Source organism: Puntigrus tetrazona, chromosome 14 (assembly GCF_018831695.1).
Source record: "Puntigrus tetrazona isolate hp1 chromosome 14, ASM1883169v1, whole genome shotgun sequence".
Classification (NCBI taxonomy): Eukaryota; Metazoa; Chordata; class Actinopteri; order Cypriniformes; family Cyprinidae; genus Puntigrus; species Puntigrus tetrazona.
In genome coordinates this window covers 17,770,764-18,034,006 of record NC_056712.1, presented here as the reverse complement: position 1 = coordinate 18,034,006, position 263,243 = coordinate 17,770,764, and the positions used below count along the sequence as shown (strand labels likewise).

The following is a 263,243-nucleotide window of genomic DNA, read 5'->3' as shown; positions in this document are numbered from 1 at the left end:
ATACTGTAATCTGAGGAAAACTATCATTAATAATTAGTTATTTATGAAAATGTTAACAATGTTACAAAGCGGGTTACATCTGAATATTTTCACACGCATGCAGATTTTATTGATTTCTGTCCCAAATTCTGAAATTTCACCGCAAAGAACAACACATTATATTTACTGAATTTTGTTCCCTTTTGGGTTTCTATTTGATTAACTAAAAAAACATAAATAAATAAAATCCCCAGGTATTGTTAGATTGTTAGTTTTGATTTCAGAAACAGCATCATAGCTATTACATACGGTTCGTGTTTTAATTTTAGTCTGTATTTAACTTCAGAAAAATTTTGTGCCGGCTGTGCTTTAAAATCTAATTCTTTTTTTAAAATCCTGATTCAGGTGAAGCAATCAGTGCTGAATGCTGCTTGAAGTTTAACCCTGCCTGCTTTAAAGGTTTCAAAATGGTTAACAATTGAACACGTCCATAGCCATTTTCAAAAATAATCAAATGTAGTGAAATAGTTACATCTTAAATAGGTTAACTGTAATCTGTAACATATTAGGCTTACATTTCATATAGTATATCTAAATAATATTAAAGAACGCTAATAGAAAAGCGCGGATAACTGCTGTTCAGTAGTCACCTTTTTCCCGATCATTAGTTCGGCTCCATTGCTCTGTAAACACTGCATGTGTCTTGCTGGATGTACCTTTAATAAAATAAAAATAAAAACCAACGTGCTCCCATTCACGCTTCACGGCGTACGCGTGAACAACGCTCGCGAGCACGAGAGGCGGGATTTGTAGTTATCACGTGACCGGTAATAAGGGCCGTTCACGTGTCGCGCTTAAAAACGCGCGGAAAACGCAAGGCTTACCGCGTTCTCCCTTTCCCCAAAGCGTTCAGGAGTCCTCCCCCGTCGCTAAGCAACAATGAACCGCGCTTTTTGTGAAGATGCGGAAGGATAAAAGGATTTTCGGCACCACAGTAAAATCGCTTGCAAAATTTACCTTTAAAATCGCTATCCCTGTTCAGCTTTGACCAACTACTGCTTTATTTTGGCTGCGCTTTCACTGTTGTTACGGAGAAGGATGAAGCTGATTGGTTGATTCTTGTCAATGGAAAAAGGAAAAAAAAAACGCGCCTCTCAAACGATTCTATCAACAATTAATTTTTCCAAACCCCTCTGCGGTGATTGGTCGATTTTTCTCGTTTTCATTTTCATCACACCTGTAATGTCTGATAAATACCGAAAGCGGCACCTAGTGGTGAAAAATGAATTAGCATTTTCATTTAGACCAATGCAAAAACACCAAAAAAATGGGCGGGAAATATGCTAATGATTCATGGTAAGGTTAATATGAAACGCTTGGGATTCGTTTTAAAAACGACTCCTTTCAACGGCTCACTCTTTCTTTTGAGAGACAATAACTTTATACATGATGCACTTTCAGATTTAAAACTTTGTACGATGTTTTCATTCACTTAAAAATATTACACACTGCATGAAGGGTAATTTTCAAAAATCCATAATAAGGGCAATTTAATATATTTAGCTATTGTAGATAAACAAGCTTGGTTTAAGATGCATCTTCTTCCTGCAAAGTAGCTATAGTAAAAAAAAAAAGTATAATGAAACGGCATGCATATCCTGAGAATGGAAGATAAAAGGGATAAAAAAAAGAAATATGATTTTGTTATGGACATTTTGGCCGGTGTCATGGGGAGAGAAATGCTCCAATGTACTGCAGGTAAAAGGAGGCTCTTGGGTATGAAGCATTTACATGTCACAGGCATGCAAAAGCCTAGATAAATAATTCATTTGACCCAGGCAAAGGCTATTTTAAGAGGTCATCATATAGCTTCATAAGCAATGAGAGAACTGACAGCAAGCGGGTCAAGTGTTGTCCTCAAAACCTTGTTTTTTGAAAGGGTTAGCTTGGCAGCAGCTGTTCAAGCAAGCAGGGAAGTGACCTGCTCAGTAAACCATAAATAAGTCAGAAGAATATGCAGTGACTTTGTACAAACGGGCGTTGTTTACATTTCACCTTGATTTGTGAGACTTCAGATATCACAACTTGAATGTGTACCACATAATTACTAATGACTTGAATTATAGGCTACCTGTGTCCAAAAGCTATTTCCGCTGCACGGGAAAAACAATCATTCTTTGGGAAATAATTATTATGACATAAAAAGCCATCATTTTAACTTTTATCCTACAATTATGCCTCATAATTCTGTCTTATTTGTCATGGTAATGACTTTTCATGTCAGAATATAGTTTTTTTTTTTTTATCTCGTAATTTAGACTTTTCTTATAATTGTAACTTTTTATTTCATAATTGTTACTTGCTATATGATAACTTAGACTTTTATCTCATAATTACAGCTTTTATACCAAAGCATTTTTATGTGGTGGAAATGGGCGTCTGTAGTAAAGGACTGTAGTATTTTTCTACTATATAGTGTGAGATTAATTATATAGACTTTGACATGCCAATAATTCACCCGCAACAATACGTGGCACCAAATACGTGTAAAATGAGTGTGTCTTAAATTACATAATGTAATGTATGTTGTAAGGATCGTGAGTGAAAACCAAATAAAAAGAAAAGCTTGCCCTGATCATAGACTGTAGCCTAAAATAGGCCAAATTTTCAAATTTTTCTAATTTTTCTCATTTAAAATGTAAGGCGGTACACTATGGAAGCCGGTTCCCTCAACTGAATAAAAAATAAAAATAGTTAATTCTGACTTTTTATCTCACAATTCAGAGTTTTTTTCTCAGAATTGTGAGATATGAACTTGCAATTGAGAGTTACAAAATTGTAAGACATAAAGTCAGAATCGCAAGTTTTAAAGTCAGAATTGTGTGATATTAACTTGTAATTGATAGTTCTAAAGTAAAAATTGCTAAATAAAAAGTAAAAATGACAAGTTTTAAAGTCAGAATTATGAGATATAAAGTCAGAATTGTGTGATATTAACTTGTAATCGATAGTTATAAAGTAAAAATTGAGAGATAAAAGTAAAAATTGCAAGTTTTAAAGTCAGAATTGCGAGATATAAAGTCAGAATTGTGTGATATTAACTTGTAATTGATAGTTATGAAGTAAAAATTGCGAGATAAAAAGTAAAAATTGCAAGTTTTAAAGTCAGAATTATGAGATATAAAGTCAGAATTGTGTGATATTAACTTGTAATTGATAGCTATAAAGTAAAAATTGTGACTTTATATCTTGTAATTCTGAGTTTATAACTCACAATTGAAAGTCTGAATTTCGAGATATCACAATTGTGAGTTAAAAAGTCAGAATTGCGAGATATGATGTCACAGTTGCATAGCAATTGCGCTTTATGTCTCGCAATTCTGAGAAAATTCAGATTTGCGAATTTGGAAAACAGTCTGAATTGTGAGATAAAAAGTTGCAATAAACTTTTTCATTTTTTTTATTCAGTGCCGAAAATGGACTTCCATAGTACACAGATTTGAAGAATAATACTGGGTATAAAAAAACTGGGTAATAATGTGAGTATAATTACACTTTTTAAATTCAACAATTTAAAAAAGCAAAACTTTGAGTGTTTGACAATGTCCTAAAGCCAAACATAAATAAATAAGCTATTATGTAGCTTATATTTATTTAGGAATATTATTTTTCTGGCCACCAAACGTCTCTAATTTGACTCTTTGAACTGGAATTAAACGGGTTTTTTTTCTATTTTAACCCTTAATACTACGCTAAATGTAATATAAACAATAAGCATATTTTAAAAATATATTAATGCTGTCTCTTCATCACTCTCCAGAATAAAATGCAATTGTAAAACTTTGTATCAGCGTAGATATGAAGCTGGGAACCGTTGAGATCTCCATGAACCACGTGACTCTTAACGGCTCTGTGGTAGCCTATATCAAAAGTGTATATTTTTAAATGTTATTGTTGGTACATTTTGCCAGTATTTCTAATACTTTAAAAGCAAACAAACAAAAAATGCAACATGAAAATAATTTAAGACAAATATTTGGTTTTTTTCATAGTAAAAAAACAAGATTTAGTTTTCGAAAAGCCAATTTCCCAAGCTTTATTCAATAAAATAACATATAGAAATATATGTATAATATAAAATTACTGTGTTGCATTGTTTATATTATAATAAGTAAAATATTTTGAACACATGTCTCAAAGGGTAATGCCAAGATGGTGGATGCTTTCAAGAGGCAGCAGAAAATCAGACTTCCATTTTTTTTCTTTATTTCTTTCATCTTTTTTTTTTTGTATTCTGAGCTGTAAACCATCTGTTTGTCTGAATCACCAGATTTCCCTCTGAGAAAGTCCACCTGCAGTACATTGTCTCACCTGTTTGACACTATCTCGCGGTGGGCACTGACGTCCGTTGATTGCTTCAGCCTTGGTTTTTTGCAGGAGTCTCTTCGGGAATGGAGCAATCTGTCCATTCTCAGTAGAGTACTTTTTTAATGAAAAGCATAGCACTGCTGCATAAGGTGTTTGGCAGAGCCTCATTGTGCGGCTGCCAGAAGTTGCATTATGCTCCATTTTATACTTAAACAGTATTTTCTTGGCAATGACTTGGCTGACAGCATTGAGTCAAATGTACACTCACATCAAATATGTCAAGTTCATAAAAAAAAAAAGCTTATGATTTTTATACTAATAGATCACTTACCGTGTGCTTCTCTGTGAGACTGCCAATAAATTCAAAAGCCAACCTTGAGAAAAAAATCATCGGTATTGTAATATGACTTATAAGCTGGGCTGTCGATCGATTAAATGTAATCAAATTAATAACACGATGCGGTGATTAATAAATCACAAGTAATCAAATATACCTGAATTTGCTTAGAAAAGCATTGAAATTAAGACCATACAAAGACATTACATCACTGACATTATGTTCAGTTAATGGACAACTCTACGTTTTTACTTGGAAAACTTAATGAAAACTCTGCTATTTCAATATCATTATATATATATATATATATATATATATATATATAGAGAGAGAGAGAGAGAGAGAGAGAGAGAGAGAGAGAGATATTGACATTAAATGTGGGCAAATAAATTAAAAAGAAATCTAAAACTGTAAAAAAATAAATAAAGCAAAAAATGTATATATATATATATATATATATATATATATATATATATATATATATATATACACATACATGCATACATACATACATATATATACACACACATATATATATTTGCCACATTTATATGCACACACACACACACACACACACACACACACACACACACACACACATATATAAAGTCAATAAAACATACTTTATTTATGCTTATTTATTAAATTTTTTACGGTTTTAGATTTCTTTTTGAATAATAATCCTACTCATGAACAGTTTATCTTACTGCATGGGACTCGCAAAGAGTCTCTGTTTTTTATATTAGCAGAAAGCCCAGGCAGGATTTGCACATGTAAGAACAGGCCTCAAACTGACTGATTGCCGCAGCCAGAAAATGGGTGAATTCTCCTGTTTAAACTGACAAATGTGAATCAATTTTATTTCTATATTGACTGATGTGTGGGTGAGCAAAGCCACCGCTTTCTATTAAGACAAATCATTAGCAATCCTTTTTGACATGTGACATTATTTGCCAATGAGGCCTCTTCAGACATTCAGCAGGACGGTACGCATTCAGGAGTACAGTAAAAATTGACGGTTTTATTATTCTTGACAGGCACACAAATTACTTTTAATAAAGCTGAATTCTCAGCCAGTCTGACGTATTGTTAACTACCCCCGCAGAGGAGAGGGTAAGAGAATATCACTTGGTGGAAACTGCCTGAGATTTTTAGTCAGAGAATGCTTAAACCAAGATAATTCATTTTGTTGTGAGCCAGGCTGACTGTCAGGAAGCAGACTTTGACAAGGAAACCGACTCTGACCTTCAATTAGACTCCCGAATGATAATGCTGTGGGGAGAAAGTGGAAAGTAGAAAAAGCGTTAGTGCAAAAATCAATAGCTCATTTTCTCCTTTTTTGTATAGGGATTTTGATGTTTGCTGAGATAAAGGCTGACAAGACTTAGGAATGGAGTGTGGAATGAACTTGAAAAGCAGAGAGATTGTCACTGTCGCGCGGAACTCGATACGTTTGGTGTGCAATTTGTAATTATGTGCAGCATTTTGCAAATGTTTTACTGAGGTCCATCGGTGAGGGAAAATATTTAAATCATTTTCTTCAATCTACAGTGAGAGTTAAATACAGCTCCAAACACACACTTAAGATTTTTCTTTTCTTTTTTTTTTGTCACAATAAGTCACTTATGTAAATGACTTACTATAAACTATTATAGTTTTTATTATTACTCTGAATTAGTTTTTTATGCTTAAGTCATTATAGTATATTACCATTCAGTCAGTCAGAATTTGAGTTTTTATTATATTTAACAATTTCATTTTTAGTTTAAGTCGAAAAAATTTATTTTAGCATGAGTTTGTTGTGTTTTGTATTATGTATATATATAAAATATATGTTCATTTTTATTTTGCCTTTGGTTTTAGTTTTAGCTATTTAACTATTAACCAGTAGTAACTAGGTTAAAGTAATAATAAAAATAGTTTCTTTTATACTGGCCTCAGTCAACACGTTGCAAGCCCTCTTAAATTAACTAAAAACTATTTACCAGTTAAATAAAAAATAATACTATTTATTGATTAAAACGCTTGTTAGAATATATATATATATATATATATATATATATATATATATATATATATATATATATATATATATATATATATATATATATATACACGAGTCAAATATTTTATTTATTTCAACATGAATGCTAATTAATATATTCTGCACTGTTAATATATATTTACTCAAGAAAATGTTATTTATAATATGTATACATATAATTGCATTGTTTGCTGGTAACCTCTCCTATCCTATATATATATATATATATATATATATATATATATATATATATATATATATATATATATATATATATATATATATATATATATATATAAATATATAATGTATTTATATATAAATACATTATATATATATAATTTATTCACTGACTACATGATCTATACAAAAAAACAAATGCTATGGCAAAAAGGACCCAATCTCCTGACCCAATACATTTTCTTGGAATGCTTTTTTGTGTTTTTCTAGTTCATAATATTTATTCCTATCCGGAACGCATTCAAGTGCTGTGTAATTGCAGAAACTACTGGCAGAGATCTTTAAAGTCAGGAGTCCATATTGTGTGTGTATGTAAAGAGATGGAGTCTCTCAAGCATGTCTTCCCCATCTCCCTCATGTGTCTGTCTCTCTTATGCTCCTCTGACAGTCCTGTTGCCTGCTATACGAATCTCCCCAAGAGAGCTGGCGAAGAAGGCTATATCTGTGTGTGTGTGTGTGTGTGTGTGTGTGTGTGTGTGTTTATGAAAGAAAAAAAAATCATCACCAGCACTCGGCAATGTACAATTGCAGGACATATAAACGCGTAAATCGTGCCGCAATCACAGCTCACTTTGCCCACGGCAATCAATTTCTCTTTATCTTCATACAACCCACTTATATATATCTTTTTTCCCCCTACCTGGTTTCTCTTTAAGCTCACCGTCTAAACAGAGAAAAATTGCAGAAGAAACAGGGAGGGGTTAAGATACACTTAAATCAAACTCTCCTTCTTTCCTAATGCTGAAGTAGAGCTAACGCTCGCATCGTTTGATCTGAGACATTGACGACATAAAGATTAGACGCCGCTACAGATGCCGCAGTCCCTAACCAGGCTGCCGGGGTCTCTAATGAGTCCTGAACCGTGTGAATGTTAAGTGGCATGTGTAAGGTCCCAGGGTACAGTTGTTTGCAGTCAAAGGAATAGAGCTGAACTCCCTAAACACCTGCTCCGTGACAGTTCTGCACCTCCCATCCAACTGGAGGAAGCCGTCTTGTGCGTTGCCAGATCCGCAGCGAGCAGGTTGCACTGCATCTTAAAATAAAGCAACAACACGAAGCACCACAACAACATGGAAAATTAATCAGCCGCTACAAGGCTGTGAATTTCAATGAAAAGCCTGGTAAGAGTTCGCCGCCGCTGCTGATGAAGACGGCGTAAGAACCGATCGTCCGCTCCTGTGGGGTCTGGAAAAAAATGAAAGAGAGAATGTTTTTGATGGTCAGGAGTTGATCGGGGGAAAACTTTTGAGAAGCGGTATGAACGCTGGGTGAATCCGGGACGTATTTTGCACTTGCGACTTATATAACTCACCGTCATGTGCGAATGAGATGTGGCTGACGCTGTCAAGATGCTTTTTCTTACCTTGCCTGCGTTTGATCTGAAACAATCTTCTATAAACATTAAAGGGATGCAATGCTATTAAAATTATGGCTGGTTGATTCATTTCAGATATTAACACTCTGTAACACTTTAGAATAGGCAACACTTGTTAACTATGACTTAAATAAATTCCTAATTTTCTGTTTATTAATAGTTTGTGAGGTAGTTGTTAAGTTAAGTGTAGGCATTGGGAAGGAATAAGGTATATAGAATAAGCTCATATTGAATATGGAGACATTAATATATACTTAATTATCACTAATAAATGTCTAATATTCTTGTAGTATGCATGCTAATAAACAACTGAGAGGTGTAACCATATAATAAAGTGTTATCTTAAACTATATTTAGTTTAAATTCATTAAAAATTAAAATTAAAATATTATTTTAATTCTTATGTCTTAAAGTGAGTTTTGGAATCACAATGTTATAATGTATCCTATAAACAAATTATAATAAATTTGATATTTGCTAATTACTAAACTTAACTTTACAGGAGTTTTAGATGTTGACAAAATTAATGTTAATGGGATAATTTACCCAAAATTGCTAATTATCTGTCATCTTTTACTCACTCTCATGTTGTTTCATTTTTTTTCCCCCTGTGGGACATAAAATATGTTATTTTGAAAAATACTGGTGGTAAAATTATTTTCATATTTCATAATTTTTGTTTTATTACGTTTTAGGTGATTTATTCCTTTAATGTAAAATACACTGAATGCCAAAAAAACCAAAAAACAGAAACAATATATGGCACAACAGCAGAAAAAAAGACATCATCACTGAATCAACCTAAATACATTTATAGATATTTTAAAAAGGTAAAGATAAACATAATTTTAACTTAGAAATTGATATTTATTTATGTATGTATTTATTTTTTTATTTTTTTTATTTGTAAAAAAGGTGTACCAACAAAAATAAAGGTATCATTTAAAAACTTCTTTATGGTAATAAATAAATCAATGCTGAATTAATTTTAATAACAATAAACTAAATGAACGACATTTAAGGTTTCATATGATACTGATATATCATGCATCATTAAACAGAATAAAAAATACGATAAGACTTATCAATCTAAAACAAAAACAAATATAAAAAAAATAAACACTAGCTAGATTTCACGGCGCGATCGCATCACAAACATCAAACAAAAGTTTGGAACATTGTTTTCTTTCAGAAAGTTTTTTGTTCTTAACAACAACCTTGTGAAAATCTCATGTCGCCGACCTTTGGGATATTTTTTTCTTCTTTGACAAGCGTCCCCACTCTAGTCTGACATCAGGCCCGTGAAATCCCAGCTGGAACGTGCTTGTGTTCAAGCAAACAATGCAGACATCAGAGTTTAGGTGCCCCAATTACCCTAATTCACCCTCCGTAAAAGTTCTACAACATGAAATACTCTTAACATCTTTTCTGTCATCCGTGAGTTTTATGGCTGGGTTTGTAGCGTGATCAATAGTCTTCGACGGATCTGTCTGGCATCCGAGAGGAATGCATTTACTGTGGCTCTCATGAGGGGAAATCTCTGTCAGCAGATATATCTTTGAATTTGTGATTCGCAGCTGTGACACATGCCAAAACAGAAACAGAAATGTGACTGTGGCATGGAAGGGAGGTGTCAGTTATTGAATGACCTCTTATATATTGGTGGAAAGGAATGAGGTGTCACAGCAAGCAGTGGTAATAGACTGGAATGCATTAAATAATGGGGAGGATCCATCGAGCTGGAACCAATCTGAGCTTTCTCGAAGGTTCGGGGGACCACCGAAACCAGACTGCATGCTGGGTATCTTGATTGTGTGTTAGCGATCTGGAATGCGCGAGCAGACGGCACGATAAATGACATCAGCTAGCTCTGAGACTCATCTCAATGAGACGCTATCAGCGCAACACTGGAGAACGCTAAAATTCAACTCCACAAATTCAATCAGCGCGGAGTACACGTAATGACATTTCTTTCTTTCTTTTTTCATACCTTGTTGACGTCTCATGATGCTTATGCAACTCTTCAATGTATATTAGAAAAAGTTTTAGCTTTTCTTTGCAGATGTGATGATGAGCGCATGACATCACATCATTTTAAAAGCGACTCATTTATAAAGAAAATGGCGTTTGCAGCATGCCAGAGGAAAAACCTGATGCTTTTTACATTTTTCCCAAGTCATTGTTTGACTTTATTTATATGCTCTTTTACTATAATTACAATGAATTGCATTCGAGATTAATACGTATAATAATAATAATAATAGTAATAAAACATTATTTCGATGTAAATGCTTCGCTTTTATAAAGCACATTTAACACAGTAACAACAAAAACGGCAACAATAATAATTATTATAATAATTTGTGTTGTTTTTGCTGCTCCCAGTCTCAAAATCGAAGCATTATTTCAAGTTACAGTTACAACAGCAATTAAAAGTAAATAAAATAAAAATAATAAAGTACGAAAATGAAAGTGTTATTTTTAGTCATAGCAACAACAACAACAACAACAACAACAACAATGGGATTGGGACAATAATTAGTAATAATAATAATAATTCGCTACTACTATTATTACCACGATCTGATTTTCAAAGAATGTTTTCATCTGATTTAGAGTTTGAACATGAAAAGGCTACTTTCTCAGTGAGATCCAGTTGATTGATTCTATAATAGGAAACTCTGACACATTCAGCCATGACTTCATCATCGAAGGAACATTACTCCCTTATCTCGGTGTCTTATGAGGATTTCTTTGACATTTCAAAGGCTTTTGTCCAAGTACACCTCACGAGTCAACTTAAACAACAAATCTCAACGCATCAGGATGCATCAGGGCTGAAAGCTGCCTAGATCTGCTGTTTTGTCCTCCTTGGAATTGCTACTTCTCCCTACTGATCCAAATAGTCAGCTTTGGGAGACGATGGCACAAAGGCACATGTGTTGCCAGGGAACAATAATAGAAAACTCTATTCCAAGTTCAAAGGACCTCAAGTTTGATATACTGTAGCAGTTTTCTGAAGGACTACACTCTATTTGCAGATATTGTAACACATATTTCATGGACTGACAGGATGGCGGAGAGCGCCTAAAGCTCTCGGCTGGTAATCAGAGGTTGCTGGCTTTATACTGAATGTTATTTGGGTGGGGGACCAAGCAAATGTCTGCCGCAGATTTCACAGAGTTTGTTTCTTTGGAGTGGAGAACCTTTTCTCAGTCTGTTAAACAAATGCATTTTCGCTACACAGTAATGTTTTAAGATCACTATGTATATATATATATATATATATATATATATATAGAGTAGTCATGGCTACCACTGATACCAGGTGAAGCACTTAGTGTGTTTACATGTGCAGAAAAGCTAATGAGCTAATTATAAAATGTATATGTTTTTGACGTCTAAGCACAAACAGATGAATTAAATGAACGAATTTGGGCTAGGGCTAAAATCTTGGTAATGAGCAAATACCTGTGTGTTGGTTTAGCTTAAACCATTTTGCTTATGTGACCTTTGGCCTGTACAAGAACTAAGTTAAGAAATTTACATGCCAGTCGGATTATTATTCATAATTAAGTTGCACTTACGCATGTAAACACACTAATTGAAGAAATGTATGCTCAATGTGCACCAGAAAAAAAGGTTAAAAAAATTTTTTTTTACATTCTTCCAAATTATTCCCACACAGATTTTATAATAATTAAAATTAGAATAATAATTATTATTATTATACCCATTATGGTAACACTTTAGTTTAGGCTGTCTTAGTTGCTTATTAGCATGCATATTATTAGAATATTAGCACATATTAATCTTATTCTACATCACCTTATTCTATATGCATAATCCTACCCAATACCTAAACTTAACATCTACTTTACTAACTATTAATAAGCAGAAAATTAGGAATTTATTAAGGGAAAAGTCACAGTTAATAGTCAATAAGTGTTTCTAAAGTGTAATAATCACAATAATAACAATTCCAATTTTAAAATGAATAATAATAATTTTTATTATTATGCATAATTAAGTTGCACGCATGCATATAAACACACTTTTATTATTCACATTTATATTTAACTTCACATTTATTTTTTAAAACACGTTAACCAAAACTATTCATTTCTAATAATTTTTAATTCAATCTCAAAATGAATTATTATTATATGTATTATATATTACATATTTATTATTATAATCATGCATATATAAATTGCATGCATGCGTTCATATAAACACACTCACCAAAGAAGTGTGTGCTCCAGTATAATGCGATTCATATAATTTATGCTTAAGTCTAAGCATAAAATTCTCAAAAAGTATATATATATACATTGTAGTGTAAAAGCTGTTTTTCATTGTGTTCTTTCCATTGGCTGTCATTTTGTCTGTTTTGTTGGACAGTGGACTGTTTCAGTTGTTAAACTTGTTTACAAGATTGTACAATCAATGTGCTTTTGAATGTGTGTCCTTGGACTTTCTGAAGCGGCAGGTTGAGAAAGAAACTCCACTGGGTGAGAAAAGCGCCTCGGATCGGCGTTTTACGGATTCCTATCAAACTATCTAGGCGATTTTACAATAAACTCTGTTCAACAGTTAACAAAACCCTTTGCCAACAACACATTAGCACAATAGCAATATTGGGTAGAGTCAACGTTGATAAAGATTCCTATTGCATCGCAATTGAAAATGAGTCCTACTGGTGACTCCCTTGTTGATTTTCCTCGAGAAGCGACAGTTCGCACTCCATCTGGACGCTTTTCTGAGCCAGCCAGATTTTGGGAACTCGGAGGGAGGAACTGACGATCCAAAAATGACTCCGAGCGAAGACGTGATTAGTCAGACGTGAATATTAAACAATGCTCAGGGACGAGCGCGATCTCTTTTACGACCCTCCCACGAGCCATCGAGGCCAATATTTGGCATGATGAATATCACAGGTAATGAACTTTTCACACCCCTGAATTAAGTTCTATTGTGCATCGGATGATACAATTAATGCACGCTTTAGTGGAACAATTTAGATCTAATTTTCCATTCATTATAATTAAGAGGCAGCCCCATTGCCATTGTGGTATTCATTTTATTGCCACTGGTCTCCCTGTTTATTACTTTTCTTCATGGTGATCTAAAATTGAAGAATCGTCTCCACGCTTACAGTGCATCAGCAAAAGCAATTATTCCCTCTCCGATACCACCTCTTCGTTCCTCTGAGGCTCTCCGCTGTTCTTTTGCTCTTAAGCGCTAATTCAATTTACGCGCCGGTGTGAAATGTTGGATCGAAAGTTTGCACACTTCAACCGGCATTCAGTGCGTACGTTGAGAAAAGTAATTATTCAGAATTCTTTGTGAGCCGCTTTCTTCGTTTTCCCACTCGCCGCTGTGAGGAGCATTCTGCGCGAGCTCTTCACCGTGCTCCTACAAGATGAATCATTCTGGCTTGATGCTATTTTCTCAGCAGCATGCAATGAGCCCATCATTCAGAGGGAGCATCGTCTACATAGTGCCATGGCAACAAGCCACAGGCCTGCATGGCAACTTATGTGCTTCACAAAGGTTATACAAGAGGGTCATCCTCCTTTAGGGCCATGGAGAGAGAGAGAGAGAGAGAGAGAGAGAGAGAGAGAGCTGCAGTATCATAGCTGTCTACCTTTTCCCCATTTTCCTTCTTAACTCTCCTGCCAAATAAATTATTCTAAGACTGGCATGAGAATGTTTTGGAAATACTTTTTGGAGGTCACCGAGCGCATTGTGGTCGGGGATTGAGGGAGCATTAGGATAATATAATAAGATTATAAGGACGTGCATACTGATTTACATTACAAGCATTTACCTCAGCAGCATCCTGCTCCATTCACAATTCAATTCTGCCTTTTTTTTGAAACTGCACTTCCTTGCGAACAGGATGCAGAAAAGGAAGTGCAATTAAAACAGAGTTCGCTGCTTTTTAAGGCTGTACGTGTGTTACGTGTCTATGGGTAGCATCCTCCTGAAGATGACAGGAGACGATGTGTAGGAATATAAAGGATTCACAGGACAAATGACAGTTTTGTAGTAAAAAAGTAACATTTCAAGACTTTAAGATTTGCCAACGTGAAGTAAACGTTTCTCTTACAGTGTATATTTTCAAATATTAGTATGCAATATTTGTAATACGTCTAGTCAGCCATGTAACTTTTATAAATAATTCAGGTTAGATTCTTTTTCTTTTCTGCTCTTTTTTAAAAAAAGCCAAGACTTTTATACAACAATTTATCAATTAAATATATATATATATATATATATATATATATATATATATATATATATATATATATATATATATATATAATATATATATATATATATATATATATATATATATATATATATATATATATATATATATATTTTTTTTTACAAAATATCAGCTTAACTATATATTATATATTACTGTATATATTATATATTACATTAGAAAATATACAATTGTAAAAATAACAGTAAGATTGTAATATTTTGTTTGTGTGTGTGTGTGTGTGTGTATATATATATAGAGGCTAAATTTGATACAATGATGTGCGTTGTAAACAAAATGCCTCTTATTTGTTATCCTAAGTACATCTAATTATCACAGCACATTCAGCAACGAATGCTGCGCCATCCAGTTATAGAAGTTTAACCAAGACGTGTAACTAAATTACATTACATTTTATAAATAACTTCATTTCACGAACCACAGATGACATGCAAGTCCCACAATCCTCTAATTTACTGCAAATTAGTCTTTGAAAGCGCGTCGGACAACATTAATCTGCTCACATGGTGGAAACCTTAGACTACGCGCATTACATGCCCGATCTGTGTTAAAATAACGCGATTCTGAATTTCAGTAAATATTTTTAATCCCAATTCAGCGTTGTGACGACATGTGTATGTGCAAAGCCTCAAAAGCAGAGCCAGTTGTTCAATTCAGAAAGGTGCCCAACCCTGAGCCTTAGTCAGAAACGAAAAGATACTGCAGACGTTTTCATCCATTTCTAGCATTAGTTGCGTGCTATTGCTATGTACAGCCGTACTTAGACCATCTTGGAAATTTGAAGACGCCGTGAGAACATGAACATGAATATAGAGTGTCCTCGTATATATTATTTATAACTCACTTACCAATGCACTTTATGAAAAGATAAAAACCTGCATGGCTATTATCTGTCTCCAGTCGGTTAGATGATAGCGTTTGCGTGTTCAGCTTTTAGAAATGCACATTTTAGTTAACATTGTCTTAATGGTGTCTTTATTCGCCCTCGATCGTTGTTCAGTTGATACTACGGCAAAAATAACCTTAAAAGGGCAGTTGTGCCAATGCGCTCTAACAGAGAAACAGTAGCCTATAGGTAGAGTGTATACATTTACATTTGGTCTACATGATGTTGTCAGCTGGAGGAACGGCTCACCGGTCTCAAAAACCCTCCCATCAGCGCCGTCACAAAGAGCTGTGCTGTCTCTAATTAGAGGAAATGTACGCATCATTATCCCGTTGGCCAATTAGCATTATTTAAATCAGTCATTGCAATTGTCAGTCATTAATCAGCACGTACCGAGGACTTTCCGTTAAGCCTGTCAGCTCACATAGAGCTGATTTTTGCGGCCTTTATTGTCTACGTCCCACAATCACCTGACCCGGTCCGGAGCTCGGTTCCCCCTGAATAGAGGCGACTGAAGCTAATTTCTCATTGTTCCATCTGCTCGACTAAAAGTCTGGCTTTGAAAGCCTCTTTTATCGTAGAAAAGGTCTTTGTTTGCAATGCTTTCAGAACTTGCGAAATCGCAAGTGGATTAAAGTTCCAAAGCTGAGTTTTGAGTAATGAACAGGAAAGATAAACCAATTATTCATTTTCTTGACAGCGTGAAATCTATAAAGAAGCGATTAGAGACATTTGAAAGTTTCTGCCCCTTGCATTGGTTTTATGTCAACTAATTTTTTCTCGCCGTTCCAAAATAACACCTAGTTTTCATTATCACCATCAATAATTGAAATAGATTTTCCCCCTTTTAAATCTCTCTTTTTCTGCTGGCGCCGTGTGTGCTGTTACAAAGCCTAATCCATAATGACTGACAAAATACCAAGAAACTTCAAATTTGCAATTTACAAAACTAATACAGTACATGGATGATTATGGATCCAATTTAGAAAGGTTTTACAATATGTGATTAACATCAAATATAGCCATACGCAGTTGCTGGTTCCTTTTCAGATCTATACTGTGTCTTACACTCAAAAAAGGTTTATTCAATATTAATATTTAATAGCTTAAAGGTACACATTAGCATCTACAGTATCTTTTAGCGTCTACGTGAGTAGCTTTTGCAACTTTTGAATGGGTAGTGTCCAAGTGACAGCTTTTCTACTTTTAAGTTTGCACACATATCCCCACTTTAACTTATCAATGTGGGTTTGGTCCCAAAAAAAGCTGAGGTTTTAGAATCATCTTTGGTACTGTATAATAGTAATACTGTACCTGTCATATAAGAAAATCAAATCTTCTCATCTCAAGTCGCATGTGCTTCAAAATCACTGAGAACACGATGAGCTCGTGCAGCTTTTTGGTCACAGTGTGCTCTTTTATTTCTTATGGAAAAATGAATTGGCCTATGGCAAGACGGTGGAAATTGAATCCCGTGTGTGAAGCACAAGAGACTGGACAGCATAATACTATTACAGTATCAGGGCAAGAGCCAATGTGCATTGAGCCTAATGATTGAATTAAGTTGACCTGATTCTTTTTTTTTCTTCTCTAGGAAATACAGAAGAAATCTAGTTGGACAGGTGCGGGTGCTGTGTTTATCATTTAAGGGTTAATTCTACAGTAAAGCAACCTCAATTAAACTTTTCAGAGAGAGTGAGTGAATTGAATTTACTTGTTAGAAACAACTGGTATTATCACAAACGAAACAGTAACTGAAGTGAATTTAAATGGCCATCACGTAGGTTTGTGGAGCCTGGGATATCATGTAAATTGGTCCCACTGGTATAAAAAAAAATGTCATAACATTAAACCTTGCACTGCAAACATGACAAGTATTCTATTTTTAAGAGAAAACAATAAACATAAGTACATTATACATGGGTAGTTGCAAAATAACAAACGTTTTGGGTAGTCGACATATGAATGCGTTCTATGGCGTTACGGAAAAATGTAAAAGAAAATGTAAGTATTTCTCATGATATTTGTATGTTTTTTATATATATATATATATATATATATATATATATATATATATATATATATATATATATATATATATATTTAGTTTTTAAGTTTATATATATTGTGACGGGAGGAGCCAACGACAGACACAGTGGGCGTGGCATCAGGCCTCGGCGAGGCTTTTTATTAACAAAATAAATACATACAAAATAAAGTGTCCAGGGAAAAAGTGTCCAAATAAAAGGGGGGACTGGTGTCCTCGTTGTGCTGCAGGGGAAGTGCAAGGTCAGGCAGTGTTTCAGGGGGGCAGGGTCCAGGTAAGGGGCGGAGTCCGGCGGCCGCACGCGCTCCCCTCTCCTGTTCGGGGGCGCGAGGGGTGGCGGCTTCTTCCGCGGCATCTCCGTCCCTTCTTTCCTCCGGTCGTCAGAGATTTAGGGGATCAACGGCTCGGCGTCCTGGCCCTTCAGCCGTACCCGGGTGCGGTCGTCGCCTGGACTATACGGGGGTCATCGCCTGGACTACGTGGTCCCACGACGCGCTTCTCTAGAGGCGTGCAAGCTCCTTCACGCACCCTTCCTGGACCCACGAGGACACCAGCGTGCATGCACGGGGTAAGAGAACGGTCTCCCGAGGAGAGACGCGTCCGGTACTTAACGGCGACGGTAACGAGGCTAAATTCACTTCAGGTGTGCCTCGTCACACGCCGCCAGACCTGACCAATACCACGCCCCTCCTCTCGAACACACCCACTCCGGGAGCCTGGGAGCCTGGTGAAGGGATGGCGACTAAAGGATGGGGTGATGGTGACTATAACGAGGAGGGGCAGCTAACTCGTATATATATATATATATATATATATATTTAATTTTAACTCTATATATATACATATATAAATATAACTGAAAAGCAAAGGTTTGAGATGATTAAGATTTTTTAGTTTTTTTTGGACATTAAAAAAATTACATGTATTGTTATTGTTGTTGTTGTTAAACCGGTTCTTAAGACAGCTTCTAAATATATTTAAAGATTAGTCATCTGCAGCAGAAAAATGAAGACGTGCAGATGGGAAACGTTTCAAGTGAGAACGAGAAACTATTGCGTGTGCACAAGAAACTTTTTCCAAGCTCATGAGATTGCGTCACTTCTGCCATCTGACAAAGAAGAAAACAAGAGCATGCATGCGCGTGAATTAGCCTAATTGAGATCTGTTTTATCCTTCAATACAAAAACATTGTTTCTATTCTTGCATTCCAACACAGATAAATCACCGCTGAATGGCATAAAAACAGCTTTTCCCTCAGGCTATATTCCACCTGAACAATACATAACATTTCAGCACTGTACATCTGTAGAACTTCTCAAAACTTTTCATCTGTAAAATAGCACATTCATAATTCTTTCTATTTTCTCTAGATTTTGTACATAACCTCCTAAATATTTTCTAAATTCATAATTATATTTTACCTATTTTTTTAATACCATACATTTTTCATTAATTGTTCATTCTATTTATTATTAGCATTGTTTTTCATTCTGTTACCTTAAATTATATGCATGTCTATACATTCTCTACTGAATTTCTTGTGTTTTTGACTTGACAATAAAGCTTTTTCTGATTTTAACATTTAAAATGGATTTTTAGGTCTATAAGTGATTAGTAGCTACATAATAAAAGCTCAAATTTTAGATTTTAATATGACAATGGCAATAGGCTATATATAGCATACTGTCCCACATGAAATCGAGTTAAATATGTATACAATCGAAAGCGATTATTTTTGATAATTATTAGTTTATTTCAATTAGGTTTTCAATTACTGCTGTCAGTTTCGTTTTCTTTACATTTTTTGTTATTGCGCATGCAATAGTTTCTTGTTCTCACACGAAAGTCTTCTTTTTGCAAAGGTACCTATATATATAATTGCTCTGCTGTTATATAATTTATATAAAGACCCTAGAATCATTTTTGTATCAAGGTAGTCATTTGACATTCAAGAACCTCAGGTCCTGTATTGTTGTAAAAAAATGAAAACATCACTGAGCTCTGACTTGTGTTTAATGCATTACTATACGGCTTCTATTTTTCGTATGCGTCATGTTGGATGAAAGTGTAATATCGACACGAGTCAGTCTTGACCAAAGGCAACAGAACACATCAATGTTTATCACCAGTTGAAAAGGAACCGCACCGTATACGCAAAAACTCGTCGTACTGTACCGCTCGAAGACCAAATCCGAGGGTTCGATTTAAAAATTCATTTAAATAGTAGTGAGCATACAAAGTTCAGAGCGAATGTCTCTGAAGCAATCTCTTCAATTATGAATTATTCACCAGATATTATTCCAAAGGTCATCTTATAGTAATTAGTATCCTGCTGAAGACTAAACAGCCTCAAGGTACCTGATGGCCAGTTTAATTACAATTTAAAATGAGCATGCTGTTTGACACCCTCTATATGTTCAACGAACGGCCTCTGCAGATGGTGCTTTGAAAACCGAGCGCGTCTCCACTACAGAAACATATTTACAAAGTTAACAAGTGCTCTTGAAGCCGGATCCGAATGAACAATAAGAAGGTGTGAGTCGTTTGCAAATGGCCACTTCAATCAATTTCCCATTCGCCGCATTGAGGCATTTTTTTGAGCATCACAGGGGTCCTTTTGGTAGCGTATTGTATTTGCAGCTTTTGCCAGCGACAAATTACAAATGGCTTGCTCTGTGATTCAATAGTAACTTTGTTATTACTTTGTCACCGTGCGGTTTAAACTCCTGCTCGCTCTGTATTCGCTTCTGATTTGAAAACTGTTGCTGGATTTAAACGCTGGGTCAACGCGGCAATGAGACATAAGCTGCCTTCGGCAACCCACTTGAGCAAAAGGAAAAAGCTTTGAGCCGGAGATCTTCGGCGGTGATGTGATGACCCCATCTAGATGTCCTTGATGAGATACTCTGTCTGTACACATGAGCCGTCTCTCGGTGTCACTGTGTAGTAACCTCAAATCTAGCAACTCGTTTAGCTTCTCCTTAGATCGCCACATCCACCGGGACTTACCCGGAAACTCAGGCGGTGGGCTTTAGCCACGCAATCAGCAGTGAAGACTCTATCTACAGGTAAAGAACAAAACGGCCACGAGCAAAGTGGTTGAAGTCGAGCAGTCCACTCCGTTTGAGCTGCTGCTACAAAACTGGGTTGATTAGCTCTATGCTAGCCAGTCATGTCTCATTCATCTAATAAAATGGCCATGGGGAATAATGCTGGGAAAGTGTGGAAGGGCTCGCTGCATGTGTGACTGCAAGACCCCATCTGTACCCTTTCGCCCATTACCTTTTCTCATGTTCCACCATGCATATCAACCCATTGTCACAGCCACTTAGTGTCTCCTACTTGCACTCTCTGGTCACACACTCCAAAAACGCTAGTTTTATAGTTTCTGGATTTTACACTAAAACACTGATTTGGCTGCGCTTCGAATTCTCTCTTAAAGGAACAGGTTAACCCAGAAGGAAAGTTATAAATACATATGACCTCTTATTCCTTTAGACATTTTGAACAACTGTTTTTTTCTCTTTTTTTTGGAAAAGTCAGTGAGACCCAAAAATGTCAAGCTCCAGAAAGGACATAAAGTTTGAGTGAAATTAAGCAAACTACGCAACCTAGGCTTATTGGAAATATGTGCCTTTTTTGTACATTAGTAAATGCAGTAAAACTTTTTTTCCTTTCCACACAAAAGTGTGATTTACTGGTACATTTTTGATTAATGAAGGCTCATTTATATACAATTCGTTGTCATATTCGAATATGATATCAAAATGTATTTAGCTTGAAGTACTTCAATAAAAATGCATTTTTCTGTTTTTTGTCCAAAATCGCATTCAAGTGATGATAAAACACAAACACATAAAAATAGGATAAATTTTAATTTTTTTGTTTGAAAGCAGAGGCTTGGTTCTTTATTTTGATATATACGCATATATGTTCATATATGCATAGCAGAAAATATTCTGAAGGCTGTCAAATTTTGGTATAAAATAATAAAAAACGCTAGCGGTGGCTGGCAGCATTTTTAAAAAAAGAGTTAAAACAGCATGGGAATTCTTCAAAATATCTTATGTGTTCTGCAAAAAACAAAAACAGATGAAAGACATTAATGTGTGTAAGCTATGACCGTGTTAATTTCTGAGCGAACTGTCGCTTTAAATTGTAACATTTGCATTCTAATTTGTTTTTCTGCTACTTTATCTGCATTGCAGTCTAGATGCCCGGTATTTCTTTAGACTAACGAGGAAAAGGACGGATAATTGAGCTCACCCCTATATGAAAGCTCGCACTCATATACACATACGTGCTCGTCAAGCATCAAAAATGTAAAGCCAGCAGAAAAAGAGTGTAACTAGGCAGTTCAGCAAAATGTCGAGAAACTTACAGTGCTGTAGGTAGACCCTTTTGCTCGGATAATCTTTATTCATTTGCTTTTTAAGGCTCCTTTTCTTGCTCCCAACTCCATCTTGGGCCCGGTCCAAAGCTGCAGTCCTGGCACATTTGCAGAGCGCATAATGGTGGTTATACGCCCAGACTCGCCAATTATTCTTGAGTCCGCCTAGGTGGCCTCTTCTCTTTCTAAACTAAAATCTCTCAGGTGTGTTTCCGAAGCTCACCTCCTACTGAATCAATGCCTCTAACAGCTGTATAACCGCTATTGTCTGCGCAGACGGACTTAATCAAGAGTTCCCCTCCGCCTTGCTTTTCTGCAAATAGACAGCGTTTTGCATGCATATTGCTCGCTTTCCCTAATGGAAGCTGGTCCGAACCACGTTCCTTTCTTCTTTTTTGTTAGTATTCTCCTCCATCACCTGCTTCCTTACATCAAGGCCTTTGCAGTCCATAAGAGAAAGCTAGGATTAAAGTGTTTGGAAATGATAGGACACACAACAGAGCGTCTAAAGATACACAATATTTAATGGTTCAAGAAAAATTCAAGACAAGAAAAAACATCACACCAAATGTAAATGAGCACGTTCTTTTTCTTTTCGTTTCTTTTTTAACTATTTTACAGGGGTATGATATCAAGATATACTTCAATTGTTCAACAGCGTTCGTCGCTTGACTGCTGGCACATATGAAAGCTCACCTCCGAAGAAAGAAATAATTGTGAAATACAGCAAATGATGTTTAAATTACAAGCAGATTTAATATATCAGCAGTTTTATATTCTTTTCAGATTCTATACAAGATACATAGTGTGTACATACATCATCCGGCCGCTTTTGTGCCAGTATACATACATGCACACACACAAACTCACGCGCACACATATAATAATATACAGTATGCATATGTTTCGAATACATTACAACAGAGATTGTCCTCATTTTTCATGATTTTTGTCTTTTATCAACTATTTTAAGTAAGTATAAACCACTTTTGCTTTTGTTTACACATACAGTATGTTAAAATTTGTTTCCCAGGGTTGCTGCTAAGTATATCTATGTACACTTTGCTCTTTTTTTTTCTTTTTTTTCTTTTTCTGTACGGTAATGATGAGAATTTATTTGATTTGTGTAAGGACGTGTTGGGCACTCAAAGTGTGTTGCCATTCTAATCCTCATACTAACTATAACACGACCCGAGGAGATGACTGTAAAGACAGCACAAGCTACTGATTAGTGTCAGAACAAGGGTTTAGTGCTACAGAACACAATCAGCCAGCGGAGGTCAACTGGAACCACATGCAAATGAAGATGCCCGACTACAGAGACGATCAGCCATAATATTTTCCTCAAAAAAATGTAAAAAGAAAGAAAAAAAAAAGTGTCTATCAGAGTAAAGAAACACCTCATTACCAAGGTTGCTTACATGATACATCAGGGAACAAACTTTTTAGAAAAGTACAAAAGTGCTAGAGGGGAGAATAACCATGCATATTGAGACCTTTTATGCATTTATTTATCACAAATGTTCATATTTTCATTCATTCTCACACAACGTTTGTCTTTTTTACTTGGTAAACCTTTGGCACTAATAGAGTTGCTCCAACATAAAATTGCTGTTTCGGATTTCAGCAAACGTTTAAGTTCATACATTTTTAAAGTCAACATGAAACAGTATTTGCAAAATTCTCTAATTGCGACACTTTGCTGCTAGAAACAGGACACTAAATGAGCTTCTAGGATTTGACTGTACCAGGTGAGTTTTGCTCTTTTTTTATTTAAGTGTTGTTAAAAAAAGTGGTAAGTTATATGGTGTACATAACTGTAAAAAAAGTTTTTTTTTCTTTGTTACCACATTTGAGACCAAGACAATTCTTTGCCATGAAAATAAATCGTTTCTAGATCTGGATATTTGGCTATTTTTTTAAACATTATGATGCCAAATTAAAGAGAGATGACTGAGAAGCACAGATGAATGATTCACAAAACGGGGTCTGTTTGATTTCATGTTGACTCTAAGCATGTAAAACCTTTAGATCCATGCAGTTCTAAATAAAAAACAACCGAAATATATTTGAAATGTCTTGTGAAGCTCTACAGCCCTCTACAACCCCAGAAACCATTGTTCTTAATGATTGGAAATTTTAAAGACCTCCAAAAACTAGGTGTTTGAACAGAAGCAGAGATTATCAAGCAGTGTTAAGCAACACAGACACTACGGCTGATGTTAGTACTTCAGACCTTGTCTTTCGAGCGTTTCCGATCTATTGTATAGATTAGAAGAGTTTAAGTTGAGTCACCATCCTTGCACTCGATACTCTCACACTGTACCAGCTAGCAGATGTACGAGAGCTAGAGCGAAAAAGCAAGCCACCGCTTCCTTCCCTTAATAGAGTCCCACACCGCAATTATTCCTCTTAATCAAGAGTGTTCGACAGATCTTAAGCTGTTGTTGAGGGAACAGCTGCCGGAGTGATTGTCAGTTCTCTCGCATCAAAGAGCAACACACTCCAACACGTCTCGCTGTGACACGTTTCTTGTCGCTGGCACGTACACTATTTTATAGTGAAGTAATTTTTTGGATCACTGACCCAAATATTTCTGTGTCATCAGTATATACTAAGGAGAAGCGTTGGCGAATTAAATTTGTGCTGATTTCTCAACCCGCACAGCCTCTTTGTGGCATTACTTGATGTCTCTGTTTGAAAATACTGGACGCGAAAATATGACACGATTGTAAGCAGACTTCTACTTCACTTAGCAGTCATTACTGTACATCCATACAATACACATCTACATCTTAAGGCTGTTTCTTTGACATCATTATATATAAACCTCGCAAACGCTTAATTTTCACGCAAGTTTCAAAAGAAGTGCGCATCATACAAGCACACACACATACAAAAGGTAGCCAATTATGCTATTATGGAGCAGCGTTCTGCTTCTATAGCAGTTACGGTGATTACTGATCAAAGTAATTATACTATTGGGAGATTCTTGTAATTGGTTCCACAGCACTTATTATGGTGCATAAATTGTATATATCGAGAGAAAAAACTTGATATAGTAGTGCGAAAAAACAAAGGATGCCTTTTTAGCCATGTCTGTGCCTCTGCTAATGAGATAATGTTGAAAATAAGCGGGTTTCTTTTAATGGCAGAGAAAGGGTGTCAGATGCATGGAAACTAGCAATGTGCTGAGCTCACCAGGGTGAAAAGAGCTAACGTCAAAGTTTAAGAAGAAAAAAAAGCACCCTAATATATAAAAGTTTCTATGTGTTAACACCGAGCAAGACTAATTTTTGCAGAGAGGCTTAGCTGTATCTGTAGTCTTGACAGAGTAAGCAGCACATTCAGGGGCACGGATCTAGGTCTCTTTAGCAGAGTAAAACAGACTCGGCCGGAAATTCGGCTGGAAACGACGCACCTCACTGAAGCCCAAAGAAATACTGCAGTCACCCAGCGCTCACACATTACACTTAACCTCATTGACTACGCTTACACGAGTCGTAATATTCCGTAATAATGCGGTTCTTAACTCAGAGCCTAACTTTTATTGTTTTGTTTACGAGCGTGTCCGCATTCGCGCCGGCTTTGCTATTAGCGAGCGCCAATTAAACTCGCCAAGACCACTAGCTGCAGACACGCGTCCGTATGCATTTAAAACGAAACGTGCGGAATACACACATTTTCTTTGAATAACAAGAAGGTGGCGTTTGCTTGAATAGTTATTTTTTTCCATAATTAGACAGGAATACCAGCGAGCATGTAAACGTGTGCAATGATTTCTGCCAGCAGTGCATACTTTAAAGTAATTCGTTGAGTTGCATTCAAGAGGCGCACAAAAGAACAAAATAAAAATCTTGCCCCTTTTGATCAACAGTAAAGCTTAATTCATTTGCCACTAATCTGTCACTAAGACACATTTCACACTGCTTTTTTTTTGTCGTTTTGTTTAGTTTTTTTTTTTCACTTGAGGAGCTACTTTGGTCTATATCTACCATTTGTCTACTGTACATGTTTCAGTTTCACAGAGGATATGGAAAGCTACCGTCCTTTGCTTTAACTTCCTCCCCGTCCGCCGTGCCGAGAAAGGTTTGACACATGCTAATAACGATCAGCTTTTCCGTTTCGATCACTCTCATTATGCGGTGCTCTGAGGCCTACCCTGGCTTCTACAGCTGATGCTCGTGCAGGAAGGCGGAAGAGCCTCCGCCCGCGGACGTCTGGGGGCTGGACGTGGCGGAAAAGCTGGCTAGAGGGATGACCTTGACGGGATCCTCTTTCTTGCCGCAGTGTCTCTCAAGTGTGTTGTAGAATTGGGGCCGGTTGCTCCCTTTGTCCAGATCATCTTTGGGCACTGACCTGCCGAGGGTGTGACGCCCATCTGGCTTGGTCCCCCGCGCCCAGCTTTGTTGAAAACCAAAGGAGGGCAGAGTGGCAGCGCCGGACGTCTGGAATTGGGTCAGCGCTGGCGGCATCCAGCAGCTGTCAGAATGACCCAGGATCAGACATTCCTGGGTACAGGTCTCCGAGGCCTCGGCGAGAGCTTTCTGCAGGTTCACTTCAATAGCTGTGGATGATGAAATGACAAATGCGGAGGCTCAGTCAAGAGGTGAACACGGAAGACAAAATAAATCATACAGTACTTTCTCACGTTGCTAAGGCACTTGGAGACAATACAAAGTTGGCGCTATCGAAAGGTGACCTGTAAATGTCAGCTTCTGAGAGAAACGAAAGGCAGCGATAAATGTTTAATTCATCTGGTAATGAGAAAAACAACACCGGTTCTTTTAATTTAAATGGTATTCCCATGGTCCTAAGTGTTTACCTACAATATGCACTGAATTCCCTGTAGCTTAATTAAATCTTAAAAAAAGTCTCTGCTGTTTGTGTCTGAGATTGGCTTTTTACATATTAAAGAATTAATGAAGGGCTCCAAAACTATTGTTTATTTTAATCGCAGTCATCGCGGCACACCTTTCCTCTGCTGATGTCTCCCACTTAAATCGAGTCAATTAAGACAAATCAAAAGGTAACGCAGCAATACTTACTCGTTAGCACGTACAGTAAGCGTGCTACAGTAGCTGCGAGCAACAGAACGTGATTTGCACAGAGGAAAGAGAACCGTAAACTGCAGGACTCAAACTTTATCTCATTAAACTTGTTCCGACATCACATGTGAGATGTGCCAAGAAAAAGGCCCCAGTATTGAGCCCCGGCCATAAAGCCTGTCAGCTCTAATAATTAGAATGTAAAACAGCGCTTGTGGAGGCTGGAGCCCTACAGCGGCGTATGTATATCTTAACCCGCCAGGAAAAGGAGAGCCCTGTCTGAACATCACTTTGCTCATGCTAGTCCCCCCTCCAAGCTGTCATGTAGAAATAATTTAGCATATTTGCATAAGTAAAGATGTTAGAAATAATTGAAAGGGACCACGTCTAGTTCCCTTGCATTATATGCTTGGGTTATTTTTATTTTTACCACCAGAAGCCAATATAGTTATTGCTTTTTTATGTTTAGTATTTTAATATCACGCAGAGGGAAATAAAAATATTCTGAATAGCAGAAGTGCAGAATAAATATTTAAACATTTACCCAAAGTAACTGACATTGCATTCAATACGTTTGATCAATTCATGTATTTCCTGGGAATCAAACTCATGGCCTTGCCACAGCACCATGATTTAATGTGCGAGCAACAGATATCTATGCATAAATAAATATCATATTAGCTGCTATGTACCGCTATATGTAAGCCATCATCCACCATTTTAGAACTGTCCAAGCAAGTTATTGAACACTTAAGAACGTAAATGTTATTGATCGGCAGAGAACACTACCATAGATACCTATGGTTTTCACAAGCATAGGTTGCATAGTGTTTGTTAATGTGAGTATTAAGCAGCCTCTGAAACGTTAGCTGTTCCAAGATGGTGGATGTGCTGGCGTTTCTGGAGCAGTCGAATGAGAGGTCTGCGTAATATAGATATCTACGGTTTATACTTCTGTTAAACAAACATCTGTAAATGCTGAAATGCTGGTTCCAACTAAACATATCATTCAATACTGTAAAACATCGATAAAAACAAACAGACAGTTCATTGTAATTAATAAAACACTACTTTTTTCAACATTTATCTGTGCTATGCATTTTCACGCACCATGCAGTTAGCTTAGCAACATGTTAACGCCGAACTCCATTGAAATCAAATCAGTCTATAAAAAATTCGGCTAACCAGACACTGTTCCGACGACAATATTTACCGTTTGTGTACTGCATACGCATAAAAACCCCAACAGGCTATACTGCGGGCTTTCGGACTAGAGCTATACGTTCTTATTTTACATGTCAGTGTGTCTTAACACCAGAGAACTGGACAGAATAGCACAAATATAGAGAGCTATAAACAGAAAGAAAGGACAGAGTGAGAGAGATGTGGCCACATGCTCCGGGTCTTACTCTGCTATAGTCTGCCTCAGAGCATCAGTGCATAAATCAGTGGAGCGGTAAACGTGTCACCTTTCAGAGGGTCACTAACTTCATTAAGGAAAAATGATGCCGCTCACTCACTCTCTGAGCAAGCAGAATGAGTCCTGGCCAGGTCGCTCTCGGAGGCTGCTGTAAATCACCCCAGAGCTGCTTTGGAAATTGGAGGTGTCTTTCAGAGCCATTGTTCTTTCGAGGGGCCGAGCGCATCACGCCACGCTGGACAGATTCATGCGCACATGTCCGGCCCTAACACATTCGCCGAGAAGCTCGTGAGACACCTTTAGCGCATTTGCCCAGCAGGTCCGCAAGTGTGTGTGTGTGTGTGTGTGTGTATGAAGCCAATCATCACAAGCAGCGGAGAGTATGTGCGCAATTACATTATGTGTAAAAGGTGTTTTGAATCCACACTGCTTTCCAGCGTGCAGAGGCACAGCACGAGCTGTCAGTGGCGCTATGTCAACAGCCAGGAGAGCTACTATTTTTCGCATGTGATATTTCACATTAAACAGCTCCAAAGATGTAGTCTGTATCAGTTTCTCCTCCACAGGGACTAGTACTGCTTGACTGATGTGGGTGACAGCGCTGAATGCTTTCGTCAGCCCGAGGCAGCGGCTCACTCTGATGCTGTTTAAGTGCTTTTTGTATTCAGGGGGAATCGCTACTCTCCCGTCGAGCTTTTAAAAAAGAATCAGACCCCACGTGCTCCGGTCTGCACATTCACAGACGCGTCGGAAAAACCTCGTGTTTTGAGGTAAGATATGGTATTTTTAATTTCACCTCTCGCTGAAAAAAATGGAATGTTGTGTGAGGCAATGATATTTACATTATCGCAAAACATAGGCTTATAAATGCCAAGCCTATTTACTCTGAGAGTAATAGAGCTTCTAATAACGGCTCGCATTTAAAGCAAATTGTCTGCAGATTGAAACATTTCACAAAATGGCCAGTGGTTATCGATCGAAGTCCCGGGCTGATTCACACTTGTAATTACAGCGGTGCGAACGCTTGAAGATATTTTCAATCTTCCCCTGCAAACATTGTCTAATGCTGTCGTCAGAGATTGGTAATCGGATTGCTCCCCTATGACGAACCGCAAAGGTCTCGTCTTTTGTTCCAAAACCTGAGCTTTATTTTCCAAACTAAAACAAAAGAAAAGCGTTTCAATCCTTAAAGGGATAGTTCACCCACATATGAATCATCGTTCACTCGCCCTCAAATTGTTCTAAATCTCTGTGAATTTTAAACACAAAAGAATATATTTCAAAGAATGTTGGAGACCAAAGACTTGCTGGTCCCCAATGACTTCCATAGTATTTTCATACTATGGATGTCAACGCGTATAACCCGAAGATATTTTGAAGAATGTTGGCAACCAACTGTTCCAAATGTTCTATTATGTTCAACAGCTAAAAGGAAATCAGGTTTGGAACAACGTGAGGTAAATGGTGATGAATGTTTTTTGTTTTCATTGAAATAGCCCTTTGAGGACAGCTGGACAGGTTTCAAAACAAAACAAAACAAAACAAAACAAAACAAAACAAAACAAAACAAAACAAAACAAAACAAAACAAAACAAAACAAAACCTGAGCTTAATTTTCCAAACTAAAACAAAGCGGAAGAATATCAATCCTTTTATAACCTATTAGCAATAAAGAGCATAATAAACAGCCCTTTAATGACAGCTGGACAGTTTTCTAAACAAAACAAAACAAAAAAAAACCTGAGCTTATTTTTCCAAACTAAACCAAATGAAAAGAATATCAATCCTTTTATATCCTATTTGCATAATAAAGATCAAAAACTGAATAGGAATTGTTTGTTAAATATGACCGTTAAACATCACTGTCACCGAGAGACCAGGTTGTACGACAATAAATGCTGTTGTGGGAAGAAAAACAACTTTTAACACACGAAATGAACTGACATGTGGCTATAGTGACATTTAAGCAGACAAGCTATCTGACAGTATGGGACACGGACGTGCCGAAGTCAGACAATAAGCACGGATGACAATTTGTGACAGGGCTGTTAAGCAAAGCAGCACGACCTGAATATATCTTGATGGGATTTACATCAAGGATGCCACAGAGATGATTACTCAAGTCATTATGTTAGCATGTGCAAACCCATTACTACCAATTAGAAGGCTAATTGCATAAATATAGAACATCATCTCTCCCCGCTCTCCCTCTCTCCTGTCTAAACATTATCTGGCTGACTATAAAGCTTAGGAAAAACAGGCTCTGTAGCACCTACTGCACATTTCCGACATGAGGCCATTCAGCCTTGAATTTTACGTATGTTATTTTATTATAAAAACGTGAATTCAGGGAATCATCGCTTTTAGTGTCTGTGCGTTTGGCACAAACCGATTCGATTGTGTTGGAAAGCACAAATAAAAGTTTCATGAGAGACTACGGCGAAGATTTAGGGTTCAGCTTCTTTTTCCCAAAATGCAAATGATCAAGTAATGAGTCTCCATGAAGTTCACTGAGCCAAAACATACCCACCAAGGGGGTACGCTGTGGCATATTTGATCAAAGTTTAGTATCGTTTCAGCCATGTATGCAAATTTTACATGTATTTAATTGGCGCGCTTGATATGAGCGCAGTTAGAACCCTTGGGACAGGAGAAGAACATGACAAGAGAGAATATCCATACTAAATTAAGGACATTATTATAGTTTCATCAGCTGACAACCTTAAGGAGAGCTGGATTTTCTTGCAAATAAAAACTAAATAAATACATTCACTACATTCAACTTTTTAGTCTGAGACAGCAAAAATGTGTGTGTGTGTGTGTGTACTGTATGTAAAAGATTTTTTCCCCAATAACACATAAAAAGATGAATGGATGGATGAACAGATAGACAGATCTCGCTGTCGGTGAAGGAGGTGAATTAGTCAGTGTCGCAAACTGATTCGATTTATCTGAATAGCGAATGTGAAATACCGCGCAATTTAGAATATCTCTCATTAATTTTAAATCAAAATTCTAAATTTATTTCCATCTTCAATTAGATTTCGAATGCCAAGTTTTCAGCGTGGTCGCAATCTTCTGGACCTTTCCGTACATGCGTGCAATGCAGATTAAACAAAGGGCAAGAGCTTCAAACGAATCCCATGCTGTCAAACAAAATGAAATTTGAAAGATAATAATTGAGTTTGTAATTACATGGACTTTATCATTTCATTACACACCCACTCTGACTCCACATCTAGATTGGCAAATGGATGGTCATTAATAATAATGGAGCTATTTAACCCCATGGGTGTTTTACAAGGGGAAAGATGCCATTTTTCACTCAAGGGTTGGACACAACCATCAGGTGAAATAAGAGGCCCACTTTTCATTCTCATGAATCAGGGAAAGGCCACTTACTGCAGGCTAGATGCATTTCATCACCGGCTCCACTCCAGCACGGCTCTCGTATTTCATCGCTGCTTATGAGTGATTTACACTTTTACTTTTGCAGAGGAGATCCGTATGATTTCATGCTGCTCTTAGCTATTATATATTCATGAAGTCCCAAATGTACAAATGTACAGTGGGATGTAAACTGTGACATGCATCGCAAAAATAAATTACAACTGGAGGCCGGGGGCATGCAACACTCCAGCAACTGCAATATGTTAAGGAAATTCCGGGCTCCGTGGAGCCATACAACATATTTTATACACTTATGGCAGCAGTTCAGCATCTTCACGAGTCCTACTTGCTGCAACTAAAGGTTAGTAAAGGTAAACTTAATGATGACTTTGCAACATGCTGTAATGCATTTCATTTACAAATGAATTTAATTAACGAATTGGTAGCCTATGCTCAAACATACTTTATTTTAAGGTCCAAATATTGCTTTTACTACAACCTTTGCCTCAATAAACTTATTAATAGCTAATAAAGCAATTGTTAAATTTGGGAGTAAGGGATCTAAAATAAGGTATGAAAATAAGGCATTACCCTGTACTTGATGACGACTAATAATAACTGGCAAAATTGGTCCTTAAAATAAAGATATTATATAGATGTGCACAGATCAAACACCATTAAACAGTCCAAAACAAATATTTCAGTGGATTTGGATGTGAGAGGACAACAAAAGAAGGACTTTTTCACTGGAGGAAGCATCATTATGGATTATAGAATATGATTATGGATTAGGATTAAAAAATGAAAATGAATTATTTGTTCCTTACATGCAGCTAGTCACTTCACAAGATATTAATCTTCGGCCTGGAGGGCTGTGGATTACTTGTGGATCACTGTGATGTTTTTATCAGCTGTTTGCTCTCTCATACCGACGGCACCCATTCACTGCAGAGCATCCACTGGTGAGCAAGTGATGCAAAGCTAAATTTCTCCAGATCCGGTGTAGAAACAAACCCATCTTGGATGGCCCCTGGGTAAATACATTTTCAGCAAATGTTTATTTTTCCGTGTGAACCTTTAATAGTGCAAGACCCTGAAAACGCAGCAAGATGTGTCACGACGGCCGAATGCAGCAGTCTGACACATGCATACATTCAATAGGGAAAATAGCACAAACAGACGACAAGAACTAGGCTAGCTTAGCTCGGTGATGTGGAAATATAACAAACAATACGCTGACTTCAATTTTTTTTTTGCTTTACTTTTTCTGCCAGAACAACATCTTTGAATCATCTTTGTTTGGGGTTTTTCTCGACAAATATTTACACGGTATGCGTGATTAATTGTGATTAATTTGATTAATGAATCAGCGCATCGTGTAATTAGTTTGATTAAAATCAGTCATATAATTTACTTACTTGTTATTAGGTGTAATTACTGGCTCTATTTAAGCCCGAACAGAGAAAAATAGAAGAGCCGTGCGATTCTATACGTAGCCTACGATGAAAAATGCCCTTGTTGAGATTAACTGACCGATTGACAAACAGCATGACAATTTCAGGGGGGAAGTTATAATTCACAATTGCACAGCTGAGTCGCTCTGGGGTCCAGCACGAGACAGAGCATTTTTTTTTTTGAATAATGGCCCTCCGAATACGTAAAGCACACATCCCGCCATCTGTTAGTCGGCGGTGAAAAAACAAAAAAAACTTCAGGGCAACACATGTGCGGTTTCCTGTATTTGAATAAAAATCTGGCACGGACGATTTCTCCTCATGAAAAAGAGCATCTTACAAAGAAAAGCATGCGCTTTACGCCCGGCGAATGTTTCTTCTCAATTTGCTACTTGTTTATCTTCTTTCACACCTGCGCAGCAGACATCGCTTACGAGTCAAGAGTGCCGTCATACGGATACGTTCATCACAACGACACTGACCTGCCTGCGTCGCCGAGAAACCCTAAAGGCATTTTTTTCTATTCAATTAGACGATTATTGTGTTTGTTTACACGCAGTGGTTTTGAACTCTGATTGGCTGCGGAACACTCAAACCGAAATCATTACCAAATAATGCGCAATTATTTAATCGACTTCGACTTTCGTCTTTTCAAACCACGTCTGATTGACTCGATCCTTATGAAATGGGAACCGCCGCGGCATTACGCAGGATGTGCTATATTTCACAAAGCCGACTGGTATAAAATACGCCTGTCCTCTCAGAAGGGGCGGAGTCGACTCACGGCACTTCAACACGTTTTTAATCAAGGTGCATATTTAACAGTGCAGCTATGAGAAAAAAAATTGGCCTGGCATTTGTAGCAGTCACAATGGGCCCCCGATCGCTAATGATCGCACATAAATGTTCTTACGTGCAAAAATATTCAAGGTGCATGCATGCGAAAATGTGTTACCTTCATTCTAACAGTGATAAAGTAGGATTATTTTAAACGAGCGAGCTTGTGCGTGAATTTGGTAATAATGCAAACCCATCTCTATATAAGGGCTTTACAAACAGCCTCTCCCATAACAATGCTCTAAAGACGTGCTTTCGTCTGAGGTGTACTATAGGCGTAAGGCAAGAAGCATTTGGACTCTTTATAATTGTCAAACGTTAGTGGAATGTTTATGTGATAAACGGCACCCGTGGTGACTCTGCTACGGGACACCTGCGTGAACCTGAAGGGAACAGACTTCATCCAGCCGCTAAAATTCACCTCGGGACCGCTTGTCTGGAAAAAGTGAGTACGTTTTGAAAAAAAAAAAGCGTAACATTTCGAGCAGAACCCACATGGTTTAATATTTTCTTACAGCATTTTTTAAGCGTGACCTAAAGCTGTTTTTGCACGTACCACGAAAGATATTAACTGCGTGGATCGAGGTACGTGAAATGTTTTTGCATGTTTTGTTCACTTGCACTGATACCTCAACGAACGGATAGCAACGTTGTGACAGCATCTTAAACTTGAATTCTTTTATACACGCGCAACTTCTGTAGCAATGCACTTTTATTGTAATGTAAATATGTTCACATTTAAAAGTTAGAATACTTTTAGCCTGATCATTTGGAGTAGCAGCAGTATTGGTATTAGTATTTGGTCATTTCAGGAAAAAAAGATATAAATAATTATTAGAGCCACCATACATTGTTGTATTGGGTCAGTAAGTTTTTTATTTTTTTTTATAATTTTTTTTGCTTTTTTAACTGAAAATGCATAAATTCATCAAAGCTATCATTTAAGACTTTTCTAATAAAAATCTAAAATATATAAATATATATATATATATATATATATATATATATATATATATATATATATATATATATATATATATATATATATATGAACCCTTCTTTCTTTCAAAGAACCAAAAACTGTATCATGATATAAGCAACACAATGTTTAGAATATTAATAGCATATTAGAATGATTTCTGAAGAATCACGTAACTCTGTAAACTGGAATATACTGAAAATTCAGCTTTGCATCACAGGAATAAACAGCTTTTTATTCATTTAAACCACACTTCTTAAATTGTAATGCTTTTTGCAAAATTACGGTATTTTTGATCGAATACATGCAGCCTCGATAAGCATCAAAGACTTCATTTCTGAGCTGTGGTGTATATCATTTGAGCTGATTGCCTAGATATATTAAACTTCTTCAAGTCCACTTCCTCTTTTCCTCGCTCGCCTCCCCATCCCACTTCACTCTCTTCTCTATCCATGCTGTGTTTGACCCAATGCAACGGAAAGTAATTGCGGGCAGAAAACAACATTTAATGATTACTTCATCCCCGAGTCCCGAGGAGAGAGAAGTCACAGGCAGGTAATTTCAACAAAAGAGGGAGACCTTTTTTTTTTTTTTTCCCGACACACCATTTTCAGACAACAAAGAATATTATTGACTCGGCTGAGATTAAAACAGCAAAACAAATAAAAGAACAAAATCAAGGACAAAGTGACCACAGAAAGAGCCCGTCCCCCCGAAACACGGCGGGTCAAACTCTCTCCACTGTCTTTTCTTTTGTTAGCGTTGATTAAAAACAAGCGGCGGATAAAAGATTCCATTTGGTGTCTGATCTGGAAATAAAAAAAATAATAAAATAAGCGAATCTACAAGCTGCCACTCACACGCTCGAGGAATAAAACGCCGCCGTATTATCTTTCCAAACTTCCCACGAGTTTTAAGGTGAGAATGAGAGGTAAAGGAAATTGAAGCTTTTTTTTTTTTTTTTTGGAGAGGACAAAAGATCGACTGCGCTCTACTCTTCTAGCTACTTGACTTTTTTTTCCCCCTTTTTTTCGTCTCCCATGGACTGATGGTCTTGATTGTCTGGTGTTCATTATGTCTGGTGTGGTCCTGCCTCTCCTCTCTTCTGGTGTGTTCAGGCCTCTCCTCCATTAGGAAGACAAGAGGAGGGGGGTGTTAGCATCAACACAATCAGCACTGCCCAAACACACAGCATGGGCTGAATAGAAGAGAGGTGCAAACACCATAACAATCAGCAATCAGCACTGATCATGATAATAACATAGAGAGTGCTACAAGATCCATGCTGCGCTCTCCCTCCCTGCCAGGAGGACTTATTATGTACATGGGCCAGCATGTGAAGAGAAGCAATAAATTCAGCCACAATTTGAAATGCGAAAAAATACACATACAAAAATAAACGGTAAAACCCCCCCGATGATGACCGTTTACGTGTTTTTGACAACTTTTAAAGGTTAAAATATATAGGGGTCGTCAGATTTCATGTGTTGTAACTGATCGCTTTTTATTTTACCATATTAATAATTTTTGAACAGTTAGAATCAATTAGAATCGATGCTTTATTAAGACTTTATATGTATGTATTTGTACGTAAAAGTTAAAAAGAGGAGCATTTATTTAAAACCGATATAAGTTTTAATTATTACAATTTATATCAGTTTAACACATCCTTGCTACACTAACGCAATAATTACCTTTAAAAATAAATAAATATATATAAAAGATAAAGCTACTGATCCTAAACCTTTGAAACATGATTTATATTGTTAGAAAGGTTTCTATTTTAAATGAATGCTGTACTAAATAAAATTGTAAATAAATAAATAAAGGTAAAAAAAAAAAAAAAAAAAAAAAAAAAAAAAAATATATATATATATATATATATATATATATATATATATATATATATATATATATATATATATATATAAAATTAACACAGATAACAAATTAAACTAAGATTTGCATCACAGGAATAAATTACATTTTATGGTATATTAACATTGAAAACTTTCTTATATTGTTTATTTATCATTTATTATATTGCATTATTCATTATTGTTGTTATTTTTATTGTCTTTCATATGCTTATTGCATTGTGTTTTACATTACAACGTGAGTAAAGAAAGGAGGAAAGAGAAAGGGTAACACTTTAGAATAGGTAAAACCTGTTAACCACTAACTACAAGTTTTTCCTCAATAAAATCTGAATTTGCTGCTTATTAATAGTTAATAAGGTAGTGTTAAGTTTAGGTTTTGAGTAGGACTAGGGATGTAGAATAAGGTCATTCAGAATATGTGTTTAATTAGCACTAATAAACGGCTAATATCATAGTAATATCATGCTAAAAAGCAACAGATAAGTGTACGTGTAAAGTTAACTTTTACCAGAAAAGGATATATATATATATATATATATACACAAAAGATATATATGCACAGAAACCCTGGATGAAAAGCAAGGTAAAATGCCAAATTTACATATGTGGAGAAATCTGCCAGTAAAGTGAAATGTTCAATGGACAACACTTTTTGAAATGTAAAAGGAAGGAAACAATTTCTTTGGGGTAAAATATCCGCCTTGTATACAGAGCCGGTGCTCTTATGAAGAGATAACAAAGATGGATGAAGCAATATGTGTGAGAGATTACAGAAAGCTTTGGAGGTAAGGGCACAGACAGAGCCATGCACTGCCTCCTCGAAAACTCACTCGCCATTCATATCAGTTTGCAAAGCTGGGGTGTTCTCCATGGTGGCTGATTCGAACTCGGTTACCATCGGTAGTCCTCAAAATATGTTTTTAGGCTTGCCAAGAACATCTGCAGATAGGCTTTAAGCTATCAGCCATTCCGTTAGGGCTGTTTTTGATGCGTTTACTGCAACGTAATGTTTCTGTGGGGAAATATGATATCAAATGTGAGGAAAATAACATAAAGCGTCCAAAACTGGTTTAGACGTCAAATTCACGTGTATTGGTTTGGAGCAGGTGTATCGAGGTAGCGTCAGATACAAGAACACCAGTGGGCTTTTAACTCACAGAACAGTCTATACCATCAAATATATTCCTTTGGGATGGAGGGGGGGAATAAACTATGCCTCCGGATCTGCAATATATCTGTTAGTCACCAGTGATTTGTTCTTTTCCCCTTAGCAATATATTTTGGTAACTGCCTCTATGGTCAGGCAGATAGTGAGTACATGGCATCAAAGGTGGGCCATCTTTCAAGCCTTTACTGGCAGGACAGAAGGCCAGCTGCCGAGCTCACTCCATTGTCTCGCAAAATAAATGTACCTGCAAATGATGGAATCGTTAACAATGGCAATCCCGAGAAGTGGGGGTGGTTAATTAGCTGCTAGAAATATTTAATAAACAACCTTCAGGGACTCTTTGTGTCTGTGATGTATGCCTCCGAGCGACGCACTTTCTCTTCCACATCTGATTCAAGGAAGGTCCAATTCTCTGAAAAGGGCTAAGAATAGCTCGAGTGCTGTGAGGGGCATTTTCGAGCACCGACGGGGCTGTTGTCTGAACTGCCGTTTTATAGCGCTTGATGGATCTGCGAATTATTTGGCAACGCCGCTGTGTAAAAAAAAAAAAGAAAGCTTAGCGACTTTGATAGCAGCCCCGTGATTCGTTAAAGACGGTCCGGGACACCTCAGGGTAGTGCGATGATTGCAATAAATCACATTTTCAGAAATGAAAAAGTTCTTAAACCGCCGTAACATGTTAACATTTCCGCTTCTCTCATTCTCCACGAGGCTTTTTTCTCACTTTCTTCTAAACAGACAGCCGCATCTCTGCTCCTGACCCAGTACTCTTTTAAGTCTCTTCGCCTGCCTCTGCTCCGCAGGGAACAAAAAGTCTTTCAGGCATCAAGGGGACATGCCATCAGTTTTGGAATATCTGAATATTTTGTGCCGTTGTTATTATAACCTCTCGCTTTTTCTTGCCGTAGTCCAAAGGTATACTGACGAGTCAGAAGTCCAAATAAAGGTAACTTTAGAAAGTGTAGAATAATTTGCATGTAGACTTTGGCAAACATTTGTTACCCTGGACCACAAAACCGGCGTCAATTGAGATATGTATCATCTGAAAGTTGAATAAATAAGCTTTTTATTCGTTAAATGGTTGGCCAAGATGCAACCATTTAAAAATCTGGAATACGAGTGTGCAAAAAAATCTAAATATTGTAAAAAAAAAAAAAAAATCACCTTTAAAGTTGTCCAAATATAGTCCTTAGCAATGCATATTATTTATGAAAATTTAAGTTTTAATATTTATGGTAGGAAATTTACAAAATATCTTCTTCTATCTAATATAATCTGTCCTACTGAATTTTGGCATAAAAGGAAAAAGTATCATTTTAACCCATACAACGTATTTTCGCCAACTTCAGACTGGTTTTGCGGTCCAGGGCCACATTCGGTTACCTCTGATTTATGAATAGTTAAACACGTGTATGTTAATGGATCCACAGACACTGATGTATACGGGCGCATACACATGCTCATCCACAATTCATAATATCCGCCAACAAATTACAACTATTTGAATTGCATGTACAGAAATATTGTGGAGTCGCTTGTCACATTTGGCTCCATTGTTATGCATAAATGCAAAAGAGACTAATTGGCCATATGCCTAACAAACATTATTCAGTTAAAGTGTTCCTGTAAACAAATACTACTGGTGCTCAGAATGTTAATCTATAATAAAAAAACTGGCAATGGTTTTCAATAATTTTCCAATGATTTAATTAGTTAACTCATTTTGCTATTATGTTTTTTTTTATGGTAAATGGTATTATTAAAATATAACGTCCTTTGTTTGCCTTGTTGGAGAAAATCACCATTTGTATTGGAGTAAGATGTCAAATACAGTTTTGTAATATTTAATTTTACAAAGCTCCCCCATCCGTTGGTTTCAATATGACAACTTATCCTATCTATAAACATATATAAAACAAACATGCACGCTTATGCTTCTCAAGTTGTGCACGGAAGTTAAGCATGTAAAATTGAAAAGCCACTGCATTGTGAAATATTAAAACATTAATGAAAAGTCAAACAATCAAGCTTAACTAAACTACATTATGAGCAAACATAAATCGAACTTCATGACATTTCAGCAGTTTAAAGGTATATCCGCTAATGACCGGTTAAGCATTATATAAAGTCACGATGCTCTGCCGTAAGGCACCGCCAGAGATATTAATATTTCACAACAGCATGGCATTGTTCAATTGCAAATGCACATTGCTGCTGTGTTGAGATGAATGCGCCGTATGTACGGCTTCATAAGAATATATTTAGAGTGCCCATACTGCAGACAGTTCCAGGGCTCCTCTCCCAAAGACATGTTTTTCCTCCACTCTCTTCCCCTACACTCCACTGTCTACCTGTCAAACGCCTGTCACCAGCACTTCAGCAAGGCCCAGAATATAGAAGAGACGCGTGTTAGACCAGCATCCCATTCCTCACAAGTAATCACACCATGCGCGGCGAGTATATTAAGATCCTTATTTCTGAAATACGCCATTAAATTATTATTTTCACATCACAATCATTATTATCAGCCAATCCGACATACAAACTCATATACATTTAAGCAAATGTAGGGTCTAAGCCACTAGGCGGCACTAAAACGCGGCGTATCACTTTCCAAAACATCAGCTTTTTAAGATGCACATGCATATCTGTGCAATATTTATAGCGTACAGCAACGCAACTTTAAATTTGTTCTTGCTTAATTAATAATCGCAGATTTAAAAGAACAGTTCACCCAAAACTAAAAATTCTGTCATCGTTTACTCATCCTCGAGTAGTTTCAAAGCTGTGTGAGTTTCTTTGTTCCGCCGAACACAAAGTTTGTAACCAAGTTGCTTTGAGTGAACATCTGTATTTTTTCCCCCGCTATGGAAGTCGATGGTTAACAGCCTGGTTGCAAACTTTTTTCGAAGTATCTTCCTTTGTGTTCGGCAGAACAAAGAAACTCAGACAGGTTGAGGTATTTTACTAGCAAATGAGAATCGCTAAAATAATGGATATATTTTGAGATATAATATCTTGTTCGTAATTGTTTTGTTTTAAGATAATTAAAGCAACACCTTTTTACTAACAAAAGAAATATGGTATTTGGGGTAAAAAGCATCCCTGCTGTTGAACTAAAGGCACGCAGTAATTAACATGATAATTAACAGATGGCTGGCAACGATGTTAGATTCATATGGTATATATTATGTGATTAGAATGAAACCATCATATTTAAAAACATGATATTAATCATATAATATAACAAAACATCATTTATTGCTATTGTTAATGACAGTATATTTATTGAACAAACGATAATTCTTTTTATTTTTTAAATTAAGCAGAAAACAGTACAGCTTCGCTAAAGTGATACGGTTTTAACATTTAAAAACATTATAAAACAAAACATTATTTTTGCTAAAGTATTTGTATCAATACCGTACGCCTTTTAGCCCATGCCCACCAGGTCTTTTACCCCGCGTGTGGGGGGCTTTTATTTTGAAACATGTCATTTCTAATCGCAACATCCAGGCATGAATTGGGGTCAAAGGTGGGATATAATAATATCTAACCAAAGTGCCTCCAGTTATTGTTCACCTAAAAGTATCAGGGCTAAAATTGCTTTTATTTACAGTCGCACTAGATTAACTAAGTTACGATAATGAGCATTTAAAAAGGGAAGGATGTGGTTTTTGGTTTTTATGTACGCAGGAAGATCATCTTTCATAGAGAAAGTCAATTGTTTAACTAAATCATGTACAGACCCAAAGCTGCCAGGCTCGCAGAACAGAAAAGACGTTGTTTGATGTCTTCTGTTTGTTGTTTAGGTCCGAGGCAATAGGGGAAATGGAAGAAGAAAAAGAATCAGATACATGAACCCTCAGTTTTTGCTGTTTTCTGAAGTCCCTTCGCATAGTAATGCGCAGCAAAAGTGTAATTATTCCTCTAAAGCTTCTCGGCGTTCCTCTCTGTTTACATGCAGGATTAACCAAATCAAATGTTAGAGCACTTTGACATCGCTTCGAACATTTACCATACTGTTTATCGCGACGGGCCGAAAAGCTCGCGCTCTAAAAGGCCGAAACATGAAATATAAATACGGTATACCGATCAATACATAAGAAAACTCAAAAGAGCTGGATACACACACACACACACACACACACACACACACACACACACACACACACACACACGTGTCCAGGACTCAAAGGAAGCAGCCACAGCACGATTCTGGAAAAAGACACCCAGTCACGATGAAGGCAGCTCAGAAGGACAAGACTTCCAGAGAGTGTAAGGAATAGAAAATAGCCACAGGGCTGTGTTCAATAGACTGCCCGAAACCTATTGACCTTATTGCCTTGAGTTTTTGTGTCCAGCCTGAGGCAACCGCTATCAAACATTAACACCATACGTACTGGATTGTGTCTCTATCCAGCCCCAGATAAGCCCTGGTCATTTGTCCAGCAGTGCCATAGCACTCTAAAGGGGTGTCGTCGGGTTCTAGGTATTTTCTTTTCCCCAGATAACCCTTTGTCTGTCACATTTTATGCTTGGCATCTCTTACAGCTGTAATGTCAGGACCCATTAGCGTGTCTCGGTGATGGCATGGAAAGACAGAAACTCCATACTCCAAATGTCATATGCTTTTGTCATCATGTTGCGAAACCCGGGGACGAGGCTTAGCATCGCCGCTTGTCATCAAAGCCATTCGGTGGCCCACTCGCCATGTAGCGCACAGAAACCCATATCATATGTATGATAATAACGTTTCCCCGCCAAACCAATAGCGTTCGAGGGCCTTTAGATTATGTTAGGTTATTTCGTGGGATTTGCGTTTCTGGTTTGAGGATAGATTTAATTCGACGCTGAGATTCGTTGCCATTGGTCAGCACGAAGGTTCACATACCGTAATATTCCAAGGTGATCCCTTCATAATTTCTCACGTTCCTGATCCGTGCTCTCCGCTCTAATATTTCATAATTAGGTGAACCCATCAGGTAGACAATTTCATTTTCAATTAAAACTCTTCGCCCCTCGTGACCTTGAGCGCAGCAGGGGAGCGCTGCATATAGACAGCTGCTTGGTATGGACCGGGTCCGGGCACCATTTAAAAATACTTTTTAATTTAGGTTGAACCCCTCAGCATCTAATCGGAATGCTTGTTCACCTTCATGGAGGCTGGGAAAGTAAATTAAGGTGGACAGAATAATATGTTAACATGATTTCTGAAGAACGTTAACATGATTTGGCTCGGAGATGTTTTTTGGATAGAGATACGTATCACAGACTGAAATCGATTGTGACTGATGTATGTGCACTATGTTTAACTGTACATGTACAACTGGACATTTCTAAAAAATCATCTATTTAATACAATAACACAACATTATTTCCTGGAAATAAGGATGCATTTTTAATATATTTTTTTATGTGTGTGCATGCACGTAATTCATTCATTTCTGGATAAAAACACAGCATATGAAAAGAATTGTATTTGCTACTTGTTTAATTTCTGGTCTTTATTTATGATTTTAATTAAAGTCTTAATTTAAGTGATGCATAATAGGTTGATAAAGACACACACACACACACACTGGGTGGTGTGATATAATAAAAAAATAAAATAAAATAAAATAAAATAAAAAAATATATATACACTCACACACAATATAATATATAATATATATGCAATAATCTTTTTGTATATATATATTTATTTTTTAAATAATAAATTAAGTATATATAGTACATGCAAAAAGATTGTAACTATACAGATATGCTAACTAAACATTTACTAAAATTATTAACAGTTTTGAATTAAAACTGCATATAAAAAGAATCAACTCTCTCTTGTTTGCTTTTTATTTGTTTTATTTTAATTAATGCCTTAATTTAAGTGCAGTGCTCTAATGGTTAAAGTTGATTGCGGGTGTTAAATAAAAATCAAACAGGAACGTGACAAAACAATTTAGCAAATTCATCCTGGTCAATATACACATACATGCAAATTAATCAGTTATTTCTGAATAAATTGGCAAAAAAATAAACTCTCCCATTTACTCTTTATCTGTTTATTTTTTGTTCTTTATTTGTTATTTCAATTAATGACTTCATTTAACTGCAGCGCTCTACTGGTGCGCATTAGGTCTGGTTAAAGTTGATTGCAGGTTGTAAATAAATACCACATAGTAAAGTGGCACAATAATTTAGCGAAATTCACCCCACACAGCTTTGCCACAGTAGCCTATAGCATGGCTCAGACATGAATAAATTTTTGCATAATGCCACAAATAGATAATATATAACTGGAGCGCAATCAAAGAATCCATGAACTCTATGTGGTGCCAATCAGCTGAATGTTTATTCAGCAAGCTCCTTCTTTTCATTTGGAAATCAGCGGAGATGTTGCAGTGAATCATCAGTCAATTGCTCTGAGCTGATAGAAAAAGTTGATTTCTGATGATTCCCCTCACCATGCATGTGCCGAATACGCTGTCAGGCATTGCTGGAGCCACATCCAAAAATAGCCTATTATGGGCACTAAAACAGTCAGCCTTCATGGGCCAACAAACTAGGAAAATCCAAGCTATATACAGTCCTATACATCAACAATGAAATTCAGTATATATATATATATATATATATATATATATATATATATATATATATATATATACAACAAAAAGAAAAGAAAAGAAGAATGCTTTAGTGCTCTATTGTACAAATATATCCTAATAAAATAAATTTGAGTAGCTATATATGTCTAAAAACGTTATATTCATGGTATTTATTCCACTTTGTACAGCGAAGACAGTTGCAGATTTTAACTACAAATTTGTGAAAACTCCATTTAGACCGCATGGTGCGATGCGTCACGGAGATACCGCATGAAAGCGCAGTATAACAACATATAACCACTCTATTCTGCGGCGATTGTATCACACAGAGAGAACAAATGGCAAAAAGAGCGCTATCTAAATGTAGTAATTGACTATCTGAAAATCCTTACCTTACTACCTTCAATCAATACAACGCTCACAGATAAGAGTTTTCATTTTCGATTCCCCAGCTCAGCAATAACATGAAATGATGTGGTTGCAAACAGATAGTGACATTAATTTTGCACAAGCCTTTTCTGTGGTCGCAACGTCCATCTCGGTACAGTCTAGTGTATTCCATATTGAACACTAAATTATCGTAATTCGTTTTATTGTACGCAAGAATCGCATAATCAAATACGGTGGCCATTAAGAGCGCAGCGCTCTCCTCCACAGCGGTTTGAAAATGGTGAGCTGTATACATGTTACCAAGATGAATTCATTGAGTTTGACATTTTTACTCCTTCCTGCCTATTTCCCCTTTCCTGCGCTGCATCATCAGAGTCTTAAACCTGCTACGGCTGGTTCATGACCAGAATAATGGACTGAAATCACTAGCTGAAAGCACAAATGATCATTTCTCTGGAAATGTGTTAATGTGAATTCATGTGAAACATAGCGGTGTAAAGTCATAATAGACATTTTGCACCCTAGAAATGTCAAGAACAAAGACGACAGGAATGACAAAACATGGATCCTCTGTGGAGGTGCAATATTGAATATTCCTTCCAGTTTTTTTTTTTTTTTTTTTTTTTTTTTTTTTATTGGATATGTCTCAGCTCAGACTGTCAGGAAATGAACTCTGGGTAACTAGCAGCGGAAATGCCAAGCAGTGTCATTACAGATGAGAGAGGAAGAAAGAAAGAAAGAAAGAAAGCTGCCATTATAGACAAAAGGAAGGAAGGAAGGAAGGAAGGAATAGAGACAGAAAAAGCTAAAGAAGCAAATAAATTTAAAAAATTAAGTACGCAATGAAGAATGATAAAAAGTAAAAAAAAGAATAAAATAATAGTCATTAGGAACATTATAGAAGGAGGGAAAGAAGGAAGGGAGTGAATAAAAAAAAATATTATGAATAAAGAAAGAAACTGTAATTGCAAACGGATGGAAGAAAGGAGTGAAGGAAGGGATGGATAAAATGATTAACACTTACAATCAAGAGGGAAAATCAACTGAAACGAAGAAAACAAATGAACAATCAAACAAAAAAGATTAAGGATGGCAATAAAGAAAGAAAAAATGATTAAATTAATGTCATTACACTGAAGGAAGGAAGGAAGGAAGGAAGGAAGAAAGGAGGGAGGGAAAATCAAAGAAAGAATTGCAACCAAGAGAGAAAAACCAATGAAAATGAAAGGGAGAACAGACGAAAGAATGACAGGAAGAAAAAAAGGAATATGTCATAATATAAGAAAGGAAGAAAGGTAATGGAAAAAAGTTGACCAATGACAAAATGACAAAAACGAAAGAAGAAAGAAAGAAATAAGCGAAATAGGATGCATGAGCGAAACCAATTAAAGACGGCGACAAAGAAAGAAAAGAAAATGATACAAAAACAAAGAAGGAAAAGAAACAATGACAGAAATGCCACTGTAGATTGATTGGAGGGAAGAAGAGTGAAACGATATATTAATACCACATCCCCTTGTTTAAGAGCGACTCTGGTTGAAGGCAGATGCTCATCCCAGCACGGTTCTGCTTGACTTGTGTAGGTTGACTACAGCCTATCCATCTCTCTGGCAAGCTGCAAACTAATTTACTAATTTGCTTGTGGCTGACCTGGGTCATTTTTATTTATGATCCATTAGTGAAATATATTCAGACATCAAACCCCACATTAAGGGAATGATGGAGAATTACATAGCCAAGTAGTGGAGAAAGCCTCCGCTGCACCCAAACGTTTGAAGGAGGAAGGCATGGTGACAGGCACCCTTTAAAGTTAAAAGCAGAGGCCGAATGATTCGAAACAGGAGCGCGCCGGGAGAGGAGCTCGCAGAAGTCTCATTTATAAACTGGACTGTGTTTCATACAAGGCACAGTAAAGTAGGACAATTACCATTTATAGTGGTTGCACGCCCTTTGCAGTTTTTCCCCTTGCCTTTTTATATGAAAAATACTATACATTTTGCTATGGCCTAACATATTGAGTGAGGGGACACCGGTGAGCTGCTGTTTGGGGTATTGAACTTTGTAAATGGGCGCAGATTGCTCCAATGCTTCAAGTGTCAGCTCCTTATAAGATGAGAGCAAAGTAAAGTAAAGTCATTAAAAAGCGCTCCAACAAGAGTTTCATCTTCATTTATATCGAATGCTGCAGTTGATGTTTTAAGTGATGGCCAAAGTCTGTCTGCACCGTGCTGATTTATGGAGCATCTGTTCGATCATCAATCATCGCGGCCAGAAGTTAATGAAAATAAAACTGACAAATAATGCACAAACAAAATTAGCCTCCGTGTCTCGCGAAATTCGCTCCGAACCGGGAACGAAACCCACCGTGTAAAAAAAAAGGCTCACGGGGGGCCGGCGGAGAACAGGTTCGGATGGAAGGTCACTGGAAGAAAAATCTCAGGCCCCCCGTCTTAACTATAAATAGAAAGTAAACCATGGCCACGAGCTATGAAGCAGCACGAACGCGCGATATTATTAATTTTGCTGAATATTTCAGCAGCACGCCGGGTTCTTTTTGAAGAGCTAAAGAAGCTTCTGAAGTGAATAATTCTCCTTTCCGTTGGAGAATTTTCTTACTGCCTGCTTGTGTCAATATGACTTCGTGTGAGGTGTTTCTCGCTGTCTGCAAAGCTGTGATAAGTGTCTTATTCCAAATGAATAGCAATTCACCACAGCGGTCTGTGTACATACGTTCACTTCAAATTGTTAATTAATTCATGTCCTCTTCTATTTGCCTTTGATGTTTTTTCTCCGTTTTGAATGAGAATCCAAAATGAGGCGAACAATAGACGAGTGCGCTGGCTTTCTCTCTCGAGCAGGCTTGCGTATTTATGGATGAGGCGTGCAGAAATGAAATAAAGCAAATCAGCGAGGGTTAAAAAAAAAGGGAGAAATTCCGGAGAATATCACTATTTGGACACAAGCTAACTGATGTGTGGCAGAGCCGTGTTTAATATGAATGTACTTCAGTCGTACGGAGAGCTAGTTTTCGTCAAACGTTTCGCACGGTAGCGGTTTATTTCTGAACATCATAGGTTCACAGCTTTAACTGTTAAAAACAAAACACAACAACAAAAAAAAAAATCATTTCCACTATCGTCCAGGGTGGTAAAAACACGCATAGTCATATTGGTTAACTTTTAATTTGTCAATTAAAATGTGCATAAAATTATCATATTCTTTTTTTTATATTATCTTTTTATTTTTTTTTCATATATTATTATTTATAGATTTTTAATATCTGACAAACTATCCATATCAGGACGCTGCTAGCTGTAATATCGCATTGTGAATACAGCACATTCTAAAATGGATACTTAATTCAGAAGTAAGGATGAATTACGAGTGAGCATGCAGTTTTGTGTCGAAATTTAATGTGCTAAATGACAATTTTTTAATTCAATCCAATTAAAAATAGATACATTTAATATGGCTTGATGGTGCTTATTATTTATGCTCCTGAGTCTTTAAAAACAACGCAAAACAGAAATTGCAAACATAACGGGTTTTCCATTTTAGGTAAGACTGGGTCAACGTTTAATAGCTTTTTAACTGGCTGCCCTGCGAGCCAATGGACCAATCAAAAGAGAGCACTATCAATGAAAATTCTGAGATAAACATATATTCATAATTATTGCGCTGCTCATTTCTCGCGTGTCCGACCTGGCCCTCTGTGTGTTGGAAAGCGTCTCCGCCGGGGCCCTGCTGTGTTTTGGCACAGGTGGTAATGACTTGACTAGTTCAGAGGTCAAATTCAATTAGCCTAGAGATTTTCTAACACAGACTATATTAAGTTATTGACCTAATTAAAACTGAAGGCATAACTTGTCATAGAGTTTCTCGTGTCAGATTTCATGTAATGTAAACTCATTACGGCAATGCCTTTTCTCCAGGAGGAAAACAGCCTCTTTATGGCCTGACCTTTCGTGGTGGTCATTGACAAACCCATGATCCAGTGCAGATTTCATTAGGGAGAGAAACTCATCTTCATTGATCAAACTGAGAACTGGCTAGAGGGGCTCAGCAGGGCGTGGAATAGCTACGCACTGATCAAAGAGCTGCGAGTGCGCTATCAACAGGCCTTCGCCTTTCACATGCTGCGAAGAGGAGAGAGCCCGCATCCTTGCTAGGCTAGCGTGTCGGACACTATCTATATTCACTGTGCGCATATATGCATTATACTGACACACATAGCTATGCGTATGCACTCTACCTTTCAAAATTTGGGGGTCAGTAAGTTGTTGTTATTTTTTTAAGCAAAGACGCATGCAGAAATGTAGCATTTTGGAAAGATTTCTAAAGGGTCACGAGAACCGACCAGTGGAGTATAAATTGTTTTAGAATATATAATTATAAATGAATAAAATAGAAAAGTTGTTCTGAGAATGTTTCACAATATTACTGTTTTTATTGTATTTTAGACTGATAAAATGTTATTTATTCGTTTATATACTTTTAAAGACTGTCTAATTAACTAAGGAAGAGACAAAAATGAAACTGTAACTATATATATATATATATATATATATATATATATATATATATATATATATATATATTTCCATGTTTTGTTTTGTTTTGCTGTTTTATGAACTGTTTTTGTCTTTCATATATCTTTTGAAACTATTCATTATTATTATAGATATAATAATAATAATTAGATAGATTATAATTAAGTCATAAAAGAACATATTATGGCAGCAAGATCTGTAATCTATAATATATATAAAAATCTATAATATCAAAAAAACCAAAAAAAAACAAACAAAAAAACAAACAAAAAAATTATAATATATATATATATATATATATATATATATATATATATATATATGTGTGTGTGTGTGTGTGTGTGTGTGTGTGTATGTATATGTATATATACTGTATATGTATGTATGTATGTATATATGTAAAAAAAATATATATTTTAAAGGATTGTAAGAACAAATAGGCTAACCATAAATAAAGTGTGATGCCATTATTGTTGACTGCTATAATTACCAATATATTGCGCATTCTTAATTACAAATAAATCTTAATTTAAAGAGCCGTTTATGGAGATCGGCTGATCCCTGCAGTTCTCTGATGATGAAGAGCGGCGTTATGAGCCGGCATACATTCAGACGCACTTTCAACATTTCAAAGCGCTGATTCAGGTGTCTGGGCGGTAGTGAAAGAGCGTTACTGTAAAATATCCAGCATAATACTGCATTGTGGCATCATTCAGAACCGACCCGCTAGGTGAAGAACTGCACTACAAATTGAAAAAGAAAAGAAATATGCACCGAATTAGCAAAACTAAAACGATGCGGACAACACTTGCATATAAACAACATCCTCAGGGGGCGCAATTCATTCTCCCCCGAGTAGATCGCAAAACGAAAATATTTCTAAAAATTTGCTGAAGAATCTTCTTTTAACATCCACGAGCACGGGCCAGGAGTATCTCTTCCGCCTCTGGCATTTTTGATTCTCTCAACATTAATATTTGATTACCATAGGAAAGAAATATTACAACACACAGGGAACAAAAAGGAAGCATCTTTCCCTACCAAAGCTGGATATCGGCAAGGAGGTGTCAAGAAATAACCTGCACATCGGAACAGATGCATGGGGTATTGTATAGCGAATTTTCTCTCCCAGATCCATGATATCTAATGCAATATTCCCCTATTACAGTAAGACATCTCCTCTACTTGGAACAGCTGGCACATTGTGTAAGGGATCATTTTGCACATCCAAGAAAAGCCTCAAACTGTTAACACATTGATGCTGCTCAACACATCTGAAAAGCTCCAGCCCAAAGCATCCAGCAGTGCTTCATCACATCCTATGACCTTTCAACACACTCTAAAGAGCTCTAGATCTCTGCGAGGTTCAAATGCATTGACAAGCCAGTGTGTTTTATGCAGTAATAGGGTCCCAATTGTATGAAGCATTCATTGCTGGAGAGAAGAAGCCGGACTCCAGCGGTCTCGTGTTAATGTAAGATTTTGTATCTGCGGGGCTTTAGAGAAACGGGAAAAAGCAGAGGACCAAAAAGCTATTGTCTGTTTTCCGCATTCAGACGAAACCAAAAGCTTTTGATCAATACAACAATGACTTGATGTACAGTAAACACGGATCATTCTTTATTACGCGGCCTTGAAAGTGATCACACAAGTAATCTGTGTCCAATCGCACAGAGCTGTTTACGGCGCTTTAGGTTTCTCCAACTTCTTTTTTCTTTCTCTAGAATGTGGAATTGCATCAGTCCTCTTCGTTTTGGCCAGTAGAGGGCAGATGAAATCCCTAAAAGATGCAATGGCTTACCAAAGGCACTGCTTTGAGCGTTTTTTTCATGATGTAGAGACACAGAGGATGTTGCATCTTCAAAAAAAAATGAATATATGACTCCACAGTCACCTTTTTAAAGAATACAGTCAAAAGCGCCTGCTTAATTACAGTGTAAGGGGAGAAAAAAACAAGAATGAATCCAGAAAACATGCGGTGCACCCCACAGACGGTAATTTATACGTGCCAGGGAAAGAACACGTCACTGCTCCCCTTTACAATGTAATTACCTGATAATTATGTGCTATTTCAACATTTGACAATGCATAGATTATGTGGATGTGCCCCAATACAGCATGGTATCCGTCACATGGACTGCGAGACGGATAAGGGTGCCATTCGATAATGGGAGGACAGGCTCTCCTGTGACAGGTGAAAAAGGTGGCATAAAGCTGTGAGGTTGTAAGACATCCATTTAAAGTGCTGTGTAGGTTACACTACACAGGTCTGTTTGTTTCTCGGGCGATCACTGCGGGCCGGCTCCACCACGCTCTGGTGCTGGATGTGACAGCGTGGCCCATGGACGGACCTGGATTAATGGTTTGTGACAGCTTCGCCAGCCAGAATATGAAGTGACATCTTGCTGCCATTATGTAAGTGGAAACAGCTGTTATTTCAGGAGAGGTTTCGCCTGGTTAGGGTCTTCAGCGTACAGGGGGGACAGACTTCGCATCCCTCCAAAAACATTAATATGAATTATGGCTACCTTAAAATCGCAAATCAATCAATAAATAATAGATAGAAATAGAAATATTACAGCTTACTATTGTTGTAGATGTTGCATATATACAACAACTGCTTATATATACCCGTTGCACATATATATTAGACATTGCATATATGCTAAAGCGCATATTTACATGTACTTTTTTCATCTAGGATGCATCAAAATGATCAAACGTGACAGAAAAAACCCCAAAAAAGATTTACTCTGTTTTAAAACATATGAAACACATTATAGGCAATGTTTTCAACATTGAGAATAATTTAATTATCAATAAATTGATCAAAAGTAGCAGTAGAATCAGTTATATTGTTATCAAAGATTGCTTAATTTAATCAAAAATCCTGAAAAAATGAAAAAACGATGCAGCACAACTGTCTTCAGTGTTGATCATCGGAAATGTTTCTTTAACAGCAAATTAGTATATTATAATAAGGATCATATACAGTAACATTGAATACTGGAGGAATGATGCTGAAAATTCAGCATCGCATCACAAAATGAAAAGATAAAAAAATACATCAAACGACAAAACTTATACGAGATACATTATTATCTTATATTACATTTATGCTTGCTGTTTAAATGTTTCTATAAAAAAAGCAATCCAGTTAAAAAAAAAAAAGCAAAAAAAATTCCCCTGAAACTGAAAGTACAAGAAATTGCAGGGGAGCGTAATATGACACAAGCTAGATTCAAACCTCAGCTTTAATGCATCATGGGCACGTGGACCATCTACTCTGTGAAGCGTGGCTCTTCTGCCATTGTTTGGATGTCGCAGATAAAAGTATATCTTCCTACAGACACACCTTTGTGTCTCTATAGGACAAAGCGCCACAAAAAAAGGGGACGGTGCCTTATAATTGCATCCTCTCAGTGTAAGTACATGTGCTTTGTGCAACGACTACTATGACACAATTAATTGTCTTTATAAGGGATTCAGTGACTGTGAGGACAAACAGAGGCAGAGCAAAATTATACTCGAGTACAGAGGCGAGCGGTGTCTGCAATTAGATACGCCATCTTTCCTCACCATTCACGCACGAGAGCAGCTTTGATGCAAAACAATCAGAATTAGATGCTCTATTGTGATGCTTTCATGTTTTGACGGTAAACGTACATGGCAAAAAGAACAGAAAAAACAGCCTCTTGCCCAAATAAAGACAATAGGCTGTTTTGCATCTTCTTGCAATGTGTATTACAAGGGCTTTGCGTCTATTGTACTTGGGTCATTCATGTGAGGAGAATTGAAAGCTTGTGTGAGGAGTCACAAATTCCTATTTTTAGTGAGGATGAACAACCGAGAGCAGTAATGATCACTCTCCATTCAAGCCTTTGCTTTTGTTCTCTCAAACAGCGTTCAGGGGAATGAGTGAGCTTCATCAGCGCGCTTGTTGCATTGAGAATGTACCATTGTATAAAGCAATCTGGCGGTGAGAAGGAATCAGAGCTCTGCAACACACACACACACACACATGCACACAAACTCATAAAACCCAAATCGTATGCACGCAGATATACGCGTGGACATGTAAACATAATGCAGCATATTTTAGGTAACGGACCCGAAAATATATACAAGACAAGCTCGGCGATGGGATTCTGCTCTAGTCGATGAATAATTTCTCATCAGGATTCTGAAATACTGTGTGCATCCTAGAGTTCAGTGTCCTTGCTTAGGATTCAGCAGATGGAACCAGGGGATGGAGGTTATCAGGCATCTCATCTCCCCCTGGACTGTAATTCAGTGGTGACAATGTGCTATGGACCCTAAAGGCTGGCCATCTGCTGAAGTTTTCCCTCTCCTAAGGTGAGAAAGACAGACCTCAACCTGGAAGTTCCAAAACACATGCTTAGGCACACGCTCGCATGAACACACGCGCATACACACACACGCATATATGCACATGCATGCATTTAAACGCTGGGTGGAGTGACCTTGAAATATCAGCAGTACTTACTACCATGATATTATATTGAAAGCTGTACCGTTTTTTACAAAATAGCAATGTTTGCTTTATCAGCGTTCACTATAAATCAAGTCCACAATGTTTTTTCCCCCCAAAAAAGCACAAAACATTACCAAATAGCAGGAGCAAAGTTGTCACGCCGCAGCTCTAAAATTAGAAAAGTATTTATGTTCTCATCACAAGTGACATCCCGAGCCTAAATCTCTTCATCAGACGATCTGATCTAATAAACAGCTTTTAGTCACAATATGTCACTTACAGTGGGGTGAGAACATATATATTTTTATACTTTTGGAGCTGTGGTGTGCCGACATTGCTCTTCCAGTCTGATAATGTTTTTTTTTTTTACTAGAGAACTGTACATAGTCTGTACAAGTTTTTTTTTGCACTCACTGCAAAGTTTAAAGGATGGGCAACATTTATGACAGACAACATAACATAATTTTAGATGTTTTAGTGTACACACTACCATTCATAGGTTTGGGATTGCAAGGATTTTTAAATTTTATGTTCAGCAAGGTTTATTTATTAGTTTTGAAATACAGTAAAAACTGTAATACTGTCATTTAACACATTGTGTCTTCTGTTTTTGCATATTTTAATACGTTTTTGCATTGCAAAGCCGAATATTTACCATTTTTCAGCTTCGCAGCCTTCAGAAATCGTTGTAATATGCTACATATATATATATGCAATAATTGTGGCTATAAATAAAGTGCATTTTAACATTTTCTGCCAGTCTGTAATCAGTTTAATTCACATATACTGTTAAAAAGGTTTTTTTTACTGTTGACATTATTCCATGCTATCGGTCATAACAAATATAGTATTTAAACAGAGAAATCATTATAATCTGACATTATTTTACTGTAACTAATGCTGAAGACATAATGTGACATTATAATGTGCTTTTGTGAGGTCTGATATCATTTTAAACAAGTTGCCTGATCATAGTTCAATAAGAAGTTCAATGCTGATTGTGCGCTACAGTCGTTGTTAATAAATGGTAATTTGGATAATAAATGAAAAGGAGTCTGTAGGAATTTTAATAATGACAGAATGTTAAATGACTATAATTACTCACTTCATCTGCAGAAATCAGAGAAACCTCTTATTTAACAGAGGTACCGGTAATATTAGATCTTGAATCCAAAACAAAATAAGTGGTATCGCCCACTTCCACAAATAAGAGCTGAATCTTCAGAGAATGGTGAATTAACACCCTGAGGGATCTTTAAAACTTTCAAAAGTGTAATGAAAGCTGACACCGGTCACGCTCGGCTAAGAGTGTCAGATGACAGAAACTCTGCAATGTTTGGACAAGATTAATTGCACCAATTGAGAAAATAGCAGGCCATTTGTACGGAGAGAAACGTTTGCTGTGAAACAGATACCAATCGGGATGCCATCAGGCTCAGAAAATACAACAAGCTTCACGCCAAAGAAAGAAAGAAAGAAAGAAAGAGAAATGCCAAGGATCAGATTTTCTGATGCTAACCTCCAGACAAAAAGACAGGAAGTCATCACTCCCTATAGTCTATTGGCAGAGAGATTTATCTCACCTATGACTCACTGTCTCCAGGTATCCCGCTTCACCTCAGACCTAATTTTGGGAGGGATTTGTCATAGTTTGAAGCTCACTTGAAATGGATGTATAAAAATGGTGTGCCGTGATGTTCTCCTGTGGAGGTAGTAATACAGCAATAGATGAGCAAATCTCGCCTTGTCAAATAATAACATGGCAGCATAGTCAGAGGAAAATAATCTAAGCAGAAGTATAAATCGCTTGTGCTAAATAACATTCAGACGTACAGTTTTGCCTGCAGCACGCTCGATTGATTTAAATTGATAAAGTCGCTTCCTGGTTTTTGTTCTATGCCGTAATATCGCACTGTTGCATTTGCGCTGCGCCTCCCTATCCTTCATTCCGGAATTGTTTTCTCTAAACCTCACTCTGAAATAATCACAGCCACGCGAACTACGACGGCGGCTTCGAGAAGCTTTCGTGACAAAACAAGACTCTTATGCATCGTGTGAAGAAAATAGGAAGAGCCTCCATCTCACATCACGCTAAACAGAAGCAAGCGACGATGAGAGCAGAAATGATCAATGGTTTGGGGTCAACAAACGTATAAAGAACTCGACATAAAACCTACTTTAGCGGTGCGCTTAAAACAACAGCTAAATATACATCAGTCGACTGCAGCTGAGTGTTGTTTCTGCACGGTTCTTGATGATACGAGGTACGCAGCCACTTTCTGCTCTCCGAAAAAAGGCAGACTAAATGTTGTTTACAAATACGCACCGACGGGTTGGATAGCGTTGCGTCGTTTTTTTTCGCTCATAGTGACATTTGGCGTGGGAATATAATGCATGAAATTAAAAATTTGGATGAATGTATGACCTTCGCGGACACCGGAACAAAATAACTGGACATGCTATTCCGATCCTTTCTCCCATTACAGCTTAATATGTCAAAAGTGCAGTAAAATAACCATTCGAATCAAATGCAAAAAGCCCAGACAGGATAATGGGGTGAGACTATCATAATATCGTTGATAATGAAATGAACATAATGTCAAGCCAACCACCATCATTTACCCTGGGCTTAGTAAACACAACCTTGGGGGAACATGGTTAAAATAATTAGGTGTCTGACAAACCCTGTCACTGTTACACTGTGGGATAGTTATTTTGGTTCCCGCTCAAATAAATAATGATATATCAACAACAAAAAGTTCCCTTTTAACGCGCTTTGGAACAATGTTTTCGCTGTTGCGTGACATGTGCACCTGAATCTTCGCCTCCTTGCGCGCGTCTGCTGTTGTCTTCTATTTTCATGCAGGATGAGAGAAATAAAATCCCCAGAAATCAGGGCCCTTGAAATGGCCTGTGGCTTCATAAAACAAGTCGAGGGTGGAGGCAGGCACAACGCGGGCTTCCTCCATTAATAGCAGAAACAGACACGAGCGGAATGGCATGCATTACAAAACAAGACAATTAAAGAGTCATGCCTTGAGAAAAAAATGGAGTCTGCAACACAGTCAGGCAGTTTAAAGTGATGCGGAATTACATTTATGCCTTGTCCATCAATTAATGGATACGTAGCCATCCATTAGTCTGCCGTATCATCTCGGAAAGTCCAATGTGAAGAACAGCAATTGCTTTGGGAGATAATGCGAGCGTAACAAAAGAGAAAAATCCATGTTTCCACAGTCGCTCCGACTTGTGAATATTTTAACCAATCAAAGCCTCTCGCAGGCAAAACCGAGGTCACGAATCGCCTGGAAGTGACACTTCGATCAGCGTTTATTTCGAAACGCAAAACAACGTTCCCGCTGAATTTGCTGACAACGAACAAAAGCGCTTAAACTTAGAAACCCCCTCGGATGCTGAGAGGCACACACTGTAATTTTTAGTTATTAAGAATTGGCACAAGTACTGTAATTAGTGCGTGAATGACAACAGTCAACGCGCTGAGTGCTAATGCAATCACTGAGCTATAACGCAACACAAGATTTTTATTTTTTTTTTTTTCGAGTGAAAACACTACAAACATAATCTTCTGACAATAACTTATTATTTCAGTAATGTGTGAATAAGATCAATGAGATTTGTATGTTTTAGTTCGTTAAACGGGACAATTATGTGTGATTAACCTCCATTAGCGACGAAAAGAATTGCAGTGCATGGATGAAAGAGCACGTATTGGGAGGTTTCTTGTGTTTGTGTGAAAGTTGGACAACAGTGTCCATGCATAATCTTCTAGCCGCCTGTAGCAGTCAGGCAAGAGCCAGCTGCTTCTGAATCGGAGCTAAACCGTGTCCTGTGAGCTGGGATTTTTTCAGCGTACACAGATGTAAGTCACACCGCATTTGTGAAGATGAAAAGGTTCGCAAGAAATATTGTACTGCTACAGACAGATAATAGCACTCATTTAATATTTATCATGCAACAATAAGTCTTTTCAAATAAGGTCACATTGTCTGACATTGACACGCTTACGAGCAGGATTAGCTCTAATGAATCTGAATTGCTCGACGCAACAGTAGCTACATCAGGAATTCACTATTTTTGGGATTCCCAAACACACTGTCACTTTTTTTTCTCTCTTGGATGCTGTAAATAAATCTGATTACTGCAACAGGCTTTACAGCAAAATACCATTTTAGTCTTTTTACTTAAAAAATTCTAATTTAATTCAGTGTGTTATTTGCCATTTATTTATAAATGTTTGTGAAGTTTACAGGCATAAGACCTAAGTCACGGGAGAAAAAAGTTAGCAATAAAAAATAATAAATAAAAGAAAAAAACAAACAAACGATAAGCTACGGCTGAATTTGATCATAGAAGGTCAGCAAGACACTGGTAAATAAATTGGGATTAAACACATAAAGCGTTTTCATTCATTTCAAGAAATATTGAATCTTTGGGATAACAATGGACTAACAGGTTTTGAGACAACAGTTTTTTCTATATTTTTTATTTATTAATCATTCATTGTAGGATGAGTCCATTGTAAAGGACTTCAAACAAAGTAGATAAACGTATGTATGTGCATAAATGCTTCTAATGTATTACTGTAGCCCAGTTTGTGCTGTTCACATCGTTATTAGACTTAAGTCATTTATATGCTTACAAGCAACTGAAAAAGCACAATCTGCTTTGTACCGGTACTCTGATAACCGCCAAATGCAGGTAGCGATGAAAAAGTCACCAAACCCCATCACGAGCAGCTTTTAAATATGAACATATATAGAAGGTGCTCAGTGTCACACAAACACTCATTAAGCTGAAATATGCAATAAACATTCATTTAACGTTAGATGTAACATACAACTCTAATTAGCATAAATGATAAGAAAAACTAAAAAGAAAGTGATTTTAAAGAAAAAACATGTTTTATTAATTTTACAGGAATTTACCGTTAACCATTTAACAGCTTTTTACTGTAGCATTTTCACATTTTTTTGTTAAAATCACTGTCATTTTTTACAGTGTAGTATTAGTTTTTAGAATGAAATGGTGAAGTGTATGCACAAGATTTACATGAGGCAAAAATTGGTGTTTAAGGCTCAAGATATGTTATTTTAACATAAAGAACGGATATTATTTAGCCAAATACAGTAAATACAGTTTTACATTCTATAGCACCATTAAATACTATCTGTACTTTTTTTTAATAAGTAAAAATAATAAATAATAATCAGGATGTATATTCTAGTCAAAATATAAATCATATTTTTTTCCCGTAAAGACCACACAGCATCTACCCGTTGGTTCCTGGATGCCATGTCAAAAAAAACAAAAAAAAAAACATCAGCCAGCATCATTCACCACTTTTAGTTTCATTATTTTAAACGACCAAATCAACACGCTAATGCTTTCGCAGCACATTCTTTAGGGCCAAGCCGAATGCATTGTTTCAGTTCAGCTGGGTGATGCAATCAGATAATGTAGCAATATATCACTGACATCACAGCTATCAAAGCCATGCGTTTGGCAGGTTATACTCCAATCAATCATGTCAGGATGGCTTTGTGGAAAGCCTGCTTAAGCCCAGCAAGTGTAGGTGTGCGGGAGAACATTATTAAAGGCAAGGATCAGAGCGCGCGCGCACGCCAAGTAACAGTCAAAACTTGGTCGCGGTACAGAACAGCTAAGGTCAGTGAACAAGCCCAGCAATTTTCTTGATAGGCTTTTAAAGCTATGCTCAATCTACCTGAACAATCCTCTGAAAACTTCTCTGATGTGAGGTAAATTGCTGTGCATCAAGGCTGTTTTCGAGACGTTAGTGTCCGAGGAATGATTAATAATGACCGTTTGCATGTCGGTTTATAATGATGGCTTGAAATAATGCTTTGTACTAACACAACATACATTATTTTTGCTGCTGAGCTTGTTAAACAGAAGCTGAAAAGAAGATGAAGACGACGAAGAACAAAAGTGGAAACTTGGAGCAAAGAATCTGCTCCTTGTTTTCAAAGACAATTTGTGGGCCGTCTTACACAACGGCACCATTAATACCTACAAATATTGATGCCCCATGGGTCCTTTCCAGTTATTTCTCAGCTCCTCAGTGCATGTACCTTTAATTAACTGATTTTTTTGTTGTTGTTTTTTTTTTTTTTCTCAACTACTGGCTTCTCTAATCGCTAGTATTGTAAGTTTGGTGTGAATTTGGCCGTCTTTATTTTGGCTGCCTGCAGAGTGTGGTGCTTTAATGATGAAAGGAGAATGGCTTCAAAGAGATTAGCTCATCAGCTGATGCCAATAGACGAACAATGCGGCACCATATTTCTGCTCGGGCATTGTGTATCTGAATACAGAGCTTTCTGTAATTTGATTATATTGGACCTTGCGTTTCAGTCCTTTCAGTAGGAAAGACAAAGACTTGGACAGCTTAATATATAATGCGAATATTAACGAAACCGCAAAGATACATTTACTACAAAATATAGGTTTCCTAATATGCTTTTTTGTTTTGCATTCCGCGTGTGACCAGATCAAGACTAAATTTCGGTTATTTTTCTCACTAGGTTGGTACATTTTGTTGTTTCAAGAGCAAGTCAATTGAAATTTTGGTTGATTAGTTTAAAGTGACTAACTAATGTTAGTTGAAAGGCAAAACTGTTTAAGTATTAAGGCTCAAATTCAGAGAATAAAATTCTACATATGCTTTGTGGAAAATATATAAAGTTACTAAGATTTCATGTCAGATCTTATATCCTGGGTGCATTATTACATAAAGTTAATTTTCTTGATTTTTCTTGTTTTAAATATATATTTTACTTTAAAAAAGGAGGTTGTCTGCAGGTGGAAAGTACGGTTTGAATGATTTATGCTTTAAACATGAAAAACCTAAAACTGCTTAAGGTATTAATAAGCAATTTCAGAAAATGTCACTCGAATTAAGTTAATTTCTTCGTTTTTTTCATTCTGCCAAATTTATTTCAATGCTTTAAGAATAGATCCAACAAAAACAAAATTTAAGGGAAGTTTGGGAAAGCGTTCTCTGAAAACAAACCTTATTAGCGTACACAATCACGCTTCAAGTGAATGATTGAATAAATGAAGCATTCATATAGCGCTTTAGCATTAGCTTATACAGCACTCATATATATACAACTTCTGCATTTATGACCCAGACTTTCGAAACAAAATAACGCCTGAGGGAAAGCACTGGTGGAAAGAGGTCATAAAAAAGAAATAATTAATTAAAAAAGCAGGCCCTAACCTTATGATCATGTTGTGTTGGAGCGGCACACTGCAATGGATGAACTGCTCTGGTGGAGGTCAGCGGGGAGCAGCAGGACGTATAGTTTTTAGACACAAATGTGCAGCTGGGTCCCTCGTTCCACGCAAGCCCTCCCTGAACTCGTGTCTCGGAGCTTGTTAAAAAGGCCCAGTCATGTGGTGTGTTATTTTAACGGCTGTTCCCATAGATTGGCCTCAGTGGCATCATGAAAGCCCGTAACGGCAGATTCATCACTCTCATTGTTCACAGAGGGCATGATGGCCCGATACGAGCGCCTTGTAGGTGTGCGAAAGTCACTCGCGATGAAATCTGTCAACACAACGGATGTCTCGTCTACATCCTCTGCCATATGCCTTTTATCTCCCGTAGGACTGAGCTGGCCTTTGACGGTCTTTAGAAATTACTAGCGAGTGCTGACATTTGATTTGTGCTTGCCCTGCTGTGCTCTAACAGAACTATAACTAATCGGTGATTGATGGCATCAAAACTACAATGACACATAACACCGATATAAAACGACGATATACTGTATGGCTCTGCCATTTCTTTTATAACCTCTTTTAACTATCAGGTGGTCATTTGCATTTGACAAGAATTATGCATGAGGTTCAACCCTCAGGACAACTGCGAATCATAATTTGCTGTGACTGAACTTTATTACGAGGAACAGCGTCTACAAATCTTAACTAAGTGCGTGTTTTCCTAGAAAAAAGCACGAAAGGCAACTGGAATCGTGGCGTAGCTATGTATTTTATCAAACAAGGCATTTCTGCCTAAACCGAACGGCTGAGGCAATACGTATTCCGTCAATATATAAAAATGCACATTGTAACAGTGAAGCCTAACTATTTTATATGCCGGACTCCATAGGGAGTACGAAAATATGCTTTGCGTGTGCCAGAAATGAATGCATTTTCATCTAGTTTTGTGGAACTGTAAGTGATATCAAGTTTCAACTCGGAACAAATTGTCTTTTATAAGTGCAGATGCAATGTATCCATACTAATATAGCTGAGAGCCACGTCTTAGAATGCTAATCTTACTGGACACGACAGAAATCGAAACAGATTTATTTGAACAGCTGCCCTCATACTTATGCAAAAAGATCACATTTCTGAACCACGTGAACGGAATAAGCCACTTTCGCAAAGCAATTCGCGAAATTATACTCGACTATGGTAACACTTTACAATAAGCTGTAATAAAAGAACATTATTTTGCGTATTTGGTGTAACGCAATGTGTTTAAGGTGCAAAAAACATATTTTTCACATACATTCTCCTCTAAGCCCCTCCTTTTTATAACAGGTCGATTTTACAGAGCTCTTCTTTCTAAAAAAGCAAGATGCGCTCCGATTGGCCAGCTATCAAGCGAGTTGTGATTGGCCGAATACAGCAAGCATCTGATGGAAATGCTACGCTCCTTACGATAACGTGAAGCCTATGACACCAAAACAGTAAAACACATCACAAACAAGGCGTTTGTTGCATCCAGTGGGGACATAATTACTGATTTTCATGACTTAGTACTGTCTTTTTATGCCTCGTAAACACAACACCACGTCTGCATTTGTGATGAAACGACAAAGAACAAGCATTACCGCTCACGTTTGAATAGCAAGTAGCAGACACTTTAATCTTTGCAACCTAGGGATCTTATCTATGCACTAACCGCTTGTAACACTCCAAAGAGAAAGGAAAATTTGAAATAGCACCATATGCCTCCTTCAAGTTTGTCGAAATAAAACAACAAGAGCAACAACAACAACAAAAAACAAGTCGATAAACTCAAACAGATTATTTAAAATGTCCGCCATCCTCAAACCAATTAAAACTCACTTTTGGTCTCCACTTTTTGACCTACGTCCACATGCCCAGTGAATCAAAATAGGAAGCATGATATCATAGAAGGAATAAATTCTTATTTTTCCTCCCGTCTCTCTCTCCTTCGCAGACGTCACGTTCAAAGGCAAGCCAAAATCCATGTAAGAAGTTTTGTCTCCACACAATTTCTAATCTTGACAGGTGGAGGATTCGGAAAATGGATTGAGTCTGGATTTGGAAGGGAGGTGTGTCAGGCTGTCTCATTCTATTTTTTTTCCCTCTCAGCTCTGCACCAATTTCATATTGATGAGCTCGGCACCAACTCAAATTGCATGTCTTCTTTAAACATTTAACCAGCAAAGCGAGCGATCATACTCTTTACTGAAATCCCGCTCAAATCCAAATGCAAATCCCATTGCAATGAATAGATCACAGAGAAAGGATTTCACAAGCGCCATACAAAGAATCATCACTTTTAAGATTGCTACACACACTTTGAGTGGAGTTTGAGAATGTTTCTTTAAGTTGATTATTATATTCATGTACTGTATGTATATTGCTGCTTCGCAAATGGCCTCTTTAGAATATGAGCCTTTAAACGTGTTTTGGTACTGTGTGGATGAAAAGCATCATGATCACTGTGGGAAGGCAAATGGCTTTGCTTTTCTGTGCTGTACTAAAGGGAACCGTACATTCACAGACAACAATTATCCCATACTCTTGCCCTATTACACCCCTGCATTGACTTATCCACGGGAGCGATGCAGAACAAATCAGCTCTCTCTCCGTAACTGCTGGTTTCAATGAATTATTGGCATTGTTGCTTATGGTGACTATTAATTATACTTAATTTACAGACAGGAGCCAGTTAATTGTATTGTATTTCTTTAGAATTTTACATTGATTTCTTTTTATATTATATATATTATTTAATATTATATTTTTCACTTTTAGTCAGTAAAATGTTGGGTTTGTTTTAAGAAGGCTCTTAAGGTTGCATTTATTTGATCATTTATTTAATACAGTTTAAATGTAAAGGCTATTCATGTCTTTAGTGTCACATAATCAACCAGAAATCATTAATAAAATACATTATTAATGTTGAATCAGTGGCATTTTTTTTATATGCAGATCAATAGAAAAACATTACATTTATCTTAAACTATGAATTTTATAATTGATATTAAATAGAAATTTTGCAACATTATAAATTGCAATCACCTAGATAAATATAATACATCCTTCCTAAAAACACTAACTGACCCCAATTTTTAATGTTTTATAATTACACAAGCATAAGAAGCGTTTTTTTTTGTAATATTCATTCAATAATTTACTCATCTGCCACAACAGTGAATAAATGAATAATCTTTTCAGGTTTTTCTTCAGCAAATATTGCTACATGCAATTAACTGTGATTAATATGATTAATTAAACCACGTATTATAATAAAGTAATGAATTCGATTAAAATTTTTAATTGATTGACAGCCTTACTATTTGCATACCAGTCCAAGTCAGTTCAGTCACTTGCCGAGATGTTTGCATTTACAATTCTAAACTGCCTTTATAGGGCCTTTTTGCTTTCACAATGAAAAGAGATATGAAAACCCATGTCTCTTCTGTGCCAGTCAAACCCATCCTCTTGAATGTCCTGAAAGGACACAGCTTAGAAGAGATAATCAAGGAATATATAAAGGAATCTCTCCTGCCCCAAGCCAACCATTGGTCCTTTCTACAAATTCAGCTGCAGCCTTCAGAGGGACTTAGTATTCTATCTTAAACGCTTTCGAGAGATAACCAAATGAATGAGGGAGAGAGAGGTTTTCACCAAACTATATAATATATATTTTATTTTAAATTTTGTTTTATTATATTTTACTTAAAAATACCAATTCGTTTTCTATTTTTATATATATTTTACATTTTATTGATTTATTTCATTATTATTATTTTTTTTAATGTCGAAAGCAAATTTCCTTCTAAAACACTGTTTCCAGCGTCTTGTTACTTGCGTCTTTGCCGCGCAACGCTATAAACCACGACAGTATTCGAGTTATTGCTCTAGAGATTAAAACTAACGCTATTCCCGAAGTATCTCTACACGATGGAAAAGACGTTTCGGGAAGTTCGAGCCCAGAGAACTGCATATATTGGCAGACAGGTAATCGCTCTAACGGGCCGATTAAGAGTCACCTTTTGTGTTTTATTTTTATTGGAAAAAAAAAGCAAGGGAATCTGACCCAGAGCGGTGCATGAATAATTTCGGAGCGTAAATCATGTCCTCACACGAAATTAGGACATCGTTAAAGAAAAGGAGGGGTCGAAGCGCAGCATTACTTCAGCTGGAAGCCTAGAAATACCCATGCGTATTAGAAGAGGCAGCGATCGCACTCCTAATGTATTTAAGCGCGATCCACTCGAGATGGGCTAAATGCCACGCTTGATGCTATATCTTAACTTAATGCTTTGTCAATATTTATTCGCCGGCGTGACGATCGTGAGGTTCTGTAGACGCGTGTGGTCTTCAGCCTCCTTTGAGGATCGGCTCTCCCGTGGCACATATGTCAATTTGTCTGGTGATTTATGATGTTGACTAACTGAGCTGGTATCACCTAACTCATTCGGAGAGAGGCCGTACAGGATACTTGGCAGGCGTCCACTTTGTAATGGGAAAAGCAGTAGGCAAGCATAACCCTCATGAGGCAGCCAGGAAAGATGAGAAAATAAGTGGGTCAAGCACTAGGCACAAGGGCACGAGGATGGAACAGGACCTGTGAAATCAATGCCGCTTTCTTCAAGAGTCGCTTTTGTGGGATATCGAACACTGCAAAATGTGTAGCAGAGCAGCGGCTGACAGCCACGAGGTGATATCCTTTTATATTTAGCTTTGATTATTTCATCCTCTGGTGATGGCAGTCATTTAAACACATAACAGCCGACAAGGTTCATATTGTCTCCCCTGCCTCGCTATTCTTCTCCAGCCCCGAAGCGTGCCGAGTAATCAGGGATTCTCGCTGTGTGTAGACTTTGGGCACAAAGCTGCGAGCGAGGAGTATCCTGTGATATCCCGTGCACTTTTTTACGTCGCATTCCCGCTTCGTTTAACGAACATTTGCGGCTTTAATGGAGAACATTTCGCGAGATGAAATCCGCGTACCTGAGGAACCCAGTGACACGGCCGGATATCTCACCTCGCCGACAAGTTGTCACTGTTTCAAAACGACTTGAAATCATTTATTTATTGCATTCTGGCCGTGGGCACGTTGCCAATGCTACTCTCCACCCTAAATGTACTCGCAGCATTTCACCGCTTACTACAGGTGTGTTTTCCCAAAGATAAGCCGTTTTGCTTTAGGTTAACTGTGTTATCTGGCTTACATTGCTGTGTTAGGTTTATCTGGAGTTAGCACTTCCTTTGTTGCCGTGAGGTCTCCCACAGGCAAAAGAGAGGATGTCTGGCTCATCAACTGTTTGCTCATTACGCTTCTTTTTAGTAACAATGCCACACAATAAAAGCTAAGGCAAATGATCGAGCCTAATGAACATCCTATGAATCAATGGAACGGAACAGAGGCGTTTTAAAAAAACGTTTAGAGGGAATGGGATATTTTTTCCAGACCAGTGCGATGCTTTCTAGACCGACTCAGTATGAGGGATTTCTGACGCAACCAATAGCACCAAAGGGAATTCACTATGGATTAATTATTTGTGTCCAACTTTCAAATATTTTGATGCCAAGGGCTTAACACAGGAAGGTCTCTTTGCTAGGGAACCCCTTGCTCAAATTTGAAACCAGCTTGGGGTAGGATTTTTCATTTCAAGTAAAAAAGGTCATTGCACACCGAGTCTGAAATTTCCTTCTGAAATATTTGCACGTTAAAAAAATAAATACGACCTCAATTTGAGTCAGTCACGTTTTCACATTGCCTTTTACCCGTCATACAAAAAATTCTGATCAGGTAAAAAGTTCTGTTTTAGCATCCCTAGCATACATTTTACCGATTTACAGATACGAAAAACTGAAAAACGCATGCAAAGAAATTTAGACGCACAAACCTTTATTCTTACCAAGGCTGATCAAAAATGCAGTATAACAGTAATATTGTAAAATGCAATTTAGAATAACAGTTTTCTGTATTAAAAAAGAAATTCTGTGATGGTAAAGCTAATTTTTCAGCTTGATTACATCAGTCTTCAATGTCATATGATCCTCCAAAAATCATTTGCGATGCTGATATGCTTTGATGAATAAATTTATTTGATATAGAAATCTTTACTGTGACTTCTGATCAATTCCATGCATTATTGCGAAATTAAAGTAAATTTTAGTTAGTATTTTAGCATGTTTACGCAGTTAGTATGCAAGTTAGTATGTATATGAATAATGAATGAGTGATATTATAGACGACATGCTTTCAATACAATAATAATTGGCTTTAATAAATATTTAAAAATGCTAAAGAAGCCAAGTCATAACACCATAATCATGATGTCGTGTTATGATTGTTACGTGAATTTGCCGCTAAATGTACGATGGCCAATTCTACAACTATCATGTATGATCTTCTCAATCCTGAGTATACGTTTATGGTTTATTGCTAGAATTTTATTCAAATAAACTATCAAATGGAATAGTAGATAAGCTATGACACAATGGTTGGTAAAAAGTATGGATAGTAGTAAAACGTGCATGAATGTAATGATGTATTCAGTTGAAGAAATCATTGCAATCATAGCTTTATTATTGTGTGTGAAATTAGACTAGAGGCACGGCTTTTGCAAGGGCATATGGGATGCAGCACAGCCAGGGGTCCATCATTAACGTAAAGATATGAGATGGAAGCATACAACAAACGAAGAAAATGGAAAAGCAAATGGAAAGATCCAGAAATCTAATTTCTACATATGTACAGTTAACCAACTGAGAGCAATACAGAGGGACATTTCGCAATTGCTGTTTCTGTAGAAGCAGGGAGAAAAAAAAAGTGCTAGAAGGAGACGGTTTCCAAGCCCTCTTGCATGATTTTAGTAAATGGTTTAATTTGATATAAATCATCGTCGAGCTAGATGGGGGAATATCTCATTTACAAATTGTGTCCTCGTTTGTTAGTGGCACGGCACCTCAATTACCCGCCAAGCAGCTTTTTATTTATTCATGCGCACAAAGTCATGTATTCATGAGGATTAAGCAGAGACTCTCACAGAGACTGGCAGCCACAGACAGCATATTTTAACAGAAGGGGAAAATCTGACACAGATTAAACCATAAGTAGATGGTGGAGAATGGAGGACTCGTGGCTTTGTGCATTCATAGGTCAGTGCTTGGTCAGTTTCCCAAACGTCCCCATTCTGAGAAATCATCCTCAGTATGAAAAGACTTAGGGGGCAAACTTCAAAGAACAGTTCATGCAAAAATAAAAACTCGGACATCATTTACTCATCCTCTTGTGGTCCTATAACGCTTTGCTATATCGATCCCTAGACCGCTTTCCTTCTCCTGTGAAGCCCACAAGGTGATTTTGTTTTATATCCCTAACTCTAAATTAAATAAGAGTGTTTCATAATGACAATAAAGCAGTGATTCTCAACCTTTATAACTTGAAGGCCATTCCATCGACCGACATAATAATTAAAAAAGCCAGCATTTTGAATATTTTAATTGGAATTATGGCAAAGCTGTTTGTTTTACTAATTATTAACATATTAAATGAATTAGCCATTATTCATTTTTGCGATTCCAGATGTTTGAGGAACTGTATGTTCTTCACTAATAATAATAATGACAATAACAACACTAGCTATTTAGAATGAACAAACAAAACAATTAATAGGTTTACATGTTGGTTTTATGTATTTTATTTTAATTTAATATAAAATTAATTTTTATTTTAATACTTTTAAGACATCCTTGATAGGTTGCTAAGGCCCTCTTCAGGGCCCCCGGACCCTGATTGGGAACCACTGCAATAAAGAACAATAAAGCAACCATATAAGTAGTGCTTACAACAGTTTGCACATATTAAATCATCTTCTGAAGCCATATGATAACTTTGCACGAAAAATTTGTAATATCTTGATTAGTATCTTTGAACAACATACAGTACAACATCACATGACCTACAATAAACCAATCTTTTTTAATGGATCTTCTGCATCATTTTAAAGCTCTAGTCTCCATTCACTGACCCTGCATGGAAAAGAATGACCATTACATGACTTTAAAATTCTCCTTTTGTGTTCCACAGAGGAAAAGAACTTATATACATGAAGGCGAGCACACCATAACAGAATGGAGGAACTACCCCTTTAAGAGAGAGGATAGTATGCGTGAGAACGAAAAAAAAGTATATCAGAATAGGAATGCATCACTGTTATGCCAGTCTAATGAATTCCCACTGTATCGCACACCAACAGAAGAGGGGGAGGTGATGTAGTGACATCGTGTAGGAGAATATGGAGAGTGAATTGGTGTAGCTATTTGTGTGACTGATTTTTATAATAAACCACATGACCGCATTAAAACATACATTGCGGCTCGAAATGTGCCACAGGACAAACGCTCATTCTGGTAACTTGAAAGCGAGGAACGCTCCTCATCAGGAAATCCTGGGTATTCTTTTTCCAGCGCTGTACTCACAGCCACATTAGACACATTTATCAGGATTCGCCAACACCATTATGACAGGCCTTATCAAATTATCTGCCGGCACAACTGGCTGTGAGTGAAGAATTAGAAACACTAACTTCACTGAGGAATGCAATTTGCTTGGATACAGCGTGTCGAATGCTCGAGAGCGTGGCGCTGGGCCCAGCGGAGCGTTAACAGAACGGTCGCTGCATCCTGATTGGCTGTCTGTTGGGACAGATGTCCTCATGTCGCTCCGACTCGAGAGGTGGATGTCCCTGCAAGCCATGACAGATGCTCCGAAAGGTAAAACAGATGGAAGTGACTCGGGAGCGTGCGGCCATGGGCAGTTAAGTTGAGGAATAATGGGAATAATCATTCTAAAAAGCGAAAGTCTGCTCGTCGCCGAGCGATGAAGGGGTCCGTGTCCACTCAGACACCTCTGCAGAGAGAGAGAGAGAGAGAGAGAGAGAGAGTCGCAAAACTCCGGAGAATGATTAAAAGCGCCTCCCGTCGTTCAGCTGCAATCAGACGCTCTGCTCCGCTACCCAGTATTTCTCAGACAGGGGAAGAACAGGTGTGCACCATCACACCGGGATCCAAATATGCGATCCAGTTCCCAAGCTCAAGAGTGTTTACCGGTGTTGTTAAGAAATGGAGTGTAAAATGCCTAATTAGATACACCTTGTACACCGTGTTTGTTAAGAATTATGAATTCAAAATACCTTTGGCATAATAAAAAGCCTACTCGCCGTCTTAATGGGACGATTAGTCACAGGACAGGCCGGTTTGAAAAACGTGTGCTTTGATTTAGCGCTAAGCAGAAGCATAACGCGGCGTAATGCGTCTTGCTGAAAAATCAACGTCGCATTGGCGATATGAATCTCAGCTGGCTCGTGTTTTTCGCTTCTTCAGGTCCTCTCATTATTAACTTATGAAACCCTCTTCACGGCCGAGTTTAAAAATGAGATGGCAATATGGAGCGGGCGCATTTCTCTGAAAATAAGGGCCCGGCTTTCATTGGATAAACACGGGGCCTGCTTTATGGGCTCTACCTGCGGGTTGCCATTGGAGACACGGCGTCTCTACAAAGACATGCATAATTAACTGAAACTGTAGAGTGTGGAGGTGTAAAAGAGATCTACGAGCTGAATCGCATCAAGGCGTATATTATCAGTGGAGCATCTCTCGTCATTAGAATGCAAATCTACAATTTCAAGGACAAAACCCTCATCAGCTGGTGCGATAGGCCTCTGCTGTCCTCACACCGGGGCCCTCTCGTCATACCTTCGCTGCAGTGCTTAGTGCGCCGTGCCTCGTTTGGAGTTGCATTTTTACACTGACAGCAGGTCTGATCATCAATTATTATAGCTCACTGGCTCTAAAATGGGCATATCCCCTGGTGTGACACTTGCAGCTTTGACCACGGGCATTAGAGAGAGAGAGAGTTAACCCAGAAGAGCAGTGCACCTGCATGCACAGTGACATCAGGCATCAAAGTGGCAGAGGCGAACGGCCATGCCGCAAGACAACATCTGCCTCCCGCTGTGACGACTAGTTAAGCCTGCTACACAATCAAGGACACACACGGTGTCTGTGTTAAAGCCGCTGCAGACCTGCTTCAGAAATCGCACTACAAGTTTCACCAATTTAACAGAAAAAGAAAGTAAAAACGCAACCCGGTAAAAACCCAGCGAAGTGGCTTATGGTGGTTTATGGTGGTTGTTATTTGTACATTTTTAAATAAAATGTAGGGTTTTTTTTCCAAGTAGGCTGGTATATTAATATTACCAACACATAAATGATCATAAATCATAAATAAGTCATAAATAGGCAGGTAATGCGTCAAAAGTTGTGATTGTATTGTTATTATTAGGCAATCTTTCTTTCTTTAGAAAAAAAAACTATGGCTCAGATTTAATGCTAGTGTTTTATCACAACAGCAAATGACTGTGCATAATTCCATATTGTAGATTAAATCACAGTGTTTGTACCCATGGTAACATGATGAAACTTAATCAGCAAACACGAGCTAAGTCGGTCTTGCTTTAACTAGAGAGCATGAGACTAGAGAGCGATGGTGAATAAAAATGTCTCCACAGTATCTGCTTGAACGTTGCAAATTTTTGCATTGCGTGACAGATGCTGAACAGCTGAAACCCCTGGGAGTTAGGACCGCCTGGAATGAGAGCAAATCAATGCAGCCGAGCAGGTGCGCAGAAGAATCAGGGCACAGGGACACTCGTGGCTGGTCGCCTCGGCAGCTAGAGGTGCACTTGGGTGGCTCGCCTCGACGCAGACGGCGCAAAGTGGCAGGCAACTGCTTGACCCTCCTGGTGCTCCGCTGCCTGGAGGTCCCACAGATGCTGGGTAGCAGCAGCATGGCCTGAGAACTTGACCATGGCAAATGTGATGAATGCAGCAGCTCTTCTGCGTGCGGGCTACGCCTCTGCCAGGCCTCCGTGTTCAGTGTCAAGCCCTCAAAAGCTCCTGTCATATTTTGTTAGCCCAAACGCTTCCTGCCAGGGCAAGTCTAATCCATCCTCAGTGTGTCCCAAATGAAATCCTTTTTCCTCCACTCAGCAAAGCTCCCTTGTTCCCACACTCCATCTGTCTGTGTTACTGGCCCCGAGCTCTTTCTGAAGTCATCCATTTGTTTGAGAATACCAATTTATCAAAGAATCAGAGCTCACATTGATCACCGGACCACGGGGTGCCACCGAGTAATCCGGTTCTTGCATGCACACGCACACAGGCCTAGATTACATCCTACTGACCTGTGTGAAGATAAAGGACCACGAGCTAAGAAAGATTACTTATTCACATTCGATCGGCCTCATATTAGCTGCGTTTCACTCCCCTAGTTGATAAATTGGAAATGGAGCGAGCTGCGTTTTAAGGTTTTCTCTCAATATGTCAATCCTAAATAGCCCAGATTCCTCGCATGCCGTAGGTAGATCAAACGGCCTACTTTACAGAAGAATTTGCACATCATTTCATCAATATGCAAAACACGATTTGCACTAATACTAAATCTAAAACGGCTTCAGCGGCCGTATTAACGAGACCACGAAAAATGACACGGGTCAATAAAATAACTGTCACCAAAAATACAACCCCTAAGATGCCGAGTCTGTTTAGCTTTAAAAGAATATATTGACGCTCGGTTATTTTGGTCAATAATCCTATCTGAGGCCCATCTTTATCCTTGGCACTGTCTGCATATGAAAAATGAGAAAGAGGTGAGGACATGCATTTTAATCAATTCGCCGTGGCATATTTTAGAGACCCACTTCTTCTGTGCAGACACAACTGTCCTAACATCAGACGCTGGTAAGCAATCGGGAGTAATTTGTGATAAAGGGTCATATATAAATAATATAAATACGCTTCATTTGGGCTCTTTAGGCAAATTGCCCTGGAATGGAAAAATAAAAAAAGACTATTAGCCGTTAATGTTGCTAAATGAAATTAATACAAATTAAGATTAAGCGGGGTAAAATATAACATGCTTACATTTCATTGCGCAACATAATGCAACCAATTTTTAAAGCTCATATTTAGTCTCTGTGTGACAGTTTTAGGGTTTTTAGGATTTGGCGTGTGTAAAAGAGACAAACATTCTTGTTGAAGCTATTGGTAACAAATGGCATTTAATAAAACATCAACATATCAATTTTTCAGTGGCTTTCTGCGTTTTCCTGTTGCATCTGAATGAGGAAGCAGGCTGTTGGTACCTATCCCTTGCACCGTGTCGAATCAAGCAGGCTGGATTCTGTAGACGTCAACGAGGCGAGTGTTTCTGAAGGATGATGGACTTCTAACAAAATGCGTTTGATTGATGGAACTGGAGTCTGCAGTCTGGTTCTGTTCACAAAGTGAATCAGGAGCATGAAAAATTGATGTGTATCCAAGACATACATCCTGGCATTTTAATGCTTTGATAATGAGCTGCTCTACATATATCTCTGGCAACCATACATGAAAGTGGCCTTGAAATCATGCCATTTGGGAGAAACGTAATCAAAATGACATTTAGATGATGAAGCCTCAAAGTGTCACGAACAGAAGTGCCTTTGCAGCCTGTCTATGTTCTGGTCACAACTGGTCATGGATGAATAAACACACGCAAGTTATGAAAAATACAAATAGTTGAATATGCTATCATTCTTTAATTTAATTTAATTTAATGTGAATTTTAAATCGCGTGGTAACATACATGGTATACCTAGCATTACTACTACTACTACTACAACAAATAATAATAATATCTAACATTTTTATGCAATAACAACTATGATAATAGCAAAAAGTAATTTACATACATGTTAAAAAAGTAACTATAAATGGTGAACGCGCAAATAGTTAAGCAATAAATTATATAAAATAAAACAATCTCCGATTTCCTTTCCTGATTCATGGTTCTGAGTTCTCAGTTGTATAGAAATAAAAAGAAAGTATTATAAAAATTTTGGAACATAATGGACAATAACAGTCTTATAAAGCGTTGGAGTTTACTTTGAAAGTGAGGTCTAACCTTCAGAAAGAAATCATCACTATCAAACCTTCAGAACCTGTCGATTCTGCTAGCGTGTGGATTACTTCTATTGAAGAGAGCGCATGCATATTTAATTATCTTTTTACTTTGTGAATCTGTATTTCTTTCTTCTTCGCTTTTTCAAGAACAGGTGATTTTGATTTTCAGAATCACATTACTTGTCAGAAAAATGAGACACATCGCCTTGATAGCCAGTTGTTAGCAAGTGCTTTTGAGCTGTGTGTTTGAAGTTCCCCCACAGAGTTCAGAATACTTTATCCAGAGATGCAATCAAACGTGACAGCTATTGATCCATCCTCCAAATCAGACATGAGACTTACCGAACATGTTAACAAGCACCAAATAGCTGTTTTAATTGTCAGAGCCTTTGAAATCCCAGTCAGAGAGTTCTGCGGTGGGTTTTCATTCAGAACTTGCGTTCATTCGGAAAACACTTCAAATGAGTCTCCAAATAACATCCTGAAGGACATATTCTAAGTGACTGCCGGATTGAAGGCAGTTATGGATATTTTATCGGCAAAAGGTATCTGCTCCTCATTAAAAAGTTATTTAATCCCTTTTATAAATGTTAATTAAAAAGCTAATCTGATGATTTCAAACCAATAAAAGCTTATAGAAATTCGCTCTGTGTACTCAAACCAGCAGGATATTTTGAAGACATAGACTGAATTAACACGCAGAACAGCGATATTTGGAATATTCAAATTCATTTGGCTCATCCTGATTTATATCGTTGCCTGTATGTGGATAATGTGAGAAAAAAGCTTTCTCAATTTTTTAATACGTATTAAAATTTCAAGCGGTAGCCTATAAGTGAACATGTATTATGTACAAACACAGATTAACAACCAACAACAGTGCATTTAGAAATTAACAGTAAAAAGAATGTTTTTTTTGGCCTCCAATCCCCAAAACAGAGCTGCTTAACACACTGTTCTGGAGCTTTCTTGTATGACACATTCCTAAGTCTTACAGGGAAACAAAGGAGATTTTACCGCTTTGACTTGACTTTCCAGATCAATACATTGTCTCCCCAAGACAACTATCAATGGCATTTGAAGTAGACTAAACACAGGTTTCCCTCAATATCAGCTCAAAGAGTCAACTCTTCCCTAAAACCCTCTTGGCTATGAAGGATAAACAGATGAAACCAATCAAATCCCACCTGACCAGGGCCAGACATGAAACAGGCAAAGACAGAAAAGGAAAAAAAGGCCAAAACTGGCATGAGAATACTAAAAATGTGTACATTCATACTGCCGTCGGTTTAATTTAACTCGGTCTTAATGCTGCAGCTGGAAATAGGTTCCAGAAGCCTGCAGCACAAAATCAGTTATTTGTTTAGCTTGAGAGAAGCCAACTTTGCAAATATGGTTTGGTTCAAGTGACCGTCTCAATATGATTACTGGTGTCCCGTGGAAGGTCTTTAACAAGCATGCAAGCATGCAAAAAAAAAAGCTTTTTCATCCCAGTCGTTTCATTTCTCCTCTGTTTTTATTCCTTTTAAACTCAAGCATTCATGCATGCTGGGCCGAGGATGAGATGGCTTGCTATGATGGTTGAGATACAGACATTGCTTTGATGCAGTTGTGTCATATTACAACTCCGAGAGAGATATTACGCTTAAATCAGTCAGAATATTGCTATTACGATGAAAAAGGGACAACAGCTAAAACGGCTTGCTTTTCAGGATGTCTCAACATCAACCTGAGACTCGCAGTCAGTCACTGACACATGTGTTTTCATCTGAAGCACAGATATTATTTCACAATGTCATTTTTTTTTTTTTTACACTAACACCTGACATGATATATCAAAATCGAAACAAAAGCAACGATGAACAGTTTCGGTCATGCAGCCTGTTCTCTTGGTGGCAATCAGCAAATATTTTTAGATGTAAGAATGTAAAAAGTCGCAACTGTTTAGTAAATTGTTTCCAGGGATGATTCTGATTGGTAAATGGAAGAGAAAATGTAGTGTAATTAAACTAACCGAATGAAATAATAGGCAGCCTGATTTAATGAAAATGCATTTTAAGCAGCATCCCATCACTTATGCTGTGTTTATAACATTGTTTTACATGCTCCGCTTGAGATTATCCGAAAAGGCCAACATAGCATCTGTTAAACCACTAACAGCAATAACAGCTATGCTCTGCCAAAGAAAAAGAGAGAGAGCAAGCATTTAATATCTCCGGCTAAACCAACTCCATGCATGTTTCAGTTCTAAACACTGCGCTAGAAAACAATAACAAAAATTGCCAGCGAATGCACTTAGCGAAAGTATACATTAAAGCTCTTACTCTGAAAGTGTATGGTCATTGTTAAAACTGTAATCTTATTATATTTAGGATGGATAAAATGAATTGGTTTATTTGAGTTTTTTTTTTTTAATACATCATATTAGATCTTAGAAGAGGAAAGGCATAAGCCGGTCACACGAGTCCATATGCTACGCATCAGGAAATCTCTCAATGACTAATACTTTACTAATGACGCTGCGGCCACATGCTTTTAGCCGCTAAAATGGAGACTCCCTGAGACTAAATCGGTTAGACTGCACAGTAGATGCATGAGAAAATCTTTGCATTCAAAAACAAAATGGACTTCATGAAGGCACTTTATAAGCTACATGTACGATTCGAGAGGAAAGTCTCCGTAAATTCTTTTAAAAGCAAATTCCTCGAATGTGGCGTAACAACAGCATCCATTCAGAATTTTTCCTCATATTCTTTTATAACGTTTCTGAAAACACATGCTTAAAAAAAAAGTTGGATGGAAGAAAATGCAAGAGAAAATGCAATGGAATTCACTCGAAGGGAAGTAAAAAGAGCTATATCAGTTATTGATTACTTTACACCACCATTAAAAAACGAATTATTATTCAAGAAGGAAGCCTTTATGTTGCATCCTTTCTATTTCAAACGCTGTTCTTTTAAAAATGTTATTTATTCAAAAATCCTGAAAACAAACCAAGCGCAAATGGTTGGTATATTAGAATGATTTCTGGCAGATCATGTGACACTGAAGACTGGAGCAATGCGTCACAGAAATAAATAAATTTTTTTACAATATATTCAAATAGAAAACAGTCATGACAAGATCGCATTACCAGATCTTGGTGGCCTACACTATTATACATTTATTATATTATTATATATTACACACAGATACTACAACAGAAAAAAACACAAAGAAGCATCTTCATCGGCTGCTCTTTTCCATCAGTCACCTAGTGGCCATACAGAACATAATGTAATTGCTACCAGTTCTCCACCAGTCCAACGTCTGCGAGGGTTATTAAGGATGTAAATCAACACACACCGCAATGCTGCATGAGTACAGCTCTATAAATAACCCTTATGTAATTAATCTGACTTATTTGGAAGGAAACAATGTGACTCATGCAATCACGAAGCACACCATTACGGCAAATTAGCTTTGTAGTGCGTAATACTCACCTCCGTACAAAGACGAGACTCGACACTTTCAAGGCAAAGCTTACCATAATTGTATTTTACACACAGCGTGTCCAAACGATTCGTTGATACGGGGAAAAAAAAAAAAGTTTGTTTGCTTGTTTGCTTAACAGACACGCAAGCACCTGGATTCCATGGGGGCGCTGATCTCAAACATACAGTTTAATGCATAATACTGTTTGATGTTAAGTACAAAGGTTTGGCCGCCTGAAGGGACAGCGGAGATTTAAAAATGTTAATTGCATGAGAAGTTCCCTTTTCCCTCTGCCAGCTGTTCGGGAGGAGGGAAGCACAGGGTGGTGGCAGAGAGACAACAACGTCCATGCTAATTCGGCGACGGCAGAATGGAGTCTTTAGCCAATCGGCCAGAGGCCGTGGCAAATGTGAGCCGCTCGGGGCACAGTGTGGCAAAACTGAGCAAACCGTACTGGCGACCGTCTGATAAAGAAAGCCCGAGGAGGCGAAGCCGTAAAACGAACGGCCTCCTGCCTCATAAATAACACTAACATAAATGTCACATGAACTTTATTTCGAAAGCGGGCGGTCTAATAAAGACGCTGTTTTAAAAAAGTCGTATCCGCTCGCTATTACTCAAGCCGCGGTGACATACCAGACCTCGCCTGGCCACCTTTCCTCGCGTAAACCCGCTTCACGTCACCTTTTCCCTGAGTCTGCCACCGGTAGTCTCTGTTCTTTCTCTCAATCCCCCTTTCGTCTTGCTCTCTCTCTCTCTCTTGTTCTCACTCTTTTCAAATTGAGACGACAAGATAAGCGATTGCCACAGCTACAGCTGCCTGCTGCTCATTGATAAAACCATATCTAATCCGTCTTGGGCTCCCTACGCCTCCGATGCACTCCTCTCACAGTCTCAGAGTCTGTCAACAGAGAGGGGATCTATCTCTCTTTTTGAACTCTCAACCACGGCGTCAGCTTTTATCAGTGAACTTTTGGGCTAGGAAATGGGGAGCGAAGGAGACGGTCGACTCGTGTCCTCGTCGAGCACGCATTGGGGGTCCCATCACGCTCGAGGAGACGACGTCAGCCTTTTCTCTGCCGCCCCGACGCCATCTCTTGTGCCGCCGATTATAAATAAATGACATGATTTTTATCAATCTGGCTTTCGCACAACAGCAAATAATCTCGGGATAAAAGTGCATGATGTATTTTTCATTTTTAGCATCGCTGGATTGCTCATGTTTATTCACGAGGCTGTCAGTTTGGAAGCTTTCGGGTTTTCCGGCTTGTGCTTTGACAATAGAATAAATGATAGATTTTGTGTACAAAGAATGGTTTGCTCGAACGGATGAAGTTGAAGTGAAAAGAAACAGCGCGATAAGAAGATTGGCTTCAGAATTCCCTCTCGGATTTCACGTATATCATTTGCTGTCTGTTGTAACTGAATTACCTGAGAGCAATTTAGCCTCCAGATAGAGGGGAAAAGAAATATATTACCAAAAAATAAAAAAAAAGGTGTCCACTTTGCCAATTAACCCAGTTCCCAAATGACACGAACGTCGTGCTCCCATTTACAAGGCTGATTTTATGAAGCCTGAGATGCATCCATTGCAGAATATTAATGAGCCACAGAGCAATCACTTAGCATATGCAAATCACTGCTAGTGTTATAGTTTGTTCCTTTCTGCAAGATGATGCACAAGAGCGGCCCATCACCAAGCCTGTTGTTATCTTTCAGTCTGTGAAAAATAGTACACTAAAAATTACAAGGTCATATATGCAATTATTAGTGTTGGTGCACAAGTCATCCATTGCATTTTAGGAATTTACAATATACTAACCTGCAATATACTAACCCTGACCCTAAACATGACTGTAACATTTTCGAACATCAAAAATGCTTTACTAGAAAAACTAGTTCACACCGAAATAAAAATTCTTCCTGAATTTGAATTTGTGGTCACACTTTATATTAAGTGGCTTAACTACTGCGTACTTAAATCGGAAAATGAGTACTTATTTTGTTCATATTGTATTGCAAAACAATTTTGCTGCGATTGAGGTGGAAACGGGGTAAGTTGGGGACAGGTTTGGTGACATTGCTAGGTTTAAGGTGTAATTAGAAATTTAACTAGATAAATCATTACAGATGTAATTACATATAGGTATTTTTAAATATATAAGAACAACGCAGAAACATGCATGCACACAATGAATGCGCTGTATACCAAATTATTAATTTAATTGTAAGCGCATAGTATTTAAGGCCACCTAATATAAAGTGGGACCCATTACTTTTTTTCTGTTGAGCAGAAAAGAATATATTTGAGTTATGTTGGTGACCAAACAGGTGACGGCAGCAAATGACTTCCATTGCATGGATAAAACACTATGTAAGTCAACGGCTACTTGTTAAATTGCTACTATAGTTAGGTAGTAACTAACTAAAAACGACTATTTACTAAAAGTAGCAATGTGGTGTGACAAAATGCCATTTTTTGTGTAACATTATACTGTGCATACAGCTTAGAAATCTTAAAAGGGTAGTTTAGAAATGAAAAATCTGCTCACCTACATATTGTTCCACAGTCATAAGAAACATAAGAAATTTCTGATTAACACAAATGCATCAAATGCAGCGAACGAAAGCTCAGATGAGAATGCTTGAAGTGCACGAGCAAACCTCATTGTTTTATTTTCGCACGCAAACATTTTAGCTTCTGTTCACAGTATTTGATTTGCTCTATGCATTTGTGTTGATCAGTGTTTACATGTAAAACTTGTTAATTATATAAAGCGATCGTATTTCTTCAGAAGACTCGGATTAAACTCCTTGATTCGCTTTGGCTTTATTCCGCTGTCTCTTTATGAACTTTTTGAAATGCGAACGTTTTTGTGAAATGGCTTTCAGCAGAGTGACAGAAATCATTTAGTGTTTCAAAGATGAACGAAACTCTTTGAGGTTGGAATGACATGAGGGTGAGTAAATGATGACAGAAATATAATTTCTGAGAGAACTAAACCTTGAAATCACTTAGGGATGTCCAGTTCATCTGGTTCATCTAGTTCATCTTCAACAGATCGGTGATCAGTTCAGTAGTTCAGTGAATTCAGTGAATCGCTCAGTGTTGCTCCCAAAACTCAAATGAAACTCAAACTGCACAAGCCTTTTGCAGTGAAATAAAGATTTAGTTAAGTAGGGCTGTTTATTGTCTTATTTTTAATTCACTTGCATAAATGACATTGTTGTTTAGCTTTATTAGCTTAGCGTTTAGTGTAAATGTACGCTTAATTATTTTAATTACATCAACCCGATATGCTTACTGTTTCTGTGCCAGACAAATACTGCTCATTTAAAAAAGAATTATATACTCAGATAATTAAATAATATATAAAAAGGATGTCTCTTTATATACACAGTACACACACACAAAGTAAAAATAGAGTGTCAAAACATTTTATATGGAGATATGTGTTTGCATGCATAGAAAAATGATACTGCCCGGTTTATCAGACGTGTATATTAATATGAAAAATAGGGATTTAAATGCATGGATACAGCTCGGTTTCAGGGAACATGTTGCATTATCATAGACAGCAGGCTGGTTCAACAACAGCTAATCTAAGAGCAAAGACTGGCCATCATGTGTATGTAAATAGCTTGGCAGGAGTAGAGCCGAAGAAATGCATTCATTCTTACACAACACTGCGAGTGTCATAGCTCTGCTGCACTGCAGAACCCAAAGACGTTTGCGCTTCAGTCAGAGACGCTACTGTCTCATTTACGGACCAGACAGAGAGAATATCTGCAGGTGTATGCAAACCAATTTATTTCACTCCCGTGCATTTTTTTTTCTCCCCCCCCTCAAACAACATGAATACCGTTATGGTAATTCGGTCATATTATTGATGTGTGAGCCCGAAAGAGATGAAGAGATCTGTGCTGATCACAGTCGCCCCACAGTTGCCGAAAATGAACCCTGGAATCAAAGGGTCCACTGGCCGCACAGGACCGTCCTACGATATTTCAGATACAAGGGCTTTACATCCCCGGGTTACGGAGAGAATCAAACACAAAGAGAGCTTTATATGCCGCATGATGAAGAAGATCTACCAAGCTTACATGCACAAAGACCAGTCGGTCATACTAATGGCCGTGCAATATAGAGTAGCCCGGCAGTAAATACTAACCAGCTCTTTTGCGCCTCATTAAACAATAACAACTTGAGCAAATAAACACCCTCCCTAAACAAGTGTTATTTGCTCCGCAAAGCAGTATTGCAGAGGGCAGCATAATGTTCACTTAGCAGCAATGTGCCCTATAAACTGCATGCATTTCTGATCCTGCAGCAGATTGAAACGCATTCAAAATCGAATATTTCTAGGGAAAAAAACTGAGATTTCTTGGATCAGATACAAATGAGTAGACGGCACTTGAACGGAAGTATATGTTCATTGATTTGAAGCATGAAACTCAAAACTATAGAAATATACAGTGCTGATTAATTCACAAAATAAGAACATTATGGAGAGTTCAGGTTTGTAGTGACTGTGCATTATAATATTTTCCGAGAAAAAGAAAAAAAGTAGTTACAGTTATTCGTTTTCTGTTTACAAAAACAAAACAACACATGGATATCTATCTATCTATCTATCTATCTATCTATCTATCTATCTATCTATCTATCTATCTATCTATCTATCTATCTAATTGCAATTTATAATGTAACAAAATATTGTATAAAAGTATAAGTGCAATAACATTTCTCACTTCTCATTTCTTAATATTTTTACTGTTTTTGATCAAATAAATGCTGCCTTGGTGAGCATAAGAGACTTTTCTTTAAACAGCTTTTTTTCTTATAAAAAATATATTATTGCGACCCTAAACTTTTAAACAATAGTGTGTAGATCAAAGATTGCGAGAAAGATGGCAATGGCCAAAGACACCTATCTGAATGTGTTTCTAGATAAAGAATGAATAAATCTGCGTAAATGTGATATCTAAACATCACTCAGCAGTTTATTAGCCTTGGCTATATGGGGGCCGTCACAGTCGTGTCCTCTGCCTTTTGCCCGCTCAGCTGCTGAAAATGTGCTGGTAAAGGACAGCGGTCAGTACTTACTGGACTCGGGGTCAGAGTTGCCGTCACCCTCAGTGCGGCTGTTCGGTGAGGTCTGTTCATAGTACTCTTCCTGAGGGAAGCCCAAGGGCAGAGGCTGGGTGGTGCTGGCACCGCTATTGGGCTCCTGCTCTCCGAGCCCGCTGTCACTGCAGCTCTCCTGAGAGCCGTCTGGGAGGTGAAAGGTCACGCGACGTTGCGTCTGCTAAAAAAAAACACACACACACAAACACACAGCAGTCAAGCTGAGCAGGCAGTGGCTTCAGGCTTTCAGAAAGAAACAGGAGACTTCATTTTGAATATTTGTTCCTGTGCATCAGAGTCGCAGCTCTGGACCTGCAGCTGTATGTCTTTTAAAATGAAAAACATTCAAGATGTCTTATTTTACTCTCTGTAAGAAGTGAACACATTCGCGTCACGTTTTCTTAAAGGTGCAGTGTGTAATATTTCAATATAATGTGAATATTTATTCATCCAATGGAGTTGTTTAAAAAATAAATCAATAATAATAAAATATATATATATATATATATATATATATATATATATATATATATATATATTTAATCACATCCATCCAAAATAAAAGTTTCTGTTTACATAGCATATATGAGAATGATATTTATATTTATTATGTGTATTTAAATATAAATACATACATGAATAAATTTAAGATAAAAACTGTATGTTTAAATATATACATGTAAATATTTTCAAAGCAAATATATACTGTAATATATACTGTATGTGTGTGCCTTTATATAGAAATAATAAATATACACAGTATGCACACAAATACTATGTGAACAAAACCTCTTATTTTGAATGCAATTCATTACGATTAATCATTCACTAAATATATACATATTGTCATGACTTCAGTCTACGTTCCCAGTCTTGGTTTTTATAGACTCTTATTTTGAAGTGTCTGTTGCCCATTGTTTCTGTGTTCCCTTGTTCCTTTGCCCACCTTGTTAGTTTCTTTAGTAACTGATTAGTTCCTCCCCCTTGTTACCTCATCATCCTGTCTGCTTAAAATCCATTCAGTTCCTGCTCAGGCTGTCGAGCTACTTGTCTAATGTTCAGCACTCTCCTACGGAGCCATTCCCTGTTTTTAAGTCTAGTCATAGCTTTTCCTTGTTTGGTTTTTCCCGTGTTCTGATTCCTGCCTGGTATGTTGGATATCCCCATTGTCTTGCCGTTTTGGAATCTGTTTGAATAAAGCTTCGCAAATGGATCCTCACGTCTCTTGTCTCATCAGCCCCGTTTATATATATATATATATATATATATATATATATATATATATATATATATATATATATATATATATATATATATATATATATATATGAATAAAGCATGTGAAATGTTACACATTTAAAAATGACACGCGCCGCTTTTTTTCTTATTTGAATAAAACCACACGGCTGAGCACATTTCTCGATTACCCGAAAAGCACATTTTTAGAGTTTAATGTAGCTGAAGCACACGAAGAACATTTTGCGACTACCTGAGAAACACATTTTAGAGTGTAGCGTGCTGCACGGTGCCAAAGTTATTATATTGCCAAGTATCACTGGAAGGAATAAACAAAATCACATAAACACAAACTTCAGTTATGAGATGACTGTCAGCGAGAACGGCAAAGTATGATTTGATCCATTTTAATAAAGCGGTTCCCGTCACTGCTTGAGACACCGGTTCTACCCGGCTGCTCTGCTGAATGTCGGAGCCTCGGTTTCTCCCTCGAAGCATTGTGTTTCTGATTGATAGAGACTGCCCACAGTCATGCAAACTAGTGATTCTTTTTCACAAGGCTCCACCGCTTTCGACCCACTGGCCCAATTTTAGACGGCAGAGGAGGATGTGGATCAAGTAGCTTTAACCAGGCAGATCTGGGAACACTATGTAGATTTTCTTGTTCAAAGGAGGAGAACCTCTGTCTCTTCAGGGCTGAGACTGGTATGTAAGGTGACCTTTTTGCAGTCTCTTAATTTGCTGGCGGTAAAAAGATGGCCACGGGCGAGCTCAGCCTTTACAGGAGTCCTTATAAAACAGGGCACCTTTATCATCTGCTTCATCTGGTATCACATTACGCTCTAATATGCCAATATCAATTTATTTGCTTTTTCATATTTATGCCAAGGATAGCCAGTGACGTTATTATAGCCAAAATGAAAGGCAAAGCAATTGAATCCACAAAGCCAAATTCACTGCAAAGAATAAAAGCAACGCGACCGAGATACCGATGCGATTGTGTTTGTTTTTTATGGGCTCCGAGTATTTCATTTATATGAGTATTCATATTTGACTGGAAATAAAAGATGCATAAGATACACGCATGAGCTATCAGCATCAAATACGCTTTCTTTTAAAACTCCAGTTGGAAATTAAAAACAAAAATACACGCAGAACATATTTTCTTATGCTCTTAAAGCGCTGCACGAAGAAATCAAGAATCAAAAGTTAATCATTACCAAATGCTCGAGAGCTCTAGGGAATTTAAACCAGCCTTTTTCGGATACTTCTCTTCTGTCACTATGATACGCAAATAAAGGCCTTATTGTGATATTTGTTAAAGAAGGAATAGTTGTGTGTAAAAAAAAAAATAAAAAATCTTGGCACTAATAAAGAGCATGTGTTTCCAAAAGCAAAATACACACATACCCGAACCGCTTACTATTTCTTTTTAAGGACTATTGGTGGATTGACAAAACCAAATCCTTACAGTTGGCAAAGCTGTGAAGGTTCATTATAGTTTGTGTTACTGCCACCTCAGAAGCATATTCAAAACTGAGAAATCAACAGAAAGTTGTCAAGAACATGAGCCGCAGTAATAACCAGTCCTCTGTACTTATGTACATTTTGAAAGCGGTTTGTTGAAATACATTATAAAGGCCGCTCTTTATTTTAACAATGACTTTTGCCTCAAAGTTCCTGAATATTAATAGTTAGGAGTTGTTACGTTTAGGTATTGGGTGGGATGTAGAATGGTTAATAGTCAGAAGCAGTCCCTATACTAAAGTAAGTAACACTATTTTAAAGTCTATTTTTGCATATAACTAGAATATTAGCTTTTTATTAGTAGCAATTAAGCACATATTAATGCCTTGTTCTACATCCCTAATCCTGCCCAGTACCTAAACTTAACAACTACCTTACTAAAGAGCAAATTAGGAACTTATTGAGGGAAAAGTCATGGTTAATAGTGAATAAGCGCTCTCTATTCTAAAGTGTTGCCAGAATATGTGCATCTCTGGACCTTGCTTGATTTTTCTCTTTCTTTCGACAACTAATTGCAAATGCAATTTCGCCATCATAAAAGCTGCATGGATAAAAGAATCATTAAAATAATTTTAGATGGAGGATCTCGGGCCGCGGGCATCCCAAACGTAACGCTGTCCGAAACGATATCGCTTAAACCTGATTCGTTCACATTTACAATTAGCTTGAAAACATTCAAATTATTTAGCATTTCTAAACGACAGCGAGAGCAACGGAGATCTAAAACCGCCGCGAAATGCTGTATAGTATTGTAGCGGCGCTGTCGTCAGCTATCCGAGGTTCTCTGAGGTTAATTTCTCACTTTAATTATGAGGTTAGTCGGTGCGCTTTCACAACTCCGCCGCAGAAAGCAGCTTCTGACCTCTGAGCGCGATGTCAGGTGGTTCATCTCTGATCTGAGCTGACAGAACAACAGATTGTCGCCGGGGAATTATGCTATCTATAATTCAGAGGCCACGCGGTCACAATAAGGCATAAACTGAACTTTTTATGATCCTGTACATCAGCTCGCTCGATTTGCATCTATAAAATACTTCATTTGCTGCTTTTAGAATGTAAAGCGACGTGCATACGATCACCGCACACGCTAACGAGAGCACGTCTCCTGCGCGTCTTGACTCCTCATTTGGGAAACGAGGCGAGATGGATTCATTAGATGCCCGGAGTCCAAACACAACTGGTCTGAATTTTGAATAAGTTATCAGTAACTGCATACGAGACGTCAAAAGCTATTTTATCTGCTCTTATTTCCTTTTCTCTCTCTTTTTTTTTTTTTTTTTGCTGAATGTTTAATCAGGATCTGATTTGAATCATCATAATGCCCCTTAAGGGAAATTCATTGCCGTAAAGATGACAACAGTCAGCTGTCCAGAAATGTGCACAAATATCACTTTAATGCTTCTAATTGCTGCGCTCATTCCAAATCTACTGTCATAATTGATTAAAACAGCTGTCAAGGACATTTCAAGAGAATTAACAGCCACTAGTCTCCACTCTCTATTATAAGTCTAAATGGACTGAAAAAAGCAAACGAAAAACACACAAGAACACGTAAATGTTAACTTTGTTTTTTCCGGCATTTCGAGTATATGCAACGCACACCGCATATTTGTACCTAAAACGTTTTCGAAAGTCGGAATACGCTTAAACAAAAGCATTTGACTTATTTAGGCAAGTATGTATTTTGATGAACCACTTGACATCTGGTCAAAACACTAAGGAAATCAAATAATGTATTTAATTAGAAAAAATGGTCTATTATCTATATCACGGTAGCACTTTAGTTTAGAGACTAATTTTGCTTATTCACTATTAACTACCACTTTTCCCTTGCTGCTGCTGCTGATTATTAGTTAGTAAGGTAGTTGTTAAGTTTAGGCATCGAGTAGGGTCAGGGATGGAATATGTGCAGTAATATGTGCACTACTAATAAATGGGAAATGTTCTATTAACAGTAATATACATGCTAATATGCAACTAGACGAGAGACCTAAATAAAGTGTTACCATAATTAACTAAGCAAATTTTATTCTGCACGACCATATTCTAAATCCCTTATTCACAAAACTGAAAAAATGATTAGTTAAAAAAACTAAATTCTTAAAATTTAAAGTACACTACGCAATCCTGTTTTAGTTTACGTACGTTTATATTAACATACTATTTACGTAAACCGCAAAACGAAATCCGCGAATTTTACAAACACTTAATGGATTCGTAGTTTTTGATATAGATTTATGTTTTGGCTGCTGCACGTTTTAATGTCTGTTTTAACATACGCAGACATCGTCTCTCCTGTCTCCACGGGGGTTAAGGTGTGTACGTATTGTGAAACATTATCACTTGTTTAAAGACCCATGCCAGAAATCCATAAAACAAACACAAGCTGTTGGAGGAGATACCAAGACCAAACAAAGCCGGTCCAACAGGATAAAACATTGCTATCAAAAGTATGTGCATAGAGATAAAAAAAAAGAGGAGAAATAAGCCAAGTTCTGTAACAAGCCAACTCCTGCCAAAGCCCCTCGCCGGTGGCGACCCAGACAATGTGCAGATGGGGCTGGATTGCTCACTGAGAGAATTAGATGGTGCTTATATTAACATGAAGAAGAGGGAAGAAGAACATCAGCCGCTCTGCTCCGGAGGGAAGTCACAGATCAGTGCACCGCCATGTCCTTTCTTCCAAGCAAAGTCACAACATCACCGTTGTTCAGAAAGAAGCCAGGTATCTGTGGACCACCACCACTTTTGGAGTGACAAACAGTCGCTGTTTGGCATTTACAAATTTATATAGAGGGTTAATAGAAGCTATAAAAACAAGCTGTGAAAAACCTAATTCCCTCTGCATTGTTTAACAAACGGGATCTCAGGTGCTGTGATTTTCAGAAGGAACAGAGATTTATCATCATACTGGGTATGTAAAATGTGGTTTGAGATAGCAGCATGCTTATTTTGAAGAACACTACTAAAAAGCAACATAACATTTATTTACTATTTATGCATGTAATCATGCATATTTATTTATTAAAATATTCTATTATATTATTAGCCATAGTAAATGTAATTTTATTTCACAATATATGCATGTCTACTTAATTAACACATTACAAAGACATCAATATAACACAATAAAATATAATAAATGTTTAAATGTATGCATTTAAGATGCACTAAAATTGAAGAGTGTATATATATATATATATATATATATATATATATATATATATATATATATACACACAGACACACTATTTGAAAAGGATGCTCTTCTTTTTAATTTTTCACTTTTATTTATTAAAAAAACTTGAATGAATTAATAATAATAATAATAGTAATAAAAGTAATAATACATATCATGATTTTCATCAAAATACAGAGCAGCACAACTGTTTTTACTATTGGAAATAATTAACAATGTTAATTAGAATAATTTCCGAAGGACATATTAGAATAAAATGAATCTATTTTAAATTCTATTGCATCATTACCGTTTATACTGTATTTTTGAACAAATAAAGCATTCGTGAGCATAAGAAAACGTACATAAAAAAAATGTTAATGTGTATTTTTTTATTTATTTTCCATTTAGTTAAATTGACTCTCTAAAAGCTCTATTAAAGATTAAAATACACCCCGAATATTCATCTATGGAAGGGTGAGCTAATAATAATCCCATGAATAGGCTAACAAATATGTGAGCGCTCACGTGGAGTGACCCAACGAGCTGCTGCAGTCGCTTTCCATCATCCCGGCTCTGCAGATCCAGGCAGGGGTGATCTCCAACAGTGGAGTACCGTGAAATAGCATTATGGTTAATTTTCTCGTTTGCTGCTGCTCATGAACCAGTAAGGCACCAACAGCCATCTCTCCAGATCTGCGCACCAGCTCAGCTCAGAAACATGAGCCGTCTCTCCTCATTTTCTCTCGCTCCCTGCAAATAAACTGCGCATTCAAAACCCGAAACCCACTGACATGCTTGATTTCCAGGCTGCACGGGGAGATGTTGTTTTAACCCCTTGCTTTGACCCAAGTTCCACAAAACCACGAAAGCAACCAAATGAATCATCACATGAGCTCTAAAGCGAACCACATGCGTTTTTGCAAAACGAATAAATGAGGCACGTTCGGAAAAAATACAAATGACCGGCGGGTGCAAAGGTCAGCGACGGGGCTCGTAGGTTCTCATCAGCTGAAGGTGAAAACGCTTTGTCTTGCTTCTCATTTTGTTGCCAAAGGGCTCAGTGAAGTACGTGAGTGATGACATTGAATTTAGAACAACGGAGATTAGTTTTAAGAACATTGCTTTCATGGTACCGCCGCTCACAGGGACAGCAGGTTATGACTACACCTCAAACGATTTCAAAAATACACGGCAACAGCGTTCGAGGGATTTGAAGTTGACATGGATGGCCGCCTCGAGAGCAACATAATTAACTAAATGCCGAAGATTACAGATCGCTCTAATCATAACTTTGTGCACGCTGACCCTGGGTTAGCACTTCATGATAATGAAAAGATCATCCATGCTGGGGCAAGCACTTCAGAAACAAAAAAGACAATCTCCAACCCTGCTGAAAGGCCCTTCCACGCATCAAGAACACTGATTCACCAGGCATTTGCAAGTGACATTTGCTCAGAATAAATGGCTTTTGATGGAGCAGAATCAGAAAATTGCTTGTTAAAACTGTTGTAGTTCTGACAAGAGCGGATGAAAAAAAAAGAAACTGATGAAAAACAACTGTCAGTTCATTAGGCATGTGATGGCCAAGGCACTGAAGTCATTACGCTCTAACTATCCTGAAATTTTAAGCAAACCAGAGGTGACAAATGAGCGTGAGCCATTCAGAAAATCAGGACTTTTAAAAGTACTGAATCATTAAAGGCGGCCACGAAAACAAAAATAGAGCTCTGTGGATGTCGGTCCATCTCTGTTAGCTTTTACGTCAAATGCACTGGATTTAAATGTTCGCAAATTTCAGGCATTTAAAATGACAGGCTTTCTCAATTTCTCCTCAGGCACCGCCGTGAAAAAGACTGCCCACTGCTCTCTGTTTGTGTATCCAAAGTGTTTGTGTGTGTTATGAGTGCGCACTTGGGTGGGTGAAACGCTGAGCTCAAATTCTGAGTAAGGGTTACCTTACTTTGTCATGTCACTTGTGGGAAGAAGAAAAAGAAGAAAATATATACTGATGAGTCATACCGAACTGTGCAGTTTTTTCGTTTTTTTTGGACCAATCAAACGACTTTCTAGAATCCCCCGCCCCCTTATGCCACCTGCAGCCTACTAGAAAGGAGCAAACCAAGGTTAATCGCTTTGGTTCAACTAAAATAAAAAATAAATAAATAGCCCTTAAACAGGTCCTGCTTGAGTTAATAAGAGCATGAACACGGGAAAAAACTGCTCATCAAGCCATTTTGTGAAGAGCCTTATTCATGCTATTCCTAGAAATTTCTCTTGTTTTTGTTTTTTTTGTTTTTTTTGCTCACAATGCTTTTCTACAGCTGCACTTCTTTAGAAACCAGCTCTGAAATAGTTGTGTAATAAAGTTATTTATGCACGGGATGACTGAAATAGTTTAAATATTTTATGCTTAGCAAGGCTGCATTCATTTAATTAAAAATACAGTAAAACACTAATATGGTTATTTTTATTTATTTTTATTTTAATATTTAATTTATTCCTGTTCTGTAAAACTGAATTCTCAGAATCAATACTCCAGTACGTTCCTTCATAAATAATTCAAATATGCTGATTTCATGCTCAAGAAATAATAATTTATCGTTATTATTAATAATATTAAAAACAGTGGTGCTGCTTAATAGTCTTTGTGTAAAATGTGATATGTTTTCCTGCTTCTTCGATTAATTAAAAAAGTAAAAAGCTTTTATAAAACTAAAAAGAACTTTATTGACGCTTTTGATTATCCTAACACATCATTTGAATCATCTCAAGCCCCCTAATCATCTGAAACTATCGTTTATACAGGCCTTTATACTGCTTCAGTGTCAAAATGCCTTTGTGCTCGAAAACATTTTTGAATAAAATGCTAGTGCCTTTTTAAACATCAAAAGAGAAGGTGCTCATTCGATGCGTTGATGCAAGAATTTCATAATGAAAAAATAAAAGACATAAAACTAAATTCTGTTTAATTAAGCGCATAGACAACTTCAGGCACAGTTTGTTTGTTTTTTGTTTTTTTTATAAGTGCGACTTGCGACAGCTTTTCTTAAGAGAGAAGGTCAAGATCACTGCCCTGATCTTAAATATAAAGTAAATTCAGATTAGAGTCCGGGACAGCCTCCTGTTAGTTTCTCTGTAGCCCAGACACTTTGGCAGCGGGGTTAAAGGGATTAGGCAAAGGCCGTTAATGAGGACAGTTGTCCTCTGCTCCAATTATTGTCCAGTAACAAAGCAACATGTGCTTCGGACAGCCGCGTCCCCGAACGAGGCTACGAAGACCATCACAGAAGAGCTCACCTTGAACTATAATCGTGGAGTTGAGACACAGCTCCCAAAATTAGACCCGTACGTATTGATAAGCCACATCACACGTATTTACCCCCGCGAAAGTGTTTCTATGGGTTCTGCATGATGCGTCTGATTACGTATCGATTCGGGTGGTGGAGCTGAGTGAGTCTGCAGTCAGCTATGATTACAGCATTAGCAGGTTGACAGAGCTCGTGGTGGAATACATTCTCTGCTCTATGTGAACCTCAAATCAGGACTTCACAGGCAGTCATTGACAGAGATGAAGACTTTCGTGCATGTCACAGGGAGAGCTGCATATCAAATGAAGCATCAAAAATTTACAATAAATAGTGACATGCCTCCAAAAACGAGAACAAAAGACGCCTGCAAGGCAGCAAAATAGCATTCTCTCCCGAGGGACTCGGTAATAGCTCAGGAAGAGATAACGTTGTTTAATTTTTAATCACAGATTGTGTTTTCTTTGTTTCGAGGATAATAAATGAGCAATTTGATATTGAAAAGAAAAGCAGGATTGGGATGTCGAAGTAGCAACGGCGATGAAGAGACGCCAAGGACCATGGGACGTGAGAATGACGGTTGCATCTTTTGATCCGCTCGTGAGCGGAAAGCAAGCGTTCTTGTCGGCAAATCAACAAATCACACAGAGAAGAGGGCCCACGCTCTTCCATAGCGGAGGTCGGACGCATTAGCCGAGCATACGGGACGGGCTGACTGATGTGGCCTGTCAGGTCTTCAAGGCTTCAGACAACGTGGCTACAGAGTAGCGTGGGACAACGGCGGCGAAAAGCATCCCTTCAGACGCCACGACATAATTGCTTCTGTCGTGGAAAACAACTGAGATTCATCAAGGCAATGAAATATTTACACGGTGGCCTCTGGTATACCCATTTAAAGAGAGATGTAGATCTCAACAGGCACTGCATTATATCTTCTGGCAGCGTTAGAAGTGGGACGGCTCCTATAAAGTTTCACTACGTGAGTTGAGCTTGAAGATAAGGGCGGTCAGCTTCGGTGTCTAGATAAACAATACGTAACGTGTGCTAGATGGTCTTAAAAAGCATATTCTTGTTTTTAGATAGATGGTTCCATTCAATTTGGAAAGTAGGCTAAGAATAAAGCCTCGCTTGGTGGTGTTTAGACCCATAAACAGATTAATAACTAATGCTTTCACAGTAGGGCCGGGCAATATTGTAAAATCGCATCTTGGTATTTTTAGGCCGAATGGCGACATGCGATATATATCTCGGTATTTCTACAAAGTGGGCTAAATGTACAGTTTCGTCTGCACACCATGGCTAAATTAAGCTTGAAAAGCGCTTTATTTCAGGGCAGAGGACTGTTCAGGCTGTAAAGGTTTTCGCGGCTGGGTTTCAAAAAGTTGAATACTCTTTGTAGCGCAGTTAAGGGCGCTGCTATAAATGGTGTAAGAGATTTGAAATATTTCCACTTTTGGATGCAACCTAATTATGACAGATGAAATGCTTTTGCTGCTCATCTGATCTTTTAGATCTGAATAATCTCCGAATAATTTAACTTATGATCATTTTGGAGAATTATGAATATTTTGATTAATAATATAAATAAAAAGCTTGGGGGATATAGTAGGATAGACTATATAAATAAATACAAGCACTATATTTGTTTTCATAGCTTTCAATCTGCACATTGTTCACACACACACACACACATATATATATGTATATATATATATATATATATATATATATATATATATATATATATATATATATATATATATATATATATATAGAAGATAAACCTCTTTCATGCTATTTGCATGAAGATACATTTTTTCTCATGTTATTTGTGTAAGCCATAGGGCATAGTGTAAAAAAATGTGCAGAATGAAAGCTATGAAAACAAATATAGTGAATTTATATGCATTTATATAGACTGTGACACCGTCAGAATGAAAAAAGTAAAAAAGCTGTCACTGGGCCAATGCACTTTCAAAAGTGTACCGTGTTTACCCCTAAAAGGTTCATATTAGTACCTTTCGCCACAATGACAGCTTTTGCATGTTATATTTGAGAGTGTAAAGTAATGTGGAAAGCAGCGGTTAAAATATAAAAGTGACATTAAAATAAAAATGTAAAAAATAAAAAAAAAAAAATACTAAAAAGCTTTATAACATTTACCAATGAAAGTCATGCTCAGAAAAAAAAAATCTGTCAGAGCACTTGAAATGGCAGGCTGCGCTAAACAATGCATTTATAAAATGAATTTGAAGTATATAATATTAAGCACGTCTCACGGTTAAGACTATTTGGATCATGCACTTTTACCCACATCAACTCTCGAATGCGCTCACAACATCACGCGACTGTGTCAATATATTAATACTGTTGTACCCTATGTAGTTTCTTGAAAATATATCCACGCACCTTACAAAGTCGATACAGCACCCATTCACCCCACATGTTGTCAGCAGATAAGAATTTATATCTCAGGCCCAACGAAAGCATTCCTTTAGCGGTTATTTGGAAACATTAACAACCTGTTCCGTTGGCCAGAATCTGCCCATGCTGATTTATCCGAACAAGGGAAAAATATATCCTATTTGTTTTACAATTACTTTGACAAACACAACAGAGGCTTGGGTTTGCGTGGCCAAAGGCAGACTGCACACGTCCATAAATACAGGCCATCGACGGGCTGTCAGGGTGGCGGGAAAGTCTCCCAGACACCTCTACTCTTGTCACAGATTGAATTGGTTCATCAGAAGGCATTCAGACATCTCAGCTTGTGAATTTATTGCCCTTGAATCACGCGGTTGTTCGAGAAGACAAACAGTGCCGTGCGCCAATCCATCTTGAGGCTGAAAATAATAATCAACAAATTAATTAGCTCATTAGGTTAAAACCATGAATGGAACTGCGCTTTCACTACAGGGAGCCCTTTTTAGCGAGAGATGCATGTGCAGGGAGTTAATGTGAGCTTTGCCCTTGCACTGGGTGACCAAAATGTACTATTCGGATTTAATTGAGAGTGTAATGCGCGTGGAAATTGACAAAAGATCGAAACCAGAAATGTACATTTGAGGGGAATGTGCTATTATATCTCACATAACGAAGTCTTGTTAATGTTAACTAAACCGAATCACCTGCTCGATGCTGGACTGTGATGATGAACGTATTATATGAGCAACTCATAACGTGTCACGTTGTGCTGCTAAATCACAATAAATAACAAAAGCATAAAGTATTCAGTGCTATTTCAGAGGCTCACGCCAAAGACGTTGTAGAAATGCTGCTGCGCCGAAAATAATATAACATTTTGAATCATGGTTCGATTTTTTTACTTATCAACTGTTATTACTTTAAATAGACACCCTAAAAAGAAATTCACTGGACCTGTCGCCACAGCTTAACTGCACGGTTGCAAGTTAACAATTCTAATTTGTTGATTTAATTAAACCTTTTAAGTTGCGAGCATTATTTTGATGTGTTCCGTTGATATAATAATGTTGATCATTATATCAGCTTAATAGTGTGTGTAATTTAGACTGGAATTTCTCAATTAATTAATTCAAAAGGGTACTGTACTTAATGGAAACTTAATGAAATTGTTTGAAAATTGGCCATTGGGTTTTTATTTACCAGGATGCTTTGAAGAGGACCAGATAAAGAGAATGCATGTCTAGATAAAAATGCATGCATGAAATTGGGTGTCGTTACGTAGGAAACGGAAAGACATTTGACAGACATTTGAGTTTCTGTGATACTGAAGTTTCTGTGGTCATCACTGCGCTGCAGAGAAGTGTGTTAGGAAGTGGGTGGATACATGAATGTATTGTTCGGTAAATGTGATGCTAAATAGCTTTTAGCATTAATTACATTGCAGTTACATGCTGAGTAAGTAACATAGAATGTGCCACCTGTTGATTTTAATTGAAATAAATCAGATTAATTTGTTACCACTAGACTGAAACTTTTTCAGTTATAAAAAAAAAGTATTTAAAGTCAATACAGTTTATTTGCTGAACACATTTATTTGTCGTCTTAAGTCAAAAAGACTTTGCTTTAATAATTCATTAATAATTCATTCATTCATTCCAGTCAGTAAAATTGACTAAAATGAATGAATATGAGATGTCGAAGTATACATTTTCTTTTATTTTTACCAAAATAAAATGTTTGTGCTGCCATGTTGTATTCTGGCAGTCATGCAGAAGACAGACATGATCAAGTGAAATCCATATTATGTATAGTTTTAATGACAAAAATAGGAATTAAAATCAGAGCCGTTTTTGGGAATTCAGAGAAAAGTAGAAAACTTCAAACAAATCTGGATTCTCTCAGCTGAGCTGCCAGCACAGATGTAAAGGTATACGTTGTGCGATGTTGCATTTTAATCTATGGCAAAAGGACAGGTCGACGACCCTGACCTCGCCTCAGAGGATCTCCAGGCCAGTGTTTTCACAGGGCTTCCACATGTATGCCTGAGAGGAAAATGTGGAGATAAGTGCATTTGTTGGCGCAGCACTTCAAAGAGCCGGAGTGTGTCTCAGTGAGCAATGGCAGAGAGGCATGAACCAGGCCTTTGATCATCCCCAGCTTTCTGATCATTAAAATATTGAATTAATAATTGATTAAAAACACCAGGGCTTATTGTGTTGCGTCTCAGAATCCCAATTTATTTCAACCTTGAATTTGCCTTTTCCTTTAAACTAATAAGTGAAAAAAAAATATTTTAGGACTTTTATGATACTATTATAGTTTTTATTAGTTTTAAATGTAAAGTTTAATTTATTCATTAGAATTTTTCATTAATAAAATGTATTTTCATATTTGCTGTGTTAATTTTTGGTTAAAGGTTTTTTAGTTAAAAATACAGGGTTTTAGTTAACATCAGTTTAAACTAAATGCATATGAATTGTTGATTTCATTATATATATATATATATATATATATATATATATATATATATATATATATATATATATATATATTTTTTTTTTTTTTTTTTTTTTTTTTTTTTTTTGCTTTATATTATATATATTATATATAAAATATTTATATATATATATATATATATATATATATATATATATATATTTTATATATCAATATAATCAATATAAATGTTTAATTTATTATAACCATAAACCTCAAATTTATAGTTTTAGTTTTATAGTTTTACAAATGTATAGATTTACTTCCATTAACCCTGATATGTGTCCACCTGCAGCATGAAAAACATGGAAGTCCTGCAAATTGTTTACCATGCCTTTAAATTGAGCTTCTGCAGTCAAAGAGGACACTGAAAAAATCAGACCAAGTAAAACATCTGCATTTTAATTCCATTGTTGTAATTGTCCCCATTCAAACTACTCCCTATGGCTTTATACCATATTCAGCACAAGCCCTAATATATTCACGGCCAAGGATCCTGCTCAATAGTTGCTCAAATTAATGCTCATTCATATAAACTCACCATCCTTTTGGCTCCTCATTCCTTCATTTAGTATTCTGGCAGTACATGAATAAACATCGCAAGTGCGCTCGTTTAGCAAGCCATATGTTTGAGGTGTTTTAAGTACTCGAGCCTTGCGGCGCAGTGCTGTTGTTTAAGATGTCCTTGCTGGGGTCATAGCCCTCTTGTGATGTCTGTGATGAGAAGGAAACATTCACTTTGGGCTCTCAATCCTCAGCGGACTACTTGTTTAGTGTTGTCCTTCAATCGCTCTCTATCCCAAACCTGTCTCAGTGGATCTGGCGTGTTGAGGTGCTATTATGGGCTAATTTCAGACCCACCACCAGGCTGGAACTGCACTGTTGATAGCTGGACTAAGCTCACACCCCAGGGAGGTCAAATCCCAGCACCGCTTTAAAGCTTATGTCTTCATAAAACCAAATGCTTTTGGCCACCAAATATAAAAAAAAAGGAAATTCGCAGTCTTGTCAAAGTGGCCTGAAATGTAGGGCGAAATCTGTGATGAGCATAACCTTCTCCAACAGTCACCCTGCTACGCCTGGCCTTGAAGAATGATGCTCCGCGGTGTTCACCCCTTCCATAAAGCTAAAATATATTGCTTGTTTGCAGCCAAGCTCATGCCTCAGCAAAGACAGAGAGCTCTTCGTTTTGCCCTTAGGACTGAACAAACGCAGACGGAGGGCTGCTATCACGGGGACAGAAATATTTCCATATCGATCCCATCTGAAAAAATAAGGGTGGCTGAAAAAATGTGGCACCATCATAATAAATAAACCCACAACATCCTAATATCACAGCCAAACATATTCTGAAATCTTACAATGAGACTAAAGATTTCTTTAACGCTTTTCTTTTCTTGCAGAACACTACCTTCGTAAACACTATTTGTAATTCAATAAACATAAAATTGATTTGCCATTCACTAGACTGGTTATTTTCAATAAAGATGTACTTATATGTAAATGTTATTCAAACGTGATCAGCAATGGACAATAAGAAAGATTTATTTCCCTCACCTTCAATGTGACTATAGTGCAGAAAGAACAATAAATAAATATAAATGGTGTACTGCAAAATATAAATTCATAATAATAAAATATATAATGATAATGCTAACTAGATACAAATAATTAGAACAAGAATATTTAGGAAATATTAAAATATTTCGTAATAGCTTAATGTTTCTTGATTTCTTAATAGCTTTGCTTCTTTTGGTGAAACAGATTTTTAAATGATCGGTAGTATTACTAGTCAAAATACTATTTAATACCGTTTTTTTATTCTCAATTGAATTTCTGGAATTTGGAAACCATCACATTTAGTTTTGGTCCCAATGTATCTTTCTGTCCCAGGACCAGTTCTCAGAAGATACAGAAAAAGCCTTGATGTTTGTTATTGTCACCTCTGTCTCAATGAAGTCTTTTAACTTCTTCAGTCTAAACAGCAATGGAGTCTGAGGAACAGTGTTCTCTTGCTGTATCCAATGCTTCAAATAGCTGCTCTCATGACTGGGGGCTCCTTGGCAGGAAGTGCCATGTAATGTGCTAAAACAGTGACAGGACGGTCAAGCACAAGCTGTCGTAGTACCTCAGCCGTGCAGAACTGTCTGGCAGGCCTTGGACCTCCACCTCAGCTGTTAAGTGGAGGTGAAAGAATCACGTGACCTGCCATCAGACAGTTGCCCAGGGAGCCTTGTTTATGTGCCTGTATTCGGGTGAAATACAGCACAGCTTTCAATGTGTAATATCTCACTGCACCTTGTTCCACTGAGGCATGTGCATAACCGCCCACTCGTATAGTTGAAGCATATGCCCACCTCCAAACATAGCAACATTATAAACAGTAATTGGGCTTATGCGGACTAATGGGGGGAACTGGTTGACACTCGGTATCACATGACGATTTCTCTCTCAGATGCAATTATGTAGAAACCATCAGAAGAGGAAGTTAAAGGCATTTCACCAATCCCAGCAATCTCAGCGCCATTTCTGCTTGCATAAAGTGCTATGCTAGCTCTCAAATGCTTGTTAAACATACTAAATAGTCAACTAATCAACCTAAATGCTGTTATGGTAAACATCTAATACGAATAACCAATGACTAAAATTTTGTAGATTATTAAACAAAGATAGAAATTTAATTGCGAGTGACAATCAAAAAAAATTGCTGATAGATAGATAGATAGATAGATAGATAGATAGATAGATAGATAGATAGATAGATATAGAGTTCTTTATTAAATTTCTTTTCTTAAAATTTAGTTTCTGGTCGGATAGTTTGATCCTATTTTGTTCCCATTGTGAAAAATTACTGCGATTTTCAGAAACATCCTGTAATATACACCAAGAAACATTCACTGAAGTAAAAATTGTGACAGCTAGCTCCAGCCACCCGTTTATCATTTCGCATTGTGTTTAAGGATGTTTTCCTCACACTTTTAAAGGTCAGCTCTACCCAGTTTTGCTAAGTGTGTTTTGGCACATCGCCACTGCAGATTTCGCTCCCACTATGGGAAAATTGTGCGCAAGATGTGGAATTATCAATCCTGCGCTGCTCATTAATGTCTGAGACAGCAGGAGTTTAAAGTGGAAGTATTCATGTGATTAATTCTTCTTCTTGCTTCAGGAATGCGCAGAGAGCTGCACGTATTTACAGCTAGCATCTGTTCCTTCACTACTAGGACAAACACGAAAATACTTTGCATATTAGACTCATACTGGAAGATCAACAAACACGCTACCCTTTGGCAGTTTCGCTTCGTTCTTCGCCATTTTAAAACTCAAGGCACGGCGCATCCATCCTGGCTGATTAGCTTAGAACATGCTAGCGTAGCTCAATACATCGCCACACGATCGCAGTTCGATACGTTGCCACCTTCGAGTGACACCTCTATCTGTGTTCCAGCAGATTCTCATTTAGCACATGCAGGCTTGTAGCCTTTTCATCAACTTATTACTATTAAGTGCTCCTTATTTCCCTGAACAATTCCAACCCAACTCACACTTAAAGACCTGTATTGATCCTCATGGTACACGCCATCCCCTCCTGATTTCATTAGGCCCGGTGCTGTTAATTACTCCACACTCTAACCTTTCAGTGTTTCATTTGGACCGACAAATTGGGTGAATTAAAAAGGAGCTGAAAAACAGCGCAAAGCCTGACGGTGTGGATCCCGGAACTGGTATGTCAAATTCCCAAGCGGCATAATAATTAAAAAAGTTCATCAATGTTCCCTTTGCTCATCACATTATGCAGAGGCTGGGCTCACTGGTAATAGTTCTGGAGGATTCATTTAGGAAATTAGACCAGTTTGATCTGGTTCTTCATCAAGAGAGCAGTCTAAGTCCCCCCCAGAGGTTTGTGTGGGTAAACTGCCACCTTTATTTTAACAAAATAGATGGAAAGCATGCGCGGCAACAAGCAACTCGAAATCGTACCTGCAGTCACGCTCGCCTCTCTATTGTCGAGCGCAGCTTTTGGTGCCAGTGCAGTCATTTTGTGCCATTATACGACTCTATGATAATAACTTCATCATAATTGGCTTCCGATGCTTGGGAGTGGTGAATACTCATTTTCAGAGGGGGATGAATTGATTTACTGCTTGATTTAATTATGCATTAAAATTCAATCATGCACTTTCAACCGAATTCAAAGTAAATTTTTTGAAGCGCTCCCTAGAACACAGGTGGAGTTGAAGGACATCTACAATTACATTGTTTGGAGTTAACTTAATAATCAGATCTTATTGATTACATTAGTCTGAAGGTTCGAGATGAAACAGGATCTAGTTATTGATGAAACAACTTCAATTTTTGATGCAATGCATTAGTTATACATTGAGTGAAGACATCATCAAACAAAAAAGACTGACTTTGATAGAGTTAAAATATTTTTTTTAAGTGCCAGAAAGAGATTTGGCAGCTGAGGGCAAGGTAATATTTTCGCACTCCTGAGAAAAACCATTTGGAGTCCACGTTTTAACTGCCCATCAGTCCACAACTCTGCACTCTACCCTCTACGCTTCCTGAAATCCCTCATCAGGCCGAAGGTCAAAACTCGGTCTACATGTGGTCTCACCACGCACCTGGCTTCTGTCATTGCAGCTCAATGTGAAAAGAGAGAGTCAGAAGGTCGTTCGAGCGTTAAGCTTTGACGCGTGGATGATGGGAAAAGTAAGGACCTAATATCTGCATCAACCTTCAATGTTAGCTTCCTCAGCATGACATTTAAATTGTTAATGGTTTGGATTGTTCACTTATTGAATAACTTGACACTTCCATTCATTCAGAGTGGCACCGGCTTTGTCCGCGCCTGATAATGTGAAAAGCCCACTGTATTAGGGCTCATGCTGGAACAAGAGGAGGATCACTTATCACTGTCACTTAGGCCTCGCCTGGCAAACAAGACACCTGATGGTGACACTGATTAATGATGCCGGATAAGTTTGTGAACACAGCAGGAACCCCACACAGGTTCCATCTGAATCATATTTAAGCATATGGACACCATATGGATCTAAGCGTTTCCATAAATACGATGACCAACCGCTGTGAACCTGCAGGTGTCATATTTGGGGCCGTTTTTTTTCCTTTGTTGTGCAAATACAGACCTTAATTCTTATTCAAAATAAAGAGGGATCACCCAACAAAACCAGGACATTTTACATTATTGAATATTAAAGGACGTTGCAATATCTCATATTTACTCTTCAAATAAATATATTAGCACGTAATTCCCTAACTACTCATTTCACTGCATTACTGCAGATTTATAAAGATATCCATAAAATCCATGTCTGTTTATGCTCTATGGCTAAAAGTGTGTAATTAAAAATCTTTATGAATGCATAAACGCTTAAGTTTAATCGCTGCCTACTTAAGAGCGACGACTACTGCTTATTTTAGATATGAGCCTCTCAAGTGTTTATTTACACTTTTGATACACTTAAAGGTATCGACTCGGCTTTGCCTTCTCTAACATTAATAGCGATGGTTATTGATTGTCAAGATTGATTTTAAACTGAGGGAAATAGATGCATACCCATGGTGGACTTAAGTAATTTATACCGGGAGAGAAAGACTGAAGGGGAGATCCTAATAAGCCCAGACTAATTAACTCAATAACAGTTATCCATGTGCCGCATTTCAAGTATTCATGGACCTTCCGAGTCTCAGAACAGGTCTTTTCTTATAATTTGAGCTCTTTTCTACGGAAACATAATTGCAGTTGTCAAGAAAAAGCCTGTCTAGAGGCTTTTCAATACTACAAATGAGGGGCAGCCTATCTGAGAATTTTGTGCTTTGATTGCACACAGTCTTTATGAAAAACTGTCTGTGAATAGCAGGGAGATGAGACTGCAACTCATAAAGCTGAAAACAGAATGACAAGGTCATGTGTTTTATCTTCACATGAAAATGAAATAAAACTAAAGTAATAAACAGTCAAAATATATAAATAAAGTAAAAAGCTTTATAGTTCGAGAAGGACAACAAAGGATAAGAACCAAAGAGAATAAAAACATGTAAAACAGATTCAGGGCAGGTGACTTGACTTGTAAACTACATTTTTCTTACTGTTCCGTTTTTTTTTTTTTTTTTGGTCTACGATTCACCAAAAAGGTGAGGTACAAACCTGCAGGGATCAAGGCGTACAAAAATATTAAAGTAGAAATTCTGCCATAAAAATGGTGTTTGCAGTCAAATCACTTCATAAAAAGATTCCCACGCTGGCCTTTCAATATGGATTTTCTACTCTAGGAACACCAAGCACATGGCAGCAGTATTACAGACACTATCTGATATTTTGAAAATGTTCTGGGATTGATGTGCTTGTATTTTGCTGGCCTGGCACTTGCTTTGACTGTGTGATGTAGCCTCGACTTTGGAGGATATTCCTTTATATCCTGAGAGCTAAGAGGTATCAACATTTTACAGAAGGCAGAGTGTGTCCACTAAAAAAAAAAAAAAAAAAAAAAAAAAAAAAAACAGTAACACATGACTCACAGGAATCTAAAAAGAGGAACAAAACAGCCCGAGGAAGGTGCACAAAATTTAGTTGAAAAGAAACACACAGCCAAGTGGATGGACAATCAATGCGTATTTCAATCAATACAAAACTTTAAACATAAAGGCAGCGTAGGTGATATGGTTCAAAAACATTTTTGTTATGCTGGTTGAAATTCTCTTCACGTCCCGATAGCAATCATTAAATTGAGTGCTCTCGTATATATTTTATATGTAATTATATAAACTGTGGTATTTTTTAAAAATAGTTTCAATCATATATTAAATTTTAATTTTGTTTTTTTGGGTGTGTTGAAATATTTTCCATTCTAAGGAGAAATTACCAGAAGGCCGCATGTGATGTATGAGGTGATATTTTTGCCGTTTTTTTTTTGTTTTGTTTTTTACATTTATTTCTGTAAAATAGGTGGTTATGAATAATTTAATTAACCTGAATTCCTTTTTTATTTTTATTTTTTGTATTAAATTTTTAAATAGATGGAAAGCGGCTTAACATTTGTATCAAACATGTTTTATGGAAAAGAGCAGCATGGACATTCTGTCAAATATCTCCCTTTTCATTCCATGCAAATAATACCACTTAGAAATGACATTAGGGTGACGGAATAATGAATTTTCTTTAACATCAACAACAGACAGCTTTCCAGGCATGACAAAAACTGTTTATATTTATGACTAACTAGATATTAATAATGCATGAGAACAAACACGATACAAAATGTAACCGCCAATAACAGTACACGTCTGCACATGAAAAATGCCCTATTAAAACAGGCCCGTGACTGAAAATATAGTCTATGTCATCAGCCAATGTAACAAGGGAGCAAACCTAACATTATTTCTATTCCAGACCTCTCACTGTTTTCTGGCTATGGCTATCAAACGCAGCATATGTTGTCACAGTGAACAGTGCTAGAAATCTCCAGTGCTTGATTCGGTCTGAGATCTTCCAGAGCTTGTTTATACTGAGTGTCAAGCCGACTGCTTCAAGACCTGTAAGCCCCATATGGACCTTTAGAGAACAGACTACAAGTAAATGTCTTATTATCAAGCTCTCTGCTGTATGGGAGATGCTAACAATCAAATGTCAGTGCAGAAAGAAGCTAGGAGCACAGTCTAATGAGGTTATCTGGTAGATATAATGTTTTACTATCTTTTTTTCTTTTCTTTTTCCACTGCTCTTTGAACAACAATTCTTAATTCTCCTTTACCAGAATATACAAGTATTTGGAGCAAACTGAATATTCCGCAATGCTATCATAGTACTTACATCAGTTTAATGATTCTCATACCATCGCATTTCCCTCCAGCCCTTCCCCAACAAAGGCTCCCATCTGCGGACCAGACCGAGGGTCTCAGGAAATCATAAATTTAAGTTTTAAACCGAACTCACTCATCGCTGCAGAAAAAAAATCACCTTTAAATATTCCCTTGTCTCTTCCCCTCGGCGCCTCTCGGAACGGGGCTGGGAACGTATTTAAGAATAGTATACAAATTATTGCCAAAGTTGACAGTGAGAGTCCTATGAATAATAGCATGAAGAGGAGAGGGAGGGAAAGGTTGCGTGAAGGTGAGAGGCATTAATTTGCTTTTAAGCTTATGGGAGATTCTTCCATGCTCCCCGCGCTTAGCCACCCACTGTAAAGATACAGCACCACTCCTAGTGCCTGTGACACAGGCTCATTAGCATCTCACCCTGCATCAGGAAAATGACTACCTTCCATGGGTGGATCATTATATCGCGTTATAGGGAATACCTTATAACCATAAATGTGGGGAAAGCATGTGCAATAAAAGCTCCAGATGGCTTTTTTTTTGTTGCCGAATATGAAGATTGGCTTCCTTGTCAAAACAGGACACAACGAAATGTGGAGCTGCACAAACCACGAACCCAAATGATTGATTAATTGCATGACACTTGGCAGCGTAAGTGCGATAACATTGTCTGAAGAGCTCTTATTTGCAGATTAAATACAGAGAAAAAGCCATTTTAGAGCCCAAAAATGAATCACGTGGTCGCGCCACACTGTTTTTTATTCTTACTGAAATATTTAGCACTCGAGTCGAATGGCTTTGATCAGTATGGAAGATCAGATAAGAATCATAGGACTGAAACTACTCTTGCATTATCTTGATGTCCTACACTTCAATTGCGTTTTGATTCAGCTCAGTATGCTCATTCTGTGCACTTCTTTTAATTTAACTAGACCTTGTTTGTGGCTGGAAACTCATTTATACGGTGGCTCCTATGGAGGTACATCAAGTGTTCGTTACATCAAAAGCCCTTTAAAGAGTACAAAAAGTAGACGGCTCCTACTAATCTCAACTTACATTACAACACGGATTCATAATGAGGTGGATAAGCAGTGGTGTCAAAAGTACAGAGTAATTGAGATATATTACAATTTATAGGAGTCAAAGCACTTAAATAAAAATGCTGCACTTGATTTTTTAATTCAAATAATTTTCACAGCTGTTTTAAAGTTAATACAATTAAAGGTTATGCAGTCAGCTTGACTTTTTAGGTCAGCAAAGGGAATATATTTATCTGTACATAAAATATGTGCATAAACATATGTACATAAACAATGAAACATGAGTTACATAAACTAAACTGTAAGCATTTTATGGATGGACAACTTTAGTAGTACAAAGATTAATTTAAATAGAAATCCAAGTCACCTATATATATATATATATATATATATATATATATATATATATATATATATATATATATATATATATATAAAAATGAATAATTAAACAACATTGCTCATTTGAAGGCTTCCAATTAATCCGTCTTGCAAAATAAGAATCCTTTGCATCTCGCCCGCTCTAAATTAGATTCACTTCAGAAGGAAATTAGGTGAAGTTTGAAGTTTTCTCCAGGAGTTCCTCCGAGAGCCATAAGAACGAAGAAACATGAGAGCTTTATTAAAAAGCGCAATATATGAACTAAATGACCCCTCAGTGCCAAGCTGCTTCTCCATACAGCACAATCAGCAGATTACCTCCACCTGAAGAACTCAGGATTCTTTCACTTCCGATCACAAATTACACATTAATGGCAGAAAACCAGATTAGGTTTAATGCTCCTGTGTCACGCAGAATGTGGTTGTTGTATCGTGTAACGTTAAATGCAATAACCATGCAACAGCAAAAAGCAAATCATTTGAATCCTAATGGCTGCCATTCTGTTATATAATATCGAGCTTTCTCTGGGTAGAGCTTTCAAAAAATTAAGAGGTTAAGCTATGTAGTCAAGAGGCTAATGCATGGAAAAAGCCTTTGGACCCTAGCTGAACTAAATCCAGCGCGCACAGTGACACCCCATTAACGGGATGGAGGACACCAGGAACGCCTGAATCTGAACGCTGAGCAGATTTCCAGGTGGACGGGAGTCAACAGCCTCAGACTCCTGGGTAACTGCACTCTGCCACCTCCGCTGATTTGACAAATGATTCTATATCAAAGGGCTGCGCACACATTTGACTTAATTGATTGGACAGCATGTGGCGAAATCCCTGATTGGTTTAACTAGGAGAGCAGGAAACCTGCCACAGTTTCAGAAAAAGCCACGCACTTTGTGGTGACAAGAGGGAAAAAAAATTAGTTCCTGCCTTCTTTTAAGTATGACTGATTAATATTGAAATGTGTATGAAAAATGGGCCAAATTAATCTTGTTCTAATGCCATAAATCATCCAATCCGAGTGGGTTTACAGCTGTAATTCCAGAGGTTAGTATTTCTTTCATCTCTTCATTAGTCAGGTCAACCACAGCCAGAGGACCTTGTGAGGGGCAAGTCTATAAATGCGGTACCCTGTGCACAGACCCCATTTTAATATGGCTGTAAAAAACCAACATGTCTGCCAATTAAAGAGACACCACATTAACACTGCTTTTGTAATTACAGCCAAGAGCAGGAGCAAACTAAACTGGATGGATGACCACAATAATTTCTCTGCAACAGAAATTGGTATAAATATGCTTCTAGAGCTAATGTGGAAAAGAAAACATACAGATCACCAGATGATTAAGATTGGAAATTTAACTGGTGCAGTGTTAATCGATTGATGATTAATTCATTAAATGATTGATTGAATATATATTATTTTATTAAATTTTTTTTATAATTAAATATTTGAGGGGGAAAAGGTCCAATTTAAATGTCAAATGCCTAGAACTTTCGATAATAAATATAAGTAAACAATCATTGCGAAAGCTGTGTTTACAGCTGACTTCCTCAGTGTTTTTAAAGGAGGCATGAATGAAATGCAATAATTAGTCCTAATTATATACAAACAAACGAAAACTGTGGCAACAAACAATACTGTTCAAAAGTTCTGTAAGTTTTTTTTCCTCCCTGCTGTGATATTGAAGCTTTTTTCAGCAGCGTTAATCCAGTCTTCAGTTTCACAAAATCCAATGTCAAAATGATATTTTTTAATTTTATGCCACAAATCATTAGAATATTAAGTAAAGATCATCTTCCATGACAATATTTTGTAGATTTCCTACTGTAAATATATCATTTTTAATTAGTAATACACATTGCTAAGTACTTCATTTGGTCAACTTTAATCTCAATATTTAATTTTTTTCAGAATCAGAATTTTAAACAGTTGTATCTTGACCAAAAATGGTCCTACCCTAACAAATCATATATCAATGGAAACGTATTTATTTAGGTTTCAGATCTCAATTTCAAAAAATCAAAGGTCATAGGTCATTCTCTAATTTACTGCTCAAGAAACATGTCTAATGGCTTATTTCTAAAAACAATAGTGCTACTTAATATTTCGATGGAAGCTGTGATACTTTTTCTAGATTTTTTGATGAATGGAAACAGAAGAATAGTATTTTTGAAGTACTATGCAACATTAATGTCTTGTAACATTATAAATGTCTTCACCGTCACATTTGATAAATTTAGTGCATCTTTGCTAAATACAAATATCAAATGCAAATAGATGTCAATCCTTTGAAAGACAGAGCGTTGAGAGACTGGTTTGGCAATCAGACCGCACCGGTTGCTCTGTACATGTTTTATTCACTAAAATCAAAACGAAAGCATGTGCGAGAACTGTTAACAGAACCAAAATCATATAGTCCTATGTATATTTATGCACAGTAAAAAAGAAATCGGAATAAGAACCTGTTTTGGGTTCCTGACCCTAGTGATGAATCAAAACAGCTATAAATATCCTCAACACAGATGCATGCACACGCAACCTGCTGCACGGCAGACTCGAGAGCGGGGCGGCTGGTGTACCTTTTCTCTGTTTGACATGAACATGCTGTGCTTGCTAGTGACAGGCTCAGCATAGCCCTGCACCCAGAGGTCACAACTGACCTTTCCGATTGTGAGTTTTTCCAGCTCTACTACATGTTTGTCTAAAGATGTCCGCCAAAGCATCCTCAGGCGCCACGCTGAGACGGCGGTATGGGTTCGGGCATTTTGCTGCTTGTCTTCCAGCATCACGCCTACTCTCTCCTGAATGGAGCATGTACGCGAGCGGAGCCCCCAACGCAGAGCACGCCGCCTTGAGTTTTGCATGCTATGCGGCTTAATTGCTGCATGACTAGCCTGTTGTTGCATGGCTGGAGGGATTTCCATTTATTATCTAGTATGAATCATTTTTAAGATGTGCTTATTCACCACCGGTTCTCCCAAGTTCAAAACACCATTTGGAGTAGGATGTGGAGGAGTGCGCGGTCACGAGGGCCAATTTCGGAGCGGCGGGGGAGCGTGACGCCACGTCAAATGCTGTGGTGGTGGGGGGTATTGCTACGACGTTCGCACTGTGCCCAGATCGGGCGGCTCGTGCCAGGGATTCGAACGCGTCGCGCTCAGGAAGGGAAGGGTCAAATTCTGCACTCCATCTGCCATCTGCTTTGCCAGCTCGACGGGGAGGTTCCACGACTCAACGCCTGCTAGGGTTAACTCAAAGCCTTGATGAATGGCGTTTAAATACCTGCAGAATACCAGCCGGGTTGTCCGTCGGATCGGCAGAACAGACGTGCCTGCTGTAATGTCAGACAAATGATCACTTTCCCTCAAGTCAGGGCCACTTGATCAACGTTAAGCGTGGCGATGTGCCATCCTTCACGTTCGGATAGGAGGTCTGAAATTGGGACTCTCTCCACTTTCACTACTGACCTATTGTGAATCGCAGCGACTGGAATGAATTACCGCTGAGAGGACAAACGCATAATGTAAGATATTATTGGGGAATTTAACAATGCTCAGGCCTCAGGGACTCTCACAATGTAATGTATGGCCTTTGGAGTACAATTGCTATGGAAACTAGAAGCCCTGGGTGACCAAGTTGCCCACCCACACGGACAGCCGTTAATCATCTTCACTCCAATCCTGGCACAGCAGAATTTGGCCAATGTGTCAAGCAGCAATTATGTATACTTAGTGTTCTCTCCACCCCCCTCGGCTTCGTTCTCTCATTCTCCCGCCATCCTTCTCTTCCCCTCTCCTTTCCATATAATCACGGAGCTTTTAAAAGCTCTCTGTTCATTAGCTCCCTTTCATTGTGAATGCATACAATACCAGCAAAGAAAACAGGACCGGTCTTAGTGGCACACAGTACGACATTCCTATTATAGAAATCATATCTAACCGTTTAGCCATTATACTTTCATTCGGTGCTGAGTGACACGCCAAATTACTCCACTGCTCCATTGCTTTCTTTGCATATTGGTTTGTGCAGATCACAGGCGCTAATGGGAAGCGACGAGACAGAGATTATGTTCTGCTGGTCGCGGGGAAACGTTAACGCCATCACAAATCGGTGGCATCCCTTCATTACCTCCATCCAGATCAGCTGTTTCGAGGAGAGCTGACAGCAACGCGGGAATTGCAACGCTCTCCATATTTCAAGGACAAAACGCTGCAGCCTGGGTGTCGAGCAGGTGAGTTTGAGCGCATCAGCACTGTATAGAACATGTTATTAGAGGTGATCTCAACAGGGGTGAAGCGAGCGGGCTTGTGTGAAGGACGGGTCAGCAATTAGAGCCCCGTTGTGTGCCGAGAGGTTCAGGACAAAGCTGATTGCCTTTTTCATACGCCTCGCGACGAGCACCTGGGTGATTCGTATAAATATTTGGCCGCTTTCTCTTCGAGTCGCTTTTGATGGCTGTCGGTATTTCAGGGGGCTGCCGAATCGGACCCACTCGTTGACGGGCTGTCGGACTTTCACTGACTTTCCTGCGAGGCCTGTACTCTTGACCCGCCCAGCCAACCAGAAAAGGACATTTGGCACATTTGGGGTTAGTGGACTGACAATGGTGCGAGGTTTGGCAATATAACACATTACTACATTTCTCACACAGGCTGCGTGAGAAAGCCAATGCTAAACTGCTGAAAAGCCGTGCAGCCAGCTTTCAAGGAGGAAATGTACTTTCTTTTTGTTCCCCTACACAAAGAATTCGACTGATTCTTGTCACTGTTTTGGTAAATCTCAAGCCCAAAAAGCATGAAATCACAGATAATTCGACATCTTGTTGCAATACTACGGTTTAATTCAGGGCCTTGTTTCCAACCTGAGATAAGACACAATAAAAAGGAAATATCTGCTGTCATGCCTCCTTGGTCTGGTACATGGCGGCGAGGAGAAATAGACATGTTCTTCATATTCAAGCAGAAAGCAAAATGCATTTGAAAATATTCACAAAATGAAATGATCTCAGAGATAACAATGTCCATGATGCATGAGCACTAATCATATATATATATATATATATATATATATATATATATATATATACACAGATCAAGAGACAACCCAGCACAATAGCAACATTGTTTATTAAAAAAAGAATAAATAAAATAAGTTCATGGAGTCATGATCAATCATTATAAATGTACTAAAATTAATTAAATACTAAAGAATCAATTAACCTTTTTTTAATGTGTTTTATATTGGTATCATATAAGGTCAGTGAATATATGATGCTTATCAATACATGATATATAATTGTTCTTGGTCAGTTTTACATTTATCTTTGCTGTCATCTAACACTTAACATTCATAAATCAAAATATTAATAATATAATAACGTTAAATCCAATCTTTAGCATATCTCAAAAAGACTCTACATTTTTCAAATAAAACAATGTAAAATTAAACGTAAAGTTTAGTTAATTTATTATTCACAAAATTGTAATGTATTTAGACAAAGTAGTATAGAATTGTATTACCTGCCATTTATCTGTTATTGTCAATAACATGTAACAGCTTATCACCAAAATATAATTTTTACCTTGTGTAGTTTTTTTGGACAAGGGCATGCAAGGCAACGTGTCCAGATTGCTATTTGCTTATTTGACAGGATAATTTACATCTATGCATTTGGTAGATGTTTTTTTTAAGGTACACATTTATTCAGTTCATGCATACCCTGGGAATCGAACCCATGACCTTGGTGTTGTTTGCACTAGAGAAATGTTTGCACAAGAGAAATATGCTACAAAAAAACAAAGCCTGTGACGTCAGCAACAAAAGACACATTTTCACATTCTTTTTGCCTTCTGTTTGCGTATTAGAAAAGACAAATTCTGGGGTTGTGATCTACCAGTTTAGAAGCACTGATTCACAGAGATGCAACAAACTGTAACGGCTTTATCACACAGTGAAAATACAATACCTCTAACAGGCAGAACCATTAGTAAGACAGTGACTTACCTTGTGGGGGCACGTGGCTGGGACAACAGGGAATGTTTTATCTGGAGTCTGGCTCTGGTTCTAGAAGAAAAACAAATCGCTCTGTGTTAGTTATTTTAGTTGGAATAAAACTGTTGCATTCGAGTACGATTCCTATAAATTGCATGTTTCGTAATAAGGGAGAACAAAGTGACCTATTACATACACTTATTCTGAAGAAATGGAAAAGCCAATTGAGTGAATAAAGGTTAAGGTCATCAATCTGTGCTGGTAGAATATACCGCCAACAGATGGTTAAAGCAAAACGTCTCCATGCAAGCCTATTTCCGCGTCCAGCGCTGAAAACACGAGTGTAACACATAGCACAGGCTTCATAACATATGCAAAGGTTCTCAAACAGGATTTCATTAACCAATTAGCATATTGTAAATATGGTGCTACATCAGACTGATACATGAAAACCAACACTAAAAAGGTTGCACGTAGGTAAGTCAACAAGGCAACAACAGATGGTCCTGCTGTTTGAAATTATGCATGATGCAGGGCCTCTGCGCACTGACAAAGGCAGCGCAGGGGAAAATGACCATCATGAAGTGACCTCGCATACATACGAGGGGAAAAAAGCCTGCACAGCAGGGGACAAACTTCCCTCTCTAATATTTGTGGGACGCGCAGTTGATTCCAAGCAGGTGCTGCCAGTCATTCTCTTACATCAAGTTATCTTCTTTTCGTAGGACTAATGCTCTCTGACACTATTAATGGCTTCCTTATGGTATCACCAAGAGAGATGAAACATCGAGCGGTCCAGACTTCAACATCTATATTTCATCAGCACTTAGAGGAGTCAGCATCGGCTGTGTGGTAACCTCACTTCGCACCCGCTGTCGGGTAAAAGACAAACACTGCGTGGTCAGCCCTAGGCGTCTGAGATAATAGAAAGGGGTTTTGTGCCACCCATGAAAGGATGGAACTCTACAGAGACATAGGTTATAAGATTTTACATTTTTTGGCGCAATTGGCCAATTACGGAATCATTCTTTTCCTTTTCAACCTGATTCTTACACTCCAGGAGACAGTTTTTCCTTTAATGAGCTAGTTTTAAACAATACATGATATTGTAACCTGAGCAGAGCGGGCTCAGGAACTCAAGTAGGGGGAGACTAATAAAGCACAAGTTCTCCTGGTTGCAAGGGCAGCTCAGAGGACACGACATGTTTATTCAGGAGAGTCGCCGTCAGCATCACTCACATTGACCTGTGTCTGCTCTGCTTTGCTCAATCAAAACATCTATTAAGCTCCCTGTTAAGAACGGTGCGATCTGAACTCAATTGTTGTCCCGGTACAAGAGCAACAGTGCTACTCTTACTCACAACACGACTGCAAGTGTGATACCTCATACTACAGCTCAAAAAACAATAAGCTAATACTGAGAAACGTACGTTCCTTTGTCTGTTTTGTGTGTTACATGTGAAGTAGAACGGTCGCATCTCTACGCAAGACACAACAGTGGTGTTTACTGGTTCCTGAAGCGAATTGGTTCAGTGAATGACTCAATTCTACATAAACGAATCAATTGAATAAATTGTTCAATGGCTCGCTACTGAAAGAATCCATGTCACTGAATGTATTAGGTGAGTGAACGATTCAGTGAATCAATGTAGAAAAATGAATTGGTTGAACAAATGATTCAATAGCTTACTTCTAAATAAATTAGGCAAATTGGCTAAGAAAATTTTTGACAGGGTAGTTGAAAAATTGTCTGAATTAATGCTTCAGTGACTCTCTTCGAAAACAATCCATGCCATTATATGAATCAGAAGCGTTAATCATTCAGTGACTCACTTCTAAAGACAAAAATGAATGGGTAAATGATTCAATGACTCACTTATAAAGCTTTTTTTTTGCCAGCTACTGGTTTAACAATGTAACCAGCATGTGTAAATCGCAGACAGTATGAAAACCCAGACCAAAAAGTGACAGAGAGAGTGGAAAAAACAAAAACACTGAATAAAATGACTGTATATGAGTTCCAGCCTTTTTGTGTGTTGTTCATTTTTTTATAGAACTATTTCATAGAAGGAGAGAAAGAAAAAAAAACTATTTTGTCTGAAACGGAAGTTATTTATAGAAGTTTTGCATAAAAAGGCGGTATTAAATCATGCTGTATTAAACTGAATATCAATTACCCTCTGGCTCCGTGCCGACGGCTAAATCACAGTCGTGCTGATATTCAGAACAACACCTCTTGCTGGTGTGATATTGTTTAAATAAACTGGGCAACAGTTATGAAACAAAAACATATTGAAGGAGAGAAATCTCTCTGGAAAAAACTGCATTTGTGTTAATGCTTTACTTCCTGTTTAATGTTTTGCTCAGCCACGGTTAATTATTTAATATGACAGGTATGCTGCGCGGAGTGTATTAACTTGTCCTGCATGTTTAAATAATATATGATCCCATTAAAATCTGACATAGACGACAGACACACATGCCACTGGGGCTTTATTCATTTGCAGGTACACAGGCACCATTATCAGGCAGTGTTGACCCATTGTGTTCGACTGAATGACCTTTCTGTAATGTGCGGCAAAATTATACCTTGCACTGAAAGCCTAGGCTATGCAAATGCTACATAACTGCGCTGGTAAAAGCGGATGACTTCCATGCTCTGCTGTTATTTTGGAGAGCGGATAAGTCTATAAAATAAGTGAGGATGGAGGGAATGGCTTTCAAATAGTCGCTTTTTTCACAAAAAAAAACTCTTTATTGGTATCTCCCATCCTTCTCGGCTCTTTCCATAATTCATGCAGCGCCAGTAAACTTGTGAAAGCAAAAATGTGATTTCGTCAAGGTTGTGAAGTGCAGTCAAATAAACATGATGGAAAATGCCAGATAGAAGGCAAATTTATTATCTCTTCTCATTACGTGTTACATCTCTGCTTCACAGTACAGAGACAAATTAGTTTTTATCGAGATGCCAAATTGCTAATATTAAACCTCTCTGCTGTTCCTCCCCAAAACAAGCCATGGAAGTGATTTCTACACTTCACTCTGCCGAATGTTTTCCCCTCCAAATGGTAGTGGAGAGAGAAAGAGAGCAAGCGGTAGGCTGCAAAGAGCCGTAATCTCCTTGCCAGCAGTGTTGAGGCTGACTGACGCTCAATGTGCCATCGCTATAAAGAGGTGCTCTTTGAAATGACAGCCTCCCACAAGTGCATCAAGACACCAAGGTTTCTTGCTCCTGGTGTTCTCATTTGCTAAGCAGTGTGAAGCCCCTTCTTTTAGACCGGTCTTGAGAGCTGGAAGAGGTCTCAATTAGACCTTTTGTAACGACAGGTATATGTTTATTCTGATTGTGGTATTACAGCTGCAATCCCAGGTGGAAAAGACGTAGCATTAAATGTATTTAAAATATACTTGAAATTCACGTAGTATGTTTATAATGCATTTGTATTTCCAACATGCTTATTTGAAATAAATACAAATAAAAATATATTTTAATATGCTTCTAAAAAGTATAGAAGTACTCCCAGGTAAAAAAACAAGTGCTCTTCCATAATGTGAATAATTAAAGTGCTCTATTTTTGTGCACTGATTTTGTACTTAATATGCTAAAAACGATTCTTTAGCATCTCTTAAGATAAACTTAAGATCATCTAAATGTACTCAACTGTGCTACTTTGAGACACCTTGAAAATGAACTGAAATGCACTTTTAACATGTTATTTTGTTTTAAACAATGCATTTAGTTACCACTTGTAGCACACTTGAGTGTACTATTGAATGAAAGATTGTTTCAAGCGTGCTACAAGTGGTAACTAAACACACTTTTAAAAACAAAGATAGTACAATTTAGTTCATAATCGTGTCGTCTCAAAACAGCACACTTGAGTACACAGATGATCTTAAGTGTATCTTAAGAAGTACTAAAGAATCATTTTTAGTATATTAAGTACAAAATTAGTGTGTGAAAATAGAGCACTTTAATTACACTATGAAAGTGTACTTGTTTTGTATCTGGGATATTTTAAATATTTATGTATGTATCATTTTAATATTTGAAAAAAGTAAACAAACAATTACAAATAACAAACATCTGTCAACTGCTATTAGCACTGCAATAGCCTACTTAAAATATGACGCTGGGATTCTTTGGGTCTGTGCCATGTACAAAACGCCATCTAAGCCTCCAGGGAAGATGATGACGATGCCCATCACCATCTCTTCACCACATCCTGCCATCATCCCTGCACTTTGCCCCTCACCATTCACACGCCATATCTTTGTCCATCTCCAAAACCCCCTCCATCCCTCCCTGCTCTGTTACTGGAACTTTATCATCTTTATCTTAAGTCCTTGCACACACACACACACACACACACACACACACACACACACACACACACACACACACACACACACACACACACAAACACACAAACACACACACAGCTACTCAATTCTGCACTCTTTTCAGTACATAGTTATTTATTATATATATTTTTATTTATATTTTTTCATTTGTGTAAAATTATGACCCATATGCTGCAATAAATAGGATAGCTTTGCCATAGCAATTCAGTTTTTATAATGTATTGCACTTGAGTATGTTTGTAGTAATACAAATATACCATAAACAAATGCTCCGATTGCATTTTAAATACATTTAATATTATGCCTTTTTTCATATATGCTAACGTACTGTTTTATGCACTCAGCATATTAGTAATGTGCACAACAATATATGATACATTAAAGTTTTCTAGATATCAAAGTGTGTATGTATGTGTATATAATGAAAAATAAAATCTATACAATACTAGTAGTGTAACGCTACTGCATTTCTAAAGAACTGAAAAACAATTGAAATACATTTGAAGTACATTAAAATGATGTACTCTAAATGTAGTTAACAAAGTATTAAAGCATTTTAAAGAATACAGTTAAGCTGCACTAAATATACTTAAAATGAGGCCATTTTAACACGATTTCAATACAATAAATATATTGTAAATCTATTAATTTAAGCATATCTTGAAATACACTTAATATATTTAAAGTTGTTTCAAAATAAAACATTTAATATGCACTTATTAGTGCATATTATTAGTGCAGTAATTTAAATATATTAAGTATGTCTGAAAAAGATTTAAATATGTTTATTTTTTTACTTGATGGTCTGTGTAAAGAAAAGAAAGAAAAAATGAAGCTATCTGGATGCCGTGACCACAAAAAGCGCAGCCACTTTTTTTTTTTACAGATAATAATTGATTCCAACTTTTAATTTGCCTTGTTGAATCAGTAAATATGCTGTTTTGATAGAAATTAAACGAGCTACTATTCAAAAGTATGGGGTTGGCTGGATTTATTAAAAGAAAAAATGATAATTATTACTTTTATTCAGCAAAAACACATCAAATATATCAATAGGTACACAATAAAGAGAATTACAATGTTACAAACTTTTTCATATAAATGCCATTCTTATTAACTTTCTATTAATCAAAGAATTTTGGTAAAAAGCATCATTTGTATTTAAAAAAAAAGAATTAGTATTAGAATGATTATGTGACAATCATGTGACATTAAAGACTAATGATGCAAAAAAATTATTTATTTTTAAGAATATATTCAGATGAGCGCTTTCAAATGATTAATCACAATTGATCACATGAAAATAAATATTTTAAATATGTATTTTAACTGCACCGTGTATCCTTTTTTCTTAGGTTTTGTTGAATTTGTGCAATTACCCCAAAATAATTATACCATGATATTTGTTTAAAAAGCAACAGTTTAGTTTTACAATTCTGAAATGAATCTCTAAACTGCTACTTTTAAACATTTCAACTATATATATATATATATATATATATATATACAACATATTCCATTAAAAGGGATGGATTAATATAGCTTTAGATGGCACAACACAGTTTATTAAAATGTAAACACATTAGTTGCATGATAAAATGTTCAAAGGTCTTGTAAAAAATCTTTTTCTAAATCAGCTAGCAAAGGCAGTTGTTTCATAAAATGACCCAGGTATGCGTGACTGCGCTTCTCTTTATAATAAACGATAAAACCTGTTTCGTTCAAAAGTGCTGTGGGCCACATAATAGCCGAGATCTAATTTGGAATGATATATTTTTTTATTTACGGTTGCCAACAAAGATAAAGCAAATTTTGTCACATACACAGAGCTAGGTGAGCAAACGCGCAGACACTACTGTATCCCTAGGCCATAATGAGTCTGCTATGTGTTTTAAAAGGATTAGCTGCATTAAAAATCACATTTCATTCTCAAGCTGAGCAAAACAAAGCAGTTCATAGCAAACATGTTCATTTATTACTGCTTTGCAGGGGTTTAAATACAAAGCATGAATATTTCATCACAGCTAATCTGATCTGGTCGTGCACGTGCGTGCATTTATTATGAAACTTAAAGAAAACGACACAGATGCAATGTACACTGCTGGCTAAAAGTTTGAAATGATTAAGATCTTTCGACACTGTTGAAAAAGTCTCTTATCAAGCCTGCTTATTACAGTAGAAACAAAATATCACTGCAAATCTTTTCATATATTTAGCACTGTTATTCCTATGCAATAATAATATCTGTAATAATACTAAATGAACAATGAAACATACATATCAGTAAATGCATTTAGAATGTAACAAAATATTTCAAATAAATGCTGCTCTGAATTTTCTACTTATCAACAAATTCTATAAGAAAAAAGAGATAATAAGGGCTATTATTAATAATTAAACACCGATCATAATTTAGAAGCAAATCTGCATATTAGTATGCTTTCTGAAAGGTCATGTGACTCTGAAGATTGGAGTAATGATGCTGAAAATTCAACTTTGCATCGCTGAAATGAATTGCATTCTATAATACATTCAACCAGAAAACATGATTATAACACAATTTTAATGTTTTTACTCTAATTTCAATCAAATATGTACGTAGCCGTTGTGAGCATAGGAGACCTCAAAAATGAAATCTCTGTGACTCTAAACTTCTGACTGGTGGCGTACGCGCAAAGGCACAAAAAAAGGAGGCTGATCAATTGTTCCTAATGTAGTAGCGCCTTCTGTTTGATATTAATGGCGCTGGCAACACAGTTCCTGAGCGAACCCGCAAATAATTCTGTTACTCTCTCTCTCTCTCCCAGCCAGCCCTCATGAGATAAAAAGCCTCAGGCTGAGAATTGGCAGGAGTGAGCGGCGAAGTACTTTTCACCTTAAAAGCAATCTTAAAGAGAGGGTCTGACGTCGTCACATTAACTTGTCTTCTCCGATACGCACCAGGTGGAGAAGACTCACCGCGATCTCAGACGACTCCCATTTAAACTCACAAACAAGAGCACTATTCACCCAAGGCAAAATAAGGAGCAGGGCTTTTCTGGCAGCCTGGCACAGTGAGGATGCTCTGGCCCAGTAACATTCTCCTCACACACTGGGAGACTTTGTACTTGTTACTTCCTGGCTGACACTCAAGAGTACCGAGCGTTAAATAAGTTGCACACCCCTCGCATGCTCTTGATTTTGTTGTCTCCCGTTTATGACACTTTCTGTTGTTGTTGTTGTTGTAATATATAAAAGGGAACCGAAATAAGACGGCGAAATAAGAGGAAGCGACAACAACACCCACATTTCTCTCTGCGGGATTAAAACGAGGTCTGTATTTCAAGGATTATCAGATGCTTGGGTCACGTGACTTCCGCGTTTTTGATCTCGCGACACAAAAAAAAAAAAAACACATCTTAGCGGCGGTGGCACCACATAAAATGACAATGTGATGACAGTCGTGCAAAATAAAGAAGCTAACAGGCCTAGTTTACAATGAAACAGTCACACTACTAGGTGCGGTTGTCAGATGTGTCTTCCTTAATGCTGTAATACTTATGCATGCAGCATGTCTGCCTTTAGAGTGGGTTGGGCAACGTATTCTGTTTTCCTGGCTTTTTCTTCTTGTTTCCATTTTCGACATCCCCTATTTCTGAAAGAGTAATGGTACAGGGTTTCCAGTGTGAAGCGGGTGCTCCGCACACAACAGTAGATCTGCTTTAAAGTCCCCCGGCACTGCTATCAAAGTGCTTCTTCACAGTTGATCATTAGCAATTTAAAAGCCTTAGGCAACTCGGAGCCCTCAAACTGAGCAGTATAATTTAGCGGCTGCCTCGGCCATACAATCAAAGGCCCGCACTGTACATTTATCATATTCGGGACCTCCACCCACCCACCCACCCCCAAAAAAAAAGAAATAAGGGGAATTCGGGTTTGTGACTGATATGGGGCCTGAATTCAATAACTGCGAGCCACAGTGTCGTACATTTTTGCAGACGCCGTGGAAGGAAAGCATTTCATTGTTCTCCAGGATCGTTTTCGAGTAAAGTCCTCTCCTAGATAAAATCCACTACGACTCAAAACAATTATTTTGATGCGGCTTCGAGCGACGGAAGCTTTCAATTTGAGTGGTCCACCTAAAATCACGATAAGGCACGGTTTCGGGCACAAACCATCAAGGAGAGGCTGAATATCATTTTAATGGCAAAAAAACCCTACCAGGCAGTCAAAGTACCCACCTGCCACATACCGAAATAAGTCCTGTCTTTCACATCCAGTCTAAATCCGTAGATTCAGAGGAGGCAAAAAAGAGGAATAACTGTTGTTCTTGGCCTATATTTGGACTATCGGAATTTGTGGTTTGTAAATGAGCTTCAGTGTTTGAAGGAAAATGCGTACACTGGAACATACAAACTACAACATAAAAACTTCATAACAAGGCGCATAGTTTAACTACATTTGCATCGCCTGAAGGAAATGTCATGTACCTGTGAGGGAGCCAAAACAACAGTGGGAAAGTTTTGAGTAAGTTCTGGTTCTGTGTAAATGAAACGCTGAATGTTGGCCTCAGGACTCGTCTTATCGTAATTTTAAAAAGTTAAATAGACACCGACGAGTGTAAAAACACTTTAGTTTAGGATTCACAAATCAACTCTACGTGAACAAAAATGGAAGGACATGCAAAGTGCATTGGCACAAAGGTATCACCGTAACAGAAATAAACATGTACGAACTTGAGCTTTTGCATATTTAAAGTTCAACCCCAACCAAAGATGTTCAAAAATGAAAACATAAATAGCAGGTGGTAATGGCTTTGTGGGAAGCATGTCAACGTATCGCGTAGTTTCAGGCTTTTCAGGCTTTCCAAGTTTGAGTCCCGGTTTGTACACTTTTCAAGATCCCGCCCACTTCACTTCCTGTCAATATAATATATATATATATATATATATATATATATATATATATATATATATATATATATATATATATATATATATATATAATACAACTGTTTTGCTAAAACATACAGCAAATTAATTGAAGAGAACAATTTCCAGAGAGTGATTCGTTCACAAATCAGGCATCTGTAGTTCTGATTCTAAACAGAAGGCAGACAATCCAGGACATGCATAATGTGATTAGTGATATGTTTTGGAGGAAAAGGATGTTTATCGGTAAGTGTTTACTAGGGCTTAGGCCACAAAAATGAAATTGGCTCTTCTGCGACATAAACACAGCCCCATCGTGACACCATCACTGCTGGTTAATTTGGGTAAGTCACTGCTCATATTTGGGTCAAAATTAACACATTTGTATGCCAAAAATCATTAGGTTATTAAGTAAAGATCATGTTTCGTGAAGATATTTTGTACATTTCCGACTATAAATATTAATAAACTTAATTTTTGGTTAGCAATATGCACTGCTAAGAACTTGATTTGACCCAATTGGTTAATTTTTAATATTTTAAAACATACGTAAATGGAAAACTTATTTATATCTATGTAAAGAGTCTAATCGTCATATGAGCTTGAAGAAAGAGGCTAAAAATGCAAACCGGATAGCATAAATGGGATGTAACTTCAACCTCTATATTATTTGATGAGTAGTGCAGTAGAATTCGCAAAAGAAGTAGCATGTTACTTTTTGAAACAAAAAAACGCTTTTCCATATCATGAATAAAAACAAAAGAGAGAACACACGGGCCGCTTCCCTCAGTCTCCTCAGAGACCGGGTCCCATCCAAAATAAAAGCATAATAAATGCATGCTTCACGTAAAACCGCGCGCGGTAGAAACAAAGCGCATCGTAATTATGCAGGAACATCCTGTACGGAGTCACGTGCGCACACAAACCCTGCAGATATTTGATTTGTGCCTGTGTGTTCAGCTTGTCTAAACTTAGTTGAGATTGCCAATTTGGTGTGGTGTGTTCCGCGAGCGTTTCTTGGCATGTGCCTGGTGGTGTCTCAGACCAATTTGTCATTCCAAGCCGGCTTTGTGTGTTGCCAGCAGTGAGACCGCGGCCGCGCGCAACTCTGATCCTGGCAGCACCGAGGGACGAGGCCAAGTGTTCCACACACTCAACTCTGGGACAAATAAAGGATTCTGCCTGCTGATCCTGGTCTCTGAGGTAGAGGAGCAGAAGAACCAGCTTTGCCTAACTTCTCCTCTGCTCCAGAAAAGAGCTCATCCAGTAGAATGTGTGTGACAAGATACAGCTCTCGCTGAATGGCGGCGGAGTCTCTGCTGTGATTTAGCGTCTCGTTTCGGAAAATGTTAACTGGTATTTGGTCGCGCTGAATAATTCATAGCCTTTGGAGATTCGTGGAGAAAACAATACTTTTCTTTCCCCTGCGTCTTTTACAAATATTTTGATTCTGGGATAAAATGTGGCACAGAAACGTGCCGTGATTGACCCAGCTTTAGCATTCGGCCTTAATAACTTTGCCTTTAAAGCAAGCAAGTCGTGATGGATTTATGTTTTGCTTTGTAAAAAGCTTAATATGAGCACTTCGACACTTAGAGGCTTTTCTTTCGTTTTTGTTTTTGAGGCTAAGTGGTTTATAAGCATATTGTTGGGTTGAGTCATCTGTTGCTTAAGCCACCGTCAGTGGAACAACTCGAGCCTGGCTTATAAGATTGAGACGGAAATACGCCGAGCTCGTATGTACGACGGGTTCAAATGGACGAACAACGGCGGATTTTAAAAGCAAACTGATCCTCGATGACACTCTAATTCTTTGTCGTTTCCAATCCCCTTTCTCTATCTGCTACAAAGCGCTGTGTACCTTATGAAGACGCAACCATATGATCAAACGCTGGCAGGTTGACGTACCGTATCCAAATACAGCCGTTCTGTGACATTTAACACCTTAGCGGCCAGATTAGGGCACTGGATGTCTGAAAGATTCAATTGCGGGACAAAAGAGAAGTCAAAATACGAAGAGAAATTGGTAACCTCATATGCAAATTGCAGGCTGTTAACTGAATTACACAGCAGTCAGTCCAAATGTTGCTGTAGATGTGAAATAGTGATCTTTATGTTGAGAAACACAAATCCCCATCATTAAGACCTCAGAACATTTTTGCGCAAATGCGGCGATGACTAAAAACGGCCTTTACATTATAAATGCAGTGCGCACCTGATCATTTCTAGTGCTGGATATTTTAAGCTAGACATTTAGAAAGGATTCATGTTTGAAATGAACGCAGTTCGTTCTAACTTTCTATTCATTACAATAACGCTGGAAAAAATTATATATTATGGTTTCCACCAAGTATTAAGCAGAACAACTGTTTTCAACATTTATATTTGTTTTGAGCACATCATCTGCATATTAGAAGGATTTTTAAAGGATCATGAGCATTGACGCTGTAAAATATAGATTTACATCATATTAACAAATGAAAGTAAATGTTCTTTTGACCTTTCTATTCATTACAGTAATGCTGAAAGATTAATATATCATGAGTAAATATTAACCAGAACAACAGTTTTTAACATTAGTAATAAAAAGAAGCACTTGTCTTGATCAGCATATTAAAATTATTTCTGAAGAATTATGTGATATTAAATACTGGAATAATGATGCTGAAAATTCTGCTTTGCTCACAGGAATAAATTACATGTTGCTGTCTTATGTTGAACTCAAAATAATTTTTTTCACATCAATCTACACTCACACTGCTACAGGTTTTTAACATCCTAGCAAATTTATCTAAAATGATTCCATTGCATAAGTATTCATACCCTTATCTGGGACAGTTTAAAAAATTTTTTTTAGATCAGCAGCATTCATATTGCTTGTAGATGTTATTACATTTAGGGTAAGGTGAACCTGTGGCAAATTCAACTGAATGGGTATGATTTGGAAAGACATACGTCTTAATAAAAGGTCTAATAGCTGATAATGCATATCAGAGCAAAAACCATACGTTAAGGTGAATAGAAACTGCCTGAAGAACTGACAAACAGATTTTTGGCAAGTCACACATCTGTGGAAGCGTTAAAAAAAAAATTCTGCTTTACTAAATGGTCACAGAAGCATGTAGTCTTCGTAAACCTTAATGGAAGAAGTTTGAAACAACCAAGACTCTTCCTTGATCTAGCCTCCTGGCCTTACTGAGCAACTGATGAAGAAGGGTTTTGTTTAGAGGGGTGACCAAGAACCTGATGGTCACTCTAGAAGAGCTTCATGATCATATGTGGACATATAAGATATCTACAGAAGGACAAACATCACTGCAACACTTTATCAAGTTGGGCATTATGGCACTGTGGTAAGACTCGATCCAGTTGAGACACATCTTGAATCATTTTGAATTTGCAAAAAAGCACCTAAAGGAACCTCAGGCTCTGAGAAACAAGATTGGGTCTGATTAACCCTTGATTCTAAGCATCATGTTTGAATAAAACCAGCTTCGCTCATGACCTGCAGAGTACCATCCCAAAAGTAAAGTGTGCTGGTGTCAGCCTCATGCTGTGGGACTGTTTTCCAGCAGCGGGGACTGAGGGACCCATCAGAGTAGAAGGAACACTCCGTGCAGCAAAATATAAAGATAGCTTTAAAGGAAACCCAGTCCAGAGTATTCAGAAACTCAGACACTTTCCAACAGGACAATGACCCTAAGCACACAGCAAGAGTGGCTTATAGACAACTCTGTGAATGTCCTTGAGTGGCCTAACCACGGCCTGGGATTGAACCCAATCAAATATTTCCGGAGAAACCTGAACATTTGCATCTGCCCCCATCCAACCTGACAGAGCTTGAGAGGTGAAAAGGACAGGAGAAGAGCGGCAGATAATCGACTGCTGATGAGCAAAGCTTGTCGCATCAAACAAAAAAAAAAAAGACTTGAGACTGTAAACATGCTTCAGCTAAATATTAAGTTTAGGGTATGAATACTTATGCAATGTACTTATTATAGTTTTTTATTTTTAATGAATTAACAAATATGTTAAAAAACAGTACAGTTGTGGTGTATAGAGTGTAGATTGATGTGGAAAAAAATATTTAAAGCACTTTAACATATATATTCATCTAAATTTAATCTAAGGACATTTATTATAAAAGATTTTAAGCTAATCTTATTCTTTATAATGTTTGCTTCTATTCATCAAAGAAAGTTTTCAACATTGATAATAAGAATGAATGTCTCCTGAGTAATGATGCTGAAAATTCAGCTTTCCATCACAGCAATAAATTACATTTTAAAGTACATACAAATAAATACCAAAATATCCCAACCATTAAACCCCCTGAACAGTTTTGTGCCAATGCAGCGATGATTAAAAAGGCCTTTACATTTCAAAGCATTGGTACCTAATCATATCTAAAACTGGATACTATGCGCACAAATTTTTGAAGAGCATGTTGATATATCAGACAATATGACAGGAATCCAATGCTTTTTTGATTAAATGATATGAAACGCTCCACATCCACAGGAATTACGTGGAAAAACCAAGAGATTTCTTGCAACTAATTATCCTCCTTTCTCTCTCCTGCCACTCACTCTTTTTCATTTTCTTTCTGTCTGCGCAATACTGAATCATCTAAATGGCTGTTGTGATGGCGTGGGCTTTAAGGATGGACAAACGTGCGGCGGCACAAAGGTAAGCCTTTGAGAGAAGAACCGCTGGCAGCCTGTAGCTCTCTGGATTACAGCACCCTCCAGCACTAATAAAGAGGCTGTTTGAAAAGACAATGTCACGTCGTCTCCGTTTACGGCGACGTCCTTCATGATGATTAAACCAATTCTAACAGCATGCTCCCTTTAATCCTACAGCTCCACTCAGGGCTATCAAATCAGGTCGTGCGCCCGCTTCGTAACAGGGCTTTCGATGCTTACACATGTCAACGCTTTCAACATACATCGCACATAAACAAGCGGCGGTCAGCCCGCACTAACAGGTGTGCTACTTGTACCGCCACTTGCCGCGCGCTACAGTCGTTACCTGGTAAGCTAATGGGTTTAGATAAGGATAAGAGTGCGCTTTGTGGGCTTTGGCTTTCCATACGACACAGAGGACCAAATCAGGTTGCTGCGCTACCAAAGGTCACTTGTGGCCGGGGGCATTCTCTGTCTACGTGTTAGCGGACAAACCTTTGACATGTTTGAGGGCAAACGGTTGTATTGATTCATGTTAACACTTTAAAATGTCAAATATCGCTAAAGGATCGGAAAGGTTGATTGTTTAACTGAGCCCCTAGCGCTGTAAAAACTTGATTTGTTTATTTAAGTGCAATGTTTTGGTTGGATATGATTTACAGGGGCATAACTAGATGAGGACATATTTGATTAGATTTTTTTGATTTTTTTTTTTTTTTTTTAAGAAATACATACATTTATTTAGCAGGAATGCAGTAAATTAGTCTATATATGTATCCATCTATCATAGAAATTTGTACATTTATTCTGCAATGATGTATTTCATAAATGCTCTTTCTTATCTATTCATTAAAAAAATGCTGAAAAATAATGTATCGTGGCTTTCCTTAAAATAGTAAAGATGTAAATACAACAAGCGCAACTGTTTTCAACATTGATCAAAAATAAATCAATATATATATATATATATATATATATATATATATATATATATATATATATATATATATATTTAATAAAATTAAATAAAATAAAATCTTGAGCAAATCAGTATATTACAATGATTTCTTAAGGATCATGTGAAGAGTAATGATGCTGAAAATTCAGTTTTAAATCACAGGAATAAACTATATTTGTTATGTAAATTGTAAACCTATTTCACAATATCGCTGTTATTTACCGCATTTTTGATCAAATAAATGCAGCCTCGTGAGCACGAATCCTATTTTCAATAAATAAAATAAAATGCACCTACATATTGAATTTTGGAGGCATTTTACTTTTTATTATTATTTTCCGACCCTGACCCTAGCGTCATAGTTTCGTACGAAAGAACGGGTCGTTTGATTTAGGATTTGGGTTGTACTCAAACATCGCATCTGTCGTGCCACATAAAACCGTGTATATTCATAACATAACAGCGACGGAGCAATATCACCTTGCATCCTCTTCTCGTTTTTCAATCTTTGTTTTTTGAGAATGAATTTGCTTCTGATCTCTCCACAGCTCGAGCGTTCCAGAACAGCGCAATCCGGCGTATTATGTCTGATGATGAAACATCGTTCCGATAAATCCCACCTCCCAAACAGGACATGCGGCAGTAAACCCAAAAACCCCTCATCGCCGCCGTGCCCGCGTTCTTCTTCTTTTTTTCCCTTCTTGATTATTACAAAAGGAACAATAGAGACTATGTATTAACAGCATGTTGAGATTTATTTGTCTTTGGCTGCACCACCCAGTGATAGACACAAATCCTTAATCCTCCCCCAAGATAATAACTATGTAATCCCCATTCCCAGATGGAGCCGTTTCAGAAAAGACGGCGCTAGCCAACACCGTGTCTGTCCAAGATCAAGAGAGGTGAGCTCATTAAAATACAGAGCAATTAAAACAACAAAAAAAAAAAAAAAAAAAAAGTCGGCCATCGCCAGTCGCAATGCATAAACAGTATTATAATATTTCCCTCCATATCCGTAATTGTGGAACAGTGAAAAGCTAACCTACGGAGCTCTTCAGCATCACCTCGGCCCCTGCTCGACGACCCACACACTCTGCAAGCGTAATGAGCGCGCTCCCTGTATCTCTCCATCCTGATGAAAGCTGATGTGAGAGGTGCTTGGCTTGATTCATTTGCTTGACATTATTCAACATTGTAATTAAGAGTCTTGCATCAACACTGCAGCGCACTGATTGTTTTCTGCATCTCGCCGGCTAATAAAATCTAGCTGATTGTTATGCAAATCCATTTAAATAACGAAGATAATCAAAAGACTAAGAGCGAACGCATCACAAATGCTAACAAAAGTGGGTGTCTTCTGATTCCAGGAGTCTATTAAACGCTGTCTGGGAAGTAAATAGTTTTCCCACACCGCCGATGCGGTCCATCTAGAAGATCTTCACATAGCTTTTGCTCCCTTTTTTCTTTCATTCAACAAGGGCGTTACACTTGTAATTTTTTTAATATATTTTTTTGTTTCAAATAATGCTGTTCTTTTGCACTTATATTCAGCAAAACACCCTGCAAAAAATATGTTTTAGACTTGTTTCTCTATGCCAACATAACTAAATTAAATGACATTCTAATACGCCACCCTAAAAGACAATACAGTAATATTTGGGATTTTTAAAAATTGAATTAAATTTTATTTTCTTTATTCGATTTAATTTAAGGTTTTTTTTCTGAAATAAAAATATTTAAATGAACGTTTATTCAAGAATGTGATCAAACAAAAATACCAAAAAATGTATAATGTAAAAAAAAAATCATCAAAGAATCCAGAGAAAGAAGAAGAGGTTTCCACACAACTTTTTTAACACTGATAAGAAATGTTTCTTGAGCACAAAATCAACATATTAGAATGATTTCTAAAGGATTGTGATTACGTGACACTGAAGCATTGTTGTTAATCATTAAGATGCTTTTATTATTATTATTAGTTATATTTTATTTTTATATATTCTGCTTTAATGCTAATTTGTGAGTACGTCTAGATAGCCTTTTCAATTTAATTATTCTGTTTATTTTTATTAATAATTTATTTCAGTTACATTCTCAAATCAAGTTAAACATCAAGTGAAAATGAAAATGTTAACCAGTAAACTAGCTCAATCAAAACAACATTTTATATTTAATTAACCTTTTTTTTATTTCAAGTAATGGCGATGATTTATCATTATTATTATCATTAATAATATTTTTTTTATTCCCATTTTTAAATATATTCACATCAAATTTGAGTTATTTTAAATTGTAATAACATTTCCTAATGTTCCACTGCATTTCCGAGTACGAGCGGCCTTGTTGAGCATAAGAGAACAAGACCATATAAGAGAGTCTATTAAACGGAGTGTGGGAAGTAAACAGTTTCCCCACACCGCTCACACGCAGTCCATCCAGAAGATCTTCACGTGCCTTCCGCTCGCCCCGAGCGACGGGCCGCCTCTCCGCCCCGCTTTTCACGCTCTCTACCCCACACGAGCGCTGGATGCGAAGGAGGGCTGTCGGCGGGCCAAGACGAGCGCCTCTCCCTCCGAGGCAACCCCTGCCAACTGCAGGCTCCCGGCCACCCCTCCCCACCCTCCGTACAAGCACCCCGGGGACCGACTGAGAGGAGAATGGCGAACAAGCCTTGCCCACCCGTGCGCCATTGTCTACGGGGAGGCCGGCTTGGAGCCCTTGGCTGCGAGTACAGAGTGCTGCACTGGAGTGCTCATTACGGCTCTGCAGGGACTGTACTCCAGGGTATCCAGTGTGTAGCTGAGGAGCTCATTATGGAAGGCTGCCTCCGAGCCTTTGCACCTAGAGGCACAGAGCCTAGAGAAGAGATAGGAAAGAGGAGGGCTGCCAGATTAAACTTAATCAGAGCCACCTGTAGCCAGGAGTGCCTCCGCCTCCTCCTCCTCATCATCACCATCCTCATCCTCATCCTCGCTGGTGTAATTACAGCAATCACTTTTATTTCTCCAGCAAGGCAGAGGCCAGAGGCTTAATGAGGACTTGTCAGTCCGGATCCCCTGATGTAGATTTTAAACAGAATGTATAATGCCAATTATGCTTTTAGCATGACATATTCCCTCAGTTCTCCTGTTTATAGAGTATTTGATGGGATTTGGCTGGAATATTTTTACAACTTGATCCCGCGGTTGACACTTCAAAGGGAAATATTGAGCGACAAATAAATAAATAAGACATCAGCAGAAGAGTAAACGGAGAGGAGTTCTGTATTGTGAGAACGCACTTGGCGAGAGATTTAATTGGAACAAGATAAAATGGTTATTTATTTATTATTATTATTATTTGTATTTTAGGATTATGAGGATTTTGCAAACAGGAAGTCTCTTATGCTCATCAAGGCTGCATTTACTTGATCGAAAATGGTGCAAAAAAAGAAATATTATTTAGAATTATTATTAGACTGTATAATAATTGTAATATATATTTTAAAGCTTTTATTTGCAAATCTTATTTTTAAGCATCGTTAGTCTTTAGTGTCACGCAGTCCTTCAAACATCATTACAATTATTAACTATTACTATTATTATTATTATTATTATCAGTGTTTAACAGTTTAACATCTGTAATATTTTTGTGGAAACTTTGAAACTTGCGTAACGTTATAAATACCTTTTCTGTCTGTAGGTGAATTTAAACAGAAGCATTCATTTATTAAAAAGTAAAAAAGTTAAATAAATGAAAAATATAAATGTACACTAAAATCCAGATCTCCGGATCAAACGGAGCGTCGAGTCAAAAACTCGTTTGTATGAAGAGTGAACCCTTCATATCTATTTCAAACGCGAATCAGTGAATCGAGAAAATGAACCCTGAGCTGTTCGTATAAGATGCCATTTCCATGTCAAAATAAATATAATATCTAAAATACCCCCTCTGACAGTCAAAGTCTGCCAGGTGTTTTTATTATCACGGAGCCCATCAAAAATGTCGCATAACTCCTTCTGTCATAATTTCGGCACATTAAGACATTGATAGATAGATTGAAAAAGTTCCATGCGTTTTTTCCTCCTCTTTTTCTCTCTGCAGGTTCTGCACAGACAGTTTGCAATGTTCAGGTGGGATTAATGAAAACAGTGTGATGTGATTTGCATAACTGAATTGCCTCTGTGATTTCTCCTTCCTTGCACACCTCCCCTTAGGTATTGAAACATTTTGAAACATTCTTTGAAACAAACTGTCAAACGGCTGTCTACTTACAAGGAATACAAAGAGCTCGCCGAGCAACAGTACGGCAGTCTGACACGCTGAAACTGAGGATACGCTTCCCTACCTCAGAACAGAGCTTCTGCCTATAAGCTTTAAATCAAGCCCGTCTAATGCAGAATTAGCATTTGAAAACGCATATTTAATATAGTTCACGGAGAGTGTTTGTTTAGCTATAGGATGGATGGGTTTTGCGGCAGCCGAGGAAATGTTTTATGTCACGGCGTCTGCATTGCAATCGATGGCGAGGACAGATTCGAGCATGTTCCGTAACGAACCGAATGCAGAAATAACTGGGGCATTATGAGGGGGGTGTCTGACCCCGCTAATTAGATCTTAAATCCTCACAGTAGGAGGGCCTTGAAAAGTGCATTTATGCATAAGCAGCAGCGTTTGGGAAAATTACTTTTAAAAGCAATGCGTTACAATATTATATTACTTCCTATAAGTTACTAATTGTGTTACATTGCTTTTGCGTTACTTTTTCTCATTCGATATGGCCTCGCTTGGCTGTTTTTAGTATGAAAAAAGCAGTTTTTTGTTTTTTTTGGCCAATGTGAAAGCCCTTTCACACCACAAGTGTAATGAATTGTCCTTTGGTTGAAGGATATTAATGTGTGTGCTAATTAACATATTAGTTATTGCAGGTTGGCAACATATTCTGAGTGTATGCAAGTGGGATGAGAAGGTTAAGGTTTTGGAGAAGCCAACACATTTCAACAAATCACTAATTTAATATAATTAGTGTATAATTTTATTATATAATGTTATTCTGTCACCTTTAACGAGGGTCATGCTCTTGATGCAATAATGTTATAATTCCTGCAATACTGAAAACCGAACGTATTAAATAAGAATATATACAAGAAATATGTTCTTGAAACTTCGAGACTTGTTTATAAATGCAATTGTGTTTCGGGAATACATTTGCCGCACATTTGAATGATGATGCTCACCCAGTGTGCTGCTGAAAGCAATCTGTTAAAATCTCTTAAAATTGTCATTTATTGAAGCTGTGTATTTTTTTTTTCCTTAAAATGAGTGGAAAAACTCCCACAAAAGTTATACTTCAAATTGTACTCGCTCTTTCGAATTCATGCGATAAACCTTCACAAACTGTTTCCCAAAACCTGCTCACAGAAACTCTGTTAATTATTATATATACAAGTATGAAAGATCAGCAGGGTACATGCTTGAACAGACGTGTAAGCACAAAGCAGGAGAGAAAAAGAGCACTTTCCAGGTTTTTTAGTGATTAAAGTGCCTTCGTACAGAGAGAGAGAGAGAGAGAGAGAGAGAGAGAGAGAGAGAGAGAGAGAGAGAGAGAGAGAGAGAGAGAGAGAGAGAGGGAGAGAGAGAGAGAGAGAGAGAGAGAGAGAGAGAGAGAGAGAGAGAGAGAGAGAGAGAGAGAGAGAGAGAGAGAGAGAGAGATAGATAGAAAGAGGAGAGAGAGAGAGAGAGAGAGAGAGAGAGAGAGAGAGAGAGAGAGAGAGAGAGAGAGAGAGAGAGAGAGAGAGAGAGAGAGAGAGAGAGAGAGAGAGAGAGAGAGAGAGGGAGAGAGAGAGAGAGAGAGAGAGAGAGAGAGAGAGAGAGGGAGAGAGAGAGAGAGAGAGAGAGAGAGAGAGAGAGAGAGAGAGAGAGAGAGAGAGAGAGAGAGAGAGAGAGAGAGAGAGAGAGAGAGAGAGAGAGAGAGAGAGAGAGAGAGAGAGAGAGAGAGAGAGAGAGAGAGAGAGAGAGAGAGAGAGAGAGAGAGAGAGAGAGAGAGAGAGAGAGAGAGAGAGAGAGAGAGAGAGAGAGAGAGAGAGAGAGAGAGAGAGAGAGAGAGAGAGAGAGAGAGAGAGAGAGAGAGAGAGAGAGAGAGAGAGAGAGAGAGAGAGAGAGAGAGAGAGAGAGGAGAGAGAGAGAGAGAGAGAGAGAGAGAGAGAGAGAGAGAGAGAGAGAGAGAGAGAGAGAGAGAGAGAGAGAGAGAGAGAGAGAGAGAGAGAGAGAGAGAGAGAGAGAGAGAGAGAGAGAGAGAGAGAGAGACAGAGAGAGAGAGAGAGAGAGAGAGAGAGAGAGAGAGAGAGAGAGAGAGAGGGAGAGAGAGAGAGAGAGAGAGAGAGAGAGAGAGAGAGAGAGAGAGAGAGAGAGAGAGAGAGAGAGAGAGAGAGAGAGAGAGAAGAGAAAGAGAGAGGCTACTTCCTATTCCTATTTTAACAGATTTCTTATATATATATATATATATATATATATATATATATATATATATATATATATATATATATACCCCAGATTTTAAAACAATGTATCACATTAACACATATATCAAATTAAATCTGCCGACTGAGTTTATGCAAAATTTGCCATACATTAACATGCTTGCAAACCAATTAAAAAATGGCACGTGATGTTATATGCTTTTAATTCAAAGTACAGACTTTACATATCTTACAGTCACCTCAGAAGGATTGTGGTCATGTATGTTTGTGATAACACCCCTGTAGCTCTCTTCTAATTGGTTAAACTAATGGTGTTACAACTCGCTGCATGTTACAACACTTCCTGGTCTCCCCTACGGAAACTCTCAAAAGCAAGAGGAAAAAATAAGTATGTCTTCCTCAGTCTATTTCCCACATTGTTTTCTGATGTAACAACTCGAAACGCCATACAGTAGTTTTATGCATAACTCTGAATTTCCCTGGGCAGTTTTTTACATACTCGTTGTGTGCCAAAAGGGAAACTCATAAAAATATACTTTCTAAATAACATGTGATATTAACCTCTACCAATTTGGTGCATCCCAAACGCCACGCAAGACCCTTCCAAAAAACTGGCCTCGCTGCAAAAGTCCCTGTATAATTTTTCCACATTGGGTGCATCTCCATGCCTGTCACCATCACGACATCTGTCATGTTTATTGAACACTTGTTGACTGATGGTTTAAAAAAAGAAGGTGACTATGAATAAATAACATTTCATGTTTCTGTACCCCAAGGATGAATTATTTTCATGTATTAATTCTCAATTTTGAATCACTTTGGATGAAAGCATCTGGTGAATGTTATAAAAAATAATCAGAATTATACAACAATAGTTAGTAGATGCCAAATAAACTAATGCACTAAGTACAATATACTTTTGATGAAATATAAGGAAATATACAGGAATGCATTTCATTAGAAATTGTATCTCAATGAGGAATTTAATATTATTTATTGATTTTACTAAAATAAATATATATTGGTCAGTATAGTGTTCAATCCTATTTATTTATTTACTTAGTTACTTTAGTTAGTTATTATTTCAGAAGTAAATCATTCATAATGCCACCATTCAAAAATTTGAGGTCAGATAGATAGATAGATAGATAGATAGATAGATAGATAGATAGATAGATAGATAGATAGATAGATAGATAGATAGATAGATAGACAAATAAATAAGCAACGGTTTTCAACAATGATGATGATGATGATGATTTAAAAATATATTACTGTAACTGAAAGTAGTAAATAGCCTTTTACAATATTATTGTGCAGCTGTACATTTGATCAAATTAATTCTTTCAAAAAAGAGTTTTTTTTATGGTATTGATAAATTCCATACCATTTCTTTAACGTTACTGTAGGTATCTAGGTGTCACGTATGTGCATATTTAAATCTGTTACCTGCTCCCGGTGGATGTGTTACTAATACGACATTTGGCAGAAACGTTAGAAGACTACGAAAATATTCAAAAGTATGTAAATGTATTCCTCCTCAAACATTGTTTCACATGTCCTCATTACGTCCGCTTTGAGAAGATCCCACACCTGCCACACGACAAACTGCGGATAATAGTTGCGTGTAAATAGGCCTGATCTGACTGAGATGACACAAACTCTCAGGATCCCTCAGGTAGCTCTGCCCCCGTCTCCTAATGACACTCCCACAGCGCCCAACACCGTCCGCTCATGGGACAAAACATAATTCCACAAATAAAGCACACGATCCGGTTATTATATTCTTCTAACCGCACCAGAATTAAAACAAAGGCATTCTTATATATTTTTTGAGTGGAATCAACAAACACATTAATTACAGCCGTCTAATAAATGAGTCTACATTGGTTGTCGCCCACATAGCGCATCAGGCAAAGGCAGAACTCACGGTTTCAAAGACTCCGTGCACTAAAAAGCTACAATGTCTCCTACATGTGTTGGAAAAAGTAGGTTCAAAAGAAGCTTTTCTTCTTTTTTCCCCTCCTACAAGAATACAAAGATGAAGATACACAAAGCATTGGTTTCTCTCTCTATTCTCTCCATGCTAAAGGAGCTTAGCGCATTTTGTTTTGCGTTTAGCCTGCAGTGAGAAGGCAAAAGGTTGACATGAAGCGAAAAAAAAATGTAAAAACAGATGCTTTTTTACTAGCTAAGAAACATTGTACTGGCAACCTTTTCATGGTCATGAATGGGGAAGTGATTCCCTAGAGTCTGACTGACAGTCACATTTGATAGCTCCCTCTTCCTGCTTTCTCTGTTGCTGTGAGAGGCAGCATTAGTTGCCTCGCAGTGCTGCGTGGGAGTCCCTTTAAAAAAAAATGGCATGTAATATCTTATCAACTCCCCAACTCTGGAGTTCAGACCGTTGGCTGATGCCACAGCATGGCTGCAATATAATAATAATAATAATAAGCATCACACGGAGGCTCACCTGCGAGCCGTGATTAACGTCCGATGCAAATGTAGTTACAGGCAAAACAAACTGTTGATATTTCTACCGTGACTGCGTTTTGCATGCATCAACCGGCGTTATTTTTGCCTTGCCATTTGCATGGGGTTAACAAATGGAGGTCGGCGTGAAGCAACTGCGCTTTTTCCACGAGGAAGCTCAATGCGCCAACAAAGACCTTCATTGACTTAGGCTGAATTGAGGTCAGCTCCTGACACGTTTCTAGACAGATGGTTTGCTCAAAGCTCTCGGTGACCCTAGCGGGGCACGGGGACGTGACGCGTCAAAGAATCGAAGTGACTACGGCGAGCTGAGAAGATTATCCGTGCCGTGTTTTCCGCAAAAGAAAACACGGCTTAATCTAGGAGAGCATTATGTTCATGAAATGATGTGTGACCAACAGCAATAATAATAATTCAGTAGACCTAAGACTCTTTAGACAAACTAATGCTGCTTAACCTAACGTTTTCAACACGGCACATGCAACAAAAAAAACACCTCACGCACGAAAACAATCAGCGGAAACCCCATAACACTAAAGAAATTAGTGTTATCTGCTAAACAGAGGTATTAAATGAAACACTGGGTAAATCAGGCTGTCGGCCGCGACTAGCCGTCCTATAAAACAAGACTCCATCGGGCCTGATGTCGTGGCGCAGCAGTACCAATAGTCATTATCATTACTGTTTTATTAAGGCGGTGTACGGTAGCTGACTCTCTCTTCCTGCCATTGCTGTAGAAGTTGACGGGGAGCAGAGGGAGGGATTTCTGCCTTAATTTGGGTCAGCGAGCGGCCCGCGTGGAACAGAGTGACAGACCCCTGCCGGATTGAATCGGCAAAACGCATATGTTTAATCGCTATCCGCTCGAAATAATTGGCCTAATTATTCACAATACAGAAACGCAACGCTTTGTCAACTCAGGCCCGCAAAGACTTAACTCAGACACAAACATTAAAGGTGCATTTAGTGAGATGGAGGCCACCTGTCAGGCTGACAGGTTAGGGCCTAATTGCTTTAAATGCGAGTACATGCAAATGCTTTGTGGTGAGGAGAGGAGAGAGCCGGGCGGCCACTGGGGAGAGGCAGGCAGTCGGGCTGTAGCCCGCAGACAAAGAGCGAGCGGAGACAGGCGCCACAAACAAGGAGCCGCCGAGCATACCTCACCGCACCGCGCATTTCATAGTGACAAATTTGTGCGCTCAGCAAATACACCGCAAAACGGGCCGGTAACAACTTGATCGCCAGACTCTGCATGGTGGTCCTTTTGATCGGGGTTCATTTAATGATTCCATATAAAAGAAGCACTTACGTCTGTGGAGGGGATCCAAGATAATATTGCTTGAATGTTTATTATGCGGTAATTGGGAACACGTACCGTTCAGACGCATATAGTCTGTTTGAGTCGTTTAAATACTTCTCAGAGAGGCAAAGGGGTTTACATATGCAATATTGCACTATTGTTAAATATTCATCTCACTTTATGCTTAACTGGTTACGTTAATAGAATTCCAACTCAATTTATTCAAGTGCTGATCAATGGCATGCAATGACTGCAATGCATTATGCATTTTAATGAAACACACTTGCTGTACAGCTGCGTGGCGTAAGGTTAACGGTCCCGATAGGTACAGATCCCAAAAGACTAAAAGAAACATTCCTTTTCTCACTTCACAACAAGCAGCACCTGAAAAGCGCTTACGCTTTTGCCTGTGAAAAAATAATTACTTCCCCTTGTTGTTAACCCCCAATTAGGATGTTTTTATCGAAGGGATTGTCACGGCATATTTTTGTCTCTGTTTAGAGATAAGGACAGAAGAAATAGAACAAAGTTTTTATAAGAAACATGAAAATATTGTCAAGTCGTTAGACTATAATTGTCCCCGCTGTTTTGCACATTATCCTCATGTCCAGTAATTGGCTTCATAAGTGCAATATGATCAGAACAATCTACGAAACTCTAATTCACTTGATTAAATTCATAAGATGTCACCTTAGTTATAAGTCACTTTTAGATGGACATTATCAACTAAATATATAGTATTTTTATAACAATAAATAAAATTTACATATATATGTATATATACATATATATATATATATATATATATATATATATATATATATATATACACACAAAATACATATACAAACACTTCATGCTAAAAAATCTGTAAAATAAAAGTAATTGTGTGGGTGTAATATTGCAAATTTACTGTTCTGGTCAGGTCAGGTTAGGGCCAGTGTGTGTTGATATGCAAAAAACTGTGAATAACAAAATAAAGCAAAGAATAAATAAATATATCATCTAGAAGAGGAAGCTGGTCAGTTAAAAGATTTCAGTGACCAACAGGTCACCAAACAGATATGGAATATTTGAAGAAAGACTGTTGCTGTGCTAAAGATGACCTTTTAGTTATCTTTGTTAGAAAATCTTCTATAGCATTATGCAAAAGCTGGTTATTAGGTGATGCCATCTTTTCATGCACTGTAACAACCAGGGTTAAATACAACCAAGTGTGATATATGAACAAACCCGGTGGCTGGGTTGACATTTCACTCAACTGCTGGGTCAAAACAACCCAGTCCGCTGGGTTTTTCCATATTTCACCCACAACTGGGTTGTATTTAACCCAGTATTTTTTACAGTGTGTGCAGTGAAAATTTAGTCACTGCTATCTAGTATACAAGTCACATAAAGAACAATAACTGACTGTAAAATAAATAAGTAAACAAATGCTTCCGGCATGTAATACTATCCAAGTGGTTACAGACGTTTTAACATTGTAGTATTACTAAAGTAATGGGACTACCCGCTAATATGCTTCTAGACGTTGACTGGCAAAACACTTGCTAAGATGAAGCATGAGTGTTGAAAAAAAAGAAAAAAAAAAACTGTTGGAAAATCACTTAGTCCTCAATAAAAGATCCCAGCTGGAAATGGATGTAAAAGCTGTAAAGATGCACTTGCCTTCAACACAGCTTGAGCCACAGCCAACCATTTTAGCTGGCGCCATCCGTCTCCCCCCAGGTAATGCAATTAGGTGCCACTAATATATCGAGATGCTCTTCAAACCGCTAAACATCAGACAATAATAACCTGTGACAGCGCTCAAGATCTCCATCGAAAAAAGGTATTTCTGATTGTCTCAATTGATTGAACAGGGGAACATGCTACTTTTAAAGAATTCCTAGCACAATGCAAAGACCTTGCAGGAAGACAGATGATGTTACTAGGCAACCAACCCGTGCGCCAACATATACACACTACAGCCAATCAAGTGTCTCGCAACTGTTGTTATTTGAAAAGCATTAAAGATTTAACAGCAGAGGGCTAAGACTACGACCAAAATACCAACTCATAAATCCGGCGAAACAAATGAACAGGTATCATTCTCTATAAGAATCATGGATGTTTTTCAGACGTTTAGACTTCAGCGGAGCCTCTGACAACAGGCCATGAGAAGAGAATCACAATGAGTAAGGCAGGAGTTCATATTCAGGGCAAGAAAGAGAAGCCGTTAGAATAGCAGACCAGATAGACCTTAGCACATTGGTTTGCAAGCTGCCAAATGAGAGGCCCTCGGGCCATTATCTGAGCGAAATATGCAGCGTTCAATTTGTTTCAGAAGGAGAAAAACCTGACACTGTAATTTAATATGATAATGTCATACTAAAGTCCCTTTAAGGCAAGTCAATCTAGTCGCCGGCCATTTTGGTAACACCTCGGCAGCTATTTTCCAGGTAATAGGAACACAAGAGCGGCGCCTGAGATGTTTCTCAAAATTGCCAGAGCTGTTTATAAAGATTATGCTTCCAAAAAAAAAAACCACACGCACGCACTAAAAGCCAATTGACTTTTTCACCTCAAAGGCGGGACTTTCATTCCTACATACCGAGTGTCACAATTTCTATCATTAATTTTTCAGAGCATCCAGTCTCCCGTAGTGTCTCTGGTCATGCTCATGTCTCAGCATTTCCTGCGCCACTTTGCTTTAATCTTCCACCATGGACGAAATAAAATATATCATATTTTACTTGATAGAATGTGAGTTTGCAGCCTGTATTGAATGTGATGTTATAAAAACAAAGTGTACCGCAACATAATGGAGAAAAATATCTTTCTATAGAGCCGTACTCATGAGCTGCATGAAAAACAACATGCAGCATGGCCAGTGCGGTCCAATTCATGAACGCATTATTTCAACTTAGTCTTATTATTACATTTATACATACATTATTACACTTTTGCTGCTCTTTTACATTAAATGTATATGCACTATAAATCATGACTTTGCACTATTTGTATAAGGAGTAGGTTTGGGAGTTGGTTAGGTGTGGTCATAATAATTAAAGATATGTATGAATTACCATGAGATCGGTGTAAAAAGTCCACATATTACATTTAAATAAACACACATTTTGATCGGTCACACGTAATTTCATGACAACAGACGCAACACTGCATTTTCATTGTTTTTACGCCCGTTAGATGGACGCTTAACTTTAAAACGTAAAAATAGGCCATAATAAGGTGCTTGCAGAACCAACCTATTGACAATTTTTTTGCTGAAGGATAGGCTCATTCAGCTAGGAAGCATCAAATTGATCTAAAGCGGTAGTAAATGAATTTATAATGTTTTAAAACATTAGTTTCATCAGCAAATCCCGACTAAAAAATGTAGTTTTCACAACACTAGTAATGTTTTCGTTCCTCAAATCGGCATATCGGAATGATTTCTAAAGGATCGTTTGACTTTAAAACGAAGTCATAATGTTGAAAATGAAGCTTTGCCATCACATGAATAAATACAATTTTAAAATGTATCAATATATAATGTTTGAGCATATATTAAAATAGTAATTTTGAATTGTAATAATAGAATCTTCCATTATATATTTATAATGGATTACAGGTTCCTGTTGCCTCAAGACCTCAGTATATAGGAAAGAACGTCACGCAGTGTGTTGTGAAGCAATGGAATGGTTGACGAGTGGGTTAGTTTGTGAACAGCAGCACTACGCGCTTTAGAGAGTTAAAATGCAGCTGGGAGTTGAAGTGTCTAATCTAACATTAAGCTGGTAAGTGTCGTAAGTGGTTATCAGTCCCAACACTTATCATGAGCCAAGCACTTTAGCGTTCTCTAAAGAAAGTGGAAAAAAATAATGAGAGTGACATGTCGAAATGACATAAAACGACTGCACAATGCTTCTGAGCCATCAAGCAATTCATTAAACGGAGATTCAAAATGTATCTGACGCATTCATTAGGAGCCGTATACAGATTTAGGCTCCGTCGATGATGTATACGCGAACGACGGCACCAATGGGAAACCCGGTGCTTCCTTTTCCGCTTTCTCTCTGTAGGATTCGAATTATGACATCGCCTCGGGAGCATTCGCTCAGACACGCGAGAGCGAACAAGAGCCAGCGTTCATAGAAATAGCATAATCTCGAGTTAAATCTTTTTACTTGAAGGATTAACTGGAATATCAAAGAGCAGAATGCAATATCACTAAACAAGAGGATAGGGAAGGCAGATAACAGTTGTGAATTCAGCCAGAAGCGAGAATCTGCTCCCTTGTTCTGTTCTCCCGCAGGCAACTTCAGGGTGAGTCTTATAAAGGATTACCCCCGTCAAATAATGCTCTTTTCTCCTCAACATTGTATGCCTCTTTAAACACAAATTGATGCATCAGATATTCATGGATGGGTGGAAATCTGTGACAGAAAAACATTCCCATTGACTTACGTTTTCTGACAAACAACACCTCATAAACAATATTTACATAAAATATCTGTAACCTTCTGGAAATACGGTGCTTCAAGCTATGGGCTTGAGGAAAAAAAAAAATTCTATAAAACATGCTTTTCGTTGGAACTGATATTTCTCAATAGTCATTGGCCAATAGTCAAATCAAACATCACGTACAGATAATTAAATTTTAAAAGGCCTTGTTCATTTCACGGACACTTTTTTCTTTGTAAGTGGATGAATTAAAACACTTTAAGATGCAAACTACGCATGCGATTTTTAATATGACATAAATCCTTTTCATAAAATTAATGTCGGAGTGGTTGATGAATTTCACTCGGCCGCACTGACAAAATTTAAGTTTAGAAATGATGATATTTTATAGCTTAGGAGTGAACTTTAGATGAGGGTAAAACAATAAAATCTGTATATGAAATTCAATTAAAGTCATTAACACAACTGATAAAGTCACATTTCAGACCTTCGAATAAAAGAAAAAAATATGTAATTTTTTTATGGTGGTTTCATAAAAAAATAAAAATAAAACACACCGAGACACAAAAGAAACTCTCTTAAATTGGTGTGTCGTTTGTTTGAATGGTTGTGACTCATCTTCTTTCCATTATCCAATGGCAATGAGCTGTATTGGCTTTGGCTTTGTGTTTCATCAAGGCAATGCAGCAAAGTCTCGACTTTGTTGGGCACGTTAGGATTGTCATCCATACTTTGAGAGAACTCATCAACTCAACACTTAATTATGTGTTAATTATGCAAGCTGTAAAGAGACCAACATATCCAGTAATTATCGTTCTGAGTTGCCAAACAACAAGTGATCACAGACTTTGATGCCAGTCATTATTTTCCTTTTAAGATGGTCACCACACATCGATTTCACAGAGTTTGGTGGAGATCAATTGGCTTCATTCAAGCCCGGACTCATTGAAGGGGGCGGGATGGCTCTAGAATCAGCCGGGTCAGTGATTAAAACATGATTGTATTAATCTTGTCCTGCGTCCAACAAAAGTGCATGCAGCCTCTGTTTTGTCTAATGGTTAAGCTCCACTTTGTTCAGAGCAATAGGCTTTTCCTTCAGACTGGATTTTTGTATAAGAGGGTGACTTTAATCAGTGTTCTTTTGGTTCGGTTTGATCAGATTAGAGAAAAGACAAAAAATAAGCTCAGACATCTAACCAATCTAACAAATGAGCTAATATACCTTTTAAAAATTTTCTTTGAAATCAATATTGCTCATCTAATCTCTTCCGTGACATTGCTTTTTAAAATGAAAATTCCTGGAGCGAATTAAAGGATTAGTTCACCTAAAATTGAATTCAAAAACTCTTGGGAACATTAAAAGGAAAAAAAAAAAGTTTAGAATAATGTACCGGTCACTCTTTTTATCACAGTAAATGGAGACTGAAATGCATTTGGAAATTATCGCAAAAAAAGTGCATACAATTCATGCATTATATTCCAGATTTTCAAAAGCCATGCAATATATATATTTTTGTTTTTTTAGAATATATGATATTAAATATTACTGCACATAAAATTGCATGCATTAGAATTTGAATATATAAAAATAGCAGTATAACAATAATAACAACAATAAAAGAATATTAATATCATCATGCAGCCATAGTGATAATAAGGCATTCACATTTTCAAAAAAAAAAAAAAATGAATAGTGGTGTATATACAGTACATATTTTTTGGAGCAGTGCTAGATGTCATTCACTTTTATTATATTGGACTTTTTTTTTTTTTTTTTTTAAATCACCTTTCGTGTTCTACAGGAGAAATAAAGTCATCCTGCTTTGGAACAACATGAGGGTGAATAAACTATTCCCTTAAGTAGGACATCACTGCCAGGCCAGAAAGCTTGTTCACCTCTGGTTTTACGCCTCTGAGGTTTGAGTTGCAATACTTTCAGCTGCTTATAAATTCTCTGGCTTCAGCCGCCTCATGCTTTTATTTGCCGGAGCATTGATCTCCGACTGGATTGCAGATCACAAAGCGTTATCGTTCCTCCATTCTTCACAATGTGGCACCAATACATTAAAGTACACTGCCAGTGCCAGATTAGGGCTAAAGTAAAGACTCATGTCAAAGTTTTATACGCATATCGCTTCTCTATGGGAGCTTAACATTAAAAGGAATATCACGTCTATCTCTAGCAGTAAACAATGATAGAAAGACAGCAGTCCGCAGCAGGCAGCTTAACCTTGGCAACACTAAAACTTTAAAAGTATTTTGCTACATTGGGCATTGTAGTTTTTTTTTATTTTTTTTATTTACGATTTAGTCTGGACTTTTTCCAAAAGCACAAAAGTATACTTCAGCTATCGACATTAGATCCCGTATGTCAGAGTTACTTAAAATCACATGACCGGTTCCTGCAAGAAAATAGACTAGCTTTCCAGTTCAAAGCATCTTGATTCAAACCGAATGCTTAATTCTGTTTTTCCTGTCTTGCGTTTTTAGCGGCAGCAGCTGCCGCGCGACGACTGTTAACGTTGCAAGCGCACTTGTCGCGCGTTGATTAAGGAAATAGTTTTGCTACTGAAAACCTAATTGCATTTTCATTACCTTGCGTCAAACACGGGCGTTAATATAAAACCAAAACGGCAAATTGTTGATTATAAAGGCTGCTTTGTCCGGCTTTGAAGTTGCAGAAAGCACGGCTCCTTTCACAGCCAGAGATGTTTCATTATTCATGCGTTTTAATTCATTTCAGGAGGCCTAGCCAACTAACCAGTTTATATGAAGTGACAGAAAGACTGAGTCAGATTAAATTATCCTCTTCATGTGATTTGCTGCCTTCAGAACCCCTCCCCCCTCCAGGTTCCCCTCCCACCACACTGCCTTTCCATCAACAGCTTCTGTGTCTGAACCGAGCCCAGTCACACGTCTTTGTTTTAACTCTCCAAGCCTCAAGCGCATGCAAATGAATTTGGCACTTGACGTTTGAAGCATAAGATGAAGAAAAATTCCCCAAGTGCAAAATCAAATAGATAAGAGGCAGGATTCCTCACTTTGCGGGAAATGTGTGTTTTGACTTGCTCTGTCTTTCATGTCTTCTCTTTAGACTTAAGCAGTCAAGGACAGCTGGGTTCGAAGGCACTTCATTTTCAATATCCAATTGCATTTGCGGATTTACGCCATCAATATAATACGTCCGGTGTAAGAATGGAAAGGAGACTAACACTTTATTTGCACCACAGAAATTTAGACTGTACATAAATATTATTCTATAAAGAAACCAACCACGTTACAGATGAATCGCAATGAATGAATAGATAAATAAATAAATTTCAATTAAAAAAGCAATCTGATTTCAATTATTGACAATGTCATAAAAAAAAAAAAAAATATATATATATATATATATATATATATATATATATATATATATATATATATATGTGTGTGTTTGTGTGTGTGTGTGTATGTTTTTTTCTTTCTTTCTAATAAATACAAGAATCCTACTGACCTCAAAACAGTAGTGTATATAAATAAGCAGTTCGAGAGCATAGGGAGCCTGAACTGATTGCATGAATGTAACATTATTACGGAGTGCTTTCGACACAATATGCATTTCCATAGAAACGGCGATTTCTCTGATTGTTGGATTGTCTTCATGATCTTTGATTGCTATCCATGATTATGAGTATGCTGCTTCATTGTGTATCTGACAATAAAACCTTTTTTCTTTTTCTTTTTTTTTAAAGATTAATTTAAAGCACACAGACCTTGGGCTTAACTTTTTCTTAACAATCTCATACCGCTTATCCATTTATACCATACGTTAATGCTCAAAATCAATTGCCCTATGGTGAAAATAAATGGGATTTTTACTTCCGCTACCTGTCTATTGTGTTTTATTAATGCCGAATTCCAGCAGCATAAAAGAAAAAGAGTTGGGTGGGAAGTTGTTTGGGACTTCAATCTGAGCTCTTTAGATTGAAACCTAACATTGTGATTGCAGAAAAATAACCCACACAATTCTTTTCAAATAATTCCCATTGCCTATTCAGTCTAGCATGATACATAATTTACCTCTGATCAATGTTTTATATAAACCTTACAAATAAAGTTATATCCTCCCATTATCTGCCACCTGAAAATCAATCATTAGATGCTACTGTAGTTCTGGAAACTCAGCTGGAGATAAAATCTTCATATTCTAGCATAGATGTTTCAGTTTTCCTTTGAAAAATTGCTTATGCACAAGAAACGCATATTACGGCATAATATAATGGTATGAACATTTAAGAAAAATATGCATTAATATGCTTAATCGCTCTGATCTTAAGTGAATCAAATCGTAGAAGTACCTTTCTACTGTTCATCCATGCACAATGTCAATAAACTGTACTACATCGCCAGCGGTGACAGTGAAAAAGTGCAAGAGTCATCTGTTATACTACACCATGCCACCACCCAATATTGGTCAGCACCGACAGGACACTTTAAAGTAAAAAAACAAAAAACTGACTTTGATGGCCCGATAGGACACAGCAAGGAGATGAATTGAGAGTAAACTCTGTTGAAACTCATAAATCTCACATTACAGGCCATATTCAGCTGGGAACATTCAGCATGAGCTGCAGCCCAGTGTCTTTTTTCACGAGTAGCCATCTTGCTAATTACTCAACATGCCGGTTTTAGCACTGTGGTCATGACTGAATGCTTGTCCTTGGTAAGTTAGCAAGCCGAATATGCTTTAAAAAGTCCCTGGCGAGTATTTTCAAGCCGTCAGAAAATAGAGAGAAGCTACGGCTACAGGACGGTTCGAGTGCCTCGGCATCGCCTCGCCCCCGCCGTTCAGCCGAGGTCTGATGTTTGCATTGTGACGAGAACTACAAAAGACTCCCCAATGAATTCAAGCTGCGGTCGATGTGAGCAGAGGGTCAAGAAAATGTGGTATGTCTGGGTGACCTTAATCACACACAGGTTCAGACGGACTCCGGTTTCACTTGTGGGCCTTATTTCAGGTCACTGCCTCAAAGTCAAAGGAGGGCACAGTCATTATCTCCAGCAGGAGAACCCAATCATCCACACAATGAAATGAGCTCTGTTCACACAATGCGTTCAAGTGCTGTCCATCTCCCTGGGCCGAACACATGTATTCGCTGTACGTGCTAATCTATGAAGTGAATTAGCCGTAAGGAATGTGTCCTGGTCTGCTCGCCGTTGCCTCGACACAAAGCAGATTTACAACCCATCAAACAGCATCGCTACTGAACCAACATCAAAACCAGTGTCTGGAAAATAGACTATATTAGTCATATGGTGCATTATGGTTTGCTATTATGGCTAGACGCTCTGTCTGCTGTGCCCGGTATTGACGTTTTGCATGCAATAAATGTATTACGTTATATAGATTACATGTTCTCTCTGTGGTATTATTTCTAGGAGAACTAGCCAATGTAGTCTCTTTAGTATTCGTACATAAATCAGGCACATATAGGCATATATACATATATATAGGCATATATATACGCTTGTATATAAACATACAGGTAGCATTTAAATTAGAAATAATATATTTTACATTGGATGACAGAGAATATCACATTTATTTGTTAACTTTCAGGGAATTTAAAAAATAATTAATTAATTAATTTAAAAAAATGCACACACATTTAATTTTAGATTTAGTTATTTTAGTGCATCAACTTAAATTAAAATAAGAAAATAAAAAAATCTGAAAAGAGTTAATTTATTTTTTATTTCATTTTTTTTACGGTTTTAGTTCCAGTCAGCTGTAATAAACAAATCCTTTTAGTATTCTCATCTACATTTAATACATTTCCATGCAAAATAAATTATAGATTAAAAATATAAATAAATGAATGGCATGCAATCTCCATCACAGTGTCTTGCCTTGCTGTTATAATGTTAAAAATAATAATAATTATAAATTTGTAAGATTACACAACACTGTCTTTAAAAATATAGCTCCCCAGCTTAGCCGCCATGTGTTGGAGTTTAACCCGGTGGACAAGAGGGTCGCCTCCCTGCGACTTCGGGTTGGGGGGAGGACTCTCACTGTCATTTGTGCCTACGGGCCGAATGGCAGTGTAGAGTACCCGGCCTTCTTGGAGTCCTTGGGGAGGTGCTGGAAAGTGCTCCAACCGGGACTCTATCGTCCTGCTGGGGACTTCAACGCTCACGTTGGTGATGCTAGTGACACCTGGAGGCGTGATTGGGAGGACGGCCCCCGATCTAAACCTGAGTGGTGTTCTGTTGTTGGAATTCTGTGCTAGGCACGGTCTGTCCATAACGAACACCATGTTCAAGCATAAGGGTGTCCACCAGTACACCTGGCATCAGGACACCCTAGGCGGAGAGTCGATGATCGACTTTGTGGTTGTATCATCTGATCTCCGGCCGCATGTCTTGAACACTCGGGTGAAGAGAGGGCGGAGCTGTCAACTGATCACCACCTGGTGGTGAGTTGGATCCGTTGGCGGGGGAGGAGGCCGGACAGACTTGGCAGGCCCAAACGTACCGTGAGGGTCTGTTGGGAACGTTTGGCAGAGACCCTGTCAGGAGATCTTCAACTCCGCCTCGCAGAACTTTGACCGGATCCCGAGGGAGGCTGGAGACATTGAGTCCGAATGGACTATGTTCTCTACCTCTTTGGTCGACGCAGCCGTCCGGAGCTGTGGCCGTAAAGTCTCCGGTGCGTGTCGTGGCGGCAACCCCCGAACCCGATGGTGGACACCGGAAGTAAGGGATGCCGTCAAGCTGAAGAAGGAGTCCTATCGGGCATGGTTGGCCCGAGGGACCCCTGAAGCAGCTGACAGGTACCGGTGGGCCAAGCGGACTGCTGCCCGGGTGGTTGTGCAGGCAAAAACTCGGGTCTGGGAGGAGTTCGGGGAGGCCATGGAAAATGACTATCGAACGGCCTCAAAGAGGTTCTGGCAAACCGTCCGACGCCTCAGAAAGGGAAAGCAGTGCCCTGCCAACACCGTATATAGTGCTGATGGGAACCTGCTAACCTCGACTGGGGATATTGTGGGGCGGTGGAAGGAATACTTTGAGGACCTCCTCAATCCCGTCAACACGTCTTCCACTGAGGGAGCAGAGGCCGGGGATCCGGGGGGGGACTCGACCATTACCCTAGCTGAGGTCACTGAGGTGGTTGAGAAGCTCCTCTGTGGCAAGGCACCAGGGGTGGACGAGATCCGCCCGGAATACCTCAGGTCTCTGGATGTTGTGGGGCTGTCTTGGCTGACACGCCTCTGCAGCATCGCGTGGACGCGAGGAAAGTGCCTCTGGACTGGCAGACGGGGTGGTGGTTCCTCTTTCAAGAAGGGACCGGAGGTGTGTGCTCAACTATAGGGGATCACACTTCTCAGCCTCCTGGGAAAGTCTATGCCAGGGTACTGGAGAGGAGAATCCGCCCGATAGTTGAACCTCGGCTTCAAGAGGAACAATGCGGGTTTCGCCTGGGACGTGGAACACTGGACCAGCTCTATACCCTCTCCAGGATGCTGGAGGGTTCCTGGGAGTTTGCCCAACCAGTCTACATGTGTTTTGTGGATTTGGAGAAGGCATTCGACCGGGTTCCTCGTGGTGTCCTGTGGGGGTGCTCTGGGAATATGGGGTAAGGGCCCTTTGCTAAGGGCTGTCCGATCCCTGTATGATCAGAGCAGGAGCTTGGTTCGCATTGCCGGCATTAAGTCAGACTTGTTTCCAGTGCACGTTGGACTCCGACAGGGCTGCCCTTTGTCACCGGTCCTGTTCATTATTTTTATGGACAGGATTTCTAGGCGCAGTCAGGGGCCGGAGGGGGTCTGGTTTGGTGACCACAGGATAGCTTCTCTGCTTTTTGCTGATGATGTTGTTCTGTTGGCTGCATCTGGCCAAGACCTACAGTGTGTGCTGGGGCGGTTTGCAGCTGAGTGTGAAGCGGCAGGGATGAAAATCAGCACCTCCAAGTCTGAGGCCTTGGTCCTCAGTCGGACAAGGGTGGCTTGCCCCTTCAGGTTGGTGGGGAGCTCCTGCCCCAGGTGGAGGAGTTTAAGTATCTTGGGGTCTCGTTCACGAGTGAGGAAGGATGGAACGAGAGATTGACAGGCGGATCGGTGCAGCTTCTGCAGTAATGCAGTCGCTGTACTGGTCTGTCATGGTGAAAAAGAGCTAAGTCGCAAGGCTGAAGCTCTCGATTTACCGTCGATCTTCGTTCCTACTCTCACCTATGGTCATGAGCTTTGGGTCATGACCGAAAGAATGAGATCCCGGATACAAGCGGTCGAAATGAGTTTCCTTCGTGGGGTGGCTGGGCGCTCCCTTAGAGATAGGGTGAGGAGTTCAGTCACTCGGGAGGAGCTCGAGTAGACCCGCTGCTCCTCCACATCGAGAGAGCCAGCTGAGGTGGCTCGGGCATCTGTTCGGATGCCTCCCGGACGCCCCCAAGGGAGGTGTTCGGGCATGTCCCACGGGAAGAGGCCCCGGGAAGACCTAGGACACGCTGGAGAGACTATGTCTCTCGGCTGGCCTGGGAGCGCCTCGGTGTCCCCCCGGAAGAGCTGGAGGAAGTGTCTGGGGAGAGGGAAGTCTGGGCATCCCTGCTTAGACTGTTGCCCCCGCGACCCGGCCCCGGATAAGCGGAAGAAAAAGAAGAAGAAGAAGAAGAAGATTACACAACACTGTCTTTAAAAATATATATATATAAAGCATGTATATAAAACGTTTTTTTGACAATATTGCACTTTATACTTTAGCTATGGGATCAACCCGAACCGTGGCTCCTGTAAATACTGCGGCTGTGCTTCTGTAAACCCTTGTAGTCTTGATTTAGAGCTATCAGGGCGTAAATCAAGTTAGACAGAGCTGCCAGTCCACAGGCACTCTCGCCTATGTTTAATTAGTACAGATTGACTCCCTCATTGGAGTGCGACACGTGCTAAAGAAAGACTGCGAGTGATTGCATGAACATCCCTCATTGATTTCAATATCATTCAGCACGACGGCTTTGTTGTGTCACCAACATGTCTTTACACCTGAGGTCCCTGCCACGCAAACAAATAGAAAACAAGCACAGCAAATACTCTGCACTTAAAGCTTGACAGCACTTTAGTCAGACTTCAAACTACGTGTGACTGCAGCAAAATGACGATCTGCTCTGGTGAAGGCTGAGGTGAATACATTTCATCTCGTGAGATCTAACCAGCCAAAAAACATCACAAATAACTACGGCGTTGGCAGAAATCACATGCAATAATCCGTTTAACTGATCTATCAAAGGTAGACTTCACATGCTCAGCTAATGAATGAGGTATAATGATTGTTTCGGAGCGTTTTAGCACGTTTCGCTTGATCGCATGAGCTCAGCTGTTCGTTTTAAGGACAGTGGCTCAATGTTTTGGTGGAGGAATAACATTATCTGTCCATGTGCTTGGTTTCTGCATATTGAGATTTATCATGCCCACCATCCATAGCACTCCAAAGGCTTCGCCCCATGCAGACAGATTGCAAAACAGCCAAAGCCCATTTGCATTGAAACATGGCAGGATTTAAAATATAAAAAAGCGATATGAAAGTACGCGGCTCACAAAAGAGAATAGTACCGTCTTTCATCTGGCGATAAAACAATGTACAAAAAATACAACATTCGAAAGAGCAATGACCATACGAGTTGTTTACGCCTTTATGGGATGTCGAAACATCAGTGAGCTTCGGGGAAAAAAAAAAAGAAAAAGTGAGCACTTTGGTCTGGTCTAGTGATTTTGTTCTTTGTTAAAGTTTCAAAATACGATCCAAGGCCTATTCTGTTCAAATATTTAAATGTCGAACGCTTTGAAAGAAGCGCTTAAGGTGTATTTAGAGAAGTGCATGGCTCGAAAAAGCATTTGTTTCATTTGAGCAATGAAAAAACGTTCTAAAAAAAAGTTTCATAAAGGAGCGCAAGACTGCAGCCGAGGAAAGTCATTTATCTTTTAGCGCCTCTTTGTCCTATTTATTTAGAAAATATATACAATTTTTCAAGCAGCCATCATGTGTGACAAAAGCCACTGCTGTTAGATGGAAGGAGGCAAACAGTTCGGCAAGGTATTAAACAATACAGTAGCTTTCAAAGTGCTTACTAGGCAAGCGGCAGGCATCCGAAGGCATGCGGGGTCTACAGGGCAGCTCTCTGGGGCCGACAATCTGTACGAACAGTATGTTTCCAGCTCCTGCTCGCGTTCCCCCGAACAGCAGGCTCTCCTCTCTTACATTCGACTGCCTGCAGCCAAATTTAATATAATGAACGCATAATGGCACACACACTATCCTATAATGAAATCTTCTCGGGCCTGTTTTGCAATGTAATACCGGAGCTGACATTTTGTTGACATTCCAGATCAGGATTTTGCACTCGAGTCCAAAGCAACACAAAGTTTGGATGTCATAAATATGTAATGATCCATACTATGAATAGGGAACTTAAAAATAGCGAGCTTTCTGCCCTGATATTGACATTTGCTAATAACCTCTGCCAGCCAGTTAACTCTGGAAGAATGTCAATACAAGCTTGCATAATTCTAATTTCTTTGTCTCCTGGAAACTTAACAGTCTGCTCGCTGTCGTTTAGCTTCCTCTGAACGCGTCTGGCCGCCTGCTGGAGATGCATATTAAATCAAGAGCTCCGGCCATTCAATCTGGCCCCCCGATCACACGTTTTGGTCCAATTAAAAAGGAAGGCTAATTGAATTAAATTCCATTTTGCATCGTTTGACCGCGTTATACAATGCAGATCTATTCTGTTAACACTTTTTTCCTCCAGTCTCGCACGGGTTCACCTTTAAAAGTGCATTATATGGTCTCCTGGCTACGTGATGTCTTGACGTCATCCACTCTTGTTGTTCCAAGCTTTAATGAGTCTGATGCGGACTAATTAGAGAAATATGTCCCGGCTGCGCCTGTTGTCCATCCCTTGATGGCGAGGTGGCTAAAAAGTAGGGAAGCATAACTGAAAGGTTCGATGTAGCAGTGTTGAAACAATTAGCTTCTCTACAGACCTTCTCTAACAACCCTATAACTTTGAGAGAGAAAAAAGAGATATAAAACTGAGGACGTGCCTTTTTAGAAATTAACTTTAATAAAAAAAGACATTTCGTGCACTAAAAAAAAGGCACAACCATTCGAAAGTTGGAGGGTGGCAAGTTTTTTGGTAGAAAAACTTTTATTTAGCAATGACACATAAATTGATCACACACAGGGCTTGACATTAACACCCGCCAACTCGCCAAATGCGGGTGGTTTTCAGCTGTGGCGGGTAACACTGTCACTCCCACTAGCCACTCTGGCAGGTTGAATTCTATATACAGTAATACGACATTAATGCTTGCCGGACAGGACAACTAATCTGATTAAAACATCTAATTGCACCGAAATTTCGGTGAGAATGGTAACATTCGATGCATGTAAACGGCGATTAACAACGCCGATGAGGCTCACGCGGCTTGTCTGTGTGAGAGAATCACGTGGACAATTCGAGACAAATAAACGCACAGAGGAAAAATAAAAATGTAAGTTTGTTTTTATATTATAACATAGCCTAGTTAAGCAACGTGACACGACCGGGAGAGGGAAGTTCGCTGAAAACCAAGTTCGCAAATTTAACATTATATACAAGAGTTAAATGTGTAATTAACATCCGTTTTAGTTCAGTATTTGAATTTATTGAATGGAAATGTATTGGAATGTATTATTTGGTTTATTAAAATAGCATACATTTGCATATATGCATATATGCAAATGTATGGTAACACTTCTAGAATATTATTCATGTATTAATGCTAATTAAGAACATATTAATGCCTTATTCTACATGAATTTATTCTACTACATCCCTAATCCTACTCAATACCTAAACTTAACATCTACCTTACTAATAAAATAAACTATTAATAAACAGCAGATTAGGAATTTATTTTATATAGTTATTAGTAATTTAGTGTTCCCTGTTCTAAAATGTTATGTTTTACATAAACATAACATGTTACTTAAATGTATACATACATGTGCTTGCAATATTTCACAGTATTACTCTTTTAAACGTATATTTGACCATACAAATGCAGCCTTACTGAGTATAAAAGACTTCTTTCAAAAACGTTCTGACCCCAAACTTCTGAACTGTATTGTATGTCATTATTCCTTTTATTTCTTTTCAAATATTCAAAATGCTATTCAGAGCAGGCTTAGGAGCGACGGCTGTCTGTTCAGAGCCGAGTTGAGGGACAGCTCTGTTGAGGGGCTATTATAAAGTCAACAAAGTAACAACGACTCGGAGCAAATCGCTTGTCCATTGTGTGGTCAAACATTGTTCAGAGCAGGGTTCAAAAGCCTGGCCTAATTGGGTCTCACTCTAGAGACGTCTACTCCATGTCAGCTACGCAGCGTAAACTCGGCGGCAAAAAGTGTCTGAGTCTCAGTGATTAGCACCCTGCCCAGTTAATTTTAGCAAGGTTTGGAACAGAACTAATCAGGAATTAAGAGTCGGCATCCACCCTAAACCGCCTTCTTTACGCCGTCGCAGGGGATACTTTCAGGATGGAAAAAAGGCAATTGTCTGCTGTCTCCGATTATCCCTAGGAAAGCCTATAATCTGGCTGACAGTACTTAAGGAGTCAAGCAGCAAAATAAACAACATTGATTATCATCCACTGTTCTTTTCCCCCCTTATTTTTTGTCCTGTAGATGGAGGAGGAAGTTTGGTGGCTCCAACCCCTCCTTCATACCATCTGCTTCAGCAAATGTTAAGGCTGGGTAAATACCCCTGAGTCCTCTGTCCAAACCAGATTACCAGCTATTCTAAGATGGGGCCGGGCTCTTATCGTCCTTCAATCTCTTTTACGAGCGCAAATCAAGAAATCTGCGCTGGATTACCTGGATTACCGTGGCTCTGAACAGTGTCTTTAAGTCAACGCCTCCCAACCTGACTTTAGCCAATCTTCTGCTTACCCACTTAGAAAAAGATCTCGTGCAAATGTCCTCCAACATTCAGCTGGTCGTCTGTTCCACGCGACACAGTTTCCTAGACATAACAAGCTCCGAGGAAGAAGGAACCGTTTTCTATGGCAAATCTGCACATGTATTTATCGCTTATAGTTGACCCATATATGAAGATTCTTTCGTTATGTACTCACCCTCGAGTTGTTCCAAATTGTATGGATTTCTTTGCACAAAAAAGAGATATTTTGAAGAATATTCATGTGGCTCTTTTCCATACACTGTAGGAAGTGATTTTGTTCTTACTCTAAAGCACATTAGAGAAATGAAAAAATACCATGTATGTCCTTCTACTTAAGAACTGTTAGCAACTAGTTAGACTAGTATAAAGCATTACTAGCAATTTCTGAGGTTTCAAAAGCATTTCTCAATGTACAATGTAAGTCATCTGAGAGCTTTTTGTAATAATATTTATAGTTGTCATACACTGAAAGCATAGTCCTTTTTTTACATTACAGTTTTGAAAGACATAAGTGTGATAAATATATATTAAACTAACATCATATAAACCAAGGGTTGTACTGTATATTACATGGCAAAGTAGGCTATTTCATAAAGCAGCACCAACAGTAAATCAATTGCCTTACAATGAAAGTAAGTCAGTAGTGCTTTATGTAATACAAAGCTGAATGATTAATGTGAGAGTGGTGAATGTCAAAGGGATCGGTCATCCAAAAATGAAAATTCATTTACTTAACCCAATGTTTTTACAAAGCTGCATGACCTTCCATCTTCTGCAAAACACACAAATGAAAATATTTCGAAGAATGTCGCTAACCATTGGGTGACCTCCGACCTCCATTGTCAAACATCTTGTTTCATGTTCTACAGATGAAAGAAAGTCCTAAGGTTGTGAACGACATGAAGATGATTAAAAGATGGCGATATCGCTGTTGGGTGAACTGTCCCCTTTCGACATACTGTACATGAAAAACCATAATAACGTCATGCCACTTCGAAATAAATACCGTATTGCGAGCAGCGTGTTTCAGTGCCAAGCAAAAGACGTGACAAGCAAAAGTTACCTTGCTAGAATGACTATGCAGACAAAATGAAAAACAAGCTCTGGAAATTGAATTCTGATCCCTTGTTTTAAAAGAACGTATTTCTAAGACAGCGTCCTCCTGAAGATTAGTGTATAACAACGTTCTTCAATTGAATTTCGAGAGCATTTAATCAGACAGCAGTGTATTTATTTTGAAGCTTTTTTACATTTTCCCTTTGGAATAATAAGCCTATACAACCTGGCAATCCTAGACAAACAAGAACGACAATCATGTTTAAAAGCAATTCCTAATCTCTCGCAAACCAACAAAAAGCTATACGGCTGCAGGTCTCCATTTAGGACAGTCTTTTCTGCGTTTCGAATGGGAGAAACAGACTTTCTAACTGACAAAACACAAAAGACACTCCTGCATACGCACGGAATCGCAATCCTTTATCAAATACATTAACATCAGCCATCTCGGAGCAATTGTATGCAAATCCAAGCAGACTAAAAATAGCCCTCACTGTGTGGCTTGTGAATATTTATACCACTGTACTTTTAACCAATGGGCACAATTTAACAAGCCACAGAGACAACCGGTGTCTTTGAGCACCGCTTCGATTTTTTCGAACACGCAAACGTAAAAGCGCAAAAAAGAAAAGCATGATTGAATTATTCAGTTTGGCTGAGATTTGGCAGCACTGCCTTGAGTGCAAATAACAGAAACCATCTTCCTGTTTCCTACACCGCTGCACCGAGATGCATAAATAGCACTACATAGAGATAATCAGCAAACCCTTTGGGACTTGGACACGATATTCTCAGTCTGCAGTAATTCCCCGGTGTACCTGATCATTTATAACGACGGACCCTCAAATCCCGGCCCCGTTCTGCCCCTCCGTGCGTGTGTGTGTGTGTGTGATGTAATCCTGAGGACACAGGATATGATCGATATGAATTATAAATACGATCTCAAGACATATGTTTTGTTGCACTTTCTCAGCAATCTGATCCTAGTCTGTCCTCCTCAAGATACATTTTGTCATTCTAAAGTCCAGGCGATTTATTAATTCATGAGCTCTCCTGTGGTGCAGTACTCTCGTAGTCAGCACCTGCCGGAGAGGTACTTTCATAGGCGTTCAGAGTCAAGTAATGCATTCCTCACTGGTTTCGCTTTCATTGTGCTGCGCCTGGCAGTGCAGCTTGTTTCCAATCATCAAGTTTCCTTAAATTAATCAAAATTAAATGCGACCCTTTAGTTATTTTTAGATGTAATTTATGTATTTATGCATTTGTTCTTCCCACCAACACTCGCAGGAAATGGAAAGAGTGAAAATTAAGCAAACAATGTGTTTCTGAGGGTTGTGACACTGTGGAAGGTCAGATTTAAGCGTAAACAAAAAAAAAAAACACTGCATTTACTTTATTAAAGATACACTGCTATCGTTTGATTTAATAAAAAATTGATTATAAATAGCAATATTTTTATACATTTTGAAATTTAATTTATGCCTGTGATGCAAAGCAGTATTTTTCGCATCATTGCTCCAGTCTTCAGTGTCACATGACGACTTAGAAATCCTTTTAACGTTCTCATCTGTGGCTCACAAAATTGTGGCTACATTTTTCTCAGGATTCTTTGATGAATTCAAAATTCGAAAAAGTAGCATTTGCTGAACGTTTGGAAAATAAAATGATTATTTTTCTAATATACAGTCCCCTTGGAATTATGAGGTTCTACATTCATTTGCAAAAAAAACATAAATCAGCTTTGAACAATTCTGTGTTTTTCATTGTGCATTTCGATTAATCTCAATCATACAGCCGTTTTTTTTTTACCAGGTTAAAAAATAATAATAAAACACATTTCATGATTTTTGAAATTTTTATTTTTTTTTTTTTTGCAAATAAACTCTTTAAAATACTAAAAAGTTCTATCTACACAGTCGACTGGAATGCAAAAACTTTGAAGCTAAATATCTCAAAACTATTCTGAATGAAATTAGAATCTTTAATTCCAAGGGGACGATGTTCATACTATAATCATTGCAAACTGTACTTATAATATTACAATACAACATTACTTAGTAATATACAACTGTAACAAGGACAACATAAAATAACACAACAAAACTACTGACCTCTAAATTTTGAACTGTAGTGTAATTAAAAATCTGTTTTTTTGTCCAAATGATTTTCAATTTTGAACTGCACCTTTAATACGTTGAAGGTTATTCTAGGCTAATGCGGTCAATCCCTGAGGCTTCTCCATTACTGAGGCCGTAACTTTACAGACTCAGTTAATCAGTCTCCTTATTGACAGTAGCTTTATTAGATTATGAGAAAACGTGCAGGTATGTTAGCTGTGTGCACACCACATGGAGCCACGCAATCCACAGCGTGCAGCTAGCATTTCTAGCATTTGATTCAATGGGAAATCTTTTTCCTCTAAATGCTGTCAAACAAATAATACATTTAAGCTCAATGCCACAAATCAAGCAAAGCCAGCACGAGAAACTCTCCTCAGCTGTCACAGTCAATTTGAAGAATAACAATGGCTAAATTACATATCTTTAAGAAACATAATTTGCCAGCAGATGGAGACCAATCTGTCGGAAGATTTTTGCCCATTCTTTAAATCCAAAGACAGTAAGACTCTCTGGAATACTCGATTGCGATTGGTCGACTGCGGCATTCAGCACTCAGATTTGTATAATGACCACTTTACAGTAGCCTATAATTGACCGCTGTACAAGGCAAATGATTTCCTACATAACTGTGCTAGTTTTTTTTGTACTTTGTTCGCTCCTCTAAGCTGATAAAATGATATTTACATTTATGCATTTGGCAGTTTGCTTTTATCCAAAGCCACTTGCATTTATGATATATTCAGTCGGTTCATGCCTTCTCTGAGAACTGAACCAATGACCTTGGCGTTGCTAGCGCTGTTTCAGTTACAGGACTATAAAAACACATCAACGCAAATCACTATTTCTGCTGCCGTCGAAGCAGCAACCTGCTGACTGGAAGTCATCTCTTACATATGTGAGACTTAATTGTTAAACACGGTTTCATATTCATCGCTCATGCAAGTTGAGTGAGCGAAAACGGTTATTGTATAGAGCATATGTGCCTTGGTGAGGGTCTAATCGTTCAGTTCTTATGGAAGTGTACGTGCCAACATCATCATGAATGTACACAGAGTTTAGCACATTGAGAGTTTACATTGGGATATTAATAGCAGACTGACATTTGCACACTACCTCGGGAAGAAAAAAAAGATACAAGCTCAACGTAGTGAATGTGCACCATTTTCTCTAATCGCCAAGGACATATTTCCCTCAAGGGAAATGATTAGCTCTCCAGTCTTGCAATTTAAAGTAACTTTGATAAGCAATTAAATTGTTTTCCATTGCGCCTCTCATTTCGCTTTTCTTTCATGTGAACTTCTGGAACAGCTGCTTTGAAACCGCATACATGGGAACAATGGCTGGCTCTTGGGCCCGCTCGCAAACGGATGTTGAGGAAATACAGTTGTGTGATCAGCGAGCCTTAAAGTTGTAATTGTTCGGTCTTTCAAAAAAAGGTATATTTCAAAAGACGCGTAAACACTAGTGCAGTTGCATAACTGGGCAAAATAAATGCGGTTTTGATGTGTAATTCGTGTATTTCCGCAGACCGCGGCGTGCTCGTGAGTTTAAAGGGCCCACGTGGCCTGACATGACTTCTGTTTTTGATGCAAGCTATAATTAGTGCACCGCAACATTTAGCTTTAAGCTACGCGGTTTAAAAATAAATATGTTAGATGTAAACAAATCAAGTAATGCTTAAAAAAAAAAGAGAGACCTCATAGAAAAGCTTCACCATTGTTGTTTAATGTTACTTAATTAATAGCCAAATGTAAACAGTTGCCTATATAAGGATAATAATACCAAATGACCCCGGAGCACAAAACCAGTCTGAAGTCGCTGGGGTATGTTTGTAGCAATAGCACAAAATAGATTGCACGGGTCAAAATTATTGATTTTTCTTCTATGCCAAAAATCATATTAAGTAAGGATATTAAATGAAGATCATGTTCCATAAAGATATGTTGTATATTTCCTAGTCTAAATACACTAAAAATGTATTTTTGATTAGTAATACGCATTGCTAAGAACTTAATTAAAAGCAGATTTTCTCAGTATTTCATTTTTTTTTTTTTTCATTAAAATGGTTTTTGTCCTATATTGTCCTGTCCTAACCGCACATCAATGAAAAGCATATTCATTCATGTATACATGGATGCATACATCTCAATTACAAAAAAATGACACTTATGACTGGTTTTGTGGTCCAGGGTCATACATTATATATAAATCAAAATATTAGCATTAGAAAACTACTATACAGAAGCATTATCACTAGTTTTGGACCACACCGTACACCGTTTGCTCAATAAATGACGCATGGAAATGTGCAGTACAATGCAAAAGACTTTAATAAACTTCCAAAGCTCAAACATACATAAAACAGTTATATACAGTTTACTTCACATGTTGGCAAATCAACGGAGAATACAAAGATAATGTAAGGTGCTTCATATATAATGAAAGTGATTTAACCAACTCCTTACGTGGAAAGAAAAATTCAGTTTCTTTCTTTCTTGTTTTTCCCTCCCCTCTCATTCTTTGTCAATGGCGAATATCCAGGCATGTCTAATAGTTTCTTGCACAGTGCTACAGTTTTATGTGTGAGTCATTCTGTGTTTCCCACTCCAGAGCGTTACACTTGACACCATTAAGATATCTGATACCTCCGCAAGAATAAGAGGTCAAACATTCGGGCCCAAAGACACTTCTACAAATCAGTCCATTTGCTAAAAAGGAGTAAATTACTGCTCGAACAAAAGTGCTATCCATCGAAGCAATTCATTAGTGATGTAATAGTCATTCAAGACGGAAATACCCGACTGTTAAGTTTCACAAAAGAGAGCTTTAGCTATGGGTTGCCTATTATCACGACTTTAAAGTGCTCATGTAGGGTGATTTCTGGATTTATCGTAAATTTATTGCTGTTGACATAAAATCTGAATAGTCCAAGTTGTATTCTCGTGCTCTGTACTGTATTTTCTACTTTTAATATACTGTTTTTTTTTTTTTTTTTTTTTTTTTAAGTCATCTCGGTTGTAAGAATACATAGCATGTCAGTTTCAGAATATACAAACACCCAGGTGATGTAACTAAAACCTACCATCTCGTATGACAAGATTGCCGGAGGCTTTCTATTCAAAATCAGTAAATACATCTCACAGGTTATATTGGCTCTGGTAAAAGCGGACTACAACAGACAACATATAGAGGTCAGACCCGGTGTCCCTTTCTACTGCGTACAAGGGGTTTCTTTGATTAGGAAGTGGGAGCGCTGTCCCATATGATTGCAGCTTAGCAAAGCATTAGGGTTCTTTTCGAATCGTCCGCGTCCCGAAGTCGGAGGCAATCAGTGAGAGAGCTAAAACGTGTCGGTACCTCCTATTGAGGGCCATGCATTTCAATGTTAACAAGCGTTGGGACGGTGCGAGGAGAGCCGTGGCAATCGGTGACGAGGAGTTCGCCGTGATCTATCGGATACGAGCACAGAATGAACAAATGAAACAGTAAAAGCAGGTGAGCAAAGGATATGAAAAAAGAGGGGGGAAAAAAAGAGAAACAACCACCAGGCACGTCGAAGTTTCATTGAACTTTGTCTAATATGTCGATCAAGAAAATCAGTGAACAAAATCAATAAATAGACACACAGACGACAAGGACTGTGCTGCTGCTATACATAAATACATTTCTATATAAACATCCTATACAGAGGTCTTTGCCATATTCATATTCCATTTGGATAAGCAGAGTGGAGGTGTCTCTCGTGCCCTATTCGGTGCAATTGGTGAATGAGGACAAAAAGGGGTTAAACAAAGCATTTCAAACCTCCCACAAGTCACAAGCAGAGTTTCGGACGGATAAATTAGTCTGGCGTTACTCTCTAGGACTCGTTTGAGGCTGGAGAATCTGTACAGTTCGTGTTTTCACCTCTTCAGTGAGTGCCTTCCTCTCCCTCCCTCCCTCTCTTTAGGAAATGGCAGCTAGAGATTGATTTTTATCCTGTGGGAGCGAGCTGTACCTGTGCCACAGAGTGTGCCATAGAGTGGTGGTTTCAGTGCCGTCTCCTGTAATATAGAGAGACAGACAGATATAGGGAGATTGTAGTTACAAAATCATCTGGCTTGCTAAGCTGCAGTATGTACTGTGTAAGATGATAATGAAGGCCTCTCTCTCTCTGGACATATACATTCACGTGCATACATAGCGAGAGAGGGAGAGAATCAGCATTCTTCAAGGAACAGACCGAAAGAGGTTCGCGTTCGTTTCATCTCGTCGGATTTGCCTTGAAGAATGCTGGGAAAAGTGACTAGTCAGTGCATGCAAGTTAACCAAATTGCTTTTTGCTCCAAATGTGCCGTTACACCCACCACACTACAGCAACACTCATTCATTGATGACAACAGGAAGCTCATGTGATTAAAACACTTTTTTTTTTTTTTAAATAGCTGGTAATGAACATGGTTTTTAAAAATACGATTCTAAAACTCAGCTGATAAGATAAAATTTATTTCATTATTATCTCTTAAATTCGTTATTGAAATATACCAGCAAGCTGCAGTGGACCCGTTAATGAGCATGTGCAAAAGGGAAGTACCATTTCAAAGCTCTTTGTACTGTAGATTCACTCTTCAGCGATGGTAAATGAACACTGAGTGACTTTTAAAAACTGATATCGCAATGTAGCTTCACTGGTAGAACATGATGGCAGTGATGTCAAGGTCATGGTTCGTTTCCTGGGAAACACACATGCCGATAAAACGTATATGAATGAATTCGGGTTTCTTTGAAAAGGAAAAAAAACGAACAAAAAAACGTGTTTTCGAATTTTTTTGTAACATAAACGAATAAAAGTAGTAATTATAATTTTGCTATTTCAACTTTTTTTTTGAAGACATAACTAATAACTTTTTTTTAATTGTCCAGGCAACAGTAAATTTTTGTTTTAAGGGTCCTCAACTAAGCTGAAAGATGAATGAAGTTGTACAACTGTTGTTTAAATGTAAAAACAACAACAACACACGAAAAAAAAAAAAAAAAAAAAAATGTATATAAATATATATATATATATATATATATATATATATATATATATATATATATATATATATATATATATATATGAGTAGTTGATGTATTAATGTGTCCGCTGGTGTGACAGCAAAAATGTAATAATAATATAATAATAATAATAATAAAATAACTAAGTACAAATACTGATAATTACTGAAGATGCTATTTGCTATTTGTAATGAAAATACTATATTTACACAATGAATATATATATATATATATATATATATATATATATATATATATATGTATGTGTGTGTATGTGTGTCTGTGTAAAAGATCCAATGTGACTTGTGGGAGATGTAACATGTTGCTCAACAGTGATATAATAATAAAATTATTAAACTAGTAAGCAAAGCAATTGTGGCTGGACCTCTGGAAGGGTACTATTAATGGCAAATTAAAATTTGACTTAGGATTTTCTGTGGCAGAATCAGAAGGTTAAAAAAAAGCATAAACATACTTAAAGCTAGTGAATTTTAAACGAACATGCAGAATATATTACTAAAGGCCAAGATGCACAAGAAATGCTGATGGGCTAAATGCTGCAGAAATCGCCTGGAGTTTGACACAACTGGAGGTAATCAATACAGAGAGAGAAATTCAAGAGAGATCAATCACTTCAAGTTCTAAAAAAAATGTGTTTAGTTGTAAATCTAGGCACATCTGCCCTATACCCGGCGAGATTCAAAAATAGAGATTCAAAAGTAGAATTTGAATTATTGAAACGCGGGCGGTTGAGAGCACAAACTGTGGACTCAAGGACATCCTCTCCCATATTTTATGATGTTTTTGAAATGCCGAATGTACCATGAAGCCTGATGCAAAGAAAACGTGTTTGACTGTGAGACCCCATAAGCCGGTGAGGGTATATTCATACCATCCAAATGGAGACGGGTTTGCAAGTAACACGAGGTTAAAACGGCCAAGCTACTGACCTCAAATACACCCCTGCTCTGAATATAGAGGCCTTATAGCATTTTATTTGACTAGAGTTCTTGCATATTCATGGCCTTGCCAGGGATCAGTCAAGTATGGTGGAATTTACTTGATCTGCCACAACTAAAGTGTGTATTCAGACAGAAGCCCCCCTCCACCACCACCACCCGGAGGGATTGACCTCTAAAATCACTGTCTGAGAACAGGGAGACGAAAGATAAAAGAAAGACAGAGATGAGTGAAAGGGGTGGGAAAGAGGTTGGTGGTGGTGCTCAGAATGCAGAATGGACCACTGATGGTATTATGAGCCATATGGCCCGTAAATGTGTTGTATTTTGACGAGCTTTTCTTTGATGCTGACATCATTCCCAGTTCTGCTAAGCATCCCATTGACCTTCATCAGCGAGTGTTTCCTGGGAGAAATGCATCCTTTAATGGTCCCTACAAATGTTCTTGCACCTATTCATCATGGCAAATTCTGACATGATGTTTCTCAGACATCGAGATGGGGTCGCTAAAGTTAAATAATGCTGACATTTGTGTCACTGCTTTATAGCTAACATGAGACACTAGAGATTTTTCACCAAATATGGGGCCAGCGGGTACAAGACATGATCTGATATTCTGGAATTTCTACTGCAATATACACTGTCTGTTAGTCAGTGATGGCTCTGAGCTGGTATCCAAGTTGTGGCTTAAAATGACAGTAAAAAGAAATATTTTGGACAATAGTCATATGAAATATTATCGACATATGAAAAGAACAAAATATTTTTACTGAAAGTATGAAATGGTAAGATACAACATTAAAAAAACTTGATTCAACTAGATTCATGAGATGATTCAACACTGTCTAACTCCTTTTAATAGATTCTTTCAATAGCCTATATCTGTCAAAGCATACAGCACACCTTTAAGGTGTACAAAAAAACAAAAAAAAAAAGAGTAAGGCATTCAAATTACACTCAAAATATTTACAAGCGGAAGAGTTATAAAGAGTTAGAGTTATAGAGTTAAGGTAAGAGTTATAAAAAAGAAACATCCAGGCGAAATGTATTTGGCAATAGCTTTTGACCTGCTCTTAAAGGGGTCAAAGTGATTAAAATAATTTGATAAATAAATTATATATATATATATATATATATATATATATATATATATATATATATATATATATATATATATATATATACAGGTGTAGACACAGACCCAAATTTGCTATTTTCTATCTTTCATTGTTCTACAAGAAAGAAATTATTAACAAAAAAAAATAAATAAATATATATATATATATATATATATATATATATATATATATATATATATATATATATATATATATATATATATATATAGTCTTCCACTCACACAGACATACACACACACACTAATTTGCCTCAGTGGCTATAGTACAACACAGTACAAGGCACCACAAGGCACCGTCTGAATAGGATTTTAATCACAAATATTTCAAGAATCTGATGCAAGGTTTCTAAACCTTCAACAAATATTTCTGCATATTTCAAAATACACAGAAGCAGGAAGACAACTATGGCAGGGCAAATTACAAATCTAACCTGAATTATGTGTCATTCCATAATCTCACTATGTAAGCAGGCTTATGTATAATGCACCATGGCAGAGCGTTGCTTTTAACTGCATTTTAAAATAAAGGCCTCATGGTGAAAATGGAACATCAGCTATGTGTGGGTGTCACCTTAAATTACCATGCGCACAAAGCATCTGAGTGGATATACTGTAATTTGTAAGAAATATGCAGAGGGGGATTTTCTTCAATAAGGACAAGAGCTCACAGTGGATGACATGATATTACAGAAAAACAAAAAAAAGACTGTCTGTGATTGAATGCTAAAAAAAAAATAATTAATTTTAAAAAAAGGAAGATGAGAAAAATTTATATTTTGGGCAGCTAGTTACTGATCATGTAGATGGTGTCCTATCTATTGTCCTATCACTGTATACATGCTCAGTCTTGTTTGAATTTAGGCCCCTGGAGACTCGCCAGCTTACATTCCCGACCCCAGTCCTGTGCTTTCTAACCTGCCTAAGAAAATGGCTACACTGCAGACTCGATGCCTGGTCATTAAAAACATGCAGTTGATAGGGAAAATGAATGGTGTTTCAAGCTATTAGTGAATATGCTTCTATTTAAGTCTCACGGTCCCACAGCTCTGTCTTCACCTTGATCTCTCTGACCTACAATCGCACAGCTCAGTCTTCCACTCCGAGAGAAAGACCAGTCGCCGCAGCGAGGCCACCTCTCCCTCCACCCCAATTTACATTTATGTCCCTCACCTGCTTTTATTTATTAGCTATTTTGCATCTCCTCTGGAACCATAGACTAGAATACTAGTATTCAAATGAACCTTCGTCTCATTAATGCCGGCAATTTTCCTCTGAGACAACTTATAATGTTTCCTTTGGACTGAGTTCGAAATTCTATTTAAAAATAATCAGCCTTTCCCTACTATGTTACAAGTTTTAGCTCTAATGAGTTCTATCAAGCATTTCTGTGGGAAACAATTGTTTCAGCAGTGTGCATCTGTTCGGTTGTGCCTGTGGAACGCAACCCTATCTTGTTTGGTTTTCTGTCAAGCATGCTTGGTTTTGGCATGTCAATCAAGAACAAACATAGCTGTAATCTCAAGCTAGCACTCTTGTTTTTTGTACACACAAAAAAGTTGTTTTGCTAATAATTACTCTTTTGAATTGAATGTCTGATTGGAAGAAGAAGAAAAAAACATCCCATAATCAAAGCCATCCAACATCTCACTATCTGTCAAAGTCTTCCTAATATGTACAACGTGCCATTTTTCCTACATTCTTCTTCAGTGAAGATGTGAAATGCTGTTTTTGCTAATATGAGCACACAACCATAAAACCAACAACCTCCCACTTTTTAAGTTTCAAATTTTCATTTGCATATTGCATCTTGACACGCATGCATCTTTGATCTTTGAAGCTCAACACACGCGGCTGTCACCTTTCATTCTACATATTTCTATCAGAAAGACAGTACAAATGGGAGCTGGAGCAGCGAGTGGTTTAAGAAAGGAAGTTGTGAATTACCTGTCTGGTGTGGATTTGTCCAGGTGCTTTGAAGCCCCCTTGACAGCTGCACTCTGAAACGCTGTAGGGGTCGGAGCTGCTGGAGGAACATTTGGAGAGCGAGTCACAGCCCACCACGAATGTGTTGTCCAGTGGGAGTTCCTGAATGACATGATGCTTCTTGGGAGCCACAGGGGTCTCTGGTTTGATCTGGAATGTTGGCTGAGGGGAAGCGGATTTGTAGTGCTTGGCTAAATCGGGACTGTCGGGTTTGAAGGTGGTTGGTGTGGTAGCCCAGTTGTACTTTCCCATTGTCTGCTCCTCGAGTTCAACAGGGAGGTCTAAGGTGCCATTGATGTGCTCATGAGTAGGGTCATCAGACTTGGGTTCCTCAATGGTTACGAAATTCAGCAGCAAACTTTTTGGTGATCTCTTCTTCTTCTTCTTTTTCTTTTTAATTTGCCGACCCTCCTGGTTGGGTGATACCCACTCACCGCTCTGCTTGCTCTTCTGGACGACTTTGTGTCTCGGTGTCTGTCGACAGCGTACCAAAGCAGTCACAAAGATCACCAGGATAACCGTCATAGTCCCAGCTATTATGGCAATAACAACAATTACGTAGCCATTGGTCTGGGGTGTCACCTCATTGTCCCCAATGTTCCGCTCCAAAGGAGTCTCCAAACTCTTGCGAAGTTGTTCCTGGATGAACGTGGCATTGGAAACGGTATCGTTCACAAACAAATGAACAAGGGCGATTGCGTGTAATGACTCAGGCTGACCCAAGTCCTTGACCTTTACCACCAGCCTATGAAGTCCTTGGTCTGCTGTTATAATCTTCTCCTGCAGAGTAATGTTGCCTGTCGTTTTGTCAATGGAAAACAGTCCTCTCGGTGACCCTCCAATAATACTATACTGCAGCTCAGCATTCATCCCAGTGTCATTGTCAATGGCAAATACTCTAGTCACCACTGATCCAGGGCTGGTGGTTGAAGGTACTAGATCATAGGAGTAGTTTGAGGAGGGGATGACAAACACTGGTCGATTGTCGTTCACATCAACAACATTTATGGTGACCTTGGCATAGGAAGTGGTTTGCATTTGACCTGCATCTATGGCCTTGACAACAAACGTGTAGGAACTTTGTTGCTCCCTGTCAAAGGTAATGTTTGGTTTGATCACCCCGGTTTTGGGGTCGATGATGAAATTGTCCTTGCCATTTATAATCGAGAGAGTGACGACTGCATTGTCGCCAGCATCTGCATCCGTGACAGTGATCAAACCCACTGTCCCATACAAAGGCAGGTTCTCAGGCACATAGAAGTTGTATTCGGGATGGGTAAAGGCTGGACTGTTGTCATTTTGGTCTTGGACTATTAGCTTGACGGTGACGTTGCTTTGGAGAGGAGAAGAACCATTATCCCTGGCAATGACTGTGAATGAATACTTCTCCTGCTTCTCTCTATCCAGCCTTTTGACAACGGAAAGGATCCCAGAGCGGGTATCTATGTTAAAACCATCAGGAGCATCTGGGCCAAGACTATAAATAATAAGGGCATTAGAACCACTATCTGCATCTGTTGCACTGATTTTTATCAACTGTGTGCCCGGATCGTTGTTTTCTGGAATGGACAGCTGGATTTCAGGCTGAGGGAAAACCGGGACATTGTCATTCTCATCCTTTATTTTAATCAGGACCATTGCCGAAGTGTTCAGAGGCGGTTTCCCAGAGTCAGATGCAACTATCCTAATCGCATACTCTCGAGTGGTCTCGTAATCTAAAGGTGCGGCGGTTTCGAGCAAAAACTGGTCATTAAAGACAGGCTTCAGTCGGAAAGGTACATCGTGATCAGTGTAACAAGTCACTTTACCGTTAAGATCCGCATCTCTGTCCGTCACAGTAATTAGGGCTATTTTTGTGTTAAGGGGGGCATTTTCAGACAACAGCACAGTGCCATTAACAAGATTCATTATATAACGGGTATCTATGGAGGGGACATTGTCATTAATGTCTGTAACATTGACTGTCACTGTAGCCCTTGAAGGAGTAGAGCTTCCGTCACTGGCCAGAACTATAAGCTTGTGCACTGGGTTGACTTCCCTGTCCAATGGCTGCTTGACGGTAATCAGTCCAGTTGTGCTGTCAATAGCAAAATGTCGTTTGGTGGCAGGGGAGATTTGGTTGCTGAAGGAGAAGTGAATCTGAGCATTGGATCCCAGATCAGCATCAGTGGCATGAAGGTGAGTGACAGATGTTCCCATTGGGGCATTCTCAGGAACGTTTACCTCCACCTCGCTGTCCTTGAACACCGGCCGATTGTCATTCACATCTGAGACGGTGACCTGCAGAATGGCTGTGCTGGACTTTGGAGGGGTGCCACCATCCTCTACTTTAATTTTCATCACAAAGGTGTCCTTCGTCTCCCGATCGAGGCTCTGCTGGACTATGAGTTGGGGCCATTTGTCTCCTTCAGGGGTCTCAATGATGTCCAGGCCAAATTCGCTCACACTCTGAAAAAAAAAACAGTCTTGTAAACTGTTTGCAGTATATTTGAGCAAGAACAGTAAATCTTTAAAAGTATTTAGTAAGTGGATACCACTTGATGTTTATACTTAAACTAAAAATCTCATCCATGGGCCAATTTTCCTGCTAATTCAGTTGTTATTAATGTAGATGTTGTTATTATTGTGCCTATTACTAGATCGTCTTACTTTAATGTATGTGGGAATGTGTATTATGATAATCTCTCAGACAGAACTCACAGGAGTAAAAAAAATAAATATAAAATACAAATACTGTGTATATGAGCCAGTCATTTATTCTGGCTTTCAACAGATGTTGGCTTTAGCTCCAGCATTAAACCTTGGGGTTAAAGTTCTTTAATCCTATGAGAAAATGCACAAGGTCTTCAAAATATTTACTTGAAAAGCCTGTCCGGGGGAAATGATCCTATAAAGCAAACATTGGATCCTCACACAGTAAACAGTTCCATCGAGCACCTGAAAACTAAAATATGTGCCATAAACAATGCACTGAGCACAGCTTCTCCCCCAAAAGTAAATAGGACTAAGATGTGGTAAACAATCAAAAATTGTTTGTTGGAGAGGAAATTACCTTGTGTCATTCCATATTTACTTGGGTAAGCATAAATCGATGCACTGTCTGAAATATTACAGCAAACCTTTTATTGACCCTCATGAAAAACATTTTTTTCTTCCCTGACCTTTGCTGACTCCTTAACAAGCGTGCTTCGTTTACATTTTTTTTTTTAAATGTAAAAACCATTTGCCTGTCTGACAGAAAATTGCAGATTTAACATTCAAAAACAACATTTTCTACCAACCAATACGAGTAACAAAGCCACACTGCATCTCATAGCAATAAAATAATAAAACATTGAGTTCTAGCCCTATCCTCTAGTGTATTCTGCTTTGCTGCACACAACTTATTGTTTTACCCAACTAGCAAGACTCTGATTTAGTGTATGGAAGACAGCTTGTGCAGTTTCAAGTTCATATGTGAAGAAAGAAGCTGAAAAAGGAGTCAAAGAGATAAGCTTCCATTTTGAAGTATACTGCAAGACCACCACAAATTAAAGAAAAGGAAAGAACCTGAACTGAAAAAAATCCTTTTCTCCCAGCAAGAAGCTAAATCTAGGCAACAGCAAAGTCGGAGGAAAATGAAAACAAATGCATATGTAATCCCCCTGAGAATCCAGCATCGACTGTTTAAAATAATTGCCTTGCTACTGAAACTAGCCCTAATATTTATGATTACAGATCAGGCTACATTGTACAGCAAAACATCACGCATATTCTATATTTCCGCGCCTGGCGAGCGAGGGAGACAGGGGAACAGTGCCTGAATGAGAGTCAAGCACATTTGTGAAACAAAGAGGCTCTTTGAAGCTCTTTCAGTCAAAAACATTTCATGCTAGAACAAGAAAAGGCAACTTCCTTAAGAGATAAGCTTCCTGCTTCACATAAAGCTGGGAAAGATTACTCTGTCTAGGCACATATTTCAAATGTGATTACGATACGATATGCATTTCCCATGCTATGGGTGATCTTGAATCATTTAGTCTGGCACTAACCAGACACTAACTATGGGCACACTGCATGCAGCCACAAATTAACTACAACGGCAAATGACAATTTCTATTTTGGGTTGACAAAGTAAGCTTTTTACATGCTAAAATCATGTAACATCCCCCTTTGGTGGTTCTTGGCACAATTCTGTGACCATCTGTGGTCTACTGTCAGTACTACCAACACATGCAAATAACACACACATCAAAATGCATCCAAATACATAATTAGCATTAAAACAGAAAAGTTACAAGAGGAACAATTTGGGTGACAATTCAACAAAATTGATTGCCGTGAAGATGTACAGTATATCTACAAATCGGCAAAAAATTCTGTTTCTTGTACTTTTGGTTATGACAAATGTGGGTTACAACTTGTCAGTTACAAATGCATGCACGGTGACCATAAGGCCTTTTCCCACTAGTTATCTATGATTGTTTCAGATTTATACAGGAGCTAAAACACGGATTAGTTAATGGGTCTGGTTTAAAAATGCCTAGCACTGAGGAGATCAATCATCATTTTTCAAGCTAGGCCCATAGAAAATGAGGCTGGGGAATTCTGATTATCTTCAGACAGACTCAGGTAGAGTAAAAAGAACATGAATCACAGGCCCAAGGGAAGTGACAAATGTCTGAAATTAATACAGTTAGTGCATACGAATCTACATATTCATACCAACTGACCCATAGAGCATTACGAGAGACACATGGGATGAATCTCTTTTGTTCAAGTTAAGACTGACAGGGGATGATACCGGGTGTAAGACAAAGCCAAAAAACTTGCTTAAACTGAACCCAATTGTCTGGTGCAATCAAGAAATATATGCAAAAGCGAATGTCGGTTATAAATAACCCAAAGAGAGCGGTATCTTAACAGTCGAATATTAAGTATCAGTGGGCTTCATTTTGCATAGTTCAACTCAGTTTCTCTCAGCTTAGCAGACTGGCTGAAGTATCTGCTGTATGAATCAATGAGATGACCTTCTACAGCAACGACTCAGAATGAACTCAGTATCAACAACTGAGAAACGGAATATTTCAGAACCTTGCACCATTGTATAAAGTGTTAAATACATAAAATACAACATATAAAGCCATAAATATTTCACTTACAGTACACTAAATTGTCTGAAAATGTTGTCACCTGAAAATGATTTTTTTTTTATTCACTACCAGCTATAATCAGATCTAAGCCATTTGCCTGCGACCGAAACACAAGCGCTCTCTCCTTGGTGAAATTTTGGCTAAACAATCTGGCAGAAATTAGGCACAAATGAAACCTGGAACCAGCTGACAGGTAGTAATGTGGTTAGAATCTGTTACCATTTCCCCAGCGTCCACTATTGTCCAGAACAGTGGCAGAAATCAGTTTCATCTTATCCACTCATCCTTAAACTGAATGCACTTTTGCTCAAACTGATGCTCAAGGGAGTGAAATTCCAAAGCGTTTGGTTTAACGAGCATCTATAATCTGATAAGATAATTGTTCTAATTAATACTATTTACTTTATATATTGCAAGCGTTTCCTGGGAAACAAACCTTTTGTGAGAAGTGTCAGAACCCTTCAGCTCTACTTCAGGCACAACAATTACTTTGTTCTAAGACGATGATATCTTTCTGGAGAATCATTCGCAAGCCTTTGTGGTGCAATATTCATGGAAACTCTTTATGACATGTTACTTGTCAGCCCTTGATCATTAATGCATCATTCGACCGGCTCTTCTCATTGTCTTGAAGTGAAATAACTGAAGAAGTGAGAAGTGAGAGCTTAAAAAATAAAATAAAAATCACACTTTGGATAAATTATTTAAGCTGAGCTAGTTTCTCTTCCAAGCTGGTTTCAAATCGGAATCAGACGCAGATGAAAACCAAAATACTCATGAATTATTGAAATGAAATGGTAACAACTTTAATGCTGACCTTGACTCCCCCCAAACAAGCAATCCAGCGGAGACTTTGCTGCAATGAAAGTCCTTTCGTAAGATCTAAAATGTGGCGGAGATCTAAAACGACAATGACGGCGGTCCCGGGTGATTAAAAACACACAAACGGCTTCAAAAGAGGAGAAACGGCTTTCTTAATGTGAGGTTAGAGTGCTTAAACGGCAGGGTAAAAATAACAATGAGTTGGGTGGAACCCACAACAGAAAAGTCAATATCCTCATCCCATGAGTCTGATCTGATCCACAGGCCTCCAGATAGGACTTGTAAAGAGGTTCTCTTTAAGTGATAAAATCTCTTCTAATGGAAAGCACTCCTCCAGCCATGCATGGTATTATTTTCTGTAGGCTGACCTTGATAGTGTCCAGAGGTGCTTCTGTGCACCGTTCCAGGTGACATGGCAACACTAATGCTGATGGAACAATTAATATGGCACCGCAATTAAAACCGGGGTAGGCAATAACGGCCCTCTGTGTCATAAGCGAGGGCTTCCTCCTTAGGGGACATGACTGGAATGAGTAAAGAGCAGAAGAGGGATTGCTATCAGAGCTCTTTCAAAGCTATGCGCGCAGCAGCTGTGGCCCACAATGCTAATCGTGCAGCTCCATGCTGACGGTGAGCCGGTCTAAACCATTACTGTGTGGGAGCTTCAGAGATTCGAACTCTCCCAGGACCGTGCAAACGCAGTCCAAGAGGTGGATTCACGGCCAGATGCTGCTCGTGGGATGCTTTCAACAACCTCAGAGGATGAAACGTATCCTCCCTTTCCATTTCTGTTTACTTAGATCTACCCTCACCAAAATCGCATGCATGATTCATAAAAAGAAACACTACACTTGCAGACGAAGAACAAATGAAATCATCTGAAAGGCAACAGAGCCTTTACATATTTATTGTAATTTCATGAGGAGACGCACTGGTCATTTTCCAAGCACAGGCAATCGAGAGAGCAGCAGCAGCTTGGCAGAGAGCGAGAGAGAGAGAGAGAGAGAGAGAGAAAGAGACTCTTTAAAAATGCAAATTGGTAACTTAATCAGACATGAAAAGCAAGGATTCGGCTAATTCTCAAAAGAAAAGGTACAAATTACTCTTTCACACTTTAATGACAGTCTTGGGTTCTTTGTTTCACACTGTATTTGAATTTCACACTGTATTTGAATTTTAATTAAAATACAGGGCGACCTTTCTGGGGAATACTAGTTCATTCATTGAACTGTGCTACGTCGTAATCTTCCTTCCGCGCTGTGACTGACAGCCCAGATGTACACGAATGTGCTTAGTGACTTTTTACCACTTCTGGGGTTAATGGTCCTTCTGACACTGTATAAAATGCTAAATTAAATACACAAGCAACGTATCTGCTACTGTATATATTTTAATAGCATGCATACCATTATCCTACTTTTCAGTTTGAGCGGACTATATTAAGCCGCTGAGAATATTACGCTAGTTTCTCAGAAGACATCAATTAGAAGAAAGAATCATTCTCCCTATTGTTCATATCTATCTCTGTGCAATTAACAACTTACCTTACACAAAACAGAGGAAATCACTTTTAAAACCTTGAGCCAAAAACAATTTTTTTTATTGCTTACTGTGCTATTTTTATTCTGGACATTAGAGGCCCATTAAATGGGGCGTCATGTAATAAATCACAGCTGAATGCTGAACTCACCTTGACAAGCTCGTAGTGTTGAATCCCATTGATCCCTATATCAGGGTCAAATGCGGAAGGGACAGGGTAGCGGCTGTTGATGGCTGTGTTTTCTGGAATGGAGATGTTGATAACCGTCGATTGAAAGAGCGGAGCATTGTCGTTGATGTCTTCGATGAGGAAGCGGATCTTGACCAGTCGGAAAATCTCGTCGGGTAGCACGGCGACCTCGATCTCGTAAAAGCAGCGCTTCTCGGTGAAGACTCCGGAACATAGTTTCTCACGATCGATGCGGTTGGCTGTGGTGAAAATCTCTCCCGTGCTTGCTTCTACCTTGACCAAAGGCACATCACCCGTCTTGTAGACAGGTTTAAACTGCAGCGCAGAAGACAGTTTAACGTCTGGATCTAGGTTCAAGTTTAGGTCTTTGCGCAGATTTCCGATGCGCACATTCTCCGGCTGCTCTTCTTTTACGGTGTAGTCCTTCTCTTGAGCCCGGCACATCAAGAACAGGCAGGTGAGTAAAACCACCAGAACATGGGCCTCACTTGCCAAGTCCATACTCAGAGTAGGTGCTGCACTCTCTTCAAAGATCTGCAAGGTCTGCTAGAGGAAGATAAGTGGGGAGAAAAGAAAAATGGTCATGTTCACAACTATGAAACACAGTACTGATACAAATAGCTTTTTGATCCTTTGAAACGCTAACTCTTTGGGGGAGCATTTTAGATTCTTCAATAGATTAAAGAGAGATTAGCTAGCCCAATATAATAATTCTGTTCACCCTCATGTGCTTCCAAACCTGTATGACTTTCTGTGCAAAAGAAAGAGAGCACACACAAAAACCGAAGCTGAAAAAATCTGCTTCTTCCATGCAATTACAATAATAGAGGCTGGGATTTAAAATCTTTATCGATGTACATGAGAGTGAACAAACAATCTTGAGTTGAATCTTTTTAAATGAATCACAAAACTGAGTCATTGGACTGATCCGGTTATCAAGTTCTCACTGTGAATTATCTCACCTAATCAGACTACTACTAAACTCCTACCAAATGTATAGGAAGGAGGACTGAGAAGAATAGTGCATATGAACTGCTTTTATGGTCCCTTTTCCCCTCACCTTGCAAATAAATCCTTTAGTATCTTTGTCTTTCAAATAAAAAATATATAAACATCTCAAGACAAGACAGAGAAAGACAAAAGATCCCTGTTTTCATTGAAATCTCAAACTAGTGAGGTTTTCCTGAAAACAAAACACCATTTGCCAATGGGGTAAAAAGAAAATACACAGAAAAGAGTTTTTTCTCTTCTTTTGAGCTCCAAAGAAAGAAAGTCGTACAGGTTTGTAACAACATGAGGTTGAGTAAATTATACAGTTTACATTGCTGGGTGAACTACCACTTTTTTTTAAAAAACAAAAAGAAAAAGACACTGTTTTAACAAGGGGAATCATTGTTTGAATCATCAAATGCTACCAAATACAACATACAATTGCATTAGAGAGGCTCTCTGGATTTTGTACTGCACATAATGGACTCTTGTATGCCACTGGCAACACTCAACAAAGCTACAATGCATGATATCAGATTACAGTATGTTGATATTCTGAGCAGCCAAGACGTAACTGTAGTGCAAGTAAGAGTTTTATGATTTAAAGTTTAAGAATAAAGACATGAGTCCCAAATGACTGTCAATATCCCTCAGAAGAATAGGACAAAGGCATAATTCGAAAGCACCAAGACATGATTTATGAATCAGCATTTCAGTGTTTGTTGCCAACTTGCTCGATGGCCACACAAATCCTGTCAGGGCATTATATAAATAAAAGTAGCCAGAGGGCTGAGGCTTTCACAATGTGCCAACAACTCAACTAGGTCACAGAGAACTGGTGGGGGAGATGGCTAACACTTCCAGACTCCGGGTTTTGTTAGTTTACAGAATTGTCCACGCAGTGCTATTTCTGTTTAAATCTAGTGCCCTTCACCATAACCACATCAATAACACCAAACTAAAAGAGTTTGACTTTCTTTTAAATCAAAGTGATTGAAATAACATCCACATGGATCATTAATAAAAGTTCAGCTTTATTTATTCAACTGTAGGAGTATCCAATATATCTTAGGCAAATTAATTATTTAAATATAGCACGTTACTAGAGCGACAAAGAAAAATTACAGCTCACGCCATAATGTTTTTGAAATGGGATATCCTGGAAATACTGTTAACAATGACTCCCCATTCGTCAAATCATTAATGTGTAATTTGTGTGTGCCAAAAGGATGTTTGTTTAAAAACAAAGCCAAACGCAGCAGAGATACACCATCGTGTACCTTGAAGATTCGCTTCGCACATCAAAAATTCATCACAGAGGCTGATTCCTTTAAACACACAGAGAGCTGAAGGCCCCAATTTTTTAGCCGCTCAAGACTCAGCTGTCACAAGATGTTCTGTTTTTCACAGTGAACACTCCGGCTGGACTGTAGGGACTCATTAAAGGTTTGTTGGGCAGACGAGCACCACTCAGAGTATTTACATGACAGTGATCAATGGCCAGCTTACTATCTGCACATATTCTCAGACTGTTATGTTGTTCTTTGAAGAAAGTAGTGAAAAATGATTTGGTTTGCTTTTGAAGATTGCACCATTTTTGAGTCGGCGAGAGCAAAGCAATTACTATTCACCTACTGTACTCTGATAAGCCCGAAAGAGTCCAAGGCTGTATCCAACAATCCATAATGAAGAGGACTTTCTGGCTAAGGAGTGCATTGCAGAGTAGTGCATAAAAGATGAAAAGATGATCTACATCTAAATAACCGCTACTGACACTAGCCGTGACGCACAATAAGGGCGACGGGTCTCTCGTTCTGCAAATTCTCTTGCATTTTCAGATCATCAGTTTACAGTCAACAATAACGAATCGCACCGTCTTGGGGAGAGAGAGAGAGCGCTGATGAACCTGTATAACCCAAAATAGCACCAAACAGTGTAGACAGTATAAGCTCCAGCTCTCGGTAAGTGATGTGTGGCATTTTGTATGGAGCTCTGCTACCCAGGGACATGGTGCTGGGATTAGACAATTCCACACGGGAGCCCACATGTCACTCCTCCCCATATTTAGGACAGTTTATGTTGTTGCGAAAACTCGAAGAGCCATTTTCAGATTTACTCCTGGGAGTAATTCTTTCAAAACTATACTCTGTATGGATTCGCAAAGCTTTGAGTTTCAACTTTCCCAATCTTTGGAAACTTGCAGCTTGAGAGTGAATGGAGAGAATTAGCTGGGAAAATTGCGCTCATGGGTATCGGGCCGACTTCTTCCCTGCTTGCGCAGGGTTCCAGTGATCTATTCTGAGCAGCGGACCATGCATTCCAGGGAGTATGCAAAAGCAGTCCTTCCCTCCGGAGCCCAGAGTGAGCGGCGCACAGACTTCGGAGTGCTTTACGTGACAACGTGATGGACAGGCCTGCCTGTTTTTTGATTTCGAGCTGAGCTGTCAAGGAAGAAAATAATTCTACATGTCAACCGCCAGTTCACGCTGAATCTCTGTCTATATGAATCAGCAGGAACTGAAAGCTGCAGAGGTGGAAAAATCGATATGGTTCAACCTACCAAATGGGCATCAGATTAAAACGATCCAATTTAATACGAACGGTAATTAAAGCAAAATGACATTTCGAATAATGATTAAAGCCGCTTATGGAAGTTAAACTGGGACAACTGCCTGAAGCGTGTCACTTAACTTGCTCTTATCAGAAGCATCGCTCTCTTTATCGCTTTAAAGAAACCCTGTGTGCGCGCGATTCTTTGACATTTCGATGTCTTGTTTGAGTTCGCCCTCCACCTTTTGCCATCAGCAGCTTGAGACCCATAACCCCCCAGCCAGCTGTTCGCCTGCCTACCTGCTGTCCTTCTTGTGTTGTCAGGATGTCAGGTTTTTCATCAACAGAAAACATGTTTTTTAATAATTTATTCAGGCTTTATGTACGAAGAAAGCATCCTTTTTAATCTAATAGATGGTAATGAAAAACATCTGGTATTATTATTAAGCATGAATATTACATTTATTGTAGCGTTGTTGTTCTGGAACATCACTATCGTATTTTCGTGTCTCTTAATTAATTACTCTCATGTACTTTTACAAGCTAGACTGATGTGTCACATAAAGTTAGGATCCTTTTGAAACACACAGACTGGCTTTGAGTAGCTTTGATGGCGACTCCACTGATCCTAAGAACCAATGATCAATTGAATGATCAATAGGGAGGTATTAACACACCAAACAGGCTGCCAGTCGCAACGGATAAACAGATGTAGCAAACGTGATGGAGTCGATTTAGGTCCGTCAGCAAAGATTATGCATGTCTGCCATTTATCAATTTATCAAAGTTTCCATGCAGCCAGCTGACAAAATAACTTATGGCTAACTTCAGCCAAGAAGGAACAGAGAGTGATTTTGTTTGCGTAAAATGGTGCGCGATGAATCACGGTTGAGATTTTTGCTAATTTGAATCATAAATAATCATAGTAAAACTTGATTTAATTCTTCAGACCAACATCAGGGAATTTATTGTGGGTACTTTCGGTGGAGCGACATGTCAGTTGTTGATATATCATCCTCCCAAATTGATTTTATATGAACAAACATTGCAAAGTGTATAACATGCAAATGAAACTCTAAATCTTAAAGGCTGGTATTTGGCCTGTGATGCACCAATCATCTTCACTTCTCCCCTATACATTTTCTTTTTAATAAATAAATAAATGTACTAAGCTAAGTTATGAATGACGGGTATTAGAAGCACAAGTGGGTTTCGCAAATGAAAGAGAAGTTTTATCACAGGCTTTAAGATGACAGACATATATGCTTGCATCGCTTCTTTTCCACTACACATTTTATGAATTACGTAGCGTATTTAGAGTACTTATAAAAACTGTCACATAAGCACACAGTTATGAAGAAACAAATAATTTAAGCAAATTTCATTAATATAACCTTGCTCTAAAATACGAGAACAGACTGTAAATTGTTGAAATGTGAAAAGGAGAGATAAAGTACGCTAATAATCTGTATATTGAAGGTGGTAAAGCATGGTTTTTCTCTCGCTGTGATGCACGCAAGATAAATAAAGAAAATAAAATCACCAATAGAGGGCACTGGAGTGGTCACCGTGCTGCAAAATAAAACAATTATACAGAATAAATAACTATTCATATTACTGGTTACATAGTTGGAAGGCAAACTCTTATTCTAATTATCAGTCAATGCAAGATCACTTTGTTTAATATATCAGCATACTGTATTAAGTGTGACCACCTTGACCAGCACCGCAGTGCAGATTCAGTATTCGGCAATGACAGAAATAACTGTTGACGCACGTTTTTCTTTTGTTTTTGTATGATCTACCGTTTAAAGCGTGCCGAGGGCGACCGCACGCTTGCTATATTATAGATATCGTCGGCCTTTGCTATATAAGGTCTTCACTCAAATTGTTCTTTCTTATCATTGACGACACTAGTAGCAATACTGAAAGTTTATTTAAGCGTCTGACTTCATAATACAGTTTTGAAGCCTTGACTATGTTATGTTACTGGATTACAGGATTTTGGGACTGTACTGTATTTTGCTTTCGTGTTCGATGGCGATCAAGATCTGTGTCTCGTCCTACATAAAATAATCTCTAACTCACACCATTAGATGTGCCCTAACTTTCATTTATGAAGACAATTTTGTTTTAGATACGATGTTCTGCAAATATCATAACACGACATTAAATATAATTAGAACTAAGCAATTTAAATGATAGGCTAGAGGAAATGAATGAGATAAATAGTGGTACTATACTAAGATAGGATTTTCATTTTCTTGTATAATGTTAAAAATTGCATAAAGTTCTTTCAGCATCGACTCTAGGGGCTCGGTGCTTTCCACACTCCACGAAGAAATGTGACAACCGGTAAAAAAAAATTACTATAAACAGTGGGTTATAAAGAGAAAGGCCTGTTGAATTTCTCCATATCCGAATGTTGCTCAACCACCAGATATGCACTGTAAAAATGAAAACCAGTTGCATCATTTCGCCTTTAAGCATCAAACAATGTTGAACTCTCGTCCCTATGAAAATCCAAATTGGAAATTAATCAGATTTGACACTCGTACCTGTCCTCAAAGGTCAACTGGTGCATAACAGAATGTGAACAAAGCTAGCAGAATGGATTACATCTACACTGCGCTCCCCAGTGCACTTGTATGCTAGGTTTGGACACTTCCCTTAAAATTACCATGGTAACTACAGTAGTTTGCACCAAAATACCATTGCTGCTAGTTATTGCCGAGGTGAGTCTTATATATCAACATGGGATTCTTGCAAGCAGTGTGAGGAATTAAGAACACGTTATTTTATTTTGTTGCTGTAGCCATTAGAGTTTGATAACGTTAAGCAGCACCACGTTTTCAGATGTGACACTAAATGTATTATCTACAGTAAATAATAAAGCTTCCAATAAGAACCGTAATGTTTAACATGATCCAACTGGTGTAGGTTTTATATTATTAGTAGTAGCTAATAATTTCTATTTGCTAACAAAAAAAAAATATATATATATAGTGCCTATACTATGTTCACGAAACCATACACACCGATCTTAAGGAGCTATAATTTAACGCGAATAACTTTTACATCGCCAATGACATCCTTATATTTATCAATAACTCCTATACAGCCCCAAAACGGCTCTCGGAGAATCATTTAGGAATCTCTCTTCCCTCCAAGAGAGTGTGGTATTCAAGCGGAAAGTGTAGTTGCGATGGCGTTTTTGTAAAGCAGCAGATTTTTGTTTAAAACAAAGTACGCCTGTTCTTGCTCGGCCGGCACACCGGTTCAGAAAATGACGCATCCTCCTGGATCAGCTTCCGACTTCATCTGCTGATGCTCTTCTGCCTCGCGAGCTGCACGCAGCCGTGCATTTTTGAGTAGCCCGAGCTACGCGGTGCGGCCGTTTCCTTAAAAAGCAAACTATGGAATATATTAATATTTTACACACGGCTTGTGAACAGTTACTAAACAGATCCTCCTGTAGCCGGAAGATTGAGGAGAACGCTTCAGAAGTTGTTAGATCTCGGAGCGGTCTCCGTGCCGTTATTCACGTGTTGGCTGTAGACGTTCTCTCGGTCTGAAACGTTTTAACGCGACTTTACCTTTGCGTTAAATCCGACGCGTCGATTTTTGCCATTATATCTAAGCTATATCCGCGCACTGACAAACTAGACTAGCGCATATCAAGGCGGAAAGTAAAGCCGCGAGAGAGCTTTTGGAAATCCTGCAGTTTGTGATATTATTATTCTGAAAATGTTACAATTCGTTTATTTTCCTCACGCAAACTGTCCTATTCATAAGAGGAAATAACATCGACTTTTGCGCGCAAAGGCCCTTCGTTTTGCGTTTTTTTTTTTGCTTCTAGCAGTGCGAGCGCGTGAGTGTATATTTAATCTAATTCGCGTTGTTGTTTTTTTTAAGACGTTAAAGTAACTGCGACCCGATCGTTTCAACGAACCATGGAGCGCGGTAAAATCCAACAAAATTTTCTTCTCAGAAAACGCACAGAATAGAAAAAAATAACCCATAAATGAGCATAAAGAGGACGCGTCTTACCTCAGATTTCTCTTTGAATATGGAAACTCTCAATTCCCGTCACGTAGCGGCATCACTGCTGGAGGAGATGAAGTGCCGCGAAGCAGACTGAAGAAAATCCCAGAATCAAACAGCTTCACGTAGTGACCAGTCGGTATCCAACTAGAGAAAACGATCCATGGTCGTGAAAAAGTCCACGGTCCGCGCGCGAACGGCGAAAAACATCTGCGAACGACTTTTTTTTTTTTTTTTTTTTTAGAAGAGACGATGTAATTCCTCGGATGTCTCGCGCCTGGCTACTGCTTGAATCCCACGCGCGCGGAGAGATAGCGGTGCTCCAAATGGGTTTGTCAATGTGCGGTACTTCTTATTTCAGCGCGTGCATATACAGTCATCACGGGAGGGGGGAGAGAGAGAAGAAGAAGAAGAGAAAAAAACCTGGGACCGCTCCTCGCACTGTTTAGTGAAGTTGTTTTCTTTTTCTCTGTGCGTTTAATTAACAGCTAAAGAACTTGTGAATCGCGTTTAATGTCATCCCGTGGGTAGGCGGACTGATGGAGAGCGAAATATCAGTGTTTGGAGAAACGCTCATGGGCTGTCGGTGCGACGGAGCAGGTGGACGGTGTGCCTATAGGTGCAGCATCACTTCCACACACTGAGCTTTTTTTTTGCCGTAGTTGTACGCAGAGCTCCGGCAATCTCTGTCGTATTGTATGAACTCGCTTCCTTAGTACTGCCCACCTCTCCACCTCCGATTGACATCATCGGGGGAGGAGGAGCCAGCGATAAATTTCACAGCCTTCATCATCTTAAAGTCGCACTGCCGCTGGAGCTGGAGCCCCGTTCGCTCGAGCTCGCCGCGGACTGATACCTCGCACCGACTCGCCTGAGAGGAAAAGGGGGCACTGTTCGCTTTGCTTCTAAACGCCTGTGTGCTAAGTCCAACGCCAAACCACTTCATTATTAGACGTTACCAACGCTCAGACAGACGGGCAGACGGATGAATCTAGTTTATCGTTGTCTAATTCCTGTAGGCCATTGTGTAGATGTCGGGTAAACACATTAGCAGGGACAAAAACGGTTTATCGCGAGTTAGACGCTGTCCTATTCCTGATATTTAAAATAATAGATTGTTAATTTTTGAGTGTTTTATGTAAATGAAGTATGTTTAATGTGCTTGTGCAGTTGTGCATACGGTTGATTGGTGATGAAGGATATTCATCGTTCATTCATGGGAGTCTCATTTTAGAGACCAGTCACAGCTATTAAATGAACTGAGTTCAACTTGGAAAATTGTTAACCGATTGTGGTCATTTCTGGTGATGGCATAACAGTTATTTAACTTAATTTGATCGCCTTAAATACTGATACTGGCTAGTATACCCAGGCTAGTCGTGGGGTGCTTGACATAAATTCAGACAGTTTTAAGAATACACGTCGACAAATCTGAGGGACTCGAACGACAGACGTTTAAACAAAATGCGCACAGCATGCTCCATTTCCACTAACACACTCAAACCAGACAACCAGAAATTGAAGCGAAAACACTGGTCAATTTACCTATGTAAAAAGAGAAAGGGTTTGTCAGCACAATCTAACACTTTCTATCGCCGGGGATGGCTGAAAATCTTGCACAGCCCCACATTCAATAAAGGTCACCCACACAACATGTACACATTGATCTTCCCATTAATTTTTACACTGCTGCAATGTAACAAATCACAGTCTTTGACTGGTCCCCTCAAGCTAGCTTTTCTTACCAAAAGCCATAACCTTCGTAACATCAATCACGTCCTGATGCTTTACCTCAGCACGCTTTTAAATGGTCACACTTTCAATTGAGTGTGACGTGCCCTTAAGCTCGGAAAGTTGGCATTTAATAATGATAAAAAAAAAACAAATATCCAATTCTTGCATACAACTGCATGTTTACAGTTAAGCTGTTTCTTGAACTCTTTCTAAGGCTAATGCGTATTTGATCACAGTGTTTAACATCCCATTACCAGGCGTTATTTTAGGGCAACATTTTACAATGGCTTCCTTCGAAGCACCTCAGGAAAATGGCTCCCCAATTAGATAACATACTTGTGCTAAGCTGCACAATCTACTCCGGGAACCCTACATCTTTGGAGGAATTTGGAGTGTCCAGGGAGCTTCTCTCCCTCATCAAGTAATGTAGCTATCCGAGAGCTATACCTAAAAGGGTTGATCCCTTCATATTTTTAAGATTCATACTTCTTGTCACTGAAGGACTTCTCCTAGGCATGTTAAAGAAATGCAAATCTGAAAGCCTTAAAGCAATATGAAAGGCACAAAATACCTCATGAATTATTCAGAGGGCTATTTTGCCACCCTCAAAATGAACTTTTAGAGAAACCAGTTATGCATTTCTGATAGGGCTAGAGAATCCGCCAAATGCACAGAGCAGTTTAAATGTCATGCTGCCCATCTAATCTTGGACATTGTTTTATTTCCTGCTGTAAATGGGGCGGTGAGGGTAACATTTGGGAAGAGGCATATGTGAATGAAATCTTAAAAGCACTGCATGTAAAGCAAGCACGAATGATGATGATTTCATCGTATCAGTGGTTGCTGTTGTCCTTGTTGTGTCTCCATGCATATTGTCTTTCAAGAGAACTGTACGCCAAGCATTTTCAGATAGCTGTTCTCCACTATCTCAACCATGATAATCTAATGATGTGTGACACTGGATACCTGTGTCTGAATTTTTCAGGGCCACGTAAAGGACAGAGTTACAATATTTAACGCTGTGAAGTGTTTGCTTTGTGCTTAGTAATTAAAACCTCACTGGTTAGCTCGTGCTGGGCTCACAATTCGACATCATATTCATTTCCAAAGCACAAAAGCCTGCAGTTAAATATTTCCTGCTGCTTTATTTATTTAGTTTTTTTTTTTTTTTTTTTTACGTTTTGGCACAGCATCATTGCAGGTTTTTTAACAATATTATTATAATACATAAATACAGACAGACAGATGTATAGATAGATATACACACGGATAGATAGACATCTAATAATAATTAGATTTAGCTAATTTACAGAAAAAAAAATTGTAAGCTGATATACTGATGAAATTATAAGCATAATGGAAAGACATTTTTGTGACTAACTACCCAAAACTTATAGATTTCATAACTGTATGTCATTAAAAGCTGTAAATGTTAACACGCCAACTCATTTTCATTTACTAAATATGTAAGAAATGTTAATGATAATGATTCTGATGAAAGTTCATCGGGTTTCCATCAAATATGGCTAAAGACAAACACAACACACAAATGCACATGACATAAAAACTAAATAAAACAACTTCAAAAGTATAAAATGCACGTAACTTTTTAGTTTTTTTTACAATATTTATATTCTTTACAAAAGGTATGTCGAATATACAACACATTAATAATAAAAATCTGCCTCATAAATTAGCAGGTACATTAACAGCAAGTTTTACACAAGCTTTTCACATTACAATCAGTGGTGAATGGTGTTTTCTCCTAGTATAAAACACATCAAGCTGCGACTTCCCATGGGCAAATCAGATCGAACCAACACATGTAATCAAGATGACTACACAGAGTGTTAATTACACCTCTTGTAGTAAAATCCAAACTAATGTTTTAGTGATTATGCAGTTTCTTTAATGTGATAAAAAGGTACTGTGCATAATATGAGATGCTGTGAATGAGAAGTCTAGAGTATCGCAGAGCTGTTTTTCACTTTTTTTTTTTGTTTCGCAGATATGATCAAATGGGGTTTTCCTCTATTCATCCCTTAGTCTGCATGCGACTGGCCCCCCTACCGGATCCATGACTCATTACTAACGGCACAAAGAGAAATCATTGGAGGAAAGAACACACTAATATACCTTATCAGTCTAGCGCAGCTTGGCAGGGAACTGTGCTGAAGACCAGGGAGGTAAATTGCAAGGTGTGCCTCAGTATATTAACATTCAAGTTCTTTCAGAGAGGATTGATCTTTCTTCCCTATAAAACATGACCATGCCTCTGTATTATCCAACCTGCCGTTAAAGAATGACTTGTTACTGTTCCCCCTTCCTCCAGGCATTCATCGGCCTCTTAAAAATCCTGTCATGCTATGCAGAGGATACATATTATTCAGACAAATCAACGTTGCTTCTCCGTTAGCATACTGATGGACGCGGGTCAAATAAACAGGCTTGTATTCAAAGGATGTTTAGGACGTTATCCCCGTGTTCGTTATTAACGATCATTAACCTTTGCATGCGACATTCTGGCCCACTGCTTTTTTCTACGTCTAACAGGATGATTGAATCATCATCAACTGTAACTGAAGTCCATTACTTCCTATACATCAAGACACGCCTGCACATACAGGCTGACACTTTTATCCTACACTGGCTGGCAGCAATCATCTACTCTACTGCGATGAACAAAGACACGGAGGTGTCTAAGTTTGAAAGGAGCTCCATATCTTGACCTTCACCTTCAAAACATACAACATTCAAGACCTCAGCTCGAGCTGGCATTCAAACGGAAAAGCGCCCTTCAGGCATGATGATCGCTGGCTTGTCGTTCCACCGTGGTGGAAAATGGCAAAACGTAAACAAAAGTGGGCAGTAATACGGTCAGGGCCATGAATTATGAAGGGCTTTTGGAATCTAATAAAATATGTAAGGATTTAAGCCATCTGAACTGGATACTGTCTTTTTGTCAAGTAGATATGAAACGCTTTTCTGCCTACAAAAGAGGAGGAAGGCAGAACGGGAGCGAGGGTAATCCTGCCTGTCTCTCAAAATGTCAATGACTGCTACCATCGGGGGTGAGCGTTAGGGGTATGCATGCAGCTATAAGGAGAGAGTCTGAAATAAAAGATTTCAGAGTTTGATGCACACTAGCTTCACAAAGCTCTCTATTATTGTCAGCTCTGAGTCTCGCCGAGCTGTTGTACGGCTCATGGAAGAGTCAATTGCACAGGCCATGGGGTTTCTCAGTTAGATGAGACGAAGCGATTCAGTTGAATGCTGGTGCTCGGTGAATTGCCTGGCATGAGCCAGCTTGGCGATGGTCGGGGTGAAGGATAGTTGTTTGTTTGTGTGCAAGTCAAGGTTGATTGCAATCATGGAGTGGATCTATGCCATGTCCTTGGGGAATATTATGAGGTGAGGAGGCCAAGGAGATATCTGACAGCAAGGATGCATCTGTCCCGAAGCCCGCTTCCACCAATCAGTGACAGCTACGCTTGTGTTGTACTGGATGTTTTCCATGATCCTGGGCTTGAACGGTAGAGGATGTGCGTGGAAGAGCCTCAAAGACTAATAAGAGGCTTCAAATGATGTACCATGGACCAATTATTACAGCATACCAAGGACACCTTATGCCAACTGTCCAGATGTTGCTGGATGGGACTTTTAATGAGAAGTAAAAACACCTTGGGTTGTTTGTTCGTCCTTTTAACAGCTATTCAGAAAGGTTTTGTAGATTCTGACTTGTAGAGGCTATTCATTTGGTTTATGGCTCTATCATACCAGCTCTTGCTTCCTGATTGCTTCAGATTTTTATATGCTGTTTACATACACGTCGCGTTACATTGGCGAATGCACTCATAGCAGGAGAGCTAACTTGTTATTCCTGTAATACCAGTTCTGGTTGCAGTAAATGTTGAGTTGAGTAAATGAGAGAGTTAAAATGTAGAAAATGTCACTTTTTTTGGCTGGTATTCATCAAAACGTCTCTCACAACAATGTATTGAGTAATACGAGGAATCAGAAGGGAAATGCAAAACAGACAATAATTTACTGTGTCACGCAGTAAACAAATTTATTCTAATGAAGAAGAAAATACGTTCAGTGAGAAAATGACTTATCCTAAAAACGTGTCTTTATAGAAGACAAAAAACAAATTTGTCTCCCTGAATCTGTGATGTATTAGTTCATACATCAAGCAATGGAAAAATACAGCTTATTATTGTTTGCACATCTTGCCATGAATGAGAGACACTGTTTGTCCTTTGCATTACATTTGAATAAGAAATAATATTAATGCACTGTAGTCATGCTGCTCATCCACATACATCACTGCATGCAACATCTGCTTTCTGTGACAGAACAGAGCAGGATCAATTTGTTGTGTGCATGCATAACTAATTTATCACATTGTTCCCCCCCGTAGTTCTCGGCTGCAACGCACACTCACGAACCGTACACACAGAGAGAGAAAGAGAGAGAGAAAGGATTTAGAGAACGAGAGTGTGTGCAAGAGAGAAAGAACGAGGGGAAAGAGAGGGTGACAACAAGAAAGAGCAATCGAAAGAGGGGTTACATTAAAATACTTTTTTGTCTTGAATCATGTTTGAAAAAAAATCAAGGCATTTGGTTGCAAAGGCAGCGCGTTGCAAAAATACATTCGTTTAAACAAAAAAAGGCTCTGGTTTTGAGACATATGCGTAGTTTTACTGTGCTTTTTTCTTTTAAAAAGCCCATTGATGTATTTTTTTGTCTGTTTTATGCCATCTGTCTTTCCTTTCTTTCAGACCAATGGACCAATTGCAAGCAAAATGCTTTTCTTTCTCGGAGAGAACTCATGAATTTAAAGGGCTCAGACCGCTACATTTAACTCCCACCGATAATCACAAGTAAATGGAGGAAGGAACTTATCAAGTGGTCCTTGACTAAATTACAGGAGACAGAAAAATGCTTCAACATAATGATTTTGTAGCATAAAAGACAGATAAAGCATGCATATTATTAATCAGTTTACAATTAACAAGCCATTCGATATAAACATGTATAATTCAGAATGCTCCCGGGTGATGCCAATTAGCTCGCGGATGACTGAAAAAAAATTACTTAAGTGGCCCGTCTTTGCATAGAAAGGAAGCCGAATTGATTTTAAATACATTTTTTTTTCATGTGCTGTAGATCTCAATCTAAATGAATAACCTCTGTAAGATCAGGGATTAGATCGGCCTTGATAACAACAAAAGCAGGTGAAATGAATGGCATGTGGCGACTGGAGATTCTCCATCATCCGAACCTCAGGCCCGGGAGCCCTGTCTCTGTGTGTGTGAAATTTTAATGGAGCCTTTTCTTTGTGGTTTACCGACAAATGAGACGAAGGCGGACGCACGCGCCAAAAGCTGCTTGGAAATATCATCACGTGGAATTATTTCTCGATATACGTGAAACACAACACGCATTAGAGGAGCAATGAAGGACCGGTCATTATTTGGCGCTCGTAATGTGGCCCAGATGGTCCGATGCTTGATGTTCAAATCACGTTTTGTTGCGTTTTCCAAACCTTGAATGAGCTGTGTACACAACCATTGTTTGAGGAGGAAAATTGAAGATATGCCGTGTAAACTCTCGTCGTCTGATGCAGGGAACGGGGCGATTTGTGCAGGACGTTCAGGACTGGTCTCTGAGGTGTGGGTTTTGCGAATGAAGCAAGCGTAATGATTGCAGCACGTGCTGGGATGGAGACGGCGGCGCGTCTTAGGCGGGGGAAGAGATAGATGAGCGAGAGGGAGAGGACTTGGGTTTACATGGATGAAACAATTTCTCTTCAGGGTTTTGGTGTAATTTAGGTTAAGCGATGCTCCTCCTCTGACAATTGAAGTGAAGGCTCCATGTAATTAACCTAGAAATAGGATGAAACCCCAACTCAACTCTGAGCTTCAATACAACACTGCCATCATCTTATCCAACAATTCAATTTCATCTCGTCCCTATTCCTCCATTGAATAAACACTTTAATGAAATCATAATTAGGCTGCAACTCTTTATGGGGTCAACCCTTTTAGTACTGGCTAATATCCCTGGAGTTTTTTGCAACTTTATTTGATTTTGTAGCTCTTTAGGCAGTGCCACTGCAGTTTTAACGCGTGATATATTCCAGCAACGCAACGGCCTACATATATTCATGCAACAATCTGATAATTCACGCTGCCTGAGACATCTTAATGCGTTGTAACTGCCGTACGGTACTAAGGAGCAACAAGACCTGTAATATAATACAAATTATTTGTTGATTCATTACACATGCATGAGTTATACATTATAGATGAGAGCATCGTCAAAGATGTTACAGCTAGACTATTGATTCATCATTCCTGCACCAGTTGAATTACCATGTAAGTACTAGTCTCAAATCTATTTTCCATTCGCCTGCTTTAAATTTTAACGTACTTTGCACATTAGGAATCCAGAAACTGACAGCCAATACCTGCAAGATATGCAAATTTTCTCTGAAGAGGAAGAACATAGCCTTTTTATATGGTGCGTGAGAGTTTGTGAATGTTTTGTTTTTTTGTGGCTTTTGGGAATTTGTAAATAGGTAGAGAGAGAAAGAGAGAGAGAGAGAGAGAGAGAGAGAACAGCATACACGTCAGGTAATACAATACACACATTCAGAAGCGGGGGTGCAGCGTGTGGCCCCTTAACTTTCAGTCGCAACGGTTACGCTACTGTAAATGAACAAATAATTGTACTTATTAAATGCAAACACATTTTTACATATCAAATGTATTTTTAATTACCCCCATTGTGAACTGAGTATTTCTTTTACCTTAAACCTATCAGCATAAAAATATCTCGCACGAAAGAGGTGAAATGATGTCAAGAAATTACAGCAGCCACTACCTACTTTTTCTTTTTTTTTCATCTTACAGTGTACTTTCGCTAATATTATTAATGAAGTGAATCATAAAATATAAATAACTTGATTTGGCTTTATTATTTCATTATGGATTATGCGCTTTTTCTCTTCAAAGATGAATATAAATTCTGCATATATAAATATGTCACGAGAACCTGCTGTTCATTACGTCCAACAACAATGACAGATCTGGAACACATGTGGACTGACCTCCACCGGCGCTTCTTACCTTCATCTCAGTTATTACCCCCTCCTGAATTCATTAACACCTTTCCAGTGTTTCTTTGCAGGACCAACTGGTTGCACAACGTCACATAAAGTGACTGACATTTTTTTCCTTTCGAATGCCTACTTTATTAAGAAAGTAAAAGTAGGCATCTGAAATCATTAACTGTGAACCCTCTGAGACCTACGGAAACTAACTGGAACATATTTCTAAAACATTTACAATACTATGCACCATGACACTATGTTCACTCACAAGCGTCTAGCAGGCTAGTCCCACACATCATGGTCACTGTGTACAGACACCTTTGTTGACTCTCAACAAATCGATCAAATCTACCAATCTTCCATGTTTTTGTACTAGTATTTATTTATTTTTTTAAAAAAAGAGAATAAGAACATTTTTCATTTTTCCAGAGATTCTGTATTTTATGAATGGTATTCACACACCAGTTCTCGTTTAATAAAACAACAATATTTTAAATATTTCTCACAGTCTCGTGAAACTTCAGTGACTCAGGTGAATGTTCTGCGATGAATGTCAGTGACAAATCACTCAAAGGTTTGGGATCAGTAAGATTCTTATAATAGTTTTGCTCACAAAAGGAGCAAATATAAAATATATATATAAAATTAATATAACAATGTTCTGTTTTCCAATGTAATTCATTTCCTGTGGTGGCAAAGTTGTCACATATACATTTTGGTGAAAACCATAATGCATTTTGACAACATAAATGTCAATACTGTCACGTCTATTGAATATCTGTACTGTATGTGAATGGAGGGAAAACTGTTTCTGGGGATAAATCAACTAAATCACCACTGAACCACCTGATTGCAACATACTGTTCAGATCAATCCAAACTCCTTAGGTGACTTTTATTAGAAAATCTGTGGATTAGTTTAGCAGAATACTTCAAAGCGAGGGCGAGATTAATAGTGCGCTGCAAGCAGCATTATTCATGATTCTAGCAGCCATGAATTGTGCCAGGTTTGGAAAAGCCTAATGACTACTTATGAAATTGACCCTTAAATTTTCCAGCAGAAATTCTGGTTGCCTTTTTTGACAACTAATAGTGTCAAAACAGAAAGATGTGTTCATTGGAGCTTTCTACAAACGTCCATTGCATAAGATTAATATGATTTTTCAGCTAATGAACTAAGAACAGCCGTGTGATTACATAACCACCCAAAAAAGACGGAATAGAAGGATCTTCTGCACTACACAGCTTTTCATGTCCAATTGCCTGCAATTCATGGCACTGCGACAGCAAAAAGTCGCATGCCATGAAGTGCGTGCTGTTTAAAAAGCCCAAACCCTTTCAGTAAGATTAAACTTTTTACAATTATTAGACTCAGGTATGCATTAGACACAATGAAAGCGCTCTCACTTGGCCAACCAAAACTAATGGCATATTGCTCTCCCATGGTCTGTAGCACAAATTCATCTTCACATTAAAACTACGGACATGAAATTATATAGTTAATTTTCTTTAGTGCTGATGAATGCATTATCAGCTGTAGAATGACCTTTCGAGATATTACCAGAAGCTCAAAGCTTGGCTTTTCTCTGTCATTAGGGCCAAAGGGGTGAGTGACAGGTTCATAAGATGTACACGCGCAGCACTAAAGGGATAGCGGTGCCATGAGTGTGACCTCTGAAATGGCTTAAGGCTTCGCTATCAGATTTTTCACAAGCTAGTTCACCTCCCACGCTTTGTATAAGATGTGGTTGATAAGCTTTTATTAGAACTTAAAAATAAAGCAAAGACTGTTTTGCAGCTTTTTGAGATCTTTATAGGTTACTCTGTGTCGAGGTTTCCTCCTTACAGAATAACATCCGTCTGATTTTAAATCTGATATGTGACGCATACTCCCCCAGGAACGCATGAAATAAGCCACTGTTTTCCAAAGGCTCTTAGTCACAGACCGTGAGCTCGGTGCAGCAAGATTTTGAACAATGGTCACAACTGTAGGTATCGCGTATGAGTGCTCTACCAAAGGAGCCCTACTTAAACTGGGTCTTCTGGGACTGCTTGTCTTATTCTTGAAATCACTTTAGCCTCTTTTACGTTTCTATCGGCTTTTAAGGAACAGTCTCATGTAATGCTCATAGGGACGTTTACGATGACATTTAAGATCTTTCACATGAGCCATCGATGTGTACTACTAAATAAATCAGAGCTCCAAATAGGTACTCTTCACATTAAATACTGAATTCATTAGCATTTCAATTCTTCTAGCCTTTGAGCATAAATATAGTGGTTCTTTTAAACTTCCAGAACATTTCCAATATGCAAACGATTTACAAAAGACTGCCCGAATGTTCAGTGTTTCCATAAATAGTAATCATTCCAGGTTCATAATCTTTATATATATATATACAAAAAAGTGAACAGTTTAAAGTTTTAATACCTTATCTGACACAAACAGTATCTACCATTCCAGTCTCAAAGCAAGCCATACAGTATTTTGTCAGCTTACATTATTTTTATTTTTAAAGTTATTTTTAAATAGCTGTCAATGGAGAATGTTTTTTTTTCCATGCATATCATATATAAAAAGTATTTACATATATACAGAAGTAAACAAGTCTTTAAAAAGCCTTTATATTCAGAACATCTCAGTGTAGTTAGATTTTACTATTACATTTCTGAGGCCCTATGACAAACCTAACTCAACAATATTGAAAAAAAATGATAATAATTTGCAGATAACAGTGACAACGGTGATTTTTGTTTGTTTATTTAAAGAATAAATATAATTATAAAAGTAGGTAAATTGATTAAATGTGATGGATTCACCTTTAAAGTACAAGTTTTTATGTTGTCGCAATGTACATTTCAGTTTCTATAAATAAAGATTGGAGCTTTTTTTCAGCTACCAACCTAATATTTAGCATTAAATAATTATGTTGTAAGACACTAACAAAAAGCCCAATGTTTAGCGTAATTTACAGTTTGTTCTGTCAAATCAGTCATGCTATATGCTTCAGCGGACTTAAATATAGTGCAGTCTGTTTGCAGGAATGTTTCTTTTTCACCGCGTCCCTATCAGCTGCAGAACGCACCGTATTGATTTCATGTCGTGTGACCATAGAAAGAACAGTTGGAAGTGATAGGCTGTGGTTCAGCTTCCTGGTGACACAAGCTGCACTTGGCAGCCGTCAGTCATTCAGTACAAAGAGCTGATCCTTACAATATACACAATACTGATAAATGAAAGGCATATGACCACTTTTAGACTAGAAAAGATATGTAGACTTCTATAAATAAATAAAAGAAAATTAGCATGGGGAGAGATATTGTGTAATTATATGGTAATAAATCATCTTAGTTGATAATCAGGTAACATTTGGTTTTGTTCCCATATTTGCTTAAGCGTTACTGTTAAAAATCACAGTTTTTTAAATAACTGATAAAACTACATGGAAACACAGTTAATGCTATTAAATAGATGTTTTTTGCATATTTCAGTTTAATGAGTGAAATTCAGTGTCTGTGAATGACACTGTTTACCTTTTAGACTTTATATGCTATTATGGAAAAGCTCTTTGTGATTGGCTTTGGTTCATCATGTGACTTTCTCATCACCACCTGCATTTGCTGGTTATCAGTGTATTTCAAAGGTACAAAACAGATTTCAGCACTTCAATAGCTTGGAACAATAACATTATATATCTTAATGAAATTTTGTGATTTAACTCTAAGTTTAAGTAAAAACCATAAAACCTAATTTTGTTAACATATTCTTATTTTTTACCGTAAATTTTACAGATTTTTATTATTATTTTGTCAGTGTAGATATAGGTTATATTATATATATATATATATATATATATATATATATATATATATATATATATATATATATATATATAAAAACATAGTACTAATAGGTCAATTTTATTTATAATGAATATAAACATGCAATTTTTTTGTGGAGTCTGAATATACTTAGTATTTTTACCTGGCTGATGAGGACACGTCAAATTTTTATCATTTTAAATGCAGCGCTTATGACCCCAATTCATGCATTTAATTCTTTCTCCCTTTTAGTAATCAGAACAGCATTCCTAATGGCCGTTTGACATATTTCAGCAACGGCATAAATGACTCGATGAATCTGGCTGCCATTCGAACCCTTTTTACCGTTCCCCCGTGGTCCCCGTTTCGCAATCGGCGCCACATTCCCCCCATTCCATTTCAAGAAGCTTCATTTATCCTCAATGTGATCTGATTCAAAAGCTTTTCCGCTGGCCACCATTAGACACAGAGGAATCCGGCTTTGTTTTGGTCAGTCCGCTGAAACGCGGCAGTAATCTCAGTCTCCATTCACCCATCATCCGTGTCCGCCCCCATAGCTCCTCATACGAAATGCAGCTGAATAATTGTCTGTCATAGTCACAGAGAAATGACCTTAAGTTGTTTTTGTACTTAGTGTCAGCGCTTTGTGAAAATGATGGAGATCAAACATGGCAGAGCGGGCCTGTTTGTTTCACCATCAAAACGTTTGTTTAAAAGAATGCAAATGATTCCCTGTCTGATGAAGCTTTCCTTGAGAGCGGTTTGGTACGGCTATGTTTACAGACAAGCTCCTTAAGTTGTCCCCTCTAGCTGGTGCGGGCAATAATGGAACTGTTCTCAATTTTGTCATCAGAGAATTAAATGGCTTCTTTTTGAAGTGTGTATTTCTGAGAATGAGGAATGGGCTTGTAACTATGTTTTTGGTGCAGAGATTTGCATAAAAGCCCCTCAGTCTGCTAAGTTTTGAGCGGATTGTGGCTGGAGTGGAGTTAGAATGTGAGACAAAATGAAAGCCTCGGGGGAGAAGGTGAGCCTCCGTACGTCTGGGTATGAAAGGAGTAAATCCGACTTGGTTGGTAAACAGAGGCTCTGGGGACTGCTTGGCTTCCGCATGTGCACTACTGAGGAAAAGATGCGGCCCTCTGTGATTCTAATAGAGCAAGCCCATTTAAACCAGCACAACAAAACGCCAATAAATCATGTGCCGACACGTTCGTGTTTTAAAGAAAAGACGAAAACGAGGAGACGCTCTATTTAACGTGAGCGGGACCTGTGTGGCACCTCATCAACATGTTCTCAGAAACCGTGTCTTTTAAATGAATCAAAAATCGTCCATATGTTGCCATAGCAATAGACTCCACGAATTAAGAACAATATAGGAGAAAGCGGGGCTAGTTATCACTCTTTCACTCTGCTCAGTGTTTTTCAGGGTTTGTTTTTGAAAGTCAATTTCTCTGAAGGCGCATACCTTGACTACAAAAAATGTTTTGAACTTTTCCACCATTAGTGCCCAGGAAAAAAAAAAACGACACACAATAGCACGGCATGCTGCTGCACTATATGGGGCTGCTGCCTGCCATTAAACATCCAATTCGGCTTTTAACTAATAAAAGTATACATAAATATTCAATTTAGTAGTTGAATCATGAAACACGAAACAACTCGTTAGACAGCAAAAGTAAGGTAAGAAAAAAAACATCAAACTGTTTGGTCAACGGATACAAAGTGAATTATACAGGGTATTAAATGTGATGAAAAATGTGAAAAGCATGATCTCGAGGTTGCCTCTACAAGTCTATAAGTCATTTCAATTTCTATTTAAATCATAAAATTAATCTTAAAAAAAAAAGTTGAATGCAATGAAAAAAATTATATTGACTTGCTTTATTGCTTATATATAGATAGAAAGATAGATAGATAGATAGATTTTTTTTATTAGCATTATTATATTCTTTTCCACAAAGGAAGAAAAAACTATTATAGTGTACTGTACTCTGCCATTTGGTCTGTGCACATTGTCTGGGAATCATATTTCCTCAAATAAAAAACAGGCAGAGCTGATTTTTCCAACAATACACAGAATTAATATGACATATACAACTGGATAGTCTGTAATACCACCCAACTATATCACTGAACAGAGTAAACACGCATTTTTAGGGCTACAGATGCACAGTTCAGAAGATCTAACAGCTGTTTTTACCAAAATTCTTGAGGTTCATATAGAATTACATGCTTATTAGCTATCTGAAGACTGCCACAACTCTCTTTTACAGCTAGCCCCAGTCTGCTCTATATATCTGAAAGATATAAAGTGTCATATACCAAATGGTATGTATTCTTATAGAACAGCTCATAGTTATATTCTATTGCGGCTTAGCATTAACCTCATTCTGCGCATTTGTTCTAATTAAAGGTTTGACCTAATAACAACAACAACAACAACATGAATTTCCATTCTTTCTGTTCCTCTTGTTTTTACTTAATTCTGTCGGCAGATAAGAATTACCCTGCTAATAAGCGAGATAATTAGCTTGTCATTTTCTTCACAGATTAATACACTTTTGAAGTGATCGAATGCAGCTATGTAAGAAACTGTACGAGCAATCAGTTATGCAGGGATGACCACTCGATGCTAAAACTGACCAATCAGAAAGTATTCTAGTCAAGAGTTGTTTAATAAGATCTAAAGGAAAATTTGATTCAGGTGTTATTAGTACATTTGCGAAGACACATTAAAACACATACAGTGGATGCCATGCATAAAGAGTCTATCTGTTCACTGCATTTCAAAGAGAATTTCCAGTCAAATCTACTGTGACTATGGCTGTTTATAATTAAATAATGATGCAACTTTCCATGGATATTTGAAATAAACAATACTAGTCATAATTAGTTGGGAATGAAGACTTGTAAATGATAAATAATGTTCATGCTATGTAGAATAAGAAGAAATAAAGATATACAGCATAGGCACACAATAAGATGTGTGTGTGTGTGTGTGTGTGTTAAGTGGGGAGAGGGATTGCATATGCAAGCAGCTTTCAGTTTTCAGATTATAATTGATTGCATAAGCTTGTTTTCTAAGTTCAAGTGCAACATTTATTTTTTGCATATATATAAAAATGCTGTTGGCTTACATTACAAGCTTCACGCAAGATGTCCATTGCAATTGACAAATGCACTCTTTATATAACTCTCTCAAACGTTCTCATTTGAGAGAGAGAGAACAAAAAGACTAAATTAATTATACTACAATATTAGGAATGAATAGACCCTTTTTTAAAGGTGCCATTAAAAAGACATCATGCACAAAAGAGCAAAAATCCACACCCCATTTGCACATTTATGTCACACCGCTTGTTGTCACCTCTCTGTCACTTATGTTTTGCACATTGGTTGCAGCATTCAAAAGCAAAAAAAAAAAAGAAAGCCCTAAGAACAAAGATGAAGAAGAATGTCTGTAAATGCTGTACATATGTTAGGCTGGGCCGCAGCATGTGGTACTGACAGCTTGAACAGATAAACATGTGACTCGTGGAAAGGCTTCTTAGTCAAGCTTCAATGCAGAATTTTTGGATGTTTCATGCCCTGCAGTAAGAATGCCAAAACACAGCTAGACCTGCATGAGTGGAAAACTGGAATAGCTTGATTTGAGCTGTAAATCTTGAACCATTTGGATTGGTTAAACTAAGCCACATTAAAGAAACAGCCATTATATGCACACCTGCGAACTCAACATCAGGTCAATTCAACGTAATTGAATTTAGCTTTATGTACTTGTCAGTTTTTATACTGATATAAAAAAATAACACTTTTGACTGTCCCAACTTGTACAATTCCTCTTGATTTCACACATAACTTTTGTCAAACCTGGCATTACTAAGTTTAGTATGAGAGATGAAGATCACCAGTGAATGATTTTTGGTCTGTTCCTCGTCTGTTAGGTCTTTACAATGAAAGGTCCTTACATGAATCTGCCTTAGCATTCTTCAAAATGTATAATTACGTGTTTCGCGGAGAAAAAAAGAGAATGTTTGATAGTACTAAAACACTAAATGGAATATGTAAACAACCTATAAAACCAATCTAATGAGCTATATTGGTGAAACAATTGTTTATTGTGCTCATGATTAATAGTAACACTAATAATGAAGTTAATCATTTATTTAACGTTGGTGGCTTTTATCATATTCCTGTTGCCACTGTTTTATAAAGCCATTCTGTCATGCCTAAGAAATCACTTTTGTGGCTTATTGCTTTATTATTATATATTTTCCGTACAGCCGCATCTGATGAATTACCGCTGTGAACACAGACGATTATAATTAATGAGTTACGGAAATAACAAGATAATCAAGTTTGTTTTATTTCTCTATAATCACTTAATCAAAAACGCGAATCGCGCCTATTACCTTATCATCAAGTGGCATTAACTTTTAAGAAAAACAAGACTTTTTTACGTCATTTTACATGGCAAGAACACCTGTAATTTGTCTTCATCAGCCTGTATGGACATCGCCGCTTACACAAAGTCTAGCCCGAGGAGGATCAAATCAACTCTACTATTTTCAGAAATGACAGATCCAATTTTATGTACGTCCCTGCAGCATTCCCCAACTGTTGCCGTGTTGACCCCTCACCCGTTCTGCGGTGCTCTCTGCGGTACAGCTGCAGTTGTGTAAGATTGTGCTACATCCCCTTAAACCTTCTCTCATGTTTGGCAGCAACATAACTCTAAGAAATAAGAAGTGACAACGGCAAAGCACCCAAATCGAGTGCAAATTGATCGATGGCCGTATTAATTATGTGCTTAGATTTGAATATGCTTTTCGTTTCGTGTAATCCGCTGTGGTTCACAGCATGCATCCTAATAATCGTTTGACAACTTCTGTTGGACCAATTTTCACTCGTTCCTTTTTGCAACCACGCTATTTCTCGAAATACTTCTTTTGTCCTTAAAAAGCCTCTGCTATGCCTTTATATCAGTCACAGTCACCTTGCTGACCCCATGCTATCGCCGGTTCATTACGAATTCATCACAGAACACCCACACAGCTTTGTTCATTATTAGTGAAAGAGCACTGATTCTGTCGGCCTTACCAGACCACGACTCTCAAATTATTAAACCAAACCTTACAGAATACATTTCTAACTAGCGCCCGCTGTTACAGGCTCAGGTTTCTCCACTACAAATGGAAGTATTGGTTACACGTTTTGTTTTTTCCCCTAAATCCACGTAATCGCTAACAGAAAACAAGAAAGCAAAGAAGAAAGTTTTACTTTTGGGATGGCAGACTTCAGCAGGTGAAACAGTGCCCCAGATTTGATGGTGTGACTATTTCTCACTTCTCCTCCCTAATCTCACGAGACAGCATTCTGGAGCAAATACTTGTCAAATGACATGTAATAGAAAGAATGGTTTTGCTTGGGGAAAAAAACACAGACATCTTTTTTGTTTTCATCAAATCCTTAGATTATCGTTTGATGTGGGGTGTTGAAAGCAGCGAGGAAACATATCACAGATTTGTGCCGAGCAAAATATAATCGTATAAACAAAACACGACTTTTATAGAGACCAAAATAGAATTGTTGCCCGTCAAACATTCCCAGAAAAAGTCCAACAGCAGGACGCATCGGTAAGCCATACAGTTGTTATTTGGCACTGATTCACTTGTTAGGAAAGACGTTTACACTGTTGCTTGCATAGCAGATCGCCAAATCCTGCACACGGTATATGGAAACTAGCAGATGAGCAGAGGGCTGTCTCTGCGCACATGTCAGATGAGACATGAGGCAGATCCAGAAAGTACGGAGAAAACAGTGCATGATGGCACTGAAGCAAAAATGCAGCAAGGAAATCTGTCAGGGAATCAAAGTGCTGACAAGTTGAAGGGAAGGATTCAAATGCTGAGAAAAACACACAGTATTTCTCGCAAAACAGGGGAGGCGGGAAAGCCAAGCGTAATCTAATTCCAAGACATTTTTGAACTTCGGCCCACGCAAATGTTAAGCACTGTACGTAGGTATCGCTGGTCCGACCCGCAGGTCTCAAAGGTCAGAGTCCTTCAGTTTTGACCTTTTTTGACTGTTTATCATGGCACCCTTGTGCCCGATATATAGCGGAGAGTTGATTTACATACTCAGAGAAGTGTCTGATCACTGGTGTGTAGTGGACTCAAGGAGTTCCCTTTTTATTTCACTTTTTTTGCTTCGATGTTCCAGTTTTACTTTGAAATTGTTTACTGGATAAAGGCATATGGAAAAGCATTTATCCGCACTATCATAAAAAAATCAATACTATAATAGTCTTTTAACTCAGAAAAAGAAATAAATAAATACATTCTGTTGGGGTTTTTTTTCTAACCAAATGGCCGGTTGAGCCTGTTAGGTCATCTTCTTTGGGATGCTACTTTTCGATGTTCGGCAGTGTTTGTGTTCCACAGCCGCTGGGTTAGTGGCAGGGTCGATCTCACTGACTGTTAAAATAGCAAGGCTGAATTTGTGCATTTATTCAGTGTATGTTGTGTATTTTATATATAAAGTTATTACTGCTAAATTTTTATTTCTATATTTATTAAACAGAGATGATGTCAGCCAGCTAACTGTGAATCACTCTGGTCATTTTGTGTGATGAAACACCTGGTGACTTCAAATAAAACGTTTTTATTTGTAAAGATACCGAATACTACAATTTAAGCTGGCTGCTAAAATTGCTTCATTCACAATTTTTTTTTGCTTTTTGAGTTATAGCAAGGCCATTTACAATCAGATGTGACTGAAAGCCATAAAAAGGAAAACTCTTGACTTCTAATTTCTGTATTCGGTCTATTCATGTTCACTGGTTTAGTGCAATGCAAATAATTCACACTGCACTTGCAAACTTCAATGAGAATTACCTTTTTGTTGGCGTCGCCGTTGAAATTTTACGTCAGTAAATACTAGTGGTTTAAATACTTTTTGCACTTATATAGATGCAGTGCATTTGTCTGAGCATGCACTGCCTCCCTCGCTGTCTTAGAAAAAAAATGTTCTTGGTGAAGATATATGTACAGTAGTTATTCAAAGCATTTTTAGCAACCTAAGAGAAAAATGTTTTCCCGTCTTTAAAGCATCGTTTCTGTCTGGAAAAAAACCTGTCTATTTCATTTGCCATGTACTCCAAATAAAAAAGCCTTGCAGTTCACCATATAGTAAACCCATTCACTGTGTATGTACCTTGTGCTATGAGTATACAACCGAGGTGAGAAAGGTCAAAACAATCCTCTTTTCCACAACGCTTTTCAACAAGTTGACTTAGCTCAAGTAATCAGGTTTCACAATATATGTTCCATCTCAATCCCGCTGAAGATCTCCTAGTTGTCAAGTGCCTCCAAGTTATTTTTAGTCCGAAATTAACAGGTAGTCCTCTAGATGCAATCTAAAATTAATTTACCGCCCCTGTGCTTTACATAGTGTCCTCCAGACATGTGCATATTTCAACAGGGCGAAGTCGAAGGTGACTGGTATGATTTTTAGCACCTTGATAAATTTTGCTCATATGGCGCGACATATCTAAAGCACTCACGCAGAGCCTGCCGTGACTTTTATGATCATTTGCTACCCCTGAAGTGATTAATGATATAAGTCATACAAACCTGGCATTGTTTTTTAATTGCACATGCATAAAACTGTGTTTTAAATGATTAGCTCAACAAAAAAATTCAAAATTGGTCATCACTTACTCTCCCTCGTGTCATCCCAAACTTGTATGACTTTCATTCTTCCATATGATTCAAATGGTGAACTTTTGAATAACATCCCGGCCACTGTTTTGAATACACTAAAAGTGAGCCAAAATCTTGATGATCCACCCAAGCTCTTTTTTGTGTAGAATGAAAATGAAATCACGTTAGGATGAAAGTTAGACGGTTAATCAAAACATTTCAATTGAAAGATCATTTACTCACCCTCATGTTGTCGCAGATCTGTAGACTTTCTTCTATGGAAAGCACACACACACACACACACACACACACACACACACACACACACACACACACACACACACACACACGCTATTTAGAATCAACTGGTAAACAAACCTGTTTGGCTTTCAACACAATTCTAAATACGTTCGTAAAAAAGATTTTTGTGGCTGAACTGTCCCTTTAACAAAGAAATATAAAAATTATCTCAAGACAAAGGTATTTAAAATTCAACGTACGCCGCTAAAAATTCATTTGCTGCATGCTGTTTCCGTTCCAAACGCACAATCAATTCAATTTTCCTAATCCCAAACCTTTCTTCCCCAGTGTCCCTTGTTGGACACCTTAATATTATTCAGATCTTGCTGCAGATACCTCATAGACAATATGAAAGTCAATGATATTTTGGGGAGGAAATGATTACAATTAAAACTCAGCAGAAATGAGGGGGAGATAATGATGGCTGAAATAAAAGTTATCTTCCCCAATTACTCCAGGCTTCCTTATCAAGGATAATATGACCAGCCAGCTCTCTAGAATGCTGATGAGATTGTGGCACTTTCCTTGGCTCCCCTTGCCTCGTCCTTTTAGTGTTTGACAAACATGTAAACAAAGCTTGTACAGTGGCTGTCAAGAGTCCTGCAAATGCAAGCTTGATTATTGGTTTAATCAACACAAACTTCGAATCTAAAAATGGCTGCTTTATTATTTGTGTTTTGTGGCATATTTCAGAGGCACTACACTGGAGTGTTCCTCGCATGATTGATTGACTCCCATGTAACATGTAAATGACCTGCAACATTTACTTAAATTTGTATAACTCTTCTCATGGTGTGACATATTTGCTTAAAAACATCATCGCTTTTGAAGGCCTTATGCAAATGCAGTCTGTGTTTATCTCAAATGGATAGCAATAGCTCATCCAAAAATTCAACTGTCATTATTTACTCAACCTCATGTTTTCCAAAACATGTGTTTTTTTTTTTTGTTTTTTTCACACAAAGAGTTATTTATAGCGGAATATCAACACTTCTGTTTTCCATGCAACTGAAATAAACGGTGACAACTGCCAAGCTATATTTTTAAGAAAATATTTCCAATTAATTCAGTATCTCAACGTTATTTCAAAGAAATAAATAAAGGCATACATAACATTCGCATAATTATTGTCTTAAAAAAAAAAACAAAACTAAAACTAAATAAATAAATAATGCTAAAACATCTATTTAACTCGTGCTTGGCATATGTTAAGCATAAAAATAATAAACACTTTCTGGTTTACTGTTTTGTATAACGTTACTGTTAGTGTTTTGATGACTTTACCTGCGGTACGGAGTTGTCGACAAGCTTCACACACAGGCGTCGAACTGTAATAAAATAATTTAAAACAAAAAAAGTCCTCTCACAATCGATAAGAAGCATTTCTATGTTTGTTTCAGTGGATTGTGGGTAATATACACTTTAACCGGCGAACGCTAGGCCTTCTAAATTGTGCTACTTTAGGCCCCGTTTACACCAGCGCGTTTAATGTAAACAATAGGCATAACCGTAGCGTTATGTTATTCGTTTAAAAAGTTATTCGTTTTAAACGCGTAATTCATTAATTCAGAACCCATTCATTAACGAAACGACAACCGTAATCTCACAGTGACTCTATCGCTTTTAGGGAGTGAAAGATTCGTCAACGTGATTCAAACACTTGTGCATTCGCGAATGATTCTTTAAAAGATCCGGCACGCTATGAGTCATTTAAACGATTCAACTGTTCATGATTCGGACTCTGCGGTTTGCGCAGTGAGTTAATCGGTTCATTAACAACAACGGTCTCACCTTAGAGAATCATTTAGCGGTTCAAACTATTATGTTTATTTGCGCTTCGAAAATACAAATGCCATCCTGCCTTTTTTTAGCAGTACAGTCTTTTTTTTTTTTTATCTAACCGCATTAAATTCAAACAGAAAGGTCACAAAACTGAACTGAACTGAAAAAAAAACAAACAAAACAAAACGAGTGAACTATTCGACCCAAGCGTATTCGATAATATCACGCGCATGTTCGAGAATGTCGCGCGCAGTAGTCCTTTTTTAGAAGCGTCTGTATTTTATCATGCCTTGCAAAATTTAGCGACGTTTCTATCTATGTAAGGAGTATTTTCTGTTCCACAGAAGAGCAGCGATTACACGGGTCTGAGCAACTTAAGGTAAGCATATAATAACGGAACTTCAATTTTGAGGTGCATTTTTCCTTAAAGTGCTACGGTGGCTGTAATCATAAACATAACCAAAAATAAACCTGAGCTGCACTGTAAACACAGACTGTCCTTAGGGCACGGCAAGGTAAAAAATGATCTCTACCCTGAAATCGGAGGGGTAGACTACATGTATGTAAGAATTATATAAAAATGTGGGCGAGTACACAATTACACCCCTCTGGCAAACAGGTCTTTTTTGGGCTTGCTGCTGATTATCACATTTATCTAGATGTCTGTGAGCACTGGGGGGAAGCTGGTCCAGAAGTTTACTACCTGGCAACAACCTCTCATGGGACATCCCGCACCTGCTGGGCCCCAGATGTGCTCCCTCATGTTTTTTAGGGTTCTGGCCTGCAGAGAAATCCCGCAGGGTTTCCCATTACTGCTGAGAGAGAACAGCACAGAATATCTGCCAATACGCGCCCTGACTGCGTGGTCTGCAGTGCAATGTCCAGTGTGAGTTGATCTCACTTGTTTTATTTATCGGTTCGAGAGTAATTCGCATCGGTTTATTATGGAACTGATTCATTATCATGCCAGGGGAAATATATGGACTTTGCTTTCCGCGCCGGTAAACATCAATGACTGCCAAAAGGCCGAGTTCTAGCATCAGACTTAAGCAGTCGTACAGGAAACAGTCTCTAAAATGCTGCGATATACGCAAGTATTGTGAAGGTTGAATGTTCCTTCATATCTGATGAAAAAGAAGAGCAAAGAAAAAAGAATTTGAAAAAAACAAACAAACCAAACATATTTTAAATGCCTCTTTGACTTTGACATTAAACAGCACGTTTAATAATTTCAGTTAACTAGATATGTTCGAATTGAATTTAACCCTTCGACTACTAAATCGTTTCATAGGCCTGTGTTCATTTTCTATAGGCATTTTGTATGTGCGCGTAACATAATAATAAACCACGCTTTGGCCTCACTTTATTAATAACGGTCTTAAATAGAGATTGCGGATTCATACTTTTCACAACCTCGCATGCAAATTAGATACCATGTGTTAAGCATGTCTAAAATGACTGCTGTGACAGACATATGGAACCATCGCCACGCGTCGCTAAATACAGATGGCCGTACTATATATGTTAAATATTTGATTATCATCGTAAAAACAACCCATCGAGAAATGCGTATTTCAGTTTACATTGGCTCGCTGTCCTCGTTGTGTTTTTGTGTGCGCGTCTAGCAAGTACGCAACGCAGTGCTAAAAGCGTAAAGAGGCTAGCATTGCATTAAGGGACCGACGAAAATGTTAACGGTACATATTCAAGGGCTCATTAAACGTTGTCCTCTGTCCCTTTATGTATCAGTGACTAACACTCCACAAGAGCACGCCGCCAAATATATCCGCCGTTCTCTTGTTGTCTTTTTAATTTAAAAGGGAGCTTTCCATTTTTTGCGGATCTTAAAACATTACAGTCCCTCAGAGGCATCTGACTCACGTCTTGCTCTTTTCTGTTTTCAGCGCATATAATCTTCTATCCTTGAATAACAGAGACAGGTTCAGATAGACTGAGCCCAAGGTGAAATGATTTCTTAGGAGAATTTGGTGAAAACAGAGCGGTGTACTGATAACGATCAGAGGGATCGAACCGCTCGTCTGCGAAGCTTCCGTCTCGCGTCTTCCGCTTGATGGGGGACAGGGCTGGTGTGCGTTGACATGTGTTGGTGACTGGCCCAATGTTTGCTCTGTGGAGTTTCACAAGATGCTCAGAGAAACATCCAGGGCCTGTCATTTGCCGTGAACGTTGCCTACAGCGACCCAGAGGCTCTGCTTGTGTAAGACAGACATTCTGCCCAGAGGCCATTTCGCTTTCCTGGTATCCCCTCTCATTTTATCTCATTGCACGATCTGAAATCTAATGCGTAATAAGTTGCTCTCTCAAGTTTTCCTGCGTGAAGCTTTGTGCTCTTAACGGGGGGATCGTTTGATTCGTAGTGTATTCTGCGAGGGAGACAAAACAAATTTTAGTTTCATCTTTGCATCACAGGCATCCCGCTGAAAACTGCGCACCTTGGACAAAACGAAATAAGTGTGTGTAAACATCCGCTGCTCACACGGTTCGTGTGATGGACGTGTGCTACAGTACGCGTTTCTTAGCGTGCCCTTAGCGGTTGAATCAAAAGAACAAGTTTGGCCACTGTTCAGACCATGTTTATGGGATTTTCGCACATTTTTAATAATTTAGAGAACGATGATTCTTAACTCAGGTTCTCAGAAACCCAACCCAATAGATTGTTTTTCGATGTATTCCTGTTTAACAGGCTGAGAAGCTCAGCTGGTAAGTTGAATCGAGTGTTTTAATGCTGGTAGGTTGGTCCTGATGACTGGGATTGAGAAACACTACAATGTCAAAAGTATGTTTGCATTCACTTTAAGAATCATTTCAGTCAGGCCGAAGTAAAAATTTGTCTTAAAATGGCATGCAAATGCTTTCTTTCAGTTGCATCACTGCCTGTGGAGGATCAGAGAGCTCTTGGATTTCATGAACAATGTTTACCTTTGTGTTCTGAAGATGTGTGCAGATTTTTGGGTGAACTAACCCTTTAAGTACGAACGTAAATATGTGCAATTGTAACTTTGCAAGTTTAATAATCATCGTAGGAGATTTCAGAAAAAATGAATGTGCAGATGGAAGTAGTAAAGCATTTATATTTCAAATTGAGTTTTGCCGCATTTCAGGCCTGTTTATTTTTACAAATCCTTCATTATGCATGATTTTTGCCCTTGAATGTTAATTGAACTTAATTCAATATAAAGATTTTACTAGCATCAGCACAATATTTTTTATTATGGATGTATTGTTGTCATTTAAAAAAAAAAAGTTTGTTAAAGCTGTTATAAAACAAGAACACGTTTTGGTTTTAGGACAGCCTTGAAGAACGATCTTGATCCACTTCAAATGTTGACTGCTTTATAGTACTGATTGAACTCTGATTTGCACGCGTTTTATAAATTAAATCAAACATGTCTTAAGCATTCAAACTTACCATTGCCCAGATTTGCAGTTGAACGTGTGTCCCAGCGTGTTGAATTAAGGAAACTAATTTGAGATGCATGTCTTGGTTTTCTGTATGGGCACAAGGTACTGGAGGTACTGAAAATAAGGCTTTAAATTGGAATTTATAAACCCCTTCTTTAGTTAAAACAATTTACTACAAACTTAGGATCTAGGACAGGAACTGACTCTGTAGTCAACTGTTTATGAATATACTCTGAAAATGGACTAAACAGCTTATAAATAGAAGAAGTGCAGTGCTGTTGATTTTCAAACAGGAAGTGAATACCAGCACAAGGGCGCAACATTAAAGAGGGGGAAAAGATGACAACAGTAACTCTTTGGTGACTGCTATGAATCTGCAGAAAACTCTTGCATGTGATAATGTCTGCCGTTATGCTATGTGCACTGCTTTATGTCGGAAACAATGATTGTAGCTCATACCAACATCAAAAGCCCATCTCGTCTGTGAAGCATGATTGAAGGAATCGAGGAGTCTGAAGCTGCTGTGCTGGGAGTTTTGCAATTACTGAGTGACCAATGAATTCCAAGCCATGTGTCTGTGAGCTACGGTTCAAAAGAACTCCTTGTCAAATAGTCAGAAAACCAACAATAGAAGAGTTTCCGCTAATTAACACATAAAGGTTCAAACTGCTGTGAGCTATGAGGATATTTAAGGAATAATTTACTCATCATTATGCATTCACCCTCATTCACTTACCCCATTTCAAACCTGTAGGCTCTTATTTTCTCCATGCAAAAAATAATCGGAGATATCTTAACCCTGTTCTTTACCAATGCAGTTTTTTCATAGCGATTAGGTGCTTCCGACAAACAAACAGGACCTAAAATGCATTGTCAAGGAACTTTTTTGTTTTAACGTTCAATGCTTTCGCATTGCTAGTATCACTTTTTTATTAAGCGTGACAACTGTTCAATAGTAGCTCATTTGCTTTTAGAATATTAAAGTGCACAGTATCCTCATTAAGTTAATTTAATTAAATGGCTCAAAAAAACTTTCAACATTTTTACCAGAGGAACGATAAAATAATAGATCGTTTTGACCGTTTTTTTACATTTATTTGTTTGTTTATATTTAATTAGTATTTATTAGCAGCCGTGCTGTTTATCACCATGTTTTCAGTTCAGTAAATTCTCTCATTTACTTTCATTTTCTGCAAATTGACTTGTTGAAGTTTAAGGCTGTCACCGCAGTTGAGATTTTCACAGGCTTTTTGCCAGGTAAATACTTCTCTGATTTTATGAAGCAATTATGTAATCAGATACCACCCCTTACCTACAGTAGCTGAGGGGAATTAATTTTACTTTTAAACAATTTTCAATCTCTAGTAAACTTTAGAAGCAATTACAAAGAAACGGCACCGAACACGCTGAATTGCATGCAAATGGGAAACATATAAATGCATATATTATGCCGTTCAGAAGTAGCTTAACCGTATTTGAACTGTAAATCACAGCTCGGAAAGCTAGTTCCAAGGTAGCTCCTGCAACACTCATTTGGTTTGCTATTCCAAAGGGAGGAGCAGCAGAATCAATGTTCAGTCTTCCTGCATCTTGTTAAGAATTTGAAGCCCAAGTCTGGATCCGGCGAAGCATAGTCTTGAATGCGAATCACCTAGCTAATGACTCCTTAAGAAATCCATTGTATACACTCCACCTTGTCACATTCACTGCATTTGCAGCCTTTGATGGCTTATGCAGTTTCCGTTGAAGAGTGCTTGAGATTTCAAGATTTTAAAAGGCAGAATGTGGTTTTATGCCTCGAACGAGTTAAAAGATGCCGCGCTGATGCAACGAGAGATGCGTGTAGCGGCGTTCCAGTTGTCACTATCACTTCTAGCCCGCCGCATGCAGCCTTTGTGGTGGTTAAAATTGCCCCATGACCAGTTTTAAAATCACTGATCCCTGACACATTCCAATTCGCAATGAAGAGTCAGTCCCGATAACAATCCCCCAGTGACATCTAACTAGTGCAGAAGTGAAGTAGTGCCACGAATGAGAAGCAATGAGCTGCTGTGGGCAGAGCTTTCGCAAATGTCTTTGATGCATAATAATCTTTTCAACACCACAAGCTTCTGTGGAGGAGCATTTTGTAGTCTGAATCTGAATACTGAACAGGCAGTTTGGCCTTTTTAATTGTAGTGATATATCTGAATTTAGAAGCACTGGTGCACGCCTTATTCATTTGGTGCCTTGGTACCCTAGAGCCACTTGAGTGTTTCATTAAATAAATCAACGGAGCGGGATTCCTGTAGCCTCAGTTAATAAAGGAAAAGTGTAACATTGTCAGCTTTAGGATTTCAATGAATATATTTTACATATTGAACAAGCCATACAAAGCCACATGTTTATGGCAAGGGCCGTGAAGCAGTTGACATTTGAACACTCAGAGATGTGCTTCCTGACAATTTCCACCCATGAAAGCCTCCCTTTTTTGGTTCTTCTACATAAATGAGCTCAAAAGGGGGTCATAATTGTCAGAGCACAGCCCCTTTGGATCATCTTATGATTTCATGCTTTGTTCAGAGGAAATTTGTTATGGCACTTGACCGCCACCGAGTTTCCAGCACATTCCTTTATGCCGCCATTTCCCTTCTGGGATTTGGCCTGGAGTGTGAGCCTGCACATTTTCTACAGGGTTTCCACAGCTCTTAAATTAGAGCAGAAAGCCTTAAATTCATAGCCGTGGCGTTAAATGTTGCATGCGCTGTATCTTTCGCAGCATTTCTTTGTTTTTTGAATTTTTGAATCGAGATACATTTACTTGAGATAGAAAGTGAGAAAAAGTCTTGTCTTCTGAGAAAATGAACTAAGTTTGTGCTTAAAGCAGTCAATCGCAAATATCTTCAATTCGGTTATATAAACTAGATGTAATTGCACACAGCATTGGCAGATATTTGTTGTTGTTCTAATGAGAAGCTCATTTCATTTTAATACATTTCTCCAAAAACCAAACCATTTTTGCTTCTCTGATTTTCTTAATTGAAGAATATTTACACATTTACAGAGTTTTTTTGCATGAACGTAATTGAAAAAGTGATAGTTCAGTTAGAGGGTTGAAGTGTGAAAATACAGGTCATTTAGAAACCATATTGACTTAGTATTCTATTCTCTTTATTCCTTATGTTCTTTACTTGATCTCATTTACTCACCCTCATTTTTTTCTAATCTAAATAATTTTTTTTATTCTGCTGAATATAAAATAATATATTTTAAAGAGTGTTGGTACAGAATGAGTTGACTCTAGACACTGAATTTAATACTATGGAATAAAATGCAGTTGTTCTCCTAAGTGTACACACCCATTGCAGAATATGCAAATATGTTATACTATAATAACAAAAGAAGACAGCTTATGAAAAGTGCATGCTATTGCATGAAAAAGATATTTCACACTACATATATATATATATATATATATATATATATATATATATATATATATATATATATATATATATATATATATATATTCACAAAGAAATGACCCGTGTGTGTCATTTCCTGGATATTTTTTTTGCAATAGTTGTTGTTTTTTGAGTCCCAATTCAACTGTTCTTTTGTGTTCCAGCAACCTCTGCATGCTTGATTCCTTTCTGACAGTGACTATATGCTTTTGAGTCCCATCTCACTTTAAGGACACTTTAAGGGTCTAAAAACATATACTGTTGCGCAATAAGGCAACACAATGTATTGAGAACCAGAGGGTGTACATTTTTTAATGTGTTTTTTCTTACTCCGTTTAAATGTTTTAATACTTCAGAAGCAATGTAAATACCTACATGTTTCCCAAAAGACAAAACGAGTACAATTTGCCCTGATCATTGCTTGAACGAGTCCCCCAAACCCCAGCTCTTAATTCATTGTATCGCTGTCTTCGGTAGTCAGTGTTTGACTTTAAAATTTTGTTTTGGAACGTCATCAGAATGAATAAACGATGGCAGAATTATCATTTTTGGGGCGAACCGTCCCTTTTAAGTCTTAAATTTACCAGCAGAAACCATACAACGCTATACAAGAGCAACAAATAATTTCGAGTTCGGGGATGAATCTTTGCTCTGAAGATATATATATATATATATATATATATATATATATATAAATGCTACTTGAATTTTATATGCAAGCATGTGACATTTACCGTATTAAAGATTATCTGGGTAAGAAAAAAAAAAAACTTTGGACAGTGTGGAATATCTGATGGTATCATGACAGCTTAAGTCAAGTGGGCTGTGAAAGACTGCCATCTCTAAGAATCTTCTCCCACTGGTAATCTCCCCATCTCGTCAGACTGCTGCTGATGCCTCTTCATCCTTTTGTCATTCAGTATTACTTAAAACAGAATAAAAATTTCCTTTATTTTTACCCAGACTGACACAAAAGCGCCACGCTTTTTTCCGTTCCCTTCCATCGTGCATTTTGGAAATGGCTGCATCGGGGAAGCGATAGCGACATAGTCAAGCTGTGCTAAACTACAGCCTACAACCTCCTTAAGAACCTTCTTAACAAACACCATCACGACGTACTCTCTAGATAAATCATCTCGTTTCGTCCCACTTATTTAGTCTGGCGGAACAAAATTGGTCAGTGGGGCAGGAAACAGAGATTGATGTGGCACATGAACGAATTGTAAAGATTTATCGTAAAAATGCAGTTTACTTTATATTTTAGCATGTGAAAGGTTTGACTTTTTCACTGTAGCTTACATTAATTTTGTCATGTACAGATGGTTTAGGACACCACGTGCCTCTCTAGGGCGCTCGAACACGGAGGCCTATTTATTATCCTTCAAAACGATTGATTCTTAAAGGCAAAGGGTGACGTTTTTAACCAAAGGAAATTGATAATTAATAACAGGCTTCCTTAACACTCGTCTGTGCTCTATTGTTTGGACGGATATGAAATAGTATAAAAATGCAGCCTAAAATTTGTTTACAAACAACTGGTGCATAAACAAGCCTTTAAGAGTTTTATAATGTGTTTTTCCCCATTCACATCACTGACAGTATTTATATTCATATGGAGATTGGTATTCAATATTCATGCAAAGCTCTTGGTGAATTTTTGAGAGGGCTTCATACATGTGACCCCTTTCTGCAGGTCTGAATTCTCACAGCTTGCATCTAAATAATTGGAATTCTGTTTGTTGGTTAAAAAAATAAAATAAAATAAAGAAATACTGGATTAATTTCCCAGAAGTCATTGTGAGCTCATATCTGTGTACAAAATCAGATGGAATTATGTGGGGTTTAAATAAAACATACACATTCTATTTAATTCCTGGTCCACAATTGGCTTTCAGCAACCTCATAATGCATGGTTATATATATATATATATATATATATATATATATATATATATATATATATATATATATATATATATATATATATTCACTTGATATTGGTGTTTCTTCGATCATTAAAGTTGCAAATGTTTACGATTTAATACTAAACATATATAATTCAATTTGAAACAGCAATACTTAAAAGACAAAAAAAAGTGCGCTTTCACTTTCATCCGTCTTTCTGCATCAGCATTCCATCTAAAAGTAATGCATTTCTAACATTAAACAAAAAAGTACTTTCTTCAAACGACTCAAGGCTTACAGAACTATGCTTCATGCTGCCATTCTAATGGAGAATTTTACTTGAAACTTTTTTTTAAAAAAGAGAGAAAAAAAAGGCATGAAAGTGAAAGCTGTTTTGCTTCACAGGCTGCTGCTCTCGTGGGTTTACTGAGACATACGCATGCTGCTTTTTTGTCCGCTGAAATCTTGCGTGGGCCTCCATCATTATAGTTGACATGTGATGTGATGTAAAACAAGCAAATAATTTGCACCACTGTCTCTCTAGTTCGCAGAGAATCTGAGATTAAAGCACATCCAGCTGGTGGATTCAGGAAAGCAACTTTCTTAATTGTTTGATTCTTAGAGAAGTGGGGCTCTGGCATAAGCTCTGAGTGTGTGTGTGTGTGTGTGTGTGTGTGTGTGTGTGTGTGCGCGTGCTTGGGGGGCTGGAGGTGGAGGGGGTTGCGGAGGAGGTTGTTCTTAGGTGAAGAAACATGCTAACAACAGATGGCATGCAAGGTTTGTACATTTGACTCCCTTGATCTCGTCTCTAAAAGTTTGATTGGCTCATTATTTACTGTGCAGATTGTCTCTACTGCCTTTCTGTTCTTACTGCAGAGATGATCAAATGAGCTTTCTTGAATCTTTTATTGCATTTTGCTCATTATTGTCACATAGCCACAATCTTAAAAAGGGACAAAACAAATCATAGGCAGCCCGTAGTCCATATTAGGAACATTTTCAAAAAAGATTAGGGAAAAACAGATACTGTATGCTAGCGTATAATGTTATCTGCCATAAACCCCATGCGTGAACTTGTTCTGAGTTAGATTTTTGCCCCGGGTTCATTAGCTTTGGTCATTCTAGTTTGTTCGGACTTAGACTAAGATCTTCATGTTATCTGTCAATCGATCAGTCAATCAATAATATCAGAGTTACTATATAACACTTAAAACTTAAATGAATAAAAATGCGTTACTTGGAATGAAATACGTTAGCTGAAATATAATTAAAAAAAAATCAGACAAGCATGAGAAATGTTTCCTTGGAAACTAGCTGAAATGTTTAACATGAAGTACTAAAATAACTGATAACAAAAAAAAAAAAAAAAAAAAAAAAAAAAAATATATATATATATATATATATATATATATATATATATATATATATATATATATACACATATATTTATACACATATATTTATTTATTTTATATATATATATATATATATATATATATATATATATATATATATATATATATATATATTTTTTTTAAATACATATTGATAAAAATTCCATTTAAATAATTAAAATTAAAAACACACAAAAATTATTTTAATGGAAGACACAAATACTATTTTTTCTAAAGACTAATTTTTGCTAAGAAAATAATTTTTTATCTGTACTTGTTTTGACTATATTGTTTAAATATGTGTGTGTGTGTGTGTGTGTGTGTGTGTGTGTGTGTGTGTGTGTGTGTGCGTGCATGCAAATGTACATAGGTGATGTAACTACAGCCCACCAGCTATTTAAAAACCCTTCAACGTGTCCTCTTAAAGCTGTTTTATTAGGCTTTTAAACATAATAGAATAATTCTCCTCATAATAGAATAATTCTCTTTTAACTACTCTTTTTTTTATGCCAGGTACTGGACCTTTACAAGGGCAGTTTCCTTGAAGCAAACAATATAAGGTTCTTCGCTCAAGGACACGACGGCGGCTCATGGCCGTCCTTGCAGGTTTGAGTCAAGACCTTTCCAGGTACCAACCCCGAGCCTAATCATAACACTAATTTCACACTTGTGTAGAAATGTGTTTGAGGTTTTACAGAAAAAAAAAAACTCTCAACAAATAAAAGCAAAAATAGCAACATCTACTCTGATCAATCTGAAAAGATAGCTGAACAATAAAGCATATTTGATGTGATTTCTAAACCTGAAAGAGAATGATAACCAGATCCTGGGCTGTTTTAATAATGCCTGGATAAAATGTCAATAGACATTAGGTAATTTCATCATGAATGCTTTTATTAAATTTGTGTAAAAGCCACTGTGGTTTCAATGCCAAGATTTTATATGAACAAAAGTCCTTGGGGAAAACAGGATAATCTCATTTCTATCTTCATGTGTTAAGCTCTTGCCTTTACTGTTTCAAAGGCATCATTGACGCTGGTGTTTTGTTAACTTGGCTTTTGAAAACTTCCATTAGTTAATATCAGTTTAATGCAGTTTAATTTGATGGGAACTATTTGTTTGTGAATCATACCATACGATACATTGTATACGACTTTGTTTGAATATCACCGTTTGAAAATGTTCAATGCGTTCAGTTCTAAGATATTATGTTGCTCAAGGTTGTGCTATAAAATATTTAACCTGCTTAACCTTAACCGATGCGCCTGAAAAAAATGCAGTTGAAAGGTTTTATTTTTATTCATTAATTAATATCGCAAAGCATTAAAATGCTGAGAAAAAGTTAGTATTATGGCAAACCAGTCTGATGCAAACAATGCTGTTCGTTTTCATGGAATGCAATAAAAACTGGCGACATCTTGATGATCACTTGAGTGGAAAAGAGGCATATCTGCATATGTCCAAAACAAATGATCATGTGATTATTGATAAACTTTAATCAGGTTCCTTAGACTCTTCCAGCGTGCAAACCATCTCCCCAAACGCACTTGTCCATAGTACCAGACGTCACAGGGGAACATATTAAGCACTTAAGTTGTGCAGAAGCAATTGTGCCCAAATGATAGCGGCTTGTTTTCTTGCCCATCAAGGATGCGTGTACTGTACATGTGCTCCCACAGGTCCACTTCTGCCTACGTATGCATGTGAAGATAACAGGAGAGGTAGCTCGAACAGCCTCTTATATAGACACCAGAACAGCCATTTACTCTCAGTCATGTTCAGCTCTGCAGGAGGTGTTAAAGAAACAGTTCGCCCAGAAATAAACATTTTCTTCAAATGTACTCACCCTCTGGCCATCTAAGATACAGACGAGTTTGTTTCATCATCGGAACAGATGTGGGAACATGAGCATTACATCACTTCCTCACCAACGTGGCCTCTGCAGTGAATGGGTGCCGTCAGAATGAGTCCAAACAGCTGATGAAAATGCCTCAATAATCCACAGCGCACAAGTCCTTCATGTGAAGGAAGAAAAAAACGCATGTTTGTCAAAAAAAACTTTTTACAGTATCCTTCGTCCATGATACCGTTTTCTTTGGGGAAAAAGTCATCTCATCTGAATCAGAAGAGACATATGAGCAAATCAAGCACCGCGGAAACGTGAAAACAGTCTAAAGCAGTTCTAAAAAGTAATGTTGGCAGATTTTGATGTGGGAGGACGAGAGGACATTTGGGTTTTTTGTTTTTTTAGTGGAGGAAGTAAAATGATGATTTATGGATTCGTATTATGGCTGTAAATGACAGATTAGAGTTAAAATGTCTTAATGAAAGATTTCTTTTAATACAAACATGCGACTTTTCACAAGATAGTAACTGATAGATCTGAGACTTATGTGTTCTAGAGGATTACTGTGATGTTTATATCAGCCGTTTGGACTCTCAATCTGACGGCACCCATTCGCTGCAGATGCTAAACGCTTCATTTCTCAAGATCAGTTCAAAGGAATAAACAACCTCATCTGCATTTTTATTTTTTGATACTTTTCTTAAATTTATTAATAAATAAAAACCTTTGAAAGCCATTTCGTTGTAGTTCTGCATTTAAATGCTTATAGAAAAACACCGTACTGTTTAGCAAGTATAATGTTATTGATCAACAGCACTTATTGTTATTGTTTTGTATTCGATTCCTTTTATGCTCGTACAGTATTCGTTCATAACAGTAACTCAAATATCTAAGCACTGGAGGATCTGTTATTGAGATGTTTATGGCCATTCACAGCGTTATTTATTGATTCATTTGACCATCTTTCTTGTTCTATAAATATACGAGCCATACCTGAACCTTGGGGGACATCTGATGCAAGCCAGCTCAGTCTCAGTCAAGGATAGATGCGATGCTGGATTTATGGCAGCAATGATAAGGCACAATAAGCATCAGTGCACCTCATCAAGCACTGCCAGTACGGCTCTGTGCTTGTGCCCGTCCTCTTGGCCACCCACTAGAAAGATGATGTTCTGGCAACGAGGAGACAGATCTTCCGTCTCGGCTACCAATAAAATGCAGCTTCTAAGCATCGGTTTGAATCCAGATCAAATTAAAGCAGTTTATTTATTTTCTCTACCATCGTTGCCCCCCCTGATACATATTTAGGGCTCTCAAACCACAAAATAACCTACTTTCATAGTCCTTCAAAAATATAACAACATAAGAGCGGCACACCCAAGAAAAAAGGCAACAGGAAGACATGCTCCTGAAAATGGCCCATAACTCTATTAGTATCTAACCGGAACAGGAAATTAAATACATGAGAAATCTGTACCATTCTGCTGTCCTCTTGAATACAACAGAGTGCTTTTCAATCCAAATATCCCGTCCTAATGCTGCACTACATGCTCTCCAAGAATACAATAAACTTTAAATGAAACGGCTTCGCTTCATAAAACTTTTCCTTCTTTTTTTTTTTCGCAATAGGCCAAATTAAGTTCATCAACGTCTTTTTTTTTCTGTAGTGCTAGCAGAATGGCAATGCAAGAAGTGAACAAAGATGAACAATGTGAAAAAAGAAAAGAATATAGAGTGCAACAATGACAACTAGTTCTCTAGGGCACCCACTCGTTTCTTGAGTGCTTTGTTTGCATGGCATGTTTCTATGGTAACACATTTTATGCTATGATGATCCTTGTCCAAGTGCCTTTAGCCTCAAGTTATGTGTGACTGAAAGACTTTCAAAAACAGTGTTGTTATATTTGTTTCTTTATTATTTTTTTGTTCAATGTGTTTAGTTAAACCTAAAAAATATGTATACTATTATTGTTGTTATTATTATTATCATCATGTTCCATATTGAGTATCAGACACATGAAGTTAGCCAATGACATGGGCATTTACAAAAATTGAAGATTTTCTATCCATTTTTTTGTTTTTTTGGGAAAATATTGGACCTTTTTGGTGAAGGTGGTTAAAAAAAACATAATATAACTAAACATATATATTCATTTCTGAAACTGACCAATTTAAGCAGCAGACCAGGAAATACATAAAATAAGAAATAAATTAAAAAACTTATTTTAATTTATAATATTTTACAATGTAACTTTTTACTGCATTTCTTTTAGTAAATAAATGCTGCCTTGGAGAGCATAAGAGTCTTCTTACATAAGAGCATAAGAGACATCTTGTACATTTTTTTTCGAACATTTTCTACTTAATATTCAGTATACATGTACATTTCCTTGAGCTGTATTTATCAGACATAAAGATATATCAGAGCACAGGTGCAGTCACAGCATAGCACCTCTAGACCAGATGAGCATTAAGTGCTTTGCCGAAGGGCAAACCAGCAGCGGTCGCAGGAAGGGCCTAAAGCGTAATTTAAACCTGAATCTTCCAGGGCACAGTATACAGCTGTTCCCACTGAGCCACCTGCCCCCATAGTACATGAGACCCAAAAACATATAAAAGTTGATTAACTGTAATGCCACTGACAGATGATTGACAAGGTGAGTTCAGTGTCCAGCGAGGAGGCCATCTTCGTAGATAAAGCTCGGTCCCATCTCTTGAACACTCCCGTGTGCCCTGTCTTCACCCCTAAGCTGTTGCATTCAAGGACAGGAAGTTGTGAATTTGTGATGCATAGCCTATAAAGCCCAGAAGGATTCACCGGTTCCCTCCAGTCATCTTTGGCCCTGTCTATTGCCAGGCTTAACCGAGGAGAAGGAGAGGTGCTAAAATGTGATGAACCATCAGATGTTTATTTGGCCTAAATTGCGTTTAAACATTAACAAATCTAGCCTTTTCTCCTGAAATGGATTAATGGCTCTCCGTGTAAGGACTGACCACCTCGTGTCTCTGAACTCACTGCCCTCTCCGACTGACACATCTGTTCCTCCCAGCACAACATGGACACCACGTTCCCTGGACATTCACACAAGCCAACCTCCACATTTCTTCTCCTTTTCACCTTTTATTTCTTCGAGAGATGTCACACTAGTCCCATAGTGTCAGTCTTTACTCTGCGCTATATCTTCGGATGATATGCGGTCTGGGGAGACACATGTGTTTTACAGACACTGGGCATTAAATTGCATCATAAACTGAATGGCAATAAACCAACTAACTTAACATTCTAGGATTAGTTTATTATCGCTGAAATATGTCTTTGATTAATCTTGTCAACAAAGATAATTTTTTTTTTTCATTTAAATTTTCATCAAGTCTCTTATGCTCAATTACCCAATTACAATATAATAAAAATATGTTTTTCTCTTTTTGAATATATTTAAAATGTTTTCAGTGTCACATGATCCTTCAGAAACCATTCCAGTACTTTTTTTTTTTTTTTTTTTTTTTCTTTCATGTTTGCTTTTCCAAATTTACCCCAGAAGCCAGTCCCCTTCGAAGTTCCAGTCATGTCTAACAACTGAATATGCTGGCATTAGTTTTTTGATGAGCGAGGATGATTTTTCTAAAAACCCTCCGGAACAACTTGCTTTTTTTCATTTTTTAGACTTTCTGACCTCAAAACTGGACTGTTCTCTGCAGTTCTCAAGCTGTAATCCTTTGAGAATCTTTGGCCACTCAAACTCTCCTCCACACCATGCATTAGGATAGTACACACACGCGTATTGTCTTCCAGGCTGTTTTGTAACATCTTTAGTTGATCGGAACTTGTTAATTATTGCTCTGGTGATGTAAATGGGGATTTTAAAACTCTTTCCTTACAGCCTATTGCTTTCTGTTTTGTGACACTGAACAATCTTGTTCTGCACACCGGATGTTATTCTTTGATTTTAATTCTTGGTGATGGATGGAATTTGGTAGACGTTCCTCATATTTATAATCCTGTTGAACGGACGTCATGGTTGGACAGTTTCATGCTCCTAGTCACCTTGGTGTGCTATGGTGTAAATATGGATGGGAATTTACTAGATGTTATGCTTTTAAGAAATCTAGGGTGCCAATAATTGTGGCCAACATTTCACGATGTGAACTTTCCCCCACTTTCATTTGTTCTACTGCAATGGACGCTCAGGATTTAGTGAATTTGTTTATAGGGAAGATAAAAAAAGATATTTATTTTCACAACCCCTTTGTCACTTACCAGCGGTGACAATATTAGTGGAAGACACTGCACATATGTATGAAATTGTAACATGGTTAAAATTGTAACATTTCTAACATATAAATAAATATGTTAAAGCAAAAAAATATAGATGAAATGCATGCACACTATTATAGTTTTGCTGTTAGAAAGCAATGGATGCATGACGTTTTTGTTTGTGCTTTGGCACTTTAGTCTCATGTGATTTACAGCCTACTTTTCTTCATAACACACGTCTTTTACACATCTTTATGCATCTTTACATGTCACTTCGGAGGTGTGATAAATTTCTGTTATCACAATCAACGCATGCATGCTTCCTGTCATCTCAATCTTGAAATTAACAATTAACTTTTGAGCGTATGATACACTATTACCCCCAAATGATTCCTGTGCAAATAGACGAATTCCTCAAAGATGCATTGAAAGGTATGTCACCAGATAGAAACAAATTCATCTATATCTAGGGTGGCTTGAGGGGGAATACATTTTCTGTATATTTTTGGGTGATCTTTTCAAGACATCTGTATATAGAAAAAAAAATACTGTGTATCTAAAGTATTGATATATGTTTCTTTTACTCTGCAATAGAGCCAACATAATTGCACATCTCAGAACAAAACGACCCAGTGAATTTGTATTTTTATTTTCATATCTAGCATTGATTTTAGTATCTGCATGTACCATATCACACAAAATGGCTTTTCTTTTTTTTTTTCTTTTGATTTCATCAGGTGGAATCCGTTTTAAAAAGGCCAATAGTGTCTAACGACAGCACTTTAGCTTCGCAGGGTTTTTAATGAGTCTTTTGCTTGCAGATATCTCTCGATTTGTCATTGCGCTTTTAAGAATTTCAGACTGTGTTATAATCTTTCATATCAGAGCTTTAAAATCAATGATGCATATACTAGCCATTTACGCCTGGTCCTCATTAAACCTCTGTATGGCCTGAACTACTGTTTCAGTGAAGCGTTTTTAGCTAAAAATCAAGATCTATAGACTTGACACGTCTACTTTTTTTTTGCGCTACGCTCTCCGGTCTCAATCACCTTGGTTATGTCTGAATTATTGTGGCATGCTGATTTATTATCCCCATAAGACGTGAGGTGACATAGCCAAATCTTCATTAATTAAAAACCGAAAGATGTCTGAGAGGTGTAACAGATGTGTTTTAACAATGGCAATTACGGCAGCCCAGAACGGCCAAGTGACAAATAGCCACTCTGTTTGTTGAGTCTGTATCTATGTGTGTCCCCTAGGTGACAGCTTTATGTGTCTGGGTGATCTGCTTCGCTTTAGAGAATGCGAATCTGTTATTTTCATTCAAGACAAAACTAAGCCATGGTTACTATTTAAATGGAAAGCAGTAATCGTAATGCTAAAGACAAAGGGTTCTTTGTCTGAGCTCGTAAATCACTGTATTGCTTAAACGTTATGAATATTTATGACGGATTTTTTTAAAAACAGTTTCACCAATTAATATGCCGGTGTTCTTTTTTTTTTTTTTTGTAAATAAATAGAATGTGCATTTTATTCTCTCTTTCGCAGTTCAGATATATTCAGAGATAATTAAGGACAGTCTTTTGCGAGCTCAGTAACGTTACCTGTGGCACCCATTAACAGACACTGTCGATTTTCCTTGATGATCACCTTTACCTCAGAGCCCAGGCACATCTCACACCAAATAATAGTTCTTTAATGACGCTAGCGACTGTATGGACTGCTGTAATTAGAGACAGCACATTCTCTGAAAATGAAATAAGACATTATCTCATCATAGCTAAGAAACCGTGCTCATCAATTACCCTCGATAGTCACTAATGACCTACATGTATGCACTGTAAGATGGAGTAAGATGTCCCCCTGAACGACATCGTGCATTTACTTTATACCGCAGTACACTTCGATAGAAGTTCCGCATTTGCAGAACGATGATGCATCAGCCAGTGCGTTATTAAATATCAGCAAAATCCATCTTTGCATTTCAGAAGCGGCACACAAGCTCCATCTGAAGTATCGTTTAGATGTATTTACACACTGTTTAATGCTGCACAGAGATTTACACTGCAATTACAATTGCACAAATAATGTTAGGAGATCAATGTGTTAAACATAAAATGCACTGAATATAGAATTATCAAATGGGTTTTCATTATGATTCACCGGTGGGTGATCTGGAATGAAGCAAGTGACCAGATTTCACTATGTATGCCCTATATATTGTGAGCAATACAGTATACTAGTGTGCAGGTAAAATAGTACATTTAATATCCGAGTGGCTTACTGAATCATTGACTCAACCAATTCATTTAAAAAAAATCATACAGGAACAAAACAGTACTGTGCTGATCAAAAATGTTACAAAAATTGGCACATTAGCAAAAAAATGCTGACCTCATTTAACATTAGCTTGAACATAGCATTATTTATTTATTTATTATACATTATATTGTTAAAAGGAAGGCAGAAGAGTGTCCCAACCAGGCCTGTGTCAGTCCAGTAGATAGGCATTGCATTTCAAAACTGGATTGTCTGACCTAAAACCTAAATATCGGCAACTTTGTTAAATAACTTAATAACCAATGATGGACAGAGCAGAAGGGGGATGCGTTTTACTCCATTTACTCCATGTCCACAAATCCCTCAATAATAAAAAGACACAAACACAAAAGCAATCCACCATAATACAATGCAATGATCCGTTAACCTCTAAACTGTTTTAACCGACTGAAATATTTATAGATAAAATGAATTAAATAGCGTGAAAATACACGTCTAACGTTACTTTTTTGTGTGTTGTACTGTTCATTTCAGCTTTATATTATTTCGCGGTTTAAAAAGAAAACAATGCACGCGGCTCTAATTTTCAGATCGGCGTATTTTGCAGGTAAGAGCACTCGTTGAAATTTTGGTGCGTGTACTGCAGAATGAACTTCGTTGCACCAGTTGCTCCATCATTAAATGGCAATATATCTCTGCTCAAGTGGAGCAGAAGTAGTCAATATCACCTTGTGCACCATGTAGAGTTTAAGCTCAGGATTGCTGGTAGCCATCAGACGATGAACTGGCCCTGCAAGGACTAGCTCATCATCCGCAACTCAGGCACCGAGGCAGAGAGACAACAAGATTCCTGATTGCTCTCAAAAGCGCTCGTGCCATTATATGTTCGAATCAGACTGCTGAAATGAGCGGACTAATTGTACACTGACCAAGTGTTAGGATTTTTTTTTATGTGTTCTTGTAATATTGTTGCAATCGCCGATTTAGAGTTCTGTCCATAATCCTTTTAAAATGCTAGTCATGATAAAGAAGTGCAAAACTCAAGTTGTTTTGATTAACATTCTTTTTTATAATGTTTTGATGTTACAGCGAAATACTTCATTCTCATATGGTAGCATTTATTTATCGGTGTATATTTAGAATGCTTTTTTTAATATAATGTAAATTCTAACATATTATTCACAATAAAAGTTAGCCAAACACATATTTTCCAAATATTGTAGGTGCTAGCTAAAAGTTGCGCAGGTAACTATAGCAACAGCACACTGCTTGGCAACTTTAATTATAATCAGTGTAATTAAAGCTGGCACATTGTTATTGCATAAGTGTGTATCACTTTATTATACTGTACATGTGTATATCAAAAATGTACACACAAAACTTTAAAAAGTCTTCGGTTTGATTTACCCCAGAATGACCTTTTTAATAATTTAATAATTTAAAAGTTTCCTTTAAACTAGTCAATACCCCTGAAAAGTATTATATTATATAATTCATAAACCTCACAAAAACACACACACTGTCCAAACTAGCCAACTCTAGTTGTCTGAACAAACCCTTTCATATTGGAGAGTGTTGCTGGTTTGTTTGTGAGCTTCCAGCATGCATTGCAGCATGAATAAATGATGTGGATGCTCTTATTTACTGTCAGTTACGCGTTCAGTAATTTGTTGCGCGATGATGTTAAGAGTTCGTCCTCAGTTAATGGTGTTTGTCATTGAGTTTTGAGGTTTATATTTTTAGAGTTGCGGTCCGTGCGCATTTATATAAAACTGGTGCACAGAACATCTTTGCTTTGCAAAATGTTTTCTTCTTCAGTTTTTAAAGACCTTCAGAGTCGTCAGATTTAGGAATGTTTTGGACCACTGCAAAACCTCTTTTGGTGTTGAAAAGAAAAGGACTGTCAGGAGTCAGAAAGTCACTTTTGCATGTGAACGTCGGCCCATTTCAGATGAAAAATCTATGGGAGAACAGTATTTAAATAAATCATGTTACTTGATTAAGATTTGCAGTAATCAATTTAACGCCCCCAAAAAAGCATGTCTTAACCCATTTTGTGTTTGATATGGCTGCAGTAGTTTCTAATTTGTGCTGTTCTTGGTAGATTGCAGTATCATTATAGAAATGAGGACAGGTTCTATATTTTTCTATATTTTTATTTTATATTTTATAACTTTTCACTCCTATGAGCAATTTTCTTTTTTGGGGTGATCTCGCACTAATTTTCACTGTTTAATAAATCTGGTCCTAAGGGTCATAGTATTTATAAACATGAGCCATATTGTATGTGTGTGTGTGTGTATATATATATATATATATATATATATATATATATATATATATATATATATATATATATATATATATATATATATATATTATAGTTAGTCATTTTCACAGAGTTACACTTTTTCTCTAAAAATGACTATGGTTACAAATGTGATATTGAATTTTTTCAACAGTTCAATAGACAAGAAGTTAATTAAGAGACTTGCATTTCAGACACAATTTTTCCTGTTTTCAGTTACAGTGACTCACTTATTTACAGTGACTTACTGCCACTTACTGGCGTTTTTAAATTCACCTTCACAGTATCTTTTATTTAAATCATTTCAAATGTGAGCATTCAAAAGACAAACACTTTTATGGAAAAAAACGGTAATGGTAAAAAAGCCAATAAAATCTGTTAAAACTTATGGGAAAAGATTCATTTCTGAGCAGTACACAGAATATGAAGAATATCACAAACTGTCCTTAAGATACCAGCAAAATAACACACAAAATAGTATCTAATTATTGTTATCGCTAACATTTTTTGTTAATATCTCATACCCCTATTATATATACATACATGCATACATACAATGCATGTTCTTCACATTTTATGTTGCAGCCTTTTGTTCAGTTGCTTTGATTTACTTTTTCCCCACATCAGTCTACAATTCATATACCATAATTCCAAAGCAAGAACAGTTTTGTGCAAATTTCATGAGAATTAAAAAGAAGTAAAACTGAAGTAACCACATTGCACAACTATTCGCATTCTGTGACGGTAGAAATTTGAAATGGATCCTTTTTTTGAAATTTGATTGGAGCTAATCTGTGGCAAATCCAGCTGATTGGACAAGATTTAAAAAGGCACACACATGTTTACATAAGACCAAACTGCTAAAAATGCTTCAGAGCAAGAGTCAAGCAATGACGTCAAAGTAACGAACTCCAGAGCTCAGAGGTTCACACTGAAGGTTCACAGGAGCATGTGGCCATATTCCTTATTTGAAGAACAGCCAGGACATTACCTAGAGCTAATGGCTTCCTGGTTAAACTGAACAATCAACTGAGAAGGGTCTTGGTTAGAGTGGTAATCTGGAAGCTCACGGTCACTAGTTGAGCTTCGTGGTTGTATATGAAGATGGGAGAAACCTAAACAGAAAGGCAAACATCGCTGCAACACTCCACTAATCTAGGCTTTATGGGAGAGTGGCCAGACTCGAGCCTCTCCTCCATGAATACTGTAAAACTGCAAGGAATACGATTATCTGCAAATGCGGATGTGCAAAGCTTATTGCATCGTACCTAAAAAAAAAAGAAAGAAAAAGAATACAAGCTATTAACACAACTAAAGTGCTGAGTTAAGAGTATGAGTATTATGCAATGTAATTATTTCTATATTTCCTGTTTTAATACATTTGCAATGTTGCAAATAGGTACCACTTGTTAAATATTAACTACAACTTTTACCTCAATAAATTCTTAATTTGCTGCTTATTAATAGTTAGTAAGGTAGTTGTTAAAAGTATGGATGCAGTATGCGGTCATGCAGACTAAGGCATTAATATGTTCTTAATTAACGCTAATAAATGGCTAATATTCAAGTAATATGCCGCTAATAAGCAACTAATAGGTGTAAACGTAAAATAAAAGTGTTATCGTTATAACAAATTGCTTGTTTGCCTGTCATTGTAATGAATGAAGTGTGTGATGTGGAAGCAGTTTAATGTAACAAAGTATGAACCGTTTCATACCGCTACATTTTTTTTTCTCCCTCAGAGGGCACTCAAAAATCAGTGAGGGAAAACGGTCACACTATGTATGATTTCTTTAATGCTTGACATAATTAAGAATTCACAATTATATGACATAGTCTGGACTTGTTAAGATGTCCTCAATCAAAGAGTTGATTTAATTAGCATGTGGCTTTATCTTGGGTTAAACAGCAATGCATTATATGCATATTCAATTAGACGGATAAAAGTCCAAACCGCACTAAGGGGTTGCTGGTGGTAACCGTGCCGGAGGGCTCCGCCGGTCCTGCTTACATGTCAGAGATAATTCCCAGCAATGAACATCATGGTGAATTTTTGTCTCCTAAATTTCAAGACATCTCCACCAGGACGTAATAATATAATGGGCCATATTCGTTTAGCTAATCAGAGCATGTATGGACATTTGCTTGGAAAGGCAAACGGTGCTATTCAACTAAGCCTTGCATTCAGCATGAAATGAATCGAGGATGTTTTTTTTTTTTGCTCTGCTCGCTGATGAGACACAAAGGTTCTTTTTTTTTTACTTTGATAAACTGCTGATAATGGCAGTTTTATGGTCAATTAAATTTTAACAAACAGTTGCCTGAAGTAATGTTTAAGGTGGCTAAAATGCAGACACAGTACATGCATCTTTTTTTTTTTTTTGCTTACTCAAATAAAAGAAATTAGTTTGGATGTTGTGCATTAATTTTTCATTACCGATGCACATAATTCCACAAGATCGTATTGTGTTTCTGTAGAGTTTTCTTTGCTGGTATTGACGGAAAGTGAAAACAATCTCAGTATCGACATTCATCAAACCGTGAGGTCTGGAACCGCCTCTGGACCTTCTGTTCTCCTCCTTATTTTGTGGAGATGACATTAGCGTTGACATCCACCCTACATCATGCCAGTTTTTATGAGGTAGAACAGATTGATCCTTAAAGATGAAACCACACCAAATAAACTCTTTCTTGCGGTGTGAGACGGATTTATACTGTAGTATTTTGAAGTACTCGCTATTTTACTTAAGAGTTGTTATTCACGTTTTACAATCTGCTCTAGAATGAAATAAATAACACTTTTGTGAGAGCAGGGCATCAGATATTATGAGATTTTCCACTTCATTTTGAGGTTGCCCGGATTGGGACCTAAAAACACTTCTATCTTTTCTTACAAAGTGTTACCACACATAATTTCACAACAATGCCAAGACAAACATGGAGTTTGACAAGCAAGAAAGACTGGCTCTACTTGCTTTGTGTGATATATTTCACACCGAAGAGCGTAACAGGAAGAGAAAGGTGAGATACACAGCTTCAGTGAGAAGGCTGCAGTGTCATGAGCAGCATGGGTTATGTTTTCCGAGTAAACATTCAATGATATCACATCGGTATCTTTATAAAGTGTTGTTCATTATGTTTGTTGTGTGCATCTCACCCACTAAAGGTTAGTGAAAATATGTACTTATAATACTTCATGTTATTTTGAACTAAAACTATATTGCGTCAGTGCGGAAGCACTTGACTGGTCTGCATAAAGCCAACTCCTAATCCCAGCTGAACACCTCTGGTGCGACTTTAAAAGCAGTCCTTGATCCAAAAATTCATAGATGGTAATCGATTTTTAAATACATGAATTATGTTTCCATATTTGTTGCCACGGTTTTGGAAGTGCCTGATTCTGTTCTACAGAAGGGGCTGTCAAAATACTTTTGTCTGATACTTTTAGTAATTTGACATTTGCATTTGCTGAAGAGTTTTTGGCTCAAGCACTGCGTTTAAAGTCGCACCAGAGGTGTTCAGCTGGGATTAGGAGTTGGCTTTATGCAGACCAATCAAGTTCTTCCACACTGACTCAATCAGTCATTTCTTTTTTAACCGTGCCTTATACACAAAGGCATTGTCATGTTAGAACAGGGTCCTGTTTAAATTGTTGATATAAAATTAGAAGCACACGATTCCCTAGAATATCATTATATGCTTTGTACTAAAGTATTTAAACCTGATATTACTAAAGTAGTTAAACCTGTTCATTGGAAGGGTGTGACCCAACGCTTTTGGCAATGTAGTATATATATCACATCTGGAGGGGAGCATACGTTCCTCTAACACCTTTATATACCTTTCAGCATTCGTAGTTCTGATAGATGCTGGCTTTTGAGCTAAACGCCAATAACATGCTGGAATGTCTCCCTCCTCTTTAGCCCGCAGGACACAGCATCCGTGATTTCCAACAAGAATGTCAAATTTGGACTCTTTCTGACTTTTCCACTTTAAAGTAGTCCATTTTAAATGAGCCTCGGCCCACAGGACTTGACAGCGCTTCTGGACCATGTTCACATATTGCTTCCTTTTTTCATTAAGGATTTAGTTGGCATCTTTTAGTTGGCATTGTTTACCGACAGTAGTTTCTATAAGTATTCCAGAGCCCATTTAGTAATGTCAATGGCAGAATCATGCAGATGAGTGATGCCGTGTCCAAAGGTCTTGTCCCTTATGCAGATATTTCTCCAGCTTCTCTGAACGTTTCGATGATGTTATGCACTGTAGATGATGAGATTTGCAAAGCCTTTGCAATTTGACATTAAAGAATGTCGTTTTTAAAGTATACCAAAATATTTTTTGACAAACTTTCACAGATTGGAGAGCCTCTGCCCATGTTTGCTTCTGAGAGCCTCTCTAAGACGTCCCTTTTATAGCTCATGATATTACAGACCTGATGTTAAATAACTGAATTAGATGTTAGATGTTCTCCCAGCTGAAACTTTTCAAAATGTCTTGCTTTTTCAGGCCTTTGTTGCCCCCGTGCCAACTTATTTGAGACCTGTGACAGACATCAAATTTGAAATGAGCTCATTTAGTGAATAGATGTATAATATCTTGGTTTAAACATTTGTTATGTTATATTGTGAATACCTAGTATATAAAAGACTGCATGGATGCAGACAATTTACTAGTTTTGCCAGTCTCAGTGGAGTAAAGTAATAAACATATTTAATAATCAAATTATTTTTAAAGCAAAAATAGAATTTACACATGAGCTATTTTTACTAGCTATTTTGCTAGCTAATTTCACAAATAATGACAAATGATAAGTGCATTTTCAAGCTAACTGAAATCATCAATCATCTGAAAAATACCCTTAAATGTATAGATAGAAGAGTTTACACCTGACAACTAGTCAGAATTCAAACAAAATTAACAGGCTTCAGATGTAAGTATAGATACTACACAATGTAGTATATGTATCAATAAAGCAGTTATTTAAAGGAACAGTTCACCCTGAAATAAAAGTTTGCTAAAATACATTAATCATCATGTAAAATGTAAAGCTACATGTCTGTAAGAAACAAATCCCTCATTAAGATGACATTCATCCGTCACTTCTGGCCAAAATATGTGTCCGCAATCCATAATGCTTTCTCTAGTCGTGGATTTTGATGTTAGAGGACAGCAAGGGATGGACTCTTTCTCTCTCACATCAAAATAAACCATCATATCTGCTACATTTTATTTAAACTGTTTGTCTAAGCAGAGCCTGGCAAGAAGTTAATTGTTGGACTGGAGTGGTGTGCATTATTGTGGTGCTTTTATCAGCTGTTTGGACTGACGGCACCCATTCACTGCAGAGGAATCTATAAAGCGATATCCCGGATTTACATTTTCAGCAAATGTTCACTTTTGGGTGAGCCATTCCTTTAACGCTCTGACGTGAAACATAAACTAGTGTGTATCCATTATGAAAACCGCAGTGCACGGGTTTGAGAAAATACACGGCGATATGACAATGAGCATCAGCAAAAGCTCTCAAAACCCGAGTTAAGTGTGCTGTTGCCCAGTGTCATGTCAAAACGGTACGTTCAATTTGCTTAAAAACTGCAATAATAAGGCAGACAATGTGAGGGTCATGTGTCAAATGGTTTAAATGAATACGCTGGGCATGACAGAGTCAGGTGCAGAATATAAATGCCGTTACTGTTTATATAGGCCTCAGCAGGTGAACGAACAGGCGAAACCTCATCTTGACCCGGAACAACAAAAGAAAGTATCGCATTGCCTTCAGGCTAGTCTATACTTGGATAATTATAATTCGATAAATACAGAAGTTTGGCTTAAAGTCTCAGCAAGATTGCAACACTCTAGCTCATCGGCGTAGCATTCAATGTGACGTTTCCTACAGCGATACAGCATCGAAAAAGAGTTGAAACAAAGCACGCTGAGATTGTGTGACCTAACGCTGAGGTTCCCTTGCAGTGATTTAATGCTTTGAACCCACTGCAAGAGTGCACTGAATAATTACACTGTCAAGTACCATTTTCACTCTTTTGCAGTCTCTCCGTCTGTGACATTTCTGTGATAGACTCATGCGATAATTACCATTAAGACTATCAGGAAATGTGTTGCACGATATTAATTAGCATCATTGTTAGAAGGTTAACGTTACTGTCGAACGCCGAGCGTCTCGTTCGCTGCATCAAACCGAGCGGATAATGCATTTGTGTGGCTGTCTGCTCGCGTTGAATCGCATCATTTCGTTGCTTTCTTATTAAAGGATTGCGTCGTTTTTGTTCTTCCAGAAAGCCAGGTAACAATGGAGGCGAACATGAGTGAAGGAAAGGTGAATGAATCTCCTGCTTGCATCTCCGAGAACAAGAAGAGACATATCAGTGCGAGGTTGGGTTTGAGTATAGTCACAGGGCTGACTTGTTTTGTTTGACAGTCTAATTTCTCCTCAGTCTACAGAAGTATACGCGTCTTGTCAGGAAGCAGCGGGAATAAAAGGTAGAGTGAATTCTGGTGTTAAACTGCACCTCTCGAACAGAAGCAAACAACAGAAAGATTTTTTTTATTTTTTTTTTTATTCATACCCATCGGTAAGCGATCGCTGTCTAACAATCACCTGTTGTCTGTAGGCTTTACCTCTGCAGAGTCTTTCAAAGTCGTCGTAATCTGTTTTTAATTGCAGGGGTGGGTGCCGTTATCCTCTTTGTAGTTCTTCTTAGCTTAATACGGCTCAGTCTTTATGTGAATCAAATGATGCTAAAGGCATCGGAGTCTTTCGGTAAGAGGATATTACTGCGCACATGATAACAAGATTGAGTCATGTTAACACTGTTTACTATAATCTACTTGCGAGTACAGTTATCTGGAGTGTCATCAACAAATATGATCTGAGCTGCAGCTGCTGATTCCCACAAACGACTCAAAAATAAGAATCAATTATGGTTACCCATATGGCTCCACTACTTTTTCACGCACAAAGAGCTTAATTGCATGTGGATTTGTTAATAAACAAATACACGAGGCCCCTCTGGGTGACGACCACTGCTTTATCAGCATACTGCAGCACATCCCCGACTAAACACTGGAGGAGCTAAAAGCAAATACGCTGTAAATTAGCATTTTTTAAGGATTTTACAAAAGAGAATGTACCTCTTTGTCACCTGAGCACATTATGACTCAAGTTAACATATTACAATCACTACACACGTTTCCTGGGAATCAGTCCCTTGATCTTGCTCTTTTCAGCTACCAGATGAACTGCAATTAAACAAAAAGTCTAATGTGATAAATATGTATAAGAGTCAGGAATCAGCCAATGTTACAGTAATAGGCCTAAGATCAGCGTATGGCATTATTAGTACATCAGTACTGTATATTAAAATACATTTGCTCCAACAGGCAGTTTACAGCGATGTTATGTGCTTAACCTTATCTGGATCTCATTTAGATATGGTAAAAATAGTAGTAAAAAAATGGTTAGCCCAGAAATGCACAGTTGCTGAAAATGTACTCATCCTCAGTTCATCAAAGATGTAGATGAGTTTGTTTCTTCAAACAACACCTTTTACTTGACAAGATGTTACTTGATGGGCTGGAGTGAAGTGGTGTGGATTATTTGTGGATTATTGTGATGTGATATATTTCTTTAAATCTGCTCTGATGAAGAAACAAAGTCATGTACAACTTGCATGGCCTGAGGTTGAACAGAGTTAATTTTTATTTTGGGATAAAATATTCCTTCAGAATACAGTTTTGCAATGAACTCTTATAAAGCATTTAAACATGTTGATTTCAACCTTGACTAATACTTTTTTTAATTAAAAGTTTTGCTATTCTTCTTCTTCTTATTATTAATAATTATTTAACTTTGGTGTTAAGATTAAAAGTTTGGATGTGTATCGTCATATATTTCTTATTTCTCTACACAACACAACACAAGATGTCTCTTTTTGTATTGCTGACGTGCTTCAGAGCAATTGTTAATTACTGATGAATAAATGGCACTAATCATATGACATCATAGTTTCAACGCATACCCTTTCTGATGTGTTAGTGACACGGAAGAAAGACGGAAAGCTATTGTGTGTGCGTGAAAATCAGATTTGGTCCATTTAGAAGCAAAGGTAATTTGACTGCGCTTTGCTGGTTTCATATGTGAACGTGGCTAGCATCTATACACACTGCACCAATCAGAGTGAACTTTAAGCCAGGTAGCACTTTTTTCAATCCATGTTCACACCGAGGGAAATCTGATTTAGTCTGCGAGCGAGATTGATCCTATATTTGAGCTTGCTCTCCAACACACAGAGAGAAGATGTCTGATAGGTTTTCACTTCAAGGATACTTCCACTTCTTCAGGCCCAGGAATCTTGTTATTTCCAAAGCCCTCATGCTCCCCTAATTGGCCCCAGTCATTGTCTTGTTAGATAGACATGGTCCAGCCTGATATTTTGGCTCTTCTGAGGGCCACTCATTTTCGCAATACCTCCTTGTTCTTCACAAGATGTCCACTTTGCAGGGAAAGGTTCATGATACTCTTGAGTATCATCGACAGAAACCCTTGTCTGCGGTATCAAGGAATCCTTTGAGTGTATCCAGGGATCAAAGGACAAGACAATTCAGACAATTTTTGGAATACTTTTACAAAATATTCTTGGTTTAAAAAGTCCTGTAATTTAAATTTAAATGCAACACTTTTGTCCATAAAAATCAGAAGCCAGAGTCTGGCAGCAACGTTCTCAAATAACGTCTCTTTCTACAGTAGAGACATTGTGCAGCCAATCCTTAATAATAGCAACCACACCTTCATCTTATCTCTTGCAATATCCTGTTGAGCAAATACGATTGCATAATTGCCATTCTAAAATGAAATATTAGGAGGTTATTGAAATGAGCAACTCGGCAAACGTTTAATTGGTCTCACTTAGTTATCCAAATCTGATACTTAGCATGTCTTTATAGACAGTTCTGTGTGTGTGTTTGTGAGTAAGCAAAGACAAAACTGAAAACAAGGATCTTAGAGCAGTCAAAAGGCCACAGGGTTTAAAAGGAAACTGTCACTGTGGGAAAAGGGAAACATTAGCGGCTTTCTCTGCATGTTACCGAACTATGGCGTAGTTTCTTTTGTATTCTGTGCTTAAGGGTTGATATCACTTTCAGCTGTGCCTTGTTCTCCTACCTGTCACCCATGTGGTTTGTATTTTGTTGTGTGTTGCCATGGTGTTGCAGCATATAAACTCCATGCCTTTTTTATGGTCTGGGCATTGATGCTAGTGGCCTAAAAAATGTAACCGCACAAATCTAAAGTTTCAAATTTGGTAACACTTTAGAATAGGGAACACTTGTTCACAATTAACTACAACTTTTTCCTCAGTAAATTCCTAATCCGCTGCTTATTAACAGTAAGGTTTTTGTTAAGTTTAGGTATTGGATTAGGGATGTAAATATGCATGCTAATAAACGACTAGCGAAGAAACCCTAAAATAAAGTTTTACCCCAAATTTGGTTCTATGTCTGCAGTGCAATAGCAGAATTTTACTAGTTGCTTAATGTTAATTTCTACATTTAAATTCTATTTATATACAAATTAAAGCATTTATGTGTAATATGTCATAAATGATTATTAAAGAATATAATGCCTTATAACTTTATAAGGTGCATTGTAATACATTATATCTTGTTATATATCTTATTAAATAATTTTAATAAAATTTAAAATGCACATTGTTGCAATGAAATTGATTTATTTACTGTGGTTGCAATTTTTCATGAGATTGTAGAATGCACGATGCATTATAAGTTGCACAAGGCATAATTAATGCCTTAAAATGACTTTTATAATGCATTATACATAAAGGCTTTAAGTGATGTGTTACCAGATTAACATTAGTGTAATGAACAAACTAAAATATAAAAATCAAGCATAAGTGCATACGTATAAATAATATAATTAATAATTATAATATGATACTAGTATGTATATGGAAATAGTAAACCTTGCAGCATAAGTTATTACTATACCACAATTTTTTTATTTATTTATTTATATTTTTAATGGCAGAGACTTTAACAGCCAATCAAAATGTATCCTTCTTTAAAGACCTCAAGCATTTAAATTGTCAAAGCTGCAGCTCTCACTGATAAACAGAAGGTTAGCCTGCTCTGATGTGGGTACTGATGTAGTATCATTATAGTCGTTTTTACAGTTCTCATTCTAGCTGTGAATACCTTTAGTGTATTCATCTTGAAATTGAACCCTCTTGCGAGGCCTTACTGTTTTTTCTTTTTTCCTATCTTTAGCCCTGGCCTCCCGCTTCAGCGTGACCAGGGTGAGACGTCATCTTAGGCAGGCAATGTCATATTTCCAATATGCAAAAATGGCTCTGTGATGAGAGCTTCCACTTTCACAGGCTCAACCATTTTTCTTGACTGCTCTTTCCTTGTCAGGTTAGAGAGTACAGGAGAGAAATTAAGGGGCATGGAGCACCTGTAATAACCTGGAAAGCATGTACCTGCCTATTTGCAGTGGGTCTGGAAAAAGACTTGACCGCTTCCACCTTCCTCCCGCAGCTTTATTATGCTACATCTGATCTGGAAGCCCAGGTAACGTGTTTCTTATAACCCCGGACGTCGCTTCTTCTGGCAATTCGTCTTGCACCTTCTGAACTCATATTGGATGCTTTCATAATGGTCGATTACATCATCCTGCTAGACTGCTGCTGTCTTCATGGGGATGGACAATTACATCCATCAACCACCAGAACCAGTGGTTAGGGGTCTCTGAACTGATCTCTGATTATCTCACTGAGTTTTCTTCTGATTGTTCTCCAATGTCAACCATGACCAGGCACTCAGAGAAGACAAAGTCATGCAGGGTGAGCTGAGAGCAAATTTTCTTGAAATTAATTTGACAATGCTTGCACCATCAAGCTGATGGGCTCAAATGGTCACGGTTACCACCTCTTCACCTGCCATCCATAGTCCCTGCCAAGATGCAGGAAATTTGCAGTTTGGAGAACCGGTTTTAACACTATATTAAGAGCATTCTATGCATGTGCTAGTTCATATGTGTCGTGAAAAGCAGAATATAGCGTGGAGAAATATATGTTTTAAAAGCATGTGAAACAAATCTGCATCTATACATAATAATGGTAGCACTTTAAAATACGGAACGCTAATTCACTATTAACTATCACTTTAACTTCAATACATTTCTAAATTTGCTGCTCATTAATAGTATGGTAGTTGTTAAATTTAGGTTTTGGGTAGAATTAGGGATGTAGAATAAGCTCATGTAGACTAAAGCATTAATATGCGCCTAATTCTAATATTCCAGCAATATGCATATATAAAAAAAGTGTTTGTACTAAATATTTGCAAGTAATATTTTAACATTTGTTTTTGTATAATGAGTGTAAAACAGAATGAGATGGGTCCTCAGAAAAAGGATTTTGTATTTGAGGCTCCTAAAGTTTGGAAATCATTTTTCTTTCTGATGGAGATGACTTTTTAGTACTGTTTTGCAAAGTTCGCAACCACTATATATTCATGACTCCTTGTGGTCTATAGTGGCCTTTGCGATTTCCCCCGAATGACTCAAAGTAGACCTTCATCAGTGGCACCAGAGGGATGGATGAGAATGATCCAGCTTGGCTGGTGCCTTGTTTAATCCAAAAACCTTAGAAATGGCTTGGAAACCTTTTCCATACTGATGTTTCTGACTGTTTTGGAGTTTCCCTTATTGCCACACTTTGTGTTAGAAGCTTTGAGGCGACTGCATATAGGTGAAATTTTAACTCAACAGGTTTGGTTGCAGTAACGGCTACTTCAAGCGAGAGATTGCATTTTTGCAGGAGAAATATGGGGTAACTGGCATTTTCTTTAGCTTAGGGACCAATTCTGACTATTAACTAGTTGCTTATGAACATGCATATTTCTCACATTTTGGCTCTTTATTAGTACGAAGCACATAATAATGCCTTATTCTTCATATTTTAGATTCCTTAATCCTAAACTATTGCTAACTATAAATAAGCAAATTATGAGTTTATTAAGTCATAGTTAATAGTTAATAGTAATAATTGGTTCCCAAGCTAAAGAAGGACCATGGTTTTTGTGATGTTTTAGTTTTATACGTAAAAATAAATGATGCCATGTGTCTGCATGCTTCTTTTTATTTAAATGATGAATTTATGCATAAAACCATTCAATAAGAGAAATATTTAATTAAAGAGGAATCAGGGTGGGGTCAAATACTTTTGCATGGAAATTTAAGCCTGGTTGTGGCCTGCGGTTTTAAGATATCAGTGAGAATTTTCTCAGCTGATCAGGCGAGGAGGTTGTCGGGTTTCCTCGGTGGTCCGGGTCAATCAATCTGTGTGGGAAGGCAGAGAAACATTAGCAGTCTTCTCACTTGTTACTCACAAACCTGTAGTGCTGGTATCCCTTTTTTTTCTTTTTAGCTGAGACCACTTTCTGCTTTATGTTATTTCCTCTCTTGTTGTCTTTTTGTTTGTTTGTTTGTTTACCGTGATGCTGTTCAGATTCCAGAACTGCTCCAGCTCGCCCATGATGAACTACCCTTCACACCCAGTCAAGTCAGTTCACCTCACCAGAACTTGAGTGGAAATTTGTTTGTTTCTGAAGATTTTTCTTTTTTTGTAAGGCCTTGGTATTGCATATTGCATATTGTTATCACTCTTGGTTCATGTGGTTCAATCTTCAGTGTTCACAAGAATGCCCGTGGTGTTTCGTGATGTTTTTGCATTGACAAGTTTTCAGCGGAGCATGTATGCATTTACTTCCTCAATGCGATAGATTGAATGGTCAGGGGTTGTTGTTTGTTCGATTGTATAAGCCGACCTTGGAGATAGTACAGTGAGCGAACCACTGTGTCTCTGCGGTTTCAAAAGAGGAGATGATATTCTGCTAATGTGCGTGTGGAAGATTCCAGCAATCCTTGAGACAGCAAAAACACGATCCGAAACCTTTGTCACGTTGTGCGTCACGTGTCACGTACTCAAGCCAACTTTGATACACTTTTCTTACTGCAGACATAAACCATCTACAGATGTATATTCTTTTATTGTCTACATTTTAAGCTGCAGTTACAGAACAAAACACTTTAATATGTTTTGCGCACATTTGGAGCAGAATAAAAATGTCACGCTAAATGGTTTAACTTCCTGTAATGGTTCGTCGAACGGCTTTTTTTTTCTTCTTTTGTTGCTTTGGAGAACAAAATGACTGTCAGAGTCTCATCGTTGTTGATAAGGCTGTTCTTTGATGATGCTGAGAGTTATATTTGTTATAACGCATCCCAAGTGGATTGTTTAAAAAAAAAAATGGCACAAATACAGTATATTGACTCTCAGTCCTTTTTATAATGCCAAACTTTTCAGAAAATGAAGATTTGCTTGGATGAAATGAAGGTACGTGTTGTTGTTTATCGCAGTTTAGTCACTCCCGACTGGTTCCTGTTGTCTGGTTGGGTTTATCATGTATTGACCAGGTAAAAAAAAAAAGTAGGCTTAAACATTGCAATTGCTTGGAAATACAGGTGCAATCAGTGAGAATGCTTTCAACAGAATGGACTTACATATAATGCAAAATTTTTTGGAGAAAAAGCATCAGCTATATATGGATAACACATAAAAAGATCTCTGTTGGGCACTCATCTGACATGTGCAAACAATCACTGGCAATATTTTCCCACCATGCATTGCTGTGTATACCAGTCGTTCAGTTACAATATACTGAAAGAACACACAGCATGTAGTGTGAATGTTTTCAAAATAACTCGAATATCCATCCACAGACAAAAGGCATTTTTAATCCTCTGGTAAAACTAGTGTACTTAAAGAGTAGTTATTTATCATAAAAAGGCATAATGTCCATGGCGCGTAATGCCCCTTGTACAATTTCTGGCACGCGCGCTGTTTTTGTGGTGCACTTAGTAGGAGGTGGTGAACGTTGTTGTGCACTACTTGTTTTTTTAAACCGCATGACACCTCATAGGGCGAGTGCGCTTTGGCAGTTTGCCTTGCCCCAAGAGCTACACTAGGATAGTAATAGCTGTAAGTCAACTGGAGCTTTTTTAAATGTGCATATTTATTCTTTTGCCCAGTAGCCTGTGGGTTAGATGTGGCAATATGTGATACTCGTTCACTGCCAGATATTTCTAGCTGACGTGATACAGAAAATTAGCTCTATTATACTGATGTGCAAAATTATTATACAGTAAAGTTTCAAATTCAGTGCTTAATCTTATAAATGCTGTCACATAAGCATCGCAACTGAATATACTCTTTTATTGTTCACTGCCAGAGACTGAATAATGAAAGACGGCTCTTAAGGCTTCCAGGAACAGCTGTGTCGCCCTTATAAACAATTAATTGTGGGACTGGTTATTGAGTATTACTTTTAATGCAATTCTGAGAAATTATGTATTAAGCCGATCTTGCTCTGACAGAAAGATTAGAAAGTGAAGGGGCTTTTGGAGAGAGAGAGAGAGAGAGAGAGAGAGAGAGAGAGAGAGAAGAAAAGAAAAATCACGAGACTTTAAAAGCTATAAATAAAGTCCATTTCCAAAATGGGCCATCACAGATATGATTCATTCTCTCAGTGTCATGCTAGGAGAGATACATTTGGGTTCGTATGAATATGCATTTTTATAAAAATCGATCCTATCCACTAACTTTTCAAAATCTTTTTTTAAACACAAGTTATGTCATTTGTTAGTCTGTCTAAAAGCTTTGTTTGTATAATAAGTAAATTTGACAAGATCCTGTCAATGGTGCTGGCAGCAGCAATGTGTTTAAAAGCCAGCCTGCTTTTATAATTAAAGTGAATAGCATAGGACAAATGGTTACCTTGACTTTTAAGTCCCTAACTTTACCATAATGAATTAAAAATGCATTTATGTGTCTTGTTCAATGCGCGGAGTACTGCCGACTTGAAATGATTCTTTACAAACTGCCCGGCTTGCTTTGTCAACAAGTCTGACATTGAACACCTTACAAACGTTTGACCTCCGTGACAGTAATTAAGCTCCTGGCCTTCTTGTAATTGGATGAGCTTTTACAAAAACCAAGTAAACGGTGCTTTTAACCCAGCAGTTTGGTTTTCATAGTTTGCAGGAACTTCCGTTGCTCCGCGTATTGATTGAATTTTGCGTATGGACTAAATCACTCAATCTGAGAGAATGAAAGATGACAAAATCGGTGTCTTTTTTTTTTAATTGACTGCTTGCAGGTTATTTTTTTAGGTCACTGTAATTTTGTCAGGGATCATCAAATGGGAAGTTTGCTACAAGATAGCTTTGTCGCTGCATTTGAAGAGTGCTATGGGATTCAAAAAGTTCTGACCTTAACTTTCTGAAAAACAAACAAAAATATGCAGTGAGAAATAATATAAACACCCTGATATTGAAAACAATTAACTAAGTGGCAAAAAAGCACGGTTACCAAATAAACGTTTCTTTTTTACTCGTTTATCAATGCAGTGTTTTTCGTTTGCACTCCGCAAAATTATATTCTCGATTTTGGCCTTGTGTGGGTGGGCTTAACAACGAGGACCATCGTGTATTGGTCCACTTCCATTTTCAAAGTATTTTTGCTTGAAATAGTAAGAAGACCTTCACCGTTACAACAAATGCCATCTATTCCAACAGAAAAACATAGGTCTCAAGTCATTTCAACATAGATTTCTTTAAACTCTCCTAGACAATGCAGCTGAATGACATTTGACATTGCCCAACTTTTTTTGATGACCTACTTTTTAAAATCACCTACTCGTCGTGTCAGTTTTTTTACATTATTAGTTGTATCTGTTTATGTTAGCTGTCAACTGATTAAGTATTCAGATTAATTACATGATATGCGGTGCACAGGTAGTAAAAGACACTTAACCGCTGTATTTATGTTGCGTGATATTATCTTTTTTTTATAATAAATCACACTTAATAAACATAACATGTGCTCTCTCTCTCTCTCTCTCACTCTGTCACACACAGACTAGGGAGACACAGAGGAATTAGTCAACACAAAGGATTTATTGTCCAACAGAGCCCAGAACGGTGAATGGAGAGAATAGCAGTGAACTGGAGTAAAGAGTGCAGGGTCAGAGTAGCCGAGTCACATGGAGAGTCCCACAAGGAGTTTGTCGTCAGAGAGGTGGAGATCTAAGACCAGACGTTGAGTGCTCTTGTAGCATGGCTTGATTGTAGGGGACAATGATTCAGAACACAGGATCGCATTCAGAACGGAAATATCTGGTTTACCTCGGAAAATGGAGGTGAGGGGTGCTTTGAGCCAACTGAACATATGGATGAACCACCGGTTCAAATTAGCAAAACCTAAGAACCTCTGAAGTTCTTTTACGGACAGCAGCCATATCAGGATAGTGGAGATCTTCCCCTGGTCCGTCTGGACTCCTTTCGGGAGGAAGTACATAACCTTAAGGATACGATAAGAATGGTGGAGCAATGAAACTTGCATTTCTCGAGCTTTAGGTGCCTTCTGAGTCATTGGAGGACCTGTATGACATGTTGGCGATGCTTTTTTAGGTTCTTGGAGAATATCAAAATGTCATTGATGTAGACTATGATGAACTTGCGCAGAAAGTCTCTGAATACTTCATCTATAAAGCTCCAAAACACTGAGGGTGAGTTTGATAACCCATACGGCATAACTCGGTATTCATAGTGCCCAGAAAGCCATCTTTCGTTCATTGCCAGCACAAATTCTCACCAAGTTATAGGCAATTGAATGTTAATACGGATTAAATAACATTAACAATAAGCATTACATATAATAAGCAATAAGTGTTTATACATGTTAGTTAGGGGAAAATCTGTTCTTTATTAGTTAAATTAGTTGCATATTAACAGATGCAACCTTTGTAAATAAAAATTAACTAACATGAAAAAATCCTTTAGAAATGCGTTCTCCTAACACTGATGATATTTGATGTTAAATAATTGTTTCTTCATTTTAAACACACATATATATCCGTCTGAGCTAGGTCTGAACAGAAATCAGTCAAGGACACACAAATAATGCAGAACATATTGAATGGCACTAGAGACCAATCCATTTACAATTACAGTACACTGTCCGCTGTATAATGCTGACCCCGTTGTACAGTTGAAATGTCAAGAAACAGCTTCTTCTGGAGGAAAGATGATAAATGATATTCATCTCTGTTTTCAGTGCATCAAACAGTGTATTCACACTAAAGCATCAGTACCAAATTACCTTTGGGCGCAGGCTTTTCTGGTGTCGTTGACTGGCAATGAGGGCATTTTAGCACTTTGTGTCTCAGAGGCCACTGGAAGAAGTATAATTGAGAAATCAGCAGGCCCCTTCACTTCCCACAAAGTCATTCGCTTACATACTGCGTTCCCACCCCAATCACCAGCTTAACAGCTTAGCTGTATTTGTACTTGAAGATTGTATGTCTGGTGGCACCCTCTCCTTATCCTGGCAGGGGCTGCTTGGGAAAGTGGCAAACTTTTAGTCTGGCAGGAAGAGAGTATTGATTTATTTGTGCTATTATTTTGTCTTTGAAGGCGAATGAATACAGATGTTATGCTAGAGGACTATTTTGGAGTGTAATCTTGGAGAGGACAGTCAGCCTGTACTTTTGCCTATTTCTCTGTTCACATACTGTTAGACACAAGACGAGTGATTTCTGAGTCTCAAATCTTGTCAATTTTTTTTTTTTTTCCTCTCCGTGCCAATTTTTTCTCCACTTCTTTTCCTTGATGGACATGAAAAGGGATTGATTTTACACGTTCGCATCTCCGCCCGGCTGTCGAGAGCATCTTAGAGATGATTACAAACAAGAGTAGGACAGCAAATTAAGGATGTCCATTTGTTACTGTGCTACATTTTTTGTGCAACATTCGGTGCACAAATTATACAATGACATTCAAGGAGGTTGATGTTTGTAAAGAAATTTTTATATAGGAACAAAACGTCTTCAAGAAAGCATACTGTTGCTATGGTTACCTCCTCAGGTGAACAATTTGTCTCTGTGAATACCCATTTACTACAAGGTGAAAATATCAGACCTGGCTAACTCGTTATCCAACTTCGGTGGTTACCTAAGCGTCTTATTTCTTCAAATTTATTTTCATTTTCATTAGTGAGATGGATATTAGAGAGATTGGAGATTTTCTTTACAGTTTACTCGATCTTTGTTCATGTTAGTCAATAAAAATCTGTAATGTTAGCTCAGGTCCATGAAGTTATATTAACAATAATTGATTTTAATAACGCATTAGTAACAGTTAAAATGTTGACGATAATATTAATTAATAAATGCTCATTCTTAGTTCTTGGAAATTAAGTTTAGTGGCAATTTTGTTGCGCATAAATGGTGCATTGCACATATTTATCGATTAATAGAAAAAATTACATTGCTTTAAAAAAAGAGTATACGAGAACCCAAACAGACATATAAAGTAAAATGAAGATGAGCTCTAAATTTCTTTCATTTGTGGTCTCCTGCTACTAAAATAGTGTATTTAGAAACTATTTTTAAATCTAGATGTGATTCAAAACACAGAAGGCCGAAACTGTTGTACATGATGGTCTTGTGGTTAAGTATCTAACAGGTTCAGTGTCTAATAGGGGTGACCTAGTAACTGGTGAGTTTTGGAGATCACAATCTTAATCTAGCAGCATTGTGCTCTCGAGCGCAGCACTTAACCTCATGTTGCTCCAGGGGGACTGTCCGTGCAATTACAAAACACTAAATCACTCGGGATGAAAAAGCTTGTACTAAAATGCCAAGTGCTGACTAACTGATTTGGATTAATTTACCTAATGAAAAACAAGACCATCAACAAGATATTTATCGCACAAACAAGGCCTTCGCATGAGTCAGCAGGTATCAATACATATCTCGTTTCAGCATTCTGCATATGAAATGTTTACTGTATTGCCGGATAGTTGAAACGCAGGTGCGAACGAAGGAGCAAATAAAAGTCATTTCAATGACACGAGCCCCGCATAAGCAAATGGGTCTGGCAGGCTTCCATGATGTGTCGCTGTAGCTTCAGTCTGGCCTCGGTCCCCTCACAGGTGATCCCAGTTAATCAACCTCAGCTGGGGGTGCTTCATTAGTGACTTCAATGGCATGCCTTCAAACTTGTAAATTGGTGTGTTTTTAAAGTTAACACCCTCTCGGTTGTGCTGAAACAACTGGGCGATTGCCGTAGAGCTGTAGCTGTTCTCCACTGATCGCTGTTAGGTTTAATACAGATAACGTGAAATATGAACACACAGTATGGCCTGACTGCCATATGTTAAAGATTTGAAAATAGGGATAACAAAAACAAAACAAAACTAAAAGTGTATTATTTATCAGAATGCGCTTTTTAAAGTGATTGAAGTGGGCTCCAATTGCCATCTTTTCCACTGATATATATATATATATATATATATATATATATATATATATATATATATATATATATATATATATATATATATAAGCATTATTAATGATTTTTATTCATCTGATGTATTTTAAGGTATCAGATATCTTTGATTTGAAATATGTATTTAAGATAAATCATTATATTAATTAAGATTTTTAAATGACCTAAGTGAGTAACTAAACAAGTTATTAAATGTGACAACAATCAACATCAGTGTAAGTAAAATTGGCAAATGGATAAACAATGTAACCATATTAATCATGGCCCAGCGCGTGCTGTGAAAAGGACAAATGGGACAAACGATTTGTTATGTCATGTCAGAAAGCTTGTATTTATGAGTTGGGCGCACATGAAACGTAAAGTCATAATTCCAAGTGGACAACTCTTTCTTTAAGGCACAAATCTTTCAGTTTTTTTAATATATATGACACTGTATAAATATGACAAAAATAAAAATAAGATAAAAATAGTAACAAATCTCATTTGTTTCTTTTTTAAGTGTAGTTCTCTGATATAATGCATTAAATTATATATATTATTATTGTGTATTTTGAATGTATTTTCTTTTCTCTAGGAAAAAAAAACTATTTAATGTTTAAATAACAAGAAAAGTTATGGCTTTTTCTGCATGTCACATATTAATAATAAAAAATGGATCCATATTTTTGACAAAACAACCATATCTTTTTAATACAAATGCCTAGAGCACCACAAATTACATGTCAGTCACATTTATGTTCAGCACATAAATGTATGCGCTTGCAGTATAACAGGCTATATTTCAGATTTAGCTGTATTGCATTGTCTGTATTCAAAATGTTCACTGCATGCAAAAAAAGGCAAAGTCTCTAGAGGAAGTCTCAAAAAGTCTCAAAGGAAACTTGTGAGGCAAGTGTTTTAAGGGTTCTAAATATTAAAATCCCTGTTCAAATCTTCTCAAACATCAATTCAAAGACATGTATCCCTTTCGGAAAGAGGCTATTTTGCTGCTGCATGTGGACACGTGCAGTTCAAGCATTAGTTCAACCTAGCTGCATTTGTACCATGGGATTTAAAAAAAAAAAAAAAAATAATAATTTCAAAGCAGTAAATAATCTGCACAGATGCACATCTCATTTTCTGAAGGCAAGTGAATTATTTAGTGTAATCTGGAAAAGCGCGGCTGTGCATCATATTTTAATGTGATACATCAGGGAGCTATTCTCCCTATGCATTTCTGCTCTCCGCATAAGGGCACATCCACAGTCAATCATAGGATTTATGACTGCTTGGGAAGAAAAGAAAGGCTGTAAAATTACGGTAGGCTTTGCACTATGGTCATGAAATGTGCATGTAATCAGATTTTGGATATGCACAAATATGCACTGCATAGCAATCACCGGTCGACAATGGGACCGGAGCTTCCAAATAAATGCAAAGGATATTAGATGCTTGCCTTCGTTGCACTGCTTCTCTTTCAGAAACACCTGGAAAAGGTGAAAATTAGAAAGTCGGGACAGAGCACACACAATAGTAGTTGTGAGTTGAATGAATGGTGACTCAACAGTGAGATATTGCCTTTAGGCTCATTTGAATGAACAGCTGGTGGGTTAATGAACAGAAAACAACATGTCAAGGGGTTCCCATAACTCCCCCAGAGATGTATATGAAGATTTTAGACAGAAAGGAAAAATAATAGCACCGCTTCATTAGCTTTATTGCGTGACTTTTGAGCGTCAATAGATGTGTATGAACATACTATGAAGTGCTTTTTGTATTTCCTGCAGATGTCTGCTGTGTTTTACCATTGTGCGTGTTTTGATATTCATGTTATTAAATATTGAATATGTTGCCCATGCTTCACCCAAAGCACATTAAAACTCCCATTGAAAGAATTAAATGGTGCTAAACTTAATTTTTTTAAATCATTCCAGATCCATCTGCAGGGATATTCATATACAGACTCAGAAATAAACCTCCGAGAGTGATGTTACTCCTATGAGGAAGGATATGCTAGAGATCCTTAGTGCCATTTGGCAAGATGATGAAAAATCCTTCCCTGTACTCCACAGCACTTTCCAATTACTCTTCTTCACACACTAGAAATCTTGGCTGTCACTCAGGGTGACTTGGTTCTGACTGTAATCCCTCTGTCCGGCCCTTACTGGGGCCTTTTTGATTAGCCAATTAAACTGTGGTCTCCCTGACATTTTAAGACCAATGGTATTTATTTCTATTTTAAACATAGCCAGGCTCCCAATCAACCACTCACTGAAAGAGCACACTTTTTACTGATGTATTAAAGATGAAAGCAACAACAAAAACATTTCTGTTTGACAGTAAACTATAGAAAATAAAGATTTTTACTGAAAATGAGATTTTTACTCATTCATACTGAAAATGTTCAGTTTGGTACGCATGTTTACTAAACTGAGTAATCTTTTTTTTTAGTTATAGGAATGGTTTAAAGAATAAAATTGTATGCAATCATTTGCTTATCTTTGTTCAAACTGACTGTATTTCGGTAATTATTTTTGTAGCACTAAGGTCACAAATGATCAACTGAGTGAATCACAAAATTTAACCAATTTGAAAATTTAAAAGCATCGATTCGTTCAGGAACAAAACAAGTGACTGTATTCATCAGCGAGTCACTGAATAATACCTTCAACTGATTTGTTCAAAAGCACTGATTCGTTTAGGAACAAAACAAGTGACTGTATTCATCAGCGAGTTATCAATCAAAACCAAAGCAAACACCATTTGGTTTACTAATGCTTTGTTTGGAACTATTTTTTGTGTTGTCATGCAATATTGTACATATGATTTTCATGTTTTTTGCAGTCATTGCTCAGTTCAAAGGTTGATTCAAGATAAATCAACAGAGTGAAACTGTTGTTGAGCTACAGTGTGATGTTTCGACATTCATTCATGATGCAGGGTCATGATCACGTTTGAGAAATTGCACGTTACCACATTATAAAAAAGGTGCATTATATACTAGGGGTGTAACGGTATGTGCATTCATACAAATGTTCAATTCGCTACGCATGCTTACCAAACTAATACGGCAGTTCATTGGAAACATCCTGTTTTATACGTTGTTACCTTTGATAAGAAACAAAGTCTCATATTTTAGATTATGCCATTTTTTGCATAATAAATGCCGTTTTGATACTCTTTGATGTGGCGTGACTGATTGCTGCAAATGACGTGATCATCCCTTCCTCTTCACTACTAGTGAAATTAACACGAATGAACATCTAATGCATTTGCATAATCAGTGTTTCAGCCAGGCCTGGCTAAAATCCTTTTGCGCTGTTCACTTTCACTTTTGATTTGGCATGTGTACGGTGCTCTGTGTAAAGGGACAGCATCTTACAAGATCTTACAAGATATTTGTCAATGAGCTCAGCATCTGTTGATGCATGTTGGTGCATGGTCTTGTCGGTCTCAGTGGTGTAGTGCAGGGTATGCGCCGGTGTATAAGGTGTATTCCCACTTTTTTATCAGTCGGCTTTGAGTGCCCACTTCTAAATCACCCTGATGCACATTCAGTAGTGTCCTGCATTAGCCAAAATAATGACAGTCCACTATATGAATAGCTAATCATATCGCATGTGAATAAATGCAAATATTGCATAAAAACACCCAGTGGAAACAGTGATGCAGTGGGGACGCCTCTCTTTAAATATGATTGATGATTGCACCCGTGCCTGCTTTTTTCTCCTGATGGACAGAGCTGCCTCTTCAATTACAACTAAGAATGAAGACGTCAGCCAAAGTGAGCACTCTTTAATAACAGACGCTGCGCTTGAAATGTGTCGGACACTCCGGTACACATTACCAGCACTTTTATATTTTAATCTTTAGCGCTCAGAGTCGGAACGTCAGTATCAGGGCACTTAGAAATGACACTGTAAAACTCAGACTGCTCAGGAGGGGGCTCCATGAATTACCTCTCATCCCGACAAATCACGTGGATGAGAGTCTGAGTCTGAGAGTCGAAACTCGAGCGTGCAAGTGGTTAAATAAACATAGCTGATAATAATCAGTAAGAATGAAATGAAAAATTGAAAGAATCAGTTTTTTGCTATCAGTTTGTTTTTTAATCCGGTAAAATGTGAATTATTTATTGCACTTCTATTATATATATATCGAGGTCATAACTATGTCTTGAACAATGTTCAAATAAATGGTTACAATCTTGAATATATATATATATATACTAGGCGTGTACCGATATCACAAACAGCATTAGTAATGATTAATAAGGGCTTTTGAAATTTTTTTCTAAGTATTATATTTTAGTTACTGTTTTCTGTTTGCTTGCGTTGACTACGGAAAGGTGCGAAACGAAACACTGTCAATTTCAGTCTTAATAAAGTCTCTTAATTAACTTGTGTGTTGAAAAAAAAAACCCTCACATTTGCAATCGTGATCATTTTTTGAAACAAATAATGAGTACTTGGAGAAAAAGTTTAGTATTTGCTCCACTGAATATAACTCTCGGTCATGAGCTCTCCTGGCACCGCTGCTCTTTACTCTCCACTCGTGATCAGTTAAATCAGACTGCAGCCAAGACACGTTGACTTTTCTTCCCACCGAATCGGATGTTAAGTTTTGTGAAGGAGGGCCATGTGAGTGTTCATGAAGCATAACAGCGTAACAGTGATTGTAAAATATGTTTTGTAGGTATGGAAATGAGTGTTGGTATTTAAGATACGGTCGCTACTTTGTTTGGCTTTTTACTAGCCATCCGGCTAGGTTTTGTCACCTGGCAATTCTGGTGTAGAGCAGATGCTTTCAGCTTAAAATTGTAGTGTTTTCTAACCGAACTACATTATTTTTATATAATGTATAAAATAATCTCGGCCTGGCCCAAGTCATCAGTGTCCACAGCTTATTAATTCACTAGAGAATTTTAGATAACAGCATTTTGCTAAATAATAGACTATGTACTCATTATATTTTACTTTACCTGTTATGGTTCAATTATATAATGTATGTGTTTGCAATTTTGAATTTAGGCTAATAAAAAACCTGCATTATGTGCTTTTTTTATGTTGAGCTCTGTAACCTTACAGTAATGTAAAAGAGCTCCCTATTTCAGAGCATAAACTAAAGAAAGAGCTATTTGTTCAGTAACCCACTGTTTTTTCCCCTGCTGTACCGAAGCCAACCGAACTGTGACGTCAAAACAGTCTGTGTACATTTACACCCCTATTATATACTATATTGAACTGTGAACGGTGCAGTCATGGTTCACTTGTTTCATTGGTTGTTTATTTCGACTTAACTAACGGAAAGTTGCTTTTTTTGAAAATGACCTTTTTTACCCATGAAAATTAGCTGAACACACTAAAAGTAATATCACCCATCTTGATATCACTTTTTTTCTGAATATTAGTGATTGTGCAATTGCCTTGTTTTTTTTGTGATACCGCTTGAGAAATCCAAATTGTGTTTTTCCTGTTTGTTACTGAACTTTCCCTTAAGTGAACTGAAATCGACTCAGCAGAATGGGCAAAAGTCTGCTCCCGTAACTTGGATGTCCATCAAGACACAGCTGAATAACTTTTGAGATAGCTGCTTGCCACTCAGTTGAGGAAAAAGTTGGGTAGTCTTCCATAATATACTAAAATGAACAGCGCTGCACATTTGGTGCCTTAATTTGACAGCCAACTCTCCTCCGTGGGGTTCTTTGATAGTTTTAGTTGAGAGTTTTAGTTGCGAGAACGGATCAAATGTATGACTTGACCGAAAGAACATGTTGTCAGACACGGGCTGACTGACATAGCATGGCACAACACTGTTAGGAAAGACAAAGGCGATACCTCAGCACCATAGCGGAGTCAAAAGAACAATCAGTTCGATCCTCTGGTCTGGTGTTGTTTGATTTAACATGCTTTAAAGCTGCACGAAGCACCGGTCTTTCCAAACTCTCACACCATCAGTGTCCAAGTGCTTCCCATTTTAGCCAGCCGTGACACGTGGCCGACTCTAAACTGCTCGGCCCTGCTTCAGTGGGCACCAGTGAAGTGGGTTTGCAGGAACAGCTTGAACACTCAGCCAAAGCCTCAATCTCACCTGGGAAAAGGTCAGCTCGAAGCATGGAGAGGATGCCCTCCCCAACACACAAACAGCAAAACAGTTCCACATTTTCATTTCATTCGCATTTTACTGATGGAATAGCCTATAGTCTGGAGCTAGTGTCCATGATGCTGCTGCGGCAGGGCATTAATGCAGATGGGCTCCGTTACAGACAGAAATGAATGAGTGGCTCTCACAGACTGTTAAATCATTTCAAGTTTGCTGAGTATGTTTGTCATTCTTATCACTCGCAGGGTTCAGGGAGAGGTGCCGAGGGCAAATGAAGGGCAGATGAGCATGTATGCGGCGGAGACTTGTCATGTTTTCATTACCTTGACAGATGATCCGTTGTTTCCTGAATTGTTTGGTAATACAAAGCAAATCACCTGTATTATTAGATTACCGGACACATTCTCTTTCGGATATTGAAGTTGTATAAAACATCTGTGTCACTGAGACGCAGATGTGATTCTGGCCCGGTTTGAATTTAAAAGCATACTTCACCCAAAAATAAAAATGTTGTCATTATTCATCCACCGGAGTGTCATTCCAAACCCATATGCTGTGATTTATTTATTTATTTATATATTTTTATTTATTTAGTTACATTTTTAAGACTCCTTTTTAGAGTTTTTAGTGACCATAGGTTGACAAGTGATGAAAAGCATAACTTGTATTTATTTACTTATTAATCCAAATAAAAGCATACTATATACTATGGTTTACTTTTCTTTTGATCTTTTTTGAGGTTTGACAGCCTGTGTCATTTTCTATGGAAAAAAACTATTTCTATAGTTTAACGTTTTATATTTGTTGTTGTTTTTCTATTTCTTTTAGTAGATTAAATAAAAACAACTGCATATGGGTTTAGAATTTATTAATGTCTCACTTAATACTTTTGTTTCAAAGTATTATTTTTTTTTCTCAAATAACAGTGTTAATGTAAAAATGTACAAAATTAAATGTTCAGTTTAATCTGTAAAGAAGCTCTACAGAAAATAATTGGTATAATTATTAATCTCAATTTAGTTTAGTGTTTCAATTCAGTTAAGTACCTCTGTCAGTGTTGCAAACTTAATCAATTATTTATAAAATTACATTTATATCATTATTATATGTTCATGCCTGTGTGTGTGTGTTTGTTTGTGTGTGTGTGTGTAAAGTAGAATTAACGTAATTCACTGATAGTGTCTAATAATTTGTTGTTCGTTGCATTTTTAATGTTGTGATTTTGAGAAATAAGAAAATAATGATAATGATTAATATTATTATTAGTAGTAGTATATTGTTTATTGTTGTTATTTTTTTTTACATTTATTCACTTAGCAGATGCTTTCATCCAAAGCAACTTTTAGGAATACAAGCAATTCATCATAAATAGGCAAGTAAACGCAGGAACTGCTCGTAATGCAACATTTCAGACATAGTCCGGAATAGTACAAGATAAACTGAAAGGGAAAGAGAAAGCTTTTATACATTTTGTGGGGGAGAGGTGGGGTGCAGTTCAATCGTGATAAATAAGTTGAGTTTTTTTTAGCTATCGCTTGAAAATTGTCAGGGATTCGGCATTCCTGATGGTGGACTTTGCCGGTCTTTGCCAGGTTGAGCTGCAGGTGATGTTCTTTCATCCATGCAGAGATGTCCGCCAGGCTGCCAGAGATCCTTGCAGCTACCATTGGATCATCTGGTTGAAATGAAAGCTGTGAATCATGAGCATAGCAATGCTACAATAAACTATGTGCCTTGCATATGGAGAATAGGAGGGGTTCAAGTACCGATCCCTGAGGAACCCCAGTGACCAGTTGATGTTTTTCTGGTTCCTTCCCCTCCCTAGGCAACCCTGAAAGACCTGCCTGGGGGATGAGATTCAAAGCAGCGAAATAAAGTTCCTGTATTGCCCAGAGATTAATTTGGTTTCAGCTTTCACAATCTGCAAGACTTCAGTGACTAACAGTAATGCAGTTTTTCAGAGCGGCTATCTGGTTGTTTATCAATTATTCTATGAATTCGTGTTTCATAATCAATGGTACATTGTGGTGTCTGTGTGTGTTTCTAAAAATGGCCAAAAGCAATTTATAAGATTAGGAACATTCAGCCCGTGAGGGAAAAACTCTAAAATCGGCATGTGTGTGGCAGGGATATAATGGACGATATGATTGTTTGCCTGACATGGGCCAAGGTTTACTGAGCTCTTGTCTCGTCTGCCAGCACACAGGCAACGGCTGAATTTATAATTAACTTGTGAGAAAATGTGGTCATTTTTCTATTAGAAGAGACATCTTGTCAATTACAATCCTCACAAAGATAGTCGCAGCACTTCCTGTTGGAGGAAAGGTCAATAGCTGAGCATAATGAAAAATTGACTCAAAGCAGGAGAGAGCTCTGACTTTATTCTGATGGAGAACCAAATGTGATTTTTTTCCATATCATTTTCGCTCCCTTTTCAAAGTGTTATACAATCAGCTCTTAATAAAGTACTGTTGTGGAGGGCAGTCTATCAAGACTAAGAAGTGCAAAAATTGAGTTTTAATGGAGAAACGACAGAAGCGGTGGCCTTATGAGTGACATTTAGAAGTAAAGACAGCCGCAGGACTAATGGCCTCTGAAATTTTCAGGACAGAGAAAAATCGGCTCCCTTCTCTATAACAGAGCAGATGTAGCCCTTACAACATTATGAATGAAATGTGCAGTAAATGGCCTCTTATCTATGAAGACATTCAGGGTTGTATCTTGAACCGGCCTAATTGATGGTAATACGTGTGCCAGTGCTGCTGCTGCTGCTGTTGAGAGGACCTAATTTTTGATTAACACCCCACCAGGCCAGCCAAAGCATAAATCAAATGGCTTGTACGGGAAAAAACTGTTTTGTAAATGAGTAAAATGTAGCTGCTTTATCACCAATTAGCTGTGCCTTGATGGGCGAAGTGTGTGAAGATCTAAATAATAATGTTAATATCATAACAATACCCAATGAAAATGTGAACTGTTTAGTGACAGCTATGTATAAATACTATACTAAAAGTGGCAACTACAAAACCTTGGTGGAGCTATGAATTAAAAGGATAGAGATTTATACTGGGCAGTGCATGGCGCTCATTTTAATATAATTTTCTGTTGCAATTTGTTCACACTTTTTTTGAAATAACTCAAAAGCTGTGAAAAATGTTTAAAGGGGCCATATGATGTTGCTAAAAAGAACATTATTTTGTGCATTTGGTGTAATGCAATGTGTTTATGTGGTTTAAAGTTTAAAACATAATTTTCCACACACTGTATTTCTTTTCTAACCCCTACCTCTATGAAACGGGTTGATTTGTACAAAGCTCTCCATTCTAAAAAGTAAGTGTGCTCTTATTGGCCAGCTATTTAGTGCATTGTGATTGTTTTTACACCAAAACAATAAAAGCTTACAATATAATGACTTAGTATTGACTTTTTACACATCGCAGATCGTAAACAAGAGCATGTCTGCATTTGTGATCAGAAACACGGCAAAGAAAGCGTAACTTACTTAAAGGCTGTGAGTCAGAAGCACCAGACTGTCCTTGCAAATTTGGAATTGCCGAACTTTATAGCTGCTCTTCAGGCTCAGGAATCAGTCCTACATAAATGCCCTGAACACACACTAATATTTGTGTTCTGGAACAGTGTTGTAAATACAACTTCCACTGATTTCTAGTTGTGTCCTCTTTTGGAAGCACAAACAAAGTAGTTTTACTTTCACAACGACACACAGCATCACCAGAACATGGTGCCAGCAGCAACACTACAGCGAAAATAATAGTTCCGCCATTTTCTGTTCGACTGTGTTATGAAAATAAACTCACACCTTGATATACAATTTAAGATATTTTTTAATAGCAACCAGGGAGGCTTGTGACTGTCCAGTTGACTGCCAAGTAAATAACACTGTCAGTGCCCAGAAAAGTATGAAAGATATCGTCTTATAAAGTGACGACAATATTTTTTGTATGCAAGGAAAATAGTGACTTTATTCAACAATTTGTTTTCTCTGTGTCTGCTCCGCATCACTGTAGCACCATAGAGTATCTTAAATTATGTACCAAGACAAACAAAGCTTTTATGGGTTTGGAACAACATGGGTGTAAGTTATTAATGACAAAATGTTCATTTTGGGATGGAGTAAACTTTTAAGCAGTCATATATCCTACATGTAAAAATAAAAATCACAAGTTAACCTTTTTATGTATTTTTTTTAGTAAACATACAGGAAAAACAAAAAACAGTTATTGTCGTCAACTTAAAATAAAATAAAACCATACCTGACATAAAAGAAATGTTAACAGAATTATATTAAAATAAAGTAAATAAATGTGTTATAAAAAAATTGTTGCTGTTTACCTGATAGTTGCACATTTCTAGAACCGTTTGTATATTTTTCTTTTGAAGATATTTTTTCATTTATCATTTATCATATATATATATATATATATATATATATATATATATATATATATATATATATATATATATATATATTATATTATTATTATTTTTTCTCTGAGGGTTAGGATTGTCCATACCCTTTAATAGTTACTTAGCAACCTGTTCTCCCTCCTTCTGACAAAATCAGAGATGCACAAATGAGCAAAAAGGAACTATTGTATAACCAGCCATAGCAGCAACACCCAGCGTGGAGCCAGGATAAGCTGGGCGCTCTCCAAAAATGCTCACATCGTCGCTGCCGTTGTGTCGGACACAATTCTGAGCGGGCCGGGCCAGATTGAATATCATTTTCAGCACTATTGTGTGCTGACTCCATCTCTCTTTTGACTGCTTTGCATTTCTTTTAATGTTCACCAGCACCTGCTAATGTGCAGGCTTACGCTCCAGCTTTTGTATCACCACTGGGTCAGCAAATGCATGCCACGGTGCTCTGTTATCAGTATAAACAGGAAAAAATAAAAAACAGAATTTGAGTGGGACCTCACAGTCAGTCACAGCGCTTGAAAGGTGCTAACGGCAAAGCAAGCACACTGCATGGCATTAGTGTCTACAAATGTTAGACAAGGTTGTTCGAGTTTGGCATCGTTCCCATCGCATTATGTGGGGAGGACCACATGTATAATGCTCTGTGAAGTGTACAGCATAGTCGTCTAAGTGCTTGTGACAGGTCCCAGCAGGTGAAAGTTTAGAGAGCTGCGGGTATTGTAGCTTTAGCCGGTTTTAACGACGACACCAGCATGTTTGCCATTCAAATGTCCGCATCCTGCATACATTTCGCTGATGTTTGGAGATTTATTACGATGTTGACTCATCACAGAGAATCAAATCTCAGTCTGAGGTTTCAGTTGTGCCGTAGGGCCCTTGTCGCAAAAGCTGACGCGCACAAGGCTACGCTGCAAACCAAACTAGCACCAAACGCTGTCACACGTTATATCAAGCTGAAAATGATAGCATTACTGCTGTGACAAATGAATGGGCTGTCATGCTAGACAGTACGAGTTGCACGTCATTGTTTTATAATGTCAAACACATAATAGGCTCACGACTGAAGTCACAGAGATGGAGTCGTTCACAACTTTCGTTTTTTTTGCACCACTTTATTAACAGCACGCTTGTTCGAAATACTCGCTTTTAGCTTTGTTCTTTAGTCAGCAGTAAAACTGGATCAATTTATGGGTTATAGACTGTATTCTCAGCTGAATTTTGAGGGTGCTAATGTTGTGTCAAAGGAACTCTGGATTTCATAATTGGTTTCTTATTAGTTCATTGATTTTTGTTACTTTTGTTGAAAACTGTGTTTCGGTTCATTCGTGCCTGACTAAGTTATTAACCCTTTTTTATAACGTGTTACTATTTTTGGCTGCGCAACATTATTAAAATAATGCCGTCCTTCATTTTCAGCCATCATTCATTTTGCCGCCATTCACGCCATCACTCATTTTCAGCATTTTCTTTAAAGATAAAAGATGACGATTCGAGATTTTATAAATTTACGTGACTGTCATATGACTTCACATCTTTTAATTTAATGCGAGTTTGTGTTTCTTTTTTAAACCCCCTTAGTTGGAAACCAAAGAGGGCCTTAAAAGGATCCATACTTAAAAGACGGAAATGCAACTTTGAGCATAAATGTGATTTTGCGTGACTCCAGAATATTACTCAAAACCCCCTGACACTAGGAGTTTCAATAAATTAACATAAGTGAGTATGATTAATTTCATAAATCCAGAAGTAAACTATATTCTACTGGTGTTTAGGGGGACTAAAATGAGTTATGTATGAAACAGGATTTATTGCAAGTAGGCACAGTGTGTACCAACGCAAATTTGAAAGTGGGCAGGTGTGGGAAGAAACGCACTGTAGCGGGATGGAAAATGAGTCCATGTAGAGCTCAACACAACAGTTTCATCAAAGTGAGAGTTCAGCGGTGCATTTTCACCAGAAGAATGTAAGACTGGTGAACGTGTACATTCCAGTTCTTATTTAAATGTTTTCTTTTTCATTATTGCAAACTAATATTGTGGCCTCTGGGGCTTGCTGAGGCTCCCGGGTGGACCTCAATCCCGTGCTTGAGGACCACCGCGGTAGAGGAAGTGGTCGTGAACCACTAGGCATCGCATATCAGTAGGTTGCTGATGGTTTCTTGTATTTTCCTTGACATTCTGGATTCCATATTGCATCAGAGCCTTTGCAATGCAGTGTTTTTCAACCTTCGCCCACAACAGTCGCTGTTTTCTAAAATATATTAGACATCGCAGCCTTTTACTTTACAAAGCATTAATTGATGGTCTGGAGTCATGTGGATTACTGGGAAGTTTTACTCAACATTTTAGACTCTCATTCTGACGGCGCCCATTCACTGCAGAGGATGTATTGGTGAGCTAAATTTCTCCAAATCTGTTTCAGATAAAGACATTTTGGGCGAATGTATTTTTTTTAAGCAAACTATTCCTTTTTGATTTGCTAAAAAAGCTGGGGTTACCAGTGATCGTGTAAATGTTTTTATTTGCAGGATATGGACATGCTTCTGCTATCGACGTGCTGTTTATGCACCGAAACCTGCACAGTGGCCATTACACATGGATTTTCAGTCGACAGGTTATACACTTTTATATTTGTTCAGTCCTCATGCCTCCAGACATTTATTCCGAATTTATGGATCCGCATAATTCTTCCTCTGAATCAAAACCGAACAGACAGACTGACTGAGAACACATCACAGGCATCTTGAGTCTCATCTTGACATTTTGCTAGTCCTTGTTGCTCTTTTTTCCCGATCAGTTCTGCCGCCAATCATCTTTGGCTGTACGTATCAGAATCCCACTGTTGGTCAGCCGGCGTTCCGTATGTAAATCCTCGCCACTTAGAAAGTCATTAACTTTTACAAAGGTGGCAGGGTTCAATTTATATGGTGGCTGAAAATTTCAGTTGAGTGGGCCACAGTGTGTGGGTCTGTCCTCAAAGCTTCTTCAAATGAAAAGAGCAGGCGGCTCGCTAAATTATTCAAAATGAAATAAGAGGCTCTGCCACAGTACAGTACGGATCAGACAGGAGAGAAAAGGAGATACTTTTCAACAAGAGGGAGTGCATCCATTTTATGCATATTTCAGTCGGTTGCCAGATCTATGAAACATGCAGAATGCTGGAATATAATGTTCTTTCCTCTAATGCGCGTGGATATTCCAGCTGCACCGTGCAATCGGTGTTATGAAGCATAAAACCAGAAATCATGAAAATATACCACAAAGCATTTCATTTACTTTTGTTTGAAATGTGCATGATTTGAGATGATGTTATTGAAAGATGAAAACACTGCGTATTGAAAATAGCTGGTTAAATTACCCTCTTTCATCTAGTCTTAATTTGCGTAACGTCACCCGGTGACGTAGGATTCGTCTGAATGCTGAAATAGAAATGATATAGTAAAATAATAAAATAAATGTTTTTTTAAAAAAGTATATCATGGTTGCCACAAAATAATAAGCCACAACCATTTTCAACACAGATAATAAGAAATATTCCTGAACATCAAGTCATAATGTTAGAATAATTTCTGAAGCTTCATGGGTCACTTAAGTAGTGTTGCTAAAAATTTATCTTTGCATCACAGAAGTCAGTTGTACAAATTACTGTTATTTATTGTATTTTTAATGCAGAAACTGGTATGAGAAAGTCTTGTGTGAAGAACAAGAAGAAAATAAGATAAAACATTAATTATATATTTAAGACCTTTTGCTCTTTATAATGTTTCATTACCACTGCCCTACTGAGGAACTCAATAACTCGGATCAGCAAATGCAACATGTAGATTTTAGCTTTAGCGCTGCTTGCGCTTGTCCGTGATTAACTCTATAATGAGCAATCATTAAAAGTTTAATTTTACATGCGTGCCTTTTGAGTTTTCTCACAACCCCCGAATGCTTCGGTTACATATTGCCTCTGCATTCATTTAAAAGAAGACAAAGGCACGATCGGATAGGACCGTTCGCTCCCTTGCAGGGGGCACACGTCCGCCCATATCTACGCCTGTATCCTAATCCAATCTCAGTCATGCATTTCCCGGTGCAGTGTTTTGCTATGTGGGCTCATGTTTTTGTTGTTCACAGTTTGAGCAAAAGTGCGATTTCAGAGGCACAATGGAACAAATACCAGCAAAACAATGAGGCAGTCTATTGATTTTCTTGTCATTTGCTCGTTTTTTTATGATCTTGATCGCCATTAACAAGTACAAAGGGAGTGCCATCTGCATCTGGTCTGATTGTGAGACAGCTGCAATGAATACAAGAGAAACTGGGGGAAAGAGAGAGAGAGAGACAAAGAGTGGAGTCACTGTTGTGTAGAACAATGAAAATGGTAATCCTTCACAATCTATACTGAGCAGTTACCTGGCCAAGAATGGGATATTGGTTCTCTTGTAAAAGCACTCTCTGTTGGGAGCAACATTTCTGTGTCAATATCAGGGCTGTTGTTTTAGCTTAATTAAGACATCTTGTACAAAAGAACACTTTCCATTTGCAAATAATGAGGAATTTTGCCAAGCTATTGATCTAAAGTCTGTTTGTGCACATACTGTAGTGCGGAGCGTTTGTGTGCATGTGAGCTCACACAAGTGTCCACAGACATTTTTCAGACTATTGGCAGTTAATAAGTACTTTCATCTGTTTTGTTAAAAAAAAAACGAACTGGCATGAAAACAAATACATGCAATCCAGCTTTTGCAGCGGTTGTCTTGCGTGGAAATCATAACAGTTGTAATCAAAGCAGTTGGGCTGTTTAGCTGCAGGCATCATTAGAAACGATGCTTTTGTGGCATTACCCATAGATTCAGTTTAAAATGCAACATCTAACAAAGTTGCTGTCGTTGATTCCAGATGCCGCTCCACATAGCTGTTCATTAAACACCAAGTATACTTTTTAATGCAGTGCCTCAATGTCTCATGACAGTAGACATGAATTATTTTGCAAAAGATTACCATTTAAAATAAATGCTGTTCTTTTGAACTTTCAGTTCTGCAGAAAGAAATCACGCTTTCCACAAAAATATTAAGCAGCACAACACTACTACTAATGCGAGATATTGAGAAAATGATATGTATGTTATAATGATTTCTGAAGCATCATGTGACACTGAACAGTTGAGTGACGATGCTGGAAATTCAGCTTTACCATCACAGGAAAAATTAAAAATTATAGTATATTAAAATAGCATGTGTTTAACATTTTAATTAGATTTTACATTTTTTTTAATTACATAAATGCAGACTTAGTAAGCATATGAAAAGAAAAATAGTGACACAATTGTCAGTATTAAGTTGCTTATTAGTATGCACTTTTCTACCATATTGCCTAATTATTAGTACTTATAAAGCACATATATAATGCTTAATGCTTATTCTCCTTGATCACATTTTAGATTCTTAATCCTAACAACCTAGCAAGTTTATTGAGGCGGAAGTCCCATTTAATAGTAATAGTGAGAAATGGGCATAAAAACAAAGTCTGACCGAAAAAAATCTCTAAGCTAAGTATAATTCCATGTTAATTTGCTAATTTAATTAACGAATCGTTTAAAGTTGAAGAAGCTTTCATTCGGATACTTATTCTCTCTCTTTTATCTCTAACTCATAACAAAGACATCATAAATCTGAAATCAGAAACAGCTTCAGATTATGCAACACTTCAAGCACATTTGAGTACCGTAGAGAGTGTGTGCACATCTGGAACTGCACATTCGTCAAAGTCTGCTTGCCAAGTTGCAGCAGCAACCATCAGCAACCCACAGCTACACCAGACACAAACAGTGTGACGTGCAAACCAAAACACTCCCATTAAAATCAATTAAGCTGTCTACGCTGGAAATGCTGTCTGTGCTACAGTTTGGAGGATAGCCTATAGTTATTTGAATCAGGTACAGCATAATCTAGTTTTTGACACATTTCTACTTGACAATCGAAGCATGTTGGGTTGTGTATTGTTAGGACACGGTGTAGATATTGCTGCTGTGAGCACTTACCTTCGCTTGAGTGGGCTAAAATTGGAGGGGCTGCGGACCCCGAGGGCCCCGCTAGTTCTGGCATCTCAGAACAGTTTTACAGACAGCGTTTCTACACGCGCTACCTCTGAAGACCAAAGGACGCGATCTGTACGCCTCCTCAAGACTTTGTGTTCTCGCCGAGGAACCACCTATGTTAATTCGCTTTGCTAAATATGGCATTTATTATAAGCGCATGGATCTTACAAAGATGCTGGCAAAACGATACGGATGCGATGTTGTTCGATACTAATGTCAATCTCTTTTTTTGTGTTTATTTTCAAGCAGTGGCTGAAATGAGAACAGAATGATTTTTATAGGTGCACGGCATGAATGCATTAATTAGTATATTATCAGGCATAGCAACATACAAAATTAGAGAAAGCGGGAGGATATGACAAAATAAATCAGCAAATTAGCACAATTAAAAGTAATATTTGGTATGCTAAATGTTTATTTGTAAGCGTCTAGGCTTTCAGGTTTCATTGTACCCCACTGGAATACTAAACAACTCAAGGCTGTGACTTTGCACCGATATGCCCTGTTTGTTTTACACTTATTTATACACTCACATAAATGTGGGTGTCTGCGGAAGTCACCCATTTCGCCTCTTTTGAGACAAAGAAGTATTTGTAAAATCAGAAGCAATCATCTTGAACATGCCTCTGATTGCATCCCTGTCAATTGCACTGAATGTACCATACAGATAAAAGACTTTCAGCTGATGCCACAGGGGCCTTACCTAGCAGTCATCAGCCTCTCAGCAAGGCAGGGACAAATGCAGACGTGACAGCCATCACAAACAAAATATGACTAGACAATAGAGTTTTTGGAAAGGCTAAAGACTTTTACCGCTAAACGTGAACTTAAACCACTCATTTTAAACAGAGGTTGATCCGCTGAGTAAAATATTTTTACTTCGAATCTTACAGCCAACCGTTTGCAACCCGCTTCAGTAATTTAATGCATTTCCAAGCGAAATATTGGAAACAAGGACATTTCTGGATGGGATTTTTTGTCTTTCAGCAATTTATGGGATCATGCAAAGTGGCCAAAATGAATGTGCTTAGAAAATTGCTGCAGCATTTGGCTATTTCTTAACATTATCCAATATGTGTTCGGATACGATAGAGATTATAGAGGCTTTTTTTTTCTTCTTTGAAGTGTCAAAGGAATAATTCTCCCAAAAATGAAAACCGAGGCATCCGAGATGGACATGTTCATTTTTATGTGAACAGATGGTACATCACTCGCTCAGCGATGGATCCTTTGCAGTGAATGGGT

General features: G+C 37.8%; 1 protein-coding gene across 4 annotated transcripts; it reads right to left on the bottom strand.

Moving 5' to 3' along the window:
- Positions 1-22,470: 22,470 nt before the first annotated feature.
- Positions 22,471-204,798, bottom strand: pcdh11 (protocadherin 11). Of its 4 annotated transcripts, XM_043257437.1 has the most exons (7): positions 204,585-204,798; positions 203,244-203,275; positions 175,000-175,581; positions 167,317-169,803; positions 112,481-112,540; positions 83,027-83,228; positions 22,471-26,531 (listed from the first exon to the last, which is right to left on the bottom strand). In XM_043257437.1, the coding sequence occupies exons 2-7, from the start codon at positions 203,247-203,249 to the stop codon at positions 26,134-26,136; spliced, it is 3,735 nt and encodes a 1,244-aa protein (XP_043113372.1). In that variant the 5' UTR covers positions 203,250-203,275; positions 204,585-204,798; the 3' UTR covers positions 22,471-26,133. The 4 variants fall into 4 exon arrangements, with proteins under 4 accessions (XP_043113372.1, XP_043113373.1, XP_043113374.1 ...); XM_043257438.1 differs by lacking the exons at positions 203,244-203,275; positions 204,585-204,798 and adding an exon at positions 182,629-183,440 and having other exon boundaries at positions 175,000-175,584; XM_043257439.1 differs by lacking the exons at positions 203,244-203,275; positions 204,585-204,798 and adding an exon at positions 182,629-183,440.
- Between the last annotated feature and the right edge of the window lie 58,445 nt (positions 204,799-263,243).

Bases quoted from the DNA above. Each gene is read 5' to 3' on its own strand.
- pcdh11 (XM_043257437.1), bottom strand. The intron at 112,541-167,316 runs GTAATTCACAAC...TTTTTCTTCTAG, and splicing joins GACAAATCCACACCAGACAG to AACCAGAGCCAGACTCCAGA. The intron at 83,229-112,480 runs GTAAGTCACTGT...GTTTTTTTTTAG, and splicing joins CAGCCACGTGCCCCCACAAG to CAGACGCAACGTCGCGTGAC.